The following is a 246,221-nucleotide window of genomic DNA, read 5'->3' as shown; positions in this document are numbered from 1 at the left end:
GGAAAACTTAATCGGTTAAATAGCTATCGAAATCGTAAGCTACAAACAATGTATAGTAGAATGTAAGTTGTTTTGTTATAGTGTTTATACCTTAAAAGTAAACAAAGTGTTACTTTGGTCGTAGAGAGGTTTTAAAACTGTTAGTTAAAATAGAAAAGCTATACTTTTAATTTTCTTTTAAATCATTTTAGTTTTACAGTTTTCTTTAAAAAAGTGTAACAGGATGTGTGTTAGATAAATTGTGGGTGGTCCCCTAAATTGATTTATAATTAGGTTCTAGAGTCACTTTGTTCTTTAGTGTCACAGTTAATTTATAGTTTGCTACCCGTCTACAACGCTGTTATTCTATTGAAAACAAATGACTTTAGAACTTGCCAAGGAATACATTCATACCTGAGTTAACTTTAGCTGAGAACTTTAAATATTCTCAGAATAGTTTAGCTGGCCACTTTCTTATTTAGTTTTGATTACAGTAGAACAATGCAAACAAAGGTTAAAGTGATTAAAAAATATGTAACAAAGGAATTTGTCTGAAGCATAGAATTTCAATAACTTAGGAGGGTTTTAGGCTACTTATCTGTCCCCAGTTCACTACCCCTTTGAATACAAGGCCCCTAGATGATAGGCCGCTAGTCCTATTATATAAATCAGTAAGATTTTTTTCTGTATACTAAGATTTCGGTAGTTACTAATATGATTGATATCTACATTTTAGGTAAGCTTCATAGAGGGCCATGAATGATTTTAGGTAGATTTTATATTATTTTTAAGGTGTTTTTATGCTATTTTTCTGCCCTGGTTGTTAGGAGCGCAGCCACTAGTACTTATATAAATTATTAAATGTTACAAAATCTACATTTATCAAAATTAAAAAATCATAAAATTTAAGGAAGTTGCCTCAGAATAAATGTAATACATATGAAATGACACTTAGTAATGTATGTAATAGATGGATGAACAATATCTAGCAATAAACATGTAAACTTTTTTGTTATCCTTAAACAGTTCTATACTTGATTTCTTGAAGGTACTTAATTGTTTGATGTTTAGATGGATTAAAGAATAAAGCATATGATTTTTCAGAGTGCAGAAAAATGTACGTGTTATTATATTTTGTCTTGGTCATCATGTAATGATGTTTTATATGTATCCAAAAGAATTTGCTTAAATTGCAATGTACAAAAATAAAATTATTTGAAATTTTTGTATGTAAAGGTATATAAGGTACACATCCAAATCAAAAGAAATAAATATATAAAATTTACATATAATTTGAAATGTTGGAAAAAAGGAGTACTCAAAGTTTTTTTCGTTTGCTCAAAAACTTTGGGTACTTTTATTGAATTGTGATTAGACACATTTACTAACAGTGTCCAAACGTTTCAACCAATAATTGTATTCTAAAGAAGGAGTAATTTTGCTTACCATCATCGGGGCTACATCAAATTTTCGTTTTCCATTGCCTTATCCCTTAAGACTTAAGAAAGAGATTGGGTATCTATAATACAAAGTAGAACGATGTTTGTCTGTTTGTTTGTAGCGAAGGATCTCGCTAACCGCTGCTGATCGGGTTCTCCTTTACAGGGTAGCTTCTCATAGGTCCCGGGAAGGTTTATAACTATTTTCTTAGGGGGTGGGACAACCCCCCCCAAAAAAAAATTTTGCTTTTTAAAACTAAAATCAAAATAGTGGGCTCGACTACCCCCCCCCCCCCAAAAAAAAAAAAAAATTCCCACCCCGAAATTTTTTTTCTTCTAATTTTTCTTTTAAATCTAAAATACGAAAAATTGGTTTGTTTAAACCTCTTGGGGCAAAGCCCCCAGAGGCTAGGGGCGAAGCCGCTAGTATTATAGAAAGGATAACCTATGTAGATATTCTATCTAGTTTGAATGTCGGTTGTCATAAGTCTGAACCGATATGATTCTCCTCTAGGGGCGTAGCCGCTGGTTCTAAATATACTAACTTTTTTTAACTAGGGTAAAATAACGGAAAATAATCTTGTTTATTCTAAACTATTGAATGCAGATGAAAACAAGAATGATAAAAATCTAAACAACGCAGCAACTACTTGGTCCTGGATATACTTTGAGATATTTTGTAGTGGTTAGTCAACCCACCCGCTTCCATTATATGGCCTGCAGAAAAAAAAGTACCCCCCCCCCCCCTAATATTTGATTTTATTTTCTGAACAAAAAGAGGGAGGGGGTGGTATAACCCATCCCTTCTATGGTAAAGCCAAATGAGGCTCTTGGAAATGGAAAAATGAAAAAATGAATTAATGTTATAAATTTTGTAGTGGCTTCGCCACTTAAATAAAAAAAGTTTTGTTTACTATTGACTGCTAGACTCTAATCTTGGGGGACTAAAAAGATCATTATGTGATTTCACTGTCAATTTTGTATTTGGATGACAGACACCAACAATACCGAGAATGTGCGCAATTTAAAAAAAAGTATATGGGCAACTACTGCTTCTAAAAGTTGCATTTATATCTTTTTATAGAAATACCTTAGATTTGCACATTTACATAAACCAATCCAAAAATATTTCTAAATCTTCAGAAAAAAACATATGTACATTTTTTTCTGTACAAGATCAGACTCTGAATTAGCCCAAGATCTGTCTTTGTGCTGACAGTTTTTAGTGAATAATATCAAAGTAGTCAAATAAAAGTCAACAATATCTAGTAATATAGCTACTCTAATATTTTTTGAATAGGTAAATATGAAAATAAATTGGGTAGAGAAAGAAAGGGCAGCTTCCAAACTACCCCTTAAACCATTGGTTAGAAATTCTAGAATTAGACTTTTTTTAAAAAGCACAGTTTGGGGAATAAAAACAAAAGATTTTGCAATAAAAAAATGCCACTTTTATTCACTAAACTTGTGAGAGGATTAGCTTTGTTTAGAAACCTAATACTTAAACGCATTTCAAAGAACTATTTTTTAGTAACTATAGATTTATATATTTATTTTTAATTACAACTAAATGGTAATATAAAATCAAGGATGACATTGACAAAATCTACAGAAGCGAAGCTCAACAAATAAGACGAACAATAGAATAATGTATTTTTAAAATTAAAGAAACTCAGGGGAATTGGGAAAAAAAGCGGAGAAACACAGGCAATGGAGTTGGTCTAAACCGACCTAAAGCATTGTTTGTCAGAATTCTGGTTCCTTGTTTTATTTTGTAAGTTCAAAAATCTTAATCAGTATGACTCTATGCCCATGGAAGATTTTGCTCCCTCGATTTCTAAAGTGCGCATTGGTTAATCGATATAAAAATACCTGGATGTTGCACCAGATTTCATGTTTCTAATAAAGTGATAATCCCAAATGGCTACAATAACATACTTCCCATCCACTCCGTTCCCTCCTTCCTGCTGGATGAACGAATTGGCCAATAACTTAGATCCATATTAGCAATCTAAATTTACAACAAATTTTCCTCTGTCATTATAACTACGTTTTATATATCCCCTATTTGTACATATAAAATTTTGAAGGTATGTTAATTTACCTTTCTTGTTCTGTCCCTGTATCCCTGTGTACTATGCAAGTAAAAAGAGTGTTTAGGGCAAATATTAGCAAAAGTCACAACACACATACTAAATCTAAGAAATACCAGATTATCACAAATATCACTTACTATATACTGCAAGTATCTGACTGACCTAAAAATTAAGTCAAAAAAAGGTGGAAAAAAGAAAAAAAATTAAATTAATTTAAATTATATCTATGGAGTTTCAGGTAGACTCATTAACCGTATTTTTGCAATGGTTTTGTGAGGGGAGGGGATGAAAGGTGTGGATGTGGGGTTTTGTTATTCTGGCCACCTGCAAAATCAATCTAACAGACTATATGATAATCTGGTGTAAGATCCAAGAAATAATAAATCCATTCATCCACAATATATCTCCAGATTTAAACCTCTCAACTTCCTGACAACTAATAGATGTTTTTTCACTCTAATCAAGAAAATTTACTGAAAATTTAAGTAAACTGATTTTGTGTCAAACACATACCAATAAGGGCGATAAATTTATCCTGAAAGTTTTGTCGTGTCAAAGAAAAATGTTTGGATTATTTCACTGGCGAAGGCATGCATACAATGGACATGTTTTATTTACATACATACATCTAACAAAGGTATTCCCAAAATTGAAGACAGGGCTCGGCAGCCGAACGTCAGCCACCTGTAAGTCTTAGGTAAATCAACCTTTTGCAATTTAAAAATCAGCTGGAAGTCAAAACTTTACCCAAATATGGCAATCCCTCTTTTCAAATTTGTTCTCAAAGCATACAGACGAGTTTAAATTTGAGACAATATTCGTGCCTGACGCGCGGCAGGATTGACAAAGAATGAAATAATTAGGTATAAAGCTCTAATATTCTATAAAGTTTCATACATCTTTTACTTAAATTTATAAATTATAAAGATGGAAAGTAAATCAATTGAAGCTTTACTTTAAGCGGGGATAAAGGGGCTTCAACCCTCCTTTTATCCAACTATCAAAGGAATACATCCATTGTGTCGTCCTATTTTAACCCAGCAAATCATTTATAATTTAAAAATAAAAACTCCTTATTTCATTTTTAAATATAGAATAGATATTAAATTATTTCATTCTTTACTTAAGATTTTTGAAAATGATATTTCAAAGTGAAATACATTTATAATTTTTTGTCTTAAGTTATGTGTACTTTATATTTTGGGTCGTTTTCCTTTGCCCATCGTTGAGGTATTTTTACAGTTTTATTTTTAGTCTAGCGGCAAATGCATACATTTTGTATAGAATTTTATACATTTTCTGTATTCATAGCTGTTTGTACTAATATTTCTTTTCAAGGTACAGTATTTTCATTTAGATTGTATAAAGAAATTTTATAAGATTATGGACTGTCTTTTTATTTAAAATTTGTGTAGCTTTTTTATTTTTCAAGGCAAAACTTATTAAAATTTAAAATATAACTTCTTTTTAATAAAATGAAAAACAGATTATCAGCAATGGGCTATCACTTCTATTACTTCATACCAGGAATAAGGTATAACCAACAAGCAAAATAAATCTAAAATAATATTTTGGGGGCAAATGGAAAGGTCGTCAATTTTACGATGTGTTGCCCCCCAACGACAGCTGAAAAACAAGTATAGGTTTCGTGATTTTTTACGAATTAATTTAATTGTTGGTAGAAGCTGCCTTCATACGGGTGAGGCTGCAGTCCATGACAATTTAACGCCATGTCCAACAACCAAGGATAACTAAGGGAAGCAGTATCTAGCCTTTAGATTAAGTAACACCAAATTTTTGATTGAATGACCTTTGTCTAAAAAAAATAACTGTGCATGGTAATACGTTGAACCTGTTTTGGGCCAAGACATTCCTACCGTACTAGAACTTACTTTTGAATTACCTATGAAATTGCAGATAAGTTGATCTAACCGATCATCCTTTCAACTGGATGCCTAATGTGTTGTTTGTTTTGTGTAGAATATTTCTAGGTAATAATTCAAGATGCTAAACACATAAACACCACCTCTGCACCACCTCAACCCAACTCACCCCACCTCTGCACCACCTCAACCCAACTCACCCCACCTCTGCACCACCTCAACCCAACTCACCCCACCTCTGCACCACCTCAACCCAACTCACCCCACCTCTGCACCACCTCAACCTAACTCACCCCACCTCTGCACCACATCAACCCAACTCACCCCACCTCTGCACCACCTCAACCCAACTCACCCCACCTCTGCACCACCGCACTCCACCTTACAAGCACAAGTAGTAAGTAAATTGGTCAAAAGTTGTTTAAAGATTTTAGGACTTTGTGGTACAAGGGTATGAGATTAAAATAATCGATATATTATTACTTTGATGTTGCAACATATTTCTATGTTCTCTGATAAGTAATGCTCGCAGCTGACTAAAATAACGTTACCCCCCATCCACCCCCTTTATCCTATGCACTTACCTACTACTGAATTTACAACCTGTCCCATAATAGAGGTCCATATTAGCAAGCTAAATTTCCCACAGTCAATATATCCACATATATCCTATATCCATTATTGATATTTTTAAAAATCTTGCCTTTTAAATAACCTCAGCTAAAAGGTTCAATTTTTCAATCATTTTAAAAGATTATTTTAACCCCTGACCCGTTCCCGTTTTTAGCTTATTTATCATTCCTTATAATCATGGCAAATAGTTACAATAAACACACTGAAAATAGTCCAAACAAAAATATTGCATAAAAATAATGGCTAGCAATGTTTATTGGCACACAACAAGGACAATAAGTTGCGTAGCAACAATAATTGTAAAAATTAAATAAAATCATTCTGTATTTTAACTAGAATAATTATCTTTTTATCAATAATCTATTTGAAGAATATTGGTTTTTAAGTTCCTAATATTGCTTAGTATTGTCTAATATTTCATTTGATCTAAATACTTTGTTAATATACAATCGTCCTCGTTTTTAGTTTTTAAAAAAGTTAAAATTATATAAAAATAAATCCAATTTCATTAAACATCAATGGCAATGTGATAAAATTAATTTCATGAAGATTACATTTAGCAATTTAAAATAAGTTACCTATATAAAAGCTTTGCTCCTCAAAACAGATCTAAAAAGAGCATTTGCAAAAAAAAATATTTGGCGATATTTTATAATATATTTATTTGTTGTAAAATTTATTTGAAAATCTCAGCATCCCCGCAAGGTTTTGTTTATATTTAATCTTATTTGTGTCTGTTTACGTATATTTGTACTGAGCAAAGCTACTCGGCGGAGTGGACAAACGTCAGAGTGGACAAACGTCAGAGTGGACCTAACCCACTTTAAACCATCTTATAAGTTTTTAATTGCCTAATCCATGCGGGGTGCTTGTTCTATATTCATGTCTGAATCTAACTTAACCTGTATAGAAATACTTAATTTACTTAATATTTAGACACTTCTGCGCTTGTCCACTACGACGTTTGTTATATTATAATCCTTTAAACATAATAGATAAAAATCTTTTATTTAGAAAAGCACCATAAAACATTTTTTATTACAGCGTTGTCCTTGTTTTGAACTAAAGCAAAGAGTGATTAATAATAAATTCATTATTTTCATGTAAAAATAATGATTTTTGAAATATTAATATCCTCTAGGGGGTTTATAAAGGGAAGTTTTTAGCCTCTCTACTAATTGGTTCTCTGTTCAACAAGGATTGAAACATCCAAAAAGTTAGGCTAATTGAATAAAAAATCGTACACATTAAACATTTTTTAAAATGAATTTGTGATATATTTTTTTTTAAAGTAAGTAAACAGACTTTCAAGTGTTAGTTATACAATTGCTATAAATTCAAGCGTAGTTTCTTACTGTTACAGGAATCATTATTGTTTAAAATTTATAAGACGACTCTAACATGCCTAAATTAGAAACAGAGCTAACCTTTGTTGAAATAAATGCGTATGAGTCCTTGTAACAGAGAAGCTGCGCTACTAAAAAAAATAATATATGTAGTAGCCCATTATGTCAAAAGCTTATCCCTTCCTTCCAATTCTCCCCTTTCTTGATTCATTGTTCCTTTTTCCACCAATCAGAGTCGACTCCGAGGGATTTTAGCCAATAGGAGCACTGGAGAGCGGAGCCAAGTGTTGAGTGACGAATACAAACTCTCGCTATTTGTCAAACTAATTATTTTCTCGTTCTCGGCGCTGTGGCGCGCCGCTAACCCAAAATACTCGCTTGTCATTGGTTATTAAAAGTTTTGGAAAGACCTGTGATTGGCTGTATAGGTAGCGCTTGACCAGAGAGGCGAGAAATATGCTCTCGGAGACAAAGAGAGAGAGAGAGAGAGAGAGAGAGAGAGAGAGAGAGGGAGAGTTAAATAGGTGTCGCGTACACGCCACTAAGAAGCAATATATTCATATGCAACAAACTACATCGGAGACACAGGGAGGGGACCATGGGGGAGCTCCTCTCCTACCCATAGATCATTGACACCTCAACAGTTTAGTGTTGAGAGGTCTGCAAGTCGGTTATCATCACATCCACGCGCGTACAGCCATTCTCAACAGATTCCATTAAATCAACACGAGCACGCACGAGCGCAATAAAAAATTCTCAAAAATTTAATTTGACCCTTTTAACACTTTTAGCACTTTAGGTGTTCTGAAATATAACATAACAGTGAATAACCCCAAACCAGTGAAGCGTAACCCCACCAAAAAAATGACCTAGCCTGTGTTGCTATAGCTTGGGGGTCAACTCTAATGACCTTAACTATGATTGGTTAATACAAGTGTTATTTAAATAAAATCTACAGTGATTAAAGATTAGAAATGGACTCTGAAAAGCAACAGGAAAGATATAAAATCTAAACATAAAATGTCTCATTAATTCTGTCTAAAACTAGTTTTAAAATACATTTAAATTTGAAGAGGAAAAGAAAAGTTTGCTATCAACTCATTCGAAAGAATATGGTGTTTACCAATTTGTTGGCTGCGTTTGGTAAAGATTCTGTTGAGATTAATTAAAAACAAATTATATGCTTCTTAAACGTTTCAATGTAAATGTAACATTTCTTACCACTTATTTTGGAAGAAGTAAATACATTATACATATTTTCTTCACATTAAATGAAAAATTTCCACAAAATAAGAGGCAAATGATAATTTTCTAACCATTTTGTAATTCAATTGTTAGAATTTAACGTTATACCATATACTCTCTCTATCATTTAATCTACCTATTTCTTTTTTTAAATTCTAACTTTAGTGGGAGTATCCTTGCATTACTTTGCTGAATCTAGATCAAAACTTTACTTACAATGAAGAAACATATGAAATCATAGTTGATTTTATTTCGATTTGGTAAGAGCTTTCTTTGGTGAGTTAAAATAAAAAAATCAGACTTGTAAACAACTTGGTAACTACCCTGACCGTTCTGCTTATTTTCCTGATTAAAAAAAAAATTGAAGCTGATGAAAACCAATTTTACCTCTAGTTTTTTCTTTTTTCACGGTCGTAAATAATATTATTTGTAAATATTCTTAAGGAATGAAATGATACGTTAATCATACTTTTTGGGACTGGCATAAAAAAAGGAGGCCAATAATTTTTTTTACGAATCCCTAAAAGAACATGAAAATTTATATCTTAATCCAACTAGAACTTGACTGGACAACAGTATACCTGGGAGGCCCACCAGCAGAGTCACGGTGGCCATCAGGTTGATCCTGCTGGCGGTCACACCCTCCAGATAGATCCAGCTGCTGGCGGTCATGGGCACCAGGTTGGATCTGGTAGCCCACAGCACGCTCACCATCATCAAGATGGTTCTTCTTATAATAGTAAAAGCTCGGAAGGTATGTTGTGGATTAAAATAATAATTATAAAATTCCATATTAAGGTTTTAAAAAGCCATTGATTTACTACGTTGTCTCTAAATAAATTCAAGTATTGAAATCCAATTGAAAAGGGGTTTCGTTTTATCATTTTTCTCAATTATTTTTCGCCTGTTTCATTTTACAATTTGAATAAGTGGCGAGTTGGTATTCCATGGCTTAAAATATTTTGATTTCTAGGACTTATAAATATTTAAATATGCTAGGGATATAAATGTATGTTGGCGCAAATGTCCAATAAGGCCTACAAGCTGCCGTGCAAAAACGAGGCGCGCAGTTTTGCACAGGATTAAACAATACATTACATAAACTTCAATCAAAAATCCACATCTTAAAATATCTCAGAAACTCAGCCTTTTAAAAATTTTATTAAGGATTTAAACAAAGCTTTAAGAAAAAGATAAAGACCTAGCAATTGGTATAATGGCTAACTATATAACTTATATATGTGCTTTTAAAACTCCAATATGGCTTTAAAAGTTGAATATTTACCATTAATATCAAAATGATTTTTATTTTACAAAAGTTAAATTGTCTTTTTCTCGCCGCCATGCAATATGAGTCATTTTTGTGTAACATAGATAAATTTAGTATTGAAATATCGAAGGTTCTAAAATCTAAAACAAATAGCATAAGCAACAAACTATATTTTTAAACGTTATATACATGACCTCTTTATAGATTTGAAAGTGCATTTGGAAGAATTATATGCACATAATTTACATATGCAAATGTTAATGGGACTAAAAGAGTATAAAAATTTACTATGGAATCAAGGATTGCAACATCCCAAAACTAAGACTGAAAGTAATCAATTATATTATGAATTTGGTTTTCAATTAAAGATTTTTGTTCATCTTCTTTTTAAAAATCAAAAAGAGCATAAAAATTAACTAAATAAGTAGAAATCTGAATTTGTAATACAGTTTCATAAATTGCATCACTACTGTTCTTCTTTGTGGCTAAAAAAAAACATTAATGTATAGAAATCATACAGCGTCCATTTTTGCAAAGTTTCATAACGACCAGACAATTTTTCATTTCTAAAAACATTACTTCCGTAAGTCACTAATACACATACCCTATTTATATTTAGAAAAAGAGTTGCTATTTACAATGCAAATATTTTATTTAATATTTGAACGAACACTTTTGATATGTTTAGTTAAGGAAAGGGTGCACGCACCCTTCCTCTAGAAAATGTTTTCAAAGTTAACAATTTTCTTAGTATCACATATTGATAGATTGGCATTGGAAGGTTGAAAGGTACTGTTACACTATGAAACAAAAAAATCTTAGAACCGTCTGAGCTTGAATCTTGTATCATCAATGTTTCATCACCATATCTATAAATACATATGCAGGGTGACCGCCTATTATTTTGTTCTTATATAAGAGCCACCAGTCAAAAGTTATTAGCTTTCCTAAACGTTCCATATTTTATTTATTTTAGTTGTAAATCACAATTTCAGTTTTCTTTTAAATTCTAATTGAACTTACCAGTGGCTTTACCATGACATCTAGGGGCCCTGAAGTTAAAGGGGTTGGGAAGAGGCACAAAAATAGCCTAAAACCACACCAAAGCACTTGTGAAATGAAGATTTTAAAAGATAACCATTTTATTTGCCACCCTTTATAAAATTGTAAAGGTATAAATGCAGGAAATAAAAATATTGAAATTCTTCCTTTATTGCATCTGGATTTATTGTTAATTTTGCAATAAACCTTTTGAACAATTAATAGAAATTGTTTTGACATACAATTTCAATGTTTTTTGCTCCATTCAATATAAGTAAGTCATGGGCGTAATATTTTTGGTATTAAGTTGTAAAAACTAAAATCTCATTGGGAAATAGCGTTTAGTGTTCAATAAAAATTACGTCATACAATACAATGACAAATGAAAGGCCAGTATACAATTTACCATTGGTCAATTACAATATATACTGTCATATCATTGGTCATTTGTATTGTATGACGTTTTTTTATCGGACACTATACGCTGTTTCTATCAATGCACAGTGGGCCAGAATTGGCTAAAACGGTTCAAAATTCAATAACTCAAAAACTATTGGTTTTAGAGAAAAAGTTGTAAAACATGAAATGTCTATCTATGCAAAAACTAAAAGTTTGCTTATTTCATATTTTTAAATTTTAAGCAACTTTGCTTTTATGTACAATTAACCTCTGACCACTCCTTCATGTGGTTTTGGTGTATTTTTCGCGGATTTTTTTAGAATAACTTCTAAACTTAATTTTACAGTTTCAACACCAAAAGAACAATTTCATATTTTTAAATTTTAAGCAACTTTGCTCTGATGTACAATTCACCTCTAACCCCTCCTTCATCTGGTTTTGGTGTATTTTTTGCCGATTTTTTTTAAAAATTACTTAGAGAGAGAGAGAGGAAGAAAGAGAGAGAGGAAGAAAGAGAGAGAGGAAGAAAGAAAGAGAGAGAGAGAGAAAGAGAGAGAGAGAGGAAGAAAGAGAGGGAGAGGGAGAAAGAGAGAGAAAGAGAGAGAGAGAGAGAGAGAGAGAGAGACAACGAGAGAGAGAGAGAGAGAGAGAGAGAAAGAGAGAGAAAAAGAGAGAGAGTGAAAAAGAGAGAGAGTATACGAAATTGTCACATTCATACATATAATATTAGGTTTATTAAAAAAAAAATGCGCCATGCAAATAATTAACATACATAAGAAATTGTAGGTTTCAAGATTCAACCACCAAATTTTAAAACTTTCTAGAATGCACGGCTGCAAACGGCTGCAGCTAAAATTTTTTCTCCTGGCCTATAAATGAGCTAAATTTTATGAGAGTTAAGATCCCAGACCGTCCAAGTCTGTCCAAAATTTTCTACAAGCTTTGAAAGTTGACCTATGCTTAAAAATAAGCAAAATTTTAGGAATATTTTTTATATAATTGATTGTTTAAATACCATTTTATTTATCTATTTCTAGTTTTACTTTCATTATCGGATGACAATTGTTATAACGTTTATCTGAGGCTTGATTTTTTGAAAATCAGCCATCATTAGCCTGCGTAAGCAATGTTTGAAGATGGGTTGGTAGTGGTCAAAAATTGCCTTAAAAAATGCAATCCTACTCTACTTTGTTAGGCACTGGACGCACTCAGAAATACACCTGGACCTTGAAAATATCATTTTTAAAAGCCCTAATGTATGTAATTTAGTCATATCAAGAAAAGAAAAATAAATACCAAGAAACCAAATACCCCCCCAATTTTTGTATTTTGACACCTGCTGGCCCACTGTGCAATGGTCCGATAATTCCGTAGTAATTATACAGAAAAACATGTACTGTTTACCTTTATTTTGATAGCAATACTTAATAGAAATTAAATATGTATTATTAGCTTTTTAATAATTTATTTTGTTTCGTATAAACTCCTTATTAAAACAAATAATTCGGGAAATAAGAATTTAGAATTATGATACATGGAATAATTTAAAAGGAAATAAAATCTTAGGGAATCTATGTAATTTGAATATAAGGAAAATAAGATTATATAGGCTTAAGATTTTATTATTATTATTTATGATTTAGGATAGGTTAAGTTAGCTAAAATATATTTCAAGGGAGTATCTGCTAAAGGTTACTTTTAATAAGCTCAGTTGAAATTTAAACTAAAAGGGATGAAAATACCCATATGTAGCGAAGCTCTTTGTTTTAATATAACTTACACAAAAAGAAAAAATAGACGGACAGAAAAAGTTTGGTAAAGCGTAGATGCAAGTTGAAGAAGATAATCTTCACTAAAATTTTTCGACACCTATTTATAAAAGGTCAATAAAGTCACTAACGGAAGATTGAGTTATAAAAATAATTACTATACATTGTAAGTATATCTGTGATAGCAGCTGAGAAGATTTACAATTTTCCCCAAACGTGAGTGACAAACATTTAGAATTGTAGAGTAGCTCCGCTATAAATAAAGAAAAATAGAAATTTATCTCTTTGTACCTTTCCCCAAGATTTAAAGTTGAAAAGGATGAAGTAATTAAAATAACAATAATGATATTAATATTCATGAGAAATTGAGATTAATTAGTTGAATCCCTTTCACCTGCAATATTATGAATTAATAATAATAACTAGCAGCTGCGCCCTTAGAATCTAGGGGCTCTGTATTCAAATGAATTAGAAAAGGGATGTAGAAAATTAGCCTAAAAAGGGTTAAATCTAAACATGAAAAAACCTGAAACCATCCCTTGACTAAAAACAGTTATAAACTTTCCCAGGACCTAGGAGAAGCTACGTTTTAAAGTAGAACCATATCGGTTCAGCGGTTAGTGAAATCCTTCAGTATTTCATATTTTAATCTCACATTTTAAAAGCATTAAATTTTTTTTAAAAAGGGCATGTCTAATTAAAATATGTGTTATCATCGGAGTGTGTATAAGTTTAACAAAGCAAAGCGGAGGAATTATTCGCTCTGTTACCAATCTCCTCCGTCAGGAGTAGGGGCAGGGGAGAGGGAGGTTGGTGTATCTGTCAATTCACACCCTCCCTCGGTGCCTCCCACATAACTTCCGACACCCTCCGATTAGGGACAGGAGAATTTATTCCCAAAAATAAACAAGGATTTAGTTTCTTATTCAAATAAGAAGAAAAAATAATATTATAGATCTTAGACACATAATCTCCAAGGCTTTTCAACTTATTATTTTAAAGTAATCATGGCAGCATATTAACGGAATAAAAAGTTTATTTGCCTGATATTTACGTCATTAAATTAACCAAGATTAGCCATTACTACTACTAGATTTACATATCTACTTTGCAAATCTATCTTTTATATAACAATGTATCCATGATTTTATGTGAAGATATATTAATCATTCTAAATATTTTATTTTAAAGAATGATTTTCTCTTTCCATACCTCCCCTCCCTATCGCCTAATTTCCCATAAGATCCCCTAATTCCCCCTTTATTCTAACTCACACTCAATCCATCATTTTTAAGATTTTCAAAGATTATATCCAAGAAATGTTTCCTTTTTGTTTTTGGACTTTTTGCTTCTTTGTTTTTTTTCAAAAATTGTTGCTTTTTACGTATATACCTTGAACAGACAAACACACTCTTCCCCTCTTTAATCTCAAGTCTAGAGAAGTCTTTCTGCCGGGCTCTCAAACCCATATCCTAACATAACCTAACCCTAAATTATGTTCAATATGTACTTTTTTTTTTTTTTTAAAGTTTATTGTTGGTAAAAGTTTGATTGATTCTCTCATATTTTTCATTCTTTCTTTCCTTTTATTTATAATTCAATTTTTACTTATCATATTATATTTTCTTTGTTATTCTCCCCTCTCTCCTTTAATTACCCTTGTTATCTATCTATCTCCCCCTCCTTTTCTTTCTCTCACACTTCTTAAAGAGATTTGCTACATATGAGCACATATAAGCAAATTCTCCGGACACTCTAAAAAATTTTATTTCTTTAAGTTCGTCAATAGGCGCTTTCTCACAAAATACTCTGGTTAGCACCTCCGCTTGGTTTTCGTTTGTTTGTTTGATTATAACTTAAGTTTAGGCTTCCACAGGGTTTAGGCAGAAGGGGGAAAGAACTCTGCCCCTCCCCCTACTTTTTTTAATTGACGAAAATAAGAGTTTTTTTCTCAGTACCAAACCGGTACTTTGTTCTAAAACCTTCCCAATACATCTTAAACTCAAAATCATAAAGCAATAAAGTTAAAGATTACTAAAAAGAGTAATCAAATCGTTCAGTAAGATTATAAAGATCAGAAACTGTTTTAGATTGGTTTCTTATGCGTGGTTGCTTTTGTATGGTAAAGGGCCCTTTTAATCTATAATGGAATATTGCATTCTATTTTTACAAAAAGCTTTTTTATAGTGCATAAAGTATTATTAAAACTACCACCCAAGTTATTCTTGCGAGGAACTTATCTTTAAAAGAGGGAAATTTACTAACATAAAGAATTTTTATAGATCATCATTATTGCCAAATAAATTTAGAACACAATAGTTATAAACCTTCCCGGGACCTATGAGAAGCTACCCTGTTAAGGGGAACCCGATCGGTTCAGCGGTTAGCGAGATCCTTCGGTACAGACACACAAACACACAGACATCATGTTACTTTAGTATAAGGATTATTCATATTTATTCATATTAGATTTATCTTATTTAATCAATAAACTAATATTTAATATGTTCATTATTTTATTTATTCATATTAGATTTTGGGTGCTACCTTTCTTCACTTTAAGACATTAGGTGCTAGCTTTCTTCATTCTTCGATTTTGGTGCTAGTCTCCTTCATGTGAGCCAACTTCATTAACTCATTAACTCTATTAATGGCTTCTCTCTCAAATCAATTAAGTTATTATTTTTATTCTTTCTTAATGAGTTGTTTTGTGAGATATAGGAAAAATGCCAGGGATCGGCAGCCACGCGTCAGCCGACTTTAACCCTCAGAAAAATCAATCTTTTACAAATTTTAAAATCAGCTGGAAGTCTAAACCTGACCCAAATATGGCAATCCCACTTTTTAAAATTTTGAAAAACGTCTGAATGTGTATAAATTTGAGGTTTAGTTGCGGCTGATGCACTGCTGCCGAGCCATTAAAAATGCATAACCTTAATTACTCTGCTTTGAATGCTAAATTCAAAGTTCCATTGTATTAATCATTTTTTGCACATTTAAATCTTTAGTGTATGGGAAAAGGTCATAAGGGTTATGAGTTGTATTTGGGCTCCATGTGTACACAATAATAGATACTTATTCTAAAATACAAATAAGCAGATTAGAGGATATAGTGATTTATGAAGATTATTAGTTCGGGGCAAAAAAAACCTAATCATAAAAAAGTGGAAGATTTAGTTCTGTAAAATGTTGCTTTAATTAAACATTTTATGATGATAGGTTCTTCATAGGTTACGCACATCCTTTTAACGTGCCTACAAATAATCTAAAAAGTCCAAGATACAGTAATACACAAAGATTGCCTAGCTCAGAAGCTTTCTAGTGCCATTAAAAAATGACGCCATACAATACAAATGGCCAATGATAGGCCAATACACAGACTAAATTAATAATAACAGGCCAGTATACTTTTAATTGACCAATGGTAGGCCAGTATGGCGTCATTTTTTATTGTTACTATGAAAAGCTTCCCTAGCTAAATAAAACACAAACACAATTTATGTGCGCTGCAAGATAGCTGTCAATAGCTGAAGATTGGCCAATTTAGATTATTTGCAGGTTATAAAACTTTGCGAACAAAAAATATACTTCAAGTCCTTGAACTGTAGAAGTTTAAAATAAAATTGTAATGCTTATCCGTTTCCTTAATGTGTGAAGAGTTGCAATTTTGTTATAATTTGTTTATCTCAATTGTGTATAAATGTATGTTTAATGATATCTATATCTAGACTATTTAGAAGGGGAAACTATTAAAATCATAAATAAGATAGTTCACTGCAATAAATCAATAATGGCTTAATTTGCTTATAGTTAAAAAAATAAAGATTATTTCGGCTCCTAAAAATGTATATTTGTAATTTGTAAATGTTTGTCCTATAGCCTACATGCCTATAATACTATTTATATGTAAATGTTTGTCCTATAGCCTGTATATCTACAATACTTTGTATATGTAAATGTTTTTCCTATAGCCTATATATCTATAATACTTTGTATGTGTAAATGTTTGTCCTATAGCTTATATATAAATATCACTTTGTGTAAGTAAATGTTTGTCCTATAACCTATATATCTATAATTCTTTGTATATGTAAATGTTTGTCCTATAGCATCTATATCTATAATACTGTGTATATGTAAATGTTTGTCCTATAGCCTATAAACCTACAATACTTTGCATATGTAAATGTTTGTCCTTTATCCCATATATATATCTATAATACTTTGTATTTGTAAATGTTTTTTTCTATAGTCTATAAAGCTATAATAATTTGTATTGGTAAATGTTTGTCCTTTAGCCTATATATCTATTATACTTTGTATATGTAAATGTTTGTCCTATAGCCTATAAATATATCTATAATACTTTGTATTTGTAAATGTTTTTTCTATAGTCTATAAAGCTATAATACTTTGTATTGGTAAATGTTTGTCTTATAGCCTTTTTATCTATAATACTTTTTATTTATAAATGTTTGTCCTATAGCTTTTACAGAAATAATCCTTTGTATATTTTAATGTTTTTCCTATAGCCTATATATCTATAATACTTTATATATGTAAATGTTTGTTCTATAGCCTATATATCTTTATTAATTTCTTATATTTGAATGTAAATGTTTGTACAATAGCCTATGTAGCTATAATACTTTGTATATGTAAATGTTTGTCCTATTACCTATTTGACAATACATATATCAATCTTTGCCTCATAGCCTATAAAACAAACAGTTTGATACTTTGTATACGTAAATGTTTGTCCTATAGCCTCAATAGCTAGCTATAATATTGTATATGTGTAAGCAACGTTGAATGGGAAATTTTGAAACATAAATATTTATTTTGAAAGCCAAAGTTTATAAGAGTCTCTCAAACATGGACAGTAGATCTTTTCATGAAAATACCCACTTTCGAATTTCAATCTTCTGCTAACCTAAAAAGTTACTTTAGGGGCCTAGAAATATATGTACAAAATTTCAGCTCTCTATCTCTACTGGCGACCTAGCGCCAGGCATGTAAAATATCAACAGATAACGGTAGCACGGCGGTTTTAACAATATCTCAGTAATGTGCAGGTTTTCAGCTCTTCTGCATATTTCAATTTAAACACATAAGGCCAAAGATATTATATCCAAAAAATCTTTTGTCAAGGTCTACTCTAGACCTAGCGCCAGTCAGTTTTCTAAAATCATGCATTTTATACCTGTGAAAAATGAAATCGCCAGCGCTAGGTGTAGAGTAGACTTTGACAAAAGATTTTTGGGATATCATATCTTAGGCCTTATGTGTTTAAGTTGAAATATGCAGAACACCTAAATTCACCTTCCAAACCATTCTCTAAGCATTTTAATTTTTTTTTAGAAATAACGGGATTTCAAAACTGCCTTTTGAAAAGGCCTAAAAAATATCTTTTTTTGTCCCTTTTTTCACTGTATATAGTTACAACTTATTAAGATATTATTCTCAGTTAAAAAAAAATTGGCGCTTCCAGCACCAAAACCGGCAAAAACAGGCAGTTAAACTTCTGAACCCCTACTTAACCCCCTGACAGACCCCCCCCCTCTATCTCGGCTCCTGTTACAGATAGAGACGTAAAACTTTTTTCTGGTTGTTCATGTGTATTTTTAGAGAATTGCTTTTTCTAGTCATAGCGGTCATACCGCTCCTTATCCGCTTTTTAGCGTCCAGCCGCTAAATATTAAAATAGCTGTAGAGCGGCCAATTTCAAAGCTAAGAAAACCAAATTTTATGAAAAATTATTATTTTTTATAATAAAAAAATACCTTTTTTGACCATCGCCGAAAAACGACAAATAACGGAAACCGCCAATTTTGGCGGTAAAAGGGCCATTTTTAAAGCTAAGAAAATCAAATTTTATGACAAACTATTATTTTTTATAATAAAAAAATACCTTTTCTGATCATCGCCAAAAAACGACAAATAATGGAAACCGCCAATTTTGGCGGTAAGACGGCGGTTGGCGGCGCTAAATAATATTTTTATCTGTTTATAGTTACAACTTATTAAGATATTATTCTCAGTTAAAAAAAAAAATTGGTGCTTCCAGCACCCAAACCGGCAAAAACAGGCAGTTAAACTTCTGTATCCCTACATAACCCCATAACAGACCCCCCTCTATCTCGGCTCCTGTTACAGATAGAGACGTAAAACTTTTTTCTGTTGGTTCATGTGTATTTCAAGAGAAAATTACTTTTTCTAGTCATAGCGGTCAGACTGCTCCTTATCCGCTTTTTAGCAGCCAGCTGCTAAATATTAAAAAAGCTTTAGAGCGGCCAATTTTAAAGCTAGGAAAACCAAATTTTATGACAAGCAATTATTTTTCATAACAAAAAAAAAGACAAATAACGGAAACCGCCAATTTCGGCGGTAAAACGGCGGTTGGCGGCGCTAGTTTTATCTGTTTATGATCACAATAAAGACTACATACAAAAATTGGCTGGTCTAGAGCTGTTTTAGAATTCCGCTACTGGCAGCTTAAAAACGGCAAAACTACAGGTAGGAAATAAAAAATCAGTTAAAAATCGGTCAAGGAGTGGCCAAACGGTCATGGCCTTACTATTCACGGAAGTTTATTATTACTCAAGAATTAATATATATTTTTTAAAAAATTTAATTGATTTGAAGCTTACATGGACTGCCGCCACTGGCTGCGGTCAGCTGGAAACAACAGCTGATTTAAAAAAAAAATTTAATATGTCATGTAGGAATGTAAGATAAGCTTAATTTTACAATTTTAAGTCTATGAGTAAAAAAATAAATACACTGAAGCCATTCAAAGTTATTTGAAGACTAGGAGGATTATATCCTGCTGGATCATACCTGAACACCTAATTTTCATCTTATTTTTAACTAAGGTTGATTAAATATTACAAAAGTAATTACAAGAGAGTTGTCCTTACTTTTGATCTTAGAGCTTTGTCTTTATGGATGTTGTCATCCTATTTTTTGTCTGTATTTAATCACTTATTAATGTTGTCATCATTGTCATATTATTTGATAAAAATATCAATGCTTTACAAATAAAATTTATAGAGAAGATCATCTTGATGTTTTTAATAATTAGATTTGTATATTTTGATTTTGTTGTTAACCCTTTGAAGACAAATTGATAATATTTCTAAATGTTATTTTTTTAAAATTGTCTGCGTCTGGCATCTGACTAAAATAAAAATCTATTACATTAGTTTAAACAATTAACTGTCTTGACCCTTTCAGACCTTAATCAGCCAATTTTTGTATGTAGTCTTTTATTGTGATCATAAACAGCTAAAAATATTAATTGGCGCCGCCAACCGCCATTTTACCGCCAAAATTGGCGGTTTCCGTTACTTGTCGTTTTTTGGCGATGGTCAGAAAAAGCATTTTTTTTTGTTATGAAAAATAATTGCTCGTCATAAAATTTGGTTTTCCTAGCTTTAAAATTGGCCGCTCTACAGCTTTTTTAATATTTAGCGGCTGGCTGCTAAAATGCGGATAAGGAGCAGTTTGACCGATATGACTAGAAAAAGTAAATTTCAAACTCGGTATTAGTGTCGGACTGATTATGACGTAACAAAAAAAATTAGCCAATGAGAGGCTACTATGAATTTTACCATTGGTCAATAATGTCCTCTCATTGGCTAATTTTTTTTGTTACGTCATAATCAGTCCGACACTAATACCGGGTTCGTAAATTTCTCTAAAAATACACATGAACCAACAGAAAAAAAGTTTTACGTCTCTATCTGTAACAGGAGCCGAGATAGAGGGGGGTCTGATATGGGGTTAAGTAGGGATACAGAAGTTTAACTGCCTGTTTTTGCCGGTTTGGGTGCTGGAAGCGCCAATTTTTTTAAACTGAGAATAATATCTTAATAAGTTGTAACTATAAACAGATAAAAATATTATTTTGCGCCTCCAACCGCCGTTTTACCGCCAAAATTGGCAGTTTCATTATTTGTCGTTTTTCAGCGATGGTCAAAAAAGGTATTTTTTATTATAAAAAATAATAGTTTGTCATAAAATTTGGGTTTCTTAGCTTTAAAATTGGCCGTTAAAAAATAATAGTTTGTCATAAAATTTGGTTTTCTTAGCTTTAAAATTGGCCGTTTTACCGCCAAAATTGGCGGTTTCTGTTATTTGTTGTTTTTCGGCGATGGTCAAAGAAGGTATTTTTTTATTATAAAAAATAATAGTTTGTCATCAAATTTGGTTTTCTTAGCTTTAAAATTGGCCGCTCTACAGCTGTTTTAATATTTAGCGGCTGGACGCTAAAAAGCGGATAAGGAGCGGTCTGACCGCTATGACTAGAAAAAGCAATTCTCTAAAAATACACATGAACAACCAGAAAAAAGTTTTACGTCTCTATCTGTAACAGGAGCAGAGATAGAGGGGGGTCTGTCAGGGGGTTAAGTAGGGGTTCAGAAGTTTAACTGCCTGTTTTTGCCGGTTTTGGTGCTGGAAGCGCCAATTTTTTTTAACTGAGAATAATATCTTAATAAGTTGTAACTATATACAGTGAAAAAAGGGACAAAAAAAGATATTTTTTAGGCCTTTTCAAAAGGCAGTTTTGAAATCCCGTTATTTCTAAAAAAAAATTAAAATGCTTAGAGAATGGTTTGGAAGGTGAATTTAGGTGTTCTGCATATTTCAACTTAAACACATAAGGCCTAAGATATGATATCCCAAAAATCTTTTGTCAAAGTCTACTCTACACCTAGCGCTGGCGATTTCATTTTTCACAGGTATAAAATGCATGATTTTAGAAAACTGACTGGCGCTAGGTCTAGAGTAGACTTTGACAAAAGATTTTTTGGATATAATATCTTTGGCCTTATGTGTTTAAATTGAAATATGCAGAAGAGCTGAAAACCTGCACATTACTGAGATATTGTTAAAACCGCCGTGCTACCGTTATCTGTTGATATTTTACATGCCTGGCGCTAGGTCGCCAGTAGAGATAGAGAGCTGAAATTTTGTACATATATTTCTAGGCCCCTAAAGTAACTTTTTAGGTTAGCAGAAGATTGAAATTCGAAAGTGGGTATTTTCATGAAAAGATCTAATGGACAGCCATAAAGAAAAATATTGTAACAGGAATAACAAAATCAAAAGAAAAAAGCCAAATTCATTATCAATATTAATGATTATTCATTTGCTTTAAGTCTAAAACCATATTTGTATTACTAGAATAAAAAAATTATCTTTTAATAATTGTTTAAAAGCTAAAGAATTAAGAATTAACATTAAAGTAAAAGAATGGAGGGTGCAGTTGTTAGATAACTGTATATTCACGATCTGAGGACCCTGTGCCGACTTACAATTGAGTCTTTGAATAGCTGCCAATAGCGTCGAAAATATAAATACAGCCAAGTCGCTACAAAAGAGCAGAAGCAATTCGCTAGAAGACAAAAAAAAGGTCCCCATCACTTGAACCAGGTATTTGTCTAGGTTATACATCTACACTATGAGTTTTACCTACATCACAACTTTTTGTTGTAGTTGTATTAATTTTCAAAATGTTTGACCCTAACACTGAAATTATTCTGCTTTCAGCTGATGTATGTAATGAGTCCTAGGGTGCTGTCAAATATTTACAAATTACTTTTTGGGTGTTTTAAAATCGTTCTAATTATTTCTTTTAATAAAATGGTATGTAAATATCTCTAAAACAGATGTATAATGTTATTCGTGGCCCTAAAAAGCTTTAAACACTATATTAGAAATAGATAATTACTTTAATTTATTTGGATGAATTCAAATGGTTTTAAAGGGTGGTTGGAGGGTCTTTCTATTTAAATATGATAATGTTGAGTTTTATTATGCTATTTATCTATAAAAAATATTATTCCTGATACCTTTAAATAAGTTTTCTTAAATAATGGGCGTCATATTCGAGATCTTAGAGGAGCTGCATACTACATGAAACTACCCTGGTTGAGCATTATATGATAATTTAATGATTTAACAAACTTTATGACAAGATAAACAAAGTAATGGCGTTTTATTTATAAATAACAAGAAATTAGAATTATTTCATACTTTCTATATTAATTCTGACAACTCAAAATAGGTGCAACTAATTACCATGTAAAGTTAGTACTTCCATATAAAGGTTGTGCAATCAAAGGCTTGGTTGAGGTTGTCTTAAAATGTTAGGATGTTAGTGCCTGATTCATCTTCATATAAATCAAATCTTCAACTAACCTCCTTATATACTTTTTCTGTTGGGGTAATAACCTTACTCCCTGTTCAAATCTAATTAGGTTATAGGAAGAACATTTCCTATAAATCTAAAGTTACAAAATTTGTCACCCAGTCAATCAATCAATATTGAGCATTGTAACACTGAAAACAGAGTAAATAATACTTCAGGGGGGTCTAAAATCCTTGGAATTTGACAATTAATATTGTTGGTGTGTGACTTCACTTCCGCATTTGTCAAGAACTGTTTTTAACATCAGCATAACCGGTTTTATTATATTTGCTTTACTCATTGAACACCCCCTCTTATTTCTTTGTTATTTTGATTTTTGCAAATATGAAAAACTATGAGGAATTTATTTTACGCGGATAAGCACACTAATATTGTCTGTATTCCAAAATGATAAAGATGGAGATAAAAGAAGAAGTAAATTATGCAAATGAAATTAAATTTTTTTTAAAAATTCTGCTAAGTATACCTATAGAATCAAAAGATGTATTATATATGTAGAAGATAAAACCTAAATGCTTTTTATAATATTCTAGTATATAAACTAGTAAGATTTTTTTTGTTTCTTTGTACGTTGATATCTCGCAAACCTAGCCAATTAAGTTCTCCTTACATGGAAAGATTCATATGGGTCCCGGAAGGGTTTTAGGCTATTTTTGAGCAAAATTTAAAGAGTGGCTATGGTTGCAAGTCCACACTCTCCTAGATGCCAGGGGAATAGGCGCCATAATAAAATAATTTGTAATCGTATTGCAATTATTCCACAATTCTATTTTCAATAGTGCAGCTATTCTATAATTAGTTGCTGTTTGTGTGAACCTCCGTCATAAAAATTTTTAAACATCAATTGACTGAAATATTTATTTATATACTACATTTTTACATACACTATTGTGAGCTAATTCGTAATTGATGCTCATCTAAAGGACCTAAACCCTTTTCAAAGTAAAATAGAACGTTTCAAAGTTTTTAGCATATTTATTGATTACTAAATTCTGCTTGTATAGGTAATGAATGAAGTTGTTTATTGAAAGTGTGGGGAGAATAGACGTATCTGCTAATAAAAACACTGGGCCTTTAAAACAAAGTAACTTTACAAAAGTAATTTAATGTTTTATTAATAAAATAAAAGTATTTTCGGTCTTTTAATAACAATATCTAATTCATTGTTTGTTCAAATTATAAGTTAATCTTAAACTTTTTTAGTACAATTTATTTATTACTTTAATATAAAAGCTTTTTGTCGCTAGGCAAACTGTAAAACTATTTAGAATGCTTTAATTGAAAAGTACACTATTCAGAAATTTGAGAAATAGCTCTAGCTCTTATAAATTTTTTAGTAGCGAAGCTACTCTCCAATTGCAAATGTCCATCGGTCCGTCTGAAACGTTTTTAGAGAAACGTGATTATCTCGGTGCCTATTTAAAAAAGAGGGCTGAAATTGCATGTCAACATTTCTCAACTGATTGCTAGATATTTTTACCCAGTGCATATCTAAGCCATTTTTCTTATTATTTTAAAAATATTTGGGTTATTGTTAACATTATAATTCAATAAGTTGTTGTAAGCAGGGGCGTCGAAGCTTTTTTTTTGAGGGGGGGGGGTAAAAATTTTTTAAGGGGGGGGTAATTCGTTTTTGGGGGGGTAAAATGGCGCGCGAAGCGCCCCGCAAATTTTTTTACCCCCCCAAAAATTTTTACCCCGGGGGTAAAATTTGCCTGGGGGGGGGGGGGGTAATTACCCCTCCTGAAATCTTTTGGCAGGGGTAAATTTAGTTTACCCCCCCCAAAAAAAATTACCCCCGGGGTAAAATTTTTGGGGGGGGTAATTTAAATTTTATTAAATATATAGTATTAAAAATGCGCGCGAAGCGCGCAAAATTTTTTTTTATTAGAGATTTTTTATTTTGGGGGGGGTGCCTAAGGCACCCCCAGGGTAGGGGTAATTTTTAAATGGAGGGGGTAAAATGAAAAAATCGTTTGGGGGGGGGGGGGTAATCGCCCCATTACCCCCCCCCCTTGGACGTCTATGGTTGTAAGGGTTGTATATTTGTAAATATGAGCAAAAAAGCCGTAATGATGTGTTCACTTATTATGGATTTAGTCATCCTTGTTTACATACGAATTTAGTAACTTGTATGATATCAATTTTTTATATTATTTTATGTAGATAAAAAAAGTTTATTATAATACCGTTTTAATCAGAAATTGATATATTTCTAGATAGATAGATAGGTTTATAGATAAATATAATCTCCGATCTTTTATTACATAACTTTGAACTCAGATTTTATCAGTTTGGGGATAGTGTCAATTATAAATGTTTGATTTTTATTTCTAGAGAGAAGCGCAGCTACTCTAATTTGATATATAATGTTATGTCCACAAGAATAAATTCTAATTACATTAGGAACTTAATTTATGTATAACAAATGTGAATTGAATTATTTGTTATGATTTTTGCATATTCAAATTACTTTTTTTAATTTTCACCGCTCTTGAAGATAATTGTTTTTGTTTAAAGCATAAAACTACTGCTTGAATAGCCTCCTCTTATCCTTGTTTTTATTTTAGGTTGTCTCCGAGAAGAGGAAAGAGAAACAGAAATTTCACTCCACCATAAAGTCAGCTCTGTACAGGTAAGAACAGAATGTATGTGTGTCAGACAATTAGCATTCTTTTTGAAGAACAAAAGATTAATTAAAGTTAAGTAAAGGTTAAAGATTAGGGTGTAAGAATTGCTTTAGATATTTCAAACTTGGCATGAAGATTCTTGGAACAGTTATGAACAATGTAGAAAGCGTTGCAACTTTATAATCCGTAAAAATAGTCTAAATGTCCATTTCCATGTTGATTTTTAAAAGATATCTTAACATATTACAATGATTTTTAAAATGGTAATTACTGGATAGAATAGGCGAATGAAATTTTTAAATTTTAGGTGCAACTAGAGATGAAATCTTTATGGGAGGAATTCAATGAACTAGGGACAGAAATGATTGTAACCAAAGCTGGGCGGAGAATGTTTCCTACTTATCAGGTATAATATCTATCTATCTATCTGTCTATCTATCTATCTGTCTGTCTGTATAATTGTTTGTTTGCCTGTCTTTCTTTCTGTATGACTGTCTGTGTGTCTTTCTGTGTGTATGCTTGTGTATCTGTGTGTTCGTCTTTTGTCGTCTGTCTTTGTGTGTCTGTCTGTTTGTGTGAATCTGTCTGTTTGTTTGTGTGTGTGTGTCTTTCTGTTCATGTTTGTCTGTCTGTATACATATCTATCTCTCTAGGTACGTCTGTATGGACTGGACCCTATGGAAGAATACATGCTTGTAATGGACTTCATCCCAGTAGATGACAAACGGTACCGCTACGCCTTCCACACGAGTAGTTGGGTGGTAGCGGGTAAGTCGGACCCGAACTCGCCACCCCGCATACATGTTCATCCGGATTCACCTGCTAAGGAAATTTTGGCTTTATTTCAAATTAGACTGATTACTAGTGTGAAATCTCCCCCACCAACATTTCTATTTAAATTTAGATTGGAAAAGAAAACCAAGATTTTCCTAAAAATAGCCAAAAACCTGCATATAAGATGCTTACCTGAGAGTTACAGAATAATCTTTGGCATTTACAGTTACACAGACTGACATTTTTATCTTTCGATTAGAATAGAACATTATTTTATTTCTTCAGAAATTTAATTTGTAATTTGTATTATAAATTTTTTTAAGTTCCTTATTTTTAAAGGAAATTACCAAGAACGTTCTTAACCAATAAAATAAAACTAAAACAATACAGGGTGGCCAGTGGATGAAACAAGTAATTTCCTTTGATAAACTTAAACTTACAAATAATCAACTAGATGATAATGGTCATGTAAGTATTTCATATTTCATCATTGAATTTATCAACATGTAGCAGAATATTAGAACAAAAACAGTAATCTATTTTGTATTGTGAATGTCTATTTTTAGTATACTATGTATGGTTTTTTCTTACAGAGGTGTTTCGGTACGCATGCCTTGCCGTACACGAAATCTTAATCTCCAAGCCCTCCGAATGACCAACATGTGAATGTTTACAAATGTGTATTTATTACCATGAAAACGGTGAATCTAAAACAAAAATATAAAATTAATTACATAGTATTAATGGTTTATTATTTTTGTATATCGAGGTTGCGTGATTTCAATTTAATTAAAAATATAAAATTTCTAAAAAACTTTAAATTGGCACGAAACATATTAAATAGCATCAGAAATTGATAATTTTAGATTCAAATGATCAATAAAATTAAGGAAAATATTCGTATGTCAAAAGTTAGCAGTTAAATGGTCTATTTGTTGAAAAATTAATGTTTTAAATTTCTTCGTAAAAATATACCATACTACACTTATTATTAAGAATTAAGATAAATTCTTACCACATTATGATGTCAAACTAAGCAGGAAGGCTTATTTGAGATCTTCCACGGATTAGAGCGCATGTATATCCATCCAATACATTATTTTTATTCACGTAGCTCTTCACATGGGAATCAACAAGGAAAAAATGTGCGCGCCTTTGTTTGTTTACAAGCGAAGCGCGGAGATAGTTAGGAATGCCGCGTAACACACTCATTCTCTGGTGTAAGGAAAAGGGAATTAATGGGTTCGAACTTGCCAGGGAATACAAGAAAATCATTCCAACACACACCCGTCTAGTCACTGGGAATCGAACACAATAACTCATCTTAACATCATGCGTGCAGACAGTGTCCACAAATCACAATCTCATAACGCATAAATTACAAGAGTTTAAAATGGCATGGCCATTAGGCCTAAAATTAATTATGGTAACTTACGAACACCACAATAACTCAAACCGACTCCACTACCACATAAGGATAGGAATAAGGAATGGGAAAAGCATTCAACATTCATGAAATGCACATTTACCACTCACACATCTCATTAATCATGGCCTCATAATCTCAATTAAAGTTAGAATTACAGACCATGTAATTGCGAATACATGAATTAATAATCAATAGTACCTAAACTTTGATTAGGTACCTACATAATAATAGGCAAATGATTTTTATATTAAAAATCGCATCAATAATTAAATAATCAACTCAAACTTTTAATCAAAAGAAAGAAAGATTAAATAATGACATTTTTTCTACTAAATCTTTTTGCTAGAAAAGAAAAATAGAATTTTCATAAAAAACTTCTCAAAATTAAGCATTTTCTCCAGAGGAAAAATACTCGGGCTTACATCTAGACATTCTTAGATAAAATAGGTAAATCCTTAAATCTAACATGTTTAATAAAATAGATACTTAAATCTAAATAAAATATGACTGTGAAAAAATCATCAAACATCGGAAAATTAAAATCTCATAAGTTTAAATCTTCGTGAATCAAAATTGCGTAAAAATAAAATTGCAATTGAAATATGCAATTTACATTACCAAAATAAAACAAAAGCTCAATTATAAGAAAAGAACTTCTCTAAATGCTGAGTTTGCAATTTCTCTCTGTTTTAAGAAGAAAGCAACTTGTACATATTCATACAGTCAAAATTAAGGCAATTTGGGGCCTCAGTTAGAATGAACCCCTCAAGATACAAACTAACCAATCTTTCAAATATTAATAATGCCATGTTCCAGCTATCCTGACGGACGTTATGTCTTTCCATCACAATTTTTTGATACTGCATAATTTCCGACAGGATTTCTGGCGCAGGGCTCCATCAACTGAAAATGAACATAATTAGTGATGTTTAAATCAAATCAAAATTTAAAAGAATCATGAATAATTCAAGAAACTTTAGAATCATCAATCAAAGCAATCAAAATAAAATTATCTTATGCTTTAGTTTTGCCGTTCTGTAGTATGTCTGGCCGAGGTAACAGAGCTAAGATACACTATAGAGCGGTCTTATTAAGCTTAAATCTTCGAACTCAAAGAATCTACTTAATTCAAGACGAAAAAAAATCTGCATTTTTCTTTAGGTACATCGGTTAAAAGGTAAATAGAAATAATTTTAATATATATGTAATATTAAATTATCTATGTGATTATAATAAATCTTAAAGAAATATTTGTATGATGTAAAAAATTTCATTGTGTTACTTTTTATCATATCGAATTTCAATTAAACAAGGATAAAAATGTTCATATTTGCGTAGGTACCTAGGAAAATTTCCGCGAAAAAATCCCTGGTCCCGGAAAGACTTAAATCATTGAAAAAACTTGCGTAAACGTATAAATAACTTAAGTTTGCATTTCAAATGAAAAAATCTTGCGTCGATTTGAAAGTTTTAACGAAATTGAGTCAAAATTTGCGTTTTTTGTCTTTCGAAAAAAAATATCTGATAAATCTACCGTAAAAATAAATTTCAAAGTTAAACAAGAACGATACTTATACTAAACTTTGGGTAGATTGATCTTGAGCAGACGTCTTGCGGAAGTCTCGTTACTCGTGGCGGCTGCGTCATCTGATAATTTGAACTTGCAAACCACGGTCCTCCCACCTGGGCGCACTTCTTCCACACGCCCCAATCTGAACTTCTTCATCAAATTTGTGCTATCGTCGATCAGCACCACGTCTCCCGGCTCGAGCAGCACCTTGTTGCTGCGCCACTTGACGGACTTGAGTAGCTCAGGCATGAGCTGCTCCTTGTACACCTGATGGAACTGACGGGTCAACTCTTCCAAGTTCTCCAGCCTCCTGGTGATGGGCTCTTTACAACCTGTCTCAAAGGTGCAGATTGCATCGTTGGTCCTGCCGCCTAACAGATCAGCAGGTGAAATTATTCTCCAGCAATTGACGTCATCTCCTTGGGTGGCATAGGTCAATGGCTTAGAATTCAAGACTTTTGCAGTCTCAGCACACAACACCAATAAATCATTGAAGGTTACAGTAGCACCAGCCAACTTCTTGTTCAACACACGCTTGACCAGCCCAACCTGCCTCTCCACAGTACCCACGAACGAGTGTGCTGCGGTGGGCACCAGATGCCATTCAAAATGCATTCGGGTATCCTTCAAAAGTTCATCCATAATTCGCTTGGCACCGGCCATATTGGTGCCTCTGTCTGTGGTAACCCTTCTAGGCATATTGTAAAACGCCTGAAGTTTTCTCAAGCCGACCAGCACGGCTTCAGTTGAATAATCAGTCAACACATCAACAAATACAGCCTGTGTAAATCTACAGGCCACAATCAACAACCAAACTTTGTACTTGGTCTTGGAACTCCTGGTGCCAACGCCAGGCTTCGTAACTTCGATCGGCCCCGCAAGGTCCATATGCACCTCCTTGAAGGGCACAGAGGGCTCGACACGATCTGGCAGAATATTAGCAATTGCGGGACTCGAACGCTTGGCATATTCAATGGAACATGCAGCACAACTCTTGACCACTTTCATAGCCTCCATGCGGCCATGTGTGATCCATGCATACCTGCGGCTTTGCGCCAACGTCTTACGATGGCCTCCATGCCCCAATTCATCGTGGGACTGTTGAAGGATGAGCCGCGCCAGCCTGTTGTGGCGGCTGAGCAAGACAACACCTGGGCTGTCCTTCATAATCTTCCTGGGGCCTCCAGCAGCGGCCTCAAGAGCCTCATCTCCTCTCCCGGACATTTTCAATATTGTAAATGTCCTAAGAGGATAACATCCATCATGACCCACAATGGGCCAACAAACCTGGACCTTGTGATGATACGGTTGAAGGGAGTCAAATTTCCCCTCGGCGTCCATGGTCATTTCCTCCTCTTGGTTGAAGGAAGTCAAAAACAGGTCACAAACAGAATCCATGTATGTATTTGTGAAAGTATAGTTCTCATAATACTTAGAACTATCATTGTTGCTAACACCATCCTCATTTGCTGCAACGCCACGTTTCTTGATAAGCAGCGTTTTAAAGCAGTTGGCAGCCTTAAGAACTGCGGCCACAGTCCTCCTTGCCTGCCTGTAGGTCCTTCTTGCCAGAGACCTCCAAAAATCATTGTCCACTACCTGTGTGAACATTACCTTGAGCTTCGCCATCTTGGGATTTAGCTCGCTCTCGGGAATGGATGCATTTACCTCACCCGCCGTCTTAACGGGCCACTGGTCCTGTTCCAGGCGCAACCAGCTTGGACCTTCTTGGTATGTAGATCCAGGTTGTACATCCTCAATCGTACACAAACCACGCGTTGCCAGATCGGCAATGTTGTGCTGGGTTGGAACCCATCTCCAATCTTCAGGGCTCGTCAACTGTTGTATCTCGGAAACACGATGACTGTTAAAAACATTTAACATAACACTGTCACTGGATAGCTGAGCTAGGGCGCAGCTGCTATCACTAAAAAACACCTTGCCAGAAATGTTGAAAGGTAGGGCTCTGGCAACAGTATCCACAAGCCTTGCCAAAATTAGACAACTAAGCATTTCTAACCTTGGTATAGACTCAATCTTCACTGGTGCGACACGTGACTTGGCGCAACACAAAACTACATCATATCCTCCAGGAACTGGCCATCTCAGGTAGGTGATGGCTGCATAGGCCTGGTTAGATGCATCGCAGAAACCAACAAGCATTGGAAGCCCCAACGGCTTATCAGGAACCATCGAACGTCTGAACGACACGTTTCCAAGTGCCGAACGGTCCTGGAGGCTGGACACAAGCTCCGACCTCAACTCTCCAGGTATAACATCATCCCAGTTGCATCCATGTATGCAAACTGAGCGCAGACAAAGCTTGGACTTAAGCAGCAATGGCGCTGCTAGACCCATTGGGTCATAAAGTTGTTGCACAATTCTCCAAACTTCACGTTTAGTTATCAACTCAGGTAGACTTCTCCAGAGATCCTCCAGATCTAGATCCTCCAGTAACTTTCTACCCTTAATCTTCTCGCCGTGGTTGGCTCTGACAGGTAGGAACAACTTATCCTGTTTAGGGTCCCATACAAGGCCCAGAACTTTTACACTGTCAACATCATCTCCAGAATAAACAACAGATTTAAACTTGAAATTGCCAGGTGCAATCATATCCTCCAGCTCTTGGACCAGCTGGACAGCTTCAGGTTTGCTGTTATGACCGCTCAAACAGTCATCCACGTAAGTACAAGTCTCCAATTTGACCGATGGAGGATCTTGATACAAAATAAATTCAGAACTGAGTGGTTGCTGAACATCTCTCCACACATCCTGCTGGGCTACAACGTCACAACCTCTAATCTTCTCAGATCCATAAACATCTTGAACATCCTGCTGGGAACGTCCACCAAAAATACGACCAGTGAGTCTGAGGGCGGTCACGGCCATATCTCCAGCCAAGGCCTCACCAAAGTTGATGGTTTTGGTAAGGTAGACCTCTGGCTCTCCATCAACTGTATCAGCGAAAAAAACACGTTTCAGCTGAGAATCTTCATAGGTAGCTAATAATGAATTATAGAACTTCTGAATATCAGCCACGAATGCACACTTATAACTTCTGAACCGGATAAGATTGTGCATCAGAGTATATAATGGAACTGGGCCGTCCATCATAATACTATTGAGGCTTAGCCCCTTGCAGCAGAGGCTAGAATTGGCGCATATCCTCAAGGGCGTGGAAATAGACTCTTTATATGCGCAGACTAGGCTCGAATAATACACGGGCTTAGTATAAGCTAGGTCTTCTGGCGAAGCTTTCTGATACACTCCACGAGACACAGCTTCTTGAAACACTTGGCAGAAGGTGCTGTATTCACCTTTTTTAATCATTCTCTGCCGGTCACGTAAGCAGATCTTATAGGCCTGCTCTGAATTGTCAAATAACACACTTGGCGGCTGCTTGTAGGGATATGAGGCCGTCCAAATATGGTTCTCAAGATCTAATGTCAGACCTTCTTCAATCAGCTGCCGCTTACGCACATCCAAGGCGGACTGCCCGGCGGCTATGGCGGCGCAATGACGGCAGTTCTTACAACCGCTGCACATTGATGGCGGCTGTATTCCCAAACTCTCAGTACTCAGGAACTCCATCTTGCTGACCTCCAACTTCACAGCTTTACAGGCGACAGGATTAGCAACAGTCCTGCCATCTGCAGACACAACTAAATAGCCTGTACCAAATAAGCTTCTGTACAGTCTAGAATCACCAACCATTTTATCTGCACACGGGAACATAGCTGGTGTTAAATGGCCGATTAAAACATCAATCTTGCCGTCGACCATAGAAAAATTATCAGGCTTCATGTTGAAAATGTCGGCGGCGGCTGTAGGATCAATAGAACGCAACCCTTCTTCAGTACCAATGCTGGGCACTACCGCCGCCTCCAGAATATGTGAATTCCGGTTGCGGTCAACCAAACAAATCTTGACTGTAGGACATGCTTGGCTCTTTCCATCTGCCAGAGAAATAGTAGCTGTGCGACCAGTTGATGGCAACTCTAACTTCTTGGCAATACTTCTAGAAATCAACGTCAAATTTGCTCCACTGTCCCACATGGCATTGACGGTGACTTGACGTTTGTCAGCTGCCAACGCCGGGACCTGCTGCAACATCAGCATAAAATTGTTCTTGCTAAACAATTGTGATTCATACACTGCCGCAACTTGTCCACTAGCAACTGATTCATGTAATAATGAATTATGAGGCTGGTTGCAACTGTCAATGGTACAGCTGCCAAGCTTATCGGCTCTGGGACAATCGGCCACCCGATGCCCTTTTTGTAAGCAGAGCAAACAGGCGCCTATCTTCTTGATGAAGACTTTGCGTTCAGGAACAGACATATCCCTAAACTTGGAGCACTTAAACAACAGGTGATCAGAGTTACAACCTTCCGACGGGCAAGGCTGTTTCTTCTTGGTCTTAGCTGGAGACCCAGGTTTACCAACGGCTGTAGCTGCGGCCGCAGGATTACCTTTCTTCTTGGAGGGGGTGTCTACATCGATTGAACACCTCATCAAAATGGCGCCACGCTGTTCCTCTATAATCTTCAACAGCTTAGGAATATTTGGGGTATCCATCGAGCCCAACGCCAGGTTGAGCTTGTCCTGGAAATCACGTGGCAACTTTTTGGATAACATTTCCAAAAGAATAATGGTCAACCACTGGCTTGTGGTGACTTCCTCATCATCATCATCTTTAGTCAGCTGCTCGAGCTGGCTAACTGCACCACCAAACTCTGCTAAGACTGTTACAATCTGGTTGGAGTCCGACGGTTTAGGCTTCTTCTCCCATTGGTTGAAAAGGCAGAGCATCTGACGTGTTTTGGACTTAAAACGTGCGTCGAGGTAAGCCCATTGAGATTCATGTGATTGAATCTGAATTAACTGAAGTCTTAACTCTTTATTTTTGCAGACCTTTTCACTGCTCAATAATAACTGTAAATATGACGGGTCCTGTCCTACGGTAAGCTTTTTAAAATTGTCCTTGAAACTTACGTAGGCTGACTCTGAGCCGTCAAAGCTTGGAAGAAGACGTTCGTCGACACGATTCATATATCCTGGCGTGAACATAGAACCGGTGCCGAACTGTGGTGTGCCAAACGGCGACACAAATGGCGATGCTGTCGAAGCACCCGCCGTCGTTGTAGGCGGCTTCACAGGTTCAAGCTTAACCTCGGCCAGCCGTTTCATCAAAGCAGACAAAGTGTTTATAATTGGTTCTGGTAAGGGAAAGTATGACCCTTTAATAACTTTCACGATCTTTATGCAACGATCATATAGTTCAGCCTTATGGTCAGGCAAATTATCACCAACTAAATCAACAACACTTTGAATGTCACTGAGCTCCTCCATAGCATCTAGAGCATCTTTCAGAGCGTTATAATCCTTTTGCACAGTAATTATATTAGAATAAATGTCACTAAACTCCTCAAGCTCTTGGATTCTCACACCAAGCTTGCTAAAACCGACCATAATGCTATCGAATGTCTCGAACTTGTCATGGACAAGGATTGACTCCTTAGTGAAATGTCTAACATCAAGCTCTGAAGATTCACTGACCAACTTCATCACTTTATTTAGTTCACTGGTTAGGGCCTCGACGGCTGGGCGCAGCCGTAGTCCCAGTTGAGCGCCTTTATTCTTTTTAGGACCCATGATTGTCACAATAATTAACTGTACTGATTACGATTATAATAGTGTGTGGTAAGGTATCACAACCAACACATTCACAAAACTTCACAGATATTTTCTTAGCCGCATCTGTTCTGTCTCGTTTTCATTGTTTCGGTACGCATGCCTTGCCGTACACGAAATCTTAATCTCCAAGCCCTCCGAATGACCAACATGTGAATGTTTACAAATGTGTATTTATTACCATGAAAACGGTGAATCTAAAACAAAAATATAAAATTAATTACATAGTATTAATGGTTTATTATTTTTGTATATCGAGGTTGCGTGATTTCAATTTAATTAAAAATATAAAATTTCTAAAAAACTTTAAATTGGCACGAAACATATTAAATAGCATCAGAAATTGATAATTTTAGATTCAAATGATCAATAAAATTAAGGAAAATATTCGTATGTCAAAAGTTAGCAGTTAAATGGTCTATTTGTTGAAAAATTAATGTTTTAAATTTCTTCGTAAAAATATACCATACTACACTTATTATTAAGAATTAAGATAAATTCTTACCACATTATGATGTCAAACTAAGCAGGAAGGCTTATTTGAGATCTTCCACGGATTAGAGCGCATGTATATCCATCCAATACATTATTTTTATTCACGTAGCTCTTCACATGGGAATCAACAAGGAAAAAATGTGCGCGCCTTTGTTTGTTTACAAGCGAAGCGCGGAGATAGTTAGGAATGCCGCGTAACACACTCATTCTCTGGTGTAAGGAAAAGGGAATTAATGGGTTCGAACTTGCCAGGGAATACAAGAAAATCATTCCAACACAAGAGGAAATATATATATATATCATTTAAAACACAAAATTTTGCTTGTCTTTTTGTCAGTGATGCAACTGGCATGTATTATGTGAATAAATAAGAAAATTTTAATAGGTTTCTTAATTTTGACAAATAAACAAAAAGTCTTTTTAGGTTTCTATGTTTTTACTGATTAAACGGAATAAAACCAATTTCACCATTTAGATAAGTTAGGTTAGGTTAAGTTTTCATATTTTAGACAAACATTACCCCTTTGCTAAGTTTAGGCTTTAATAATAATTTGGCTTCCTGCCGGGTTTAAGGGTTTATATTTATATCTTATTTTTTAGGTAATATTAAATTCTATGCACCGGTACCAGCCCCGCCTTCACGTGATCTACATACCCCAGCGGGGGGAGCCCATAGACCCATCCGCCCAAGCTTTCAGAACTTTTATCTTCACAGAAACTAAATTTACCGCAGTTACTGCTTATCAAAATCATAGAGTAAGTTTTATTTTTATTCTTACATACCAATGATATATACATTTTATAGGGGACTGAGTACTATAGCTAATGTCATTATTTGTATTGCAATATAGCAAATATTTACTCTATTAAATATGTCGATGTAAATATCAGGCAAATATATTCAGCATTTTGAAAAAGTGCCATATAGTTATCAAATCTCAAGAAAATTCAATAGGTAAGGTAGATAGGTAGATTTTTTTAAATGGCATATAATTTATCTATTTTATATGCAAAATTGAAAATAGTAAAGAATTTAAAACATTCCGCATTGCCGCCTTTGTAGTGCGCAGACAGGACCTTATATTCTGAATTTGTAATAAAATAATAAATAAATAAACTAATTACTTATTGTAATTTATCATTTACTAGCGGTGTCGCTCCTAGCTTCAGAGAGCTCTGTATTTGAAGGGACTATGGGACTTTTTCCTAAAAGGGAGAACTCAAACGGTTCAGTAGTATTCGTTAAATCGTAAGCTACAGACATAAAACTTACTACTTTATTAAATAGCATAATTACTTTTTGAAGCTAACCAAATCTTGTCTGTATGATTCTTCAATATTTATGATTTACATTTTTTTATTATTTTATTTCAATATTTTTCTTTATACCCCTTCCCTGTTCAACGTTGTTTATGTATGACAACATGCACGCTCCATTTAATTAAAAAGTAGTAAAGATACACTCTGATTCTATGGCGTAGCACATTTTTTAGAATTGGTAAATACATGGAAAATATTTAATGCCATTTTTAGAGTCACATATTGAACAAGAAAAAATATAATAAATAAAGGGTATAGTCCCTTTCGTGGCAAAGCACCTTAAGGGGCGGTTCTTCGTATTTTTCACAGTAGCTTTTCTCCTATTTCTAGCCCCTGCGGGGCCAATTGTCTAACCCTGTGGGGCAATCACCTATCCCAATATAACCTAACCTAACCTAAAATAACCTATAAAAAAAACATTTTAAAAATACGACTAATCGCCCCTTAAGGTGCGTTGCTACGAAAGGGACTACTCCTTAAATAACTTTGCTTACCCCAAAATATTCAATGTAGTATATTTTGAACATCGTAAATGTCATACTATTAGCTTTTACTTTAAGCTAAAAAATGTCTATACTTCATTGCAAAAAAAATTAATTGTAAGATCATATTTTTTGTAAAGACACATTTAACTAGTTTTACAAAATTTTAAAGCAAAAATGTCTAAGTAGCAAAGTCTACTTTTTAATAATTTTCTTTTAAGCTCATATTTCAAATAATATTTAAAATTTTCTAGTTATTAAAGAAAATTATGTTCTATGCTTCGTTTACATTTATGACAAAAGGATGTAATGTAATGTAACATAGAAAAGATTACTATAGAGTAACTTTACTTTTTTACATTCTGTACAGTAAGATATATAAGTTGGAAAGAATTTTAATATTAGAGGGAGATTTGAAATCTGCATAAAATTTTAAGGATTTTTTATAAAATTCGTTTTTTGTATAATTCTTTATCTAAAAGCGGAAATACAATTTAAGTTAATTTATTTTGACATCTGTGATTGGTGGATTGAAAATTATCTGCGCTCTGCTTGGAGAAGATTAAGTGTCGCACATCATTCAACCAAATAGAGCGCAGGTAGTTTCCAATCCACCTATCCTATTGGTCAAAATTTAAAAACTTAAATTGTATTTCCGCTTTTAGATAAAGAATTATACAAAAAACGAATTTTATAAAAAAAAATCCTTAAAATTTGATGCAGATTTTAAATCTCCCTCTAACATTAAACTTCCTTCTAACTTATATATCTTACTGTACAGGTTATTCAAATAGCAAGGATGACCCTTTCCAAAGTGTAAAGCCAGAAATATCATATAGCGGTTGAATAAAATAAAGAAAGTAAAAAAGTATATATTTCTATTTCTATCCCATTTCTCAATTCAAAGAGAGTTTTTTTTAATTACTTCAAACCAGTGGCATGCACAGGAAATCACTAGGAGCAGGAACTAAAGCAGAATGGGCTACATCAATTTATATCAATAATATTTATGATTGAAGCCCTCAGTCCAAAAGTTTAGAACTTAAAAGTAAAGTTTCTGTGTTATGATAAAGTAGTGTTATAAAAACATTTAGGGTTATTTCAAATATTTTCTCATGTTTTATTTAAGTTTTAAAGACAGTTATATGTCACTGGAAGAACATTTATGTCTCCAAAATTTTTCTCCTTTCAAAAAACGCCAATTAAACCCATTTGTGTTCTTAAAAAATGCTAATTATTAGGAACTTAAGTAATATGCGTCGATTCCTATGCGTAAGATTAGGTAACTAACCCGCAGCTCACCTAATTTAGATTTTTACATAAAATCCGGCACATCCCTAATTTCATATTATTCCCAGGTATAATTCCCACACACGAAGAACAATCATTAAAATTCACATTTCTGTTAAAATAAGATTTATTGGACAATGTTCTGTTAAAATAAAATAAATGATTATATCATATTGAGCGTGTTGTGAAGCAAATCTAGTTATGCTTCAGTCACTTCATAATACATTATTATATCTAAAAGTTTCTTCAATTTATTATTATATTTATTTTATAAGCTGAGTTATCATACAAGTTGTGTTGTACTTTTATGTCATTATTTATTATTACTTGACATGCATACATCCTTTTGATCAGTATTAAATGTTATTCAAATTTACCCTTGGTTTATGATGTAAAGATTTAGAAACTAATTAAACATAAACTTTCAATATCAATTTAATAATCATTTGTTCAAAATTCTTAACTGTTTTATTTATTTTAGATAACTCAATTGAAGATAGCAAGTAATCCATTCGCAAAAGGTTTCAGGGATTGTGACCCAGAAGATTGGTAAGTTTTCTTCAATATTTTAACTTCAAAATGGCACAAATTAAAGGCAAATATTTGTTCCAGTGTTCGCTAATATCTCCGTCTGTCCTGTTTTCTCCAACACTATGAAAAATGTGCAAGATTAAATTCATTAAATATCCTTTACTCTTGAGAACAAAACAAGTTTAATTTTTATCTTGTTTTTTGTCTCATGTTTTTGATAAGTCAGAGTGCGATTAAACTTTAAAGTAAAATTGTATAAAAGCAATGGTTCCACCCCTAGTTTCTAACTTATGTTTCAAATGAATTTGAGGATGGTAAATTTGTAAGGGACTTTTCTCTGAGAGGGATTGCTTTCCCCTACCAGAAAGCCCGATAACTAATCCAGCAATAATAAAAAGATATTTAAGCCGTCTACAAGATCTTACTGGACACTCATTCAACTTTTTGTTCTTTTAGTGGAGGAGCAAGTTCCCAAGGGTCTCAATCTCAGTGTCCACAGCACCATGAACCCAAATCCTCCAACCACCGGGTAGGGGGTGGAGGTGAGGGTCAGGGGACCAGCGGGGATGAAGGGGGCCATCTTGATCTTAGTGGAGAATCCCATCATAGCTCTCAGGGGGGTGGGCTAGGGGGGACACATCAACAATCAGAATTATTACAATATCAAGATAAACATAGAAAAGGTATTTTATTTTTTTAAAGAAAAACTTTTAATAAACAAGGATGACAAAAATGTTTTTCTCTACTTTTAAATAAATAAAAATTTAACTTATCTTTATTTTTCAGATATGATTAGTCCAAGTCTTTCATGCAGCGGATACGACACAGCTGCCGCCGCTATGGTAAAAATGTTGCCGACCCCAACCTCCCATTCAGCCCTTCATCCCGCCGCCAACGACCATCTCACCTCTTCCCCGCTGACGGTGCACCAATCACCGTTGTCGCCATCTTCCGCCGCCGCCGCCATGAATTACCCCGCCGATTTAAGCGGGTACGGGCCGCTGTACCCTGGTTATTGCAAACAGGCGCGAAGTTCTCCGTATCCCTATCCTTATCCCAGGAAAATAACTTTATAAGTATTTCATTACATTTTAACAAGCCTATTCAGAATCCAGATGCAGAGATCTAAAGAGTTGAGACAATAACCGATAAATTGATGCACATCTGCAATGATTATACAGCAAATTACCAATTCTGTAGATTGCAATTAGGGGTTGAAACGTTTGGACATTTAACTAAATGAACCAACCAATCAAAATTCATTAAAGTCCCAAAAGCCAACGAATAAGAAAACGATATTTTAAAACTTTGGGAACTGAAATTAGGAAGTAAAATACAATCATAAACCATATAGGCACTTAACAAATCAGGAATAAAAAAGATTTAAAGAAATATAAATTTCCTAGTTGTTTATGCAATGTTATGGAGCAAAAGGGTAATTTTTAAATTTCTATATTTTTGTGAATGAAATACTTATAAATACTCATATTCTCCAGATATGGCTACAACTACGCTAGTGCTCCCCATCCGGCCACACAATTACATCAACTTCCAAGATAACAGACAACCAACAACCCTTTGTTTTTCATTTTGTTATATTATGGCCCCTTTTATTAAAATTTGTATCCATTTTCATTTAGTGAACAGACAAATTAAATCAATAATGTTTTTAAACCCTCTAAAATGTTGAATTCAGAAGAAATGAAAGGCATAGAAAAAAACATTAATATTATATAAAAATTTCTAAAAACTACACACTAGTCTTATTCAACTTGAATAAAAAATGTGAAAAATAAGTCTTCTTTGTAAACATCAGTGAAAAAAAGCAATAGCAGATCAAAAAAATCATATGACTCAAATAAAAATGTGTATTTTCTAGTGAAAAAATACTCAAAATTTACATAGTAAATAAATAACCAAAAACTTGAAATCAGTGAAAAATAATATAATTTTGATAATGAAAACCTTAAAATATTATTAAATTGCAAAATTTTAAATATAAACAAATAAAATCAGGAGTAGAGAACCAGAAGAAAAATTATTATGCCTCAAATAGTATTTTTCATTGAAATATGTTGGCTAATTAAATTTTTTCCATACTCATACTTTTTCACACTGGTAAAATGGGGGTAGAATATTTTTTCTTCAGTTGCCCTATCCCTTGCCGAGGAAAATGTTTTCTTCCTGTTCTGTTATCAAAAATTGGCGTAGAAAATACAATGCTTGTTGACGGATTTATTTTATAAACAAAAATTCAAGTTTTTAGACTTCAGCTTTTAGAGAGAGGAAAAATAATTCTAACAACAAATAACATACTTCATACTCATTTTTAAAAAGGGGTGCTTTCACTCAACCTTGGAATGGACCACCGATCCCCTTCTTATTTTCAATTTTTAAAAATATTTTTAGGTCCTACTTTAGGCTCAAACCCTGTATGATATTATTCCTAAGCGTTTTTATCCTTAGGCATCACTACAACCCTTTCTTAACCTTACCTAAAGACTCAAATATGAAATTTTGAAAGAGAATGGTTTTTATGCATTTGTGAAATGAATTTTCAGGGTAATTTCAGGGTGATATCTGATATTAAAAAGTCATTCCTGGGACTCTTAGAAGATTTACTAGAAAGCAAAAACATGTCATTTTAGCGGTTTGTACTAACTAAAGTTACAGGTAGACAGATAAACATCATGTTACTTTTATTTTAGGATTACAAATGAAACATTATTTTAAGAAAAAATGTTTAATGCATCTTTGATATGATGTCCATTTTAATGTCAGATAGTCGAAATTAATCGTATTTGTTTTTCTGAATATTTTTCCTGTCACTGAAAATCATATTGTATACTGGATAAAAGTTATCAATGTCAAAAAAGTTAAACAATATGCCAATAGAAATTAAAAAAAAAAACATACTCATAGTATTTTTGAAAAGAATTAAAAATGTGCCTTAGAATTTCAGTATCAAATCTACTGTATAACTTACTAGCGGCTAAGCCCCTAGAAGCCTCTAGGGGTACTTAAGGTAGGAGGGGAAAAGTCGACCTCATCACATTTTAAATTTGAGTTTCAAAAGAGTAAAAAAAAATTTTGTGGGGGAGGGGGGTGAAGACACCCTCCCCAAAAATAGCTTAAAACCTTACCAGGACCTATAAGAAGCTTCACTGTAAAGCAGAACAATATCGGATCAGCGGTTAGCGAGATCCTTCGGGACAGACAGAAAACGCTTACTACTTTATATAATAGGATATTGTCCGTTGCTCGTTTAATTTGTATATTCAATTTTTAGTTTTCAAGAATTCTTTTTTAATTAATTACTCTAAAAAGGCTCAGCAGTTGCCCATCAGCCGCTTGTAAGGGAAATCAACCTTTTACAATTTTAAAAATCAGCTGGATGTCTAAACCTGTTCCAAATATGGCAATCCCTCTTTTCCAAAAAAACTGTCAAATCATCCAAAATGGTTTGAAGGTGAAGCTTATTCTCAATTCAAAGAATCAAAATTATGTTGTATCTAAAAATTCCTCAATTTGGTTTCTAGTGTGATTTTGTAATTGGAAAAGAGTCCAATTTCAATAATTCTACTTCCTTATCAAAATTGTTTTAAAATGTAAAATATTGAGATGCTTTCTAAGCTACGCCAGTATAAAAATGCTTATCCTTGTTGTATTATAAAAATTGTAAGAATCATATGTCAGGAGATTTTATACTGTGATAAAAACTTATCAACTTGAAATAAATATTGAATTTTAAATCATTGTTAGTAGCAGTGCTACTTTATAATTACAAATGTTTGTACGTCTAGCCGTTAGAAATTTTAGAGAAAGGGTGATTTTTCTCTATAACTTATGTCTGTCCAAAAGTTTAATATTATACGAAAGTTTATCATTACCAAGTATTTACTCAAAAGCTTACTATGCTAGTGTTTTACTTGTTTGTCTTGTAATAAATCCTGCAGTTTAACACTTTGAAATGTTGTCATCCTTGTTTTTATCATTGTTTAGATTTAAATTACATATGGAGAGAATTAGATATTGAACTTATGATTAAGTATGTTTTGTATATTTATAATTTTGTTTAAATATCGAATTTGTACATACATGCATAGTTCGATAATATACTATTATTTAAAGTTTATGTTAACTTAAGTTAAAAACAAGGATGACAACATCCATAAAAGCGAAGCACTGAAACGGTAGGACAAACGGACATTAACACTTGTATAGTTTCTAAACTGAATTATCAGAATATAAAAGTATAAGAGTCAAAGCAAAATTGTAAGTAAATTTGTTGAAAAACTTCTTGATACAGGATAATCTTTATTGAGTTTAAGGACATACTTACATTTTTAGGATTTGATTATAGAGTTGCTTCGCTTAAAATATTGTTCTTTGTTGTCCCAGGAATTAATATAGCAAAAATCAGATCAAACGGATAATTAGATCACATAAAAATTTGCTGTTAAAAATTAGAAAAATCAACATGTTTAAAATGGACGTACGGACAAGTTTGAAATCGATAGGACAATTCTAACATGCCTAAATTAACGAATAAAAGCTATCTATCTCGGACGGACGGACGGACGTACGGACGGACGGACCGACCCTAATTATAGAAAAGCTTCGCTTTTAATAAGTTTTCTTAATGTAGTTGTAATTATTACTAAATTGTATTAAATTGTTGCAGGAATCATCATACACAGACAATATTTGAGATTGATAAAAGTTTACCGATAAAGCCGAAGGGATGGGCTTACTATTTATATAGAACAGATTCAGCTGCGCTTTTTATAGGTATCTTAAGGAAAAGGAAAACTTACTTTTAGGCTATTTGACAGATTTTTAAAGTATAATGTTATTTTTTCCTTCTTCGATAAATTAATTTAAACATAAATTTTTGTTGTAAGTAATGGGTTGTATATAGTTATCAATCTTTTAAATGACGTACATTTAAAAGGTAAAAGATAAGTAAATGGGTTGTAAAACCTTTTATTTTTTATTTTTGGTGCATGTAAAGAAATATCTAATAATATGACAAAAACCCAAATTTCGAAATAATTCTCAGTGGTTTCTTGTAAAATTTATTCGTTGTAAATTAGCTACTTTACATACAAACAAATCGTCTTTGACTTAAACAAAACATTTGTTAAACAAATTTACTAAGAAAAAGTCAGTTTTTTACGTATCTTACATATATAAATTTTAAACTAAAAGCAATAGATATGACGTATTTTTCAGTTATATAATTCATCCATTTATCCCTGATGTCGATGTCAAAGTAATTATGTAAAATTTCCCATGTGCCCTAGTTAATCTTAATAAAAAAGGGGTTAGACAAGATTTTAAATACTCTTTAATAGTACTGCAGTTACTCTCTAACCTATGTATATTTGTCATTAAGTCAATTATAACGAATAACGTAAGAAAATTAATAGTATGTTTTGCGAATTTTATTAATTCTAATACAGAATAATTTAAATGTAAGAGCTTTTATTCATTGATTTATTCCTATCAAGCGGATGAGACCCTAGCACCCAGAGGCTCTGTATTCGATTGGTTAGGAAAAAGCATAAAATAGCCTGAAACCACCCTTCGGCCTGTGTGAAGCTCCCCTAGATAGATATCTCAGTCGGTTCCGTAGCAATCAAAATATTTTATATATAAATTTTTTCAGGCGAGATTTCTCTTGGGAGGGGTGTGGTACTCTCCCCCCAAAATATATATTAATCTTTGCTGGACCTATAATAAGGTTCACTGTAAAGGAGAACCGTGTCGGTCCAACAGGTTTTTAGATCTTAAGTTACAGACACATACACAGACAGAGATACATCCTGTTACTTTTATATAAGGATAGAATAATATACCTCTTGCAATATACCTTAAATGTACGATGACGTTATGTCAATAGAGAGGAAAGTTGTTAAATATGGACCCCGTGCCGACTTTCAATTTGGTCTTCAAATATTAGCCAATAGCATCGTAAATATTGACAGAGCCAAGTCGCTACAGAAGAGAAGAAAGCTATTTGCTAGAAGACGAAAGGGGTCCCCAACACCGAGGCTAGGTAGTTTTCTGGGTTTATACATCTATACTTATTACATTTATTGTTATGACGGACAGATATTCAAAGTTATAGAGAAAGCAAGGGTCACAAAATTGTATGCTATCAAAACTTGATCTGAACATTTGTCTTGTTAGAGATAGAAATTATTATTCTTAATGTAAATAATTTCAATGCCTCTACTATCTAATATGAAATAAGGACGATAATGTTTAATGGTTGAGAACATTATATTCTAAATAAATTCATCATATAAACTACCCTTTAACGTTCGTTCTTTTCTTTTTGTTTTCTTTCGGAGTCTAGAACAAATTGCCATTCCCCTTTTTTTGCCTTTCCTTTAAAAAGTAAAGTTAGCTTAAAAAGTGTGGAGTTTTTTTCAACTTTTTTTGTGTTCGGGAGTCTTTTTAACTTTTCTAATTGTCCAAAAAGGTGTCTTTCACCGTTTTTCCCTTCAAAAAATGTCAGTAGAGGCGTAATCTTTGACACTCGTAATATGCTACAAAAAAGGAAAAAGTATGCAAGCCGAAATTTCAAAAAAAAATATATTAAAACAAAAGACACATTAACATTATATTTTAATGTTTAAACCATCAGAGGAGCTACCTACTATTATAATTACAGGATCCAAGAGACCATTCATAATTTAAAACCTATTGGTTGAGTTAGGTGTTACCTATATAACTGATGCACTTTTGGTTAACTTTGCCTCTTTCTTACTGGAAGCTTGATCATAAAAGCCTAGAACTAAAACGCCTATGTTAGACAAACAACCCTATAATTTTACTTCCTTTAAAAGATAACAAATTTTCTGTGTATATTTTTATCCCTTTATGTTAATACGGAATTTTAATAATTAAATGCATATGTTATCCATATGTAAATATGCAAGAAATCTACTAAAAATTAAATACATACATACACATATTATACAAGGATAATTAGGTCCATAAGTAGCTCAGCAATAGCAAGAAGTTTAGGGGGGGGGGGAGAATAGCTATTATACTTTTTCTACATGTTTATTATAGTTGCAAAAATAGCCTAAAACCACCTAATAACAATTATAAAGCTTCCCTGTAAAGTACAACCAAATCGGACCAGCATTTTCTGAGATCATTAGCTTAAAAAAAAACCTAACTGCTTTGTATGATATGTAGATAAATACTTGATTTGTAAGATAATTTAAATTCAAGTAATCCATTCTTTTTAAAAATTTATATGAGTCATTTTAATACAACTCCTTTATTCATCCAAACCGAGTAAAGTACAGACTTAATCTAGCCATAGAGTAGCTACGCTACTAAAAATGAACTACTACTTCTTGTCACAATTATAAAGAATTGATCACTTTCACATTTTAATAATTTCTATGAAAGTAATAATTTAGCTTTAAATATCCATAAAATGCATAAATAGGGAAAAAGAGGGAATTAATCAAGATTAAACAAGGAAGACATCATTCTTAAAAGTGAAGCTAAATAAAGTAGAAACAGAAAGGCACACAGACAGCAATTTTCATTAGTTTTTTAGCCCCTGAAAAAAAATTATAGCACTTTGCGCGCGTTAAACAATTCTTATATGTTTTTTTTAGGCCAAAGTAACAAAATCATCCCTTTTAATATATTTAATTATGGAGTAATATATTTTCTTTATATAACCCCGCCCCCCCCTCTCCCAAAAAAGTTTTCAGATTGTAATTCCCATCTTCCCATGACCTGTGTTTAAAAAGTTAATTGAAAAGGAAATAATTAGTAATTGTGTTTGTTATCCATCATTACCAACATTCACATCCTTGTTGTAACATGGATATGGAATAAAACAGGGACAAATATTCAAAAATATTTTTATTACAGTCCAGGGCAAACAAAATTGAATTCAAATGATGCTAAAAAATTATTCTATAAAAGAGGCATGATGTTTGTCTTAGATTTCAAACCTTTGATTGGCGAATCTTTGTGTTAATGTCCTTTTTTATCTGTTTTTAAGCATTCACAAATTTATTGCCGAAATTTCATTTCCTTAAATCTTTGTCTACCTTGCTTAGTGATTATTTTTGCAAATATGACCAACAAGGGTGGTCCTAAAGATACTCTCATGGGAGAGGGTCGTTCCAGGAATTATGGGATACTAGATAGAAAATTAAAAAATTGGAAATTAATTTAGTAATTTTTATTAGTTCCAGCAGCTCTATAACCGCAGTCGGTCTGTCCAAGTAAGTTAACAAAAATTCGATTTTCTTACAGTCTACAAAAGATAGAGGTATGTTTTTGTTAGTGTAGATTCCCCTTTTGGACATTTTTAGCTATATTATAACATTTTCAGCCAGTCCACTTCTTGTTCACCAATTCAAGTAAAAACATATTTAATAAAAAAAATCAAGTAGCTAACTCTAAACTGGATAGCTATACATAATAAAAGCATTATTGTTGTTTTAAAGATCAAAATAGAATCGTATTTTTTTTTAAATGGCCAACCTTTAATATTCGTGAGGTTATAAAGGTGGGTGATCAGATAAGCTTGAATGATTCGCATACCTAAACACAACTTTTACCTGACGACAATTTTTGGAAATATTGATCCTGGATTTTAAAATATTTTCTTAAAATGTACAGTTTCTTTGTGTACCACCAAAGATTATAACAGACTATAGATAAAAAAACTTGAAAATTTTGTTGCATAAAATATTAAAATCTCGAAAACAGATAAACTATTTTGGTTTTCTTCTATCGAAGCTTATCTGGTGTTTTTACCCTTTTACGTAGAAAGTTTAGACAACTCAATCAAAAACATGGCTTTTTATGGTGATATTTTCCATTCTTTGCCAAGGATACTCTTTTAAAAGAAAATCCTTAGGAAGAAGAAATGGATCTGAAGGTTTAGATACAAGAGTCCAGCATAGAAGTGTCTTTGGATTGGAAGGCCTGATCAGGGAGTAAATCCACGATCAATGTCCAAAAATTTTCGATAATACATTTCTTGACACCTCTCGGGTAGGGAATATCCCCTGAAATTCGTCCATTTACATATTTTTGCTTAAAGGAAGCATGCAAGAAATACCACGCTTTAACTGCTAAAAGACTGCCACAAGTAGATCAAATACCCTAAATTTGAAGCCTTCAGCTTCTATAATAAAAAAGTTCTAGGCATTTTAAAATGACATTTTATGTACAATGGAAATTTTGAAAGAATTGCAATGCTCATGTTGAAAACTTTAAAATTAAACTACGTGGCCTAGAAACAAAATTAAAAGCTTATTTTTGTCATAAATTTAGGTTTCCATTAACTAATTATATTTTTACAATAAAAATACCCATTTTTATAGTCAAAATCATTAAAAAAAATTAAGTTTTACTTGCGTTGTACCGAACGTACTGTAGCCAATCAGAAGGCTGAATCAGCTTAACAACCAATCACAGCTAAGCTTGTATTAGTTTACCCCTTTGTTTCCGCTATGATTTTCGTTTAAAAATGCAATTTAAATCGAATTTTTTTCATAGATTTTGACTATGAAATGTGGTGTTTTTATTGTAAAAATGTTATCAGTTACAGGCAATCTAAGTTTCTGACAAAGATAAGGTTATAATTTTATGTCTAGGCAACGTAATTTAATATTGTTTTTTCTTTTATGAGCATTGGAAATCTTTCAAAAATTCCATTGTACATAAAATGCTATTTTGAAATGCCTAGAACTTTTTTGTTATTGAAGCTGAAGGCTTATAATTTGGGGTATTGGGTCTTCTTGTGGCAGTCTTTCAGCAGTTAAAGCGTGTTATTTCTTGCAGGCGTCCTTTAACATTCAATATTTTATACATGAAGGGACAGGTATTCTAGAAAATAGTTAAATTTCTTGTACAGTATATAATTTTGTCTGTGATGATCTATTATCAAAATCAAATAAAATTGTAAAAAAAAATTCTATCAACTTTAACTTTCTTCCAATTTAAAGATGCTTTCTAATGCTACCTCACATTTGAGTTCTTAATACAGGCATGTTTGTTTGTTTCTTAGATTACCAAAACAGCTAGTCTGATATTATATATACGAAATTTTAAGTGCAGCAATTATATAAGTTATCATAAAATATCCATAATTTAATATTCCTTATATTTTTAAGATTACTAAACGATAAAAGAAATAAATGTTGTAAAGCAAAATAAAAGTAAAATATTTTGTCAGCTGACAAAAAGATTTAATGAAAACAATGGATAAAAAAAATATGTTATTTCAACATTAATCTTCCTATTCGCATAACTTTTTATAGAACAAAGCTACTCGTCAAATCATTTTTACAAAAGTCAACAAAAAGGTGTATCTATGATTTCAGTTTAACCTACAAATTTATATGAAGAAAAATAAGGGGAGTTAAAGCTTCTCAGCCCCCAGGACCCATCAAAATGCTGCCAAAACTGCCACCATTTAATAAAATAGTAGCTGAATATTTAGCCAACCAAAACTGATGACTGCTGTCCAGTATATTTACAGCTATTTATAGCCCTTTGTTTGGTAAAATAATATCCACATAGATAATTACAGAGCAAAACCTTATTACCTAATTTACTTTTTCTATAATAACTTGTATTATAGAAAAGCGAAGCTTTTTATAATTAGGGTCGGTCCGTCGGTCCCTCCGTCCGTCCGTAACGGATAGCTTTTTTCGTTAATTTAGGCATGTTAGAATTGTCCTATCGATTTCAAATTTTGCATGGTGATTCCTTTAGTAGTTAGGTACGATTTAGAAAGCGTAGCAACTCTATATTCATTACCAAAATTTCCGTACGTCCATTTTAAACATGCTGATTTTTTTACTTTTTTAACAACACATTTTTATGTGATCTAATCATCCGATTGATCTGATTTTTGGTATATTGATTCCTGGGACAACAAAGTAAAATTTTATAAGCGAAGCAACTCTATAATCATGTCCTAAATATTTAAGTATGTCCATAAACATTATCCTGTATAAAGCAGTTTTTCAACAAATTTACTTACAATTTTGCTTTGACTCTTATTCATTTATATTCTGATTATTCAGTTCTGACACTATATAAGTGTTCATGTCCGTTTGTCCTACCGTTTCAGTGCTTCGCTTTTATGGATGTTGTCATCCTTGTTTTTTACATAAGGCACTTTTCTTCTCTTTCCTTGCACCACTAAATTTAAGTTTCATATATAAAACTATACCCTTTATATATTTATTGAATCAATTGACTTCACTTGTAATAACTTTATTATTAAATTGTTTCTTAATTTTCTTCCTCTCTTCCCAAAAACAACTTGGATACTCAAAAGCTTCTCTGAAAAGCTAATAAGTCGATAATCAATTCTGAATACAAAGTGGAAGCTCTTTATAGTGCCTATAAAAAGGGGATAAATTTAAAAACTTTTGAACGAAGTATCCAGAATGACACATTAGAGTAATGGATTTTTTTAAATATGACGTCATTCGGGATACTTCGGCCAAAGGTTTTTTAGTTTGTCCCCTTTTTTCATAAGCACTTTATAGAACTTCTACAAAGTGGACCTATAATTGTACCAGATACATCAATACTATATGGCAGGTGTTACATCGCTAAAGGATAATTGATGTATCTGGTACAATTATAGGTCCACTTTGTAGAAGTTCTATAAAGTGCTTATGAAAAAAGGGGACAAACTAAAAAACCTTTGGCCGAAGTATCCCGAATGACACATTAGAGTAATGGATTTTTTTAAATATGACGTCATTCGGGATACTTCGGCCAAAGGTTTTTTAGTTTGTCCCCTTTTTTCATAAGCACTTTATAGAACTTCTACAAAGTGGACCTATAATTGTACCAGATACATCAATACTATATGGCAGGTGTTACATCGCTAAAGGATAATTTTGGAGGATTTTAAAAACTTTTCTGTACATGATTAATTGTGTGTCTAAATATGTGTATCCAAATACACATACCTCTAACTCACATGGGTGTAGCAAAGTGTATCTACATAGTCAAACCTTCAAATCAACCGTATCAGTTAGGGTTTGTAAACGTTTGAAACTATAGAATGACTGTATAATTACAACAAAGACTGTCCTGCAACTGTTTTGTAATCCTAAAGACACATTATGACTATAAAACCTGACCTAGCTACGCTAAATTTGTCAACTCGTCAATGTAGAAAAGGCAGTTATGCTAAAAATGAGGCAATCTAATGGAAGGCAAAAAGTTTTCTTTGATAAAAAGTAAAAAAGCAAATATAAAATTAGACAATAAATTGTGTACTGTTTATTATGTATTTTTTTCAAGGTACATAACATCTATAACGAACAATTCTATGAAAATTGTTTAGAGTGTATAATAACGATTATTTTCCATTTCTTTTAAAGTCTTTTTAATTCAGGCATATCCCTGCTTTATTTCCTTTCTATAATGAGCTTCTTGTAAGATTCTAAATAGATTTTGCTAAATAATTATGTACTCTATTAGTTGCTACATATGAACAGAAAATCTGCCTTATTTGGGTGATATGTCTGTCAAATATGTTTGACGCAATATATTTCAAATCCCTTGTTAGGACAGACAAACTGCAACTCTCAAATTACACAAAATATACATTTATTTCAGAATGGATGCAAAATTATCAATTATGATAGTCAGAATTTCAAAGGATTTTAAATGGTCACTGTTTTTTCATTTGCGCCCTTAGCATCTTGAAGCTTCGGGCAGGAATATAGCTAAAAGCCATCCTGGAACCTCTGTGAAGTGTCCCTAAAATGGAGAACTAAAGTGGATCGATGGTTTTTGAGATCCTAAAGGGCAAATGAAAAACTTACTACTGAGGATATTTGCAAAAAATAGTATAAACACCAGAACAGGAAGGTTTGACTAAATACCACAGATAGATAGACCAATACATAAGTCTTGTGGAGTAACTTGGCTCATGGTAAATAAGCATGCAGGCGTAAGATGTAACAGGGATCTTAGGGTACAAGACAAGTGACGATGAATTGATGTACATTGTACACCCCACAACAATTAATTTTTAGAGGGTAAAGAGTTTCTATTTTGACACCCCATTAGCTGTTTTAGAAGGGTGTATCAGGGGGGTTAGACACTTGTAAAGGGGGTGTTGAGTAGTGTATCTACCTACCTTAATTTTTTTAAGGTGTTTGATACAGCCACATTCTGAACGCACAACATTAAAAAATTGGTAATTTTGGTAATTAAAAGTTTAACAATTTTTTAATAATAAATGTTTTCTAAGAATATATGTTTTCTTTTCTTTGTGTGACAAAAATAAGAGCAAAGATAAGCAAATAAATCAAAATTTAAAAATCTCTATAAATGTTTCATTACTGTCACTTTTTCATTTATCAAATTTTTATCATTTTTTTTCTTCATAAACTGCATAGACGATTTAAATTAAAATTTATATATTGCATTTTATTTAGATTTTTACATTTATTTTTGTATAAAAAATCAAACTGTTAATGATAGTAAACATTATTAAATCTGTTTAATAGAAAACTTAAAATGAGTTTAATGATATAAATAACTGAATTCAAGTATAATAAAAACAAGGAAGACAACATCCATAAAAGCGAAGCACTGAAACGGTAGGACAAACGTACATTAACACTTATATAGTGTCAGAACTGAATAATCAGAATAAAAATATATAAGAGTAGAAGCAAAATTGTAAACAAATTTGATGAAATACTGCTTGATACAGGATAATGTTTATGGACATACTTACATTTTTAGGACTTGATTACAGAGTTTCTTCGCTTATAACATTATATTTTGTTGTCCCAGGAATCAATATACCAAAAATCAGATCAATCGTATGATTAGATCACATAAAAATTTGTTGATAAAAAAATCAACATGTTTAAAATGGACGTACGGACATTTTGGTAATGATTATAGAGTTGCTACGCTTTCTAAATTGTACCTAACTACTAAAGGAATCACCATGCAAAGTTTGAAATCGATAGAACAATTCTAAAATGCTTTAATTAACGAAAAAAGCTATCCGTTACGGACGGACGGACCGACCCTAATTATAGAAAAGCTTCGCTTTTAAAAATATAATCAATGATAGAATACAAACGAACATGGATTTAGCGCTCAAAATGGACCGATGGACCAATAGGATAATTGTATCCTATAATATAAAGTAATAAGCTTTTTTGACTGTAGCGAAGGAACTCGCTAACCGCTGAACCGATATGGTTCTTCTTTACAGTGAAGCCTCTTATAGGCTCTGAGATGGTTTAAGGCTATTTTTCTGCCCTTCGAAATCAAAACCCTCTAGATGCTAGGGGCGCAACCACTAGTAAGTATATATTGTATGAAATTAAATTCAAGGTTGAAAGTTTCAAGAGGAATCAAAAAAAAAAGAAAAGGAATTAAAATATTATAAAATGTTTTTAGAGATATATTTACAATGGCCTTATATCTAGGTTTTACTTTTTCTTGTTAATACAATTTTTTTTCTAAATTGTAAAACAAACATGATTCTAACATAAGGTAAAAATAAAAAAATATACTTTTCATTCTTTTAATAAGTTTTTTTTTCTTGTTGTAGGTTTATATGTTTTTCATAAAATATAAGACAAAATGCTATGCTTACATAAGCTTAAAATATCTAAAAACAACTGCTAATCTTTGTATATTTATGGCAGCTGCCTGTGTCAATGATAATATATGGCTAGGATGGGCAATTCTTACAAGGACAGGTATATACATTCTGGAAGACAAAAATCATTAAAAATATGACAAGGAAAAATAATCATTGACGTCAACATGAGGAAGGACTGAATTCAAAATAATCGTGAATTTTTTTCTGTATTAAATATTTTTCATATACTTCTTCCTATCTTACCTAGATATATAGAAATAAATATTAAGAAAATCTTTTATACCTTTAATAGAGTGAATTGTAGAGTAAATTCATCCTATGTTTTCATTTTTATCAAATTTTTTTATAATTCATTGATTCAATTAATTTGAATGATAACACAGAAAAAAACTATGAATAAATATGATGCTGGTTATTGCTTGAATATTAGAAATTGATAAGCTAAGAATTTTACCCCAAGAGGAGTGTTTAAGGTGTCCCTTACATTTCTATGTTTTAAATCTCTTTACGAGATCTTAAAGGCTGAAGACAAGATTATTGTTTGTGGTGGTTTTACAGAGATGTCCTAAATTAAGAATAGCATCTTTTAAAAAGAAAAACGATTCTGCACAATTTCTATCATACATACCTCTAAAGCCCCTTTTTCTTTTCCTTAATATCTGAGCCCCACCCCCTGCTATTATTTCACATCCCCTAAAATCTAAGCACCTATTTCATTCCGGAAGTTCGTAATGATTTAATACGCCAAAATGGGTGCTTTTACATTGTAACACATAAAAAATAATTATTTATGTGTCTCTTCTTTGTTTTGTACCATTACAGATAGGGGATAGATTCAAGATTTTTAAAAAAATATTTTAATTTTCAAATCTAAAACCTTTACTGATCCTGTGAAAAGCTTTTCTGAAAACTACAAATATTTTTAACATGCGTTTTAAGATCTTTTAGAGTCTCATCGACTGACAACCAGTCACACTAGTAAAAAAAATTGGTTAATATTTTTACATAATTTTCGCAGCTTTCCATGAACACTGGTGGTAAATGAAGGGGAAAGAAGGGGTTGCATAAAATAAACATATCAGTGTAAAAATGGGGCGTACCCACCCTCCTTCTCCTATTCTTTTTCTCCCTTCTCATTATTAGAAATTAGGTCTCCTTAAGAAAATTTTAAGAGAAACAAGGATAAACTTTTTCATGTATAGCACTGCAAATTTTTGGCGTTATCCTCTTTTTTTAATTTTGAAAATTTGAGTAACACCCCCCCCCCCCCCGAACAGAGAACAACTATTTTAGATTAGGGTTAGGTTATACGCTAGGGAGCCGAGCGCTGCGGCAAGGCAGGCAAGGGGGCCGAGCGCTGCGGCTAAGCAGGCTAGGGAGCCGAGCGCTGCGGCTAGAGTTCATAGTTCTGTCGGGGGGGAGGGTACTCAAATTTTCAAAATTAAAAAAAAAATTCTAAGAGGATAATACCAATTAACCAACCAATCAAAATTCATTAAAGTCCCGAAATAAACGGATAAGAAAACGTTATTATAAAACTTTATAATACTTAGGACTAGTATAATAAACAGCCCATTGTCCTTTCTCTTACAAAAAAAATACACTTTTCAATAAATAGTAAAACGCTAATTTTGCCGAACTATTAACATACTAACAGAGACATATATGGAATAGCTGCTAATATTAATTTGGGGGACGACCGGAGGTAATTTTCTCTGGGAGGTATTAAAAAGGAGGGGGGGGGGCATAGGGCAGGTGTGTTGGACACCCCCTGCCAGTTTTGTTTCCTTACAGGCCCTTTAAACCCCGCAGGGGGTTAGGTACATAGAGATATATCTAGGGTAATGAAAGGTGCTCATTGTTTCAGATAGAGATATATACGTTTGTCTGTGTGTGTGTGTGTGTTCGAGTGTGTGTGTGTTTGTGTCTAGCCACATATTTATATTCAGAAATTAGACAATTGAGTAAAGACTAAACTTGAATTATATGAAAGATTTCTTTTAATGCAATGGTAGCAAAACTGTTCTATAATTTTTATATAGTTTGTTCTCTGATAATTTATTTTAGTTATTAATTGTATGCAAGTTCATCATTCTTTTGGGTAATACTACGGCTAGAAAAAAATGCTTATGAATTAAACACAGTAATAGTGTCTGACTGATTATGACGTAACAAAAAAAATTAGCCAATGAGAGGCCACTATAAGTTTTACCATTGGTCAATAACGGCCTCTCATTGGCTATTTTTTTTTTGTTACGTCATAATCAGTCAGACACTATTACAGTGTTCCAAAAACCAGAACCCAATTTTCTAAAAAGACTTAGCCTCAGTCCAAAGACGTTCAAGCTTTTTGAGGGAGGTAAAATAAGGGGTTTCAAAAATTGAGGGGAGAAAATTACTTGACGTCACAGCCGCTAAACAACTGCAATATAAGCTGTATCTCTGAGATTGGCGGCAAGCTAGAGTTCAGTGACAATTGTAATGGAGCAGTTTTGCAAAGTTTTAATAAATTGTTCATCTCCAAAAAAATTTATTGCGCCTTTACTCTAATATTTGAATGCAATTACATAAACAGGGTTAAAATAATACTTTCAATTGATATTTTAAGATAAACTAATAAATATCAATAACCTTTTCAAAATAAAGTTTGGGAAAATATTCGTTGCATATTTAATTGCATTATGGATAATATGGATGATATAGCAAAGCTAATCCATAATTAACTTTGTCTTCTTTTAAGACAAGAGATAAAAAGAAAAAAAGGTTAAGGAGCATCACAAATTGTAGCATGTCTGTTTATAAAATATGTTGCATAGTCAAAATAGTTAAAACTTTACAACATAATTAAAATAGTAAAAGATTGAGGCAAAAAGAAAATTTTAAGCCAATAGAATCCAGGCACAAGGGAATGATATTCTGACAACTCTAAAGGAAAATTCCCCACAACCCCTTTCCCCTTTTCCTCTCCTTCTTTCCCACCTCTCTTTACTTACATGACAAAAACAAACACTATCACCAGATACCCCATAAGGTTTCGTGATTTTTTGTAGAATTGTTGGTTAGACTGGCTACCCTGAATAGAATCAAATATGAACAAGGAAGATAGAAAAAATATTTCAATGTAATTCTAAAGATAAATAAAACATGTTATACTAAAAATGTTTTAAATAATACTTTTAAGAGCTATTGATCCAACTCAACCCTTAGCTACATTGTCAAACTAACATCTTTGTACAGGCCAAAAATATATTACAACAGTATTAATTGTTAATTTTTTTTTAGAGATGCATCGCATCTTTTAAAAAGGCAGGGGGGGGGGGTAAAAATGCTGTTAAAATTTAATTTTCATAATCCATGTTAATGAAAGCACATACTTATAAACATTTCTGACGTTTGATAATCATCCTATTTTAAAAAGTTCACCTAAAAATTTTCACAAGCATTTTTTAAACGGTTTCAAAAAGACCAATTTCCATAATTAATTTCACATCCATCAAGCAAAAAAAAGACAAAATACATGGAAATATGAGAATTAGACAAATTAGTTGGACCCAGGATAATACGAAAAGGTAAATCAACTTTAAAACAAAAGATTCACTAATATATATTTTTAATTCCCCCAAAAAAATGAAACTAATGACTAGTGGTTGGATTGCCACTTTAGACCTGTACAAAACTTTCCTGTAAAACAAAACACAATAGAACATAAATTTCAGCATAGACGTCCAAGGTGGGGGGGGGGGGGAGTAATGGGGTGTTTAACCCCCCTCAACTTCGAAACCCCTCATTTTAACCCTCTCAAAAAAAGCTTAGACGTCATTGAAATTCAGGTTAATATATTTTCATTGTATGAAGACATATTATATAATGTGTTGTAAATAGTGTTTTTAGACAGATCTATATTCATTGAGTCACAATCATTTTTTAGCTGAAAACTAAATTTCACTAGAAAGTTTATTTAAAACTTTTTACACTTATTTGTCCCTTTATTACTGTATGGGATACTTTTAATGACCTTTACAGATTTACAAAATGAAACAAAAATATTATTCTTTTTCTTTTCCCACCCAAAAAAAATACAAAAAAAGAAACATTTTATTTTGAATTATGCATGCATAAATTTTTTTAGTTTTTGAATCATACTCAAAACAATGAAATATTGTATTAAGATAAATTGCGAATAAATTTACAAGAGAGCATTTAAGAACTCTGACATAATTAAATTCTATTTCTAAACAAAGGAAAAAGACTTTTTATACCTACATAGTATATTATTACATTATGAAAAACTAATAAAAAATACAAGAAAATAAGAAATGTTTATTAACAAAAAAGAAAAGAAAAAAAAATAAGTTATGAATTTTGGCTAGGATTCGAAACTCTTCCTTGAAACAGAATAACCCCAGTTAATTCATCCTTTAGAAAGAACAGGAACGGGGAGTCGAACTCAAGATGCAGGGGCGGCGGAGTTAAGCTGCGCAGTGATTCAATCATGGCAGTCACTGAACTTGCTTCGGCTCCTGTCTCTGTAACCTACCGAAAAACATAACGGATTCGATAATTTAATTTTAAGATATTCCTATCTGTAAAAGACATCTTTCCGCGGAGATTAGAATTAAAAATTAAAAGATTAAAGCCAGTTTTGTTAAAAGCCCAGGATGGTGTTAATCTTATGACTTTTAATTCGTAGAAAATTATATGTAATACGATGGTATGCATGATTTTTCAGTAAGGCTGAGAACTGGTTCTAATACAGCGGATATTAATCGGTTTCGAAGCAATGCTTGAAAAATGTTAATATGTATACCGTAAACTTCACTAATATGAAAATAACTAAAAGTTCTTTTTACCTCAATAAAAGATTTATGTACCGCAGCAGATAAGTTGATATTATTTGTACCAGTTATACCAGAATAATCTACATTTGATCCACTAAATATATTCTCACCACCTAAAAATAGACATTGAAAAGAAAGGTTTCGCGATTTTTTTCTTTTAAAAGAAGATTTAAAAGCTAGCGGCTACGCTCTTTGCCTCTTGGGGCTTGCTTCAAATAGAGTATCAAGATATTGCCACCCAAGACACATATAAAGATTCAAAACAAATTCAAACCACCCTTTTCTAAGCTTCTTTGCTTAAGAAAAAAACATACCTTATTTTAAAGAAATTCGTTGTGCATTAAATTATTAAAGCTGATGAATTAGACATATAAAAATTGGTAATTGTTAGAATACTTAATGCCTTAATTTTTAAAACCTAAAGTTGTCGAGAAAAAAAAACCCTAGACTTACCCAATTTTTCAATTATTTCCTTTAAATTCACAGTGCTTTCTATCTTAAATTTTGGTAGGCTCAGAATCACTTTTTCCTAAAAGATTTGGTTTACTTTATAAATATTCTAAGCTTTTAAAAATTCTGTTTAAAAAATCTTGAAATGCACAGTTTGTTTTTAGATTATTCTCTTTTTTTATCAATAGCTAAACATAATGTAAAAATTAGTGTAAATAAAATGAACATGCAAATGATTTGCTATATTTTAGCTTCCTTGAAATATTCAGGAGGTTTCGTGTTTTTTCCTAACAAACACAGAATATACTTATGTACATATAATCAGTATTTCTATAAATTTGATTATTTCTCGGTTTCGTAGGCATAATAGAATAGTTATCAATTGCAGCGTATTATAGACAGCTGTCTGGAGAAGATAAAATGAAAAATCATAAGAGTATTTCTGGTTCAGTACCGGTTCTAATCCAGCGGAAAATAATCTGTTTCGAAGCAATACTGAAAAAAATCTTACTAGATGAAAGTGTTGCAGGCTGAGTGATTGATGAACTGCCTGGGGATCTGTATCTAGTAAATCTTCAAGTTCATCGAGCAAATTTCCTTCGGTTCTAAACACAATTAAGAATATATACACGTCCATAACACGCAAAATTCTAAGTTTTCCCGTAATATTTAGTTCAATGTTAGGTTTTTATGAAGTGATTGCATCTAATACTTTGTTTTTCGTCAATATTTCTATCTATTCAGATTTTTAGACATCTTTTCAGAAATGTATTATTATGCCCTTTGCGCAGCTCGACCTTTTTTGTAGAGGTCTTTAATAGAGGTAACAAAGTTTATCCCAAAGGGGCTAAAATCTTCTATTGAACCGGAAGAACCATCAAGCTTCCCTAACAGCAGATTCTAGTAGAACATATATTTCCTATTTTTTTACAATAAAATATACAGTATTCAAAAGCTTGTTGCAAAAATGGTTCAGATTTAAATCTTTATAAATTGTATTACCCATTTTGACTAGGAGCAAAGAAATACATGACAAATCTATTGTCCTTGAAAGGTAGGGCTAGAATTGTCTGATTCTTCAAATCTCTAACCTTCTGATACTCTTCCTTAAAAAAGGATGACAACATGAGCACAACAAAAGAGGATGGACAAACAGACACGAAACCTTTTTGCATAATTTTGTAAATTGACCGACGGACAAAGTAAATTGTATTAATAATAGGTTCATGTTATTCATGTTTCCTCCTTGCGGACTTCTTACAGACATTAAGAAATATAGAGTAACTTCGAGCTACTAATAAGTTTAGTTAAATCTGTGATTCTTTGATAGAGAAAATGACGATCAAATTCAAATAATACAAAATTGTCCTATTAGGGAAGGCTATCACTGCAGTTTTTAAACCGTAACGAAGCTACCCTACAACTTTGCGTTTACCGTGCCATGGTATCGTCATCATGATCATGTAAGGTTTAATAGATTTCAACAAGAAAAAATCCTCGTACCATATGCATGAAATCAACTTCAGCGGACTGACTTTGTGTAACGTGAAAAATTCCTTTCTTCGTCTTATCTACATCAAACTTTTCCAACCAAGATCCTAAACAAATGGATTTATCATTACTTTTATCTTACACCAGAATATAATGTACTCTAAAAAAGTGAAACTTGTAGCTGGCTAAAATAACGATCCTTCAATCACCTACATGTCCAATTTTTCTCCTGTCTTAATATCCACGTATATTTTACATCTATTCAAAAATCAATATATCACTTCTACATAAAATCACATCCACATAGAATATATTTTCGTAGATAGTAGCAATAACAAATCATGATAAGGCTAAAGCAAAGTCCATGAAATTAACCGTTTGTGCTATTGTAATAATTTGCAGTTCTGATAATCTCATCAGATTCATGTACTTAACCTTATGAAAGGTTGTGGATAACCCCCCACATTTGTTATTTTTTTTCAGGAGGGGGAGGGGGGCTGAGGGGGGGATTTTTTCAAGATAATAGACAGGACACTGGTTTATGGCCAATAGGAATATTCTACGAAAAGCACAATCCAATTTGTCCAGCGAGATTTTAAAGTACACTCCATTACAAGAATATTATAGCCAGAATCAAAATGAGTCCTAGTCAAGTAAAGTTACACTTACCTTTGAAATACAAAGCACTAGCCAGGACCATAATGACACTTTCATCAAGGGAATCTGGTTCAATAACATGCTCCACTTTTCCATGGGTTACATTTTTACTCCATGCATTTATTTTATCTGCCGCTTTCTACGATAGAAAAACAAGAAAGATTTTGTCCAATAGCATTGAAGCATTTTGAAATCATATATGCAAATCAAGTTTACACATTGAGAGAGTTAGAAAAATTAAGAGACTGTGTGTAACTGTGTTGATGTAATAATATGTATTTTTTTTTTTTTTTTGGGGGGGGGGGTTCTAGAGGCGATTTCTCTTGGGAGGGTGGAGGTACCCTCCCCCAAAAAATAGTTAAAATCCTTTAAAGGACCTATAAGAAGAACCATATTGGTCAAACAGTTAGCGAGATCTTAAGATAAAGACACACAAACTCACAGACGCACAGACAGACACCCTGTTATTTTTTTATAAGGATTTTCCAAATACCTGATTGTCAGAAAAATCCACCAAATCTAGAGAAGCATAGAAATCATCTTTCAAGGATTTTTCAAATTCTGGCAAAATTTTATTTTCCTTCTAAACAAAGCTTATACATTAAGTTAATAGAGACTTATAAGATATTTATGTTAAAACAATCATGTAATATTTGGGTCTTTTTGTTCCTTTTCCTCTAATACCTTGTGTTTTAAATTATAAAAACTCTGATTTTATAAAACATTGCATTATTCGAAATGATTTTGAGTGTTTGTTATGTATTTTTGTATAGAATAAAGAGAATTTAAATAAAAAATGTCTTTAAACTAATTAGGAAAGATTTAATTTTCTGTCATTTTCCTTCCACTACTTGACTTCTTTTATATTTCTTTTAAGACTTTAAAGTTTACCTGAACAAAAATTGAGTTGGCAAATTCCAGATCAATTTCTTTGCCCGTAGAATTAATGCTTAGAGTTGGTAACTCTTTGTGAAATAATTCTTTTAGCTGGGATAACTTTTCTATCTGTCCATGTCCTCTATAAAGAAATGTATTGATATTTTTGTAAAAAAAATATGGACGTGTTCCTTGAATGGGATTGTTACCCTCCCCCAAAGAGACAAACAGACAAAAGCATATATATAGACAAACGGATACTTTTATTACAAACAGATAGATTAATTAAAGGATCCAAATTAACTTCCCAGAATGGCTTCGAAACCGAATAATATTAGAGCCGGTTCTCAGCCATACTGAAATGACATGCATTGCATTAAGGACAATATTCCAAAATTAATCTGAAACCTACCCAAATATTTCGAGCATTTCTTTTTCTGTATCTCCTTTGCTTCCCATGGATAGCTAAAATAAATTAGCTTTGAATTAAAAACTATATGTTTGTGATATTTTTGTATAGTCCTTAATATATGCGTCATAACAAGACTTTTAATATAGCTTGCAAGTATCTGAAATGCCTATTCTTAAAAACAGTCTCAACCTATTTCCACTCACAGATCTCTGGACAAAGATCATGCAATCAAAGGGTTGGTTGTCTGCTTTATAATGTACAGCAGGTGCGAGGTGAAGGACCTGGAGTCTAGCCTGTTGTTGCCAAGTTGACTGTTCAGTTGGCAAAATAGACTGTAAATTATACTTTTTCAAGTATTATTGGCTTGATTTAATGGTACAACAAGGAGCTAAACTGGTTTTTACAGAAAGCAAACAAATCCTTGAGTTACCATAGAAAATGCACAATGGATGTTGAATGGTGAGAACAGAATATTTTTATCAAGAGAACCACTTTTTGATATCTAAATATTTGGTTAGTGATTTACAAAAACAATTTTTTAAAGCCATTATTGTGTAATCACATATTTATAAAGTATTCCAATTTAGGAAACATAAAATTTTCATTGTTATACAGTGTCTTTCAAAAGAAATGGAAGAAGTTTTTTTTAAAAGCGAAGCTTTTCTATAATTAGGGTCGGTCCGTACGTCCGTCCGTCCGTGTCACAAATGGACAGCTTTTTTCGTCAATTTAGGCATGTTAGAATTGTCCTATCGATTTCAAACTTTGCATGGTGATTCCTTTAGTAGTTAGGTACGATTTAGAAGGCGTAGCAACTCTATAATCATTATAGGAATGTCCATACGTCTATTTTAAACATGTTGATTTTTTTAATTTTTTAACAACAAATTTTTATGTGATCAAATCATCCGATTGATCTGATTTTTGGTATGTTGATCCCTTGGACAACAAAGTTTAATTTTATAAGCGAAGCAACTCGATAATCAAGTCCTAATAATGTAAGTATGTCCATAAACATTATTCTGTATCAAGCAGTTTTTCAACATATTTACTTACAATTTTGCTTCGACTCTTATACATTTATATTCTGATTATTCAGTTCTTACACTACATAAGTGTTAATGTCCGTTTGTCCTACCGTTTCAGTGCTTCGCTTTTATGGATGTTGTCATCCTTGTTTCGGACATATTTCATTAAAATCGGTTTTTTTTAACACTTCCGCCAGTTTAAATAATTAAATACCAATTGAATTCAATAATTAAGTTTTAGACATTTTGGCAGATTTTTAATTTAGTATTAGTATTACGTTTTTTTTTGCAATTTCTTTTTATGAGTTCAAAAACCTGTAAATACAACTCTGTCCCAAACAGCGAGTTTGCTGTGGCCAGTTTCTGAAATTCTTTTTGTCCAGATTTCTGGATAACATCGGATACCTTGACAGTTTTATATTTCAACATGAACCATTCTTAAAATTATTAACTAGTAGTAAAAATAATGAATACTAAAGTTTGTGCATAATTCTCAACTTTTCAAAATTAGCTTTGCACCTAGCCTCACGGGCTTTACTTTAGAAGGTCACAGGTGCTTCATTTGACAAATCGTCTTATAAAAGGATACAAATTTTTAGGAAATTGTTATAAGAGGCTATATGTAAAACAGCGGTAAGAGATATCTTTTTGTACAAATGGACAGAAAGACAGACAAGCACCCATCCTTCACCTTTTATAAACAAATAAATTACATTCTAAATACAATACCTTATGACTTTCTTTGATTCCAAAGCAAAAATTAAACACCATTATCAACAGACTTACTTTATTCCATTTCATATTTGTCATTTCTTGAAATTATAATGTATTACATTTTTTTCACAGAACCAAGAATCTCAATCTTATTCATAGAAAACAGTGGCAGATTTTCCACAAACTTTTAACATGTTTAATCAGTTTAAAATTTAAAGTCTCTAAAAGTCACAGAAACTATTTAAAGTTTTCTAAAGACCTGTAGGATCAGGACTTGCAGATCATCTCTGGATCCCTGTAAATTTGATACTGTTTTGTAGTTTTTCAGGATATTTGAGTATTTGACAATTTTAAATGCTTTGTTGAAGTCAAACGTACTCTTTACCTCGAAGACCCCGCCAGGTTTGCTGGCATCCTGTACCCAGCAGAAAAGTTAACGTACACGTAGTAGACACAAACATGTCAGTAAAAAATGAATGTAAAATTACAATCATATAGGAGAAGGGTGAAAAAGAAATAGAAAACCAAAAATGGCGCATTTTATCAGCTATTTTTCGTGCTTTAGATATAAATGTACGCAATGAAATGCATGAATACTGCACACCACTAACTATTGTGTAGCTTTGCTACTAAAAGTGTATAATTGATACATTACTATGTTTTTGTTCAACTCTCACTAGCTAAAGCTTATGATAATTAAACTGTAAATGATTTCGATCATCTTTAGTAATTTGAGATGCCATAAAATATTGCATAACAAGGATATTTTTGTACATAAGTAGCCCAAATTTAGAAAATTAACAATATAAGGAAATTAAGTATTGAGAAAAATCAACATGAGAAAAATTTTGACTGTAAATTACAGTGGTACCCAACGTTGTATGACAACAATATCTTATTCGTTTTGGGTACTTTTATTGAATTTTGATTGGTTGATTCCAAAATATTAGCGTCTATAATTTCCAATATAAAACTTTAAGCTACAATAGTACAAAGGAGTAATTTTGTTCATTTTCATTAAGGTATGATATATCATTGTTTTATCCCTTAATATACTTTGATTTACATACAGACACACAAGAATGAAAGAGTAACAGCGCTACTAAAAATTGCATGTTTGGCCTGTCCCACTTATAAATTTAATGTGCTATAAGATAATGTTAATGTATTCCATCTTAATAAAACGTTTTCTATATCCTATGATTTAAAGTAGTAAGCTTTTATTGTCCGTTGCGTAGGATCTCGCTTACCGCTGAGCTTCTCATAGAGCCAGTGAAGGCTTTTAACTATTTTAGGGGAGGATATCTCCAACCTCCCAATAAAAAATGACCTCTTACTAAAAAATATCAATTTACTTTTATTTTCAAAATCAAATAAAAAAGACGGGGCATCTTTTCCCCCTTCCACCTTAAGTGTCCCTAGAGGCATCTAGGGGTGGGGAAGCGAGGCAACTTTTTAATAGTTCTAAAAATGTATGTATATCCTGTATTTACGCAATATTGCAATTTCTATATAATTTTATTTAGAATTATGAATAAATGTTTTGCTTATTAAGATCTGACACTCTACAAGGGTTAATGATCGTTTGGCCTGCAGTCTGATTTTAGAGTTGCACAGAATTTTGTTTTTGCTTCGAACAAGAAATTGTTATATATAAATTTATTAACATTATGAAGATTATGAAGTTATATTTATTTTTCTGTGACATCTAAAATAAAAACCAAATAAAGGAGTTAAATAATAGATGAACTGAAATTCAATTTCCGAATGTGTACACAGTTTTCGCGGTGTTTTGTGATGTATAGTCCCTTTCTTCCTGAGTTTAAGAGCAATACATGTATTTTATAGTTTAGCTTTTAGTTCTGGTATCCACGGTTTCGGAGCAAGTCATTGCTCTGCAACAGGATACGAACATAAAGTGAACAGTTGTCTTAATATTAATGTTATTATTATATGTTAACCTTGTATTGAATTAATACACTTTATAAGAATATTTAGCTGTTTGTTCTTGCTATTACTTTACGTCATTTTGGCGCAGTAGTGTAGTACGAATCTATAGCTCAGATTTTCTTTTAATTGTATTATTTCTTTTCTTTTTAGTTTGTTCAGGTATTTTTTGTGTTGGAACGATGGGATTGTCCATTGAAGAGTGGAGGAAGTTGTCTCAGGAAGAGAAGGATTTGCATTTGATTAATGAGATCCATGCTCTTGGGACTAGAATTGATAATGTGACGACAGAGCTGGGTGGACGTATTGATAAGGTGGCGGCGGAGCTAGGTGGGCGTATAGCGCCGCTAGAGACGAAAATTCAAGAGTTGACGGATAATGTTGATACTAATGTTGCTGCGGTTACTGGACTGGCTACTCGGATGGACGATTTGGAAGATCGTCTTAATAAGGTGGTGGAGCCTAGTGTTGATAATGATATCAAGACTGAGAATGTGACCGTTGTGAATGAGTTTATGACTGGTCAGCAGCGTATTCTTGAAAAGATTGCCCAGCAGAATAGTTTGAATGACCAGCAGAATGGTTCGAATACCCAGCAGATTGGGTCGAATAATCAGCAGTATACCCAGCAGAATGGGTCGAATAACCAGCAGAATGGTTTAAATAACTCTATGCCGTGGCAGAGGACGGCTGGTGGATCTGGAGGATGTGGAGGATCAGAAGAGAAGCCTAAGTTGTTTGCTGGTGGTTCTCGGCCTATTTTTGGTGGTATGCAGGGAAATGAAGATAAGATCATAAAACTTTGGGAATTGTCTAGAGTTGATGCTGTGGATAATATCTATAATGGAGTTCTCATGTGGTGGCCAGCCCTTTCTGAGGTGGATGCGGAGGATTTTAATACGCTCAATTTTTTTGAAGCCGGACTGAGTGATTCGCAGGTTAGTTGGTGTAAATCTCTTGTTTATGTACCAGATAGATCTCTGTATGTTTCGCAGGGGGAGGAGAATGTGCATAGGTACAATGAAACGTGTGCTAAACTTGATGATCAGTTCAGAAAAAATGCGCCTGAATTTGCAGTTGACGATGATGTGATTTTCTTTGATGATTATTTGGAGAGATTTTGGATGACTACTAGACGTTATCATATGACTAATCATCAAGTTTGTAAGGAAATTTTGTTTGATAAATGTGTGGGTGTAAGGACCGCTTGTGGTTATACACTAAAACCTGCTGATATGGAGAATAGACAATTAACATTAAAGGGGTATTTGTGTAAGATGCGGGAGACATTTTTACCACCCGACATGAAAAATGTGTGTAAAGATGCGTATTTGAGTGTTAAGCAACATGAGAATGATAAGATTGATGCATTTTTTGATAAGATACTATCTTTCTGGAAACGTGCGTATCCAAAACCAACAGATGATATGTTTATGGATTTCTATTCTCAAGTGTGTAATGTGGTTTTATCTCCACTTTTGGCTAATCAGATGCGTCAATTTGCATTGGATTTGGAACGTGACGGACAAGTGCGAATGATAACGAAGTTTCGGACAGAGTTAATAGTTAAAGCACAATTGATTGTTAAAGGGCTACAATTTAATCAAATTTCAGGGTCAATGGCTAGAGGATGTACAACAAACCAGATGGCTTTGGCTAAGACGATGGTTGGTGGCGTTGGTTCCAAGTCAAATCCTGTAACTATTGATCAGGTTAGTGATGAAGATAATTTGTCATTTGAAATAAATCAATGTGAAATTGATTTAGCCGATGAATTTGGTGGACCAGCTGAACTTATTCCTTTAATTGGCGCAATTCAAGGTGGATTTATTTGTTATTATTGCAACAAAAAGGGGCACATGATGAGGGATTGTTTTGATATTAGAGATAAAAAGTTGCCTAATCCTAAAGGAAAATACTTTTTGCGGTGGGGAAACAAGCCTTTTGTTCCTTATAAGACGGGGCAAAAGAGTTTTAAAAAGAATGAAAATAGTATGGATAAAAAGAAATTGGTTGGTGAAATTGAAGGAGAGGTGAAAGAAGGGGAAGACACGAAGGAAGTGGCACATGTCGATGGTTTAGGGGCAAGCGATTATGAAGACGATCTTGTAGCGGAAGTCGAGGCATGGAATAATGCTATTATAGATGACATTTTATGGTTTTAATGTTTTGAATGTATTATAATCATAAAACCTTATTCCATTTTCTAATTGTTACGCGGCATTGTTTTGATTTATGCGCATTGTAAATAAACAACAACAAAACAAAATTAATGATAAAGAGTGAACGACGCAACTCTAATTTTGTGATAATTTATTTTGATGGTTTATTTTGAATTATGAAAAAATAACATATTGTTTATAAGCCTATATGAAATTATGAGATTATGTTATAATGGAAATTAAAATAATTAATTTAGTTTTGATTATGTTTTGTTGAAATTAAGAAAATTCATTTTTGTTTCAGACTGTTGAGAAGTCTAACAGAGATAAGAATAATAAAAAAGTGAAAATGAAAAACGAATTAGGAATACAATTTTGTAAAATTGCTATTAAAAAATATTAAATTGAATTTTAAATTGAATTAAATTTGATAAATATATGAAATTAGATATTTGAAAAGTATTAAATTTTGATGAAATGTGGAAAATTGTTTTTAAAGATGAGTCAGTTATTGTGATTTAAAGTATTTGATTTTAAAACAATTATATTGCGATTTAGTGATGTTGATTCAGCAAAATTTTTAATGAAGTTTAGAATTTCATGAAGCAAAATTGTTATAATGCATTAGATGTAATTTTGGAGAAGTCTCTTTCTATGAAGGAAGGGAGGGGCTGTCTCTCGGAGCTGGAATGCACAAATATGGTGGAGCTGTCTCTTTTGTTAGGAGAGAAAAGGGGGAGTGAACATATTTGCAACGAATATTGCACTACCTCTCAGAGTTGGTATGCGCAGATATGGGGGAGCTGTCTCTTTTGTTTGGGAGAGAGGGGGAGTGACCATATTTGCAAGGAAATTTGCACTGTCTCTCAGAGCTGGTATGCGCAATATGGGGCGGTGTATAGAGGTAGCTGAAATGATTATCGGGCGTGGAGCGCGCCATGCGCAGAAAGTTGGGCTGCGCAGAGAAGCAAAGCTGCGCAAGAAAGTGCTCTCAGGTATTGAGATATATAGTTAGTTGAATTTCGACTTTTAAACCTTTTATACATCTCAGTTTAATCTGACAATAATAGTTTTGTTAGGTAATATTTTATTGAATTTTTAAAAAAAAATTTTTTGAACTTATGGTATTTGGAAAGATTAATCTGCTTGGTGATTGATAATGTTTGATCATGTCATATTTCTTAATACAACTTCTTTATTGTGTTACAAGTTATTGGTTCAGTGAAACATTTATTTATGGCATCTAAAATTATTGTATTTATTTTAGATTGGCTGAGAAGAGTGTTTTTGGTGGTTGGGAGATACTGACATCATTATTTATTTGATGGTGAGTTGTTATGATTTCATGTTGTTACCATTTGATTACCATTATATATATTGCTGTTCGAAAAACAGTCTTGTAAATTTGTTATATATATTAATATCGATATTAATTCTTATGTACAGTGATTTTTCATCAATTGGCTTCTAAAATTTTGTAATATTTTAGATTGGTCGATCAATATTAATTCTTATGTACAGTGATTTTCCATCAATTGGCATCTAAAATTTTGTAATATTTTAGATTGGTCGGAGAGAAGTTTACTGATTGTGGATTAACAGTTTGTTGAGTTTCTGTTGGCCGGAGAATTTATGTTGATTGATTGTGGATTAGGAGATATTTTTGGACATTTCTGTTGGTGAATGAAATATTGTAGGTGAGTGAATTGTTTTATTCAGTTTTTTTTTGTTATTTGTTGTAGACAGATAGATAGTTATTTGATAGACCTTTGGATAGTTACAACCTCATAACTGTTGGTGTGAGTTAGATAGCTGTTTTCTAAGTTTCATGAAGATTCTGAGATGGCGGCTGGAGCGGCTGAAGTCTATGTTCCAACAAAGATCGGTGGCATGGAAATCCTGACGTTAATTGATAGCGGCAATGCAAGAGGTTGCCTGATATCTCAAGTGTTGGCTAGAAAGCTTGATTGTGTGATTGAGGAAACGGATTCGAAGGCCACAGGCGTGCAGGGTTCCAACATCAAGATTGATGGTGTTGTTCGGAATGTTGAATTTCAGATTGGAGGTCACAGTTTTCAAGAAGATTGTTTTGTTATCTCTGGCATGACTGTACCTATGAACCTAGGCAGTTATTGGTTGAATAAAAATAACGTTAAGACGATATTTGCCAAAGACGGCAACAGGATTGAGATGCATGGAATCAGTGTGAAGTTAGTAGCTAAACGGAAAATTGTAGTGAAGAATTTGGTTCATACAATTTTGGAGAAAATGGAGAAAGCAAGAACTACGAAACCTGAGATTAATGTAGCTGAGTTACAAGACCAAAAATGGATTTGTTCATTGAAAAATCGAATAGAAATTCCTGCATTGAGTACAGTGGTGGTAGAAGTTTCAACTAAAGGAAATATGCCTGAAGGACAGTTATGTTATATAGCTCCAAGACAAGGTTACTGTAGCCGAAATAACTTGTTGATAAACGAAGGAATTACTGAGGTGGGAAAGAACGGTAAAATTATGACTAAAATCACGAATTTTGAAGCTGTTAAGAAATCTGTTCCTGCTGGTACTTTGGTTGGAAATTTGTTTGTGGCGGAGAAGATAGCGATGCTGCAAGAGAACAGGGTTAAAGAAGATGTGTCAACAACATTAAAGAAGATTCGTTTTATTAAAGATAAATTGAAGTTGGATAAAGTTCCGTTTTTAAAGGATAATGTTTCTTTGAAAGGAAGGATAGTTGGGTTGTTTTTAAAGAATTTCAAGGCATTATCGATTGATCCTACAGATATTGGATCTTGTACTTTGGAGGAGTATGATATTCAGTTGATTCCTGGAGCTCAACCTTTCAAGAATAGGATGATTAGACTCAATCCTCATCATGCAGAAAAACTAAAAGAACAGATTGATTTATGGTTAGAAACAGATGTGATAGAAGAATGTAATTCACCGTTTAATTCTGGAATTTTTGCTGTTAAGAAGAAAGTTGGAAATACTAACGAGGTGAAAGTCCGTTTTGTCCTGGACTACCGCTCATTAAATGAGATAACTGAGAAGATCTGTTACCCTTTGCCTAATATTGGTGAGCTGTTTGACAAACTTGGAGGAAAGAAGATTTTTACGTCTATTGACCTAACTTCAGCATATAATTCAATGCATTTGAAGGAATCTGTCAGGAAATATACAGCATTTTGTTCTAATGGACGGCAATATTGCTTCAAGAGGCTTCCGTTTGGATTGACCAATGCTCCAAGTGCATTTGTAAAGTTGATGGATAGAGTAATGGATTTGAGTCCCGAATTGAGGGCATTCTGCCTAGTTTACCTGGACGATGTTCTTGTGTATAGTATGACTGAGGAGGAACATCTGGAACATTTGAATATTCTACTACGAACATTCTGTGAAGCAGGCCTCAAGATTAATCTTGGAAAATGTACATTGTTTGCAGAGGAAGTGAAATTTCTGGGTCATATTATAAATAAAGAAGGTATATTTATGGACCAAGCATATATTGAAAAGATTAAGAATTGGCCAGTACCTGAAACAGGTAAAGATATCCAAAGATTTACTGGTTTCATAAATTATTATGGTTCATATTTCAAGAATTTTTCTGATATTACAGCACCATTGAACAAATTTAGAAACAGTAGTAAAATAGAATGGGATGAAAAAAGTATGGAAGCTTTTACAAAGACTAGAGAATTGTTCTGTGAAGAAATAAGTAAATCGTTTCCGGATTGGAGAATGGAGGCTGAACCATTTGTGTTGGATACAGATTGGTCATCTACAGCTATGTCAGCGGTGTTAAGTCAAAAACAAAATGGACAAGAAAAGATGATATCGTGTTGGTCACGTGTTTGTTCAACTCATGAAGCCAATTATGCAGCACATAAAGGAGAATTATGTGCATTAGTAAATGCTGTTGAAAGATTTGAATGTTATTTGAGACACAAGAAGTTTATCGTGAGAACTGATTCAGCTGCACTGAAACATCTATCTACTTGGAGGCAGAACGGATATTTTGTTGGTCTCACCATAAGGTGGATAAATTTTTTATCCACCTTCAGTTATGAGGTTGTACATAGGCAGGGCAAGATGCATACTAATGTTGATATATTGTCACGTACTGCATTAAAGGATAGTAAAGATAGGATATCTAAATTATCGACAGACGAACAAGGAGAGTTAATATTGGATACTGTATATCAATTGGAAGATCCTAAATTATGTCTTATTGCAGGAATTGGAGCAGAGACGGCCAGTCAAATATCATCCAGATTGAAGGCGAGAGAGTTTAGTCGTAGCCTGGAGAAGGATCCTGTTTTAGTTGAGGTGAGGAAATTTATTGTAAATAATGTCAAACCTACGTCCAGAGAATTGTCTCAAATGCCTTATCGTGGTAAACAAATATTAAGATTTTTTGAACATCTGAGTTATAAGGATGGTTTAATTATCCTGACTTCACCTATGCGGCTTCAGAAAGAATTTCAATTTATTGAACGGGTAGTGGTACCTATTGGAATGTACAATAAAGTTTTTTTGTTAGCTCATGCAGATGTTACAGCGGGGCATAGGGGTTATTTGGAAACTTTGAGCAGGATTAATCGTCACTTCATTTTTCCCTATGTATCTAAATATGTAGCGGCGGCAGTTGCAAATTGTGTCATTTGTTTGAATAGACGTAAAAAACCTAAACATAATCATAATATAGAATTTTCTCCTTTGGCTGGGGAAGCTATGGCAGAGTTGGCCATAGATGCTTTAGGTCCTTTGAATGAGTGTGAATATAATGGAGTCATTTGTAAGCACATTTTAATAGTAGTTGACAGTTGTACTAGATATGTGTGGTTGTTTGCTATTGAGGATGTTAAAGCTGAAACAATTATTGAATGTTTGAAATTTAATTTATTTTCTGTTTGGGGACTCTGCGAGCGAATTAGGACTGACAATGCACAAAGCTTCAAATCAAAAGTTTTTAAGGAAGTTTGTTTAAGGTTGGGAATTGAACAAATTTTTATCCCTCCAAGATCAGCAAATTCGAATTACAGTGAAAGATACAACCAATCGGTGTATTCGTTTCTTAAGACTGATTTACGTTTTCAAGATGGAGATTGGGCTTATAAACTTAAAGCTACACAATTTTGTATGAACACTTCTTTCAATCGAAGGTTAGGATGTTCCCCGTATTTTAAGATGTTCCTAAGAAACCCTAAGCTTCCACTTGATTCATTTGACCCGTTAACACGCTCGAAAATTAAACATATGAATTTTTCAGAGTTATTAGAGTGCCTTGACAAGAATTGGAGGACTGGACAAGAAAGAACTGAGAAGTATTTGCAGGTAGAAAATACAGAAAGAATAGGTAGGCCGGTAGCTATAAATTCCTATTGTTACATTTTTTATGACGTCACAACGATTGGTGTAGCTCGTAAACTCTGCTCGTTATGGGTGGGTCCGTGTTTAGTGACAAAGGCAATTTCTGATAGTTTATTCGAGGTTCAGCCCCTTGAAAAGTGTAGATTGAAAGATAAAGGGGTTAGAATTGTGCCAAGAGATAAAATATATGTTATTGAGAGTACTTTAGACTTGACTCCAGATGAAAGGATTGACTTAGTGATTACAGATGAATGTTTCTCTGTGGATAATACCTTGAAAGTAAACTATGACTTTCCCAATACTTTGAGAAATTTAACTTGTTCAGGCGTTTCTGAAGAGGAGAATAGTTGTGGCGCTAGTCCAGAGGTGGTTGGAAGGCGGAAGGATGGACAGGTAACACCAGAATTTTTGGGGAAATCTTTTTTGGGTGTTGGGTTGTCACAGCAAAGGTCAAATGTATCTCAGAATGTATCTCAGAATAATGAAAATTTAGATGATTTAGTTGAGGATCTTAGTGATACTTTGGAAAGTACTCATATTTCTGATAGTGTAGATTCAAATGATATGACTGACAAGACTAAGTTAGATTCTACATATTCTACTATTAGCAAGGATAGTGTTTTTCATGGGGATTATGCTTCTGATAATAGCTTAGTAGATAACAGTTTGGGTGTAGAGGATGTTAACATGGAATCTGCTAGAGAGTTAGAGTCTCGGATGAGTATTTTAGAGGACACTTTCCCAAAATTGCAAAGTAAAATTGTAAACTTGGAACAACGAAGGGGAAGTGTTAAACGAGGTAGAGATGTTGAGGAGGATGAATTAGATAGATCGTTAGATAATGCAAAATTGCAAAAAATGTCTGAGACTATTCCTGTTAAGGGTCGTCCTAAAGGTTCTACAAATGAAATGCAATTACAAAAATTAGAAGAGGATAGACAAAACAGAGAAAAGGACAGATTAGAACGTTATTCAGTAGCTGATGTAGTAACTAGGAACCTAGCAAAATTGATTAAAAAATAATATTTGTAATAATTTGTATAATATTTGCAGGAGAAGAGATTACCACGAGAACCGTAGACAAGATGACAAGAGAGGAAGCGGCGGTGGTGATAGACATCGTGGAGATCGTGGAGATCGTGGAGATCGTGGAGATCGTGGTATGCGCAAGAGGTCACCGGACGCTTGTAGTTCAAAGAGTGGACGTGTTGGACCAGTACCTGTGAAGAAATCCAAGGATGAAAGAGGAGTCAGGTACTTGGATATTTTGATATTTGTTGTTGTGATGCAGTTTTATTGTTTGATTGTTGTTGGTGGTATGTATACGTCACAGGATCCACGGTTAGCAGCTTATGATTGTTCTCAAATAAGTAATGTTGAACTTAGATCAGCTGCCTGTTTGCATGATAGGATGGAACCGGTCAGATCTGTGGAATTGTTGGGGTTAGCAGAAACCGATTTTATATTGTCAGAAGCCATTAGTTGTGAGGTTAGACTAAAATTGGAGCGCTGGTTTTGCGGTACCGCGAGTCATGTGCACGTACTAGACGTGCCACATGAAAAACAGGTAGAGTTGAGTATGGACGAATGTAGAAGGGTTTTTCATTCTGGCAAGTATCAGCATGATGGAATTAGTTTTAAAGTAAATATAGATTTGCCAACTGTTCACAGTTTCACAGTTAATGGAACATTGTCACCTTTCTGGGATGTTGGTGGTGAAAATATTCAATGCAAGACACTGGGAATATACGCGCACAATATGTGGTTCAATTTAGGTTTTGCTGTTGGGACTTTGCATATTTTAGTAAAAAATACACCAGTTTTGATCAAGGGAAATGTTGTTATGGATTATGATAAAAAGACGATTGTGGCGAAATTTGAAGATAATCATTTGTGGGCAACATCAACTTCTCCATATTTTCCGTATGTAGTACGAAAACCGGCCAGTAATTTTAAGGTAGTTTTTCAAGACACATTCAATTTAACTACTTGGAATGAACAACTTTTTGTTTCTAACTTGGAAAGGAATATTTTGGTTAAAATTATGGGAACAGAGAAACTTACTTTGCAGCATCTGGATTTCAACATTTTTGTGACAGAATTAGAGGGTATCAAGTTTTTAGAGGAACCGAAGGCGGCTGTTAGAAGTTATTTTGGGGATTTGTTAAAACAGGAAGCTAGATTTGATTTGAATGCTATGTTTTTGGCTAGTAGAGAAAGAAACGAGAGGATGATGGACCTTTTTAGTATTTCTAGATGTGCTCAAACAGAAGTTAGGTCAAATGTACAGATGCATCATGGATTCAGAATTATATACCTGGGAGAAATTGCTAAGTATGAAAAGTGTACAGCGGTTGAAATTCCAGTAAAGTTAGGTGTGGATTATGGATGTGCAGTAGGACACTTAATGGTAGATTATAAAGGTGAAACAGTTGGAATACAAGAATATAGTAGAATGATTGTAGCAGTAGAGGATATAAAATTGTTAAATTGTTCGCAAAGTCCGGTATTTTTGAAGTTGACAGCTAATTTGTTCCTTGGGAATCAGGGGCAGGGACTCGAACTTCTGCATATTGCCAATGAAAAATCAGAACACGTGGGACAAAAGATTTTTCTGAACGATGAAAAGGTGTTTATTGCTGATTTTAATAAGACTATTAAATATCAGGGATTAGAGGATTTTGAGGATTTTAATGGACAAGCTTCTAAATTGGATTTTGTTGATCATAAGTTGTCATTTTTCGAACAGGTTACAGGTCCTTGGTTTGGTCTAGAACATTTGTTCAAAGATATATTACCATTGTTTGCCAAGTTTGTTTTGATTGTGTTAATGTTGTTGTTAGGTATAATTCCTATGTTGGTATTGTTGTATTGTTGTTGTTCATGGTGTCATAAAAAAAGATTTACTGAGGAAGAATTTAATGCTAGATCTTAAATTTTTTTATGCTGAAATCTAATTATTGTATTTTTGCAGTTTGGTTACGGCGGCAACAATGAATCAAAAGTTATTGAGCAATGAAGAAGATGGTCGCCACAAACAATCTGCCAATGATGGAAATCAAGTCAAACCTGGTCTACCAGTATCTGCATTGATCAGCAATTCTGCATCCCGGCTGGTGTTGGTAATGTCGCGCGTTGAGCTGCCCACGTTGAGTGTGGGCAGGGCGACAAGGAACATATTTTTGAGCAGTGAGGACATGCCACTGGCAGATTTAGCTCGTCTTATTGATAATGAACCAAGGTTTAAGTTGAATTTGATAAACATGTTATCAGTGCAGTTGGAGATGGGAAGATGCATCCACTCCATAGACTGGCCTGTGGACAGGATTCCTGTCTTTACCAGCCAGAACTCAAGATACCTCAACCTGATGGCGGCTGGTGAGCATTCTAAAGCTATAAATAAGAAGTTAGCATGGAACGAGACAACTAGTTTGAATAAGTTGAGTGCGACCATATTTCTCTCTAAGCTTGTTTGCGAAAATTTACCAAGTTTGGTATTGCTTGCTAAGATTGAATACCTGGATGGAGATGAGAGAAAAAGCTGTCAAACGTTGGGCGAATTGTTACCCATAATCAAACATATGGGGGAACTTGAGGATTGGTCTCAACTTTCAAAAATTGACGTCATACCTGCAGATGGTAAAATGAGTCTTCAGACGGTGTTGAGGACGGTGGTGGGTAATAGCGTTGACCCGAGGTTGAAGACGCAGGTTGTGTCAGCTGTCCGGCTCCTGGCACATTGGAAAGATGTCGTGAATAAAGTAAGCTTTATTCTGAAGCAAATGCCATCCACAACTTTGTTAGAGTTACAGAAAGATTGGCTTGATGGAAAGTCTGAACAGGATTTGAGTGCTAAAGTGTTTATTGACTCCATTCAGGTGAATGAATACATGAACTTATCAGTCTACATTCCACGTATTATAAACGTGAATTCGGTGAGTCTAATCACCAGTGGAGAGATGCCTGCTGAGATACGTTATGTTAGATTGGATGGTCAAAGAGACATAATTGATAATCTGGTGAGTGCCACATATGCAGGTAGTCTGATGAATGAGAAAGTAGACGCAAGAATTTTGACCTGGCAAATGCAGATGCGCTGCAAGCGTCTTCGTCCGACTCTAGCCAAGCAGATATTGTTATGTGATCCAAATACCACTTTAGAGAATGTAGTGAAGGAAATCAAATTGGAGTTGGATGGAAATGTTTATACAAATTTGTTGACAACCAATATTGAGTGGAAGTTTAATCCTGAACACAAAGTAAATGAGTGGTTCGAGGGTGATTTCAAGTTGGTTACTCGGTTTGGGGATCCTGTTTGTGTTCAGATGGATCAGCCCTTAAATCCGAACATTCCTGTTTGTCTGGACCTTGAATTGTCGAATCAGCAATGGCGTGTTGATGAACAAGTGAGGGAGGAAATGAGGTTGGAACACACGCCTGGAATATTGATGATGCTTGATAAATTTGGAGAAGAGGTTAGTCGTAAGCATCAAAAGATTTTGGATAATCAGGAGGAGGTTGATAACGTTGCAACCTCGATTTCGGTTGCGGTTAATAGCGGATTTGAAAGATGTCTTCATATGCTTGGTGATACTGAGGCAAGGATGTCTCAAGACGGCTTGTGTGATGAGACCGCAAAACTTGGAGTGAATGATGAGGAAGCTATTATGCCCATGGATATTGAAGAACCTGGCAAGAAGAGAACATCTGGGAAAAGAAAGTAATAATTATAGTTATGTGTATTAATTCATATTTTATTTTATTTTATGTTTTTAATATTTGTTGAGGCAGTAGTAGTCTCAAAAGTTTAAAATTCATGTTTCATATTAATGCTCTATAATACCATGCTTAAATCTGATGGTTATATGTTAACCAATGTTAATTTTATATCATGTATTTATGATAACTATGTAATTAATGCATTAGAGGTAAATCAATGCATTCTTAAATGATTATATGTTAATCAATGTTTTTTTCTTAAAAAAAAAATATTAAAAAAGAAAAAAAAACACATAAAGACAAAAGGAAAATATAAAAAAAAACACAAAAGAGTTCTAAGGAACCAAAATAAATAAAAAAAAAAAGTGTTTAAAGATCTGGACTAAAAATAAAAAAATATTAAAAAAAAAATATGACAGGTGTCATACCAGATCCACTATTATCTATTTTATAAGCGTTCAACGCTACTTATAATATCTATGATAATTAACATGTAAAAATCTATTGTTATATTTAATCTGAAATATTACAGTTTGAACCCGAGGTTCATGTTTAAGCCAGGGAGAAATGTGATGTATAGTCCCTTTCTTCCTGAGTTTAAGAGCAATACATGTATTTTATAGTTTAGCTTTTAGTTCTGGTATCCACGGTTTCGGAGCAAGTCATTGCTCTGCAACAGGATACGAACATAAAGTGAACAGTTGTCTTAATATTAATGTTATTATTATATGTTAACCTTGTATTGAATTAATACACTTTATAAGAATATTTAGCTGTTTGTTCTTGCTATTACTTTACGTCAGTTTCCTCATCCTATCTCAATATTTACTACTAGCTAAAAAAGCTTCAAACTACAAAAGAAATTTTTTTTAAATTAAAATTTTGAATGTATAATGTATAAATCGTTTATATATACGTTTGAATATACATCCGGAAATTAAATTTCAGTTCATCAAATAATAGGTATTTATCGCATTGTGTTATAGATAGCTTTCGGTGGATATTAAAATGAAAAGTGATAAGATTAAAACTAATTTTAAGATTTTAAGTATAATATATTAATGGATAATATTCTGTTATACAATGCTATACATAAATTTTTATATGGTTGAGAACTGATTCTAATCCAGCGGATATTAACCGGTTTCGAAACTTTAGAATTGACTTTCTGTGACATCACAAGCTGCCGCACTGTTCTTGTCTCCGTCTGGTTCCATAGCAGGTACCGTTGGGGGGTAGAAAGAGAACTGAATTAAAAATATAAAATATATAAAGTTTTAAAACCTACATATAAATTTTACAAGAGCAAAGGAAACATTTAAAATGGTGGCTTACTTAAAAATAAAAATATTATAGAATAAATAACGTTGACAAAGACAATCTATGCACAGTGCGTATGAAGGTGCTTTGACTTTTGTGTCAGAACCTAAATTAGGACATAGTGCATTTCATTACCCTTCATTTCACTTTTCAATAAAATCTAAAATGCAGCCGTTTTTGAGAAAATTAGATTTGAAAATTTCAAGTTCAATCATGACAAGAAAAGCAAATATTATTTATTTAAAATTTTGAACAACTTTGCTTTTATAAAGTCTGTCATAAAACCTCTCCATATATGATTTAATTAAGGCTGAATTTCCGTAACCTTTATGAAGAACTTTATAAAGGCAAATTTGTTCAAAGTTCTAAATAAATAATCTTTGCTTTCTTGTCATGATTATGCGGTAACTCCTAGTGGATGAAAATTGAACTTGAAATTTTCAAATCTAATTTTCTCAAAAACGGCTGCATTTTAGATTTTATTGAAAAGTGAATTGAAGTTACCTTACCTAGGGTAATGAAATGCACTAGGTCCTAATTTAGGTTCTGACACAAAAGTCAAAGCACATTCATACGAACTGTGTATGAGCTTTCTAGCAGCCAAGTAAGATAGCAAAAATTTCTGATAATGAACAACCGTCTGCAAATGTTTAGGCCCCGGGAAAGGGGACCCACCTAGTTTTCTGTATGTAGAATAGAATTATAAATAGATAATCAATATGCAACAGCAATATTATTTGGATTTGTTGAAAAAAGAAAATTTTGCTTGAAAACTTGTTTTTGAAATTATAAATACCGGAAATGCTTCATCATTCCAACAGAAACATTCTCTTCTCTTATCATCATAATGTATCCAGTGTATAATCGTGGTTTTCTCTTTACACTTTTGACAACAAATATGCAACCTAAAATAATAACAATGTAATGTATAGAATGGCACCAGTTTTAATAACCCAAAGAGGCCGAATGCCTGGGCTATCAAAACTGGTTTTAATTTTTTATTTCTATTTTTGATATTTGTGGATACTTGTCTGTAATACGATGCTATGCATGATTTTTTATTTTTCATGAGAAGGACGCTTATATAGATGGTATGCATCTAGAAAAACTTGCAAGTGATTTCTTTTAAAAAAAAACTTACTCTGTTATGGTTTCAGAAAGAGTAGATACATCATTTGAACTCAGTCTTAGCTTTCCCACCCTTGAAATTTAGAATTGTTAGATTTACAACAAAAAATTAATTCTGTTCAAAGACAAATGAATAAATTTTTATTAATGATTAAATTTCAAGCAATCTATAATACAAATGACGTGTAGTAATAGCAAGAACAAACAGCTTAATATTCTAATAAAGTGTATTAATTCAAGACAAGTTAAACATACAATAATAATATTTAATATAATAGCAAGTATTCACTTTTAGGTTCGTGCCGAGTTGCAGAGCAAAGTCTTGCTCCGAAACGGTTGACACAAGAACTAAAAGCTAATATACTAAATACATATAATGCTCTCAAGTCAGGAAGAAAGGGACTATACATCACATTTCTCCCTGGCTTTAACATGAACATAGATTTCGAAACTGTAACATTACAGATTGAATATAACAATATGTTTATTACATGTTAATTATCATATATATTATAAGTAGCATTGAATGCTTATTAAATAGATAATAATTGATCTGGTATGACACCTGCCATATTTTTTTTTTTATTTATTTTTTTTATTTTATTTCCAGATCTTTAAACACTTCATATACATTTTTTTTATTATTTTGGTTCCTTAGAACTCTTTTGTGTTTTTTTTATATGTTCCTTTTTTCTTTATGTGTTTTTTTTTTTTTTTTTTTTTAATATTTTTTTTTTTAAAAAAAAACATTGATTAACATATAATCATTGAAAATGCATTGATTAACATATAATGCATTGATTAACATACAAACATTGAAATGCATTAATTAACATAGTTATTATAAATGCATGATATATAAAACACTGATTAACATATAACCATCAGATTTAAGAACATGGCATTAGAGATGCATTGTTATAAAAGCATTAATATTGAACCTTTTCGAGACTACTACTGCCTCAACAAATACTTAATACATAAAAATAAAATAAAATATGAATTAATACACAGTAAACTATAATTATTACTTTCTTTTTCCAGCTGCTCTTCCTTTCTTGCCAGATTCTTCAATGTCCATAGGAATGATAGCTTCATCATCATTCACTCCAAGTTTTGCGGTCTCATCACACAAGCCGTCTTGAGGCATCCTTGCCTCAGTATCACCAAGCATATGTAAACATCTTTCAAATCTGCTATTAACCGCAACTGAAATCGAGGTTGCAACGCTATCAACCTCCTCCTGATTATCCAAAATCTTTTGATGCTTACGACTAACCTCCTCCCCGAATTTATCAAGCATCATCAATATTCCAGGCGTGTGCTCCATCCTCATTTCCTCCATCGCTTGTTCATCAACACGCCATTGCTGACCTGACAATTCAAGGTCCAGACAAACAGGAATGTTCTGATCCAAAGGCTGATCCTGCTGAACACAAACAGGACCCCCAAACCGAGTAACCAACTTGAAATCACCCTCAAACCACTCATTTACTTTGTGTTCAGGATTAAACTTCCACTCGAGATTGGTTGTCAACAAACTTGTATGAACTTTTCCATCCAACTCCAATCTAAGTTCCTTTACTACATTCTCTAAAGTAGTATCTGGGTCACATAACAATGTCTGCTTGGCTAGAGTCGGACGGAGACGTTTGCAGCGCATCTGCATTTCCCAGGTCAAAACTCTTCCGTCTACTTTATCGTTCACCAAACTACCTGTATATGTAGCACTCACAAGATTTTCAATTATTTCTCTTTGTCCATCCAATCTAACATAACGTATCTCAGCTGGCATCTCTCCACTGGTAATTAAGCTCACCGAATTCACGTTAAAGATGCGGGGAATGAAAACCGATAAGTTCATGTATTCATTCACATGAATAGCGTCAATAAACACTTTAGCACTCAAATCCTGTTCAGACTTTCCTTCAAGCCAATCTTTTTGTAACTCGAACAAAGTTGTGGATGGCATCTGTTTCAGAATAAAGGAAACTTTATTCACAACGTCTTTCCAATGTGCCAGGAGCCGGATAGCTGATACAACCTGCGTTTTCAACCGCGCATCAATGCTATTACCCACCGTTCTCAGCACCGTCTGAAGACTCATTCGACCATCTGCAGGTATGACGTCAACTTTGGAAAGTTGATGCCAGTCATCTAGTTCCCCCATATGCTTGATTATGGGTAACAATTCTCCCAACGTTTGGCAGCTTTTTCTCTCATCTCCATCCAGGTATTCAATCTTGGCAAGCAACACCAAACTTGGTAACATTTCACAAACAAGCTTGGAGAGAAACATAGTTGCACTCAATTTATTCAAATTGTTTGTCTCGTTCCAGTACAACTTTCTGTTTATAGCTTTAGAATGCTCACCAGCCGCTATCAGGTTTAAGTGTCTTGAGTTCTGGCTGGTAAAGATAGGGATCCTGTCCAAAGCCCAGTCTATTGAGTTGATACATCTCCCCATCTCTAACTGCAACGAAAGCATGTTTATTAAGTTCAATTTAAACCTTGGTTCATTATCAATAAGACGAGCTAAATCTGCAAGTGGCATGTCCTCACTGTTCAAAAACACATTCCTCGTCGATCTGCCCACACTCAACGTCGGCAGCTCGACGCGCGACATTACCAACACCAGCCAAGATGCAGAGTTGCTGACCAACGCAGACACCGGTAGACCAGGTTTGACTTGATTTCCTTCATTCGCAGATTGTTTGTGGTGACCATTTTCTTCGTTGCTCAATAACTTTTGATTCATTGTTGCCGCCGTAACCAACCTGCAAAATACAATATAATTAAATTTCAGCATAAGAATTTAAAATCTAGCATTAAATTCTTCCTCGGTAAATCTTTTTTTATAACACCATGAGCAACAACAATACAAAACTACCAACATGGGAATTATACCTAACAACAACATTAAAACAATCAATACAAACTTAGCAAACAATGGTAGTATATCTTTAAACAAATGTTCTAAACCAAACCAAGAACCTGTAACCTGTTCGAAAAATGACAACTTATGATCAACAAAATCCAACTTAGAAGCTTGTCCATTAAAATCCTCAAAATCCTCTAAGCCCTGATATCTAATAGTCTTATTAAAATCAGCAATAAACACCTTTTCATCATTCAGAAAAATTTTTTGTCCCACATGTTCAGATTTCTCATTGGCAATGTGAAGAATTTCGAGTCCCTGCCCCTGATTCCCAAGGAACAAATTAGCTGTCAACTTCAAAAATACCGGACTTTGCAAGCAATTCAACAGTTTTATGTCCTCTACTGTAACAATCATTCTACTATATTCTTGTATCCCAACTGTCTCACCTTTATATTCCACCAACAAATGTCCTACTGCACATCCATAATCCACACCTAACTTTACTGGAATTTCAACCGCTGTACATTTTTCATACTTAGCAATTTCTCCCAGGTATATAATTCTGAACCCATGATGCAACTGTACATTTGATCTAACTTCTGTTTGAGCACATCTAGAAATACTAAAAAGTTCCATCATCCTCTCATTCCTTTCTCTACTAGCTAAAAACATAGCATTCAAATCAAACCTGGCTTCCTGTTTTAACAAATCCCCAAAATAACTTCTAACAGCCGCCTTCGGTTCCTCTAAAAACTTGATACCCTCCAATTCTGTTACAAAAATATTAAAATCCAGATGCTGCAAAGTAAGTTTCTCTGTTCCCATAACTTTAACTAAAATATTCCTTTCCGAGTTAGAGACAAAAAGTTGATCATTCCACGTAGTTAAATTGAATGTATCTTGAAAAACCACCTTAAAATTACTGGCCGGTTTTCGTACTACATACGGAAAATAAGGTGAAGTTGATGTTGCCCACAAATGATTTTCTTCAAAGTTCGCCACAATCGTCTTTTTATCATAATCCATAACAACATTTCCCTTGATCAAAACTGGAGTATTTTTTACTAAAATATGCAAAGTCCCAATAGCAAAACCTAAGTTGAACCACATGTTGTGCGCGTATACTCCCAGTGTCTTGCATTGAATGTTTTCACCACCAACATCCCAGAAAGGTGACAATGTTCCATTAACCGTAAAGCTGTGAACAGTTGGCAAATCTATGTTCACTTTAAAACTAATACCATCATGCTGATACTTGCCAGAATGGAAAACCCTTCTACATTCATCCATACTCAACTCTACCTGTTTTTCATGTGGCACGTCTAATACGTGCACATGACTCGCAGTGCCGCAAAACCAGCGCTCTAACTTTAGCCTAACCTCACAACTAATAGCCTCCGACAGTATAAAATCAGTTTCTGCTAACCCCAGTAATTCCACAGATCTGACCGGTTCCATCCTATCATGCAAACAGGCAGCTGATCTAAGTTCAACAGCACTTATTTGAGAACAATCATAAGCCGCTAACCGTGGATCCTGTGACGTATACATACCACCAACAATAATAAAACAATAGGTCTGCATCACAACAACAAATAACAAAATATCCAAGTACCTGACTCCTCTATCATCCTTGGATTTCTTCACAGGTATTGGTCCAGAACGTCCACTTTTTGAACTACAGGCGTCAGGTGACCTCTTTCGCATACCACGATCTCCATCTCGTCTATTCCGGTCATGTCTGTCACCACCGCCGCCTCCTCGCTTGTCGTCACGCTCCCGACGGTTATCATGGTAATCTCTTCTCCTGCAAATATTATACAAATTATTACAAATATTATTTTTTAATCAATTTTGCGAGGTTCCTAGTTACTACATCTGCTACAGAATAATGTTCTAATCTATCTTTATCTCTATTTTGTCTATCCTCATCCAATTTTTGTAATTGTACTTCATTTGTAGAACCTTTAGGACGACCTTTTACAGGAATAGTTTCAGACATTTTTTGCGATTTTGCATTATCTAACGATCTATCTAATTCATCCTCCTCAACATCCCTACCTCGTTTAACACTTCCCCTTCTTTGTTCCAAGTTTACAATTTTACTCTGAAGTTTTGGAAAAGTGTCCTCTAAAATACTCATTCGAGACTCTAATTCTCTAGCAGATTCCATGTTAATATCCTCTACACCCAAACTGTTGTCTATTAAACTATTATCAGTCGCATAATCTCCATGAAAAACACTATCTTTACTAATAGTAGAATATGTAGAGTCTAACTTAGTTTTGTCAGTCATATCATTCGTATCTACACTTTCAGAAATATGAGTACTTTCCAAAGTATCACTAAGATCCTCAACTAAATCATCTAAATTTTCATTATCCTTAGATACATTTGACCTTTGCTGTGACAACCCAACACCCAAAAAAGATTTCTCCAAAAAATCTGGTGTTACCTGTCCATCCTTCCGCCTTCCAACCACCTCTGGACTAGCGCCACAACTATTCTCCTCTTCAGTAACGCCTGAACAAGATAAATTTCTTAAAGTATTGGGAAAGTCATAGTTTATTTTCAAGTCATTGTCCACAGAGAAGAACTCATCTGTAATCACTAAGTCAATCTTTTCATCTGGAGTCAAGTCTAGAGTACTCTCAATAACATATATTTTATCCCTTGGCACAATTCTTACCCCTTTGTCTTTCAATTTACACTTTTCTAGGGGTTGAACCTCAAATAAACTGTCAGAAATTACTTTTGTCACTAGACACGGACCCACCCATAACGAACAGAGTTTACGAGCTACACCAATCGTTGTGACGTCATAATAAATATAACAATAGGAATTTATAGCTATCGGCTGACCTATCCTTTCTGTATTTTCTACCTGTAAATACTTCTCAGTCCTCTCTTGTCCAGTTCTCCAATTTCTGTCAAGACAATCCAATAACTCTGAAAAATTCATATGTTTAATTTTCGTGCGTGTTAAAGGATCAAATGCGTCAAGCGGAAGTTTAGGGTTTCGTAGGAAAAACTTGAAAAACGGGGAACATCCTAACCTCCGATTAAAAGAAGTGTTCATACAAAATTGTGTAGCTTTAAGTTTATGAGCCCAATCTCCATCTTGAAAACGTAAATCAGTCTTAAGAAACGAATACACCGATTGGTTGTATCTTTCACTAAAATTAGAATTAGCTGATCTGGGAGGGATAAAAATTTGTTCAATTCCCAACCTTAAACAAACTTCCCTAAAAACTTTCGATTTAAAACTTTGTGCATTGTCAGTCCTGATTCTCTCGCACAATCCCCAAACAGAAAATAAATTAAACTTCAAACATTCAATAATTGTTTCAGCTTTAACATCTTCAATAGCAAACAACCACACATATCTAGTACAACTGTCAACCACTATTAAAATATGCTTACAAATGACTCCATTATATTCACACTCATTCAAAGGACCTATCGCATCTATGGCCAACTCTGCCATAGCCTCCCCAGCCAAAGGTGAAAATTCTATATTATGATTATGTTTCGGTTTTTTACGCCTATTCAAACAAATGACACAATTTGCAACTGCCGCCGCTACACATTTAGACACATAGGGAAAAATGAAGTGTCTGTTAATCCTGCTCAAAGTCTCCAGATAACCCCTATGTCCCGCTGTAACATCTGCATGAGCCAACAAAAAAACTTTATTGTACATTCCAATAGGTACCACTACCCGTTCTATAAATTGAAATTCCTTCTGGAGCCGCATAGGTGAAGTCAAAATAATTAAACCATCTTTAAAACTCAAATGTTCGAAAAACCTTAATATTTGTTTACCACGATAAGGCATTTGAGACAATTCTCTGGACGTGGGTTTGACATTATTTACAATAAATTTCCTCACCTCAACTAGAACAGGATCCTTCTCCAGACTACGACTGAATTCTCTCGCCTTCAATCTTGACGCTATTTGACTGGCCGTCTCTGCTCCAATTCCTGCAATAAGACATAATTTAGGATCTTCTAATTGATATACAGTATCCAATATTAACTCTCCTTGTTCGTCCGTCGATAATTTAGATATCCTATCTTTACTATCCTCTAATGCAGTACGTGACAATATATCAACATTAGTATGCATCTTGCCCTGCCTATGTACAACCTCATAACTGAAGGTGGATAAAAAATTTATCCACCTTATGGTGAGGCCAACAAAATATCCGTTTTGTCTCCAAGTAGATAGATGTTTCAGTGCAGCTGAATCAGTTCTCACGATAAATTTCTTGTGTCTCAAATAACATTCAAATCTTTCAACAGCATTTACTAATGCACATAATTCTCCTTTATGCGCTGCATAATTGGCTTCATGAGTTGAACAAACACGTGACCAACACGATATCATTTTCTCTTGACCATTTTGTTTTTGACTTAACACTGCAGACATAGCTGTAGATGACCAATCTGTATCCAACACAAATGGTTCAGCCTCCATCCTCCAATCTGGAAATGATTTGCTTATTTCTTCACAGAACAATTCTCTAGTCTTTGTAAAAGCTTCCATACTTTTTTCATCCCATTCTATTTTACTACTGTTTCTGAATTTGTTCAATGGTGCCGTAATATCAGAAAAATTCTTGAAATATGAACCATAATAATTTATGAAACCAGTAAATCTTTGAATATCTTTACCTGTTTCAGGTACTGGCCAATTCTTAATTTTTTCAATATATGCTTTGTCCATGAATATGCCCTCTGCATTTATAATATGACCCAGAAATTTCACTTCCTCTGCAAACAATGTACATTTTCCAAGATTAATCTTGAGGCCTGCTTCACAGAATGTTCGTAGTAGTGTATTCAGATGCTCCAGATGTTCCTCCACATTCATGCTATACACAAGAACATCGTCCAAATAAACTAGAAAAAATGCTCTTAAATGTTCAGGACTCAAATCCATTACTCTATTCATCAATTTTACAAACGCACTTGGAGCATTGGTCAATCCGAACGGTAGCCTCTTGAAGCAATACTGCCGTCCATTAGAACAAAATGCTGTATATTTCCTGACAGATTCCTTCAAATGCATTGAATTATACGCCGAAGTAAGGTCAATAGACGTAAAAATCTTCTTTCCTCCAAGTTTGTCAAATAGCTCACCAATGTTAGGCAAAGGATAACATATCTTCTCAGTTATCTCATTTAACGAGCGGTAGTCCAGGACAAACCTGACTTTCACCTCGTTAGTGTTTCCCACTTTCTTCTTAACAGCAAAGATTCCAGAATTAAACGGTGAATTACATTCTTCTATCACATCTGTCTCCAACCATAAATCAATCTGTTCTTTTAGTTTCTCTGCATGATGAGGATTAAGTCTAATCATTCTATTTTTGAAAGGTTGAGCTCCAGGAACTAACTGAATGTCATACTCCTCCAAAGTACAAGATCCAATATCCGTAGGGTCAATCGATAACGCCTTAAAATTCTTTAAAAACAAACCAACTATTCTACCTTTCAAAGCAACGTTATCTTTTAAAAACGGAACTTTATCCAACTTCAATTTATCTTTAATAAAACGAATCTTCTTTAATGTTGTTGACACATCTTCTTTAACTCTATTCTCTTGCAACATCGCTATCTTCTCCGCTAAAAACAAATTTCCAACCAAAGTACCAGCAGGAACAGATTTCTTAACAGATTCAAAATTCGTAATTTTAGTCATAATTTTACCGTTTTTTCCCACCTCCGTAATTCCTTCATTTATCAACAAGTTATTCCGGCTACAGTAACCTTGTCTAGGAGCTATATAACACAACTGTCCTTCAGGCATATTTCCCTTAGTTGAAACTTCTACCACAACTGTACTTAATGCTGGAATTTCTATTCGATTTTTCAATGAACAAATCCATTTTTGGTCTTGTAACTCAGCTACATTAATCTCAGGTTTCTTAGTTCTTGCCTTCTCCAGTTTCTCCAGAACCGTATGAACCAAATTCTTCACTACAATCTTTCGTTTAGATACCAAATTCACACTGATTCCATGCATCTCAATCCTGTTACCATCTTTGGCAAATATCGTCTTCACGTGATTTTTGTTAAGCCAATGACTGCCTAGATTCATAGGTACAGTCATGCCAGAAATCACAAAGCAATCTTCTTGAAAACTGTGGCCTCCAATCTGAAACTCAACATTCCGAACAACACCATCAATCTTGATGCTGGAACCCTGCACGCCTGTTGCTTTCGAATCCGTCTCTTCAATTGTACAATCAAGTTTTCTAGCCAACACTTGAGATATCAGGCAGCCTCGTGCATTGCCGCTGTCAACTAAGGCCAGGATTTCCATGCCACCAATCTTCGTTGGAACGTAGACTTCAGCCGCTCCAGCCGCCATCTCAGAATCTTCATGAAACTTAGAAAACAGCTATCTAACCAACACCAGCAGTTATGAGGTTGTAACTATCCAATTTTCTATCAAATAACTATCTATCTGTTTGCAACAAATAACAGAATAACGGAATAAAACAAATCACTCACCGACAAAATTTCCTCCACCAACAGAAACGTCCAAAATATATCTTAATCCACAATCAACAAAACTTCTCTCCGGCCAATCTAAAATATTACAAACATTTTAGATGCCAATTAATAGATAAATCACTTTAAATAAGAATTAATATCGGTATTAATATATATAACTAATTGTTTACAAGACTGATTTTCGAACAGCAATATATATAATAGTAATCAAATATTATCAGCATAAAATAAAATCTTAACAACTCACCATCAAATAAATAATGATAACAGTATCTCTCAACCACCACAAATACTCTTCTCGGCCAATCTAAAATAAAATACAATTATTTTAGATGCCATTAAATGTTTTCACTGAACAAATAAACTTGCAACACATTTAATAAAAGAGATTGTATTAAGAAATATAACATGAATCAAATATTATCAATCACCAAGCAACTAAATTAATCTTTCTAAATACCATAAATTCAATTCTTTTGTAATTCAATAAAATATTACCTAATAATACTATTATTATCAGATTAATAACTGATCTCCTGCACACTACTTTGATGTATGAAATTTTTGAAAGTCGAAACTCAACTAACTATATATCTCCATACCTGAGAGCACCTTCTTGCGCAGCTCAGCTTCTGTGCGCAGCTCAACTTTCTGCGCATGGAACGCCCCACGCCTGTTAATCATTGCAGCTACCTCTCTACACCACCCCATTTTGCGCATACCAGCTCTGAGAGATAGTGCAAACTTCTTTGCAAATATGTTCACTCCCCCTTTCTCCTCAAACAAGAGAGACAGCTCCACCATTCTTGCGCATACCAACTCCGAGAGACAGCGCAAAATCTCTACCAACCCCTCCTTTCCTTCATAGAGAGAGACTACTCCACGATTATATCTAATGCATTATAACAATTTTGCTTCATGAAATTCTAAGCTTCATAAAAAATTTTGCTGAATCAACATTACTAAATCGCAATATAATTGTTTTAAAATTAAATACTTAAAACCACAATAACTGACTCAACTTTTAAAACAATTTTCCACATTTTCATCAAAATCTAATACTTTTCAAATATCTAATTTCACATTTTTATCAAATTTAATTCAATTTTAAATTCAAATTAATATTCTTTCAATAGCAATTTTACAAAATTGTATTCCTATTTCGTTATTCCATTTTCACTTCTTTATTATTCTTATCTCTGTTAGACTCCACAACAGTCTGAAACAAAAATGAATTTTTCTAATTTCAACAAAACATAATCAAAAACTAAATTAATTATTTTGATTTCTATTATAACATAATCTCATAATTTCATATACGGTCATAAACAATATGTTATCTTTTCATAATTCAAAATAAACCATCAAAATAAACTATCGCAATATTAGAGTTGCTTCGTTCACTCTTTATCATTAATTTTGTTTTGTTGTTGTTTATTTACAATGCGCATAAATCAAAACAATGCCGCGTAACAAGTAGAAAATGGAATAAGGTTTTAGTGGTCATAATACATACAAAACATTAATACCATAAAATGTCATCTATAATAGCACTATTCCATGCCTCAACTTCCGCTACAAGATCATCTTCATAATCGCGTGCCCCTAAACCATCGACATACGCCACTTCCTTCGTATCTTCCTCTTCCTTCACCTCTCCTTCAATTTCACCAACCAATTTCTTTTTATCAATACCATTTTCATTCTTTTTAAAACTCTTTTGCCCCGTCTTATAAGGAACAAAAGGCTTGTTTCCCCACCGCAAAAAGTATTTTCCTTTAGGATTAGGTAACTTTTTATCTCTAATATCAAAGCAATCCCTCATCATGTGACCTTTTCTATTGCAATAATAACAAATAAAACCACCTTGAATTGCGCCAATTAAAGGAATAAGTTCAGCTGGTCCGCCAAATTCATCAGCTAAATCAATTTCACATTGATTTATTTCGTATGACAAATTATCTTCATCACTAACCTGATCAATAGTTACAGGATTTGACTTGGAACCAACGCCACCAACCATCGTTTTAGCCAAAGCCATCTGGTTTGTTGTACATCCTCTAGCCATTGACCCTGAAATTTGATTAAATTGTAGCCCTTTAACAATCAGCTGTGCTTTAACTATTAACTCTGTCCGAAACTTCGTTATCATTCGCACTTGTCCGTCACGCTCCAAATCCAACGAAAATTGACGCATCTGATTAGCCAAAAGTGGAGATAAGATCACATTACACACTTGAGAATAGAAATCCATAAACATATCATCAGTTGGTTTCGGATACGCACGTTTCCAGAATGATAATATCTTATCAAAAAATGCATCAATCTTATCATTCTCATGTTGCTTAACACACAAATACGCATCTTTACACACATTTTTCATGTCGGGTGGTAAAAATGTCTCTCGCATCTTACACAAGTACCCCTTTAATGTTAATCGTCTATTCTCCATATCAGCAGGTTTTAGCGTATAACCACAAGCGGTTCTTACACCCACACACTTATCAAACAGAATTTCCTTACACACTTGATGATTAGTCATAAGATACCGTCTAGTAGTCATCCAAAATCTCTCCAAATAATCATCAAAGAAAATCACATCATCGTCTACCAAAAATTCAGGCGCATTTTTTCTGAACTGATCATCAAGCTTAGCACACGTTTCATTGTACCTATGAACATTCTCCTCCCCCTGCGAAACATACAAAGATCTATCTGGTACATAAACAAGAGATTTACACCAACTAACCTGCGATTCACTCAGTCCAGCCTCAAAGAAATTGAGCGTATTAAAATCCTCCGCTTTAACCTCAGAAAGGGCTGGCCACCACATGAGAACTCCATTGTAGATATTATCCACAGCATCAACCTTAGACAACTCCCAAAGTTTTATGATCTTATCTTCATGATCTTGCATTCCACCAAAAATAGTTCAAGAACCACTAGCAAACAATTTAGGCTTCTCCTCTGGTACAGATCCTCCAGCCGTCCTCTGCCAAGGCATAGAGTTATTCAAACCATTCTGCTGGTTATTCAAACTATTCTGCTGGGCAATTCTATCCAGAATTCGCTGCTGGCCAGTCATAAACTCATCAACAACCGTCACATTCTCGGTTTTGATATCATTATCAACACTAGGCACCACCACCTTATTAAGACGATCTTCTAAATCGTCCATACGAGTAGCCAGTCCAGTAACCGCAGCACTATTAGTAGTAACATTATCCGTCAACTCTTGAATGCTAGTCTCCAGGGGCGCTATACGCCCACCCAACTCCAGGCGAAGCCCACCCATCTCCGCCGCCACATTATCAATTCTAGTCCCAAGAGCATGAATCTCATTAACCATATACACGTCCTTCTCATCCTGGGACAACTTCCTCCACTCATCAATGGTCAAGCCCATTGTTCCAACACAAAAAATACCTAAACAAACTAAAAAGAAAAGAAATAATACAATTAAAAGAAAATCTGAGCTATAGATTCGTACTACACTACTGCGCCAAAATGACGTGTAGTAATAGCAAGAACAAACAGCTTAATATTCTAATAAAGTGTATTAATTCAAGACAAGTTAAACATACAATAATAATATTTAATATAATAGCAAGTATTCACTTTTAGGTTCATGCCGAGTTGCAGAGCAAAGTCTTGCTCCGAAACGGTTGACACAAGAACTAAAAGCTAATATACTAAATACATATTATGCTCTCAAGTCAGGAAGAAAGGGATTATACATCACACAAAGTAGAACGATGTCTGTCCGTCTGTCTGCCTGTCTGTCTGTCCGTCTGAAGCTTAAGATCTCAGTAACCACTGAACCGATTGGGCTCTACTCTTCAGGGAATATACCAACTGGTCCTGTGATGGTTTTAAGCTATTTTCTTGGGGGGTGGGACACCCCCAACCCCCCCCCCCCCAAAAAAAATTTTTTTTTACTTTTTCTTTTTAAATCTAAAATTCGAAAAATTAAGTTGATCAAACCACTTGGGGCAAAGCCCCTAGAGGCTAGGGGCGAAGCCGCTAGTAAATAATATAATAGTATAATAAAGATACTCAAAATAAAAAGAAAATAAGTGAGGGATACACTGCTTTGTAAAACATGCTTTAATTATAAAAATCATACCAAATAGGTTTAAAGGTATGATTTTGAATAAGTTTGAAAAATTACTTTGAATAATAGTTATTTTTTAGTATTAAAGCTACTCTGTAATTTTGTCGGGTGCTATTCAAGATAGACGAAGCATTTTTTGTGAAGATTTCTCTTATCTATTTGCATCTAGTCATGCTAGAAATATAAATATTTTTAAAAACATATAAAAGCGCATGTGAAGGTTTCGCGGTTTTAGTCCAACAAATTTATTCTACATTTATAACCAATTAACATCTGTTACTTTAAATTTCTTTGACCGTATTTCTATCCAGTTTTTTTTTGCTTGGATTCTTATAAATTTTGTCATCCTTGTTTATTACTATTTTTATCCTTTTAAAAAAGTAGTAAGCTTTTTTTAAGTCTGTAGAAACTGCTGAACCTATATGATTCTCCTTTACAGTGAAGCATCTCATATGTCAAGGGAAGGTTTTAGGCTATTCTAATTTTAAAATTAACCCGTCAGATGGTTTTAGGCTTTTTTTCTGCTACATGTATAATAGGGCGGGTTCATACCGGAATTAGACAAAGAGGGGATATGCAACTGATAAAATTAACCTTTAAAATATTTCTGACCGAAAAAGAATTAAAAAAAATTGAGTTTTAGAACGCGACCACTAAAAAATATATTTGATTACTTATTAATATGCAAAGACGACATTCAAAATTTTTTTAAAATCAGAACTTCATGGTGCTCCCTGGAAAGGCCTTGAGGAGCTGAATCAGGAACTTTTGTCCGTTTCAAAATATCTCGTTCCTAGCCTTAGAAATCACTAAAAAATAACATTTCTTAAAGGTTTATTGCGAATTGTCCAATTTGTAGAGGTTTTTTAGATTTTCTCAGGCTAGGAACGAGATTTTTTAAACGGTCAAAAGTTCCTGATTCTACTCCTCAATGCCTTTCCTGGGAGCACCATGAAGTCATAGTTCTGATTCAATAAATTTTTGACTCCCATTTACAAATAGCTATACAATTAAATGTCTGGTCATCAGCGGTTTTAAGACTTAGGATAAATTTTAAATCATCCAGAGGTGTATTATACTCATACAAATCATTTGCAGATCCCCGCTTTGGCCTCAGAAAAAAAATGTCCAAAATCGACCCACCCTAATGTATAACCCTTTAAATACAGAGACCCATAGATGCTAGGGGCACAGCTGCTAGGGTGTTATATTGTGTATTTATTTTGAATAAACTTACTCTTTATAAGAGTTTCCATCTACAATGCTGACAGCTGGTATAACTTCTCCAAGATCTGGTATCCATACTTCCAGTCCTATAGGGGTACAATCCCCTCAGTTTTATAGGTTTCACATATTTATTTACAAAATTATTAATTTTTGCAAGAAAATTAAAGTAATAGGATGTATGTCTTTCTGTGTGTGTGTGTGTTTCTTTGTATCATAATATGGTTTTCCTTTACAGTGAAGCTTCTTATACTGGAACTGAATGATGTGAAGTATTTAGTCTAAAGGTTTTTAATATATTTAAGTACATAGTACACCTCCAATTATGATATTCCACGCATTAGCCGTATGTAAGCCTCAGGGAAATTAATCTTTTACCATTTTGAAAATCAGCTGTAGCCTGGAAGTCTAAATGTGACCCAATATGGCAATCCGTCAACCAATCCAGAAAGGTTTAAATTTGAGGCTTGCAAGTAGTTTCCTAATTTAGGAAGCTTCAAAGTAGATTCTATGAAAAAAAATGAAAATCAGCTTATAGCGTCACACAATACAAATGACCAATGATCGACCAGTATACATATTACTTTACTAAAAATATATACCGGCCTATCATTGGTCACTTATATTGTATGACGTCATTTTTTTATAGGCACTACAGGCTGCTCAAATAAATGAGGGAGTTATTCCTGTAGTTGTTGTGGTTGATGTGGTGGTTGTTGTTGTAGTAGTAGTTGTTGTAGTAGTCGTTGTAGTGGTTGTTTCCTCTTCCCCGTTGTGAATAACTGAATAAAAAACATTTGTATTAACACAGCTACTCTATATTTCGCCTTGTCTGTCCGTCAGTCAGTCAGTCAGTCCGTAACGCTATGGGAGAAATGTTCTTCATGTAAGATTGTAGAATTTTGTAAATATTGCCCCTGCGAGCTTGTGGCGAAACCACTGGTTCTAAAAAATGCTATAACGAATCGGCATAGACATCTTAGAGTGATAATAGGCAGACAGACAGAAACACATCTTTATACTGTAAAAAAATGTATCAATGAATAATTTTATATTTTAACATCTATGATAACATAGTATTAAATAAAAACACATTTTTACCTGGAACGCATAAACCCCCAATAATCAGACATGGGTTTACATTTACATACGGGAATCTACTTCGCGCAATTTTCCTAAAAAATATGCGAGGATATAAAATGGGGATTCACAAACCCCTGATTTTCACTTCATTATCACCGGCAATGAATAATCTCCTTATACCTGGGGTTATTAAGGGATAAGACGATTGACAAAATATTATTGTACGACCCCAATGACGATAGACAAAATACCCCTTCTGTAGATTAAAACTCTTCGTAGAAACGTTTGGACACTAAAATTAATCAACCAGCCAAAATAAATTAAGAAAATATCCCATTTTTAGTAGCGAAGCTAATCTATAATTTGAAATGTCCGTCTGTCCGTATGTCCGTCTGAAACGTTTTTGGGGAAACGTGATTTTCTCGGCTTCTTTTTAAGATAGACGCCTGAAATTTTCAGGGATTAGATAAGTTCCCATTCATCATATTTTTACCAAGTTTCTTTAAGATATATCATTTAATTGGGGTGCTAGATCGATTCATAGATTTTTAAGTTTTTATGATTTTCTCGATTTCCATTCAAGATAGAAGTCTAACATTTTCAGGGATTAAACATATTCAAATATTGCACAGTTCTATAAAGTTTTAATGAGATTTACTTATAGGTTGGGGTGCTAGAACAATTCCTAGTTTTTGAAGTGTTCAAGATTTTTTTTCAACTCCTAGTCTAGATGACGGCTAAAATTTTCAGGGATTGAATAAGTTTACTTTTTTACATATTTTCACAGAGTTTTATTAAGATTTACTTATTGGTTGTGGTGCTAGATCGATTCCTAGATGTTGTCATCCTTGTTATTTAAGGGAACTTGATTATAAAATACGATTATATGATGCGATAAATAACTATTCCTGTTATTGTTTTAGATAATCCAACTTTTAAAGAATTCATTTGAAAAGAGGTCTTATGAATGCTTAATAAAAGCATTTGATATTTAACATTATTTGATTGTCTAAACGAAAATATAAATCTATCCTAAAATTTCTTATATGTGACAATTATAACATAAAAATTAAGAAACATCACGGATGGACGAATGGACTTACCCTAAATGTAGAAAAACTTCACTATTAATTAAAGTCAGCTTTAAACATAGCAGATAAAACATAGAGTAGAATGAAAACAAAGATGACAACACCCATAAGTAGCAAAGCACAAAAATTCGTGGATGGGACTGACCGTCATTGTTGTTTTCTTCAAACGACGGGAAATTTAATTTTTGATATCTTTAAATGAAAAAATTTTGAAAATCGGACTAAAAACACCAAAGTTATGGGGAAAATAAAAAAATAGCCTAAAACCTGCTAAAAAGCCGTCCGACCGCCATTGATATTTTATAGTTAATTGTGCTCCTTAATGATGGAAATGTTATCAAAAACTTTCAGCATGCTATCTTTTATAGGAGCTGAGTAAATCCCATTTCCCCCATAGCGTTACGGACGGACTGACGGACTGGCGGACGGACTGACGGACAGACAAAGTGAATTATAGAGTAGCTTCGCTACTAAAAAGACAGTTAAAGAATTATTATTTTTATTCAATATTTTGTACACGAAGCTAAATTACTGCAAAACATTATCATCAATTATTAATAAAGGTCCAAGACATTTAAAATCAGAAATAAAGTGAAAATCAGATCAGTTTTAAAAATTAACATTGAGTTTGAACATTGCACATTTTGATTTTAAAATATTCCACGTAGAAATGATTTTATAAAGATATTTGTTTACAAATAAAGCATTTTCTTCATTAGTTTCCTTTCTAAAGTTCCTCTTTACCCCCAGAAGTCTTAAAAGATCTGAAATAAAAAAACATTTGCATTCGTTGTAGTTAAAGCTTATATTATGACATGATTTGCACGTAGACACATAAAAAAGACAAATAGAAACTAAGAGTTCTAAAGTTTTTTTTTCCAAAATGGGTACTCTTCAAATGAAATTTCAAAAGCTTTTTGTGCTTATAAATTCATAGTATTTTGTATTGTTGTATTTATAGCCAGAGAGACAAACTCACTGACAAAATAAGTAATGGATTAGTTGCTCAATGGTCCTGAGAACTTTACAAGAAATGTTGATGCACCTTTTTGATACTACAGACATGATAAATTTTAGAGAAGCCCTACCTTTAAAATTATGAAATAGAACTGATTCCCTTTATTCTGATATATAAATGCGCAAATGATTAATTAAGACTAAATTGGTATACTTATGACTTTTTATGCTACTAATGGTTTTGTCCCTAGAAATGTTGGTGGATGCCCCCTACCATGCCCTTATCCAAGACATTTATTATTTTTGGGGGTGGGGGGGGGGGGTGACGCAATCTTTGCCCATCAGCCTGCAACATTCCTTGGAGTGTGTTTCTTAACCACCCTGAAAATTAAATTGTCAAGCAATCTTTTCAGTCGTATGCGAGATCTTTTAGGACATACAGACAAATACTTTTTACTACTTTGCAGACGTACAGCTATATTCATTTTCATTCTTATAGAAAAATATCATGGAGGTGGGGAGGTCACGAAATCAACCAAAGTCATTTATAAAGTTTCACTGAAAGTATAATCCATTGGGACAAGTGTGTTCTGAGATCCTTAGCTTCAAAAATACTGCAAGTATGTATGACAAAATTAGATAAATCAGATTTTATTTTGTGTGCTAAGTTTTGTTTAATTTTATCTATTGGATATAAAATTTGATAAAAAAAATTATAAATATTTAAGTTTTTCATAAATATCAAAGTATAATTCAATATAATATACATAAATGTTCTGACAATATTTATGGCCATAAAAGGGGTAAAATTAATGGATTACTTTTATCGCAGTCTCGGTATATATCAATAAACAACTCTGCTTTTTGGCAAATTATAAATTCAAATACCATGTTATGTGGCATCTCGTTGTCCTCAAATTAAGGGCAGAAATGTATTCCTAACAAATGATAACTTGTCACATACCTCGTATGGGTTAGGCTGCTGTTCGTCCATGACGCTTTAAAGTGAGGTCCAACTACCAGGGATAACTAAGGTGAGGTATTGCAACAACTAACAGACAACTAACTCTTTCATGCATGACCATTTGAGCCGAGATTCGAACCAATCACCTCCCTAACGACGAACGGATGCGCTGTGTGTCAATCAATGGTGGCGGATCTAATATCAATGATAGAACAGGACAGACAAAGATTCATTTGCATAATCGTAGTAAAAAATCACAGTCAAGATAATATCCATGAAATATCTGTTCACGGACACCAAGATAAAATGACCAGCAGTCCTATGCTATCATCTATTGCACATTGAACTATATATACAATGGGATTTCATTTTAATAGAAAAAATTGACTTGCAATACAGGGAGGGAGGGTCCATTGTTTATTATACTAGTCCCCAAAGTTTTATAATCATGTTTTCTTATTCATTAGCTTAACAACTTTGAGGACTTGTTGAATTTAATTTGTTAGTTCATTTAATTGAGTGTCCACACGTTTCAACCACAAATTGTAATCTACAGAAGTGGTATTTTGTTTAGCATCATTGGAGATGTATAATAAGTTTTCGGACATGTTTATATTCCTGCTTTCTGACAATATGTGACAAAACAGTTTTAAAAAGAATTGTTTAAGAATAAGTACATAAAAAAAAACAATATAACTGGGATGAAACAAGTGTAAAACAGCACGCTCTTGGATAAAACCCTTTTCAAATATCCAACAATAATACAATAGAGATATATATGTGTTACATAGTTACAGACATAGTGAGGGAAACTAAGTTGTGTAGAAATATTTAAGATATAGAAATAACTTACTTGTAAAAGATAGACCCAGTTTCAGATATAGTTGAATAGGCTCCTTTTACTGTGAAACACTTTTCTCCCTATAAAAATTCAATAATATTTTTTTTTTAATTTGTACTATTAGGTAATAGGATATTTAGATTTTTTACGGCTGATTAACATGAATAGTAGACTTCTGTTTTTTAGTAGCGAAGCTACTCTATAATTCGAAATGTACGTCCATCCGTCTGTCTGTCCGTCAGTCACGAAGTGGGGGAAACGTGATTTTCTCGGCACCTTTTAAAGATAAAAAGCTGAAGATTTCAGATAATCGATACTTAAAACATTTTACCGTAGACTGCACTAGAATCCTGCTAACATACTAACCTTCATTAGGATTCCTTTGCAAATTGGCCGTTGCTTTCCACAGATTTCTTTGCATTTTGACACCTTCCTACAGAAAAAAAAACACTTATATAGATGCATGACAAGCAAAGCAAACCTAACCAAACAAGGATAATTATGTCCGTAAGAACTCAGCAACAAGAAGCAGAATATTGGAAACTAAAAATATTGAATTTAAGAAAAACGCAACAATCTAATTATCGCTGTGCTTCCTTAGATTCTATTCTTGCTATTCCACTTTTTGGATTGAATTGATCTTGTAAGTTGTTTGATAATAATTATTTATCGCATCGTATTACAGACAGCTTTCCGAGGCTATTAAAATAAAGATTAAAACCAGTTTTGTTGGCGCCGAGGGGCCGAAGGCGTATGCTAATAAAACTGGTATTGATTTTATGATTTTTATCTTAATATTTGTGGAATATTGCCTGTTATACATGATCTTTCAGTATGGCTGAAAACCGGTTCTAATGCAGCGGATATCAATCGGTTTCGAAGCCATACTGGAAAAAAAACTTACATTTGCCATCCCGTGACATCATGTTCCTCCAGGGTTCCATCAGACATACCTGTATCCAGGTATCTATCCCATCTGAATCAAATTAAGCTTTACAAAGTGTAACAAAAAATCTGCCATGTGACGTCATAAAAATGAGGGATTACCCATCTTTTTTTTAAGTGTTTTCTTTCTCACTTCTACTCTCATCCCTCATTTTTATGACGTCACATGGCTGATTTTTGAGACACTTTGCAAAGCTTCAAATTAAACATTTTATTTATGAAACTTGTTTTTTTTGTATTATTTTGGGGTAGACTATTAGCCTATTAAATATTGTTATTCATAAACTAAGTAATTTTTTAGTTGTCACTTTATGATTTTTTGAAAAAAATATAAAATTAGTAGGAAGCTTTTTTAGAACGAAAGCAGCGGCATGCACAGAGAAAAATTAGACTTTAAACCTTGGATTATATTCGCCTACATTTTTATATAAATATTTTATTTTATTTCTTAGAGGTGCTTCGTTTTGATTTATTTATAATACCTGTATTCAGCAACATTCATCGGTGGAAAATCAGCCAGAATTATTTGTACCAGCAAGAGTAAACCTACAATCATTTCGTTGAAACTTAACATTGCTATTCTACAAAAATTTAATTATAAAATTTTAAGTTATATGTACCCTATCAGGACGATTTACCTGAAGGGGGGGGGGGGAAGTCCACAACCTTCTTATTTTAGTTTTAAAAATAAAAAGTTTTTTGGGGGGGAGGGCAGTCATTATTTTCTAGGGGAGATTTCTCTAGAGTGTGTGGTCCTACTCTTCCCCAAAATAGTTATAAAGCATAAAACTTCCCAGGACCTATGAGAAGCTCCACTGTAAAGGAGACAGATTCTCCGGTACACACATACGGACAGAAATAGATCCTGTTACTATTGTTTAAATATGAAAAGGCTAATTTTGGATGTAATTCAAATATAATCAGAAGTATTTTTAAAAGGCTATCAACTTTACTTGGCGCCGTACCTAATTACCTATATACCTTATTATACACTAGCGGCTTCGCCCCTAGCCTCTAGGGGCTTTGCCCCAACAGGTTTTGTGGTATCCGCCGAGGATAAATGGCAGACACCGGAGTTCAATTAGATTACGGCAGTGTGACAGACGTGGACACCTTACTATAGAGAAGCTACGCTTCTCTAGCTTTCACTAGATAATGATCAACATCTATTTTCAGTTGTCACTTTATTGAAGGGTTAAGAGATACTGAAGCTATATACAACAAACAATAATTACATGGATAGGAATAAATAATCATAACATGAAAGCATAAATAATACATATACAATGGTCAGTTTGGGCAATAATGATTCCCCCATCCCTGGAAAGGGTGGGGGAGAATTAAGAATACAGTTAACCATAATAAACATGACAGATTCAAATCATTAATTCTAAGCGTAGGGAGGGGGTCACTAGACCCCTTCCCCAGGACTCGGGGGAGGGCCATTGACCCTCCACCGAACCCCAGATCAGGGGTGCCATAGACATGGCTCACGGTTGCCGAATACCACAACTCTCCCCTCGGAAGGCTGGGAGGTGGTTTCCCTATCAGACTTCCGACAGTGGTTGAGGCCTTCGGCCCGCTCCTTAGGGCTAAAATATATATATACAAACGATAATGATTCAATGGAATCCTAGTGGTGAGTATCTTCTTAGGGTTGATGGGCTCCCAATGTGGGATAGAAGGCAGAGGCTGACTTGGGTTGGATACGTTGGTCAGCGCCGGCAGGTATCAGGTTTGCTGGTGGCACAGTTGTTGCTGGAACGGTCAGCAGTGGGGCCTGCGGGTTGTTGTTGGCAGCGGCTGGGGCACTGGCTGCCAGGTTGATTGTCTGAGCAGCGGCCTGTCCTCCTGAGGGACCGCGGGGTCTGCCAGAGGGCGGTCCTGGCCTACCTGGGCGGTCATGCCCGCTGTCAGTTGATTTCATAGACACCATTTCCTCGGCTGCTTCCCTGCCGATGGGAATGGCATCCCAGTCCACTGAAAAGTCCCGGGACTTGGCATGGTTGAGCCTGGCTCTAGCCAGCGCTTTCCTATATAAAGCTGGATGGTACAGGAACACTTGTGATATCGCATTCAGGGCTGCCCGGACTCCTCCTTGTGCTGCTGCCAGAGAAATGATGGTTAGGTCCCCCAGCAGTTTGAGGATCAGCAACAGCAAGCACAGTATGGCGGCGCCATCTCCCCACTCGTGGATGGCTTGTCTAAATCCTGCCCAGACATCCAGGGCTGCCTCTCCTTCCTCCGCCAGTCGGTCAATGTTGTAGGACACTATCCCATGGTCTCCTGTGGCCGAACAGCTGCCTTGCTGAACGCAGGAGCCATAGGATAGGCCGGTCAGCATGGCACTCTTGTATGCTGGGAACGCCAGCAGTTGTTGCCAGTCGTTCAACTCAGCCTGCGAATACAAACCACCTGAACTGAAGTCATCTAAGGGTTCTGTCAACAACTGCTTAGGCGTATCCAGCGGGGGTGGCCTCTTCTTGGGAGCAGGGGTTAACTCTATCCAGCCTTCCTCCGCGTGCACAGTCAGGGGGTAGGTGGAGGAGCAGGGAATCTTGGTGGCGTGCTCACTGTATACCCGTGTCACAGCGTCTACAAAACCTGTGGGCTCCACTGGCACTTTGTCCCAACACTCCTTGTGTTCGCGGACAACATACTTGTGCCTTTGGCAGGTCAGCTGCAGCAGGATGTCTCCCCTCAGTACCGAGAACGTGCTCCCCTGGACACGCACCGGGTGGGCCGGATCTAGTTGCTGGAGCTTCCAGCAGTTGGCCGCTACTTCTTCCGCTGCAGTGCTTTTCATGCGCGTTTCCAGGGTAAACCCAATATAACCTGCATGGATCTGTGCTTGAAGGGGAACGTCAACATCCCTGGCCGACACTCTGGGCAGCGCAGCCGCGGCTGGGTCAGCTGCCACGAACAACGCTGGATGGTTGGTGGCATGGGCCTCGAAGTCGCAGTTCACAATTGAGGTGGGGTTGGTCATGTTGATGAAAAACTGGGCCTGATGGTCAACCAGATATGCCTCCCTCACCAGGCTGGGCTGGAGGCTGCGGATCAGCCTCAAGGGGCAATCTCTTCCCAGGTGGTCCCACACGTAGGTTGCTTCCCCAGTGATACAGGACAGCTCAGAATGGGGACACTCGAGGGTCAGGTGGTCAGACTGGGACTCCACCCGTCCATCCTCCACCACATAGGTCTCCTCCTTGACCAGCAGCCGCCGCTCCTGGAGCACTAATTCATTGCGGTATAGCTGGCCCTCAAAGTGGACGTCCTCCCCCTCGCAACCCACCCCCTCGGGGCTGTTGACGAGGGCGCCCACCATGTCGATGGTGAAGAACAGGGGGTGGTTCAGCTGGAACGTCAGTGGCTGGGTCTTGCCTGGCAACGTGTATACTCGGTTCCTGGCCAGGTCTCGGCACGCTTCTGGGTCTATCTTGGTGACCCCATACCCCACACCTGAATGTCCACTGGGACACGGTGAGCTGACAGCTGAACCCAGTGGTTTCCCTCACCTTGACTTGCTGCAGGACGTGTATTTCATGGCCCAGGGGCACCTCCTGGTGTAGGGGCTCCGTGTCACACATCTTTTCTTTATTGTAAGACGTGACATGGGTGGGGTTGGCACAGTCCCATCCCACCAGGACGTAGCTGGTTGTAGGCCACACGGCTGCCAGCAGGAGGCCCCACAGGACCATCCACCAATGGGAGAGGCTTCCAGGTAACCATCTTCCTCGTACACGCGGCTGGGGATCTCCGGCTCTGGTCACGGCTGCTTCTTGGGGCTGGACACGGCTGGGCTGCTCCTGGCTAGATACAAATTTCCATTGAGCGTTATCTGTATGCGGCCGAGGCACCCCGATACCCTCCCCAATGACAGACTGGCAAGCGACTGGCACTTGCCTGGGTGTCGGCTCCCCTAGCCCTAAGTGCTCCCTTCCCTGGTCCAAGGCATGCCCAGTGGCATGGGGCTGAAGTGCATGTGGCACAGGCTCGCCCTTACTCAATGCCCTCCCCTGCCCTAGGAACTCAGGTGCATGTGGCACAGGCAAGTCCTTATTTTCCCAAATTTCAATCTCCCCAGCCTCAGGTGCAGGGGGCACAGGCAAGGCTGGGTGTTTACAATATTTTGGATGCAACACATTTAACAAATTCAACTTATCCTGATGGTGAGCAGCTGGGTTCCCTTGGCTGGTAGAGGGCTCTGGATGGCATGTAGCTGGACTCTCCCTGCAGGCTGGTGGCGCTGGCTGGCATGTAGCTGGGCTCTCCCTGCATACTGGTGGCGCTGGCTGGCTGGGGGTGACGGGTGTCACCCCTTCCTCTGGGACCGCTGGCTTGTTCCAGGACTCAGGTCTCTCGGTGGCGGCGACGGTTGTCGCCCCAGACATCAGGTTGGAGGCTGGCTCGTTCCAGGATCCAGGTATCTCGGTGGCGGCGACGGTTGTCGCCCCAGGCACCAGGTGGGAGGCGCTGGATAGCACCCCCCCATCATCCCAGGTGGCGACGCCGGGTGGCGTCCCATACATCGATGCAGAGGTGCTGGCTAGCACCTCCTGCCTCTCTCGTTCAGCGGCTGCCAGGGCCTCCCCATACACCGTCTCAGGGACGCTGGGCAGCGCCCCTCCACTCTTGCTGGGTAGGCTCAGTCGGGCAGGTTCCATCATGTTGAGGCTGAAAGGCTGGGGCCTCAGCACCTCTGGCTCGGCTATGTTGGTGGGCTGTATCAGCTCTGGCCCCAGATGGTTAAGACTGAAGCCTAGGCCAACCCGGTTGGGTTCAGCCGCGCCGCCCAGTACGTTGATTCTAGCTGGGACAGTCCCGAACTGCGGCATCCCATCGGCTCGGTCCGCAGCTCTGGGGGCGGCTGCTTGCGGTGGTGGTGCTGGGGGCGCGCTCCCTTCCATATGGGCCACTCTGCTGGGCTTCCCTGAAGGGGCACCCTTGTCGGCGGTGCGCCTGCGGCTGGCTACCTGGGCCCAGTCAGCTCTACAATCGGCCGCCGTGTGACCGTCATAGTGGCAACGCTCACACTTGGCAGAACGGTCACGGCGTGGCTGGGTGCGCCTCTCCTCTAGGCTAACTTCCACAGGCGTTGGACAGTCTCGAGCTCGGTGGCCTCTCCCCTGGCAGCGGTAGCAGCGGCCTGGAACCTTGTCATCTGGAGCGACCTTCCCCATCTGGTGGAGACACTCGCAATTTCATGGTTCATCATGAGGCGTTTTACATTGGCGTTACGAATTCCACGATTTAATTCGTCCACCAACAACTCAAGATCCTCATGGTTGTAGGCGTCCCTATACAAGGCGCACTTAGTTGATATGTACGCTTGTATAGGTTCTGTCGAGTGTTGCTTGTAATCCCTAAACGCTTGTTTAAGCGTTTGGGATTCAAAAGCAGGGCGAAATAGCAATTCACACTCGGTCTTGACCTGTTCGTAGGTCAAGGCTTGGCCTGCCTCGCCAAACAGATGGGACGCCATTTCCGCCGCTTGCCCTACCAATGACAGTAGTAGGGCGTTGCGGCGGTTGAGGGAATCATGAGGTGGCACGCGGTAAGCCGCCCATGACATCTCAAGTCGGCGGATATGTGCCGACCAGGATTGCTTGGGCGGCCCTCTAAACTCCGGCAGATTGCTCAGCATCAGCTTGCGGTACTCGGCTGGGGCCGGCTGAGGGTCATCCTGGAGCCATCCTGGGGCTTGGTCACCTCCTGGGACTTGATGCTGGTCCATTGGGTCAACGGTGAAACGGCGGGCACAAAGTTATACAGTACTACAATGAATGGTTTGTCACTTGAGGCTTCCTAGCCTAACAGCCAACACTGTTTGTATCACTAGGTTGGGAGTTTAGTTGCAAAGATATAACTTAGCTGTACTTATCAATAGTGAGGTGTTGAGGTAGATAGATGTTGAGGGTCTGAACTGCTGTCAGGAACTGATTGGGTTTTCCCTTATCACACTAGAGCTAGGAGGAAAGAAACTTGCAATTCTTTGTTTGCTAAAAATACCCCTGTTAAATGCTATGGAGTAGCTCCGCTCTGGTGTGAGAGTGTGTGTGTGTGTGTGTGCGTGGAATCTTCTGTCCTTGTAACGCGCGTTCGCGCCGTCAAATCCGCGCACACGGGGAAAACGCGCTCTCACCCCTCAGCTCGCTCTCTCATTGGTCCGCTTCGTCCGTTGGATTTATGATATTTTCCGCACTCTGTTGCGCTACCCGTGAATGGCGCTCTGTGTATCCGATCGCTAGCTCCACACTACAGACGGACTTAGTCTAGTGTGGTTAGGAAGGGGGAAGCGCGTGAGGGGACGGGGGTAACGCCGTCCGTTCCCCCTGTGAGGGAGGGGGGGTAACTGTGTGCTGGTGTAATAGGGCCTTTTCTTCTTAATCTTAGGCTTATCTGTTATATCACCCTGACTGTATTTGCCTTCAATGGAGAGGGGCCCCTCCCCTTCCCTTGGAATAAGGGGTGTATTGTTGTTGTGCTGTGGGCTTGAGATTGTTTTGATTATATTACATCTAGCCTCTATTTTTGTCCTTATCACAATTGCATAACAGATTTGTTGACCAACTCTGTTCTATTTTTAGCTGTTATCACAATACACAGTAATCCAAGCCTGTTCTATTCTTAGATTTATCACAACACAACAATTTGTTTGCCAAGCTTTGCTCATAAATCTATTGTTTGGCCATCACACTAGGGTGGTAATCCCTGCAAATGTGATATAATATCTGTTTTCTAGATGGGTGGCTGCGTTGTAGCTTCTCAGGATACTCGGGGTTGACGTAGTTTTTCTCTGTTCTGGTGCACTACACCCGTATGTTAGCTCGCAGCTTGCAGCTATGTGGCATGTTTCAGCCTATCGGCGGCAGGGAATGTCCCGTCCTGCTAGCGCCGCTGATCCAAATCCGGCTGATGGCGGCAGGGAATGTCCCGTCCTGCTAGCGCCACTGGCTCGGATCCTGCTATTTCTTGCAGTAAAGTTGGCCTATTTTCAGCCGTCTACACGTATTTGGCTTGTTTCAGCCGGTCCGCAGGCCTGTTTCAGCCCTTTTGGCGCTCAATTCTCCGTTAGATATCAGCGCTGCTCGCGGTTATTCGTCAGATTTCGCTGTTTCGCTTCCACAACTGCCGGATGCAGAGTTAAACTTTGCTGTCCAGGGTGGGTAATTCAGGTTGCTTGCGTCAGTTTTGCCAGATTCACTGCTGGGAGTACCTTAGCCTCAGATGCGCGTCTGCTCTACACTTGTGGTTCGCCGTAATCTCACAGCTGACACCAAAGTTGTGGTATCCGCCGAGGATAAATGGCAGACACCGGAGTTCAATTAGATTACGGCAGTGTGACAGACGTGGACACCTTACTATAGAGAAGCTACGCTTCTCTAGCTTTCACTAGATAATGATCAACATCTATTTTCAGTTGTCACTTTATTGAAGGGTTAAGAGATACTGAAGCTATATACAACAAACAATAATTACATGGATAGGAATAAATAATCATAACATGAAAGCATAAATAATACATATACAATGGTCAGTTTGGGCAATAATGATTCCCCCATCCCTGGAAAGGGTGGGGGAGAATTAAGAATACAGTTAACCATAATAAACATGACAGATTCAAATCATTAATTCTAAGCGTAGGGAGGGGGTCACTAGACCCCTTCCCCAGGACTCGGGGGAGGGCCATTGACCCTCCACCGAACCCCAGATCAGGGGTGCCATAGACATGGCTCACGGTTGCCGAATACCACAGTTTAATCAAACCAATTAAAATTTTAGATTTAAAAGAAAAATAAAAAAATAAAAAAAATTTTTTTGGGGCGGGGTATTTTTTTTTTGGGGGGGGGGGGGTGGCCCTTGGGGGTGTCCCATCCCCCAAGAAAATAGTTATAAACCTTCCCGGGAACTATGAGAAGCTACCCTGTAAAGGAAAACCCGATCGGTTGAGCGGTTAGCGAGATCCTTCGGGACAGACAAAAACGCTTACTACTTTTTATAATAGGATGTTCATTAGAATTATTTTATAAACCAACCCCTACAGAGTAATAGTATACAGAAATACAGGGTGCGGCACATAAATCAAGACATTTTTTAAACGGCCATGGTGCGAAAACTACTTGACCAATCAGGACTTTTGACCCGACTATAGAAAGCTTAGGTAATGACCTTTTAGCACAAAAAAATGTTTGGGCGAAGATAGACGTGTACACCGAGCTGGCCGCGCATATGTTCAGCAAGGCAGATTCAAAATGCGCCGGTGGTTTAATGCGCAAAATCACAAAACGTAGGGTCCGACAGGGAAGGAGTTGGAATCTTGACCCCAAATTTTGTGGGTGTCTTAGGCTCATTGAGACACACATTTTGCTGTGTTTAGCTCAATCCTAGCCGAAATGAGGTCGATTTTTCAAGATTTTAAGCCTGAAGAAATCACAAACAGTAGGGCCCGACAGGGAAGTAGTTGGAAATTTGACCCAAAATTTTTTGTGTGTCTTCAGCTCATCGAGACACGCATTTTGAGTACTTAAAGTCCACTGTAGCTAAATCCTAGCCCAAATGAGAGCAAAAACATGGATTTTGTCAATTTGGCGGTTACTCATGTTCTTAAGGAAATGTGGCCTCCCAGCAGCCCGATCTTAATTCAATGGACTTTTGGGCCTAGGGCTACTTTGAAGCATGCACCAATAGACGTGCCCATACCACAAACACCTCCCTCATTGCCACTATCAAGGAAAACTACACCAGCTTGGGCAGGTACATTTTGACCTGGACCTGCCGGCGGTTGAGGAGGCCGGTAGAGGCGGTGATTGAGGCTGGCGGCGATTTTGTTGAATTATCTACTAGTCATATACCTATTTTGCTTCCTAGTTTTTAAAATTCAATAAAATCTTTAAAATTGACGATTTTATGTTCATTTCTTTAAAAATTACAAAATGTCTCGATTTATGTGCCGCACCCTGTAATTATAAAATGTAGATTTTTACACAGTTCGCGTTGAAATACTTTTACAAGTTAATTATTAATGGCAATTTTCTAATATATACAGTAGGAATAAGTAGTCTGGTCATTATGCTTTGCTTATTTTCTTGAAACTAAATATTTTATTTCAATCCTATACAAGAAAAGAAATGCTAAATTAAATATCAAATACGCACATTTCACGGTGGGGCAAATAAAGAAAAAAATAATAAATTGTTTTAATTTACAAGGGAGCAAATTTAAGTTTTAATAAACTCATTTTCAACTTTTTAGAAACCTAGCAGAGTTTTTAAAACCCATTCTTATCTAAAATTAAATTTTCCTGTGATTAAAAAAAGGTCATTGTTCAGTGTATTAAGTCTTGCTTCTCCGAATTTGTTATACCTTTCAGGGAATCTTTATAAATTTCTTGTTGTGATTTTTCATCTATTTTTCTTGCCTCCTCCACCCTTCCCTATGCAACTTGTAAAATAAAATATCTATAATGTATTTTTTTCTTTTAAAATTGAAGGTTGTCATTTTTTAATCTAACATATTTAGAAATCAGGATAAAAAAAAATATGTCTTTGGTGAACCAATAATCAAGTTAAAAGCCGGCAGCGACCCGAGAAGCTACATTCTGGTCCTGTATTTGCCTAACTGTGCAATGCAAAAAACAAGGACGTTAACAATTACTAGATTCAAACCATTTAAAGTAAATAAGACAATTTAGTTATAAGGGTCTCTGAATACTACTTCTTGACCAGGGATAGAACAATGAACAGAAATTAAAATTTCCCTAAAATTTCTAAGAGCAAAATTTGTAGCAGTTATATTATTAGTAATTGGATTTTATATCTTTATTTTTCTCTTTCCTTACTTCACAGACTTACTTTCTATTTCCTTAGTCTCATTTCATACAAATATAAATGACCCTACATCTTTCATAAAAGACAAACTGATAAGTAAGGAAGACTAAGCTTTGTAGAACAAAATTTGAATTTCAGATTGGACAAATTAATCATTATAAAACCCATGAGGCTTATATTATAAGAAAGCACAGTGTGGCTCTGTTTGAGATACTTTAATAGGTAAATTAATTTGATTTCCTTCATGTTCCAATAGGACCTACGACATTAAAGAAGTACAAAAAAAAACACAAGATATACATTGAGTGAAACTAACAAGCCCCCTCTCCTCCACAACAATAATATTTTCTTAGAATTTGGCATTAATTATTCCACCCCCCCTCCCCCGTGTGAACGTCTATGAATGTTATTTTCTTAGATTAATCAACAAAAAGTTTACATTTTTTAATTTATGTACAAAACTATCAAAGTAAAATTTCTAAAACAATAATAATCATATAAATCAATGAATTTACCTTATTTTTCTTTTGTACTGTCATAGTTAGGGAAATATAAATAAAGGCGGGCCTCACTAAAAATCTAGGAAAATGTTTCTTTGACGTTCGCAAAATTGTCCTTCCCAAATTGCAAACTAATTTAATATTAATAATTATTGGCCAAAATTTTAATTGAAGACTGTTTCTTTTAAAAAATGATTAAGGAAATTTGCGCAAACAAGCAGTTTAAAATTTTGTTTGTCACTCTCTAATATTTTGAATATTTTAAAGTGTATTTATCGCATCGTAATATAGACAGTTTTTCGCTGAGGATGAAAATGAAAAAATACAGGAATAATTCCTGTTTTGTTAGCCCTGTTGGACCAAAGGCCGTAGCCAACAAAATAGGGACTATTCTATGATCTTTTTGTTCTTTTACATGGTAAATTTTCTATAAATCGAGACGATACATGTATTTTTAGTATGGCACAGAACCAGTTTTGACCCAGCGGAAAGGAATCGAATCCATGGGGCAAAACTGGAAATATTATTAGAAAATTATATTAAGCATCATTAATTTGACCATTAATTTTTACAATTACTAATGAATATTACTTTTTAAATTATCGTGTATATAATTAGATATTTAATCATTTGGTCTTTGATTATCATGATAGGTTTTTATGAACCATTTTCAAAATGTTTCATAAAAAAGAAAGGTAAATTTAATACATAAATAGAGCAGCAATGACAAACACAACATAAAACAGAATAAAAAAGATTATAAGCAAAGACAAATTTTCTGGACTCGGCAGCCGCACGTCAGACACCTATCAGCCTCAGGAAAATGATTTTCTTTTGCAATTTTAAAAATCAATTGGAAGTCTAAACCTGATCTAAATATGTCAATCCCTCTTCAACATTTTTTTTATAGCATCTTAACGGGTTTGAATTTGAGGCTTAGTCTCGTCTAAAGAGCGGCTGCCGAGCCTTGCAAATTCAAATACTTTTCAGGCGTTTCAATAAATAATTGAATATTATATTTTAAATTGCAATTTTTAGATTTAATTTTTTTTCAAAATTCAATAAACAAAAATGCGAATAAATCACTTAAAAAGAATAAACTCGATGAAAACAGCAGAGTAATACATTTTTTAAGTTGTACAAAGAAATAGCAAAAAAAAATTAGCAATGCTAATCTATCCAAAAATTCACTTGACATTGTTTTGCAATAATAAGCAAAGTCTATATAGACTAATTTTTCCTTATCAATCTTTCATAAGGTAGCGACGGTACTTTACATATAGAACAAGGACGATTACGTCCATAAGTAACATCGTAATATTTGTAACAAAATATAGGAATATTTAATATATAATGAACCAACAAGAAAACGCATTCACCTATATAACATTACAGCGAAGTCAAATCTAATTTGAAAACATTAAACATTTCTTAGAATATTAATACTAGTGGCTAGGCCTCTAGCTTCTATATGTGCATGTGAAAAATGAGGGGAGCGGTACAATTTATTCGGGAGGAGGTTGTCCCACACACCTTCCCTCTGAAGAAAGTATAAAACCAACATAATTATTGAGTATCTTCATTACTCAAAATTGACGTCATTTACAAAGTATTAATTTGCAATGCCCTAAAAACAATTTTGATTGATAACTTATGACATCAATACTAAATATGCTGTGTTTACCTTCAATTAAGTATTGTTGGGTTTGTCTATTAAATCAGAGATCTATGAGTGGATATTATGACAGGAGAAATATTGTCATCAATTTAGATTGCTAAAATAAAACTCATTTATTGGTCAGTTTGTCACCACTAGGAGGGGAGGGGGTGGGGTAAAGAGGATGGATGAGAGGTTAATTACTTTAGCACGCTGCGAGTTCCAGTAGAGAACATGAAAATCTGGTGTAAGATGCAAGTAATATTAAATCCATTGATCTAGGAGATAAGACAATTAAAAAATTACCACTTTTGTATAATATAATCAAATTTGGCCACTGAGTCTGATAGTTTCTACAATAGGGGTGGTGTAAAAATATCCTCAATAGGACTAGCGGTTAAGAATATATATATCAACAGGCATGTATGAATTCCAAGTCTGTTTCAGCAAATCCAGTCCTCTGTAGTCTCCTGACAATAAAAATTAAACCTTTTATATTTAAAAATATGGACAAGGCCTTTTTAATTGTTTAATATTATTTTGTCTTATTTTTTTGCCTTATGCCATAATCTTGGAAGCTTCTCTAAAAAGGCAAACAATAGTTTGTGAAATATTAATGGAAATAATATGAGAATTTAAGAAAAAAATAGGAAGTAATATTTAATTCTAATATATATTAAGGTGCCAAGGAAGAATTACATAAAAATGATAATAAAATAGATAAAACTTTAGATACGAATTCTATATCAAACAAGAATGACATAATTCATGCAGTATGGTGGCTATACACAGTATGCCTACCCCTCCCCTAAAAAGTTACCTTGCAGAGTTATCATCTTTTTTCAATAATTAAGTACTGCAATCTATCTTTAATAAATGCATATTCATTTGCTTAATAAAAATCAAATCTACTCAATGTTTTTATTGACGGAATGATGGGCTAAGAAAGTAAAGAGTTGACGTCAATAAATGCGCCAAGTCCGAGCAGTTGAGAAAATGAAGTTTTCCTTACAGCATTTATCTAAAAAGATGACAAAAAACCCGGGAAAATGAACTTTAGAGAAGCTTTGCTATTAAAAATTATATTCTAAAGAGTGCTATTACGAAATCTTGTTGTGCAACGAAATTGCACAATTTCCCTAATGAAATATTAATGGAATAAGGTTTCGTGTCCATAATGTTACGGGGCATTCGCGCTCCTGTCAAACTTTTTGCTAATATTTTCATTATTTTATTTACGTAAACTTATATGAAAAATATATAGAGTAAAGTCACATTTATTTTATTTTATTATCAATACTATTGAGTTGAAGAAAGAAGAGGTTATTTATTTTCATAAAATTCTTTATTACATATGACTAAAAAAATTATAAAAATACCTATGGTTTAAAAGGACTCTCCACAGAAAAATCAACTTTGGATTTTTGAAAATCTAACCTGAAATTATTATTCTCTGTTCAATTTTAGGCATTTTTTGTTTTTGTGGCATCGCGATCGAAGCCCTTTGAAATTTTTTACCTCCTTTAAGTGAATCCTCCCGCCATTTAATTTGTGCTGCTTTAGTGATTTTTAGCTTCTATTTTTGCCGCCGTTGCCGCATTCATCGCCCTTCTCCGCCGCTACTCCGCTATTCATCGCTTTTTAATACATACTCCCCTCTCCCTTGTTCAGAAATTAAATGGAGGCTGGGGGTGTTGTGTATAGCCACGTACGCAATGTATAGCGGAGTAGCGGCGGAGAAGGGCGATGAAAGCGACAACTGCGGCAAAAGATGGTTATATTTGGCGGAGGCGAACACAAAATGGAGGCGGCAGGATTGTCCAGCCAAGGAAGAGGATAAATCGTAGAGCGGCCGGTTGCAATGGAGCAAATGTTCTTTAGCGGCAAACATATATTGAGTGGAGGAAAGTGTAGTATATATTGTTATAGCGGCAGTACAAATAGGCGGCGGACAAAATTTTCAAAGGGCTTCGATCGCGATGCCACAAAAACAAAAAATGCCTAAAATTGAACAGAGAATAATAGTTTCAGGTTAGATTTTCAAAAATCCAAAGTTGATTTTTCTGTAGAGAGTCCTTTTAAAGTCGATTAAAAATTATTGAAAGTACGTACGAAAAATGATTACGTATTAATTATCAAATGCTTATTCAATTATTTTAAAGAAGTAAATTAAAATGAATGAAATAATAAGAATAATACATTTAATATTAAATATAATAAAAGAACATAACGAATAGCTTAAATTTTCAGAAAGTTTGTATCAAATGAGGAATATAAAATAAAATGGGGGATTCTGAGCGTCAATCATTGCTACGACCAGATAGAAATTCTTTCGCTGGTCTACCCACTTCCAGGTACGTCAATTTTGTATAATTTTTATACAGGCGATGGCACGCCCCCTATAGGCTATGTATTCGTTTTGGGGGAAAGAGGGGCGGAATGTAGCTAGCCTAAATCCTTCCAAACATTTATTCTAAAATTTTATAGTCTTATACGTCATCAGAGAACCTAAGTAAAGCTGCCCTTAAATAAAATTCTCAAAGCTCAGCGCGCGGTTGGTGAGATATCCTAACAGATGACAACAAATCTTTTTACTTGATATAAAATAAGAAAATTTATTCCAAGTCAGTTATTTAAAGAGACTGTTAAAATAAAACTATGGTAGTAATTTTTTTGTCTGAAGCAAAATACCTTCAAAACTGGTTGACTTTTAAGGTTTTTCTCTTCAGGGAAGTTCATACATACTAAAAGTTAAAACTTTGTTTAAGGCTATTTTCCTAAATCACCGATCCTTAAAATTTATTTGATGCATGATTCAGTAATCTTAAAATTCTGGAATGTCCTATATTTATGTCATTGATTTAAAATTTCTCTTTAAAAGTTATATATAGTTACCTATACTTTACTTAGGTAAATGATTATCATCCAGATTTTTGTTTATTAATAGGACAAGAGGTAGAGGTGGACAGTTGGGTGATGTTGGTCTATCTGTTGGAGGGGGGAGTTGGAACAGGAGAATTGCGGAGTTTAGTCCTCCCTCAGGCAGAGATATTATCAGCTCTAGCTTAGATAGTAGGCCCAGAAGGTTAGAAAACATGGATTATGTTATTGTATTTAAATACCAGAAATCAAATTAAAAATCGTATTACAAAACTCATCAAATCGAGTGACTGTCTATTCTAATTATTTTTCATTGTCGATTATTTTTTCAGAGGGGTGGGGATAACCTCCCCAAGATTATCATTAAAAACCTGCCCTGGACCATATTCTAAACTTAGGGGCCATTTGGTTTAAAAGATCTTACCATACACACATAAATTTTTATTATTTATTAATAAAAAGATTCACACATCATACATACATCCAACTACTTTATTTATTAGGCAACGCGGCAGACACTCAATAAATATTCCAGAGGAGCCAACCATAAATGAAGGATCGGGAAGGTTAGTTCAACATTTTTTTATATTACATATTTATTTTGCAGTCAAATGTCCCCGAATCAATATTACATAACTGATTCTGCATGTTAGATATTGTACAAAAAATTTCCATTGATGATAGCGAGATAAGAAAGTAACATCTTAATCTTCAACTTGAATAAACAATGTTTTATCTCTAGTGTATAGTAGGGGGACAATATGATTCATAATTCAGGATATATGTTTAATATACCTAATAGGCAGTTATGCTATTCCATATAAGAGAACAAGTTTAAACTAATTAAAGGAGTTTAAGGATTTGTTTATATATTCCCCTCGTAGTTTTAACCAAATACCTAGTTTACTCCGACATAATATTCAATTTATAAGTTGAATTAAATTACTTAGGTAATCACAGTCCCTGATTCCAAGTAAAGAGGAAAAAAAATTTTAAGTCTCTCATTTATTGGGTAAGTTAATATGGTTGCTCCTCATGCACACTACAGTGGGATGAAATACATAACTCAAACATTTTTAGGCGCCCCTACCACTACAGAAGCCAGACAAACATGTCGGAGGGCACTCCGTTGGTCGGCAGGGTCGATGCTGATCCCGTAGAGGAAGTACACTATAGAAGATATCAATACTATACAAGGTAGATATTACCATTGAAAAGAAATTGTTCCTGAGTGTCTTAATTAAAACTTCATTGAAATGATCACAACGTCAAAATGGAACTAAACCCCCTGGTTGATTTTCCTTACAGATTGTTTTGTATTCCAGGTTACAAAATCAAGCAGGCATGGACCTTGACCTGCTCAACATACCAGACCATGTGGTGCCGACCAATTTTTACACAATTCTTCTGCCAGGTATATTGTTGCCATCCGACTATTCACATATAGTTAGTTATTTTCTTTATTTACAATCATATTGTTTCTCTTGAGACACTCTAGACGTAATTTAACTATATGTCTACTTTAGAAAACGACTAGGACCTAACAAACTACCTAGTATTTTGTTTATATTAAAACAATAATTAAGGGACAAAAATATTGTTTGTAGGTTATTGTTATTAGTGAAATATTATTGCTTTTGTAATTCACAAAGAAAAAGGGAGTTTGTAGTAACGTTATTTTTTTCCTGATCAAATATCTTACTAATGCAAAATACTGTTTTTTATCTACTTATTGTTTCAGGTTTGACAAAGGCGGAAGGTAAACAATCTAGCATCATAACAATCTTCTCTCTATGGAATACGATGTTGGGTACATCGTTACTCAGCATGCCTTGGGCACTGCAACAGGCATAAGATTCGAGTTAAAAGATAAATTGGAAAAAAATCCCATTCTGGTCTTTTATTTGTCGTTAAATAAAAAACATTCAGTTCTTATTCATTCATCGTATAGATAGAGTAAATTATATGTTGACGCAAAGAAAATAGTGGTATCTTAACCCCTTGGGGACGGTTACACAAAAATATCTGTAGCCCCTGTCACAAACTCACAACGTTAGAATGAATAGTAGATAGGTAACTAACTCTATTTTATTATATTTTCAAATGCTTTTGTATAGTAAGCTTTAATACATATTAAACTCTGTGAATTATGAAGGCTGGCATACTAATGGGGATAGCTATGATGATACTGCTTACTGGAATCAGCTTATACACTGCTTATAGAATACTTCAGGTACATTTTTTAGTGTGAGACCGACAGACATACGGACAGAAAGGGAGATATTAATTAAAATACCTATGTAATTTTATTTTAGAAAGCATATTTACATTAGTCAAAATGTCCATATCGGACGGTACAAATATTTTACCAAAAAAGTAATTCGGCACATATGATAAGAAATGACTTGCCTAAAATATTAAAGGTTTATCCATTCTTGGGATCATTATGAATAGACACTCGACAAAATCAAAAAACTACAATTTTCTACTTCTTTTATAATTTTATTTTTACATTGTTTGTTTTAGGTGTATACAATTCATAGCAGAAATAATAAAATCTCCGAGTTTAGTGATCTCTGTGGCTTAGTACTAGGTAGAAATTTTTTTATTTCTTTATATTTTCACAAATTTTATTTCATGTTCAACATTTAGTTCAACCTCTGTCTTTATTTTTATTTATTGTGTTTTTATATTCGCATTTATTGTCACTTTGTCGAAAATTTTAGCTATCTTTTTATTTTCAGGTAGATGGGCGGAGTTTATATGTACAATATTTTCTGTCCTTGCTATCCTGGGTGCCGCTATTGTCTACTGGGTGTTGATGTCCAACTTTCTGTACAACACTGTACAATATGCAGTGGATCTGTATGCTGGGGTTGATATGAACGATACAGGTAACAAAGAAAAACAGGTTCCTGAAATGAAAATACTTAACCTGTAATGTCATGAATATTTTTTTTCTGTATATCTATAAAACAACTTTTTCTTTTATTACTTTCTACTTTCCTGCTATGTATTTTAATCGTCATAACTACCTAACCTATACTGCTTTTTAACATGAACATTTACAGGATGAATACTAAGTTCTATTTCAATAAATGAACTAAATAGAACCTAACTATTCCATACTTAAAGTATTGAGATTTTAGTTGCGAATTTTAAATGTTTTTTTTATCCTTCACATACTTCCTACTTTTCATATTCAGGAGTTTACTGTCCAAACAACTTTAGTCAGCCTGGTGGATATGGCTATGAAGTTAGCTTTTCAAGTGAGGGTAACTTAGCGAATGAAGCTGTCTCTAAGGCATAAAATAATAAGAAATTGTAAGAAGTTCATGGTGGCAAAAATGAACAAAGAGCAATGTATTTACTTTAGCTTATGTGTACATATTGTTTTTTTTTATCGTATTCTTTATAAATATAATGTACCTACTTTTACGGCACTAGATCTTTCATCTATAGCTTTCTATTATAAAGTTAATTCTATTTTTTATTATTGTATGAACCAAGGATTATATAAACGAGTGGGGTGTGAGTTTTGACAAAATATGGGGACAATTCACCACAGTTCCTCTGTTTCTCATCATCATTCTCTTTCCTTTAGGCATGTTTCAATTACAAACCTTTTTTTTATATCAAACTTAAATTTGTTATGTTGATTCTTTACTGCGTTGTTAATGTCTTATTAGTTTCTTTCTCCTTGCCTCTAGGGGAAGGCAAGGAGGTATACAAAATAACCTAAAGCCACCCAATGACATTAAAGTAGTCATTTCATTAAGCACTAAAAATATAGAAATTATTGGAAATAACTAAAATTGAAATACTTTAACATAGTAAACCTTAAGTCAGCAACTTTCTTCACTAAATTCAATGCTTTGGGAACTGTTTCTATCTGTTTTATCACCACTTCTGTCTTATATAGGTAAGCTATTAAATTCAATTCAAATACCCTGGTATTTAAATTAACAAGGATGACAACATCCATAAAAGCGAAGCACTGAAACGGTAGGACAAACGGACATTAACATTTGTATAGTGTCAGAACTGAATAATCAGAATATAAATGTATAAAAGTCGAACCAAAATTGTAAGTATATTTGTTGAAAAACTGCTTGATACAAGATAATTTTTATGGACATACTTACATTTTTAGGACTTGATTATAGAGTTGCTTCGCTTATAACATTATACTTTGTTGTCCCAGGAATTAATATACCAAAAATCAGATCAATCGGATGATTAGATCTTATGCAAATTTGTTGTTAAAAAAGTAAAAAAATCGACATGTTTAAAATGGACGTACGGACATTCTTGTAATGATTATAGAGTTGCTACGCTTTCTAAATCGTACCTAACTACGGGTAATTTTGTTTATCATCATTGTTTTATAACAAATAGTTGTTCAAAATGAAAAATAACCTAAATTATCTAAGGAATAAAACACGCCTATGGAGTTGTTGAATAATTTTTTGCACAGTCAATCATCCTATTCCTTGTATCATAGATGCTATGAGTGGGGTCTACATGCTGATTTCAAAGACACCTCTTCACCTGAATATGTTCCATTGTATGCCAACAGCTTCCCGAGTTTAACAGGTAAACTAAACTTTATACTAGGAGAGAGAAATATTATGCTCGTATTCATACGAAACCAATTAATTATATCCGGTGGATTAGAACCGGTTTTCAGCCAAACGAAAAAATTATGTCTTAGCATCGTATTATATCCTGTTTTCTACGAATATAAAAATGTATAATCATAAGATTAAAATCAGTTTTTTTAGCCTGTGCCTTCGTCATCTCGGAGTTAAAAAACTCTTATAATTGTAAAAGCTGGTTATAAAACAATGCGAGAAATAACCATTCTCGTAATCAAAGATAAAAAACATTCATTTATAAAAGCCTGTAAAAAATGCTTCAAAAAGTGTTTATTTTCCTAGGAATCCTAGCCTTGGGTCTGTTTATCCACAATGCAATCATCACCATCATGTCAAACAATGAGAAGCCGGAGAATAATGGCAGGGATATGTCAATAGGATATATGTTGGTCATCGGAACCTATATGTTGATTGGTACTGCATTTTACCTGGCTTTCCCACTACCTAAGGTGACCTTTTCTTTTTCTAATGATTACATACTCCTCCGAGATTTCAATATGCTTTACACATGCTATTAAACCTCAATTAGAAACCCATGTCTAGCTTTTTAGTGGTCTTGGACACGTACCATTACCAATATTATTTATTTGAAGTTAGGGTTTTAAACTATTGCGTCGGAGGGTTATAACCTTCCTGAATTTGAAATCCGAAATGCGAATTAAATTTTTGGTCAAAAATGGCGGATTCCCTGCTTTGTAAACCATTATGTTATTTTTCAGGGTTGTATAGAAGACAACTTGTTGAACAACTTTATGAACCATGATGGTTTGAACGTGGCTGCTAAGGTGTTTTTGTTCCTGCAAATGACTACTGTGTTTCCCCTCATCATGTACATTTTGAGGTATGCTTTTTTAATAGCAGGTTAAATATAGCTTAAAACCTACCCAAGATCCCTAAATTTAAAGATAAAAACCTAATACAAATCTAGACTTTTAATGAAGATTTCCTAAAATTAAGAACATACCTTGGTATTTGATTCCATCAAGATCATATAGACAAAGAATCCTTATTTCTTGATATTAAACAACCATAAATTCTGAAAAGTTGAGTATTGATATATATTTTGTTTTGTTTAGAATATCAGTTTTGTTCCCAATATTCCGTCAACTGTGGCCTGGGTTGAAATATGTTTGTCTGCTGAACATGGTCATCATTATCATTTGTGTGTCGTTCGCTATCTTCCTTCCAAAGATTGGAACAATCATCAGGTACTAAGATACTTGAGGGGTTTAAGGGTAGGATACGACACCCGCATATCAAAGGAAGGACGGGACTTTAGAAACTGAATTATGGTGACAAATGTTTCATAAACACAACCCTTCATTCGCTGGCTAAAACTTTGTGTACAATTATTTGGTTCAAATTATCAGTGTCAAACTTTTCAACCAATATTTTAACTTTCAGGAGGGTTAAATTTATTTATTATCCATTGTCTTATCCCTTAAGATCCATGGCAATACCTCAAGTATTATGATTAAGATGTAAAGAGTTCTGATTTTGAGTGTCTAATGGTAAGATTAAAGATTGTTGAATAATAAAAGTTTAAACAAATATAACTTTTGTTTATTAGAAATTTAGATACCTACTTAATTTTTAATTTTTTCAATCTGTTTAGATATAGCGGAGCAGCTTGTGGAATGAGCATGATATTTACTTTGCCTGTCCTATTACATTTAGCCCAGGAATAGATACTTAAAACTTATCTTATACAAATTGATTTGGTTATTATATGTGTCTGTTTGTTTAAAATTGATTTCTTTGTCATCTTTACACAAAACAATATCAGGATAAAAGCAAAACCTCTTTAAAATTCAATCAACGAAACAGTCTAGCCTAGTTTTGCTTAATCTTATTAGACACACACAATTAGAACCGGTTTATTTCTTAGGTAGTTGAATTTAATGAATGTTTTGAATGAAATAATAATAAGTATCCACCACAGGAAAAGAGGGCTGGCAAGCTGACCTACCTGTCCATGGTTCTGCACGGTTCCATTATAGCTATAGGCGCTGCAAATTTCTTGGCGCAATTCTTTATCTAGTCATGACAGCTTTAGCAAAAATCCGCTAGAATATTGATTTGATTTAGTAGTAGATTTTTAGGTATCTAATGAAAAGTTTAGATTAACCATTTATTGTTATAGGTACCTAGGGAAATAAATTGAAGGAAAGTAATATTTTTATATCTCATTAGCTTATTACAGTTAAAATATTATTTTTATAGAATACATTGTTTTGGAAACTAATTTACAACATGAACTTATTGCCATAAGAAATTATTTTGATATTGTCAGAAAAACACTAAATATGCATTTAATGCTTGTACGTAAAAACATCTAACTATTCAAAGACAAAACAAAATGCCTTAAAGATTATCTTATTCTTAATATTTGAAAAAAAATAATTTAAATTTTCTGTATATAATTGGACTACCAAATAAAATGCTTTTAAAAAGTTGGTTAAATAATATACTGTAATGTTTAGAAAATAAGATGCCTAGGTATGTATATATATATATATATATTTTATTTTAATTGAAGTATTTTAAAATGTTCCAGTTTATAATAATAGTATTGAAATACCGGTTTGTAATTTTTTCTCTCAACAAAATAAAGCAAAAATCTCTAAATTTACATATTTGTCAAAAAAATATTAATTTGCCTTTTTATTCTGAATTGAATTGTCTAAGCAAATAGCACTGATTTAGTTTGTGAAGATTGAAATTATATTTCTTTTTATTGATGTTATGATTAATTTGTTAATTTCAAAATGTTATACTGCAGAGGAAAGTTTGATTTATATTTACATGCAAAGTAGAGATTGGAAGTTATACTACTCTGTAATTTACGTTATCTGTAAGAGAATGTTGCTCTAAGAGATGTTTTTTTTTTTTTATATACAAATTAGTGAAGGAATCCAGCTAAAGAATATTGGTTTAATTTACAGACCACTTTAGATAACAGAAACAAAACTGTACAAGTTACCTAACAATAAGCACTATAAAAGTATCATTAACCGAGAAAAAAATTCCGTTTTTGATATTTGCAGGCTCCATTTAATGCTTAGATGGGTAAAAATTATTTAATTTTGCTTTGGTGCTCTCTCCTCTAGGAAGCTAATGGCTTACAGTATCTTATAAACAAACTAGCGGCTACGCCCCTAGAGGCCTCCAGGGGCACTTGAGGAGGAGAGAGTCGAATTTAGTAATTCAATTTCTTATTTTAGATTTTAAAAGAAAAAGTAAAAAAAAATTACGTTTGATGTTTGTTTTTCGTTGAACTCTCTTTCTAAAATTGAGAAATTTAAAAAAAAATTAATTTCTCTAGGGAGGGTGGTGGTACTCTCCCCCAAAATAGTTATAAACCTTCCAGGGACATATGAGAATCTACCCTGTTAAGGAGAACCCGATCGGTTCAGTGGTTAGCGAGATCCTTCGCTACAAACAAACAAACAGACAGACAAACAAACAGATAGACATCGTTCTACTTTGTATTATAGATAATAACCATTTCAGAGTAAAATCTAAAAAAATGATAGATTAACTTTTGCTACTCTAATTTTGTAAAAATTTAATTATATTGTAATCTAGGTAGCTTATTATTGTAGAACAATTTAAGTAATCCTGTAAAAAATATCTCTTGATTAGTTGATTTGTTATGAAATTTGTACATATTATATATACATATATGATGATGCATTCAGTAATTTTATACATATTTATATATTTCTACTGTACATTTATACATTTTATAGTTTTATATATTCTTCAGGGATATATGGATGGTGATTTGAAAAAAAATTGAGTACTCCATCACTATAATAGGTTTATTATGATAATTATAATCTTTGGGTGTAATTTTTTTCTAATTATGCAGAATTGGGTAAGAGTATAGTTTAGAAAATCTTCTAATTTAATATTAAAAAATCCGCAAACACCTTTGATTACCAATAACATATCCCATTATCCCTGAATAAATGAAATATACTTGCAGACAGTAGAATGGAATTAGCAGATAAAAATGACGATCTTGTAGCTAGTGTCAGATTATACAAGTAAGCCTTTTGATTTTAAAAATTTATATTTCATTAGAAAATCTGGGGAGGGGGGGGGGGGTTGCGAATTAGTTACCTCCCCCATCCTCTCCAAGAGGCTAGGGGCCGGGCATGGCAACTATTTTATTTAAAAAATATAAGTATCTGTGTTAGTCTGTCTGTCCATTAGGATCACTTTTATAAGTAAACTTTTTTTGGTCAAGCATTTGGCAGAGTGAGATTGGTTATAATTAAACGTAATTGTCTACGCGCATAGGTTCAACATAAAAATCCTCACAAATTAAGGTGGCCTTGATGTCTTCAGATGGTCTTGACTAGTTTCATTTTACATTAAATCACGGAGGAAGGGGACATTGGACTGTAAATTAAGCAAGTGCTTAAAGTTTTATAAAACGGTTATCCTATTCGTTGGTTCAACAACTTTAGGTATTTTTAATTTTATCCAATTGTAATTTGTTGTTTCCAAAGTAGTAATGTTCAAACATGCAACAAATAATTTTTATCTCCAGAAGGTGTAACTTTGTTTACCTTCATTGAGATATATATCAGTTTATCGTCGGTTGTCTTATCCCTTGTGATCACTGCATTGCATTTAGCATTCGAGTTTTTGTACATCGCTTAATAATAATCTAGGAAACGCCATGTGTTGTTACATGGGTACACGACACCCTTCCTGTTACTCTACCTCACCTGGCTGTACAACTGGTTGCTGGTGTACGGGTACAATGAGTACAAGGAGATTGGGGCCGTCACGGGGGCTGTACTAGGCATCACACATGTTTTAGGTAATATAATAAATGAAAAATATATAAATATAAATGTATAATCTAGACAACTATGCTGATACCCAAAGACCCAATTGAAAGTAGACACAGGGTCCACGGAGTGGAGACAAACAGTTATTTAACATTTCCCCCCTTCTATTGTTTTACTCTAATGGTAAAATATTGATTAATAAATCCACTAATTTTTGCAGATAATCTTTCTTTATACTGTTGTTGGACGAAAGAATAGCTTTGTACCCACTTATTAAACAAAATATGTTATGTTTCGATTACATTTTAATATTTGTTAAACAAAACATGCTTGCGTAGTTAAAGCAGTTTTGTCTTAATATCCAAAATATTTTATTTCAGTGATTTTGAGTTGTTATTGGTCTGTAGAAGTTCTTGCCTTTTTAACATGTTCTCGAGTAAATCCAGATAGTACGGATTTTCAAACTTTAGCTAAGGTAATCTTATTAATAAATGGCAAGGGCACCTTTGATTCACCATTATAGTCTCCCAGGGGTGTGTCACTGTATGTTCTGCACAAGAATTTTTTTTTTCCCCGGCTGCACAATTTTTTTCCCTCTTAGTTTTTTCCAGCAAGGAAGGGGATAAAATGGAAAAATATTTTCAAAACTCTTTATTTATGTGATAGTATCCCCCCTCCCACTTATTATTTTAGTTTTTTTCACCAAAGAGTGGAGAAAAATGGAAAAAAAATGCTTTCAGTTCTCTTAATTTATACATTTTTTTCCTCCCAACAACATTTATATAAGTATTTTTTTACCCCCCTTTCCTCAGCCGGGCCAAATTTGCAGAATATACACCCCTGTAGTCTCCTTATAGGTCCAGGGAAGGTTGTAAATTACAATTATTTTGGTGAAGGGTACCTTCGACCTTTCTGTAAAATTACTTTTTATAAAACAGATTGAAAGTTGAGAGTCGACTTCTTCCTAAAACATTCAATGTAGACAATCAAAGAGTTGGTTGTCTGTAGAGCTATTGGCCATCATATGATCATATTTAGTTTATGAGCAATTTTGGTTCAGGTTCCCTAAGTAAGATCTTATGTAACCGTTCGGTCTCTTGAAGGTTATTCATTTTAACTTAATAAAATATTGACATTTTCAACTAATAATCAGGCACAGATATAACTTCCATAAAAAGGTCGTGCAATCTAATTTTGTTTCAGGTTGTGCCAACAGAAAATAATGGATCAGCAGAGATGGTGCGGGTGGCCAGGACTGGTCCCCACGGCCTCTGGTTCAACTTCCAGAAAATTAAATATGTTTTTGATACGGATAAGAAGATTTTTAGGAACATTAATTTCCCCGTGGATTTATTGATGACAACATACAGGTAATTTCTTTTTGCCCCGAGAAAACTTGTTTCAGATAAAGTAATAAGTTTTTGTTTGTTTTTCTGTTTAGATTTACCTTATCACTGAGCTGAATGAATTTTCTTATTTTAGAGAATCTTCACATAGGTCTCAGGATAGTTTTTGGTTGATATATTTTTATTTCTTGGGATGGCTTTAGGTTATATTTAGGTTCCCTCTGACCCCTTGGAATACATAGCTAACAGATGCAAGGGGCGCAACTACCAGTATTTCGTTTGTATAGGAAAATTTGTTTATTGAATATTTTTTTTAAGGGATTGGAAGGGCTACGAGGAGAACGAAATCCACGAGAAGACCCTGTTCTACGGGAACAATGAGGTGGAGATGAGGGTACCGGAGTTCAAGGAGCTATTCATTGAAAGGATGACTGCACCTTTTTTTGTTTTCCAGGTTCGATTTGATAAAAATCTTTATATTATTTGTCTGTTTTTCTACACTAACATAAGATTCAAAATTATCTGTATTTGTTTCACAAAAGAGGGGGTGGGTTGGAAGTAGGATTAAATAAAATCTAGTAAACGTTGAACTAGGAAAATAGCAATTAATCAGAAATGGCAACCTAAGTAGAAAATTAGAAAATCCGCAACTTCAGCTCAAAGTGTAAACTCAAAAAAAAAACTTCATTGTCTTATTTTTACAACATCTAAGTAAGTTGAGTAATTATCAAGAGCAATTCTAAAGTTGAATATTTAGGTATTTTGTGTCGGTCTGTGGTGTCTGGACGAGTACTGGTACTACTCCGTGTTCACCCTGCTCATGTTGATCATGTTTGAGTGTACACTGGTCCAGCAGCACATCAGGAACATGGCGGAGATCAGGAATATGGGAAATAAACCTTATATGATTCAGGTGATTATTTATAATTAAAACTTTTTATTTTGATTGCCTTTGTCGTTATTTGAAGCATTAGAAACGTTCTATCGATTTTAATTTATGCATAAATTCCATTAACAGAGTAAAATATTATCTGAAAGCCAGTACGTCAATTTAAACTTGTTGGTTTTCAAATGTCTATTTCTAGGATGATTAGGTCAAAATTATAAGCAAAACATTTTTGTCATCAAGACTCAAAAGTTTACATATGTGTCATACTGCATACAAGAAATTGTTGTGACATATTTACATCTAAATTTTTTTCTCTAAATGATATAAATAGTCGTTTGTCCGTGTCAGGGATAAATATTTCCTGATAATGTCTCACCTCAATAATCAGATAATTCATCTGACTGTCTTAAAGCCCTTGTAAGGTAGCTTCACAACTATCTACTCATTGTGTTCTTAAATAGATACAAAAGTGTAGGAAAAAGATGTGAAAAAAAACTGTTCCAATCCTGAGCTTTAAGATTCTGTCATTTTGAGTTATCTGAAAGTACAAGACTTTCAGTAATTGGGAAAAATTTTGGGGGGGGGGGGGGTATGCTCAGGAATGAAACAATTTATTTAGGCTTGCTTTGCTTCTCATGGGTTTGCCTCTGGTCATCTAAAAAAATATGATTTATATTGTACATATAGTACAGTCCGTCGTTCTGGATTTTTGAGGTTTGCTTTAATGTTGGCATCCTTGTTTTGATTTTAACTTATTTGAGTTATTCACATTGTCAATTGAAGTATCTTCCCAGGTTTTACTATGTATTCATGATTATTACTAGGTATCTATTTAATATCTCTGTTCTCTTGTCTATTAGGTGTGTTAATTATTTGAACATTTGAACATTATTTTGTCGAACCTTCAGACTAACTTTTATTATCATAGATTTAGTCCTTTTTTTTTGGATAACTATCATAATCTTATACCTTTATAATTACTTCAAAATCTATCTTTATTATCTTATTCCAGGTATACAGAGGTAAAAGATGGAGGCCGCTGCCATCAGATCAGCTTATACCTGGAGATATTGTGTCCATTGGCCGTTCTGGTGATGAAAATAATCTTGTTCCGTGTGATATTTTGTTATTGAGGTACGTGAAACATAATAAAGTCTTCATTCTTTCAATAATTCAAAACCAATTTATCTAAAATTCATGCTAATTTCTGTTAATTACAGTTAGTCTCTGAGATTACAAAAAATATTAAGCTCATCGCCCATTACTTTACTTTTTCTCTCCCATTATTTCTGTACCTTCGTTGCCCCTGAAAAATTTTTAATTTAAGTATTTTATACCTATACCTAAATAATCCTTTTATATTTTTTTTTATTTATTCAGAGGTCCATGTATAGTTGACGAGAGTATGTTAACTGGCGAGAGTGTCCCACAAATGAAGGAATCCTTGGAAAACCTATCCCTTGACAACAACAGATACTTTGACATTGAAACAGATTCACGCCTGCATGTCTTGTATGGCGGTACCAGAATTGTACAGCACACTTCGCCGACAAAAACCACAAGCGGATTAAGAGCTGGCGATGGCGGTTGCGTCGGATATGTCCTTCAGACTGGCTTCAACACACAGCAAGGCAAGCTGTTGCGGACAATCCTCTATGGCGTCAAGCGTGTAACAGCCAACAATTTAGAAACCTTTGCATTTATTTTGTTCTTGTTGATTTTTGCCATCGCCGCAGCTGGTTATGTGTGGTACTACGGCACAATGGACCCGTCTAGAAACAGATATAAGTTGTTCTTGGAGTGTACCTTGATTTTGACAAGTGTTGTGCCCCCAGAGTTGCCTATTGAGCTGAGTCTTGCGGTCAACACTAGCCTGCTACAGCTGTCTAAATTGAAAGTTTTCTGCACTGAACCTTTTAGGTAAGATATTTGTTATTTAAGAAGTTATTCTTTATTTTGTATTACAATCCTAAATTAGTCGTCATGTTGTTTTTGTGAAAATAAGCCAGTTATATAAATTGAATATATCACAAGAACACGATTTTCAGGTCTTGATATTTTTTAAACAACATGGTAGAAAATTGAAATTCTTTCAAATATATGCCCTATAAATGTAGTTTAAACCATTGAACAGGAAAAAAATATGCAGGTCACTAAGTTCATGTTTAAATGCATTTCATGCAACTACCCTTTTAGTAGGTTCAAAAATAAGCAGATTTTAAAAGATATAGAGAAAAGATTATATTATCATTAGAAGAAATTGTTATGCTGCTAACTTTCTATTGGTCAAAAAGTCATTCTTAAGACGAATGTAATGTTTTTTTTTTGCATCTTTTTATGATTAGTTAAGTATTTTTAAAGTACAAAAATAAAATTGACAACTTTAGGATCCCATTTGCCGGCAAGGTTGAGATTCTTTGTTTTGACAAGACAGGAACTCTCACCAGTGATGATTTGGTTGTTGAAGGTGTTGCTGGACTTAAACTTGATGAAGAGGTAAGGGACAACTTGCATTTTTTTGTATGAACATCTTGCCTTTTTTTGTGAACTGTTTGTATTTTTGAAAACAATCAACTTGTGTTTAATAGACAATGGCATTGACAACTTATTATTTTTATTAAAAGATATACTAAATAAATACCTACCAATATTACTCTATTTTTATACCCCTAATAAAAAGGTTGATTTTTATCGTCTTTCCTGTTTTATTTTTTATTTTAATTAAATACAAACACCCAATATTCAGGTTGTGACAAAAGATGGAATCTGTCCCGTGGACAAAGCTCCCCTGGAAAGTATCCAGGTTCTGGCAACCTGTCACAGCCTTGTCCAGCTGGAGGACGGGTTGGTTGGAGATCCGCTAGAAAAAGCAACCTTGCAGGCTGTTGATTGGAGTCTTACAAAGGTATTTAGGATTTTTCTGCTTCATAATAAAAGATACTGAAAAATGTAATACCCAGCGCAATAAACTAACAATATTATTAAAATCATAAAACACTACATTATTAAAACATTAGGTACTACCTACAGAAGATTTTAGACTGTCTAGAAAATGTTGTAGTTACAAACCACAATAAGACATTGTCAATTATAGAGTACGTTTAATCTATAATTTGGTCTAATGTAATGATAACTGAGACTGTTTGGGACTATTTTCCTACACACACGTATTGTTTTAAAAATGTTATATTGTATTTATTTAGGGTGAAGCTGTAATCCCAAAGAAAGGAAAATTCTTTGGTTTAAAAATATACCAACGGTTCCATTTTTCATCTGCACTGAAAAGAATGAGTGTTATTAGCGGATACACAGTACCTATGACCTCAGATACCAACTATATTGTTACTGTTAAGGTATTGTTTGTTAATCATAAACTTTTCTTTCTGCAATTATGTAAATACTCCTTTGTCTTACATGTATTATATTCTATATTTACTAATTTCTTTAATTACCTTATAAAGACTATTATTTATATGAACGTCTTCAAGCACAAATCGAAGGGTAATATATCGTTTTGATGGTCTTCACATTATACCTAGCCATTATAAAAACAATCCTTTAATTGCATGACCTTGTTTAAAAGTCCTTTCTGTATTTTAAAGAGTTGCTCCTTTTGATGAACCACGCTGCTGGTAAAAAGGCATTAGTGATTTTTTACATAACAAAATATTTAGTATATATTATATACTAAGATTTGAATTTTAATAGGGAGCTCCAGAAACATTAAAAACTATGTTTGTTAACCTGCCCGATGATTATGACAAAATCTACCTGTCCCTCTCCCGCCGTGGGGCTCGAGTCCTAGCCCTGGGGTGGCGAGATCTAGGCACCCTGTCCCATTCTAGCATCAGAGAGCTGAAAAGAGAAAATGTAGAGGGTGAACTGCAGTTTGCTGGATTTGTCATAATATCCTGTCCGCTGAAACCTGACAGCAAGTCTGTTATTAAGGTGAGCTTTTCATATTTTTTCTCTCCTAATTCTACAGTCTCTATTAGAACAATACCTAGTGGAATTAGAATAAAATACAATTCTTCTTAATTCTGTTTGGCAGCTTTCATGCCTTTTATACTTTATCTTTCTAGAGCGTATGTTAATTGTATTCAATTCTTGCACCCTACATGTATCTTGTTTGATAAATATTAGCAATGTTTACGTATTTTTTGTTCAGGAGCTTGTGGTAGCTTCACATCAAGTAACAATGATTACTGGTGATAACCCATTGACTGCCTGTCACGTGGCCAAACAGCTCAGGTTCTCCAGAAATCCCATCACTCTGATTTTGTCCAGGTAATTAAAATAAGTTTAAAAGTCAAGCAATAAAATGTTAGGTACAATCCATTCAATAAAGAGGGTATGTATGGAATATTGAAAACTTCCATTAAAAACTAAAATAGCCTAAAACCATTCGGAGACCTATAAAGCCTCTTTAAAATGAAGAACTTGATCTGGTCAGTAGTTATCGAAATCGTGAGCTTCAGACAATTTTAGGTAGGTACTATTTTTTCTTTCAAAGCGAGATTTACTTCTTTTATGAATTTTAATATGATTGATTTTTTTTCAGTTGTGAAGACGGAAAATTTGAGTGGCGCAGCGTTGATGGGGAAGTTACCTTGCCCCTAGACACCCCCAAGGACCTTGGCAAGGCCAAGTGGAGGGAGTTTATCAAGTCATATGATCTCTGCATCACAGGTGAAGTAAAGAGATATATCCACGAACAAGAGCACGTGATTCTAAGTACCTTCCAGCATTGATCCTGAGTATTTTATTTCAGAATATAATAGGTCACTATTAATAATTAATATATTGACGAAAAAATTTATGTTTCACCACTTCAAGTTGAAGACAAGTAAAAAAATGTCCACCATTTTTAGTCAAAATTCTATCAAACGTTTTGTTGAGTTCGGGGTGTCTTTAATTGTCCATGATGTCAAATGATAAAAATTTAAAAAAGTCAAAGCACATTTACTATATCTCATATGTATGTTTAAATTAATGCTAATATGGTATAATTTACAATCTATACAACATATACATATGTATCATCAAATATCCATTTTATTAAAAGAATTAGCTTCATAAAAGTTTTCAAAATTAATTAAAATACATAAAAAAAACATGGTGAAACATAAATTTTCTCGTCAATATATTAATAATATATAGTGACCTATTATATTCTGAAAGAAAATAATTAGGATCAATGCTGGAAGGTACTTAGAATCATGTGCTCTCGTTCGTGGATAGTCCTCTTTCAATGAAAAATTATTACTTTTTTGCACTATTTGTTCAATACATTTCATAACAATGATAGAAACTTTTTGGAAACTAATGACATTTTTCTTTAAGGTGAAGGATTGACATACTTATTGAACGAACGGTTAGAGTTGGCCCATAGCGTTCTACCGCATGTCCGCGTTTTTGCCCGCGTAAATCCAAAACAAAAGGAAAGTTATATTTACAATTACAAGTAAACTTTTAAGTACATTATTTTAACAAATTGATTAATGTAATTTTTGGAGGAAAATTGTGTAAGAAAATGGATTTGGAAAGTTGACCACTTTGAGATACCTTTCTTGATAAATACCTTATTGAAATGCTATCAAACACTTTACTAAAGTTATATATAATTTATATACACAAAGTATAACTCATAAAAGAGCTTCCATTTAAACTTTTTAAGAGAACGAAGATTTATCTTGTCATAAAATCCATTTAAGTGTAATTCCTATTATTTTTAGTCCAATTTTAACTTATTAACTTGTAAATATGACTTAACAGGAGTCTGTTATCACGACACTGAAATATCTCGGCTATCATACACTAATGTGTGGAGATGGTACAAATGACGTGGGGGCATTGAAACACTCTCATGTTGGTGTGGCCATTCTCTCATCTAACCCTCCTAGGAACGAACACTCTTATAAAAAATGAACAAGTTATTTATGATCTAAAAGTTCTTTCCAGTGGCGTTATATCTTTATATAACAAGTAACTTAAAAAAATAGAAACATTTGCTACCTAATAGGTTTAATTTTTAAAATATTACCTTTTGTATGTTTTGAATACCTACTAGTTTCAGTGTGTATCTTTGTGTAATCTCCCTAAATTAGAGAAATAAATGTATTTAAAATATTAGAAGCCATGATAACCTCAATAATTTTGGGAAACTTTACTTATACTATTTACATAAAGAAAAAAGTGATAAAGCCTTTAATAATCAATCTAATAAAGATAGTTCTAAGTGTTGGTTTCACAGGAAGAAAAAGGAAAAGCCGGAGACTGACAACAAGGTCGAGACTGCTGAAGGAGATAAGTTTGACAAGGTGCGACGTGACGGTAGAGGTCGCAGGGATGCGGCCAAACGAACACCGGTTGATCCGAGAGTCGAAAGAATGAATGCTAGGCAGGATTAAAGTGTTATTTAGTGCAATTCGGAAGATTTTTTAAGTCTTACATTTTCTTTAAACTCTATTCTAGAGTTAAAATATAATTTTGTGAATTGGGAAGTGTACATCAATTTACGATACATATCCCTTTAGTTCCTTCCAGGGTTTCGGATCCGGATCCGCAAGGATCCGCATATTTTCGAGTCCAAGGATCCGGATCCGCAAAAAATTGCGGATCCAGATCCGGATCCTTGGACTCAAAAAAATGCGGAAAAAATGGAAAAATCTAGGGTAGTGCGGGGTTAATGTGGTAGGGGGGTCTAATTCCGGTCACTCGACCAACTTTTTTAAAACCGTTTTTTAACGGTGTTCTAAACGTTTGCGAGAGATCTTCAGAAAGCAAAGTTGTAGTTTATTGCCTATACTTTCATTTCTTACTTCAGCAAATTTTTGTCAGATCACTCCTTCTATGATTTTTTTGCCCTCAAAAAGTTGCAAAAAATTTCCAAAAAAAAAATTTCAAAATAGGCCATGTTCAATCTAAAATTGTGAAAAAATGGTAAGTCCTATTGACCCCCGGGTTTTTGTAAAATGAAAGATATGGCATTCATTTATCGTTTGCAATTGGAGGCGTTGTTCTAACTTGATTTTTTCATAATTTTTTTTTCGTCTCAAAAAAAGGGTCTATTCCGGTCACTTTTTTTTACTTTTTTTATTACTGTATTTATAAATGTATAATACCCTAATTTTTTTTTTAGGTGATCTGGAAGCATGAACAACCCAAATGCATGACCTAAGCTTTAATCATTGCCTTGCCTGTTGTTTGATGTACATTACTAGTCATTTTACTGCTTGTATTATGTCATGTTTTGTTGCCTAAGCTTTTCAATTTGTAAAGACATTAAAAATTTTTCAGACACATTTTTATAGTAATAAGAAGAGTATATCACCCAAAGGAACGCCTTAAATATTTGCCTGAAGATGTATCAGCTGCATTGGCTCATGTAAGAAGGGGTATGTCTATTAGAAAGACCGCTAGAAGATTTAAAATTCCATATGAAACCCTTGCATCTTTTTCGTATAAGAGGGTGTTTGCGCGGTTTGGATTTTTTATGTCAAATCGGCTAGGATTAAGCTAGAAAGGTGTTTAAGGTGTCTATAGAAAGCTCTTTGCATGTCCTAACAAAAACTCCCCAGGATATGGGTTCTATCTCCAAGATTTAGAGAACATATTCAAGATTTTGTAATTTCAAAATTCCTGTTGCATAAAATGTGTTGAAATATTAGAGTTAGACCCCATATCATTTGGAGTTAATTGTCAGGCATGTAATTCTGCATCTTTAGACACCTTAACCATCCTTGTAGGTCAATCCTAGCCAATTTGAGACAAGAAAAAATGTATCAAAAACTGCTGTCAAAACTGGCAGGATTTTTAAAATTAAATTTTTTTTTGGAAAAAATCACTTTTTTCAAGAAATTCCAAGACCTGCGAATCAGAAATTGCCTCTAATTTATGTATAAAGCTTAAAAAAACCTAATCATATAATAAAAAGTACGATTTTTTTTTAAAAGTTTGCATGAAAAAAATCGATGTTTTTTTTGCGATTTTACCGACTTTTTTAAAATGGGCAAAATGTGGTCAAAAAATTTTCTGATCTGCATGCGACTAGTACCGTTAGAAAGCTAATGACCTCAGCTTTCTACTCATAGTTTAAAATGTTTTAAAAAAATATTTTAAGGGGGTGTTCCACCCCCCCAAAGTCAACTGACCGAAATAGCCCCACCGGTGGGGTTATTCCGGTATAGGCCAACCGCCGCCCTTAAAACCGATTTTTGACCGACTTCTAGTTGCGAGATCTTAACGGGACCAAGACAGGCTTCTTCATTATTGCCATATCTTTCATTTGCACTCTTAAAAACCGGTAAAAGTTTTTGGGAAGTATGTTTTTTTTTAAGTTGAAGCAAAAAATTGACCGGAATAACCCCGCACTACCCTACCTAAATTTATATAAAATCTCAGACATTCTCTTGATGAGAACCAATCTTTAAGGTTTAGGGTAAGACTTGAAAATTAAAAGTATTTTTGACTTCGAATTAAGAATAAATATTTTTTGAAAGGTTTGGTGATTTTATTTTTATTGTCAAGGATCCGGATCCGCACTGACCAAATTTTGAGGATCCGGATCCACAAAAAATCAATGCGGATCCGAAACCCTGGTTCCTTCATTCACACATTCTTCATTTTGTTGTTATCCTGACACTTTATACCCTGTTATTAGACAGCAACAGTTACAGAAGATGATGAAAGAACTTCAAGAGGCTGAAGAGATGCAGGTTGGATTTTAAGCATCTTTCAGGATGTATTTATAGGAAAATTAAAGGTGTAGGTAGAGGTTTTTTACAAAAGTTTTACTGAGGTTACGCAAAGAAATTGTTTCTATGTCACCTCACCAATTTCAAGGCATCAAATCTTTTTCTTGGCCATGGTAACCCCCAATACCATCCCTCTGTCCCCCTTTTGATTATTTGATCATTTACATAACTTAACCTAATATAAGCATCACAAATACTTTTTTCTTTAAAATTTTTCTGTTGGTGGTCCAAATGAAATATTTGGGAAACCGCCAATTATGAAGTAGGCGTTGCTTTGCCATAAAGACTATTTATAAATGCATTTATTATTTCAGGTTGTAAAACTGGGTGACGCAAGTATAGCAGCTCCTTTCACTTCAAAACATTCCAGCATTGTGTCAATTAATCATGTTATTAAACAGGTAATGTTTGAATCATTTACAATCTTAATATATTTTGAAAGCTTTTTGATTAAATTGAATTTGAACATGCATAAAAGTTCAGTCAATCATCTATGAGATATTTAGACGACAAGAATAAAGGAATGAACAATGAATAACAATGTGACCTTATAAGATAAACTTAAAGATTAATAAGGGGGGGGGGGGGAAGTTTTGACACATTTGCGTAAACCTGGCACCTAGGCTTTATCTTTGGACTGACTGAGAGGATAATTTTTTTTTTTTTAAGTTACATGTCAACTTATAAAACAAAATATGCATCTTTTTTAATATTATTCACATATTTAAAGAAAAAAGATGCCTATTTTGTTTTATAAGTTGATTTGTAACTTAAAATTTTTTTTTTCATTTTTACCTGTACAGAGACCACCTGGAGGCCTGGAGCTCCGAAACCTGGAGGCCTATCCAAAAAATCTTAAAACTTCGTGAAATTCATCATATAAGAATGATTTTATCATTAATAATCTATCCTCTCAGTCCAAGGATAAAGCCTAGGTGCCAGGTTTATGCAAATGTGTCAAAACTTCCCCCCCCCCCCCCTTAGACGTTGTTTTATTTATGAATTACCTATACCTGTTCACTGTTCAGGGTCGCTGTACTTTGGTAACAACACTTCAGATGTTCAAGATTCTTGCTTTGAACGCACTTATTCTTGCATACAGGTCTGTTTACATTTCATTTATTCCAATTAAAAAAAACAAAACAATATCAGCCTTATCTATAAGAAGCAATCATAAAATAAAATATTTGGGAAATTTTATTACTAGGTATACAACTTTCCATGTACCCTTAGTAAACATATAAATTAATTTACAAAATAATTTGATTCATAAGGTAGTGGTAAAAGGTTACAGAAAAAGACCCTATTGTACAATACATACCTACAATTAAAATTCTGAGAAAATCTTCATTATATATATTTTTTTTACTTTTTAGTCAATCTGTGTTATATCTGGAGGGAGTAAAGTTTTCTGACGGCCAAGCAACATTCCAGGGTGTCCTTCTAGCTGCCTGTTTTCTGTTTATATCCAGGTATATCCTTATAATAAAGTAAAAGGATCTCTGTGTGTGTGTCTGTCTGTATGTACCAAAGGATCTCGGTAACCGTTTAACTGATATGGTTCTCCTCTACAGTGTAGCTTCTCATAAGTCATGGGGAGCTTTATAGTTATTTGGGGGGAGGGTACCACCACTCTTCCAAGAGAAATCGCAAAAAGTATGAAGTGCAGCCTAGCGGATATTTTTGGTAAACAGCTTATCTTAACATAACTTGAAAAGAAAACATTTCGGCCGAGTACTTTGTTTAGTTAACTGAAAGAGTGGCCCTTCTTAGGATTATCCTACTGATTATTATTAATTTCAGATCCAAGCCACTGACAAGCTTATCCAAGCAGAGACCGTTGCCAAACATATTTAATGTGTACACCATCCTGACTGTTATGGGACAGTTTGCTGTCCACCTCAGCTGTATGGTGTTCCTGGTTCAACAGGTACACTCATCTAACACACACACACACAAATCCTATTTTTATGCCATTTCAACTTCAAAAAGAGGTTTTCTTCAAGTTTCAAGTTATGTCTGTATTGTTCCTGTAGGAATAATAATGTTTATTGCTTATGAATGTTTTCTCTGCAATAACACTAGAACTTTTATTTATCTCATATGTATACTATGGTTATATTATATTAATATTGTATAATAACTTTTTTGACTGCACAATCCTTTGGCCAGTCATTCTTGTTATCAATAGATATCTTTCTCTAACGGTAAATATATCGATACAATACAACAAGAAGTGACAAAACACGTACCTCTGCTCTTGAGATGTCTTATAGTATAGATTAAAACATAACAATTTTAAACGAGCTTCTTTTTTTTTTAGCTTAGTAAAAAAGACAATTTTTAAAAACTTAATGAATTTTTTTGTTGTAATCCAGGCGTACATAATGGAACCGAAGAAGGATGAATTCCCAGACCTAGAGAAGGACTTTGAGCCAAATCTTTTAAATTCTACTGTTTATATCATTTCTATGTTCTTACAAGTAAGTTAGATATATTTTATTGAATAACATAATTTATAATGATAATATTAGCAGCTAGGCTCCTAGAAGCCTCTAGGGGCTAATTTCAAATGTAGTTTTAAAAAGAAAAAGTTTAAAACTTTTTTAATTTAGAGGGGTCATTTTTTTCTATGGGCGATTTTTCTCCCTTAAATTTATTATAAACCATCTTAGGACCTATGAAAAGCTACCTGTAAATATCAAATGCTACTTTAAAGTCAAACTGAAATCAATAGATTATTTGCCACCCAAAAGTTAGGTACAAATAAAGACTTGTGTAATGAAGGAGATTTTTTTATATTTGTGTTATTAGAAGGAGTTAAATAATAAATAGGTAGATATAGGAACTATAAGCCGAATATGCACTATAGATATTCATAAGTTTTGTAATTTAAAAAAAAATATTTCAGGTATTGACATTTGCCATCAACTATCGAGGACATCCGTTCATGGAATCCTTGACAGAAAACAGAAGCCTGTTGTATTCCCTAGCTGGCTCTGGGGGACTTGTTGTCATGCTAGCTCTAGGTAAGAACAACAAGGATGCTTCCCCTAATATTTTTAAATTGATTTGATACACTTTCAGTAAAGTTAGGTTTATCAAAAAGATATAATCTTTATCCAGAGGAGCAGTTACACAAATTGCATTTAAAAATAAAATTCACATAATTTATATTTTCTCACAGAGTTTTCATAATACAAAGACTTTGAAATTAAATTGAACTCTTTTAATACATCTTTATTAAACCAAGTTATATAACGACTATTTTAGTGGTGCCTCAATATTTTTATATTATTAAATATAACTCGTATTGCAAACAATTTTATCAGAGTTTAGAGTTAAAAACGATTGGAAACAATATTGAATTGACCTATTCACTTTTTACTAGGTTGGTTACCTGAATTTGCCGAACAATTTAGTATCATAGAATTTTCTGATTATTTTAGATCAATTTTAATAAAGGTAAGTTTTTTTTTATAGATTATTTTAGAACCTATTATACTTATATTAAAAATAACGCAATCAGATATAATAATTCAAACAAAGCAGAACCCTTTAAGAAGCTTTCTCACAATACAGCTAAAGCATAACTTGAGTGCTTAAGACATACTTAAGGATTATAGAAGATTCACTACTTCAAAATTTATAATTTAGGACCATATTTTTTTCAGGTATTGGCAATTGATGCGGCTGCAGTATATGTAATTGATAGAACCCTACTTTATATATTTGGAGAGGGAAAACTTAACATCAGGATCTAGTTACACAATTGCATTGTATTAGGGACAGGGGGATATAGCACCTTGAAGAAAATTGTGTTGCCTCAAACTTTTATGCAAGTAAAAATATTATATTTTTAATAATTTGATTGTGTTTTTTGTTTAACAATGATAAGGTAATAAAGTTGGAGGATTTTTTTCGTTCTTGATTTAAAAAAAAGAAAATCTAAGGGGGGGGGGGGGGGGTTTTAATGCAACCATCTCGTAATCAGTGAGCAAATGGCACTTAGAATTCGAATTTCCATCTATAATTTTGCATGAGTAATCCTTGGTAGATCTATTTTCCCTAAATCGAACAAAAAGTTGGAAAAGTAACGGCTAACGGCTGGCGGCTTATCTGTTTTGCCATTTGTTTGATATCTATATTGCAAATTAGTCACGAAACCTCTCTCAACATAATACTCTTTTCTACTCCAAAACGCTATCAAACGGTTCTAGACGGTAGCTGTTGGTACTAGAAGTTTTAAAATTGGTTATTGCTATCATTTAACATGAATTAAACCAAAAATATGTTTTAAAAAGTTGATTCCTAGGTAATTGATGATAGATTTACCCTGAAAATAGGCAAAAAACGGCTGAACGGCTGAGCCGCTAGCCGTTACTTTTCCAACTTTTTGTTCGATTTAGGGAAAATAGACCTACCAAGGATTACTCATGCAAAAGTTCAGATCGAAATTCGAATTCTAAGTGTCAATTGCTCACTGATTACGAGATGGTTGCATTAAACCCCCCCCCCCCCTTATTTTATTCTTGAGGTGCTATAACCCAGTTCTTGCATAGTTTCCTTAGCTAATTAAATATTTATTTATATTTATATTTAAATTAAGACCATTTAGAGACTTATAAAAATATAACACCTTAGAAGTCCAAAATCAGTGAAATAAATGAAAATGATATATCAAGTTTTCTTTGACATATTACTTTTTTAAAGTCTCTAAATTAGGTCTAGTTGATGCTTAGGCTGTGTGTGATAAATGTATATTATTAGGGATATGTGAAAATATTCCTAGCAGTTTTAAATTAAATTTCGTGCAATGTTTATATATAACAAAATATTTATTGATTTTTTTTACGACAATATGGTAAAATTGCAAGAAAACCCAAATTAAAGAAGAATAAAGAATATTTTATAAAACACTGGGAATACATAGAAACAATACACGATTCTTTATATTTGAAATGCTAGATATCTGTCTTTTTTCTGTATTTATACAGGAACTTAGGGAAACAACGCTATATCCCTGATAACTTTTTTTATTAGAGATCAGTTATTAGAAAAAAATTTAAAATGAGAAAAATTAGGAAATTCTAGCAACCTTGCACACTTTTTATATCCATCCAAAAATATTACAAAACCAGTTAATATATCTAAATGTCTTTAATTATCATTTAAAATCCTGAAAATTTTAAAATTATTTGACATTTAGCTTATAAAAGCATTTGAAACTTTTTTTATGCAAAAAAGCTTTTTTTTATCTTTTTTAGGATTTATTTTTGTTATTTATTCCTTTGTTTATGTATTATGTAATGGATTTATTGTTGTAACTTAATTTATTTGATTTGCTTATTAAAAGGGTGTATTGTTATTTAAGTCATATGATATCATTTGTTTCAATGAAACAATTTTGATGAAATTATTCTCATAACCTTTTTTTGTTTTGTTGTTGTTATGATCTCAGTCTTCTAACTTCAAACTAATTTTTAGGCTTTTATTAATATCTTTTAAAAGAATAGATTATTTTTTAAGCAATACTTATTCTAATTATTATATCTAATTCTTCTACCTAATGATGTAAGCAAGTGGATTTGGGAGGATCAGAGGGGAAATTGCCTTTCACATAGGCGACCAATCCAACTTTCCCATAATACATCTCTGTGCACGGCGCACGCGCACACTTCTATCATTCCTATGCATAATAAAAGAGTGGTTTCTAATGTTGATATAAGGGGGGGGGAAGTTTGTACACTTATAGGAAATGAAATTCAGTACCAAAGTTTGGGAGGGTCGTATGGGCTTGTTTTTAAAGTTATCAACCTAATTCTTTTTGTAGGCTCTCTTACATGACTTGATATACACGGAAAACTTTGAAAATTGAATTTCGGTACTTTCCTTCTAGGGGCTTGTGGAGCAAAAGACCCCCCAAAACACTAAAAATATGAGTTCTGACCTTATTTTTAAAGATATCGACCTGATTTTTTCTTTATAATACTTTTTTAACATACCCGAATCAACGAACCATTACAGATTTCATTTTGGGACTTTCCTTCTAGAGGCTTGTGGAGCAAGAGACCCCCAAAACACAAAAATATGAGTACTGGGCTTATTTTTGAAGATATCGACCTGATTTTTTTTTATAATACTTTTTTAACTTAACCGAATTAACGAACCAATACAGATTTCATTTTGGGACTTTCCTTCTAGGGGCTTGTGGAGCAAGAGACCCCCAAACACAAAAATATGAGTACTGGGCTTATTTTTGAAGATATCAACCTGCTTTTTTTATTTAAAAATAATACTTAAACATAACCGAATCTACGAACCTTTACAGATTTCATTTTGGGACTTTCCTTCTAGGGGCTTGTGGAGCAAGAGACCCCCAAAAATCATAAAAATATGAGTTGTGGGCTTCTCTTTTAAGATATCAACCTTATTTTTTTATATAATAAAAAAATACTATTCTAACATAACCGAATCTACGAACCATTACAGATTTCATTTTGGGACTTTCCTTCTACGGGCTTGTGGAGCAAAAGACCCCAAAAACACTGAAAATATGAGTTCTGTGCTTATTTTTAAAGATATCAACCTCATTTTTTATATAAAAATACTATTTTAACATAACCGAATCTACGAACCATTACAGATTTCATTTTGGGACTTTCCTTCTAGGGGCTTGTGGAGCAAAAGACCCCAAAAACACTAAAAATATAAGTTCTGACCTTATTTTTAAATATATAAACCTGATTTTTTTAGGAACATTTTTTTTTATCATAACCGAACTAAGAAACCATTACAGATTTCATTTTTGGACTTTCCTTCTAGAAGCTAGTGGGGCAAAAGACCACAAAAAATATTTTTAGAGATATTGAGCTGATTTTTTTTTCATGAAAACTTTTTTCACATGTTTGAACTAGGTAGCCACTAATAATTTCATTTTGGCACTTTCCTCTTAGGGGAAAGTAGGGTAAAACACCTCCAAAACAAAATAAATTGAGTTCTCAGGTTATCATTTTTTTAGTGTTTTGGGAGTCTTTTGCTCCACAAGCCCCTAGAAGGAAAGTCCCAAAATGAAATCCTTAATGGTTTCTTAGTTCGGTTATGTTAAAAAAGTATTATTTTAAGATCAGGTTGATATCTTTAAAAATAAGCTCAGAACTCATATTTTTAGTAGTTTTGGAATCTTTGCTCCACTAGCCCCTAGAAGGAAAGTCTCAAAATGAAATCTGTAATGTTTTCTTAATTTGGTTATGTTCTGAGTTCTGAGCTTATTTTTTAAGATTACCTGAGAACTCAATTTATTTTGGTTTGAAGGTGTTTTACCCTACTTTCCCCTAAAAGGAAAGTGCCAAAATGAAATTATTAGTGGCTACCTAGTTCAAACATGTGAAAAAAGTTTTCATGAAAAAAAATCAGCTCAATATCTCTAAAAATATTTTTTGGGGGTCTTTTGCCCCACTAGCTTCTAGAAGGAAATTCCCAAAATGAAATCTGTAATGGTTTCTTAGTTCAGTTATGTTAAATAAGTGTTCCTAAAAAATCAGGTTGATTTATTTAAAAATAAGGTCAGAACTCATATTTTTAGTGTTTTTGGGGTCTTTTGCTCCACAAGCCACTAGAAGGAAAGTCACAAAATGAAATCTGTAATGGTTCGTAGATTCGGTTATGTTAAAATAGTATCTTTATTTAAAAAATCAGGTTGATATCTTTAAAAATAAGCTCAGAACTTATAATTTTAGTGTTTTTGGGGTCTTTTGCTTCAGAAGCCCGTAGAAGGAAAGTCCCAAAATGAAATCTGTATAGGTTCGTAGATTCGGTTATGTTAAAATAGTATTTTTATATAAAAAATCAGGTTTATATCTTAAAAAAGAAGCCCACAACTTACATTTTTATGATTTTTGGGGGTCTCTTGCTCCACAAGCCCCTAGAAGGAAAGTCCCAAAATGAAATCTGTAATGGTTCGTAGATTCGGGTATGTTAAAATATTATTTTTATATAAAAAAAAGCAGGTTGATATCTTCAAAAATAAGCCCAGTACTCATATTTTTGTGTTTTTGGGGTCTCTTGCTCCACAAGCCCCTAGAAGGAAAGTCCCAAAATGAAATCTGTAATGGTTCGTTAATTCGGTTATGTTAAATAAGTATTATAAAAAAAATCAGGTCGATATCTTCAAAAATAAGCCCAGTACTCATATTTTTGTGTTTTGGGGGTCTCTTGCTCCACAAGTCCCTAGAAGGAAAGTCCCAACATGAAATCTGTAATGGTTCGTTGATTCGGGTATGTTAAAAAAGTATTATAAAGAAAAAATCAGGTCAATATCTTTAAAAATAAGGTCAGAACTCATATTTTTAGTGTTTTGGGGGGTCTTTTGCTCCACAAGCCCCTAGAAGGAAAGTACCGAAATTCAATTTTCAAAGTTTTCCGTGTATATCAAGTCATGTAAGAGAGCCTACAAAAAGAATTAGGTTGATAACTTTAAAAACAAGCCCATACGACCCTCCCAAACTTTGGTACTGAATTTCATTTCCTATAAGTGTACAAACTTCCCCCCCCCTTAGTAACATTACGGTACGCTTTTATATGATATCAACTTTAGAAACAATCTTAAGTGTAGCAATCTGCAAAAGTCTAGGATTTCTGTGATTATTTGTGTGGAAATTAAATTTTTATTGTTTTTTCTTTAAAAAATTGTTGTTGTTTCAGAAAACAAAAAAATGGCTGCCCAAAATAGTGATTTCAGCAGGGATGGGAATGAATTGAGGAGATCAAAGTCTCTTTTTAGTATGGTTGGGCCAGGTACTTTTTTATGGTACCCAATATAAGTAAATTATATTTTAAGTAAATAAAAAGATCGCTTTATCCTTATTTTTATCGACTATTAGTATATGGAGAAGACATGCCGGTTTTAAAAACTTCAGAAGAGGATAAACGAGGTTTTAGACTGCCCATGGTTATTCCGACTAGCGAGCTCCAGGTTTCAAGGTTTATCTTTTTTAAGTTTGAAAATTTAAAAGTAATATTGACTATAAATGAACAAGAATCATGACAATATCCTTAAGTAGCGAAGCATAAAAAATATTAGATGGGCAAATAGAAAAAGTTGTCATTTGAAGGGAAACAAAGAGATATAATGCACGAAAAAATTCAGCTGGATATCTTAAATGGAAGCTGAGAAAATCATATTACTGACGAACGAACAGGCAATGGGAACTATAGAGTAGCTTCGCCACCAAAAATAAAATTGATATACTTCAAAATAGAGTTCAAGTTATCATTTAAATCTATTAAAATAAAAAAAAGTTGTTAACGTAATTTGAACTTGGGGTGAGGATTCTTATTTAAAAAAAATAATCTTTATGTTAACCTAGCCATCCCACCATCCCCGAGGTGAGACAGTTTGTCTGGAATGATCCCTTTTCTCCACCATCACTAAATATTCCTAGAATGTAAGTTTACATTTAAGAGTGCAACCGTGGCTTTATACAATTTCCAGTCCCTCCCACTTTTTGGTAGGTACCTATTGTGGATATTTCGCAATATGGGTAAGTATGAAGAAAAAATATATATAAAGTTTTAGCTCTCTGTGTTGTTTTTAAAAGTCCTTCTAGGCAGGGAAAAGGGAAACAATTCTAAAGGAAAATTATTGCACAACCCCCCTTCCCTTTTCCTCTTCTTCTTACCCACCCCTCTTCAATTACACGAAAATACAAAATATACCCCCCCACCATACTTTAAAAGGTTTCGTGATTTCTTGTAGAATTGATTGTAAGAATAGCTACCCCTGCCTTCTAGGAAACTTAATTTAAGTACATAACAGCGGGCTTTCAACAATGCATGTAGCTAGCCAGTATTCCTTTTATTTAAAAGATATTTTATTTACCAATTTAATGCTTTCCTTACAGGGTGTATCTAATTGATACACTTGGAGATCTATTCGACTATGCTCTACAGGAGCTTGCAAAATCTACAGAGCTGGGAATCAAACTAGAAGGCAAAGAAATACATAGATTTGGTAAGAATAAGTAGCATTTTAAAGATCAAAGTAAGTTGTAACAAGTTACCATATAGTACTTTAAATAAACTTAATTACAATCCCCATTTTTAATTTTTGTTTTACGATAAGCTATAGATAAAGAAAATGTGGGAGTGTTGTATATTTTTAGAGGACATTTCGCTTGGATAGGTAGTTGTGTTATTATTACTCTCCCTAAAACAGATATATACCTCTCAAGAGCTTCCTTTAAAAGACAACTCAATTGGTACAGTAGTTGGCGACAGCCAATAGTTTACAGACATACATCCTACCTCTTTAATATTAGGCTAATAAACAAAGATTTATATGAAATAATAACACTGACTACTTACAAGTATCAATAACCATTAAAGAGGGGGTGTTTAATGCAACCATCTCGTAATCAATGCGCAAATGGCACTTAGAATCTGAATTTCGTTATGAAACTTGACATGAGTGATTCCCCCCCCCCTTCCCCCCTCCTTTAAATATTGGATTATCATTACTTTATTATTAAGGTCACTTATGTACAATTGCTTTGTCAACAAGAGAAACTGTTTTTATTTTTGATGTTCAACAACTCAAGGAAAGTTTTTTTTATAAGAATTTCAAATATTTATTGACTAGGTTACTATTTTTTTAATTGGCAGAAAAGTTGAATAATATTCTTTCTCGTATTCATTCGAATCCGGTGGATAGGAACCGGTTCTCATCCATACGAAAAAACTATGTCTAGCATCGTATTATATCCAGCTTTCTACGAATATTGAAATTTACAATCATGAGATTAAAACTAGTTTTTTAGCCCCTAGGTGCCGAAGCCGTTTATAATACGATGCGAGAATAGTTATTTCTCGCATCGTATTATAAACGGATTTCCGCGGATATAGAATGTACAATTTTAAGATTAAAACCAGTTATTTTAGCCCTGAGGTGCCGAAGGCACAGGCAAAAAAAACTGGTTTTAATCTTATGATTGTACATTTCTACATTCGTAGAAAGCTGGATATAATACGATGCTAGACATAGTTTTTTCGTATGCATGAGAACCGGTTCCTATCCACCGGATTTGAATGAATACGAGAAATCAAATAACTATTCTTGCGTCGAATATATCTATAACTGAGTTATATAGGAATTAATATTTTGAAGAAAATCTTAGAAAAACTAAAGAAATTCTATAGACAAGATGTTTTAAATATGGATTGGGATATATTCTGGAAAGCTCTGATATTGTTAAAGTTTGTCATGATTCCAGGTAATTATTTTACAGAAAATTTTTAAATATGTTAATTAATAGATTACTGTTTTGTTGTCTGTCCTTTAAGATCTTGCGACTGAATCTATTGAGTTCTCTTTCTCAGGGAAGCTTTATAAAGGTACTGGATATGCTTTTAATTATTTTTTGCCTTGCTGCATGAAAATGTTATACCTATTACCTTACTTTCATGGTCGGACTCACAAGCTTTGTTATCACAAAAATATCAACGATGTATAGGTAGTAAGATCAATATTTTTATAATGATACCAAAATATTATATACAAATGCCATGCCTTGTTAATAATATTTTGAAATATTAAGAGGAACGAGTGACATATTAAAGAACAAGTACGATGTTATTCTAAACAACGTATTCGATACAAGCATAGCTGATATGACGTTCTACAAGTCACTCAATGAGGATGGTTTGATTCCTAAGTATCTACGCAGTTATCAGGTAAGAAAAAATTTTCCAGTATGGCTTGGAAACCGATTATAATGTCCGCAGGATTAGAACCGATTCTTAGTCATACTGAATAATTTTGTATTCTACTATATTACAAATAATTTTACACGAAAACTAAAATAAAAATCATTAGATTAAAGCAAGCTTTGTTAGACGTACCTTTGGCCTCTCGGGTCTAACAAAACTGTTTTAAATGATTTTACATTTTAATATCCGAGGAAAAATATACGTTCGTTAGTAAAAGTATAAATTTCTTTCCTTTTTGTTTTACAAAAAGTCTTGATTAAGGAATTATCTTTAGACCTTGTGTATTGAGTATTTGGGAGTGCCTACTGCTTCCTTGTTCTATAATCCTGTTAGATCCAATAATATAGGTATGTATTTTGAAAAGCATAATATAATAGTTCTATATATTGTTCATTATCTTAAAATTAATTTTTATGGTGGTTAGACGTATGAACTCTTCTATGTTTTACTTACTTAATTTAACAATTAAATTATACAAAAAATATAGGTAATTTAGGTAGCTATTTTTGATTTATTTATGTTATTATTTTTCATAGAGAATGATAGCTCTCTATTTTGGGAAGATCCAATCACAAATAAGATGATACTCGCTCTTGCAAGGTAATAACTCATATATTTGATGCTTTTAAGCAAAAATTACTTTTACTTTTTTGCCAGACGCATGAAAAATAGTGAGTTCAGTGTGTGTGTGTGTGTGTGTGTGTGTGTGTGTGTGTTTATGGGAGGGGGGGGGGGGGGTAGATGCAACTTGGTATAATATTAGAAATGCATTGCACATATTTCATTAAAAAGTTGATTAAAACATGCAAAAAATTTCCGCTGGATTAAAATCGGTTTTGTATCGTATTTCACCGCATTTTCCACTTCCACGAATAATAAAATAATAATCATTAAGCTTATTCCTGTTTTGTTGGTCCGATTCGTCGCCCCCTCGTGGCAACCAAAACTGGTATTTTTGAATCCAATCACTTTTTAATTTGCTATTCGTGGAAAAATGTCAATACGGTAAATAAGAAATATTGAAAATGAAAGGTAATTTTGTGTCAGGCATTTATTAAAACTTGTAATCAGGAACTGTATGTACCTTTTGCCATTGAAAGACATTTGTGAGAAAGCTTTGGTTGTTCATTTTAACAAGGCCACACAACTCTTTCTGGACAAATTAAGGTAACAACTTTATAACTTTACAATTAAAATATTTGATAAAGGTTGGTCATATTTTGCGTAAATCCTTAAAGTTGGGCGTTGGGTTGTAGTCAAATGCTCTTATCAAGTCAGTGTTCTTTATTATTACTAAATGTAGTTCACCCAACACCTAACTTTACGCAATTACGCGAAAAAAAATTACTCTCTTTTAAGATGACATTTTACAATATTAATACCTATCATGAAAAGATTGTTTTTGATTGATGATATATTGAGTTAAAAAGCAGATTTTTTGCTTTTACAAAACCTAAAGCATAAAGCCATACTGACGGACCAAAGAAGATAAAGTATAGAATAGAATCCAGGTAGAAGGTTCTGCCTGGCTAGCCTGAAATAAAATTGGACCATTTGAAAGACCAAAACGGCTACAAGGCTGTTAGTAAATAACATGATTTCAGTAATTATTCAGAAAAAATATTCAAAATAAATTCCTATTCCAATAATTTACTAAAAGCCTTGTAGCCAAGCTTCCAGCTTTATCTTCCCTATTCACAATGGATTAAAAAGGAATTTGATGTGCATTTAAGCCTTAAAAAATTTAATTATGTAAGAAAATTTACAAAAAAATTGGTCTCGGTATTTATATTATAAAACTAGGTTGCGCTCTTATGTGTGTTTTTAAACAGCTGATTTATACATGATAGCAACTACATCCATACATTAACTTGTGGTAGGGGGGGAGGGGTGAAGAAGGGGCTGTACCCATTTAACTGTCCCTTGAAAATTACAAATGTGGTCAATCATACTTACCAAAATTAAAACAACATATTGTTAAGTAACTTTTCATCTTTGTCTAAATCGACCAAGCAGCTAATACTGTCTCACTTCAATAAGAGGTGTATATCATAGGTGTTAGTCTTAATCAGATACTTATGTTTAAGGGTCAATAATTACCTTCTGAATGCTTAAAATTATTCTAAATAGTTCTAAAGTCAAGCGTCACTGTGGGCTACAATTGAATCAAGACAAAAGTAAGTGCCGAGCCCTGGGACCTATGTAGGGTGAAAATAGACATAAATCCTTGATGATTCCAGGTGGACACAAAATATTTTAGCGGGGTCTTTTGGTTTTTTTTCAATTTAAAGTTCTGAAAAAAAATTGAAAAAAATATGAAAATCTTTAATAAAAAACAAACAAAAAATAATTTTCAATATTTTTTTTTACTAAAAGATACAAACAACTTATATAAATACTATAAGCTTTAAAAAAATCACAATTTTCAAATTTAGACTTTCAATATAAAGATTTGTAGAAAAAACCTAAAAACAAATTCTAACATATTTCTGATCAACATAGCAATAAAACGCCTTTTGCAAAATCTTTATCATCAAAAATAAATAGAACTTACTAAAGACTTTTTTTCATTTAAACTTATACTTTTCACATTAATTAACTTTAAAGATTGATTTTTTCTAAAAGAAAGGTTGCGTGATTTTTTTATTCATAATTAATTGCCTAATTTTGAGATTCAGATAAAAAACCTTACTGCTTTATATCATTGGATACTCTACTAGCAGCGGCTACGCCTCTAGAGGCATATAGGGACCCTTAGGTTGGGGGGGAAGACGAACCCCCCCTGACAATTTAAGTTTTTTTTAATGAAAAAGTTAAAAACATTTATTTTGGAGAGTTGATTCTCTTGGGATAGTGATGGTACCCTTCCCCAAAATAGTAATAAGCCTTACCAGGACATATAAGAAGCTACCATGTAAAGAAGAACCATATTGGTTCAGTGGTTAGTGAGATCCCTTGGTGCACAAAGACTCACATAGAACGTGTTACTTTTTTATAAAGATACATACATATATACAAAGAAACTCTACAATCAGAGTATGTCTGTTTGTTCATCTGTCTGTATAGAAACATTACAGAATATATTTATTTGGTACTAGCGGCTACGCCCCTAGAGGCCTTTAGGGGCACTTGAGAGGGGAAGAAGTTGTTGAATTCTACAACTAGATTTTTATTTTAGACTTAAAAAGAAAAAGTTAATTTTTTGTGTGTGAAATGGGGTCCTTTTTTAGGGGTTGATTTCTCCTAGGATGGTGGAGGTACCCTCCCAAAATAAGTTATAAACCTTCCAAGAACCAATGAGAAGCTACATAGAAAAAAAGAGAACCATTGATCATTCTTAATTACTATTCAGGGATCTAAAGGGATAAGACAATGACCGCTAAATTGATTTACATTCCCAAATATGATACATGGATAACCCTTCTGTATGTTTCAGTTAATGGTTGAAATGTTGGGCACTTAATTTAATAATCCAACCAAACAAAAATCGCAACAGGTCCCCTAAGTAGTTAAGCCAACGAATAACAAATTCCTATATTAAACTATGGGGACTAGTCTAATAAACAGCCCATTGTCCCATCTCGCTCTGATTAATATATTTTTGTATCTGTATGTTACACTTGCTATTTTCTGGGGGGAAGTTGACCCCTTCCCTACTTTCAGTTTTAGTATGTAAAAGAAAAAGTTTTTTTTAAATGTTGGGTAGGAACTAATTTTTTCTAAACTCAAAACTTCTCAGGACCATGAAAAACTTGAACCAAGAAGAACTATATCAGTTAAGCGGTTACAAAGAATCTTCGGTACCGACAGACACCCTTACACACACACACACAAACAGACAGACACAGAAACTGTTACTTTTATATAAGGATTAATAGACACTAAACTACTCCTTAGTATGTTGATCCTATTATCAGTCTAAAAGATAGGTCAATAAAGAAGAACCAAATTGGTCCAGCGGTTAGCAAGAACTTTAGGCACAGACAGAAAAAACACACGGACATCCTATCTTTTTTAAACAGGGATATAACTTTTAAACGATAGAAAATTTTTTTTTTTCCAGATGATATATTCTCCCTGCTTTAAAGCACTATTTATGATACAAAATAGATTGAGTCTGTTTGTCCATCTTTCTGATGCTTAAGAACTGATATGGTTCTTTTTTTACTTTACTATGTAGCTTCTCATTGGTCCTTGGAAGGTTTATAACTTTTTTTTGAGAAAGAGAAGAGAAATCGCCCCTTAAAAAAGGACCACAACACACAAAAAAAAACTTTTTCTTTTTAAGCCTAAAATAAAAATATAGTTGTTGAATTCAACCACTTCTTCCCCTCTCAAGTGCCCCTAAAGGCCTCTAGGGGCGTAGCCACTAGTACCAAATAAATATATTCTGTAATGTTTTTATACAGACGGATGAACAAACAGACATACTCTGATTGTAGAGTTTCTTTGTATATATGTATGTATCTTTATAATAAAGTAACACGTTCTATGTGAGTCTTTGTGCACCAAGAGATCTCACTAACCACTGAACCAATATGGTTCTCCTTTACATGGTAGCTTCTCATATGTCCTGGTAAGGCTTATTACTATTTTGGGGAAGGGTACCATCACTATCCCAAGAGAATCAACTCTCCAAAATAAATGTTTTTAACTTTTTCATTAAAAAAATCTCAAATTGTCAGGGGGGGTTCGTCTTCCCCCCCAACCTAAGGGTCCCTATATGCCTCTAGAGGCGTAGCCTCTGCTAGTAGAGTATCCAGTGATATAAAGTAGTAAAGTTTTTTATCTGAATCTCAAAATTAGGCAATTAATTATGAATAAAAAAATCACGCAACCTTTCTTTTAGAAAAAATCAATCTTTAAAGTTAATTAATGTGAAAAGTATAAGTTTAAATGAAAAAAAGTCTTTAGTAAGTTCTATTTATTTTTGATGATAAAGATTTTGCAAAAGGCGTTTTATTGCTATGTTGATCAGAAATATGTTAGAATTTGTTGTTAGGTTTTTTCTACAAATCTTTATATTGAAAGTCTAAATTTGATAATTGTGATTTTTTTAAAGCTTATAGTATTTATATAAGTTGTTTGTATCTTATAGTAAAAAAAAATATTGAAAATTATTTTTTGTTTGTTTTTTATTAAAGATTTTCATATTTTTTTCAATTTTTTTTCAGAACTTTAAATTGAAAAAAAACCAAAAGACCCCGCTAAAATATTTTGTGTCCACCTGGAATCATCAAGGATTTATGTCTATTTTCACCCTACATAGGTCCCAGGGCTCGGCACTTACTTTTGTCTTGATTCAATTGTAGCCCACAGTGGCGTGTTACACTACAATACATTATTTTAAATCATGAAGATCAAATAAATTTTTAATAGTATATATTAGATTTTGATAAAAATTAAATTTTGTCCAACTAGTCATTGTGATTTGTACTTCAACATTATTGTCTTTAATGCGCAAGTCAAAGATTCCTTCAAATTTCCCAGAAATTTTTTAGGGTTTTCACTTCTATTCCTCCTTATTCTATGTGACGGACCAAGAAAATTATAAACTGGTACAAGGAATCTTTAATAAAATTTAAGCTGTCTATCTTGAATAGTAGCTTAGAAATCACGTTTCCCTAATTCAGTGTCGTACAGACAGTCTGACGGACATAGCTTTGCTACTAAAATATAAATATAATTTAGATTCTGTGAGAACTACGAGGCAGAGGTGCAGATTGAAGCTATGTCGAGGAAACCAGAGAAGATTCCTAAAGTATCATTTTGTTTTCAAAATACTATAAATGAAAAAAATGATATATTTTTGGAACATTCAATTAATGAATTTTTGTCTATTACAAATCTATAATGGGAAAAGATGGTTGCGGGTAAAATCCGTAAAAGTGTGTGTTTTAAGGTTTAAAAATAGTAGAAGAACGATAATATTCACTAAATATGTGTACTTCTTATCGAAAAGAACTATAGACAATATTTTTTTTTTTAAGTTAAATTTTTATCTTTCTACTACTGCTTTTAACTTGAAACACACAACCTTTCTTTAAAATCTATTTCTGTATGTACGATGTACTAATTTTACACACCCTTTTTTAAAGATCTGGCGCAGTTCGCGGTAAAATATTGCTGGATGGATATAAACGATCCCATGATCTTTTCAATGTAGATTAATTTGATTAGTTATTTTTTTCAGGATATGCAAAAAATCTTTAAACAATTCCCTAATAAAGAGAAAAAGGAAAAGAAATCGAAGGTAATGGGAATCTAATTAAAAAGGAATTTATAGATATCCTTATTTTTATTGATTTAAGAAAGAAACTGCTTCTGAAGATTTTTGTACATATTTTTTGAGAAATTTAACTAGGTAATAATTCATTGTATATATAATATATTCTATATTTTAGGATAAGCGAATTGAAGGGAAATTTATTCATCAGGAAAGAAGATTTTAATTTTAAGCAATTCAAATTAAAACTTACTATTTTACATTTAATACATAAGATCATCTTTAATTTGCATTAATTAAAATTCTTATTATAGGACGTGAGAGAATACTTACCTCATGCTATTTGTAGATTGTAAAACAAACATTTTTAGTATGCAGCTTTGGAAACGATTAATATCCACTAGATAAGAATCGGTTCTGAGCAATACCTACTGAAAAATCATGTTCAAATCGTATTATAGACAATTTTTCGATGTGATATATAACTATTACAACATTTACAAGTTTTTTAATTATTTGTAGGTAGGTACCTTGTTTACTAGTTGTATTTTGTTGTTTTTCTCAATCCTAACTACATCTGTCAGGGCTATATTTTTTTATTTTATACATTTTTTTTTACGCTTTAATCAAACCGGCTCCTAAACATGCAGGAAAAAAAATATTTTTTCAAATGAACTGTACCAGTGTCCACAGTTTTGTAAATAAGCGCATAGATGCTTAATCTTATTCTTGAGTGACCTAAAGTCATCTTCCATAATTTATATACAGCCGGAAAATGTCTTATTTGAAAATTGTGATTTGTGACTGACTTTTAGATGACCAGTAACTTGTTATTTTTTCACATGCCTTTTTTTATCATTTTATATTTTTTTTCAGATAAGTTAAATTATATTGAAAGTTGTAAAATGGGTGTGTTACCAACTCCTCGGAAGATAAAGATTCCTACCGGGGACTCTAACTCTGAAGCTTCAAGTGCCCCGCAAACAGGTCATTATATTTTGTTGTCAGCTCTACAGTTTATGCATATTTCTATGAATTATGGAAATCAAAGTTTCTCGAAATTTTCATTTGAATGCAGCGTTGGTAGACTAGTCATGGGATTGTGTTGGTGAAGATCTGTCATCAAATTCCTTAAATAAGATAACATTATTTAAAGGTGTATGTTTTAACGCAGCATAATAATCAACAATAAAACCTCATATACAATTAATAATAAGAGTAATACCACCTTTTTTACTTACCTAGGTATTATTCACAATTTAACTATATTTTTCCATAGTCTTTATTGATTAAAGGAAGTTTTTAAAGAAAGTGTGTCAGAATATTTTACAATGCTTAAAAAATACTTATGTATCGCATCGTATAACATACAGTACAGGTATCTGAGGATATTAAAATTAAAATTATAAGATTAAAACCAGTTTTGTTAGACCCGAGGGGACAAAGTCCCGGGCTAACAACACTGGTTTTAATTTTATAATATTTATTTTATTATTCGTAAAAAGTTGTAATTCGAAGCTATCCAATATGCTTTTTGAGTGTGGCTGAGAACCGGTTCTAATCCAGCAGATTTTGATCGGTTTCGAAGCCATACTGGAAAAGAAATGAAAAATTACCGCCTTAAATTTAGACGATGAGTCTGGCCGTGTTACCCCAGCTTCCAGTGTAGCTGGAGGTACTGCTGGCGGCCCGCAGCCACGTCCTGCGCCCACAGGTCTGGCTGCCCTGGTCGCCAAGAATATTGGATACAGGAAGGATTTTAATGTTCTTTAAGATTAAGACTAGACGAATTCTTTACATACCATTCATTATGTATATTAATGTATAGGTATATCAATGTAAAATCCAAATTTAAGATTTTCGCCAATTAGATGTATAATTTTCAAATTAATTTCTAACATTGCTTTTAAACTGATTGATATCTGCTGGAAATAGAACTGGTTCTCAGCCACACTAAAAATCATTTATAGCATTTACAGATAATATTCCACGAATAATATAATAAAAATCATTAGTTTGTTAAGTTGTTAACCCAAACCTTCGGTACCTTGGAGTTAACAAAACTGGTATTTTTATTTTAGTATCCGCGGAAAGCTGCCTATACTTAATACAATGCGATAATAAAATAACTTTTAAACAATAATATTTAACTTTAATCTTTCTTGAATACAGGAGGCATACTATGAAACTAGGAAGAAAAAGCAGGCAAAGGTAGCAATTTTTATTGTTGTTGATTGCAAAGGAAGCTCTATTCATGTCTTGGGATTGTTTATCTCCCCCCCACCTCCCATAAAGACTATTGGAGAAGCTTCTAGTAGATTATTAAACTAAATAGATAATTTTAGATACTGGCCGTTTAATGGAATAAACAAAATAAAAAAAAGACATAGTTGTTTGCAATTTGCCAGCCTTGAGAAACAATTTTCTTTATAAGATATGAGGAGGAGAAGATATTGATGGCAATCTACACGCCCGAGGCCGAGGACTTTGAGCCCATCAAGGTGGGACAGTTCAAATCAAAGTTTTCACAACTCATGGAGAACATGGCTGCTGTAGAGGATTTTATCAATCAGGTTAGTTGAAAGTTTTAATTTTCAACTGAATTAATTCGAAAAAAAATATTTAGAAATTACAGCTGTTTTTTGGGGGTTTACATAGTATCTATTTTTATACCCAGTCTTCCAAAAACAGCTGATTTTTTTTTCAAATTGATTCAGTTGTTGGTAACATCTATCTGCTAATTATTAAAGAAAATTGAAAAAGTGGCGATCCGATTGCTGCAATCTAGTAACATACTTGCTGTTGCGATTTATATAACATCTAGGCCCGGTGGTTGTAATATATTGTTCGCGGCAGATGTTTTGTGACAGCAGATTGTGTAAAAAAAAACTAGCTGTGGTGGCAGTGCTTTTACTTAAAGTATGAGTATTGTGACACCTACCCTTATTTTTATTTGTTTTTTTCTATGGTTAACCCCTGCTGTGTACTAAACCACGTGGGGATAACCAGTAACCAAAATATAACCTTACATTACTTGACCCAAAGTAATGAACAATCAAACGAAAAGTGTATCAGTGCTCAACAGGGTATTTTTTTGCTCTTTTGTAGCAACTTGGTTGTTAATATTTCTGACGCTATTGGCTGATATTCCAATACTGATTTTTGTGTAGGAGGAGGGAAAATACTTTACAATCCAAGAAGAAGTGGAGGAGGAGGAGGAAAAAATTGACGAAGAAAACGTCAAGGTAATATTATACAGAAGCATTGCATGCAGGGAAAAATATTTCATGCGAAAAAAGGGGGAGGCGGATGTGCCACTTTTTGAAACCAAAAGTAAAACGTGCATGATCTCAGCCCATATAAAAGGTTATAACTCTAAAATTCTGCACAGCAGTTGCTTTTGTGGAGGACAATATGGAACTGTGAAGAAACGGCGGCGGAATCGCCGCTTCTGCCGAAAATGCCGTTTCCCGCCGAATTTTTTTGCCAAATTAGACAGTTCTCAATCATCTGAGATAAACTTTTTTTCTCATAAAAATTTCCCTTAGGTATATTTTCACGTGACACTTTAAATATTTCAAACATGTCAATATTAAAAAAAATGTGTAAAATCTTACAAGTGTCAAGTGAAAATATAAGCGAAATTTTTATGAAAAAAAGTTTATCTCAGAAGATTGAAAATTGTCTAGGTATTATGGCGAGAAAAGGCAAAAAAAATCGGCGGGAAACGGCGGTTTTCGGCGGGAGCGGCGGTTCCGCCGCCGTTTCTTCACAGTTCCATATGGTTTACCACGAAAGCAACTGCAGTGTAGAATATTAGAGCTGTAACTTTTATGGGCTGAGATCATGCTTGTTTTACTTTTGGTATCAAAAAGTGGCACATCCGCCTACCCCCTTTAAACCCTAACTTTTATTCCAAGTTACATTTTAAATATTGTGCTCTTTACATTCAACTAGCGGCTACGCCCTAGGTTCTAGGGGCTAGAAACATAGCTTACAATCATCCCAAGACTAAAATCTGAAAATAGAATGGCCTAAAACCATTACAGGTGCTCTATGAAGCTTACCTAAAAAAGAGTCAGTATTTATAGAGCTTTTAAGCTACAGACAAAAAATTTACTATTCTATATAATAGGATATACAGTAGGGTGGGTCGATTTTGGAATTTCACATTAGTAGACATTGGCAAGGGTTACTGGGCCAATATAAAACACTGTAAAACTCGAAAGAGGTTTTTTAATCCAAAAACAACGGGCGCGCGGGGGGTTGAATATGTGCCCGCCCCCTTATAAAACCAAAAATTGAAATTCCTTCAAACACAGGCATGTTGCATATCAAAATGACCGCATTGAAATGCTGATTACAGATCTGAAAACCGTTTTGAATAATATTAATTCAGTCTGAAATGATTTTCAAATAACCTACTAAAATGAACAATTTTGACTAAATCAGCTGTTTTTAGGTACTTAATGAGATCTTATTCGAACTAGGAGCAATATTTTTCAAAACTAATTTCAGATTCGTAATCAGCATTTCAATGCGGTCATTTTGATATGCAACATGCCTGTGTTTGAAGGAATTTAAATTTTTGTTTTTATAAGGGGGTGGGTACTATTTATACCCCCCGCGCGCCGGCAGCCATAAGAGCCAAGTCACTTTTGAAACTTGAATGGGGATTATCATACATATATATGACTTCCACAACTTATGATAACAGTAAAATCTAAAAAAAGGGTGAAATGGGCCCACCCTAATATACAGTGTTTTTTTTTTATGAGAACTTTTTTGAAAGCAATTTTACCCCACTTATAGTCATCAGAATTTAATGATTAATGGCTTACCTATTTTCTTCTTTTTTTATAACCATTTATAGAACATCAAAAAAATATTTCAGTTTTTATTAAAAAAGTAGAGTAAAACAAAAAATTCAAAACCTAGGTGTCAACATCTAAAAATGGTTTTAGCGCATTTTTCTCATGCTCAAATCTTCTACCCTTTGCAAGAATGGCTGCAAAACGCTTCAAAGTTGAGATACAGAGTTAAAAATTGATACAAATACTTTTAGGGACATGTACTAGAACATATTAAAGTTTGAAGGCCATATCCCAACCAGGGAGAGAGTACTAGCCCCCCAAAGTGGACTACTGAAAATCCAATTTTTTTCTTGCAAAGGGTAGAAGATTTGAGCTTAAGAAAAATGCGCTAAAACCTTTTTTTAGATGTTGACACCTAAGGTTTGAATTTTTGATTTTACTGTACTTTTTAAATACAAACTGAAATATTTTTTTGATGTTCTAAAAATGGTTATAAAAAACGAAGAAAATAAGCCGTTAATCATTAAATTCTGATAACTATAAGTGGGGTAAAATTGCTTTCAAAAAAGTTCTCATAAAAAAACACACTGTATAATATATATATATATATATGTGCAGGAAGGATGCTATTTCCCCCTTGAGATATTAGGACGTCATACCAGGATAGTTATAGAGCAGCTGTAGCAATAAATTCTCCCTGTGTCTGTATTAGTAGGGTTAGATCAAGGTATCCACACAGTTCTATTATCTCAGTTACAGGGTCTCCGCTAAAGGGGGGTGGGACATTTAGTCTGGAATTGGAATAGTTCTGTAGTGGGAGTCTTGATGGGTATCCCTTAATGGAGTACATATTAGGATATAATAAAGAGTTAGAAACCTAATCTGCACCCATCTTAAGCTAGGCCCTAATCTTCCCCCCAATAGTGTATGGGTTAGTAAAAAAGAAGATATGTTATATAGCTTACAATATTTAGAGAACCTACCTGCCTACCTGCTATTTGAATCTGGCCAGTGGCCAGCCTAGTTCTCTAGAGAGCCGGCAGACATTATAATTAAGTGGTCTGAAAAAGTTAAAATCTTTAATTGCTGTTGCACCGCGAAATTACAATGTCTGCCGCAGTGAGCTGCAGGCAACCCTTTTGTTCTTCTCTGGTAACCTGAAAGTGTTAAATGCATTAGCCTACATGACAATACATATTATGTACATTTTAGGTCTCTATAAAAAAGGCATATGTTATAGTTTTCTTTCAAATGAATAATCCCTACATATTCGCAAGAGTTTTTTTTGTCTCTCTGCTTATAATCTCTCAAAACTTATAGTGCAATTGTTTGCAATATTTTTGAAGCTATGTGTATTTTTTCACTTTTTGATAACATTCACACAATAACCATTAGCCTGTCCCGGATTTGAAAAATTTTGTTAAAATTTTTGCCCCCAGCCATAATATAGTTGATTTATGCAAAATATTGACCCATGCAAAATATTTTTTCTGTAATGCAAAAATTGCGATGATACAAGCACTGCAAAGTTTTTAAAATTTTCAAAAAAGACCTGTTTTTAAAGCTCTTGTACCATCTCAATTTTAAAGATTTTTACAAAATTTCAATTCTAGTGTGTCTATACCTATAAACCTGAAATTTACCAAAAAAAATGGGGGCAGTCTCAATTCTAACATATAATGGAAGAAGGTGTAGCAAGTAATTTTCCAAAGTAAAAATTGCCAGATTTCATACATAAATAATGGGGTTGGGCTGGAATCGATAGATACAGATATCCGGCTGATTCATAATTCTGGATATCAAGTATTTAGAGTTATATTGACACACTAGAATTGAAATTTCGTAAAAATCTTTAAAATTGAGATGGTACAAACTTTTTAAAATCTGCAAAAAGACCGTTTTTAAAGCTTTTGATTCATCTCAATTTTAAAGATTTTTATGAAATTTCTATTCTAGTGTGTCAATATAAACCTAAATACTTGATATCCAGAATTATAGATCTGTATCCATCCAATCCAGCCTAACCCTATTATTTGTGTATGAAATCTGGCAATTTTTACTTTGAAAGATTACTTGCTACACCTTTGTCCTTCATATGTTAGAATTGAGACTGCCCCCATTTTTTTGGGTAAATTTCAGGTTTATTTTGACACACTAGAATTGAAATTTTTTAAAAATCTTTAAAATTGAGATGGTACAAGAGCTTTAAAAACAGGTCTTTTTGCAAATTTTAAAAATTTTGCAGTGCTTGTACCATCGCAATTTTTGCATTACAGAAAAAATATTTCGCATGGGTCATTATTTTGCATAAATCAACCATATAATGGCTGGGGGCAAAAATTTTAACAAAATTTTTCTAAAACGGGACAGGGTAATAACCATGACACTATGGTTTTGCTCATTTATGTTGTTCATTAACTCCTTACAAAATTTTGCATGGCTAATCACCATCAATGGGTTTAATTTAGAAGATACTTTTATAAATATTAGTTATGCGGTAAAGATTTAACTGTAATGCTTCTTATATTTGTTTAGGCTGACGCTGCTTATCTTAGAATCAGTAAGAATCTCCGCGCAGCTATGAAAACTAGATTTGCCATTGGGACTATTGAATTTTTGGAGGAAACTATCAACGAATACTTTTCAGAGGTAGATTTTGTATCATAAATTTTTAATGTTCATGATTTTGTGTTACAGAGGGGTGTCCCCCCTCCTCCCCTCTTTCCCCCACTCTCAATTTCTCCAATGTTATGGTCCTGTTTAGGAACTGCCTGATTTGTTTGTTACAAAAAAAGAAAAATTGTGGACCATTTATGATTCATTTTATTTCATTATCCATATACATTTTAGGACCCAACGAGAAAATTTGTGAGAGAACTGACCAGTTATGAACGTTTGATGGTCCATGCTCTGTCAAAATTCTACTCCCTCAACTCCCATAGTAAGTTGTTTTTAGATTGGTATCATCTCTGTAACTTTCCTCGCTGTATTGTATAATAGGTATACCTCCCGTCCCCAAGAAATTTTTTATCTCATATTAGAGTAAATGTAATTAGAGTACTTTGAGAGTCAAAGCTGTACATTGTATACCTACTTTATTTCTCTCTTACTTCCCTTTTGTAATGCTAGGGTGAGCTTATTGTTATTAGTAATGAATAAGCTTTATTTTCCTTCACTTCCCCCATCCCTTCTTTTTCACAATCATTCTGCTATCCTTTCCTTTCTGCTTCCCAATAACTACTGCTTCCCCATCCTTTCTGCTACCCCATCCCTTCTGTTTCATTTCTTATTTTGACTTTAACTTCTGCAAATTTCTAATTCTTTTTTATTCTCTTTTACTTTTCAGAATGGCTAACTATTAATTAATGTGTTTTAGGTTTTGACATGGATGGAAAGCGGCTGATAGAGGTTGAGAACCCAAGGGCAACATTCTGCAAGAAGGATCCTGGACTAGCCAAATATCTGCAAATGAAAAAAAATATGATTGCTGTTTAATATGAAAGCTATTGTAAGCTCATGTTAAACACCTCACGGTTGGATTGATAAGTAAAAGGAATATTTTTTTTCTTTAAATTGAGCATACACTAATATTCTACAACTTGTTCTAATCAATACTTTAAATCCTCTTACTTATCGCTCAATCTATGGATTTGATATTCCTAAACCTTACATTAGAATTGACTTATTAAAGTCATTAAAACTTAGCTAAAATATACTAACAGTATGTTGTTGACAAAATGCCTCAAAACTTCACTTCACAAAAGTAGAAAAATATAAAAAAATCACCATTTTCACCATAATTATTGTTATTATCATAAAAATCATGAACATGACCAGTTTAATAATAAATTATTTCAACTAAATTCTGTGCCATTTCAAAATTGCTATTAAATTTACCGTATCAATATTATAATTTTGTTGCCTTCTTTCTTGTAAAAGTAAATCAAGTAAAACAACATTAATTTAAAATGTACCATAATAAATTTTGGAATTTTTTGTTATTAACATTAAATTCTTATACATAACGTATTTATATTATAATTTATTTGCCTAATCAAATATTCAAGTAAACAACATTAATTTACACAATTAAAAACGTACCATTTTCTATTATTTTTAATTTCATAGTTGATTTTCACAATTTTATCTACCTATCAATAAAAGGTCATTTATTTAAATGTAAAAAAAAATTTTTGTTACAATCAAGTAAGCTCAAATTCAAAGATTCTTATCAAATAAAAATATTGTAAACCAGTGATTTTTAAATATGTTTATTAACAGAGAAATATATGTTAAATTAAAGTAAAAACTTCGCACTTTCATTGTATTGTTAAAACTGTTAAATTTTCAGATATGAAATGTTAAGAAAATTTTTACAGTTGGGTCAGAGGGAGGGGGTTCTGCTTTCCAGGGATGATACACTCTATAATTGAATTCAAAAGTCGAGAGAATTCGTGAAATATGAAGATCAATATTATACACCCTGTCTCCTTAATTTAGAACCTTTTATTTCGTCATCATTTTAGTGGAGTCTCTTACATATTGCATCAAGTTTTACCATGGACAAAAATTCTGATTAAATTCAGAGTAATATTTTAAGCTATAAAGTAATATTATTAGGGCTTTTTGGCGGGCTTTTTGTCCCACAACTTTTAACAAGATAGAAAATGAACTCCAACCTTAAGTCATGTAGGCCTGTTATATATGGTTTTTTAACCAAAACACATTTCTTTTACATCTTTACTCCAATTTCATCACATTATGGTTTTCTTTGGTTATGGATAACCAAACAATTTAGATTGGTTAACAAAAGTGTATCTTATGATTAGAAGTTCACAGAAAGGAACGGAATGGAATCGCAATAGCCAACATCTATTTATTAACAATCAAAATTTGATATCAAGGAATATATCTTGCCTATGTATAAAGAGTTTTCGACGGATTGAATCAAAAACTTTTAACAGAAAAGCCACATTAAATAAAATTTTTTTCCAGTATGGCTTCGAAACCGATCAATATCCGCTGGATTAGAAACGGTTCTCTGCTATTCTGAAAAATCATGTATAGCATCGTTTTATAGACAATTTTTCACGAATAATAAAATAAATCATAAAATTAATACCAGTTTTGTTAGCCCGTACCATCGGCTCCTTGGGACTAACAAAGCTGGTTTTAATCTTATAATATAATTAGCGGAAAGCTGTTTATGATACGATGCGATAAAAAAAAACATTAATTTTTCGATAAAAAAAACGTAATCAATATTAAAGCAAAAAGAAAACATTTTTAGCTTTCGATAGTATTCCAAAGTTTAAACTAGGGATGGCAATCCGTCAAATTTTTGGACCGGATTCGGATTCTTACAAGAATCTGTCAACAAAAATGGCGGATTCCCGCATATTCCGGATTCTTATTTTTGGCGGATTCCGGATTCTAACAATATTTTAAAAAGCTTTTTTTAAAAATTAAGTGCTACATATGTCCTAAAAATTAATTTTCTTGGTGTTCTCTATAATTCACTTCCGAGAATCGAACCAGATTTTAAAGGATTTTATTTATAATGATGATAATCTTTGCCTTCAAAAAGCGGGAGCTGAAAGAACTTAAGACGCTAATTTTAGCCTACCAATTAAGACTAATTTTAGCCTACCAATTAAGAATCCGAATCCGCTATTGAAAAACGGATTCGGATTCCAAAATTGGGCGGATTCCGAATCCGGATACGTATTGCCAACCCTAGTTTAAACTTATATAGTAGACAAGACTATTTTGAAATGTAGACAACTTTCTGTGTATGTCGATAGTCACTTGGATTCTTTAGAAACTGAAAGAAAGAAATCATTAAGTAGACGAAATAGAAGTAGAGATTTTGATACTTTTGGTAAGTAACTATTATTCGAGATATTTAAATAGTTAAAAAGAACTATCCACGAACGAGAGCAAGTGATTCTAAGCACCTTCCAGCATTGATGCATAGTATTTTTAGGTTTAGGTTTAATATTTGGTTTATTGACTAAAAAGTTAGGTTTAACTTAATCATGGTTTTATATGAAAAAACTTTGAAAAGTAAAGCATTTTTTGGTGCAATTTCATCAAGTGTTTTGATGAGTTTAAACTGTTTTTTTAAAGCTTTGACACAAAAGTATATTATTTTAATATAGTTTGATGTATATTTAGTAACGTGTAAAGTTGTAAAGAGTTTCACAACGGTCTAAGGGTGGAAATTTGGCCAAAAAGTCATGGTCAAATTTTCTTATTTTAACTTGATATTATTGATTTACATACCCCAGGTCATGCATAATCGACAAGGAAAAGAAAAAATAACGTTTGGAACTAAGTTTTTTTTTACTTCAAAGTTGGGTCAAATCAATATTTTTTGAAGGTCAAAAATCTACTTTTTATTTTCTACCTAGATATGAAAAATAATTTTTTTTTGCATAAATATCTATTAAAAACTAATTTCGTTCACATTCTTTACAAATGTATACACCAAATCAATGAATAAAAACATTTTTACTATATATTTTACCTTATAAGTGTTAATTTTATGCTTTGAAAGTAAATTTATGAAATAATTTTCGTAATTTTTTTACTGAAAAATTTAGCAAAAAAATTAGTTTTCGTCATTTTACTCCTAGTTGCGCTACCGACCCCATACCAAACCATATATGATTCTAAATTTTGAGAATATAATACAACTTTTAGTTAAGTTTCCAGAGTGGGGTCGGTAGCGCAACTTTAAAAAATTTTAATCTGAAAATTGCCTGTAAAACCTAAATTTGGGGGGGGGGGGGATTACAAATCATAACAGCAAACTTAATTTCTCTGTTATTCCATTACTATTAAAGATAATTGAGTAAAACTTTTTAAAATTAATCAGTAATTACATGAGAAACAATAATTTTAAAGGAAAATCGCGACTTATCCGCAATACCTGCAAAAAAATCCGCCGCCCGCAGATTTGAAAAAAAAAACATTTGTTGCATATAGGTCATTTCTTTTTTGGTTTTAGTGTTTAGGGAAGGTGTTTGCAACTCTAGTCCTTAGAAGGAAAGTGCAAAAATAAATTTTGTAGTAGCGTGGCTACTTTCAAATTCGCAAAGTCCGTCAGTCTGTATGAATCGATATGTAAACGTCGTGAATTTCTTTGCTATGACTCAAGACGGTTGAAAGAAAATCATTTTATGAACATTATCTGTACAAACAACCATCTATTGTTAGATTTATTTGGTCCGTCGGTTTGTCGTTAATTCTCTTACAGACATCATATATCTGTAGGGAAAATTTGATCTACTACGCAGTTTTATTTTGTAAGAAAGCTGATTTTTTTGTGATGATTAAGCTCACCAACAAGCATCTACTCTTTAGTTCATTTAGTCCCCTCATCTGTCTGTAAAACTCTAAGAACATTAAGATTTCAAAGAGTAAATGTGTTCGTTTCTTCTGTCTTTTTTTTGTAAGATACAAAGCATTTTTATGTTATGATTTGGCTGGTAAATACTGTTTTAGTCTATTACTTGGTCTACCGATTTTTCTTTAATGTTCTAAAATGAATTAAAGTTTTTTTGTTATCAATTTTATGATGGTCATCTTATTTTAGGTTAGATATATTCAAAAAAATATTTAGTTGAGTTATAAGAATACTTTTCTCCTTTAAAACTCAGTCTGATACCTTTAAAAACAGAAGTAAAATTTTCACTTCTGGTTTGGTAGTAGAAAGGGGGGGGGGGGGGTGGTGGTGTTGGCCCCTGTAGGCCCTTGAGGGACAGTACTAAATTTAAATAGGTACTTATAATGGTAGACTATACAGATAGAAAAATACACATATAGGGTGAGCAAAAAAAATGCGTACCTTTTTGAAATTGAAATTGCGCGGATTGTGTTAATAGTAGAAAAACGTTATGCATACCATTAGAACCGCTATAAAGTCTATTTTTTGGAAATATAAGAACGATTCCTCTGCTACGTATAGTTGGGGAGGTACGTGTTAAAATGTCCCAACTGGCTTAAAACTTGACTTGCGAGTAAATCATTAAAGATTAAAGTAAAGGGTATGCAAATAAAAATACGTACATTTTTAAAAATTCTAGTTGCTCAGCTTGTGTTAATAGTAGAAAAACGTTATGCATACCATTAGAACCGCTATGAAGTCTATTTTTTGGAAATATAAAAACGATTCCTGTGCTACGTATAATTTATGAGCTATGTGGTAGAATGTCCCCACTGAATTAAAACTTGACTTGCGAGTAAATCATTAAAGATGAAATTTTTCCACTTTTCTCACATTTATCAATACAGCTCCTAAATTAAAAATAGCACAAAAATCGTACTTATATTTCCAAAAAATAGAGCTTATGACGGTTCTATCGATATACATAGCATTTTTCTACTATTCACACAAGCCGAGCAGTTTGAATTTTAAAAATGTATGCATTTTTGCACACACTTTTTTTTATCTTTAATGATTTACTCTCAAGTCAAGTTTTAAGTCAGTTGGGACATTCTTCTACGTAGCTCCTAAACTATAAGTTGCACAGTAATGGTTCTTATATTTCCAACAAATAGACTTCATAGCGGTTCTAACGATATGCATAACGTTTTTCTACTATTAACACAAGCCGCGCAATCTCAACTTTAAAAAGGTACATATTTTTTTGTATGCTTTAATCTTTAATGATTTACTCGCAAGTCTAGTTTTAAGCCAGTTGGGACATTTTACCACATAGCTCCTAAACTATACGTAGCACAGGAATCGTTTTTATATTTCCAAAAAATAGACTTCCTAATGGTTCTAACGATATGCGTAACATTTTTCTACTATTAACACAAGCCGCGCAATTTCAATTTTAAAAAGGTACGCATTTTTTTTTGCTCACCCTTTAAGATAGTTTACAAAAAAAATTAATCAATATCTTTAATAGGAAGCTTGGTTATCCAGTCTCAATATTCATTTTCTTTAAGTTTAAAAAGACCTAACCCCTCTTAAGTAAATAATAAATATTAAAAAGCAGTTGTAAGTGGATAGAAAAAGGTGTATTATAATACTTTTATTCAAATATATCAATCTTTTCTATTGACTCCAAACAGCCAAAGGAGGTAGCAAATAACACGGCGGAATTCGGCGGTAGACGGCGGTTTCGGCGGGAAATCCCTATTATTTATTAATAATCGTTTACCGAGGGTAGTATTTGATTCAGGGAAAAAATTTGGTTCAATTATCTTTAAAAATAACAGAGCAGTAACAAAAATTGTATTTTAAAAATCACCCCTTTTTGGTTACCCCCCAATCACATTCCTGTGCACGCACCTATACATGACCAACTTTAAAAAGTTGCCTAGTGTAATATATTACTCATAACTTTTTATTTTAATGAATTCGGACTGGTAGAAGTGTAAATATTTAAATTTGATTAAAGCTATACCAAATTTCCACTAAACCCCTCAAATAGACCAGAGTGAGTTTGATTAAAGTACTTTTGCAATTTATACCTAGCGTTTGATGATTTTCTGCCGTGTCATTTTATTTTGTTCTTTGAACTCAACAAAGCATTTGATGATATTGCATAAAAAAAAACGATTTACTTTTCAAAGTTTTTTCATATAAAACCAAGGTAAAACCGAACTTTTAGTTGATAAACCAAATATTAAACATAAACCTAGTGTATTCACAAAAAAATACTATGGATCAATGCTGGAAGGTGCTTAGAATCTCTTGTTCGTGGATACTGGATAGTTCCCTTTATCATAAAATTCTATTTTAAAATTTCTAATTTTTATCTTAAAAACGCTTGTCTCAGAAAACGCCTACCTCAGAAAACGACTAGGTATTTATAAAAACGCCTATCTCAAAAAAATCATCTCAAAGAAAGCCTATCACAGAAATGCCTTAAGCTACAGATATCTAAATATGAACTAGGATATACACAAGTTTATCTCAAAGAAAGCCTATATCAGAATTGCCTAAAATTACTTATATCTAAATATGATCTAGGATATACACAAGTTTATTTTCTAGGTACTTGGGACACGCGTATAGATGTCCAAATAGACGAGGATGCAAGTTTAAAGACAGGAACCATTGTCCCTGATATTGATCTTAATATGATCGGAACTTTTACTAATCAAGGTGAACAACATTTTTTTTGATTACACATTCTGCTTCCTAAAAATTGATATCTTTTACCCTCATTACTTTTTAGCTCCTCTGTTCCCTAGGGTGTCTTTTTTGAGTGCCACCTCCTTTTATTCATACAAAAAAGACCTAGTCCTAGAGCATTTTTAAACATACCTCATTTGTTTTCTAGATTTTTATATTTAAACGTGCAGAAAGCCCTTTTTTCAATGTAAAATTTTTACAATTAAGCCCCTTAAAACTACGAATTAAATGTATTTATTATTGTAGGTCGAAGAACATATCAAGAAGATAGATTTGTAGTAAAACGTTTGCAATCAGATTTAGTTTATTGTGCAGGTAATATTATCTTTTCTTGGCAAAGCTGCCTACATTCGTAAATGTATGTTAGTCCTTTTAGTAAAATTGTAATCTATTGGTTTTTGGTTTTGAGTACTGTGTTATTTGATCGGCAGTCGCGTGTCAGCTACCTGTAAGCCTCAGAGAAGCAAACCTTTCACAATTAAAAAACCTAGCTGAAAGTCTAATCCTGATCGAAACAAGACAATCTCACTTTTAAAAGATTTTTCAAAGCATCCAATTGGGTTTAAATTTTAGGCTTTGTCGCAGCTGCCGAGTATTGATTTTTCTGTTTTTTTCTTTTTTTGCCATCTGTATAGCATCAAGACATAATAAATAAATCGACCGACGTACACATTTGCCATGTACAAAAGCTTTTTGAATTAAACCAACAAATTCTATTTTTTAGTGTTTGACGGCCACGGTGGTACCAAGTGCGCAGAATACTGTAAAGATCATTTTCATACTTATATCACTCATTTTATGGCAAGAGAAACTTCATTAACCAAAGTAAGACTTTATTTCATTTTAATTAGAATAAAATAAAAAAGGGGTTGGATAGTGGTAAAACGACCATTTTAATTCTTGTTGGACGAAAAGATTAAAAATAACTCAAATAATAATTATAATGTATTAGCTTAATTTGTTTCCCTTTCAATTATCTCGTACTGGCGAGCCTGCTGTTCATTATACTAAAGGGTGTCCCATAGTGTAGTGGTTAGCGCACTACGCTGTGGTTGGGAGAAACCGAGTTCAAGTCCCCACATAGACTTTGCACTTGGTTGACAAATGCTGTCGCAATTTGTCAGATTATGATTACGCAACCTTCCCCAAGATGCCCTAGGGTTGTAAGGGGGGAGATTTGTAGGAAGTTAGGATTCTACAAATCAAGCAGCTCTAACCATGCTTTCCCTCATCCATGCTCCTCGTATGAGAGTGCCATTAATTAGGGTGGCTTAATATGGAACACCTGCCAAAACTCTAGGCCAGGGTGATGTAATACTTGAGTAGCTTCCACGAGAGTTGCGGGTCGGCTTGTAATGTAACATAGAATACAATCAGCTGTGCGCGAAGCTTACCAATCTAAGATTGGCCAAAGGATTCTCACTTCCAGTCTCCGTGTGCATCTGAGTCCTAACTTCAGAGAATCATGGCTACAACAACAACAATTATACTATAACGTCAGGTTCATAACCAAGAACTAAAGGAGCCAATCTATCCTTATATATCCAAAAATTCTGGCTATCAGGCTAAGTAACAGACAATAAAATCTTTGATTGCATGACCTTTGTGTGGAAGTCTTAACTTTGCATGATAATGAGTTGCCCCGCGCCTGTTATAGGGCCAAGACATTCCCTCCAACTTTAACTATTAATGTCGCACATCTGACATAGCAATTAATAGCAACTGCAAGTTGTAATTATTTAGGTTTTGGAAAAATCATTTTTCGAAGTAAATAAATCATTTGCCCGATGGTTTAATAGCAAGAAGGAACACAAAAATGAACAATTTTCCTCAGGTCAATATTATACTAATTCTAGTTACTATTTTTGCTAATGTGTGTCTACGTCTGTTTTTTCTGTGTTTATAAGAGAGGGAGGGGTGAGTTTTGACACATTTTCGTAAATAGTGAGTATAGGCTTTATCTTTGGACTGATAGGATAGGTTATTAGAGATAAAATCATTCTTATATGATAAAGGGGGGGGGGGGTAAAATGTGGTGACTCGTGCCACGACATACCAGCAATTTTATTTTGGGTGCTACTCCCTTAGTTTTAGAGATAATTGGATAAAATCTTTTGGGCTGGGTCAGTAATTACCCCAACTAGAGGTATCTTTCAAAAAAAACGGCGGCGGGACCGCCGCTCCCGCCGCCCGCCGCCGTTTTCCGCCGCCACCAAAATTTTTTTTTTTTTTGCATTTCTCGCCGAATTAGGCAATTTGGAATCATTTGAGACCATGTTATTTTTTTCAAAAATTTTTCCCCTTACAAGCAACCCTGCGGGGGGACTTAGTCATTTTTTTCAAATTCTCGTATATCAAGGTATATCTTAAATACAGTACTTCTCCTGTGATTTTGAAGATATTGAAACAAAATCTTTTTAGGTTGGTAAGTAAAAAATATTTGAATTAAGAAAACGGCGGCGGGACCGCCGCTCCGCCGTCCGCCGCCGTTTTACGCCGCCAACAAAAAAAATTTTTTTTTGCATTTCTCGCCGAATTAGGCAATTTGGAATCATTTGAGACCATGTTATTTTTTTCAAAAATTTTTCCCCTTACAAGCAGCCCTGCGGGGGGACTTAGTCATTTTTTTCAAATTCTCGTATATCAAGGTATATCTTAAATTCAGTACTTCTCCTGTGCTTTTGAAGATATTGGAATAAAATCTTTTTTGATGGGTCAGTAATAAATATTTGCGAGAAATGCAAAAAAAAAATTTTTTTGTTGGCGGCGTAAAACGGCGGCGGACGGTGGGAGCGGCGGTCCCGCCGCCGTTTTCTTAATTCAAATATTTTTTACTTACCAACCTAAAAAGATTTTGTTTCAATATCTTCAAAATCACAGGAGAAGTACTGTATTTAAGATATACCTTGATATACGAGAATTTGAAAAAAATGACTAAGTCCCCCCGCAGGGCTGCTTGTAAGGGGAAAAATTTTTGAAAAAAATAACATGGTCTCAAATGATTCCAAATTGCCTAATTCGGCGAGAAATGCAAAAAAAAAAAATTTTTGGTGGCGGCGGGAGCGGCGGTCCCGCCGCCGTTTTTTTTGAAAGATACCTCTAGTTGGGGTAATTACTGACCCAGCCCAAAAGATTTTATCCAATTATCTCTAAAACTAAGGGAGTAGCACCCAAAATAAAATTGCTGGTATGTCGTGGCACGAGTCACCACATTTTACCCCCCCCCCCTTTTCTTAAGTTTTAAGAGTTTTTGGATATGTTTCCAGGTTCAGGAGCTGTAGGCCTCCAGGTGGTCTCTGGACAGGCAAAAATCAAATACATTTTTTTGTTGTTGAAAAGTTAGAAGTCACTTAATATAACAAAATATGCTAAGTTTGGGAGTGAGAGAATATTGGATTGTAAATTACAATGGTACCCAAAGTTTCGTTCTCTTAATAACTTTGGATGCTATTGAACTTTGACTAATTGTTTCCAAACTAGCTCCTATTGTCCAAACTTTACCATTAATAATTTTAATCTAGAGAAGGGTTAGTTTTATTTATCATCATGGGGATAAATTTATCGTCCATTGTCTTATCCCTTAAAATTGTCTTAATTACGTGATAAACCCCCCTTTTTTTTAGGCACAACAGCTACTGTGTGTTTGATACAAAATAATTATATGATGTATATTGGACATTGTGGAGATAGTAGAGCAATTTTGTACAGGTTAGAATTCAATGATTACCTTTTTATCATTTTTAAGTATGTCCGTACGTTCATCAATGCATGGCAGATAGCTTTGGTCGGTAATTTTGTCATGTTAGGATCGTCCTACAGATCTAAAATGCTTTATGAGAAAACATTTAAGACTCTCTTTAAAGCACAGCAGCTTTTTATAATCTACCATTCGCAACAGGACATACCAGCAATTTTATTTTGCTTTAATTCGATTATTTCTAAAACTAAGGGAGACCACTCAAAATAAATTGCTGGTATGTCGTGTTATGAAACCAACTCCCCCACCCCACACTTTCCTATTTTCACTTTAAATAAATTGATTTCTATTTTGTCTCGAAATTTTTATTTCATCCTATCATCTTCATATATTCTAATGTTAATAGCCAATATCATGGTACTTTTTTAACGTTATACACATAAAGTTCTATACAGCAAAATTATTTTACTTGTTTTAAAGCAAGAAGATTAACACGAGATCATTACGTGCATTGTTACATCCTTGTTTACAATATGATTATTCTTGTTTATTTTAAGGGACATTAAAGTAAAACAATAGAGGGGAAATGTTAAAATTACTGTATGTCCCTACAATGTGGACTCTGTGCTAACATTCAACTGGGTATTTGAATAACAGCCAATAGCGTCGGAAATATTAATACAACTAAGTCGCTACATAAGAGCAGAAAGCAATTTGCTAGCAGACGAAAAAGGAACCCAATAATGGATCCAGTTAGTTATCATGATTATAGATCTTTTATATTTATACATTTATTTCAGGGATAATAAAGCAAGAAGATTAACACGAGATCATTGTGCCTCTGATCCTGAAGAGAAAAAGAGAATTTTAGGTCAGAATTAGTTTAACTTGATTCTATTCTTATAGTACTCAATCTGTGAAAATTACGGAAATAGATGCCAGCATGTTTTTGAAAAAAAAATTCTAGTTTATAATATCAATTATCTTATTCTCTGGAGTATTAAAAAAGATTTATTTTCTTTATAGATAGTGGGGGTAATGTGACTTCTGACTCAATTGGTCGGTGCCTTGTCAATGGTCGGTTATGCATGTCTAGATCAATTGGAGATCTAGAATTAAAGGAAACGGGAGTCATTTGTGAACCAGATATCAAACAGGTTAGAGTTATATGGTACCAACAACTGAAGAAATTAATTCGATAAAAACAATGCGTAATTTCAGCTGATTTTGGGTACTGCTTAGTAATATTGAAGAACTACCAAGTTCCCTCTTGTTTACCTTTAAATATTGTGGGTTATTTTGTCTAACTCTGATTTAAAGTATGTTGTCAGTGACTTTTTAGGAAAGTTGTGGCCATAAATCTCAATAGGGTTAAAAAATTCGGGGTGTTACTAACCCCGGTGACGTCCATCCTGTATTACATAATTTAATGATGACTTTTTTAGAGCAATTATGTCATAAACTTTTTAGGTTAAAATAAAGCATGGAAAAGATGGATTTTTAGTTTTGACCACAGATGGAATAAACTTTGTTATGCAGGAACTTAATTTATTTATTTGTGTCTTTCAACTATTTTTAAGTATTTTAATACAATTTTGTGTGTTTTAGATATTTTTAAAATGTATGTACGTATGAGTATTCTATATCTATATTTTCTCTACATATGAGTATATCTTTATAATTATTCTGTATTAATTCCGAATTTGCTTATTACATTATATAAAGAAACAAATAATTAGATTCAAAATTTCGTGTTTTTGGTGTATTTTTTTTACACTTTTAAATCTTTTGCACTTAGCTTTAAAACTTTACTTTAAAATTATTGTACACGTAATTTTTTATGATTCAAAAGAATTGAAATAACAGTAACCATATCATGTTTTACTTTTATTTTATAATGTTTGTCTCTATTCCTTATTATTATAAATAATGAATGTGTTATACCTCACTGTGGGCTACAATTGAATCAAGACAAAAGTAAGTGCCGAGCCCTGGGACCTATGTAGGGTGAAAATAGACATAAATCCTTGATGATTCCAGGTGGAGACAAAATATTTCAGCGGGGTCTTTTGGTTTTTTTTCAATTTTAAGTTCTGAAAAAAAATTGAAAAAAATATGAAAATCTTTAATAAAAAACAAACAAAAAATAATTTTCAATATTTTTTGTCACAAAAAGATACAAACAACTTATATAAATACTATAAGCTTTAAAAAAATCACAATTTTCAAATTTAGACTTTCAATAAAAAGATTTGTAGAAAAAACCTAACAACAAATTCTAACATATTTCTGATCAACATAGCAATAAAACATCTTTTGCAAAATCTTTATCATCAAAAATAAATAGCACTTACTAAAGACTTTTTTTCATTTAAACTTATACTTTTCACATTAATTAACTTTAAAAATTGATTTTTTTAAAAAGAAAGGTTGCGTGATTTTTTTATTCATAATTAATTGCCTAATTTTGAGATTCAGATAAAAAACTTTACTGCTTTATATCATGGGATACTCTACTAGCAGCGGCTACGCCTCTAGAGGCATATGAGGCCCTTAGGTTGGGGGGGAAGACGAACCCCCCCCTTACAATTACAGTTTTTTTAATGAAAAAGTAAAAAACATTTATTTTTGAGAGTTAATTCTCTTGGGATAGTGATGGTACCCTTCCCCAAAATAGTAATAAACCTTACCAGGACATATAAGAAGCTACCATGTAAAGGAGAACCATATTGGTTCAGTGGTTAGTGAGATCCCTTGGTGCACAAAGACTCACATAGAACCTGTTACTTTATTATAAAGATACATATATACACAGAAACTCTACAATCAGAGTATGTCTGTTTGTTCATCCGTCTGTATAAAAATATTACAGAATATATTTATTTGGTACTAGCGGCTACGCCCCTAGAGGCCTTTAGGGGCACTTGAGAGGGGAAGAAGTGGTTGAATTCTACAACTAGATTTTTATTTTAGACTTAAAAAGAAAAAGTTATTTTTTGTGTGTGAAATGGGGTCCTTTTTTAGGGGGTGATTTCTCCTAGGATGGTGGAGGTACCCTCCCAAAAAAAGTTATAAAACTTCCAAGAACCAATGAGAAGCTACATAGAAAAAAAAAGAACCATTGATCATTGTTAATTACTATTCAGGGATCTAAAGGGATAAGACAATGACCGCTAAATTGATTTACATTCCCAAATATGATACATGGATAACCCTTCTGTATGTTTCAGTTAATGGTTGAAACGTTGGGCACTTAATTTAATAATCCAACCAAACAAAAATCGCAACAAGTCCCCTAAGTAGTTAAGGCAACGAATAACAAATTGCTATATTAAACTATGGGGACTAGTGTAATAAACAGTCCATTGTCCCATCTCGCTCTGATTAATATATCTTTGCATCTGTATATTACACTTGCTATTTTCTTTATTTGTACTTAAGAGCTTCACTAATTATGGATGTTGTCTTTTTCCCTTGTTAAATCCAATTACCTAATTCTGGATATTCTTTGAGGTTGATAATTACAATTATATTTTATTAAATGGAAAAAGAACAATTTAATCAAAATTCAAGATAAAAATTATTTTATCACTAGCGGTTTTGCCCCTAGAGGCATCTAGGGGCCCTTGATAAGTGGGGGGAAGTTGACCCCTCCCCTACTTTCAGTTATAGTATGTAAAAGAAAAAGTTTTTTTTTAAATGTTGGGTAGGAACTCATTTTTTTCTAAACTCAAAACTTCTCAGGACCATGAAAAGCTGGAACCAAAAGGAGAACTACATCAGTTAAGCGGTTACAAAGAATCTTCGGTACCGACAGACACCCTCACACACACACACACACAAACAGACAGACACAGAAACTGTTACTTTTATATAAGGATTAATAGACACTAAACTACTCCTTAATATGTTGATCCTATCAGTCTAAAAGATAGGTCAATAAAGAAGAACTAAATTGGTCCAGTGGTTAGCAAGAACTTTAGGCACAGACAGAAAAAACACACAGACATCCTATCTTTTTTATACAGGGATATAACTTTTAAACGATAGGAAATTTTTTTTTTCCAGATGATCTTTCTCTCACTGCTTTAAAGCACTATTTATGATACAAAATAGATTGATGTCTGTTTGTCCATCTTTCTGATGCTTAAGAACTAATATGGTTCTTTTTTTACTTTACTATGTAGCTTCTCATTGGTCCTTGGAAGGTTCATAAGCTTTTTTTGAGAAAGAGAAGAGAAATCGCCCCTTAAAAAAGGACCACAACACACAAACAAAACTTTTCCTTTTTAAGCCTAAAATAAAAATATAGTTGTTGAATTCAACCCCTTCTTTCCCTCTTAAGTGCCCCTAAAGGCCTCTAAGGGCGTAGCCGCTTTAGCAAAATAAATATATTCTGTATTGTTTTTATACAGACGGATGAACAAACAGACATACTCTGATTGTAGAGTTTCTGTGTATATATGTATCTTTATAATAAAGTAACAGGTTCTATGTGAGTCTTTGTGCACCAAGGGATCTCACTAACCACTGAACCAATATGGTTCTCCTTTACATGGTAGCTTCTTATATGTCCTGGTAAGGTTTATTACTATTTTGGGGAAGGGTACCATCACTATCCCAAGAGAATTAACTCTCAAAAATAAATGTTTTTAACTTTTTCATTAAAAAAAAACTGTAATTGTAAGGGGGGTTCGACTTCCCCCCCAACCCAAGGGCCTCATATGCCTCTAGAGGCGTAGCCGCTGCTAGTAGATTATCAATTAATATAAAGTAGTAAAGTTTTTTATCTGAATCTCAAAATTAGGCAATTAATTATGAATAAAAAAATCACGCAACCTTTCTTTTTAAAAAATTCAATCTTTAAAGTTAATTAATGTGAAAAGTATAAGTTTAAATGAAAAAAAGTCTTTAGTAAGTGCTATTTATTTTTAATGATAAAGATTTTGCAAAAGATGTTTTATTGCTATGTTGATCAGAAATATGTTAGAATTTGTTGTTAGGTTTTTTCTACAAATCTTTTTATTGAAAGTCTAAATTTGAAAATTGTGATTTTTTTAAAGCTTATAGTATTTATATAAGTTGTTTGTATCTTTTTGTGACAAAAAATATTGAAAATTATTTTTTGTTTGTTTTTTATTAAAGATTTTCATATTTTTTTCAATTTTTTTCCAGAACTTAAAATTGAAAAAAAACCAAAAGACCCCGCTGAAATATTTTGTCTCCACCTGGAATCATCAAGGATTTATGTCTATTTTCACCCTACATAGGTCCCAGGCCTCGGCACTTACTTTTGTCTTGATTCAATTGTAGCCCACAGTGACCTATAATTGTTATCAAATCATGTAATTTAAAACTCCCACTTTTTATCTGGTGCGAAATTATCTGTAGTTTGATCTATATGGGCATAGTTGTTGTGTGATATCAATGTTATAATATGTGGAGAGTTCTTATCATATTTACATTAGGAATGCAATGCTTAATAATTATTCTTTTTTAGTACAGCATTTATTAACTTCTGTATTTAAAAACTTTCCCAAAAAAAGGTAATACTTTTTTTGCAATAAAAAAAACCATTAATTAGCACTTTTTACCTTTTTTTCAAAAAGAAAACTAGTTGCTACACCTCTAGCTTTAGAAACAGCTTAAAATTTTTAGAGAACATAGCTCCAACTTCCCCATGCCCTATAAAGCTTCTTTGAAATAGAGAACACAGTCGTTAGTAAGATCAATAAAAGAAATTTGAAAATGATGTAGTATGAATTGAAAATACAAATGAAATAGATGACTTTAAATATATACATAAGTAATCAACAACATGTTTATAAACAAAGCATTGTTAATAAAAATCAGGTTTAAATCATAGCCAAAGTTACACAAGAAAATGGCGGATAAGTACAGATATTAAAAATGGCGACAATTGGCGCTCAGGTTTGGCATGGTTGCCAAAATTTACAAGTTAAATTGTGACCAGAGCTTGATCTTTAAATCGTTTATAGGTGATTTAAACCGGGGCGATTCATTTAGCGCACCATCAAATTATTAAATACCAATCTTTAAATCGAATTTGCATGGGCGATTTGAATCGGGCAGTGGCGCGGTACCGGCGCGACTGAGTGGCATTGACGGTTCAAATCGGGGTGAATCATATGCAATAAATGGGGTATTCCTGTCCAGTTTTTTGTTTAGGAATGAATATTTCTTACCCGAGGGAATAAATGATGGACCGATAGGTCATCATTTATTCACGAGAGTAAGAAATATTCATTCCTAAACAAAAAACTGGACAGGAATATCATTCTCATTTAAACAAAAACTCATTTTTATGCTAGTAAAATGTGGTTTAATTTTGGTTTTTAAATTTCATTTTATTTCCCTGGTATAATTTTTCTTTCTTTTGGTAATTAATAAAAATTATAAAATCTTCCAAAAAAAATTAAAAATCTTCTAAAATCATACCAGGGATATAAATGAATATTTACATCCACTATTTAAGGGGTTGTTTATATGGGAATGGATATTTTTTTAATTACTTTAATATTTTATTGCAAAACTATCGAGAAAACATTTTTATAGTTATTTTTAAAATAAATTATATATTAATGTTTTATATAAAATACCATACTGACACGACATTTTATATAAAATACCTTACTGACACGCCTTAAGTAATAAAGTTGTACTGGCGCGGATCGATATTTTAGTGAGTGCGCAAGCGATCTAAAAACACCGCGCCGAAAATCTTTTAAAAATCAATGTTTTATAGGTGCGCTGTGGCTCACCACCAGCGCACTTACGGTTCACCTCGGAATCGCCCCGATTCAGCGCACCATAAAAACGATTTAAAGATCCAGCTCAGTTGAATATTGAATGTGTTATTATAAAAAATCTCTAGCTAAAATGATATTTTCTATTTCATTTATACATTTTTATTATACTATTTTTGTTTAAGTTTTTAATTCCTATAACCTTCTATTTGGTCAACAATGTATTCTGTAAGGTGAAGCTCCGTGTCCTGGACAAGATGTCGTCTTTCCTCCCGATGAAGTTGTTTTTCTTCCCGCCAATTTTTCTTTCTCCGGCAGCGTGTATCTTGACGAAGGCAAGGGTATATCAGGATAAGTAATATTAATATTTTTAGAATTTCTATAAGGATTGTGGGACAATGCTAAAATAAATTATTCTAATCCCAATATTTATATTTTATCATGTAAGCAGCATAGAATCTTTCACCTACTACCTATGTATTCTTTTATATTAATAAAATGATAGAAAAATCACTAATATAAATTATTTACTTATCCTTTATACATGATAAAGGTGCTGAACTAATCTTATCGGATGGAGGAGGTGATATTCTCATTGGTGGAGATGTCAATAATAACGAGCAGACAACTGTTAGTGGATTTATTGCCCCTGGGAGTGGTCGACAACACCCCTACATTCCAGATAAGTGCAAGTAAGAATTGATAAAATGGAACTTTGAATAAATACCTAACTAAATAAAAAATTCTGGAATAATTGTACAGAAATTTAACATTTGTATACTTATAGGAAAGACAAACCAGCGTATTATGTTGGTGCCAGGTACAGTTCCTGGCTGGATCCTGATAGCTGGCATGATACAAGTCTGCCAAGTCCTGTTCCTCACACACACAGGATACCTTGTGCTACTGATCAGGCTTTGTTTCCTAGAGGTCAAACTTTTAAGGTAGAGTCTGAAATTGTTCGTTTTTTGACGTTCCTAATAAGTTGTAATTACTAAAATAATTATAGCACAAAATCAGAATAGTTTTTTTTCTGACATTATCCTTTTTTAAAAGCATTATATACATTTGCTGTTTTTAGTAGCGAAGCTACTCTATAATTCTAATTGTCCGTGTGTCCTTCCGTCCATAAGACACCAAATAGAGGAAATTTTTCATATATGTTACTCAGTTTTGTATGATTTTAAAAATGTTTAGGATAGTTAGTTACAACTTAGGTTCTGGTTGTGCTTAAGTGTGTTTAATTATAGATGTTGTCATCCTTGTTCAAATAATGTTTAATTTTTTTCTAGATATCCTTGCACGAGGGAATAACTAATGTTGGTCACTTGTCCCTGGCTGGACAAAGTTTGGCAGCTGAAGATTGGCGGGCTATTCTCAATTCCAGAGTTGGCAAGAAGATGTTTAATTTCACACAGCCCTTACAAATTACAGGAAAAGACCCTTTAAAATAACAGTAGGTATTAAAGACAAAATTTTAAAACAAGTAAATGGTAAAAGACTAAACATGTTAATGGAGAAAATTGAAGACACATAAACTTTATAAATATTTGATAACTCCCAAAGACAGAATTTCGTCTTAAAATAGTAAAAAATGCAACAATTTGGTATTCATTGTGAAAAAAGACAATGTCATATAAAATATTATTGTTCAAAAAAACCTTTAATTTTGTACTAGCTCCCAAAATCATAATTTCACATGTGTTAGTTGGAGAAAGATTAATTAAATGCTGATTATCCCATCCATGTATCCCTTAGATTTAAAATCATAAAGGTTCTAAAAATGTACAGGCAATTCATGCATGGATCCTGGTGGCTGCTTGTGTGGCAATGAAGCAAATTCAGACATCATTTGTCAATATGCCAGGCAGGGATAAAAAGAAACTTGATCTAGAAAGAGAAAGCAATGAATAATTTGTTAGATATGCATAATGTTTGTACAAAAGTTATTGATTAATATTAAACTAATATTTTAATTTTTTCACCTTTGCAAAAACAACCGTCTGAAAATATTTAATAAGAGATTAGGGATGATTTTGCTCTCTGACATTGTAGGTGCCTCTAAAAGATCTTGCAGCTCAAGAATCATCCTTTTATCCCTGATTGACGTCAGACCTAAGTGTGTTTACGGAGGCTGTTCATCCCCATTGAAACCTCATGGCCACTGCTGCTGGAACCTTTGCGGATCAATCATTGAACTCAGGCTTAAACCTGGCAAGACAAGGTGGGTCATCTATAGTTGGATCCCAGCTACTCTACAATTTAATAAAAATGTGTTTTCGACTTTATTTGATATTGTTACTGTGAAGGTCTCAATTGAATTTTATTACTTTTTTTATTCAAATCTTGTGCTATTTTAGTATTATTGATATATACAATAGAATAGCTTATTAGCTACTCTATAACTGTTTTCTAAAAGTTTGCATTGACATCGCAGATTTTTTATGTGTCATGTTAATGGATGTTGTCATCTCAAATGGGCGGTATTTGTTTTCATTGTGAAGTTGATACATTCCCAACAAACAAAATAGCATAAAGCAGCCCAGGAATTTACCGGATATTATATATTTTTATTTTCTTAAATAATAATTCTGGATCTTATTTTTAGATTTCCAAATTCACTTCGTAACATTGTATCAATGCATCTTGGTAGCAGTGACAGCGGTGAACATCATTACCACGTCACAAGAGTTGACCCAACCTTAACACAGGTTTGAAAATTATTAATACTTAGTTCCTAAATGTATACCTAGCTATATATTCCCAAAAGCTTTACCACTTGTCTATTACTGTATTACAATGTACCTTCAGTGAGAGAGCGCGCATACAAGGTTTTGACTTAAAGCAAAAATTAAACTATGAAAAGGATTTGATTGTCTTATATTAAATGATAGTTATTTTACCTTTTTTTTTCCTGAATCTAATGTGTTTTTTTTTGAAAAGCGGGATTTCATCCTCTATATTCTACCAGCGGCTACGAGCCCTATAGCCCTCTAGTGGCACTTTAAATGTTTTTTTTATATTTCAAATATGTCTATGTTGCGTTGATGTATATGTTGTGTTGAACTCTACGTAAAATCGAGAATAGTAAAAAAAATATTTAAGGATGTTTTCGCGCTCTTTTTCTATTATCTCACTTCATTATTTTATATTAGGTTGTAGTCATACCAAAGCCAGTAAACGGCAATCTGACTCTGACAATTATGAACACAAGAAAACTGGCAGATTACGTCATGTTAGAACTTAGAGATCACCTTGATGTTAGTGTGCTCGAATCAGGGAAGAGTTTAATCAATTTTATTTGTGTTTTATGACTTGTACATAACATTTGATTGTGATTCTATTAAACTTTCTTTTTCAAAAAAAATTAAACCGCTCCCATGCACAGGTAAACTAGCTGGCTACACATCAGCACAAACATCCGGCATATTCGTGGGAGTCCTGTTTATCATTTTAATGTCTACCTTCCTCCTGCACCAAGCTTGGAATCGACCAAAGTCAGTGGCAAGGCTGCAAGAATTACAGCAACAAATGTCCCAATTCAGGCATGAAGTTATTCCAATTTGTATCTTTAGAGGCAAATTTAGCTAAGGACGTGTGACAGGAAAGCCAGAGATTTTAAGTAGCATAAAAATTAACAGGTTGCAGATGAAAATGAAATATAATGTTTGCTTTTGTCATATTGGTATACTCTACTTTTCAGTCAAATGTATTATTTTTCCTCAGAAATCTTTCCTAGCCCTGCTTTAATCCATGAATAACTTTTAAAAATGTTTCAGTGTTGAAAATGAAATAGTAGCACATCATAACGAGTTCCAGGGTTATGCAAGGTTTAATAACACTGCTCCTGAAGGCACTGTTGATTTAAGTACATCAACTAATAAGGTTGAAGAAAATGTTACTTCTGTTGAAAATGACAAACCAACTGATATTGAAGATCATGCAGTGATGTTTGATAAATGTTCCAAAAAAGAATCAATTAAAAATTCATTTGAAAATCCTTTATTTCAACTTGATATTGTACCAACTGCTCCTCCCACCAATGTTACCGATGGTGTTCAGATTGTTATTGAAGGCAAGGGCAAAGGAATTGAGAACCCTGTTGCTTTTATTGAAGAAAGTAAAGAGGTGAACGTGGAGTCGGAAAATATAGAGTCTGTTATTGAAGTGGATAATCTTGTAACAGTTGAAACTGATGAAGTTAAGAATGATGAAAATACTGTCACAAATGAAACTGACCCTCTTGGTGTTTCAAACTTTATTGCAAATCAACAATCTCTTGAAGACTCCATTATTGATGTCAGAAAGGAAGAAGTTTTAGAAGAAGCTTCTAAAGTAATTGAAGCCAATGAAAGTACTGAAAATGTTGTAAAAGATTCTATACCACCTCATGCTGAATTTGTAAATCCTTTGAGTGAACTAGAACCAAAAACTCCTCAAGCAACTGCTGAAAATCCCCTTATTGAAACTGAAGTATTAGTAGATACCTCAATAGAAGTTGAAAATGAATTTGGAGAATCAAACATTAATCTTGAAGCTTCTAATGAAAAATCTGAAACTATAGAAGCAAATAGTTTGCAAGAGGATGAGATAAACAGCAGTGTTGAAATACCAACTGAAACTCCGTCAAATGAAGCACCAAAAGAAGATTCTAATATCACAGAGAAAGTAGATGTAGTGGACAATTTAGCTGAAACATCAGAAAATCTTTTAGTTGATGTTTCTTCAGCTACAAATGATACTCCTGCTACTGAAATGAATGTTGTGGAAGAAAATACAGAAAATAAACTTGTAGATTTTGATTCTTCAAATGTTACTTCATAAAACCAATATTCATATTCATAAAAATTCAATTAAATAAAAAGCCTTTAATGATATTATATATTTTATTTTATATGTATTGATAATTAACACCTTTACTGTATAATACATACTTTGGTAATACCGCATGTAATATGATATTTAAAGCATAAAAACAGATTTACATACATATATATTATACATATTTTATCTATATCAAATTAATAAACACATTTATTCATTTATTATTCTTTGATATTTAAGAATTCATTGACATAGCAATAAAAAACTTTAGTTTATTACTTTAAACATGTTAAACCTTAAATTTAATGAATTTAAGTACATATAATAGGAAGAAACAGATGGGTGAAAAAGGTGACACAAATAAATAAATAAATGGTTATCAGGATCAAGAGGTTGTGGATTGTATAAACAGATGTGAAAATGCTTCCGAGGGCGCAGCCAGATTAGTTGATCAGGTGACACATATTATTGTTGTGGGTATCCAGTGCAGAGTCAAGCATGTAAAATCTATAATTTTCTTGCAAACCAGGTTAGACAATGATTTAGACAATGTAAAGTAAATATGCTGGATTAAGTGTTGCAAGAAGAGGCCATGCATTTATCAGTTGGTTAACGCTTTCTATACTTAAAATTTTATGAAGTAGTAATGTGTTTGTTTGTCCGTCCACCATCGCCCACCGCTGATAAGTTCTTTTAAGATAGCTTCTCAAAGGTCACAGGGAGATTTTAGTCTATTGTCGTAAAGTCTTCATTTGGTTTAAGGCTATTTTATTTTACTGATCTTTAATGGCCTAACCGTTAGTTTACAATATTGGTCTTTAAGTTTGCAACTGTTCCGAGTTGAATTTGTTATGTCTAGCTAGGTTAAAGTAGTTCTTGTTTAATCATTTCATAATTGAGGTTTTTCATTATAACTTATTTCAATTAGCAATGATAGATTCGAATTAATTGGAATTTTGAATATTATTTATTTTCTTTTACATTTTTAGGCATTGTTATATTGTTGTGAAGATAATGCAACGGCTATAGTCATCCCTTTTGGTAGCTGGGGAAAAGGCAAGGATAAAGCGATAAATAAATGGCAAAATCTTATTATATTTTGAGAATTAAACTGGATTTTCAAAACCTTTCCTTACTCTTCTTCTGCGATAAATTGTAATCGTAAATAATTTTTATATGTTTTTTTCTCTTTATTTCTATAGTTTCTATAATTTATCTCTTATTTAACATTCTGTAATTTTGTATCTTATTATTTTAACTTACACTTTCTATGTTTCTTTCTGTTTTTCCTTTAGTACTGTTTATTTCTATTGTCTTTATGTTTTTATTTTCCATCTCGCTTTTATTTGCAAGGGGAATAGTATTTTTCTGTTTATTTATACCTCGGGAATAGTTGATAACAATTTAAACAAGACCTTTTACTGATTGCAAGACATTTGCAAGAACTATTTCTGTCTAACTCTCTTCCTATAAGCCTCCATTATGTTTAAAGCATTCTTTAACATTACAAATGAATCCAATTATAGATCTTTAACACATTTATTTATCCCTTTATCTCTGGTTGAAAGGAGAGTCCGGTTCTGCAATGTTTTACAGTTTTGGTAGAAGCATGGCTGGTTCCTCCAGATTTGGATGACCAAAGTTTCACCAGAATAACACAGACAAAGAATATCACATTCATTTACAGATTTTATGTCATGTACGTTATGTATGTTTGTTCAATGACATAAAAAAAACAGGCAATATCTCCTGGTATAGAAATGGTCCCCAGCCATACTTAAAAATCATGTAAAGCTGTCTATAATACGATGCAGTAAATAACTATTACTTTATTATATGGTTAGTACTAATGTCGGAATATGAAGTTTTCTGATTCACAAAAATAAACTTATTTATCTATAAAATGTCAAATATAGAATTTACACAGTTTATTACAGAATTTGTGAGAAAAATTACCTTTCTGACTTTTCTATTATAGTACCTAACCCTTCTTCCATTTAAAAGCAATTTATAAAAAAAAGATTTGTAAAAAAAACTGTGATTATCCTAAATAACTAGATATTGGTGCTATTTACAAATAAAATATTGCATATTGGGGCAAAGGGAACTATGCACGAATGAGAGCAAGTGAATATTAGAACCTTCCAGCATTAAAGCTAAGTATTTTCTTTCAGAATATACCAGTTCACTAGGTATTAATCATTGATATATTGACGAAAAAATTTTGTTTCACTACTTCAAGTTAAAGAAAAGGTAAAAAATGTCAATGAAATACTAAATCAATTATTTCTCATGAAAAAATGATGAAAATTAATTTCTTTATCTAAATTAGTAATTTAATGTCCTTTGCTTTAAATAAATGCAAAAATGTTTAAGATTCACTATTGGAAATTGTTAAACATCACTTGCTCTTGTGCATGCAGAGTCCTCTTTTCTATAAAGCTTTTGTTTTGTGAATATTATCCCCAATCATTTATGATAACTAACTTGGTGCTATGTTGTATTTTAGATTGTCACAACTCATAGTGTAATTATTATTCATATTTTCATACATTGTTGATAAGGACACTCTACCAATCTAATATTTTCATAGATTATGTTAATGGACGCGCTAAAGTAATCTTCCTTCCAATGTTAATAACAAGATTCGTCATTTATTGGAAAAAATTGTGCAGTGGGGAGGAAATTTGAGATAATATCATTTTGCGTTTCACCCAAGGACAAAACAAGAACTTGGAAAGCTTTCTTTGTAGTCCATTCTTGGACTATTTGTATTATATGTCTGTTGGCAAACCCAGCCCCCTTTTTCTTTACTATGATGTATATTTTTAAAAATTAGATCAGCTTTGCACTTTTCACGTTGTGAATGTGACTCTCACAAAAACTCGCATTTTCAAAAGAAAGATAGACATTTAGAGGGATTACGTTAATAATGGATGCGTCCAAATATATTATCAGTCTTCCAAACTTATTTTCAACTTTTATATTCATAAAAAAATGAAAGGTAGAGTGTTTATTATAAACATATTTTTTCAGACATAAAAAAATGATTCATAGTCGAAGTATATCAAGTTTAGCCACGAACTGTAGTAGAAAATGCTCAAATCTTGCCTTTGTACCCAAACACAGAGAAACTAGGCATTTATTCCTTTATTTTCTAATAGCGAATTCGTCTCTAGCATTTAGGGGGTCTATTTTCGAAGGAGTGACTCCATAAATTCAATCGCTTTAATAGTTATCGAAATCTGAAGCAACAGACAAAAAAACTTTCTATTATATACAATAGATAATTGCTTATTTTGTAAGATTAAAATAAAGGGGACGCAATTTTTACGGAATTTCTGCAGAAAACGTTCTAGAAAGCTTTAAAATATGCATTTGCAATAAAGCTTTTTAATAGTATAATGAAGGCCAGTTGAAATTAACACAAAATATATCGTTTCCCCTTTTTAAGAAAAACGTTCAAATATTAGACATAACCAAACATGACAACGATATAGAATGTATTTTATCACATTTAATGTAAGAATGTTGCTATTATCATATTCAAAATAAATGCTGTAATAAGCTTTAAAATATTTAAACACTAGTCTCTCATTGGACACAAAATGACGTCCAATAAGAAAAAGGAATAAAAATATTGGAAAGAAAATTATTTTATTTCAAAATTAATTCTTGGCATTTTGGAATAAAAAATATAGGGGAAAGAAAATTATTTATTTCAAATTTATTTCTGGTCTTGAAATAATATTCATTATTTTATTTTAATTCGAGTGTCAACCAATAAGAAATAGGCATGCTGTTTTAAAAGTTTGGAATAAAAATTATTATTTTTTGTCAATTCCTTTTTTCAGAGTATAAAATGAGAATAAATTTTCCAACATCATTATAGATTTCTAATTTAACATTTCATACAGTGGGTAATATTTATTTCAACATTTTTTGTCATTCAAAATCAAGTGTCACAAAAATAATAATATTTAACATAAAAAAGAAATTTTTAAAATAATTTTGTTTTCTTTATTTGTTGAAGATTTAAGCCCAAGCTTTTTCTGAGGGGGGAGACCCCCCTCAACCCCCCCTCGACCCACCCCCCCTGACGCTCTCTTCTTTAAAACTTTCATTATTTCTGTAATTTATTCTAACTATCTTATAAATTTCAAAACATGAGATAAAAAGGAAATAATTTGCTGTACATTATTAAAAAATTTAAAAATTGTAAAAAAAATTACCAACATGATTTTTAATTTTAAATACAAGAATATTTTTTCCTATATGATATGTTAAATTTAAATACAGGAATAATTTTGTACTGTGGAATTGAAGAAATAAATGCTGTACATTAGAGTGGCTTGATTTTCAATGATTTTCTAATTTTAAATGTGCTACATACACTTTCTGTCTGAACATCATATAAGAGACCAAAAAATGAAAAGAAAATATTTTGGATAATGGGGAGGCTCGCTGATGCATGTAAACTTTTAGAAAGACACTTGTGGGGAGAATTTTTTTTTTTTTTTTTTTGGGGGGGGCAATTATTTTTCTTTCAAAGTATAGCTTTATGCACCTTCCCAATTTTGTCTTGAAGAGTAGAATAAGAATAAAAAATCTGTTTTTAAAACTATTGATCCTAGCAAGAAAAATCCATAAATAAATTTAAAAACCAAGAGATTTTACATTTGATTTAAGATTTTTCATGCTTGGATGAATATTTTTTAAAACCAATTTGATATTCTTATATTAATCAACAAGACAAATTCAAAAAGATGCATAAAGCAATACTTTGAAAGAAAAAAAGTTGCACCTCCAGAATAAACTTCTAAAATTTTTAATGCATGGAAACACCTTCCCCCCATTTCCCCTCAAGGACAAAATCAATTTTTTATATTTAGGTTTCTTATATGACGTTTAAACTGTAGATGTTGATTACAAATTCAATGTCCAAAATTGATCCACTCTACTGTACATTGTTATAATTTAATATTTGATGTGGGTATAAACATTAGACATAAATGGTCAATCTGACCCCATTTTTTTCTTTAAAAGAAACCTTTGTTCACTTTTTGTTGTATATGAAATACAGCCCTATAGGCAACATTATTTGCAACTAAATTTTGCAATGATATAATTTTTAGAAAGATAACTTTATTATAAGAAATTAAATTATTTATAACTAACTTATTATATGTTGTGTCATACGCTTCACATTATATGATGGAAGAAATATTTTCTTCAAATATTTCACCCAAGGAAAGCTTTAACCTAAGATATTCAACAATTTATAGCTGATACATAATGTAAACAAAATTCCCTTGTGCTGTCTCTAGGTTATCTCTATTGTATAAATGAACGTACAAAAGAGGAGGAGAGAGAGAAGGAAATAGACAGAAAAGTAAGGGAGGGGGGAGGGGGAAGAAATATAGAGAAAAATAGACAGAGATATTTATTGTTCACCCTTAGATGATGTAAATTTTTTGATAGACTTTTTTGAATTTAAGAAAAAGATAGAGAATGAGACAAAACCAAGTATCATATTTTATTAATATTGCTTATACAAGAAAGGTCATTCAAAATTATTTCACCAATATTAAGGTCAAGTGACAAAAATTTAAATTTCCACCTACTTCGCCCCCAGAGGGGGCAATAGTAGAAGGAAAATTCAAATTTTGATCACATGACCAAAATTGTTGAAATAATTTTAATATCCTTTCTAGCATTCACAATATTACGAAAATATGATAAATTACTATTAATTGCGAAATGAATTAAGGATAAATGTTTTAGTAATGAAGATATAGAAAAATTGTCAGAATTTTTATCAAAAAAGAAGAATGTTCTCATTATCACAGGAGCAGGTATTATACCTTGGATCTTACACCAGTTTATCATGTACTATAACAAAGTGAAAATTTAGCTGGCTAAAATGGGGTCTGGAAAAATAGGAACGAAGCTGTTCATTATACCTAATCTTATTTTACTTTACAACATAATTCTACGTGAAACTAATATTTTAAGCAAAAAGTAACCAAATAAATGCCTTTAGGTACCATTTGAATGAAGATATTTTTGACAAATAGACTGTTCACTTTAATATTCTCTTAGGTATATCTACAGAAAGTGGAATACCTGACTATAGAAGCGAAGGAGTAGGACTGTACGCTACGTCAACAAAAAGACCAACTCAACATAAAGTTTTTATGGAAAGACCTTTAGCAAGACAAAGCTACTGGGCAAGGTATAATTATTTATGGCATCGTATCATAGACAGATTTCTGAGGATATTAAAAGGAAAAATTATAAGATTGAAACAAGTTCTGTTTGTCTCGAGGGGCCGAAGAACCGGGCTAACAAAACTGGCATTAATTTTATGATTTTTATTTTAATAGCCGGTTCTATTCCAGCGGAAATTCATCGTTTTCGAAGCTATGCTGGAAAATATTTATAAAAGCGTCTATCCATCTGCAAATTAGATGTTTGTAATTCAATTGCATTTTAGGGTCGTCCTTTTGATTTTTCACTTTTTATTGATAAAGTTTAACCCTAAGAAAGTAGCAACACTATGGTTGATGTTAGTGTGTCCTTTAAAAATTATTATTTTTGAATGTTTATGACTTTTATTAGTTAGATTTACAAATTTGATTTCAAGGACAATTGTTTCTGCTGTGTTATATGATTTCTGTTCATAATCTGAAATAGGTAGGTATAATTTTTTGATTTAGAAATTTTATTGGCTGGCCGCGATGGTCTAATTTTCTACCAAATGAAAGTCATAGAACTCTGGCGAAATGGGAGGATACTGGTAAAATTAGGTAAGCAAATTTATTTTTACCTTTTTAAAAAACTATTCATCTGATTTACTGCAATATATAAGCTCGCCTCCTTTATCAAATGTATAAATGAGCAAAATTACAAAGTCTTTTCATTCTTATCTGCCTTAACCTGGTTACGGCAGGTGTCCTACTTTAAACACAACTATCATATCATTGATGGGTTAGTTTTATACACTTTAACAGTTATAAATCTATCTCAACCATAACATTTATAAATTAGTAACTACTGCTGCTTCATAACGAAATATATTTCAAAGAAAAAAATCTTCATACTTTTCAATGAGAATTTTTTTTGCATAATTATATCCTTGTTTTTTAGTGAAATATTATTTTGTTTACACTGGTCGCCGGAAGGGAAAAGCAGTTTTTTGAAAGGGGCTATCTGAGATTATTACAGATTCCGATTTGTACATATATAGACTAATAAAAAATGCAAAAAACGAAATCAAAAGCGTTCCTTCTTGGGAGAAAATGCGGGAAAAAGATTTTAGCTATTTTTAACCTAAAACTCACATTGGCAAGCCTGCAAAAAATATAAAGACATTTTAAACATGTCATTGCTCAGCACCTGGAAGTGGTAGAAAAATGCTATGCATACCAATGGAAAGCTCATAACCTCTAGTTTTTATAAAGGTACATAACATTTTTGTACTATTATTAGTTTTTGAGCTATCCTCTAAAGTATACTCAAGTTTTAAAAATGCAGTTTTTACGTGAATTTCAAGTTTGATACTAGTTACACAAACCTTTTTAAAATAACATTGCTTAGCACTTTGGAGTTATATAATTATTTTATATAGGTACATTTGTATATTTTTGGTAATTTCAATTTTAGCTTAATTGAAAATTGTCTTAGAAATGTGTATAGTTGGTAGTAAGAATCAAGGAGGGAGGGCGGAGTTTTTACACTTATAGGAAATGAAACGCAATATAAAATTTTGCCCTTGATGTTTTTGGGCTTGTTGTTATAGTTATTAACCTTATTTTTTTTTGTAAATAAACATGATTAAATATGCCAGTAAAACTTTGAAAATTGAATTTTGGCACTTTCCTTCTAGGGGCTAATGGGGTAAAACAGCCCCTAAGACACTAAAATCTAATGTCTGAGCTTATTTTTAGAGATATCAGGCTATTTTTTTAATGTAAACCTTTTTTTGCATAATTTAGCTAGGTTGCCACTAAAGATTTCATTTTGGCACTTTCCTTCTTGGGGATAGTGACGTATTTCACCCTCCAAAACAATAAATTTAAGATTTGTGGGTTTTTTTAGAGATATTAAGCTGATTTTTTAATGTAAACATAATTGAGCTATGTAGCAACCAAAGATTTCATTTTAACACTTTCTTTCTCAGGGCTAGTGGGATGAAACAACCCCCAATTGTTAAGTTATAAAATACAAGGAAGGGGGGGGGGGAGTTTACTTACACTTAGCGGCTTCACCCCTAGCCTCTAGGGGCTTTGCCCCAAGAGATGATAAAAAAAAGTTAAGGTGAAGTTTTGTAGAAAAAAAAATAAGGACCAAGGAAATCTCCTACAGAAAAAAAATGGGGGAAATTTTTTTTTTTTGGTGGGGTTGGGGGTGTCCCACCCTCCAAGAAAATAGCCTAAAACCACCACAGGACCAGTAGGTATATTCCCTGAAGAGTAGAGCCATTTGGTTCAGACAGACAGACAGACATCGTTCTACTTTGTTATATAGATAGGAAATGAAATTTAGTATAAAATTTTGCTCTGGATGTCTGGGCTAGTTGGTATAGTTATTAACCTGATTATTTTTGTAAAATCTCTTATATGATTAATTATCAATAAACATTAAGTTTGACACTTTACTTCTAGTGGCTAGTTGGGTAAACCTTCCCCAAAAACTACTAAAACTTTAAGTTCTGGGCTTATTTTTAAAAATATTTGGCTGATTTTGTTATTGAAAACTTTTTTTTCAAATAACCTAACTAAATAATCACTATAGATTTCAATTAGGCACCTCTTTCAAGGACTAAATTATTTTTTCTATGATGAGAAATATGTTTTCATTAAAATTCAACATGAAATCTTTGAAAATAAGCTCAGAACTCATAATTTTTGTATTTTAAGGGTGTTTTACCCCACTAGACTCTAGAAGGAAAGTGCCAAAGTTAAATCTGTAATAACTCCTTAGTTCAATTATGTGAAAAATGTTTACATTAAAAAAATTAGCTTGATGCCTTTAAAAAAAATCTCATATCTTATAACCAATAACATCGTAGAACCAACTTTAAAAAAATAACTATAACAACAAGTCCAAAACAGCCAGGGCAAAATCTGATACTGACTTATAATTTTAATATGATTTAAGAAGCCCCAAGAAGGAAAGTGCCACATATGGCTACATATCTAAATTATGAGAATAAATTTTAAGTTAAAAATCATCTTGATATCTTTAAAAATAGGCTCATAACTTTAAATTTTAGTCTTTTGGAGGGTGAAATACCTCACTAGCCCCAAGAATGAAAGTGCCAAAATGAAATCTTTAGTAACTACTTTGCTAAAATATGTCAAATATAATTTACATTAAAAAAAATTTGCTTGTCCAAAAATGTTTACATTAAAAAAATTAACTTCATGTCTTTAAAAATAATCTCATATCTTATAATTTTAGTGTTTTGGGGGCTGTTTTAACCCCACTAGCCCCTAGAAGGAAAGTGCCAAAATTCAATTTTTAGAGTTTTACTGGTGAATGTAATCATATAAAAGATTTTACAAAAAGAATCCAGTCAATAACTATAACAAAAACAACCAGGGCAAAATTTTATACTGCATTTCATTTACTAGTGTATAAACTCCCCCATCCCTCCTTGGTTCTTACTAAAAAGTAAAAACTATACACATTTCAAAGCTTAAATTGAAAGTACCCCAAATATACAAATGTACCTATATAAAATAATTATATAACTCCTAACTGCTAAGCAATATAGTTTTAAAAAGGTTTGTGTAACAAGTATCAAACTTAAAATTCAAGAAAAAACTGCATTTTTAAAACTTGTGTATACTTCAGACGATAGCTCAAAAACTAATAATAGTACAAAAAAGTTATATACCTTTATGAAAACTAGAGGTTATGAGCTTTCCAATGGTATGCATAGCATTTTTCTACCACTTCTAGGTGCTGAGCAATGACATGTTTAAAATGTCTTTATATTTTTTGCAGGCTTGCCAATGTGAGTTTTAGGTTAAAAATAGCTAAAATCTTTTCCCCGGATTTTCTCCCAAGAAGGAACGCTTTTGATTTCGTTTTTTGCATTTTTCAGTAGTCTATATATGTATAAATCGGAATCTGTAATAATCTCAGATAGCCCCTTTCAATAAACTGCTTTTCCCTTCCGGCGACCAGTGTTTAGTAAGAATCACGATGCGTAAAATTACTGCCATTTATGTATTTGCGAAAACATTTAATTATAAACTTGAACTTCAGTTCTCAAAAAAATATTTAAGGAGTGTAAGTGACATTTATTCTGTAGAAATTAGTTGAACATTACCATGATTTTAGTATATTTCAATAGAATAATTGGATTAAAGCACAAAAAATAACTATGTTAAAAAAAGACCAAGGAATAGCTTTGTCTTAAATCTTATACTGATCTATTTTACAATTTATTTATATTAGTTTTCATCATTTTCCCTGTTTGTATAATTCTTATTATTTTAACATTATTAAATTTTCACCTTGATATTTTAATATGTAAATGTTCTTATTAAGGTAATTGTTAAAAAGAAATCAAAATAATTATAAAACTTATTGTGAAAGTTACCAAAGAGTTTATAATAAGATAACAAAATTAAGATGTTTATTTTTTGCCTGATTTCTAAAGATTTTGTAGTACATAATCCCAAAACACTTTTTCTATTTTAGTCAGCTTGTAACCCAAAACGTAGACCAACTGCATTATAAAGCTGGAAGCAGAAATGTTACTGAACTACATGGCACTAACTCTGTAAGTAGTTAATTCAACCATTCAAACTATGTTCTATACACCTTTGAATTTGTATAATGTTTATTTCATTTTTTGAATGCTTAACTTAATATTTATTTAAAGGTACTAAAGGTATTTAAGATTAGTTGTGTGTTTAAAAAAATAAAATAAGATCTTTAATCTTCATTTCATTTATTAAATTCGAATTCTATATTTCTTAGATTTCCTAAATAATGAAAAGCAAGTAAACAATAAACATATTCTATTATAGATAGTAACGTGTATGAGTTGTAGTTATTACGTACCAAGAATGCAGTTTCAATTAACATTAGAAGAACAAAATCCAACAATGATACCTAGGTATTTCACTTTTCAGGAGAGTAGCAACATAAATTATCGAAAAAAATGCCATGTTATTATATCCACGTATTCTATACCTAACCATTGCTACTCTATAGTCTATTTGTCTGTTGAAGTTCCTAAAAGAAAACATATCTTATCTTGATAGCTTAAATGTCATTGCAATTTTATTGACATCCTATAAGTTTAACATATTTTAGAGTTGCAGATATTCGACCAGATGGAGACGTAGAACTAACAGAAAATGAAGTCAGACAATTCAAGTAAGAACAATTTCTTCATATTAAACCAGGGTTTAAAGAGATGAGAAAATGGACGACAAATTTATTTAAACCCCTAATTATAAACAACAAAATTCCTTAGCCGCGCATAAGCCTCAAATTGAAATTAAAACGCGCTTGTATGAAGAAAAAAAATCTGAAAAGATGTAATGTCAGTTTAGGAACAGAGGTTTAGACAGACAGCTGAAAATTAAAGTAAAAATATGACGATTTCACTGAAGCCTTCACTGCTCAGTGCTGAGCCCGCAAAATTACACTTCTTTATATTAGAGTTAAATATTGTCGGAAAAGTTTGGACACTAGTTTTTACCAACCAATTACGCCCCCAAAGTTTAAAATAGACTAACGAATAGGGTTGGGCCGGATATCAGACCGGATACCGGATATTGAAACTATCTGATACCGGATATCCGGCTGATTTATAATACCGGATATCCGGTAATTTGGCTGATATAGAACGATATCCGGTATCCTAGCAATAAAGTATCCGACCTAACCCTACTAACGAATGTGTTTATAAACCTTAGGGTACCATTACAATTAAAGGCAGGAAAAAAGCATCTGAATAAAATGGTTTCTATATTGTAGAGTGCCTTCATGTCCTAAGTGTGGTGGAATATTGAAACCTTACGTTGTTTTCTTTGGAGATAATGTTCCTCGTGCCAGAGTTGATCAGGTATAACAGTATTATTCAATTTTTTGTGCGGTTCACCCAACGTCCCAAAATATAAAGAGGGGGGGGGGGGGACGGTGGGGGGGGGGGGGGGTTAATGCAACCATCTCGTAATCAGTGAGCAAATGGCACTTAGAATTCGAATTTTGATCTGAAATTTTGCATGAGTAATCCTTGGTAGGTCTATTTTCCCTAAATTGAACAAAAAGTTGAAAAAGTAACGGCTGGCGGCTCAGCAGTTTAGCCATTTTTAAAACTATTTTCAAGGGAAATCATCACGAAACCTATCTCCACATAATACTCTATGCTGCTCCAAAACGTTTTCAAAGGTTCTAGCCGCTAGTTGCTGTTACTAGAAATCTAAAATGTTTTTTTTTTTCATTTCACATGATTTAAAGCAAAAATATGTTTCAAAAAGTTGATTCCTACATAATTTATGGCAGATTTGCCCTACAATAGCCAAAAAACGGCTAAACGGCTGAGCCGTTAGCCGTTACTTTTTCAACTTTTTGTTCGATTTAGGGAAAATAGACCTACCAAGGATTACTCATGCAAAATTTCAGATCTAAATTCGAATTGTAAGTGCCATTTGCTCACTGATTACGAGATGGTTGCATTACCCCCCCCCCCCCTTATATACCTACATTCATATATAGTTGTTTAGATGCGATGCTTAGCATTATCATTATTATTATCCTCTCCCCTTATTGACTCTTTCCCTCACTAACTCTTTTTTACACCACTATGAGAGTTTATTAGTTTACATTTTAGATAACACCCCAGTTAACTTCTTGGTTGTTCAATTTTTCAATAATTTCTTTTTTTTTTGTTACAGAATAGTTTTACCATTTTGTAATTTTTATTAGATTGTATATTGTACAATGAAATTATACCTTTATACTTTTAATGGTAAAATATCTGTAGGTATTGAACGATATGGTTTAAATACATATGAAGTAAGGAATGATTTCAGGTACGAAAGAGAGTGGAAATATCAGATAGTATGCTCGTAGTTGGGTCTTCCCTTTATGTTTTCTCTGCATTCAGGAATATTCTTGTTTAATGGCTGCTATAAGAGATAGGGCATCTTCTAAATTACACACCTTGCCTTAAAAAAATTCTGAAACCAGTTTTACACTTGGAGATCTTTATGGTTTTAGTCATCCTTGTTTGTCTCAATAAGTCGATAAGAATAAAATCATGGCAATAAAAAGAAATTTTTTTTTTATTAAGAAAAGAAATCTGTTTATATATAGCTTGAACAAGATTATTTGAATATAGGTTTATAAACCAAGCTGTTGAAAATAAAATACCCATAGCTATTCTGAATATTGGACCCACAAGGTAATTTATTGTAATTTTGTTTTTCTGTTTAGTTTTCCTTATCAAATGTTTGAAGTTTTTCTAAAAACTTTTCTTAAGTGTGCCTGAATTAAAAGATTTCCAGTATGGCTTTGAAACTAATTAATATCCGCTGTATTAGAACCGGGTCACAGCCATAATGATAAATCATGTATAGCTTCGTATTACAGAAAATTTTCCAGGGACCTCAGCTCCATTGGGACAATAAAACTGGTTTAAATCATAGTTTTTCATTTTAATATCCGCGGAAATGTGTCTAAAATACGATGCCATTCTATTCTCTATTATTTCAGGGGAGATAAATATGCAGATTTAAAGATAGAAGCAAAGTCAGGAGATGTTTTAACTAAAATTGATTTTAAAAACTTATGAGAAAATACCTTCCTATTTGGTTCTATGAAAATTTGCAATAAAAACACTATATCCTACTACTTATAAATTAATGTATTATTATTTTGTTAACATTGAAATTGTTATTTGTATATTTCAAAGTTTATGAAAACAATTATCTCTCAATTAAGAATCTTAAAAGTATTTTTTTTGGTAAAAAAAATGTTTAACTCTGAATATGAACTTGTATGTTTGAAATTATCTCAAATGCTGTGAAACTTTTGACTATCCCAGTGAATAAATGTTAAGACTACAGCTGTATTTTTTATTTTCATTTATTAGTACTAATGTCTTTTTTGTGTCTGAAGCTTAGGATCTCTAAAATGGGTGATCACTGATTTGTCTCTTGGCTATTTTCATGAGATTTACATTTTTTGTTCTAAGTATCAGTAAATGCTTCCTCTTTTTCATCATATTTCTAATAACATACCCTTATATTATAATTAGTTGATATTTTTTATATCTTTAAGTGTATTTTTAATATCAAAATGCACATGTCGCGTGAAAAATGCACGAAATTAAAAATAACTGGACTTATTGGTGGGAAATCATAGAAACTCAAAAAATTAAAGTTTTGGTCTACATTTTTGTAGCCAGGGGTTTTGGCAATCTTAACAAGATAATAAACTCTCATAAGAAACCTTAAGAAATTTAAATACTTTATTGACTAGTAGATTATATTACAGAACTAATAAATAATAAATTAAATAAATAGCACATAAATAACAGTATAGATATAATATAAATGGCAAATAAGGAATACAATAAATGATTATAATAACAAGCATAAGCTAAATAAAAGATATATAAATAGTTGCTTATGAAAAGTAACACAAAAAGAGGAATAGTCATGGTTGTAAGTAACGACCACGAACACGAAAATGGATTACGAGCAGCCAATAAAACAAGAACTAGTAACGCAGCATTGAAAGTTGTAAAAATTGAGAAAATTTAGTGGAATTCAAAAGATTAACTAAATGATATTCTATAATAATAAGAAATCTATCACTTTCACTTAATGAAATACTAACTAACGATTTATACTATACAAAGAGTTAACATACATTTTAATACATTGGAAGCGCAGCTACTCAATATTAAGGTTGTTCACGCACTTCCGTCCGTACTTTCTACTAAAGACTTCTCACCATGTTGTTTAGTTTACTGTTCTTGACTGAGGCTGTGCTAATTAAAAAAATATTGTCATTTTTTAAAAGGGGGGGGGGCGAAATTGACACTTTGAAACCAAAACTAAAAGTCAACAAAGGAACTCAACTAAAAAAGAGTTGCAGGTCTGAGATTTTGCATGGCAGTTGCTTTATACGGGTAAAATATGGAACTGTGAAGAAACAGCGGCGCAACCGCCGAAATTTTTTTTGCCTTTTAGAATTAGAAATTACATACCTAATACATAATCTTAAAGCATAAATATTTACAGAATTATAAATTATAATGTCAAGGTTTCCATCTTGTTTATAAACTGTTGAATGTGATTTTTAACTTGAGATTCCAATTCATCTAGCTCGCTTTCTTCAGAGCTGAAAAATAGTCGGTTAAAAATATAAAATTGTTAAAATATAAAAGATTTTTCAGCATTCAAGCTTTTGGGGTTATATTTTTTTTTTTTTTAAGCCAAGGTGCAGTACCTATTTGACCCTATATCTATTGATATCTACATATTGTACCTTTACATCCGCATATCATGACACCCTCAAGTTGTACATTTCAAAACAAGGATGATAACATTCATAAAATGAAGCTCTAAAATCAGATGGCAGGACTATTTAACATAAACACTTGTAAAGTTTCAGAATACTAATTCAAATTTAAACAAAATTGAATGTAAATTTAATTAAAGCAAATTTCTTGAATATAGGATTCTGTTGAAGGACATACTTTCATTTTTAGGACTTGCTTATAGATATGCTTAGCTTACAACAGTTTGTATTTTGTTAGCCTAAGACTCATCAATTTGATTAAATTAAATAAATAGAATGATATAATAAAATAAAATGCTTTAAATGGACGCATGTACTTTCTGATAATGATCCTACATAGGTTTTTTACATGGTACCTTAATTTTTCAGGAATTATACCAAGTTTGAAATCGACAATTTTTTAACATGCCTAGAAATTAGAATCACGATTTGTCCTTTACGTACGGATAGACCCTTAATATAGAAAAGTTTGCTTTTTAAAAATACGAAAGTAATTAAACAAGAGGGAGTGTTTAATAAAAAAGAAGAAATATGTGTTGGTGCAATTATATGTGGTTCTGATGATCTGACATGTGCGGATCTAAATGCACATTATATTTAATACTGTGTATATATAGCAAATCCAGATTATTCAAAGTAAATTAATGGATTAAACTTGATATATATATTTGAATACAGATTAGACTAATCCTTTCTAATGCTGAATTTCTTGAGAGTAGAGAATATATATGTTTAAGTAATCAATCATTAAAATAAAGTTTTTATACAGAAGTATTAAACTGCTAAATAAACTTAAAATAAATTGAAGAATCTTGATAAAAATTATTAGCTCTTTCATTCTGTTGAGTTTTAGCCTGCTGTCAATGAAAACCCATTGATTAGGACGAACAAAATCTTCCATAGTGCCATTTTCCTTAGGGAAAAGATGGAAATTAATGGAATTACAAAGCAAAGACGGATCCATATAAATCTTTACCTATCAATGTTGTTAATGCTTCGTCGTTTTCGTTTCTTTCCCATTAACATAGCCATGGCTGGTACTGCGCCCTGGAAAAATAATGATGTTCGTATTTGCAAAGCTAAGATTTATTATCAAACTAAGAATATTTTTTTCCTTCCCAGTACAACGTTTTTATTGAGTTCTGTTTTTCCCTTAACTATTAAAGATAATATAAACAGTACACCAAGAAAGTCGTTTTGAAAAGTCCAAATGATAATTAAACCTACCATTATGAATCCAGTAAGTCCATCGGGCATGATTGATGGTGGTTTGAGTACAACACTGCCATGTGGTATTGCTGGGGGTCCCCCGCGGCCAACTGGAGGTCCCAGGTATCCGCCACTACCTAAATTTATATCTTTTCTTACTAGATATATTTACTTTTCAAATTACCCTGTAAAACCATAACTTTACACAAGATTATAAAAGTACCCAAAGTTTTTAGAAAATGAAAGTTTATCAAGCATTGGATAACAGCATAATTACTATTCCAATGTCCCCTCCCTCCGTCCCTGGTATTTCCTTATTTTCTTTCTTACATAAATCCTTTCAAATTGTTTAGTTATTGTCTTCTAAATTTGTTGTTAACATCCTCATAAGTCTCCGTAATATTTTTATACCTGAATTTCCAAAAGCATTAGCTCCATCAAATCTTCTCAGCTGATTCCTGGGAAACCTGTTGCCCCCTCCTACACCCCCTCTACCACGGAACCTTCCTCGAAAAAAATTTGGGCCACGCCCCCTGTTGAATCTTGGGGGTGGAGGGGTGGCGTCATGGTTCTTTATGACTGTTGTCTTTTCTCCGTCATAGATGATCTCTTTGTCATCTGAGATGTGAACCTTAACAGAGAAACAAAGATAATAATATCCGTAAGTAGCAAAGAGGTAGTTTCAAATGGGTTAAAATATTATTAGTCGGGTCATCTCTATAAAGAGTTCAAAAGATAGCTGCTATGTAAGCATTTTTTAACATAAAAAAATCCTCCAATTTCAATTTCGAGAGACATACAATCTAGCTTTCAATATGAAGCAAGAAATGTATTGAATCATTATATAAAAGTAACAGTATCTCCAATTAACTGTCTAGCAGTGTGTTTGTAGCGAAGGATCTTGCTAACCGCTGAACCGAAATCATTAGTTTTCTTTACAGTGAAGCTTCTTTTATGTCAAGAGATGATTTATAACCAATTTGAAAAGAAAAGAAAACCGCCGTTATGAAAAAATTGTTAACCCACCAAAAAAATATTTTTTTACTTTTTATTTTAAACTAAAGTAAGATTAGACATAACTTTTTTGAAGATGCTGATTGGTCTAGAGAATCCTCACCAAAAAAACATAGAGCAATTTAGAAATCCTATTTAAGGATTTACTAAAGGAAAAATTTTTTTCCAAATTCTAAAGTAACTGTAATACTAAAAGTCTGTTAATAACTAACTTTTACCTTTAAAACACTATTGATCTTATTTTCTTCATCCTGATATTCAATATTATTGTAAAGCCTTTCTTGATCATTATTGTAAAGCTGTTGATGGAAGCCAGGCCGCTCATTGCTTCTAGCAGTTCATATTTATTTAATTAAGATTCAAATTTAGGGCTTTTCTCTTTAATTTTTCTGCTGTAATGATTTCAGTTCGAACTGATATGATAAAATCTCAATAAAAAATTCTATTTAATGTTTCAAACTAATTTTTTTTGTTGTAAATACAAACTACCATTTATAATACTTACAAAAATATTATGAAAAAACCTTTTCTTTGTAAACAAAAAGTAAATAAAGATGCCTGTATCCAAAATATCTTGGTCCTTTGTTGTTGTTATAACCTGGGCGTCCTCTAAACAAACAAAATTATAAAATGATTTAGTTCTTTTGTATAATATCTGTGCTAGTAAGTTTAATTTATAAAAAGGAAATGTTACAAACAATTATGAGGTTTTTGTGTATATACAGGGATAGAAAGTAATAGGACTTTAAATGTTAAATAAAAACTCTATTTCGTTGAATTAAAAACTTTGGGTACTTTTAATAAAACTTGGTTCCATCAAACTTTACTACCAATGCAATGATTTAAGTAAATACAAAGTGGACCCATTATTGAGTCTTTTAAGGAATTGGCATGTTTACAGCTATTTTGTAGAATTAGCATGGTTTTTATAAACTTACAATCTTTGAAACAAATCTATAACATCTTTCAAAATAAAACAATTTATATATATAATACATTACCGGAAAAGATTAAAGTTTCTTCTGTTAAAATCTCTTCTTGGGGCATCATTAACAAAATCATGATTATAGGATGGCCCTTCCAATGAATTATATGAATTGTATCGCTGGGAACCTCTACAAAAAGAAAATGATATTATGTAATTGGTGTAGTTTTGACTTGTAAATAGCATTTGACATTTAACCTTTAGAAAGAGAGGTTTCCAGACGTATAGGAAAAACATCAAGGATCTTGAGGAATAAGACAATCCTTATACTAAAGTAACAGGATGTCTGTGTGTCTGTCTGTGTGTCTGTGTGTACCGAAGGATCTCGCTAACCGCTGAACCGATCGGGTTCTCCTTAACAGGGTAGCTTCTCATAAGTCCCGGGAAGGTTTATAACTATTTTGGGGGAGGGTACCACCACCCTCCCAAGAGAAATGACAAAAAAATCGAAATTTTAAAAAAATTAGGGGAGACTTCAACGTCAAATAAAGAGGTATCGTAATAAAAATTAACTTTAACAAACAAAAACATTTAAAGTGCCACTAGAGGCCTCTAGGGGCGTAGCCGCTAGTAAACAATAATTTAATATACACCCTAATGATGATAAACAAAATAACCCCATCTGTAGATAATAATAATTGGCTTAAATGTTTAGACACTAATCCATCAAAATTCAATAAAATTGCGTAATGATTTGTGCTAAATTCAGATTTTTGTTAAGGTAGAGATAAACAGGCAGATTTTATCAGGTTCTACTGGCAGAAATTTCTAAGGAAAGAAATATAAGAAAACAGAAAAAAACTTTACCTAATTGGTCCTCTAGAAGGATAACCAAACTGGTTTCTAGAATTCTGATAACCACCTCTGTATTTACTGGGCCCATAATTGGATCCTGGATTTCTATTATTCTGATAATTGTTGTAGCCATTATTTTTGTAGTTGAATTTGTCTTTTTGATTATTATTTTCATAGCTGTAGCCCCCTGGATTATAATGTCCTTGGTGACTATTTACATCTTCATGGCCTAATATTAGGAATAACAATTTAGTATATTAGCCAAGTGTATTTTGAATATACTTGAACAGAATATATAATAGCTGAAAATAATTTTGTTGTTTACAAAAGACACGCAAAGTATGATTTTAGTGTTTATCATATGTAATAGCAAGCCAAATAATAAAATGACCAAAAAAGTCTAATGTGAAACCTACAAAAATTAATCGGTTAAAAAAATTGCTTACAAAATGGATGATATTGTTATTCCCTACCTGTGGTAAAATGATCCTTTGTGAATCCTCCGTCATCAGGTTTGTCAAAATCAAATTTCGGTGGCGGTAGACCTGCCGGCGGCGATGCTAGATTTGGGCTGGGCACATAGCTTGGCACTGGGCCGTTATAGCCGGGCGTTGGCGGCCGTTTTATTGGCTCCGGATCCTTGTATGGCGATTCATAACTGTTTGGGGGATAGTTGGTGCCATAAACCGGTTTTGGCGGATTTGAATTGTAACTGGGATTTGATTCATAGCTGTTTTCTGGTTGTGGCCGTTTATATTGATAACTGTTTTCTTGCGTCTGTGGTCTATAACCAGTTCCTGGCATTTGTGAGCCATAATTGGATTGTGGTGGGTTTGATCCATAGCCAGTTTCAGGTAAGACAGGCCCATAGTCCGTACCATCGGATCCATATCCAGTTTCTGGTGGTGGATTTTGGTAACCGGTTTGTGTTGGGTTATAGCCTGTGTCTCCAACTGCCGGTCGACTTGTTTGATAAACAGGAGGTTTGTCTTTGTTAACATCATTTTGGGGGATAACATTAGCATATACACTACCATTTGATGTTTCTTTTTTAGGATAGTAATAGTTGGCTGTAGAATATTTTGAATTTTGTTTCTTAATAGTATCCAATCTATCATTGGGGTTGGGTTTATAGTTTGACAGCTGGTTTTCTGGATATTTTGGGGAACTTGGCTTGTAGAAGCTGTCCTCATACTGTTCAAATATGCTTTTATCTGGCTGTGTCGTGTGTTGGGTGGCGTGGAAGTTTTCAAATAAATCTGGTTTGGCCCCTTGTGTGGGGGATGATTCATAATAGTCCTGCAATCAAGTATGTAGTAGGAAATATAAAGGTAGGTAACCGTAAGGAATACAAGAAAGGGAGGAGTAGGTTGCGCTAAAAATCCGAAAAGGTTGTGAGGTTTAAGTTAAAAACAGTAGTAGAACGATGTTAACCTTTAAATTTTTTTGTCTTTACTTCTTTTCAGTAAGAAATGCCTACACATTATCGTTCTACTACTATTTTTAAGCCTTAAAAATCACACTTTTACGGACTTTTAGCGCAACCTACTCCTCCCTTAATAAGTTTCTTTTAAAAATAGAATAGCTAAGCACACAAATAACAAAAATAGGTTATAAAAGGGTTGATAGGTAAGGCTTGTATCCTATTTTGTGACTGAGGAAATATTTTCCATTAATGCTTCAAAACCGATTATGTTCCTATAGATAAGAACCGTTCCTGAGGCATACTGAAAAATTATGTATTGTATAATATCATAGACAATTTTCCATATAAAATCAATACCATTTTTGTTGACCCGGTTTCTTAATATCATAATTATTATTATCAATTTTACTATCCTCGGAACGGAAAACTGTCTATAATACGATGCGATGAATAATTACTCTTCTTTGTCTCATATTAATTCCCTTTAAACTTAAAAATCCTGACTACAATCTTGCCTGTAAAGTTTGAAAATTGGCACTTGTTGGGTTGTTGTTTTCATAATATTCAAAAGTTGCGCCATTTCCCTTTGGGTTGTTGTAGTAATCTATTGTAGGGCTAACTGGAACCTTGGAACCGTACGAGGTGGGTGGCATTTGCTGTACAGTGTCCTGATTCGTATATTTAACTTTTATGTGATTTTCAAGGATATAAAAGGATAAGACAATGACCGGTAAATTGACGTACATCCCAAATTATGATACACAAAATTAACCTTTTGTAGATTACAATTAGTGGATGACATGAATGGACACTTAACTTAATTAACCAATCATTTAAAATCCAATAAAGCCCCCAAAGTTGTTGAGCCAATGAATAAGAAAATGTTATTATAAAACTTTAGGGACTATTCGTAAAATATATAACAAATCTAATGATGGGAACTAAATATAAATGTGCATTAAAAATATGTTAATTCTCTTACTATTTCTTTCTATTTAAAACTTATATTTAAAGTGCTGCGCAATATATGAACACAATTAAACTTTTTAAGAACATGTTAAATATATTCCTGATAAATAGAAGGGGAAGATGGTTCAAACTTTTCATAATCTACTTCACCCTAAACAAATGATAGAATAAATGCAATTTATGGTAAAAAGTTTCTTGAACCTTTGCAATAACGGAAAACAACATAGAAAGCTAGCGGTCAAACAGCTGAACGAATTAACATCGTTTAATCAGACAATACAAACAATCTGGAATAAACCAAGATCAATATTGAGCAACTGGTGCCTGGCTAGAGAAAACACGTGTAATATATTCGCGCATTTATTTATGCCGCAAAGTATTTGGGAATCGATAACTGAGTCCTGGCTATAAATCCTGGACTATAAAAATCCAAAACTAACCTGGTAATGGTTGTTATAGTTATCATGGTGGCTATAACTATCAGAAATCCTGTCTGTTTCTTGTGATTGGTCATCCAAACTTGCTAAGTATACCTGAATTGAAAATATAATGTATTAAAATTTCACAATTTTAGTTAGAAATTCACTTTTAAAACAGTTTTGGCCAGTCACAAATTAAAAAAGTGTATTTATATTCTGCATCTTACCATAAAATAACATTAACATTAATAATGTACTACTAATTACCTGTTGATTACCAGGACAAAATTTTTCTCACTGTTTATTTTACGTTAATGTAAAAAGAAAGATAAAACAAATTGGTCCATTTCAAAACAATCTTACCTGATGTTGTTCAAATTGTTGTTGATTTGTATAGAAAGGTGGATCCACATAATCTGTAGATTTGTCTGGATCTAAAAATATAAATTTAAACTAATGCCATAATATCCTCGCGTGTAAATGTGAGATTGCTGTCCATGACACTTTGACGTCAGTTTAATAAACAGGATAACTGACAACAACTGGTGGCTGCGCTCCTAGGCTTCATATTAGAATGGGCAGGGAAGAACAGGAAAATATCCTAAAACTTAGGGGCTGCCATTCAGCTAATTTATTACATTTGAAATTGCCGAAAATTATATATTTTGTTGGAGTAAAACCTGATTTTTGGTGTAACTGAAAGGAAGGTGGGTAAGAAGGGGGGAGAAGAAAGGGAAGGGAGTTGAGGGGAAATTTTCACTTGTTTGTCAGAACCAAATTCCCTTTCCCTGCATAAAACTTAAGTCTAAATATAAAATAGCCAAAAACAATCCTAGAACCTATGTGAACTTTCCCTAAAATAGAGAACTCAATTGGTTCAGAAGTTATTGAAATCCTTAGCTTAGGACAAATAAACTTACTACTTTTTTATAATGGGATTACCCAAGGTAATAGGTTAAGCAACACGCAGCAGACAACTAACTTTTTGAGTAGCATACTGGAATTAATTTTACCTGTGTCGTCATAATAGTTGCTATATTTATTACTGCTATATAGAGCTCTATCAGAATTTCTTCGTGGAATTTCAACATTTCTTTCCTAAACATAATCTTTTAGTGGGTTGTTGATTCAAAAAAAAATTTTGGTACTTTTACTTTTATCGAACTTTGGTTGGCAAAGATTTCCATCAAAAAGAATAATCACCAGAAAGGGTAATTTTGTTTATCACCAGTAAAGAATTACATCAACTTATCGCCCATTGTCTTATCCCTTAAAATAATGAGTAGTAAGATGTATTTTTACTCAACGTATACGTACTAGTCAAAATTTACATACGCTACAAAAGTAAATTGTAGAAGAGATATACGCAGAAGTAGCTTAGACCAGATTGATTGCTGTTGTTATTGTTTAATCAAATTTTGTAGATCACACAGTTAGTGATTTTAGCTTGTTATTGCTTCAATATCCATGGAAAAATATATCATTGAAAAATAAAAAAAATATTTGTCATTGAAGAAACAAAATCAAATCTTACCTCATCTCTTGTCGCATAGGTAAGAAAATTCTGTCCTTCGATAGTTTTATGCACCAAAATCTAAAAAAAACAACAAATAATATATTTATCATCCTAATATATCCCTGGGCTCACAGAAGAATTGCAAATCATCTGTATATGTTTTCAAATCCATCCAATAAGTCATTAGATTTCAATTTCTGGCCTTATTGTAAGCCTATTTGAATAAAAATGATTTAGTACGAGATGAAAACTGCAACCCTATCTCGCTTGGAAAAATATTTTCTGAGGAAAAATCATTGAGTAATAGTTATTTCTCGCATCGTATTATAAACGGCTTTCCGCGGATGTAGAATGTACAATTATGAGATTAAAACTAGTTTTTTTAGCCCCGAGGTGACAAAGTCACCGGCTAAAAAAACTAGTTTTAATCTTATGATTGTACATTTCTATATTCGTAGAAAGCTGGATATAATACGATGCTAGACATAGTTTTTTCGTATGGATGAGAACCGGTTCCTATCCACCGGATTCGAATGAATACGAGAAAATCAATTAACACTTTTATTGCCTAAATACATGCAATTTCTCACAAACAAATTTGTGCAAATTTATGGGATTTTTAAAAGAGGATGTATATTTGTATATGTCTATTAATTTTAGTAAACAAAGCTACTTCATAATTAACTGTATTTTTAAAAAGATTTAGAGAATTTATTAAACAAAGGATGTTAAATTTTCTGGGAGTTGTATGTGTAATAAAGTTAGACTATAGAGGGGTTGATGGTATATGAGTATATAGAACTATGGCAAAGACCTACAAACATATTCATATAGCTCGAGAAATTTGACAGCTTGGACCCAAGAATGGCCGAGTTTTATACAGGATTTTTCATTTTTAGAAACAATGCCCTAACTATAAAATTAAACATGTATTTGTGTTTGTCCTAAATAAATAATGGATATATCTTAAAATTATTGAAGTAAACAAAACAATTTGAGTGTTGTCAAAAAATAATAAAAACCGTAAAAATCTGGACTTTCTGTAAGATATTTTCACTGCATGCTGCTTACAAATACAATTATATCGGAAAGTAGATTTAATTACAAATTTTTTAAAATAGCAATAATAAGGTTCAAATTAAAAGCAATATAGGTTTAATTTAATTTTAAAATAACTTTCTTTTTGAGGGGGTTTTTAAATTTGTATCTTAGTACTAGATAGATAACTTTCTTCCTTTCCCCTATCCTAAATAATTTAACTGTCCGTAGCAATTTGAACTGAACCAGTGCACATGTCTGTTTATATGTTGTATTTAGTGGCGAAGCTACTCTATAAATTACTTTGTCTATCCATCAGTTAGTCCGGATTTTTTCCAATTAATTTGTAAGTAAAATTATTCTCTATTTGCTTTTTATTAAAGGATTTTACACACTGTGGGCTACAATTGAATCAAGACAAAAGTAAGTGCCGAGCCCTGGGACCTATGTAGGGTGAAAATAGACATAAATCCTAGATGATTCCAGGTGGAGACAAAATATTTTAGCGGGGTCTTTTGGTTTTTTTTCAATTTAAAGTTCTGAAAAAAAATTGAAAAAAATATGAAAATCTTTAATAAAAAACAAACAAAAAATAATTTTTGATATTTTTTTTTATTTAAAGATACAAACAACTTATATAAATACTATAAGCTTTAAAAAAATCACAATTTTCAAATTTAGACTTTCAATATAAAGATTTGTAGAAAAAACCTAACAACAAATTCTAACATATTTCTGATCAACATAGCAATAAAACGTCTTTTGCAAAATCTTTATCATCAAAAATAAATAGCACTTACTAAAGACGTTTTTCATTTAAACTTATACTTTTCACATTAATTAACTTTAAAGATTGATTTTTTTTAAAAGAAAGGTTGCGTGATTTTTTTTATTCATAATTAATTGCCTAATTTTGAGATTCAGATAAAAAACCTTACTGCTTTATATCATTGGATACTCTACTAGCAGCGGCTACGCCTCTAGAGGCATATAGGGACCCTTAGGTTGGGGGGGAAGACGAACCTCCCCTTACAATTACAGTTTTTTTTAATGAAAAAGTTAAAAACATTTATTTTGGAGAGTTGATTCTCTTGGGATAGTGATGGTACCCATCCCCAAAATAGTAATAAACCTTACCAGGACATATAAGAAGCTACCATGTAAAGGAGAACCATATTGGTTCAGTGGTTAGTGAGATCCCTTGGTGCACAAAGACTTACATAGAACGTGTTACTTTATTATAAAGATACTTAAATACACAGAAACTCTATAATCAGAGTATGTCTGTTTGTTCATCTGTCTGTATAAAAACATTACAGAATATATTTATTTGGTACTAGCGGCTACGCTCCTAGAGGCCTTTAGGGGCACTTGAGAGGGGAAGAAGTGGTTGAATTCTACAACTAGATTTTTATTTTAGACTTAAAAAGAAAAAGTTTTTTTTTGTGTGTGAAATGGGGTCCTTTTTTAGGGGTTGATTTCTCCTAGGATGGTGGAGGTACCCTCCCAAAATAAGTTATAAACCTTTCAAGAACCAATGAGAAGCTACATAGAAAAAAAAGAACCATTGATCATTGTTAATTACTATTCAGGGATCTAAAGGGATAAGACAATGACCGCTAAATTGATTTACATTCCCAAATATGATACATGGATAACCCTTCTGTATGTTTCAGTTAATGGTTGAAATTTTGGGAACTTAATTTAATAATCCAACCAAACAAAAATCGCAACAGGTCCCCTAAGTAGTTAAGCCAACGAATAACAAATTCCTATATTAAACTATGGGGACTAGTCTAATAAATAGCCCATTGTCCCATCTCGCTCTGATTAATATATTTTTGTATCTGTATGTTACACTTGCTATTTTCTTTATTTGCATTCTTTTAAACTTCACTAATTATGGATGTTGTCTTTTTCCCTTGTTAAATCCAATTACCTAATTCTTGATATTCTTTGAGGTTAATAATTACAATTATATTTTATTAAATGGAAAAAGAACAATTTAATCATAATTCAAGATAAAAATTATTTTATCACTAGCGGTTTTACCCCTAGAGGCATCTAGGGGCCCTTGATAAGTGGGGGGAAGTTGACCCCTCCCCTACTTTCAGTTTTAGTATGTAAAAGAAAAAGTTTTTTTTAAATGTTGGGTAGGAACTAATTTTTTCTAAACTCAAAACTTCTCAGGACAATGAAAAACTTGAACCAAGAAGAACTATATCAGTTAAGCGGTTACAAAGAATCTTCGGTACCGACAGACACCCTCACACACACACACAAACAGACAGACACAGAAACTGTTACTTTTATATAAGGATTAATAGACACTAAACTACTCCTTAATATGTTGATCCTATTATCAGTCTAAAAGATAGGTCAATAAAGAAGAACCAAATTGGTCCAGCGGTTAGCAAGAACTTTAGGCACAGACAGAAAAAACACACGGACATCCTATCTTTTTTATACAGGGATATAACTTTTAAACGATAGGAAATTTTTTTTTCCAGATGATATTTCTCCCCTGCTTTAAAGCACTATTTATGATACAAAATAGATTGATGTCTGTTTGTCCATCTTTCTGATGCTTAAAAACTGATATGGTTCTTTTTTTACTTTACTACGTAGCTTCTCATTGGTCCTTGGATCGAAGGTTTATAACTTTTTTTGAGAAAGAGAAGAGAAATCGCCCCTTAAAAAAGGACCACAACACACAAAAAAACCTTTTTCTTTTTAAGACTAAAATAAAAATCTAGTTGTAGAATTCAACCACTTCTTCCCCTCTCAAGTGTCCCTAAAGGCCTCTAGGAGCGTAGCCGCTAGTACCAAATAAATATATTCTGTAATGTTTTTATACAGACAGATGAACAAACAGACATACTTTGATTGTAGAGTTTTTTGTGTATATATGTATCTTTATAATAAAGTAACACGTTCTATGTAAGTCTTTGTGCACCAAGGGATCTCACTAACCACTGAACCAATATGGTTCTCCTTTACATGGTAGCTTCTTATATGTCCTGGTAAGGTTTATTACTATTTTGGGGATGGGTACCATCACTATCCCAAGAGAATCAACTCTCCAAAATAAATGTTTTTAACTTTTTCATTAAAAAAACTGTAATTGTAAGGGGGGGTTCGTCTTCCCCCCCAACCTAAGGGTCCCTATATGCCTCTAGAGGCGTAGCCGCTGCTAGTAGAGTATCCAATGATATAAAGCAGTAAGGTTTTTTATCTGAATCTCAAAATTAGGCAATTAATTATGAATAAAAAAATCACACAACCTTTCTTTTTAAAAAAATCAATCTTTAAAGTTAATTAACGTGAAAAGTATAAGTTTAAATGAAAAAAGTCTTTAGTAAGTGCTATTTATTTTTGATGATAAAGATTTTGCAAAAGACGTTTTATTGCTATGTTGATCAGAAATATGTTAGAATTTGTTGTTAGGTTTTTTCTACAAATCTTTATATTGAAAGTCTAAATTTGAAAATTGTGATTTTTTTAAAGCTTATAGTATTTATATAAGTTGTTTGTATCTTTAAATAAAAAAAAGTATTACAAATCATTTTTTGTTTTTTTTTATTAAAGATTTTCATATTTTTTTCAATTTTTTTTCAGAACTTTAAATTGAAAAAAAACCAAAAGACCCCGCTAAAATATTTTGTCTCCACCTGGAATCATCAAGGATTTATGTCTATTTTCACCCTACATAGGTCCCAGGGCTCGGCACTTACTTTTGTCTTGATTCAATTGTAGCCCACAGTGTACATCCTAATAAATATATGTAAATTATTTCAAATTGTAGCTCTTTTATAACACTATACATGCCTTACTCTGCTTTTACGACAGCAACCAAATAAATGCATGTTGTTTTAAATTCCTAAAAATCATAAAAATCTGTAAATTGCTAAATGCATTTTCAATATTTTTTTTCTATAAATTAACTGATTTTTGACAGACATATTTGTTAAGTGTTTCTTAACTTGATATCATTATCCTTCTTAGAATGTACTATAGTATTTGAATAAAAAAGTATTATTATTTTTTGTCAAAACTTTTAAAGCTAACTTTTTAATAATTACGTTTAAATTATATTAAATTCACTGATAATTATCATATAATAATTTATTGCTTATTTTCAAGGTCTTGCTATTCTAATTATATATACATTATTACATTTAATAAGAAAATTCCGACATTCATCTCAGTTTATTTTTTAAAAAAAATTTGCTATCTTTGAATTATATATTCAAATAAAATAACACAGTACAAATAATAATAAAACAGGGTTTGCTTACAAAACACAAACAAACTAATGGAAACACTTTTGATAGCATTGATTTTAAATGATAAATATGCTCTAAATTTTTACAAAAACTAGGCAAAACATTTATTTTTTTTTTGTCGTTGATAACAATATCTTATTCTTATACTCTTATTTACAAATATTTTCACACTAAAATCTTTTGATTTAATTGTTTTAACTCTTGTACATTAGGTCACGTGACTTTAATTAATAATAAAGGTCCCCCAAATCCTTATACCAAAATGTATGGTGGTTTTGATTAATTAGTAAAGTTCCTTCAAACCTTATTCCAATGACAGCTTATGAGCTTTCTAGCAGCTAAGTGAGAAAGCAAAATTTCTATCGATAAACAACCTTCTGCAACACCATAGGTCTTTGAATAGGGAAAATGGTTTCATAGCTATTTATCACTCTATATATATTACTTTAATGTATGTGTAGCCTTTTGGGTGATTTTAAAGTCCCTAGATGCTAAGAAGGCCAAAGCTTATTATAACTTTACAAAAGTGGTGTTAAAAATTGATCGCTACATGTCCTTTTTTACATTTCATTTTTATCACCTAATAATAATTTCTTTTAATTTAAACTGAAATTGACATATAGCACTGTCCACTAATTTTGCTTTTAATTTTCAATAAGATATGTAAAAAAATTGTATTAAAAGTTATTATGATAGTAGACATGTACACACCTCACCTGTCATTTGTTGCGTATTAGAATTTATATTTTTGCTAAAATTTGCTTTACTCCACTAAAAGTATTGTAGACTATCAAAAAAGGCCATGTTTATTAATTCATAAAAACCATTAAAAACTTTTCTAGGCAAAAGATAAAAAAAGTAAAGGCCTAGTTTAAAATTTGAACAGGTCTACTCAAGATCTCACCTATAATTTATATTTACAGTTCACGCAAAAACTTTAGACCTTTAATTTTAACCTTCTCATCAAGATAAGTAAGTAATTTTCATGGAACAAAATTAACTTGAAAATTTCTTGTGGCTTTTTTTGGATTCCTATTAATTTTCATATGCAGCACCCTAACAATCCAACCTTCCCCCCTCCAACCAACTAAAACTATATTTTGATTGACAATGAAATCTGTAAGATAATCAATGAGGTGGAAATATAAAATTGAAAGAAGTAACCAAAAATCATTGATGTTAAAAAATACATACATTTTATCATGACTGACATTCCAAGTAAGTTGATCCTAGATGCTCTTTAGTCAAGGGGTTTCTTTACAAAAACAAATAGCAGCCTACAGGGGCGTCCAAGCTTTTTATTTTGGGGGGGTAAATACCCCCTCCTAAAAGTTTGGGGGTGCCTACGGCCTCCCAGGGAAGGGGTAAATTTTAAATGGGGGGGGGGGGTAATCAACCCATTACCCCCCCTGGACGTCTATGGCAGCCTAGAAAATCACATTTGACCATAGCTTAACATACGGACGAATTGACAGAAAAAGTGAAGAAAGAGAAGCTTCGCTAATAAAAAAAATTGTTGTTAGAAACACATCAATTGTAGAAGAGTGGGGGGGGGGGGGGGAGTAGGTTGGTTGGTGTACAACTAAGGATTTAGAGGAAAATGCTAAATTGGTTTAATGTTAAAAGCTAACTTTAAATTTCTAAAAATGAAGAGAAATTTGCATTATCATTGACCTTTGTATGCAATTTTAAGCAAATAGTTTTAGTTAGGCAGTGAGAATCTGGTTATGTTTCTTAATTTTCAATTTAAACCTTTTCACCATTTAAAAAGAGATGATTCTAAAAAAACATATATTTAGTGTTTAGTGCAAATATATTAAGTAATAAGGCTTACAAATTTTTCAAATTTAAGATATGATAAACATTATTGTAAACAAGGATGACAACATTCATAAGTAGCTAAGCAAACGAAAGGAAAAAGGTACATTACAGACATACGGAAATATAAAGTAATGATGCTCAGTGTTCATACGATTCTTTACACAATATATCTGATGTTTATCTTTAAAAAAAACAGTTGAGAAAATTGTATTGGTAGACCGATGGACATATGATTTGTAGGGTAGACGTGCATTGTCCAGGAAAAATCTTCACCAAAAAACATAAGCCTTAAAGTTTTATCTTAAAAAGGATCTATTGCTCTGCTACAAATAAAAATGAAGAAATAGAAATAATATAATAATTCACAGCCAATGCTTTGTAGCTAATTTACGGATAATTTATTGCGACGACGAATTTTTATCTGATGTATCATATATTTTTTTTATAACCTTTATTGGTTCCCATAATAAATACATTAATATTACAAGCAGACAAACTAACAAAGGACATATAAAAAGTTGTTAACCAATAAAATTTGAATTATGACCAAAACTCTTCTTAAAATTGCCCTAGAGGTTAAAGGCGAAACCTCTAATGGCTTGTGAGTGTATAGTAAAATGGTTTCTTGTTGGTTTTAAAACAACAATAGCTGGTAAATATTTATTATGTCACGTACTTCCCTTTTACTAACTTTAAAAAAAGGTCTTTTTAAAAGATGCTCTTTCAATTTAATTTTTTTATCAAACATGATAACACGACAATGGGTGTAGAATATATATGGTTATTTTGACAGAGGAAAAAATGTCGTCAATTTAGCTTTCTTAAATGTATCTCCTTATTGGTCAGTTAGTTTATAATGTAGGAGGGAAAGAAAGGGGGAAACATAAAAATATGATGTAAGATACAAATAATAGTTATTTCTCGCATCGTATTATAAACAGCTCTCCTCGGATATAAAATGTATGAATGTACATTTTTATATTCGTAGAAATCTGGATATGATACGATGCTAGACATGATATTTTCGTATGGATGAGAAGCGGTTCTAATCCACCGGATATTAATCGGTTTCGAATGAATGTGAGAATAATAATTATCCATTAACACAACCATCTAATTAAAGTTTAAAAGTAAAAAGTATTTTTTGTGAGTGGTTGCTATTGTATCATGGGACTTTTTATCTTGGGAGGGTTAATCCAACATTTCTAAAAATAAATAAAACTCTTCCCCATATGAGGCTTCACTGTTCAGATGAAACTTACAAATTAAATGATATACTAAATATTAACATATACAATTATCTGTAGAAGTGTCCTTTTAAAACTCATAAAACCAACGATGTATTGTAATGACTTGACAAAATAGATTTCGCAATATTTTCTTAGAAAATTGCAATGCAAATTTAGGAGAACATTGTAAACGCATTCAATAGCAATAAAAAATTAAGAAAGCAATTTAGATATCAAAAACGAACCTCCAATTTTACTGTTAGGTTTAAATTTGTTTTGTGGGGTTATAGTTATAAACCTTGAGAGAACGTATAAGAAGCTTCACGGAGAACCTAATCGGTTTGCGTGATCCTTTGCTATAGACAGACACCCGCATACAGACAGACGGACATCCTGTTACTTTGTAAACGCATTTAATAGCAATAAAAATCACGAATTTAGATATTAAAAAACGAACCTCCAATTTCCCTGTTAGGTTTAAATTTGTTTGTGGGGTTATAGTCATAAACCTTGACAGAACGTATAAGAATCTTCATGGAGAACCTAATCGGTTTGCGTGATCCTTTGCTATAGACAGACACACGCATACAGACAGACGGACACCCTGTTACTTTTATATTTGTCGTATTGTTTTCCGTATTTGGTTACATCTTTAAGAGTTATGACCAAAGGTGTTTTTGTTCATTTTTAAATATCCCATTGTCCCATTCAACCATAAAATAGCACAGTAGGATGATTTAATTTGTTTCAATATTACACAGAGTATGCTATTTAATAATTTAAATCTATAAACTTTTTAAAGACATTCATTTGTCTCGTAATTTGATGTTCATAACGCAACACATAATATTGTAAGACAAGATAATGATGCAATATAAAGCTAACAGGGTGTCTATCGTATGTCTCTGTTTGTGTATTTAAGGATTTCGTTGAACATTATTTATGGTTGAAGGGGCATGATTCTCAGATTTATCGAACTAATTATTAACTGGGGATGATTCTAGAAATTGTTTACCTGGCGCTGCATATCATTTATGGTTGCAGGGGCATGATTCTCAGATTTATCCAACTAAACATCAAGTGGGGTGATTCTAGAAATTGTTTACCTGCAGTTGTTCATCATTTATGGTTGCAGGGGCATGATTCTGAGATTTATCTAACTAATCATCAACTGGGGTTGATTCTAGAAATTCTTTACCTGGGGTTGAACATCATTTATGGTTGCTGGGGCATGATTCTCAGATTTATCTAACTAAACATAAACAGGGGGAGATTCTAGAAATTCTTTACCTGGGGTTGCACATCATTCATGGTTGCAGGGGCATGCTTCTCAGATTTATCTAACTAAACATCAACTGGGGGTGATTCTAGAAATTGTTTACCTGGGGCTGCACATCATTTATGGTTGCAGGGGCATGATTTTCAGATTTATCTAACCAAACATCAAACTGCTTGTGACGTGATGGGCCGGGCATATCTAAAATATATTATTCAATGTACTAAAGTCTTTATGTCTAGCATCTATATCAAAGCAATGAATAAACAAATCACATTTTTGATATGTTACTTTTTTATAATTAGGTATTTAAATTTCAATATTTGACATTAAATATTACAGTTTATATAACTGTGAAAATTTGATATTTAAATAAGATTAACAAGGATGATAGCATTCATTAAAGCGAAACTCAACAAGTCCATTATAGAAAAATGTCTACAGATTTAATAAGATTATCAGAAAAGTCCATATATTGTAAAATTGCATAAATTAAAAGATTAATATTAAAAAAATATACTTTTATAAACGTAAATATACGATTGATTTATAAGGGCCCTTTACGGACGTACACTATGATAATAGAAAAGTTTTGCTTTAGAAGAATTAATATCAAATTTGTTATAAAATATGAATTGTGTCAAAAAATTAATTAAAAGTGTTACAATAATTTTATTGTCTCAATTTGATAAATGTTAATTAATATTTGGTTAAGATATATACGTCAATTGTTCTATTTCATTTTAACTGTTTTTTTAAATTTTATATTAACAATAAAGAATGTCAAAGGTATGATTTAACTTATGTGTATATTTTAAAATTTATTTTTTCAATTGGGTAATAATGACCTTTAAGTAAAACTTGAATCCTAATGAGAATATCCCATTGTAATATAAAGTAATACTGTTTTTTTTGTCTGTTAGTCTGTTCAAATTTCGCTTTTCTCTTAAAAAATTGAGGTATCTATTTTAGGTAAGCTTCACATAAGACGTGGTTTTGTAATCTGATATTTTAATTTTAAATAAAGATTTTTTTCTGTATCATCCATACCCTTCAAATAAATTCCCTTTTACATACTAGGGGAGCAATCGCTAGTATTATAAAGATCAAAATTAATCTTTCTTCTTATTTAGTTATACACCTGATACAACCCCCTAAAACAGGGTGTCAAGGTAAAAAAATGTTTTTTTTTTATTTTTAATAGTGTTGATTATGTAGAAGGTGGACATTTAAGGGGGTATGATCCCCCTAACTTTCAATTTACACCCCTCTTGTGGTCAATAAAACAGCCTTCTAAAGAACACACCCCCTAGATTTTGGTTTCATTGTTGTGTCAAATTTTAGGGTTTACCTCCCTCGCAAAATCCTCTGCTCGCCCTAATCCACGATAAACATAAATTTATGTAATTCCGACTAAAATCTTCATATGACCTTAGTTTGGTCACTAAGTCAACATTTGAATCTTAAATTAAACCACATTTTCAATTTTTCATTTTTCAGGAATATGAGAATAATGGAAAAAAAAATATTGTTGGGTCTATCAAAATACATAGAAAAAATACATAGATTCAAATGAATTATATTATTTTAACTAACAGAGCTACTCTATAACTAAGGAAAGTACTTGTTTTTTTTAGCGCAATCTAAAAAAAGTAGACAAAGAATTTTGTATGTTTGAGTGATTCCTTTATTCCTGATGATTTAAGAACAATAAATATACATTAATTCCCATTGAATGTTGTCAATTGAACCACAGAAAAAATTAGCAAGGAAAATAAATTCCCAAAGCATTGTAGCTGTTTAGAGTAAAAAGAATGAAAAAAATGGGAACCATAAACAAAACTGCGGTGCACAAACGCTGCGGTAGCAAAAACCTATTGTAGCCTCACCCATTATTTTCAATTTAGTTTAAAATGCAAGGGGGGGCTTAGAGATTTAGTGTGCTCGACTAGGCACTTTGAGGGGATATCAAGTGAGTTCATTTTCTCGACATTATAAGGATTATAATATTAAATTCATGTGAGTAAATTTAGTAAATGTTGTATATATAATGTACAATATAATTATATGGTAGCTGCGCTGATATGAACGACATATGACTTTTTTCATAGAAATTAATGCATATTTAATTGTTCATATAACATTCAATTTCAATTTTTATATTTTTTTAACATCACAGATATTCTACTAGTAAGTTTGTTCGTGAGTACTGAGTACGTCTTCATTAAATCTATATTTATTAAATATCATCCTGATTTTGTATCTATAGAAAATTGTAGAAATTTACTTTTATTCTCTAGTTTTAAATATTATCTAATCATCCTCTTTATAATTTTGCATTGGATCCTGTCTCAAGGCAACAAATGCATCATAATAGAGGGTTTTATTTCAATAAAAAAATTTCTTACTATGTAAACAATATATCGCTATGTAAATATTCTGATCTTATCTTTGTATTTTAATATGCTGACTGAAGTAAATATTTAATGTTTTTGAGCAGCTTTGCTCCCGTAAGAATTGTATTAAAATTTACCTAAATCCATTTCTTCTGCGTAGGCCATTCCATCAGGCAACATTATACTGATCCTGGAAAAAATATTGCGTTTAATAGACTTACTTTTTTTATATATTAGAACATTTTTATAGTTTTGAGACTTTTAAAATAAAAGCCCCCAAAAATGTTGATTATTCAACCAACCCCACCTAATACTTAAAAAAATGAAAATAAGGAGGAGATTGTTTTTTTTGGTGTTTATTGTTTCCTTAGGATAAGTTATATTTGGTAAAGGGTAAACACACAAGATTAGCGCCCCCCCCGCAGGTGTTAAGTATAAAGAAAAACCTTTATTTTTTATTTATTTTAAAAGTAAGAAGGAGGGAGGGGAGGGGTAATGCACTTGCTAGGTAGTAGGTACACCGAAAAATTTAATATTTACCTTCTCAAATATTCTTCCTCTGATTCCATTGGTAACATTTCTAGTATCCTAAACAAGAGATTCAAATAAAATTTGTTCGATTGTTTGTTGCTGCGCTCTTAGTGGAGATAAATATCCTCGGTTTTTGTAAAACTCCCTATTTTCAAAGTAATCAAACTTTTTTATTTCTGCATACTTTGATAATTTAGTTTGAAAGAAATATTAATTTTTAGGGGATGTGGGGGTTATTTTTCTAAAGACGATTTCACTTGGGAGGGTGCTGATAACCACTTCGAAAATATTTATAAACTTTCCAAGGACCTATAAAAAGCTACTTTGTAAAGAAGAACTATATCTGTTCAGCAGTTAGCGAAATCCTTCGCCGCACACACTGTGACATACAAACATCTTACTTTTATATAAGTATTTGACAATTCATTTTTGAAATTAGTATTATAACTTAAAAAAACATGTTGTATTTATAAACTATAACAAGGATGATAACATCCTTAAGTAGCGAAGTTAAAAATTTATTTCTAGACATAGAAAAAATAATCTATTGAGTATGTTAAAATGACATAAATGGTATAAATCACGAAACCTTTTAAAAATGTATAATGTCTTTTGAAGCAACAAGCATTAAGAGGAAAAACGTAAAATCTAAATTTTACCTCTGGGGTAAAATTTTGAGTGGGGAGGAAATTTGCGGCGCACTTCGCGCGCCATTTTACCCTCCACCCCAAAAGCAAATTATCCCCCCCCCCTAAACAAATTTTACCCCACCCCACCACCAAAATAAAAAGCTTAGACGCCCCTGCAGGTCGTATGTCTGGAAAAGGAGTCGATTTAGCACCCCAATTAACCAACAGATGGACAAAACAATGTATAGATTAGATGTGCATATGTCATAGGAATCTTCAATAAAAAAATTTGCTGTCTATCTTTAATACGAGCCGAGAAAATCACGTTTCCCCCACTTTGTCTCTAACAAACGGATGGACGGACGGACATTTCGAATTATAGAGTAGCTTCGCTACTTAAAAGATGTCTAAACAAAATCTCTGTATCAAAATGGTATCCTGAAGCGTTTTAATAATAAATCATTTTAATATGCCAACTTTGAATTTTTATTATCTCTGTTTATTTGGAAGATTTAGATTAGCTCATCAATTTTATATCAGGGATGTTAAGGGACTAGACGATGAATAGTTGTATATCCCAAATCAGGATGCAAATTAGCCCTTTTGTAGATTTAAATCATTGGTTGACAAATTTGAACACTGTTTGTTTAAACCCACCAATCAAGATTCAATAGGACTAAACAAGAATTTAAAGCAACGAACAAGGACTTATTTATGAAGCAGTATGATTTACTTTACAGTACACTGTCCCTTACCTCCCTGAAAGATACACTTTCTTCTAACGGAAAGAAACGAAAACATTAGTAAAATATATCTTAGCAACTATAAATCATTTTATTAAATATTTTAGGTAAGGCTTGCTATTATATGACTGTCTGTTACGCGCGTAAAGGCGCTAAGTTATCAATGCAATCGCAATGCATTAATGAAAAACAGTTTAAATAGATGTATATATTTGTTCTATTTACATTTATAACAAGGGTACAGCAGCCGCATTCAGCAGCGTGGCATATATTAGGCACCAATAACCAAAGTTCACAGCCGCAGGACTTATAAAACGGTAATCAGAACCATAAGGTATATATGTATGTGAGTCTACATAAGCGTAATATTGAAGAAATAATTTTGATGGATTATTATTCTTACTGCGCTAATTACAGACTAGCGTGTCCTTGTCTCCTGCTTACCACCTGCAGAGCTGTTGAGTTGACGCATGTTTTTGCGTAAATAAACGCGTAAACACAAATATAAATGATAAGTGCAAACGCATATCACCGTGAAATTTGTCGTTACAAGAATAAATGGAAAAGCATTGTCATTTTAACATTCTTGAAATGTAAAATTATGTAGCATTTTCATTAAGGAATCTAAAGGGATAAGACAATGGCCGATAAATTGTTGTACATCCCAAATGATGATACACAAAGTTACCCCTGCTGTAGATTACAATGAAAGATTTGGACACTCAACTAAATGAACAAACCAATCAAATTCAATAATGTCCCATCCCTCTCTGAATTTCATATCACCTAAAAGTGGTTGTGTTAATTATTTGAATAGTTATACAATGTTTGCAACATTAAACATTCGCCAATATTTTCAGTTAGAACTTTAGACAAATGTTGTGAATTTACAAACAACTACAATTTTGCAAGAGAATTATCTTTGGGGCGGAGGGGGGTGTTGAAACCTGAGATACACAATTACGTACCCAATGTTCTTCGGAAGAGGTTTGAGTGATAATTTTAGATAAATTTTTTGTCAATTTATTAATCCCTCTATTTCTGTGTTGTTGGTCTTCATTAGATAATATATGATTTGGGAACTTTGTTAAAATATCAAACATATAATATTTTGATTATAGTAATCTAAAATAAGATATAGTAATAATGTTATTGATCGTTCTAAAGGGTGGAATAAGAATATCGCTTTAAATAATTTGAAAAGGTTTGTATTAATAACCCTTTTTTAAATTAGAAAAAAAAACTTTTTATGACTTATATGAAGATCCCATGTAGAAAAAAATGTAAATTATACCAGAGTTAGCGAGATCTTTACATACTGGCATACTTACATTAACCCTTTCCCTTTTAAATGATAATAATTTAAGACTTTTTTTTCTAAAGTTTAAAACTTTTTAAAACCACATTATGTAAAAGTAATTTTTGGTTTAACAAAATGAAAGATGTCATTCTTAGATTGAAAGAACGCATTTACAATATTTGTACAAGACAGATAAATATCTTATTTCTACATAATACATTACATATTTTTGTATTGATTAGGTACTATCTTTCTATCCTATTAAAGCTGTAAAAGTCTGTCAAAGGTTTTTTGTCGACATAAAAGCAATAAATGTAAAATAAATGTAAAATTTATATGATAACTATACAATTTTTTAAAAGGGTATTGATGCATTTGGTTGGACATAATATCGATGTAAATATCATGAAACTGAATGTCAATTAGATGCCAATAATTACTACTTTTGTCATAAAATCGACAATTTAATTTGTACACTGAAATATTGATACTGTTCCTGTTCAATTTTAGTTATATTATTTCTCCTTGTCTTACTGCAAATATGTAATTTTCTTACTTCACAAAGCATCAAAGTTCTCAAGAGTAAGTTTCACAAAAAATATAGAGACAAAAGTAAAGAATAAGAAAACGAGATAAAAATTCAGGAGAAATAGATATGGAGAATGAAAATGAGAAATACAGAAAAACAAAGAAAGAAAAAAAAGAGAAATAAACAGAGTGTGAAAAGTTTTCAAAAATGTGTAGCCATAGAAATACTGAAATAAAACAAAATTGGAGAGTGGAAAAAAATAAACACTATGGAAATCTGATAATAATAGATAGATACATTGATAATTGCAATAAGATTTTTTTTATAACAATATACACTATTTCCTTCTTTATTTGACTAACTTTGTAATAAATAGTGTGTGACCGCAAGACTGCAACTCATTCAAAATCCACAAAGGTATAGTAATGTGCACTTTCTATACACTAGCGGATGCGCCCCTACCATCTGTAACCGCAAGAATGAAACTCATCCACAATCCAAAATGGTATGGTAATGTGCACTTTATATACACTAGCGGATGCGCCCCTACCATATGTGACCGCAAGACTGCAACTCATTCGCAATCCACAATGGTATAATAATGTGCACATTATATACACTAGCGGATGCGCCCCTACCATCTATGACCGAAAGACTACAACGCATTCATAATCCACAATGGCATGGTAATGTGCACTTTACATCATGGAGGGAGGGGACATTGAGCTGGTTATTACTCTAGTCCCCAAAGATTAATGGCAACGTTTTCTTATAGTTGTCTAAAAACCTCGGGGACTATATTTTAATTTGATTGGTTAGTTTTTAGTGTCCAAACGTTTCAACCAATGATTGACGCACAATAATTTATCGGCCATTGTCTTATCCATTTTGATCCCTGACTATATAAATAATAATCTTAGGCTTGGTTTAATTAATACTTATAGATCTTATTTTCATCAAGAACAAAGTCAATAAAGCATCACAAATATCAAATATTAGTAAAAAAATTTTTATTTTTATGCCTAAAAGTAAATGATTAATTTAAGAGTCATGGAAAGCGTTTTTAGATATCTAAAAGTGCCGGTCCTTAGCAAAATTTTCATAATATTTAAATAATTTAAACTTACTTTCTTTTCAAATCAGAAAAAAATGTTAAGCATATTATTTAACTAATTTGATATGCTTTCTATGAAGACACACGAGTCGAAAAATGAAAGCGGGAGTTCAATATTTTTGACCATGTTAACCCCAAAATCTCAGTGTGAAGTAAGCAAGTCATGTCCTTTAACATTTCCATTTTCTTTATTTCATCTCTTACTTCTAGGCTTTATGTTTTATTATAGTTTTGTCTAATAATTTCCTTTTAGAAATCAAATTATTAAATTTTAATATGGTAAGACATTCCATGGAGTTAAACATGATAATATTCTCCCTATACTTTTAGTTGTGATACGTCCCCCCCGCCCCCATCTAAAATTAAACTTTTATATGGATATGGATGAGGCCAGGGAGGCCAAAAAAGGGCAAAAAAAATCTTTTTTTTAATGGGAGGTATTAATCAACCAAACAATCCCTTGGGTTATACAAATCAGGTAAATTTTGAACTAAAATTGTGTTTTTTTTGCCCCCCCCCCTTCAAAAAAGGTTGTACGTCTTTGACCTTTTTAAAAGCGAAGCTTTTCTATAATTAGGGTCGGTCCGTACGTCCGTCCGAGACAGATAGCTTTTATTCGATAATTTAGGCAGGTTAGAATTGTCCTATCGATTTCAAATTTTGCATGTTGATTCCTGTAGTAGTTAGGTACGATTTAGAAAGCGTAGCAACTCTATAATCATTACCAGAATGTCCGTACGTCCATTTTAAACATCTTGATTTTTCTACTTTTTTAACAACAAATTTTTATGTGATCTAGTTATCCATTTGATCTGATTTTTTGTATAACAAAGAAGAATAGTATAAGCAAAGCAACTCTATAATCAAGTCCTAAAAATGTAAGTATGTCCAGAAACATTATCCTGTATCAAGCAGTTTTTGAACAAATTTACTTACAATTTTGCATCGACTCTTTCGATACTTTCATATTCTGATTATTCAGTTCAGACACTGTACAAGTGTTAATGTCCGTATGTCTTGCCGTTTTAGTGCTTCGCTTTTATGGATGTTGTCATCCTTGTTTTAACAATGATACGGGGAGGGGAGGTAGGAAGCTTTGAAGCATAGTCACTTACATATCTAGAAAAAAACATGCTGTTACTAGATAAACATATTTTTACCTGTTGTTTTCATACGGTTTCATATTATATATATCATTCTCAGAATACCTGAAAAATTAAAGATTCATTTAAAATTTAAGCAACTTTACAGGATAGTAATATAATACAAGTAATCTAAATTTTGGTAGCACAGCAACTATGTAACTTAAATTGTCTGTACCATTGTCCGTAAATCAATAAAGGTAAGTCAAGTTATATAAGTTAATAGAAATATCATGAGCTACTGTGTTAGAGACGTTTACGTTTTTTTGTGTGCAGGTTCTAATTGATAGACGTCATATTTCTTTAGTTTTGCAGTTTCCCATAGCCTAATTTTTATTTGTTTGTTAGTTTAAATTTTCTTTGCTAGGCTACTATTACAATGCTTTCCTTGTTTCCAATCCATTGCAGGAATATTTATATTATCATGCTAATAAATCTTTTATCTAATTTTATAGAAAGTTATGTATGTTCTGCTAAAAAAGGTTTTTGCACTGATTTGTACTTGTTTAGAAAAAATCAAGCATTTTTTTATCCCATACAATAAAGTAGTTAAGCTTTTTTGTCTGGTGTTGGTTAGCTTTAGTTTTTTACCTCCCCGCACTCCCTTAGAAGCGAGGGGCGAGCAACTAGTTATATTTTAAACTTGAAAATAACTTAATTTAATGTCCATAATAAAACAAATAAATTGGTTTATAAAGCTTTGATTTGTTGACAATCATAAAACTAAAACATGACAGATTTTAGTTCTAAAAGTTTACTTTAGACATCAAAATTAAAATGTATGTCATAAATTAAACAAGAACAGTTATTAACATGGATGCATTATTACTTGGATCTTACAACAGATTATCTGTACACTAATAAGAGAAACGTGTAGCTGGCTAAAAAAAAGATCTTCCCATCCCCTCCCACTGGATGAACAAACTGTCCATTAAATGATGTCCATGTTAGCAAGCTAAATTGACTACAATATTTCCCCTGACTAAATATCCATGTATATATTCTATATCTAATTGTTATAAACCTAAAATTGCAGTAACACCAAATAATAATATCAGATATAATTGGTCCTTCTCCAATACAAAGCTTTGGATAAAATTAAAAGAAAAATCAACTGCTTGAAAGTTTAAAATAATACTTGTCCTATCAACTAAGAAATGTTATTTCCTGGGTTTATATAAAAGAACAGGGGCGAAGCCTTTAGTCAATTAAAAGGGTTAATTTTAAGGTTTCACACCTCTAGTAGAAAGGTCAAGAAAATTATTGATTAATTTCTAATTTACGCATTAATAAGGATAAATATATTTTCAGTATAGGCAAGTGATGGTTACATAAAAGAAAAGGAGGCTTATATTTCATTAAAACATTCATTTTAAACAAGTCATTGTATAATATTATCACCCGATTTTTAATATTTTTTTTACAGTAAATAGCCTTTCATGATTTGTTGTGCAGTTGTCAATCGACTATACAAAAAGAAAAAGAAAATAATTATGGACTGACAGACTCAAAATTAATACATATACAGAAGCTTCGCTCTTTAACTTGAAAACAAATTATAATTAATTATTTTCTTGTAATGATAATTGAGTCATAAAATGAACTAAATTGTTATTAGATTACAAGTAACCATGGATAGAAGGATTGGTGCAACCTTATAAAAGTTATGTAAATGTTTTCTTATAAATTCAATATTTCATATAACACACTTTGGAGATGGATTTTTATGGTCAATTCTGTGTTAGAACTATCCGATGCTTATCGGATAATAAATTCGGAAAACAAACAAACACACATCGTGCTATTTAATTTTCTGTCACATAGGTTTTCCATCTGGTCCTTGAGATATAAAGGATCAACGTTCACCCCTGATAAATTTTATTATCACTTTGACATTTATGTTAATGATCAATATCTAATGTAGTAGGAAATTTGTGGCTGTGTGTTGAGTTCTACATTTGAGAAAAGACTCACATTGGTACAGGGATGGTTTTAGGCTTTTTATTTCTATATTTAAGTATTCTGATGGTTTCAGGCTATTTTCTTCCCTTCAAACCTCCTTAAATAGATGCTGGGGGCGCAACCGCTAGTTATTTAAATGGAATTATGGATATTTTTAAATTCATGGTTGATATAGGTTTCTATAAAGATTGACAGAAAGACATCACACTACTCAGTATTTTAGATAGGATAATCAGTTTATATCGTACACTAAAGGTTATTATATAGTTATAAGGTACAAATCATGGACAAATATATAAATTTAATAATAGTTTCAAGAAATGATTTGACAATTTTGACAACAACAGTCTAATCTTTAAAATTGATTTACACAAAAACAATTTACTACTATCAACAGTTTTGAGTGTTTTTGTACACAACACCCTCCAAATAGCATAAAACCTTCCATGAAACTTTAGAAACCTACAGATCCTTTGGACTGTCGGTCATACTGCAATGACGTACATGTAAAGTATTTAGTATTTCCATCCTAATATTACAACTGAATATCAGCTCTATAACTCACTCTGTCTGTTTGTTTTTCTATCACTTTTTGTGCTTCACTACTTATGTATGTTGTCATCAATGTTAAATTAAAATCACAAATAATCAAAACAGATAATTAAGTATTTTTTTAAACTCTAGAAAATAATTTTTAAGTTCTTAAATTTTCAATGAAAGCAATTATTTAATTTACCAAATATATCCTTATAACTTTATCACAAAGTATAAACAAGTAAATTCGAACTGTATTTTTATTTTAAAATGATATAGGAAGAGTTGCAATTGTATTCTATTTAGATAGAACTTGTAAAATTATATATAGAAAGACTGAAGACAATTTATATAATTTTATTCGCTAGCTATGGAGTTTAAGAAGAAGATAAAAGTTGCATCTTTTTAATTGTTGCCTTTTTATCTCGCTTGATACCCATAATTGAAAATTAATTCCAATAGTTTTCCTCAAGATCAAAAACCAGTTCAGCCACACTAAATTTTCCTGTTGCACCTAACCCATTTGATAAGATAGTTAGGTTAAATGAGATTATTCTTCACTGGAAATCCCCCATAAGGGCTAAAAGCACTATTAGTGCTATTACAACTAAGAAATCAGAGATAATGCGCACAAAAAAAATAGTCATTGTTTTAGAAAATAATTTAGAATTTTTCGTTATTATAAAAAAAATTGAGTCAATGCAAATCATGCAAAAGCTTACATTAAGGATTCTAAAACATATCTTTAAAGTAAATAAATTAACAAATACTATTTTTTCCAGCTCAAAAATTTTGAAACCTAATTTCAACATCGGCTTAATTGTGACGTTCTACTTATCATTGGATCATGGGGTTTTAGTATTTTTAAGGCATTAAATTCTAGGTTAGGAGCAGGGAAGAAGTAAAAAATTGCTTGAAAACTTTTTTTGGTAAACGTAATTTTGTAAGTATATTAGTTATATGCCAGTTAAAAATTACATTTAATTTTGGTTATTACGGTATTAAATTTAACAGCAAGAAATTTACTTAACGGTTAGATACAAAATAGGAAATTTTAAAAGATCCCTAAATAGTTAGTAGGCCCGTCTACTACATCTCATACAAAAATGAAGTCAACTTATTAATTTAACAAACGAATGATGTTATTGGTGTTAGTGAGTTTTATTGGCTGAAACGTATATAAAAATACAAATCCTTTCATTTGTAGATTAAAGATTGTTTAGCACTGTCATTGCTAAAAAAAAGATCCTTGGACAAATTTTATGGTGTGGAAAAAATTGCCCTTTTTTCTGCGCTGTTACTAGCGTGTTACTCATAAAAAAGGACTGACATGTAAAAAAAAAGGAAATAGCACTCTAAAGGGATGTGACAATGGACGTTAAAGTCCTGGTCCTAAAATTATTATTGGTGAAAAAGTTTGGACATAACACCAAGAAAAATCCATAAAAACTGAGAATTCTTAGCAGTCTTTTAGCGTCTAAAAGACAAAAGGACTGAAATACTTAAATATAATGCCGATTAAAAAGCGGAAAAATAAAAAAGGGAAAACTATAACAATAGAAAAGCTGCACATTTATTAATAACAATTTAATAACCACAGTTTTTTTACATCATTTTTATACTTTTCGTCTTGAATGATTTTATGTGTACTGTAAACCATTATACAATGTCTGTCCTTTATTAGAACGCCGCTACACTTGGCATTTGGTTATTGGAAAGGAAATATGTAGATAAGCAATGACAAACAAGGATGACAACATCCATAAAAGCGAAGCACTAAACGGTAGGACAAACGGACATTAACACTTGTAAAGTGTCAGAACTGAATAATCAGAATATGTATGTATATTGTATAAGAGTCAAAGCAAAATTGTAAGTAAATTAATTGAAAAAATTCTTGATACAGGATAATGTTTATGGACATACTTACATTTTTAGGACTTGTTTATAGAGTTGCTTCACTTATAACATTATACTTTGTTGTCACAGGAATCAATATATCAAAACTCAGATCAATCGGATAATTAAATCACATAAAAATTTGTTGTAAATAAAGTAAAAATCAACATGTTTAAAATGGACGTACGGACATTCTGCTAATGATTATAGAGTTGCTACGCTTCCTAAATCGTACCTAACTACTATAGGGATCACCACGCAAATTTTGAAATTGATAAGGACAATTTTAACATGTCTAAATCAACGAAATAAGCTATCCGATACGGACGTACGTACGAACCGAACGACCCTAATTATAGAAACGCTTCGCTTTTAAAAATATGACAAAATTTCTAACTAGTCAACGCATACTAATTGGACTTGGAAGATTGTAGAGCTGCTATGCTTTCTAGATTGTACCTAATTGTTTCAGGAATCATTATGCAAATTTTTCATTTCTAACGTGCGTTAATTAACGTTCAGAGCTGTCTTTTATGAACAGACCCTAATTATGGAAAAGCTTAGCATTAGAAAACTGAATATAATACGATACTAGACATAGTTTTTTTCATATGGATGAGAACCGGTTCCTATCCACCGGATTCGAATAAAAACGATAAAAAGTATTACTTTGCGATAAAAATAAATTTTTCTACTATCTATCCCTTTCTGTACAAAAAAATATCAATGAGAAAAAATGTCATCCAAAATTGGTGCTTGTGAATATTGGAGCACCAAACCACCCCCCTCTCTAGTTTGAAAAAAGAATAAGGAGCGGGGGTTAGTTTTTAACCAACCCATTAATTTTTTTTAAAAAACCCTGAAAATATGGGGGAGGATGGTACTTTTTAACCACCTCTAAATGTGGTACTATTTGCAAAAATTGGATTACAGGTTAAAAAAGTTAGGACTCTACTATAGATAGTTTTAAAGTTAAAGTAAAAAAAAAGTACACTACGCATAAGCATTTTTTTGCTAATTTGAAAATGGCGGTACAGTAGGTACGTTTTTTTGGCCTAACTTGGGAAAGGGATGGGGTGACGACCCTCCCTCCCATTTATATAGTACGTACCAAGTCTGTCTAATTACCTGTAGTATACAGTATACGCGTTTTATAAAAGATACTGTCTGCTAGCCAAGGCCAACCTTATGTTAGGTCACTTTATAAAATGATCAATAGTGGGCTATAGTTAATTGATCACTTTTGTAACTCTCCACTACCCTTTAAACATATGCTGTTATTTTATCAACATAATGAAGTGAAAATTAAGTTACTATTAGTTAAAGTAAAATGGCTAATTTAAAAAAAATCATATTGTATCGAATTATAAAACAAAAGTTCCAAATTTTACCCAAAAAAAATCTGTGTCTTTGATGAACAAATAAACTAGAGAAATAAATAAAGTAGTCACTAAAACAGTTCCCTAGCAAGGACATACAAAGTAGACTTGCTAAAGCAAGAACTGCCTTTTCAATGTTAAGACCAACATGGAGATCTACTAAATATTCCCGCAAAACCAAACTTAAAATATTTAAAAGCAATGTTATGTCAGTATTACTTTATGGTGCTGAATGATGGAGGATAACACAATGTGACTTGAATAAACTCGAAGTTTTTCTAAACAGATGTCTAAGACAGATTCACAATATCTTCTGGCCTACAACTATTTCAAACATAAATTTACATAAATTTTCAAATGCATCAACAATTGAACAAACTCTTGAAACAAGGAGACTAAAATTACTTGGCCACGTGTTCAGAATGCATGATTCTAGACTCACCAAAAAGTCTATAGAATTGGAACCCACCTTGGGCACCAGAAGGAGTGGGAGATCAAAGAAAACATGGTGGTCAACCCTAAGAGATGACCTGAGAAACAGACAGCTGACTTGGAATACTGCCAGAACAGCTGCCCAGGACAGACGAGGATGGAGAACTCTGCTACAGCCTCTTGCTCCAGCTGTGGAGAATTGAGATGGTAAGGAAGGAAAACAGTTCCCTAATTGGTCATTATTTATTACGGCTGTAAATTTGCGTTTCGGGTTTTTTGGAGTCTTAAAGATAATATTCTCAAGAACAGATCTATAGTATAGATGTATATACAGTTAAGTACCTCCCTCCCCTTTTCAATTTCCTTATTCGTGTGCTACCAAATTGATTTCTGCTACTTGGCTGTGTTAATACACACCACAACATTGGTTAATTTTCAATGACCCAATTGAGAGTCGTCACAAGGACAGTGCGATGGGATTGGGACGATACAGTTAAATAACCCTTTCCCCCTCTGGTGTTTTACTCTAATTTCTGAAGATTATTTTGTATCGAAGCTTTTCTGCGCTGTATATTAAAATGTCTGTCTGTATATCTGTCAGTCTGTCTGAAACATCTGAAGTGTTTTAGATGATTTTAGATAGAAAGCTGATTTTTTTGTTGAAGAATCCCTATACGGATGAGCAGCAAACATAAACTGTTCGTTGGTCTAATGATTATGCTATTAAAGCCATTTATTTATTAACTTGATACATTCATTTTCTATTTGTTAATAGCAAAGCTTTTCCGTCCGTTCGTAACGGTTAGCTCTTTTCTGTAGTTTAAACAGGTTATAATTGTCCTCTCGATTTCAAACTATAGTTGATGATTCCTATAACAGTTAGGTACAACTTTGAAAGCGTAGCATCGCTATAATCGTTACCAGAAAGTCTGTACGTCTATTAAAAACATGTTGATTCTTTAATTTTTATACAACAAAGTTTTGCATCTTAAAGTTATCCTATTCATCTGATTTTATGGAATATTGATTCCCATTACAACAAGGTACAATGTTATAAGAGAAGTATCTCTATAATCAAGTTCTAAAGTAAGTATGTCCTTAAACAGTATCATGTATTTAAGCAGTTTTTCAACAAATTTACTTACAAATTTGATTATACTTCTGCATTAATTTTCAGCTTTTTCAGTTCTGACACTCTACAAGTGTTAATGTTTGTTTTTCCTTTTATTTTATATACAGTAAAAGCTAAAGAATAGATACAAATCTTCTTTAAATGAATAAATCTATTAAAATGTATATATGTTTATTGTTTATTTAACAAGGATGATAACATCCATAAAAGCGAAGCACTGAAACGGTAGGAAAAATGGACATTAACACTTATATAGTGTTAGAACTGAATAATCATAATATAGATGTATAAGGGTCAAAGCAAAATTGTAAGTAAATTTGTTGAAAAAAACTGCTTGATTCGGGATAATGTTAATGGACATACTTACATTTTTAGGACTTGATTATAGAGTTGCTTCGCTTATTACATTATACTTTGTTGTTTCAGGAATCAATATACCAAAAATTAGACCAATCAGATGATTAGTTCACATAAAAATTTAAAATGGACGTACGGACATTTTGGTAATGATTATAGAGTTGCTACGCTTTATAAATCGTACCTAACTACTACAAGAATCAGCATGCAAAATTTGAAATCGATAGGACAATTCTAACATGCCTAAATTAATGAAAAAAGCTATCCGTTACGGACGGACGTACGGACGGACGGACCGACCCTAATTATAGAAAAGCTTCGCTTTTAAAAACAGAGAAAAGACTGCAAATAACGTTGTATAGCAAAAGAAATTTATTTGAAGAAACAAAAAAATAAATATCACGACACAATCTTTTAAATAAAGATATTTAATCTAAAAATTAATTTTATTGAAACAAAGAAAAGCATGCTTATGCATTATATTGTAATTAAATGAAATACATCAAATTGGTCTGCTTAATCTTATCCTATGCGTGAATTTCTATCTTAGTATTTTATACATTTTTAGCCTCTATCATAAGGCTTTGCTGAATCCAACTCATTTTTAACTTTGTTTTTGAAAGAAATAATTTCGAAGGGGGCAGAACTACCGTTTAAGAGATCTAATTTGAAACGCAATAGCATCATACACAAGATAACAACATATGATTATTTATATTGTAACATAGTTGCACTACTTTGATTAATAATAAATGTTTGCAAAATGCATTTTCATAAAATGAATGAAATAGAAAATAAAGTTTTAATAGAGAAATAAACTTTTTCATAAATACATGTAAAAACTTTATATACATTAATATTGTAAAAACTATTCATTTATAGTTTTAATAACAAAGCTTCTAGTTAACCCAGTTTATTATTCTGTCAGTATGTGTTGCTTTGGTAAGAATGGAATTTATTTGGCTGCTTTTAAAGACAGGGTAAATTTTGGAAAGGTTCAATATACAAAGTAGGTTTCTCATCAAACTACTGCTGCTTTAGATTGGCATCTGATATTTCATAAGAAGATTCGGGTCCCGAAGATTCTCACGTATTTTTAACCATTTTATTGAGTTTTAAAAATAAGAAAACATAAATTCAATGTGCATAAAAATGTATAGAAATTTTGTTCTATTTTTTTTATAAAAAAGTATGAATTGAATATTCAATCCATAAATATTTTGACATTGAAATTAAATAAATTGACAAAAGTTGCAAAAAAACAAATTGGCACATAGTAGGAGAAAGAGAGAGAGAAAGAGAGATAGATAGACAGATAGAGACAAAGAGATAGAGAGAGAGGGAGAGAGATAGATAGATAGATAGATAGAGAGAGAGAGAGAGAGAGAGAGAGAGAGAGAGAGAGAGAGAGAGAGAGAGAGAGAGAGAGAGAGAGAGAGAGAGAGAGAGAGAGAGAGAGAGAGAGAGAGAGAGAGAGAGAGAGAGAGAGAGTTAGCGAAGGGGACAGTGCCAATTATGGTTTTGGCACATCAATCTTAATATCTTTACACATGATAGATCAAATAGACTTATTTTAAAAATAATTTGTATCAATCACAAGTTGCAGTTTTGGTTTAGAAAATAATCAATATTTGTTTCTAATTCATTTTAGATAATGATTTTTTTGTTTAAAGAAGTGCAACTTTTCTACAATTCTTATGTGTCAGTAACATGTTAGTCACACTCAGCATTAAGATAAAAACAAAGCATTTGATAGAGATACAATTTTTTTAAATGGAAGTAAAAAGGCCTTTGGAAATTTTTGTATATGTAGTTGACTAAGTTGTCAAAGAGGGTATCAAATTTTAGATAAATTGATAATTTTTTCATAATAGAGTTTTCTAAATGAAATATTTAGTTAGCAAACTTTTTTCTCTTTGCTGTGTAAGGAAGTCATTTAACTCCTTTGAGGCTCTATTGTAAGACATTATCATAGAATAAATATAATAGAATGTACTGGCGGCTTTTTCCTTCAGGTATTCAAAGATATTTTGCATCAAACAGAAAAAATATTATTATCTGTAAGCAAGACTAATAATTTTCAAGAATAGACAACCTGTCAGTGAATTTATAATTTTTCTATGGAATTTTTATTTGTCAGAAAGGGTATATATACCAAAAATCCTTTTATTGAATTTTGTCTTATAAATTCCAAAATAGTATTCTCCAAACTTTTCAACCAATAATTTTAATCTACAGAAGAGGTAATCTTGTTCATCATCATAAAGGATGTATATAAATTTACAGTCCATTATCTTATTCACAAAAACCCTGTCTTAATAATCATCGTTTCCCAAATTTTAATTTTGTCTAGCTGGAAATATTATTTTTTTCTTCATTGAAGATTCCCCTGTCCCTGATTGTTTGAAAGTTGTGTGCAGATCTTGAGAATCATATCAAACTTTGCACAACTTTACATTCAACCATTTCATCCTTGATGGACAAGAGGTGGCAGGGTGTCCAACTTTTTTTCTTCAAATAAGTGATAATTTCATAGTTGCTAAGACGATTCTTCCAAATTTTATTACACACTCTTACATATCCAACTTCACCATCCTTGACAGACACTAGCGGTCAGACCAAGGGATTTCATGAATTTGTTGCAGTATGGCCAGGGCTGTCAGAATCGAAGATTTTTTGACATTCAAAAATAACATAAAACTTCAACTATACCATTTCATTCTAAATGGACAAGACTAGACATAAATACCAAATTTTCTGTTGTCAAATCTATTAATTTGTTAAAGATATTAAAGTAATATATTTAAATTATAATACCAACTATTTCATTTCCTTTAATTTTTGAATGTCCAGTAAATGTGAAAATTCGAAATTCCGATAATAATTATTTTAATTTTAGATATAAACTTAACTAATGTACAATATTGAGTTTCTTTTCATTGTTGACTAAAAGCAAAATGTTAAAAAGTACATGAGAAAATCTACAGAAAATCTATAATAAATCCAATTTATATAATTATAAGATTTGCAGTACTTGTTATGTTGCCTTTCAGACAGATAATTTTAAATCAATTGTCTGATTTTTAAAGCATAACTTTTTCTTCTTCGTCTTATACAGATAGTTGTCATTTTAAATTTGAGAAGCGAAGCTTAAACACTTAACTCTTCCCAAATAGAAAAAAAATAAAAGCTTCACATGCAAAGAAATTTAGTTTATGCCAATTAAATAAAGAAAATTTTCATCCTTGTCAAATTGCAATAATTATTTGATGAATTTAAAAATTACAGATTGACACAATCAATAAAGAATATTCTTTTATTAATATTGATGAACATGACTTTTACAAAGCCTTAAAAAATACATTTTAATTGAAATATATTAAGTGTTAATCATGTATTATTGCATTTCATAATGGTCAATTACTTAGATGTATCACTTATGTTAGACAAGAATCTATATATGGTAGTCTCTGAAAAGCAGGGTTCGGAAGCCGCGCCTCAGCCGCGCATAAGCCTCAGTTTTAAACCTGCTTGTGAGCAGAAAAAGAAATTTTTGAAAGAAGGATTGTCTATTAAAGAGACAGTTTTATACATCCAGCTAAATTTTATAGTGATAAAATGACGATTTCACTGAGGCTTACACGCGGCTTACGCGCGGCTTCCGATCCCTGCTGAAAAGTAATTAAAAAAGGACCTTAAAGTATCATTATAATTAGACTGCGTATTGCATCTAATAAATTTAATGTTTTTTTCTATCCTATGATATTTCTATTTATAATTGTATTATGCCACATTTATTTTTATACTATGCTATAAGTGAAAATATTTCTCTTTCCCAATTTCAATAAGATGTTTTTAATGCATTATGACCATCATCAAAGAATCGTTGCTGTAAAGGAGAACCAATTAGCTAGAGATAGACTCACAGACATCCTGTTACTTTTATAAAAGAATTTTTATTAATATCATGATTATTGATATTTGATGTGAAGGAATAAATTTCCCTGTTCCTACTTTATGAATGTACTTCTTAAAAATGTTTTAATGCATTATGAACATCATTAATTAATGTCTTTCCTCTCTCTATCATTATCCCTAGAGAAATAGAGATAACTATGTATAGCATAGTTACGATAACTTATTTTAACTTTTTTTGAATAAAGAAATATAGCGATAGATAGATAGAGGAGGGATAGAATGAGAAAGAAAAAGATAGAGGGAGGTAAAGAGCAATTTTTATTGTAAATAGAAAAATGGACTTTTAAAAGTTTTAAAATGAAAAACAGTATGCATCTAGAAACGACTTTAAATTTTCCTTTTTTCAATGAACTTATCCAAAAGTACTTGCTATACATGGATTGGTCTTATTTGTTCTTTTAAAATAAAAATAATGATTACAGAATTTTATTTAATTTACTTATACCTTTATCCCTGAAAATCAACCACAAAACACCTTATCTTCTCAACATTGAAAATGGAAATTAATCAGGGAAGCAAGGGATAAGTTTAAAAAGTCTTCGGTATTATAGAGATTGGAAATGGTTCATAATGAAGAAAATATAGCTTAGTAATAATCTGGTTAAATGTTCCAATAGGTATTTGTTTTACTAAGTTTAAGTCAGTTTGTCTCCAGCAAAGAATCTCTTAAACAGCTGAACTGATTGGTTTTTGTGAAGTGTCTAGAAACTTCAAAATTCTAAAATATTTCTTATATTCTTAATTTTAAACTTGAACTTGTACCAATTCTGATTTTAAACATCACAATTCCTCTAAAAATCCGTGAAAATTAATTGATTTGTTGAATGTCAAGTTTACTCCTTGAAGGATCATCTGTTTAAGCCGGGTTCTTATATTAATAAAACCAAAGAAATGTCTTAGTAGAGAAGAGTAACATTCTAGGCTGTATCTGTAATGTGATTTTGAACGATCAAACATTTCTTAAAATCGTTATTTTGCAGCTAGGCAACACATGTTTACCAATATCAAAGATTCATTTTAAAATGTTTAGATATTAAGTAATAGTATTAATTGCAACCAAGGAAACCCAGAAAATTTCTATAAATCCATAAAAAAATCTTCTTCATGCCTTAAAAATGACCTACAATTTAACTCAAAGTGCCAATAGAACAATGAAAATAAAGGGTGGAAAATAGTTCTTTTTTCCCTATGCCTAACACCTTACCTACAATATATTCTAAAAATAAGTTGATGGTGGGAGGGAGTCAGTGCTTGACAAGGCACTTTCAGGGAAATTAATGATCATTTCTAAAAATTCCATCAACAAACAAACAAAGAGACTTTATTACCAAACCTTTTAGTTTCTTCTCACATAAACACTTTAAAAAGATGATATTTAGCATATGGTCTAGATAATTAGTATACAAAATTAATTTTAATTAAGCCATAAATAAAATATGCTAATATTGGAAAAGGTCAAGTTCATAAACAAAAACAGCTTGACAATGTATTCCAATTGAAAAGAGTAATTAGAATATTTTACTAAACAATATCTTAACTTAGACTCAGGGAGGGTAAAATGAGGAGTTTGAAAGGTTTAAGTGGGGGAGGGTAAAATAAGGGGTTTTAAAGTTTGAGTGGGATAAACACCCCTTTACCCCCACCCTTGGACGTCTATGCTTAGGCTAACCAATGCAGGACAAGTAACCTAATCTTTTATCTATAGTTTTTATGGTTTAATGTATGTTTTTCTAAGGACTTGGTAACCGCAACCGTCTTTTACTGCAGCTCTGCCATGAAGCTGCCCACCTAAGTTGAGAATTAGCTGCCCTCAAAAAGTAAATCAACAATCTCCAGTCTTTTTATAAGGAAAACTGTTGTATATGTTAAATATTTTACATTGTGATTAATAGCAACAAAATCAATTAGAAAAGATTTAGACAACAATTAATGATGCTAATATTGTGTAATCTTAAAACAATAAAATTTAATGATCAATACTAAAATATAAAAATTTGTACATCAAAATTATTCCTTGGTTAACAAATATTCTTATAGAAAATTAACATTAACATATAGAGGAACTATCTATATGTTTTGTAAAGATCTAGTACATCAATCAATAAACAAATACAAAATTGTTTTAACAGCAATAACAATCTAATTATTATTTTTTTAAAAATTTTCTTGGATTTGTTGAAATTTGTCGCACTGACAAACTTTATTTAGAAAGTTTTAATCAATTGCAAGCTTAGTTTTAGAATTAGACCATTTGCTTTTTCAAACGTTACACAGAAATTACTAGTCATTAAAAAGTTTAATTTAATTTGTTGATCTTTTAATATTGATTTCCTTACACGTTAATAAATACTTTGATTCCCACATTAGATTTATAATTTTAGACTAATCATCAAAACATATTAAATTGACTCTCTTTCAAGACGGAAAGCTTTATATTAGACTTATAAACAAATAAATCATTTATCTTATTTTAAAAAATTGATTCATAGGACAATAAGGTATGATATAAAAGGTTTAGCATGTATGATACGGCATAAAAGGTAAGTAATCCTATTAAAGAATTTTAGACTTTTAACGACAAAAAGGGTCAAAGAATATGTTCATGTTCATTCGTTCCATCGTCTGTTTTTTTGGATGTTGTTAAAACTAAGAGTAAGACACTCTATAACTCTATATAAATATATAATTGTAATTTATTCACACGAACATTTCTATATTACGTGCATATTAATTACAAGTATCAATGAAAGTATTATGTATTCAGTGTCAGATTTAAACGTATCAAATCTGTATGTACATATATAAATTTTGGTCTATTTTACAGAATAGATATATATTTCAAGGTGCTCATTAGTAAAAGGAAACTTTGCAAAAAATGGTATCTATCTAATAGAGCAGCAGAGAAAATTAACTGTTATTGGAAGTTTCACGATAGAATTTCCATACCAACAAGAGCGCGATGGACGGAAAGAAAGACAAATTTAAGGGCAGACCTTATTTTAAAGACAGTTATACTCAGACGGGCGTTCATCTTAAATGAAAGAGAACATTTGCTAATAAGGAAACACACAATCTATAAATGGCAAATAAAGTTTCTGCACTTAACAAATGAAGAAAATTTGTAATTATATACATGACCTTCAATCCAGTAAGCTTATTATTATGTACCTACTGCTTATTTTTTCATGGTCACATACAATTCTACAATGCCTATTTTTATCAAATTTAACCCTTTTTCAGCTGTGAATAAGCAATTTATTATGCATGTCAAAATTTATTTATAAATGTTCTTTTTGTACGGCCAGGACTTAGTATTCTAAAGAATTAATTACAGAAGAACAAACAGATCTAAGATTTTCTTTATGAGATTGACGATTAAAATTCATTTTCAAAATTATCATCAATTTTTCTAAAACTTTTACCATGTTGTCTATAAAACTAAGAAAAAATACAAAAAGAATGTATTAAATGACATTCTATGACCATTTTTTCGAGAACATTTACATGTGATAGTTATCATTTATGTTTCACAATATTTGTCTCTTATCCTATTAAATAAATTGTCCTTTAGTCAGCAAAAATTCTAATCTTTTTTATATTAAATGCAGTGAAATCTTTGCATAGTCATACTGCAAAAATTGTAAATAATTTTCATCATAAAATTCGACGATATTAGTAAAGGCTATTAGTTAACCCGCAACCATGGCTTAACAGTAACACGTAGCGCATCTGTTTGTCGACGGGGAGGTAGTGAGTTCGAATCTCGGTTCAACACCGCGTTATAAATAAAGACTAGGGGATTGCCTTGGCCCAAAACAGTTGGAACTCATTACTTTGCACAGTTAGGCTTTCCAAACAAAGTCAGTGCAATCAAAGAGTTGGTTGTCTATTGGATGTTACCAAAGCTAGTTCCCGGGGTGTTTTATTGTAAATCAATGCTTATAGACCTGAGCTTTTTTCATCTTTTTTAAAGCAAATCTATTACCTATTGTGTAAGCAGATTATAAATAAAAAAATAAATCGAATTTAATTTTTAATAAAAGCTTTAAGGACGAAGCCCATTTTGTTCCGAATTTGTATCACTTTTGAAAAGTGCGACTCCAGTTACGTCATATTTTTCTTTCCCGAAAAAGGGAAGAGGGGAAGAAAATCTCTTCAAAAGAGATGGGGAAAACCCCCTTTTCTCTCATCTCTTTTTTCTTCCCCCCTTCCCTTTTTCGCACTGGAGTCGCACTTTTCAAAAGTGATACAAATTCGGAACAAAATGGGCTTCGTCAGCTTTAAGGTGGACATTTTGGAGTAATTTATTTAGGGATTAATTTTCTTTTAATGGAATTAAAGAATGATTTTTTCTATATATTTTTGGATAAAATATATTTTTAAGGGATAAAGATTTAAATAAACAAAGAGAGCAATGGTTGACCTATACCGTAGATGCTTTTTCTTTGTACAAAATATAGCCAAACCTAACCTGACCAAAAGGCTGGATTATTAGCTTGTACATAAAGAAGCTAAGTTGCTAAATAAAGTAACACTTACTCTTGTGACATATAGGGTGGCAACGCTCTATTTTCCGCCGTCTTTCCTTCAACCTTTCTCACATCATTCACACTATTTACTGCTGATTTGTCAGGATTCTGTCTCATTTTTGTGTTGGCATCATCGTGTAACTTGTTCCGTGTATTGTTGTCCACCTTCCCGTCACCTATTGTCATTATTTGGTGTCTGAAAATTAAAAGGTAAATATAATTATTTTCTCGTATTCATTCGAATCCGGTGGATAGGAACCGGTTCTCATCCATACGAAAAAACTATGTCTAGCATCGTATTTTATCCAGCTTTCTACGAATATAGAAATGTACAATCATAAGATTAAAACCAGTTTTTTTAGCCGGCGCCTTTGGCACCTCGGGGCTAAAAAAATAGTTTTAATCTCATAATTGTACATTCTATATCCGCGGAAAGCCGTTTATAATACGATGCGAGAAATAACTATTAAAGGCTTATACTAGAAAATACAGTTTTGATAATAACTAATAGAGACCTCGGAGGGTTAGGGCAATGATAAAAAAATTATCTACACCCTTACTTTTCTTTAATATTTTCCACCTGCAAAAAGCAGAATTTTAGGCTATTAAATTTAAGTCTTCCCATGGTTCAATAATTTTCATTAACTATAGATTATAATTTCACTCCATCTATTGATAAATTAATCATAGTTTTTGCGTTTGACTGCTAAGTTTTCAGAATAAAATAAAAGAAATTTTAGAAAATTTATTTAGATATATCAAAAGAATTTTTACAATTTTACTTTTGAATAAAAATGATATTAAAACTTTGTATGATTAATGTAAAATGTTCAAATCATAGATAACTATGTCGCCCTAGGGCTAAAGGATTGATTAAATTTTAAGGGATAAAAAATAAGTAAGTTAGTAGGTTTAAGGTTTAAAAGAATATATCTGTAATAGGGTTGGGCCGGATATCCGGCCATTTTCAATATCCGGCCGGATACCGGATATTGAAACTATCCGGCCGGATATCCGGCTCTATAATTTTTTATACTTTACACCAAAAATCTCTGCTTTTTAAAATCTTAAATGGCTATAATTTTCTTATTATTGAAGCTAGAAGAACATTTTTTCTGAATAAGTTTAACTTTATGTAAATTTATATAAGATTTCTGAAGAAATTTTTTTTTTACTACTTTAATATCTGGTAATTTGGCCGGTTATCCGGCCGGATATCCGGTAATTTGGCCGGATATCCGGTAATTTGGCCGGATAACCGGATATTTGCCGGATATCCGTCGTTGGCCGGTTACCGGATATCCGGCATTTGAAATCAGCCGGATATCCGGTATCCGGTATCCGGCCAAAAAAGTATTCGGCCCAACCCTAATCTGTAATACAAAGTAGAAAGAATGCTGCCTATCTATTTATTGGTTTGTAAAGAAGGATCTTGCTAACCGCCGAACCGATCGGGTTCTCCTTAACACGGTAGCTTTTTATACATAGGTCTCGGGAAGGTTTATAACTATTTTTGGGAAGGGTACCAACATCCTCCTAAGAGAAATCGCCCGTAGAAAGAATTACCCCCACCCTAAAAACTTTAATTTTAAAACTTTTTTTCTATATCTAAATTTAAAAAAAATGGGATTCAACTTCCCCCTCCTCAAGTGCCACTAGCTCTCCACAAAAAGATTCATTACGAGTGTACGTCATTAAATAAGATATAACGATATTCTAATGACATTATAACTACTAAAGTTTGTTGATATAACAAACCACATGGAATTATGAAAGGGTGGGTCTTAAAAGTCTATGATGCCCTTAATTTTTAAACGTTTTTTTGTCATTTAACATTTACTAAACTCCAAAGCAATACAGATTTTATATTTAAAAGTGACTGTATGTCATTTTACTGTTCTTTGAAAGAAAAGTTATTTCTTTTTATGTCCCTGCCAAATCAAATTCTTTAGTACAATGAAATGAAAAGGAAATCAGTTTCATAGATTTTTATCTATTAGATAAGGGATACAATAGAACTGTTTCAATTTGTTGTTAATTGTTTGGCTCTTCTATAGATGAAAATAAATTAATTAAAACTAGATTCAAATTAAATTTTTAGGATAGATGTTAAATGAGTATCTAATAAAATAGATGAACTGTAATTATAAAGATTTTTGTAATATTTATAAATGTGTTTATGGTAAAAATAATGCTTAAACACAAGAAACATGACAACCAGAAAATAGTTTGATTTTAATTTTTGTCTAAACACTTTCTCTGTTTAAAGTTACAAATACAAAAACATAGATTAGCATGCTGAGCTGATAAATGTCCATCACTAAAATAAAGAAATTATCATTACCGTGTGTATTTGTCAACAGGGATACTGTGATAGTTCAATTGGGAAAAAATTAAGACAACAAGTATTAAAATCTGCCTTTGTATTATATTAAAAAGAAGAAACATAAATTTAATTTATATCTTTAATAGCGAAGCTTTTCTATAATTATGGTAGATCTGTCCGTAACAGGTAGCTCTTTTTGTTAATCTAGACATGTTAGAAATACCTATCGATTTCAAACATTGTAATAAGGTACGA

At 32.8% G+C, this 246,221-nt stretch overlaps 11 protein-coding genes and 2 long non-coding RNA genes across 16 annotated transcripts; 8 read left to right on the top strand and 5 right to left on the bottom strand.

Annotated features, from left to right (window-relative positions):
• Positions 1 to 3,740: 3,740 nt before the first annotated feature.
• Positions 3,741 to 40,607, top strand: LOC145314912 (uncharacterized). Its single transcript, XM_080154989.1, has 10 exons — positions 3,741 to 3,752; positions 9,180 to 9,375; positions 25,887 to 25,951; positions 26,254 to 26,352; positions 26,600 to 26,782; positions 27,111 to 27,188; positions 36,509 to 36,664; positions 39,482 to 39,549; positions 39,988 to 40,214; positions 40,318 to 40,607. Exons 1-10 carry the CDS (start codon positions 3,741 to 3,743, stop codon positions 40,605 to 40,607), a joined length of 1,374 nt encoding a protein of 457 aa, XP_080011115.1.
• Positions 40,608 to 58,449: 17,842 nt separating this feature from the next.
• Positions 58,450 to 64,759, bottom strand: LOC145315271 (leukocyte elastase inhibitor-like). The gene is made up of 13 exons (XM_080155298.1): positions 64,681 to 64,759; positions 64,267 to 64,356; positions 63,354 to 63,425; positions 62,924 to 62,976; positions 62,527 to 62,653; positions 62,129 to 62,218; positions 61,648 to 61,774; positions 60,991 to 61,085; positions 60,490 to 60,593; positions 59,999 to 60,092; positions 59,491 to 59,566; positions 59,050 to 59,150; positions 58,450 to 58,732 (listed from the first exon to the last, which is right to left on the bottom strand). The coding sequence occupies exons 1-13, from the start codon at positions 64,750 to 64,752 to the stop codon at positions 58,553 to 58,555; spliced, it is 1,281 nt and encodes a 426-aa protein (XP_080011424.1). The 5' UTR covers positions 64,753 to 64,759; the 3' UTR covers positions 58,450 to 58,552.
• Positions 64,760 to 79,897: 15,138 nt separating this feature from the next.
• Positions 79,898 to 102,720, bottom strand: LOC145315270 (uncharacterized). 2 transcript variants are annotated; one of them, XM_080155296.1, is made up of 10 exons: positions 102,419 to 102,720; positions 101,896 to 101,967; positions 101,358 to 101,424; positions 101,004 to 101,071; positions 97,157 to 97,230; positions 96,744 to 96,837; positions 96,069 to 96,146; positions 81,325 to 81,384; positions 80,980 to 81,088; positions 79,898 to 80,110 (listed from the first exon to the last, which is right to left on the bottom strand). In XM_080155296.1, the coding sequence occupies exons 1-10, from the start codon at positions 102,508 to 102,510 to the stop codon at positions 80,018 to 80,020; spliced, it is 807 nt and encodes a 268-aa protein (XP_080011422.1). In that variant the 5' UTR covers positions 102,511 to 102,720; the 3' UTR covers positions 79,898 to 80,017. The 2 variants fall into 2 exon arrangements, with proteins under 2 accessions (XP_080011422.1, XP_080011423.1); XM_080155297.1 differs by lacking the exon at positions 81,325 to 81,384.
• A 13,427-nt stretch (positions 102,721 to 116,147) lies between these two features.
• LOC145314326 (neutral amino acid transporter 9-like) lies at positions 116,148 to 124,604 on the top strand. The gene is made up of 18 exons (XM_080154199.1): positions 116,148 to 116,277; positions 116,871 to 117,008; positions 117,307 to 117,369; positions 117,884 to 118,000; positions 118,129 to 118,217; positions 118,545 to 118,651; positions 118,959 to 119,036; positions 119,330 to 119,396; positions 119,548 to 119,697; positions 120,010 to 120,107; positions 120,314 to 120,407; positions 120,638 to 120,725; positions 121,308 to 121,399; positions 121,744 to 121,910; positions 122,181 to 122,302; positions 122,538 to 122,669; positions 123,077 to 123,146; positions 123,407 to 124,604. The coding sequence occupies exons 1-18, from the start codon at positions 116,207 to 116,209 to the stop codon at positions 123,500 to 123,502; spliced, it is 1,839 nt and encodes a 612-aa protein (XP_080010325.1). The 5' UTR covers positions 116,148 to 116,206; the 3' UTR covers positions 123,503 to 124,604.
• Positions 124,605 to 124,983: 379 nt separating this feature from the next.
• On the top strand, positions 124,984 to 141,065 carry LOC145314321 (endoplasmic reticulum transmembrane helix translocase). Its single transcript, XM_080154191.1, has 26 exons — positions 124,984 to 125,513; positions 126,147 to 126,298; positions 126,650 to 126,744; positions 127,473 to 127,639; positions 127,934 to 128,069; positions 128,373 to 128,528; positions 129,517 to 129,638; positions 129,885 to 130,424; positions 130,892 to 131,000; positions 131,251 to 131,409; positions 131,708 to 131,857; positions 132,213 to 132,452; positions 132,673 to 132,791; positions 133,066 to 133,193; positions 133,848 to 133,947; positions 134,282 to 134,410; positions 134,761 to 134,904; positions 137,167 to 137,221; positions 137,575 to 137,661; positions 138,289 to 138,362; positions 138,637 to 138,732; positions 139,064 to 139,190; positions 139,639 to 139,743; positions 140,172 to 140,289; positions 140,652 to 140,725; positions 140,935 to 141,065. The coding sequence occupies exons 1-26, from the start codon at positions 125,461 to 125,463 to the stop codon at positions 141,022 to 141,024; spliced, it is 3,525 nt and encodes a 1,174-aa protein (XP_080010317.1). The 5' UTR covers positions 124,984 to 125,460; the 3' UTR covers positions 141,025 to 141,065.
• Positions 141,066 to 145,967: 4,902 nt separating this feature from the next.
• LOC145314324 (piRNA biogenesis protein EXD1-like) lies at positions 145,968 to 164,415 on the top strand. Of its 3 annotated transcripts, none has more exons than XM_080154196.1 (15): positions 145,968 to 146,056; positions 146,179 to 146,242; positions 146,629 to 146,706; positions 147,163 to 147,272; positions 147,791 to 147,858; positions 148,457 to 148,530; positions 148,855 to 148,990; positions 149,301 to 149,373; positions 149,563 to 149,626; positions 150,098 to 150,193; positions 154,718 to 154,787; positions 155,220 to 155,279; positions 155,431 to 155,465; positions 155,569 to 156,239; positions 156,883 to 157,005. In XM_080154196.1, exons 1-14 carry the CDS (start codon positions 145,975 to 145,977, stop codon positions 155,606 to 155,608), a joined length of 1,050 nt encoding a protein of 349 aa, XP_080010322.1. In that variant the 5' UTR covers positions 145,968 to 145,974; the 3' UTR covers positions 155,609 to 156,239; positions 156,883 to 157,005. The 3 variants fall into 3 exon arrangements, with proteins under 3 accessions (XP_080010322.1, XP_080010321.1, XP_080010323.1); XM_080154195.1 differs by having other exon boundaries at positions 146,143 to 146,242; XM_080154197.1 differs by lacking the exons at positions 145,968 to 146,056; positions 146,179 to 146,242; positions 146,629 to 146,706; ... (8 more) ...; positions 155,220 to 155,279; positions 155,431 to 155,465 and adding exons at positions 157,427 to 157,463; positions 157,687 to 157,825; positions 158,423 to 158,497; ... (1 more) ...; positions 162,917 to 163,007; positions 163,443 to 164,415 and having other exon boundaries at positions 155,486 to 156,239.
• A 5-nt stretch (positions 164,416 to 164,420) lies between these two features.
• LOC145314322 (protein phosphatase 1K, mitochondrial-like) lies at positions 164,421 to 188,074 on the top strand. Its single transcript, XM_080154192.1, has 14 exons — positions 164,421 to 164,477; positions 164,896 to 164,970; positions 165,847 to 165,947; positions 170,082 to 170,192; positions 170,469 to 170,537; positions 170,947 to 171,047; positions 171,966 to 172,056; positions 173,846 to 173,930; positions 174,720 to 174,790; positions 174,946 to 175,076; positions 175,390 to 175,460; positions 185,896 to 185,965; positions 186,500 to 186,566; positions 187,079 to 188,074. Exons 1-14 carry the CDS (start codon positions 164,425 to 164,427, stop codon positions 187,144 to 187,146), a joined length of 1,164 nt encoding a protein of 387 aa, XP_080010318.1. The 5' UTR covers positions 164,421 to 164,424; the 3' UTR covers positions 187,147 to 188,074.
• On the top strand, positions 179,722 to 182,118 carry LOC145315269 (uncharacterized). Its single transcript, XR_013878001.1, has 5 exons — positions 179,722 to 179,850; positions 180,920 to 181,021; positions 181,240 to 181,378; positions 181,474 to 181,630; positions 181,979 to 182,118. It is a non-coding gene; the product is annotated as an uncharacterized LOC145315269 (long non-coding RNA).
• On the top strand, positions 184,024 to 185,782 carry LOC145314323 (uncharacterized). Its single transcript, XM_080154194.1, has 2 exons — positions 184,024 to 184,231; positions 184,466 to 185,782. Exons 1-2 carry the CDS (start codon positions 184,143 to 184,145, stop codon positions 185,508 to 185,510), a joined length of 1,134 nt encoding a protein of 377 aa, XP_080010320.1. The 5' UTR covers positions 184,024 to 184,142; the 3' UTR covers positions 185,511 to 185,782.
• Positions 188,075 to 188,512: 438 nt separating the features above from the next.
• On the top strand, positions 188,513 to 199,614 carry LOC145314325 (NAD-dependent protein deacylase Sirt4-like). Its single transcript, XM_080154198.1, has 11 exons — positions 188,513 to 188,648; positions 191,295 to 191,365; positions 191,613 to 191,745; positions 192,230 to 192,319; positions 196,227 to 196,308; positions 196,559 to 196,647; positions 196,848 to 196,910; positions 197,517 to 197,604; positions 198,575 to 198,649; positions 198,884 to 198,945; positions 199,257 to 199,614. Exons 1-11 carry the CDS (start codon positions 188,557 to 188,559, stop codon positions 199,333 to 199,335), a joined length of 924 nt encoding a protein of 307 aa, XP_080010324.1. The 5' UTR covers positions 188,513 to 188,556; the 3' UTR covers positions 199,336 to 199,614.
• Positions 199,615 to 200,757: 1,143 nt separating this feature from the next.
• LOC145314911 (uncharacterized) lies at positions 200,758 to 207,167 on the bottom strand. The gene is made up of 10 exons (XM_080154988.1): positions 207,016 to 207,167; positions 205,548 to 206,373; positions 205,087 to 205,303; positions 204,296 to 204,409; positions 203,853 to 203,903; positions 203,513 to 203,624; positions 202,692 to 202,911; positions 202,299 to 202,417; positions 202,048 to 202,118; positions 200,758 to 200,891 (listed from the first exon to the last, which is right to left on the bottom strand). The coding sequence occupies exons 1-10, from the start codon at positions 207,151 to 207,153 to the stop codon at positions 200,801 to 200,803; spliced, it is 1,959 nt and encodes a 652-aa protein (XP_080011114.1). The 5' UTR covers positions 207,154 to 207,167; the 3' UTR covers positions 200,758 to 200,800.
• A 400-nt stretch (positions 207,168 to 207,567) lies between these two features.
• LOC145315268 (uncharacterized) lies at positions 207,568 to 208,324 on the bottom strand. The gene is made up of 3 exons (XR_013878000.1): positions 208,252 to 208,324; positions 207,910 to 208,002; positions 207,568 to 207,620 (listed from the first exon to the last, which is right to left on the bottom strand). It is a non-coding gene; the product is annotated as an uncharacterized LOC145315268 (long non-coding RNA).
• A 403-nt stretch (positions 208,325 to 208,727) lies between these two features.
• On the bottom strand, positions 208,728 to 243,832 carry LOC145314910 (uncharacterized). The gene is made up of 7 exons (XM_080154987.1): positions 243,651 to 243,832; positions 227,457 to 227,504; positions 221,991 to 222,038; positions 221,588 to 221,640; positions 219,161 to 219,255; positions 209,423 to 209,482; positions 208,728 to 208,742 (listed from the first exon to the last, which is right to left on the bottom strand). Exons 1-7 carry the CDS (start codon positions 243,824 to 243,826, stop codon positions 208,728 to 208,730), a joined length of 495 nt encoding a protein of 164 aa, XP_080011113.1. The 5' UTR covers positions 243,827 to 243,832.
• Positions 243,833 to 246,221: the final 2,389 nt, after the last annotated feature.

This window comes from Acartia tonsa, chromosome 3 (assembly GCF_053477335.1).
Source record: "Acartia tonsa isolate MP-2025a chromosome 3, ASM5347733v1, whole genome shotgun sequence".
NCBI lineage: Eukaryota > Metazoa > Arthropoda > Copepoda > Calanoida > Acartiidae > Acartia > Acartia tonsa.
This window is presented reverse-complemented; position numbering and strand designations above follow the sequence as displayed.

Coding starts and splice junctions, on each gene's coding strand:
- LOC145314325 (XM_080154198.1), top strand. CDS start 188,557: ATGATTCATAGTCGAAGTATATCAAGTTTAGCCACGAACTGTAGTAGA. Junction 192,320..196,226: donor GAGGATACTGGTAAAATTAG/GTAAGCAAATTT, acceptor TTTCTATTTTAG/TCAGCTTGTAACCCAAAACG. Junction 198,650..198,883: donor ATGTTTTCTCTGCATTCAGG/AATATTCTTGTT, acceptor TTTGAATATAGG/TTTATAAACCAAGCTGTTGA.
- LOC145315271 (XM_080155298.1), bottom strand. CDS start 64,752: ATGAAATGGAATAAAGTAAGTCTGTTGATAATGGTGTTTAATTTTTGC. Junction 61,086..61,647: donor TAGTGCTTTGTATTTCAAAG/GTAAGTGTAACT, acceptor CCATTTGTTTAG/GATCTTGGTTGGAAAAGTTT. Junction 59,567..59,998: donor GCCTGCAACACTTTCATCTA/GTAAGATTTTTT, acceptor CAAATCTTTTAG/GAAAAAGTGATTCTGAGCCT.
- LOC145314326 (XM_080154199.1), top strand. CDS start 116,207: ATGGGGGATTCTGAGCGTCAATCATTGCTACGACCAGATAGAAATTCT. Junction 118,218..118,544: donor TTACACAATTCTTCTGCCAG/GTATATTGTTGC, acceptor TTATTGTTTCAG/GTTTGACAAAGGCGGAAGGT. Junction 119,397..119,547: donor TCTCTGTGGCTTAGTACTAG/GTAGAAATTTTT, acceptor TTTTATTTTCAG/GTAGATGGGCGGAGTTTATA.
- LOC145314911 (XM_080154988.1), bottom strand. CDS start 207,153: ATGCCACCCACCTCGTACGGTTCCAAGGTTCCAGTTAGCCCTACAATA. Junction 202,912..203,512: donor AGATCAATAGTGTTTTAAAG/GTAAAAGTTAGT, acceptor TTCTCTGTTAAG/GTTCACATCTCAGATGACAA. Junction 200,892..202,047: donor AGCATTAACAACATTGATAG/GTAAAGATTTAT, acceptor ACTATTTTTCAG/CTCTGAAGAAAGCGAGCTAG.
- LOC145314910 (XM_080154987.1), bottom strand. CDS start 243,826: ATGACAATAGGTGACGGGAAGGTGGACAACAATACACGGAACAAGTTA. Junction 221,641..221,990: donor GAGGAAGAATATTTGAGAAG/GTAAATATTAAA, acceptor TATTTTTTCCAG/GATCAGTATAATGTTGCCTG. Junction 209,483..219,160: donor TAAATGATGTGCAGCCCCAG/GTAAACAATTTC, acceptor TGTTTTTTTTAG/ATTTTGGTGCATAAAACTAT.
- LOC145314321 (XM_080154191.1), top strand. CDS start 125,461: ATGGAATTAGCAGATAAAAATGACGATCTTGTAGCTAGTGTCAGATTA. Junction 130,425..130,891: donor TTCTGCACTGAACCTTTTAG/GTAAGATATTTG, acceptor TGACAACTTTAG/GATCCCATTTGCCGGCAAGG. Junction 137,662..138,288: donor TTAATCATGTTATTAAACAG/GTAATGTTTGAA, acceptor TTCACTGTTCAG/GGTCGCTGTACTTTGGTAAC.
- LOC145314323 (XM_080154194.1), top strand. CDS start 184,143: ATGTCTACCTTCCTCCTGCACCAAGCTTGGAATCGACCAAAGTCAGTG. Junction 184,232..184,465: donor CAACAAATGTCCCAATTCAG/GCATGAAGTTAT, acceptor AAAATGTTTCAG/TGTTGAAAATGAAATAGTAG.
- LOC145314324 (XM_080154195.1), top strand. CDS start 145,975: ATGGCTGCCCAAAATAGTGATTTCAGCAGGGATGGGAATGAATTGAGG. Junction 146,243..146,628: donor AGCGAGCTCCAGGTTTCAAG/GTTTATCTTTTT, acceptor ATGTTAACCTAG/CCATCCCACCATCCCCGAGG. Junction 150,194..154,717: donor CTCTTTCTGGACAAATTAAG/GTAACAACTTTA, acceptor AATATAATTTAG/ATTCTGTGAGAACTACGAGG.
- LOC145314322 (XM_080154192.1), top strand. CDS start 164,425: ATGTTAAGAAAATTTTTACAGTTGGGTCAGAGGGAGGGGGTTCTGCTT. Junction 171,048..171,965: donor GAGAAACTTCATTAACCAAA/GTAAGACTTTAT, acceptor GTAATTATTTAG/GTTTTGGAAAAATCATTTTT. Junction 175,461..185,895: donor ATAAACTTTGTTATGCAGGA/ACTTAATTTATT, acceptor TGGTTATCAGGA/TCAAGAGGTTGTGGATTGTA.
- LOC145314912 (XM_080154989.1), top strand. Junction 25,952..26,253: donor ATAAAGTCAGCTCTGTACAG/GTAAGAACAGAA, acceptor TTTAAATTTTAG/GTGCAACTAGAGATGAAATC. Junction 27,189..36,508: donor AACTAGATGATAATGGTCAT/GTAAGTATTTCA, acceptor CTTATTTTTTAG/GTAATATTAAATTCTATGCA.
- LOC145315270 (XM_080155296.1), bottom strand. CDS start 102,510: ATGTTAAGTTTCAACGAAATGATTGTAGGTTTACTCTTGCTGGTACAA. Junction 101,425..101,895: donor GATGTCACGGGATGGCAAAT/GTAAGTTTTTTT, acceptor TTTTTTCTGTAG/GAAGGTGTCAAAATGCAAAG. Junction 81,385..96,068: donor GATGGAAACTCTTATAAAGA/GTAAGTTTATTC, acceptor CTAAATTTCAAG/GGTGGGAAAGCTAAGACTGA.